Raw genomic sequence first — 288,358 nt, forward strand, 5'->3', positions numbered from 1 at the left:
GTCCCCAAGACAATGATCTGTGTGGTCACGTGGATACCAGTCACATGCCCCCGCCACCCCATCCTCCGCCGGCCCTCACAGCACAGCGAGGAAGTACACATACAGGCTTGGGGGTCAGGGTGGCCTGCTTTGGAATTGCTGTCATGACACTTACTGCCTACGTAGCCCTGGGCAAGTTCTTATTCTGTCCGGCCTCAGTTTTCTCTTCTGTAAAATGGGTTTAATAATACAAGGATCGCCAGGTACTGGATACTTTAAGTCACGTGTAAATTGGTTGTTACTGTCGGAGCCCAGGGAGGGCGGCGTCTCCCACAGAGACACCGTCTTCTGACCTTAGAAGCGGCACTGATGAAGCACAAAATGGGGGCAGAGGAGTTCAGAGGGGAAAGCAGAGCCAGCTCAACGCAGGGAAAGAATAAGGATTATGGAAGAAGTCTCACTTTCTCTGTGGCTTCTCAGGGAGGACTCACCAGGCCCTGCCTCCCAGCTGTGCTATAGCAGGTACAGGCTGAGTCAGACCCCGCGGACCACGCCAGTATGCGGGCTGCCTTTCCAGCACAGATCAAGTCAGAGACCTCTCACCTGGTGCTCACACTCGCCTCGGCTCGTTGTAACGTTCACTCAGCCCCCAAATTACAGTCTGTGTCTTTTGAGTCTAACCTTGGAATTGCTCTTTGGACTAATAAAAGGTTTGGCTTCTCCGGGTCAGACCTTTGGTGCTCCCAGTCTCACTCTCTATCTCTTTTTCCCTCTCTCTCTCTCTCTCTGTATGTCTCTGTGTGTTTGTCTGTCTCTCTCTGTGTCTGTCTGTCAGTCTGCATGTGTCTCTCTGTCTTTGAGAGGCTCACCTCTGCTCCCTAGCTCTCAGGAACCCCGCCTGGTTCCCTGGCTCTGGGAAACAGCGTGGTTTGCGGTACTCTGTACCAGGACACCCCCAGTTGTCCCGGAAACCACCCATCACCACCTCAGCTCCCTCCTCAGGGATTCCAGCTCCTGTTCCTTCCTCTAGGACCTTCTAAACCCAGGAGTTTTTAGGAATGCAATGAGACTGTCTACCTCTGTTGCCAGGGGTCACAGGATATGAAAATCCCCGCATTTGTGCTTCTGAGATGCTGATACCAAGAACATATCTGCCTAACGTGCTGATTATCTCACAGACTATGGTCACATTAATCCTGGCCTCCCGATCATGGGCTCACCACATATTCCAGCTAGGTGGGTAATATTTCCATAGGTCTGTAACTCTCCTTTTTTGGGCTCATTTTGGGTTTTGGGTTTTGGGTTTTTTTGTTTTTTGTTTTTTTTGGACATATTTAACATACTATTTACCAGACATCATGCTACTCTCAGTGAAAAAGCAACCAAACAAATATGGGTCCTATCTTGTGGAACTTTCATATCAGTGTGGGAAATAGATTTTGATCAAGTAATCACACAAGTCAGTGCCTCAGCGCTGGTTCAAAGGCTCGGGAGTGACCTCGGCGGAATCGGAAACCGGCCCTTCTACATGGAGTGTAGGAGAGACGGAAGAAAGAGGCAGCCCACTCCAGACGGGTAGGTGGCTGTTTAATAAAAGGGACTCACTCCCAAGGCTTGTCTTGGGTAGATGCAAGATGAGTGGATCTCTGCACCCGCCCTTCAGAGTCTTGAAAGTTTATAGAGAGACCTGAGTGGGGTTCAGTCCAGACGGTCTCAACAACACCTTAGTCTCTCAAGGCCGAACCCTTGGAACAGCTTCCACTATGGAAACAGGACATTCCAAAGACGGGGAGGGCTTGAGGAGCCTCTGATTGCCCCGGGGCCAGCTCCCAGGTCAACCAGCTGTTCTGTCCTCTCAATGACCTCCTCCAACAGTCAGTTTGAATCCAGTGAAAATACCAACATCAGGACATTTTCACTTATAAGCCCAGCACTTTCATATGGCTCCACCTAAAATTCAGAATGATAAAGCCCCATGTCTTACTTTTCCAGCATGAGTGATAAACCACTACTGAGAACCTTTCTATTCACTATCAACGGATTTTTCCCAAAGCTCAAACCAAAAATCTTACCTGTTTGTCTGGGTTTTTTCCCCTCCATTCGTGCACTTGTAATTTTTTTAAAAAGAAGCGCATGCACACACAAACCTGCGTTAACATCGATTTTCTCCCCTCTTGTTTCCTTATATCCTGCATGTTGCAACGAACATTGAGCTTGAAACTGAAAAAGGGAGTTTGGAAATTCAAACCAAAGCTAAGCAAAAGAAAATAAATAAATAAGTCAGTCCCTCCATGTGCCCTGGCTATTTCTGCTGATGTACCTCTTTCCTGACATTTACTGACAGCCAGCATTTGATGGGTTTCTCCCTCCCCTCCCTTCCCAGCCCACGGTCAGCCAATTTAATGATGATGTATTGAAACCATCGCTGCCATAAGCAAGTAGGACTCCATGGTGGCCACTCAGGTTCCAAAGAAAATTTTCAGCAAAGATGAGCAACTGTGAAGGTCTTTGAGGGCAGCTTCTCACCCGCAGCCTTCAGCGTGCCTGGTGAGCGGCCTGGAGACCCCCGCGTGTGTTCTCCGAGGAAGGAACAGGATTGTGCAACCACAGCCTGGGTTGGGATGAGAGAGGGCAGATGGGGAGGTTGGGGCAGAGTGATGATCCCAGCTCATCTGCTATGGAATCTTCCAGAAGATGGCCTGTCCTCTCCTCGTGAGCTGTCCCACAGCCTTCTCTGTGAACTCTTTCCCAGTATTTGCACAAATACCTTCGTGCGGGCCACCCCACACCACACACATTGTTGATCTGTCCTAGACATCGGGTTCTTACATAGCATGACTGAGTCTCAGGACAGACTTTGGAACACGACTGGGGGATGAGGAAACCAGCTCATGCCTCTGTCAGTGGTCTTTCTGGGCCTTCATAGAGTCGAGTTGGCTTTTATTTCTTCTATTGTAATGACTACGTCCTTTCTCCTCGGGCACGTGAAATGTGCAGCAGTGTGCCTCTGATGGGGCTGATGCCATCGAGCGAGAAAGGACGAGGAAACCGACTCTCGAGCTTGACTAAGCCCTGACTGTGTCCAGCGTCAGTCACCCCAGATCCCCACGAGAACTCTGCATGGAGGTTGTGGAAGCCAAGGCTACTTTAACTTTTTTTTTTTTAAATAAAAACATTACCGCATTATAATTTATTCATGTAGTTGAATATTCAGCAAAGAAAATGGTGGCATGAGAGCTGAACTTATCAATACAGAGGAATCTCGATGCAAACCTTTGAAGAAGGAAGTTACAGAAGAATATCCCGGGCATTACCACATCTGTGTGACGTTTTTGAAACTGTGACATTAAGTAATATGTTGTTGGGGATGTAAAAATAACTTACGTAAACTATGTATGAAGTAAAGCGAGGCGTCGATACACACACACACGCACACACCGACGCTCGATCTCCCGTGTCCTCAGGAACTAGCCCATCCCCCTGCGGGTCAGATCTTAGGTTGAGCAGCTCGCCCACCTCTACAGTAAACGCTAACTGAGGCCCTTCTCCCTGCTAAGAAAACAGGGAAGGGAGAGAAACGTGGTTCTTTCCCCAGAGAGGCTCCCGGGGAGTGGGAGAAAGAGAAGCGGGAGGAGCTCGCGTCCTCACATGGGCGCGACCAGCGCTGAGGCCGGGCCCAGGCCCTGGAGGGGTGAGAGGTCGTCCGGAGCAGGCAGCACCCAGGCCGACCCCGGGGAGCCAGGGGTCTGAGGAGCAAGGGTGCTGGGACTGGCCGCTTGGACTCAAACTCTGTGAGCCTCTCACCAGCTGGGGAACCGGGCCCTCGCTCTGTCTCTGTCTCCACCACCGCAATTGTACGCTGGACTAGAGCCCGAACCTGCCTCCGGGGGCCACTGGGAGGGAAAACGAGCCGGGACATTCGGGGAGTCCGTCCAGGCTCACTGTGGCTGGAGAACAGGTAGGACTGGCCACGCGAGCAGGGGCAGCCCCCGGGCCCAGGAGCAGGTGGCACACCTGGGTGGAGGGCGAAGCGGGAATGCGGAGCAGTGACACTTACGCGTCATATCCCTCTGCCACCGTGTTCTGGAGCCTGAGCCGCCTCCTCTCACCAAGGGACCACACCAAGGCCACCTCTGGGGCCGGTCAGCAGCCATCTGGGAGGACCCAGGATTCCTTCCCAGTCAGCTAGAGGCCAGCATCCTCTCCTTCGGCTCTGAGGACACCTCCCTAGGGCCAGATGCCATGTGATGAGCTCTGCAGCTAGCAGGAGGCCCCGGACCCCGGACACTACCTCCAGCTCACTGTCGCCCCCCGGGGTCAGCCTTCATCGTGATAGCCTGGTGGTCCTGCCTGCGGAGGCCCTGACCTGGAAGCTTCTGAAAGGAGCCGGACTCAGGGTTTCTGGATTGATCCCAAGCCCCCGGCTGTTCCTTCTCATCAGAAAAAAGCCTGCGTGACACCAAGCTCGCCTTTCTTAAGATGCAAGGTGTGTGGACGATGACGAATCGGGGCTTGGGCCCAGGCTTACCTGGTCTGTGCACCTTTGTAGCCTGGGATGGGGCCATGGCCCCGGTCCATGCATCCCACCCTGACCTCCTGGCTGGGCCCTGGGCAAGGGGCGCATGGGACAAGGCAGGTGTCCCCCATCTCCTGCAGTGCATGACAGGCCAGGGAGAGCAGGACCGTGGGTCATCGGGTCATCACCGTGGGCTGGGGACGGGGACTTGGGGGTGGGTCCACTTCCTCCCTTGCCAACTCTGGGCCCTCAGTGTCTCACAGGTCAAAGAAGATGATGGTTATAGGAACTCATAGAATCCTCGGGATTAACCGTGGTAACTCAAGGAAAGCTCCTGGCCCAGCGCTTGGCTCATAGCCAGGGCCGAACAAGTTCATCTAAGAAAGAAAAACCAGATTTGGTGCCCACATAGGTGAGAGGCCTGTGGTGCATACGGCCACCTCCCTGTCTCCCTGTTGCCTCTGCTCCGGAATCAGGCGATGCGCACACTTTTCAAGACTGGACGGACTCACGAAAGTTACCCCCTAGGGGTTCTCAGCACTGGTTGCGGTGATTCTCAGCCTGACACTGTGTCAGAGTCACCGAGGGAACGTTGGGGAAATACCCTGGTGTAGCCTTCAAGGCGGAGCCCAGGTGTGTGCATTTGAACCGTCTACACTGTCAGTCCTGCTGGGGTGCCCGGACTGAGGGTCCCAGGCTGGAGGCTCAGATGGGAATTCTGTGGATTAACCCTGGCCATGACCTGGGCCAGAAGGGCAGGCGTCCCTAATCCTGATCTAGGGTCCTATTGGCCCTAGACCTTCTAATCCTCCCCTTCCAAATATGGGTTTCCAGCTCCCCCACAGGTGTCAGGAGGCTCCAGACACTGTTGAAGGGCAAGCCAAGGATGGCTCCTGCCCTGACCCTCCCCTTGCCCAGGGCGGACAGCATGGAGTCCCGCAAGGAGAGGTGATTGAAGGCCCAGGATAGTTCCCTTGGAACATGATTGTCATCCTCACATTCTAGAAGCGTTGTCAGGCAGAGAAGAGGTTGATGGGTTTTTTATGCCTAAAAATCAATGAGTAGAAGCAATAAGAAAGCAAGTTTTAGGTCAATATAAAAAAGTACTACTTTCCCCCCTTCCCTACCTCTTTGCTCTCCTTAGATAATGGAAGGAGAGCCTTACTTCCGTCTACATATGTGGGATGACTGGGTATTGCATGCCAAGCATGGTGCTGATGACTGGACACACTGGTGAGATATACTCCCTACACTCCAGAAGGCCACTGTCCAGCCGAGGACAACAGCGCCCCTCCACCCCACTCCGGTCCCTCTAGCTCTTGTCCCAGCTTCTGTCTTGACACTTCCCACACTGTCTTGCCAACGCTGGTAGTGAGTTCCCCGTCAGTGGGGGTGTGCAAGCCAAACAGAACAGATTGTCAGTGCTGTTTTTGGAGGACGGGTGAGAGAGGGGTGGCACTCTTATAGTGGAGGGTGGGCAGGATGATCATTCCTAAACGTGGAGGGCTTTGGTCAAAGGGAGGCGACATTCCCTGTACCTTCACACATCCCCACTGTGGCCAGGGCTGCTGACTAGCAAGGAGTCCTGGCCTCCCAGGACTAGGAGCTCCTCCACTGCTCCTCGTCCTATGACCCTTTATCCCCTCTGCATGGATTCCTAAGGGTCCCCACACTTTCCCTTCAGCTGTGTGGCTCAGTCCCACTGGCAGGAGGAGTCACTCCTGTAGCGCTTGGAGACCATTACTCGCCGTCCCTTTCTCCTCTCCCCTCCCTGGCTCCTCTCCGGACTCTCCCCATCCCAGATGCTCCGGAGGCCCAAAGCTGTGCATTTGGGAATGGGCTACTGTGACAGCTCCCCAGTGACCAGCACCCAGGGACACAGAGGAACGGCTTTGCCAGGCCTCAGAAGACCCTTTCCACCCTTTCTGTGGGGCCACCCGTGCCCATCAGAGGGGCTATCCAGTGGGCTCTTCTCCAAACTACAGACCCGCTCAGACAAATGCCGCCACCTGCTCCAATGAACAGCCCTCCACCTGCCTCTGGTGACCAGCTACGGCCGTGTTCCCAAAGCCATTCGCAATTATTTTAACAAAGAAAAAAAAAATAAAAGCACAAGTGGGCGATGTCACGATCCCCCGTGCAGAACTGGCTGCAGGCATGAGTGGTGACGGGCAGGGCAGCGGCGGGGAGAGGACAGGACTATGTGTGCCATCTCCAGTAGGCTCTGGGAGCCAAGGAGCCGGGGCAGTAAATGCACGGCCCCTCCCTCTTCTTTTTCTTTTTTAGGTTGTACAGTGTGATGATTTTTTTTTAATTGAGACATAGTTTATATATATTAGTTTCAGGTGTACAACCTAAGTGATTAGACAATTCTATACGTGACAACATGTTCCCTGTGATAAGTGTGGCGGCCATCTGTCACCACGCGGAGTTATTACGATAGTATTGACTCTATTCCCTATGCTGTACTTTTCATCCCTGTGACAGATTTATTTTGTAACTGGAGGTTTGCACCTCTTCGTCCCCTGCACCTAGTTTACCCATCCCCCCATGGCGCCCCAGCCTATGGCAACGCCCAATTTGTTCTCTGTATTTATGAGTGTCTCTAGTGTCTCTATTTTATTGTTGTTGGTTCATTTGTTTTGTTCCTAGATTCCACATATGAGTGAAATCGTATGGTATTTGTCTTTCTCTGTCTGTCTCCTCTCCCTGAGCAGAAGAGCCTCAGGGTCTGTCCCTGTTGTTGGGAGCAGCGATGTCCCCTCCCTCCCTGCCCCCAGGCACCTGGGAGCTCATGGAATGGTTCAGAGACAGGAGCGACTTTTCAGCCCAAGTACCTGTTACATATATTTTTCTCTGCTGATTTTAAATTGTCTTTATTTTGTGTAGGGTGTGGGTTTTTTTTGGCTTCTTTTATATGTGTTTTAATATTGTAAGACTCCTCAAATCCTTTCCAACGGGTAGACAGAATATAAATGATAAATGAATAAACACATAAATAAGTAAAAAGGATACAAACGTCTTTTCCAAACCAGTTTTTCACTCCTTCGTGGGTGTTTGCCATTCAAGGTAAGTGCCCCCGCTCATGACTGTGCCTGACAGTTTACCCCATGGTGGCCTTTGCCCACCCAGCACGTATGAAGCACCTACTGTGTGCTGACACGTGCTGGGCCCTGGGGGGACACGGATGAGGAGAGAGGGTTCCTGCAGAGCACACTCTCTGGGCCCCGGGAAGGAAGCAGCTCCCACTCATCATCAGCTACCCCCCGAAGCATGTGCACGTGTGAGTGTGTGGGGCAAGTTGTTCCTAACTGAGCCTCTAGTGAAAAGATTAGGGATGTCTGGGAACCTGAGATACCCAAGCCTGTGTTCCTCCACTAACCTCCTCCACCAGCCCATCAAGATGCCCAAGGCCCAGGGAAACCAGACGAAGACAGATGCAACTAGGGCTCCCGCCTCTCACCCCAGGGCTGGACACTAAGCCTGCAAGCCGGACTCGATTAACTAGAGGCTGAAGAGCAGACCTAGAGGGGCCATATTAAGGCTTTGCCCTTCTTCCTAATTGGTTTTTGAGTGAATGGGGCAGGATGAGGAGACTGTGTCCCTCAAGCTGAAGGGGCTATACAGCAGGGCTGAGAACCCCAGTACCAACAGGGGCTGGCAGGGCATGGTGGAGGCTGTGGCCTAAAGCCCTTACCTTCCTGTGGGAAGGAGACATAACACCTCTGAGACCACCCAACCCCAATGCTGTGCTCACTGTGTCCTTGGCCTTGACCTAGCCTCTAGGTACCAGGAGGAGTCCTGAGCTCCCCCTGGAGTCTGACCCCTAAGAACACTCCGTGTGGCAATAGGGAATTCCCAGATGCAAAGTTGAGCCCGGAGAGATCCTCTAAGTGTAATCAGGGCACCTCATGATAGAACCTTCCAGAAAGCTAGGAGGCCTCTATCTGAAGTTGAGAAAAAAAAACTCTATGGTGACCAACACTTAGGGTCACTGGGCCTCACGGAGAAAGGCGCCTCCAAGGTTTTCCGATGCCCTGGTTTCCCAGCACTGTTCATGCAGCCTGGGATTGCCGAGGGTGAGCACAGGAGAGCAGCCCGATGGGCTCCAAGGGCATGGTCTTAGCCAGTGTGGTTCCTACTTCAGGGCTTGTTCACGTGGATAAGATTCTGCTTGGAGAAATGTAGGAATCCCTTCGCCAACCAGAGGAAGTGTTCAGCAGCTGTCTGAACCGCTGTGTAGTCCAGGCTGATGTGAGACCCCCCTCTTGCCCACCCAGAGTCAGAATCAATGAAGAACTTGTAGGTCAGGTGAGTGGAGATTAAAACGGCACCTTCCAGGGGCGCCTGGGTGGCTCAGTGGTTTAAGCTTCTGCCTTCGGTTCAGGTCATGGTCTCAGGGTCCTGGGATAGAGTCGCATCGGGCTCTCTGCTCAGCGGGGAGCCTGCTTCCCTCTCTCTCTGCCTGCCTCTCTGCCTACTTGTGATCTCTCTCTGCCAAATAAATAAATAAATAAATAAATCTATTTTTTAAAAAATGCACCTTCTATTACTTGTTGCAGAGGCTGGAGGTCGTCACACACTGTTCTTTCTCTCCTTCTCCCTTCGTAGCATTATTTCATGCAGGCTATTAAAAGCCTACATTGCCCACCCTCCCTTTCGGCCAGGATTGCTAAGTACAGGACAAGAAGATAGGAAACAAAATGCTGTGTCAGTTTTCCAAAACAGTCGTGTGAGAGGAGCTGCCCTCACTGGGACAGATACCCCTTTAGTCCTTCCTCCTTCTGTTGCCAGCGTGGAATGTAGAGGCAATGGCTAGAACTCTAGCAGCCATGTTGGCCTGTGAGGTGACTCTTAAGATGGAAAGTCTGTACCTGAGTACAGACTGAGTGAAGGAGAGGAAGGTCAGAAACCTGATGGCCCTGTAGTCATTGTACCAGCCCTATGTTACCTTGCTTATTTGAGGGCATCCTTTATGAGAAAGAAACAAACTTCTATTGTATTTAAATCAGTTATTTGGGGTTTTCTAGCATATACAATTAAATAATGGTTCCTCATGAGTGAGCTTGATGTGGCTAAATGGACTTGTCAACACTTTTGCCTCCCTGATGATCCAAGTCTAGGACTCGAGATGGTCCCCTTCTCTCCCAAGGGGAGTCTGGTTTTACATTGATGGCATATTCTCACATATCACGACTCCCGCTGGTCCTGCCCATGGAATGTAGAGAAGAGAGAATATCCCAGTGTGCACAGGAGTCTAAAAATGAGCCCCCAGCTGAGAAGGTACAGGGGAGCTCCTTCTCATAGAGTTATAAAGGGGGGAACACATGTTCCACTAGCAGACACCCCTCCCTTCTTCTTGGGAAACCGAATCATTCTGCTACTGGATAATCGACTGCTGGAAGGTTCCTTATCATACTGACCCGGGAAATCGTTCTGGAGGGGGTGATGCCCACTGGGGATAAGCTCTGCCCGCATCCACACAGACAAGCGTAATCTCTCTTGGAAGGTCTGGGGATGCTTCAGAACGAATGGAGAACCTAACTGTAGCATCGTCCGATGAACCAAAGGGCATCCAGTGAAATATGAGTTTCAGATAAAGAAGGAATTTTTTTTTTTTTTTGGTAAATTATGTCCCAAATATTGCCAAGGTCATGTTTATACTTGAAGACATTTTTGTTGCCTATCAGAAATTCAAATTGTACATGGCATCCTGTATTTTCATTTGCTAAATCAGACAGCCCTGGCCTAGAGGCACCCAATTTCCAGACACTCCGATGGGCACGCTCCAGTGCTGGAGAAAGGATGTCATGTGAAGAAGAATGAAAAGGCAGCTTACCTGTGACTCCCACCTGCCCTGCTCTCCTCTCCCCTGCCCATGGTCCTCCAGGCTGAGGCAAAGCCTGTCTTGCTCAGAAATATGAGCCTTCCCTGTCCACCATAGCCCACAGCAAACCCACCTTGGATGGTCACCCCCAGATACCCATCCGTTTATGGCAATCGTATCCCAATTTTGCCTTCCCTCACCTCCCACCCCCGAGATCAGCCAGACTCGGGCAGAGCCAATCAGATTCTTCAGTCTGGGGGTGGACAACATGTGACCCAAGTCTGTCCAGCAAGTGATGGCGGAGTTTTAGCTGGGTAAGGGTGGCCCGCATCTTGCCTAGAAGGACACCGAGCGCCCTGAGCTCTGAGGACCTGCCAGTCCAGAACCAGCCTCAAGAGACCATCTCGTTTTCTCCTCTGGACTTTTCTGCTTACTGGAATCAGTAATTCCCTTTTGACAGAAAGCCAGGTTGTTCTGGATTTTCCTGACTCGTGCCAGCAAAAGGCCCCTGATACAGATCTCGAAAATCTGCCCAGATTTCTGAACTGGCCACTGCTGGGCAAAGCATCCTTCCCTACTGCCGGGAACACCCTGGGCTCCATCCGCTGCCTGGGTCTCCAAGAAGCAGGCCGAGTCAGGAGGGCTGAAGAACGAGGATGGGGGCCCTTGGCTTCGGGGGTCCTTGCATCTCTCTCCTTTCTGCACGCCCCTTAGATGATTTGCCATGTAGCCTGGAGTGGGAGACGGGGCGGAGAGCAAGCTTTGGATTCAAACAGGTGTTCTCTCTCCCAGGATTCTTGCTGGAGCCCTGGGCGGCCTCCAGGCGGCCTGCCATCCCCTTCCACAAGGCAGTTAGCTGCTACTAAAATGTGCCTCTCAGGTGCCACTCCCCAAACTAAACCCCCAGGGACCCTTCACTGCTTCAGAGTCAAATTCTAGCTCCCTGGCAAGGCAGGGACTTCCTGGACTTCTCAACAGTGACCCCCATGCCCCTCCCGCCCCCCCGCCCGCCGCCTCCCAGCCTCATGGCGCCCTCCAGCAACTCAGACATGCTTGCATCAGCTGCACACACTCTCCGTTTCTGCCCACCGTGCTCTGCTCACGCTGCTCTTGGCCGTCTCCCCCAGCCACACTGTCCCAACCTGTAAGATAAAGTTCAAGCATTTCCTCTTCCAGGAAGGCTTCCTGGTCCCACCTTGTTGCCTTCTGCACCTGAACCTCTCCACCACCCCTGTCCCCCGGCTGATGGGAGGCTCCTGTGTGTTCTCCCTGAAGGTCGTATCTTGTGGTCCCTTGAGCCTTTGCAGTTAGCCTCATTCAATGTTTTTTGCTTTGGCTGCTGGGATGCTCAGGAGCCCATCTCGGGCTTTATGGGGTGCATGTTCCTCTCCAATCACACCTTCCTCTGGCTGTAGCTCATTATCTCAAGCCCACTGGCCTCCCCCCACCCTCCACCACCATTTCCTCAACTTTTCCCTTGCTGCTCTGCTACAGCACACATGCAGGAAACCATCCCCAACTCCTTCTATGTGGAAAGACACCGGCGCCCAAACAAGGCCACAGAAATTACAAAACTCCCCGACGTCTATGAATCCAATTACGTAACTAATAAGAGCAATACATTTCTCGGGAGAGGCGATGAGATAGCGTGTCTTCTCCTCACAGAATGTAAAGTGTTGGTGGTATTTAAAGGAAAAAGAAATCGCTCCCGCCCCTTCCCGCAGCCCACCTCCCACTCAGTCTTTTCTTAAGCAACCTTAGAAATCCGTCAGAAAATCAGAATTAAGAGGTCACCTGAGTCACCCCACACCTCCCAGCTTATTAGAGGATCAGGTTGCCCCCTCCCCAAACCTTGAGCACGTGCGAGCACAGTCCGGGGGCACGGGAAGGGCCTCCGAGCTGCGCATCTGTGTCCTGAGGCTGCGGGAACAAGTCACCAGGACGCGGGGACGCACACCGCACAGACTCACAGTCTGAAAGCTCCGGGTTAGGCTCTCGCCGGGTCTCCCTGCGCTAAAGTCGGGGTCTCGGTAGAGCCCCCGATCAAGTTCTCCAGCGGAGAAGCCGTTTCCTCGCCCGTTCTCGCTTCTGCGGAGACCAGCTGACCCCTCTTCCCGGCCTTTCTGGCCGCCCTTACTGCCATTCTGATAAAACTCGGCAAGCAATGACTTTTGTCCGGGGAATGCCCTCGAAACGGCCCCAGAGAAGGGGGCACAGCTCGGGTAGCGCTCGTGACCCCCACCTCTGACGTGCTCCCAGCTCCTCACTGCAGGGGTGTTCTTGGAGGCAGAGGGAGCGGGGCCCCAGGCCCCTGCAGGGGTTGCCCCCCACCCGCACCAGCTGTTCTGTCCAGCGTCAGTCTACAAAGCAGGTCAAAGAGAGCACGGCGGTCTAGAAACAGAAAGCCACGATGAGCAGAGAAGTGTCTGTGCTTGTCCTGGGAGAGCTGGGACAGCTTGTGTTCTCCTTTTGTGCCCCGCTTTCTGCTTCCCTGCCCTGCCCCCCTCCTTCTGGCTCCACCCACCCACGGGCTGGAGACCCGGGCCAGCTGTACCCAGGTTTCGCTTTGATTCTCACAACCAGCCCCGTGAGGCTGGGCCATCACTCCGGTTTGCCAGCTGAGGAAACCGCATCTCAGAGGGTGTGGGACTGTCCCCAAATCAGGAAGCCAGGAGGTGACAGAACTGAGAGGGGAGGTGGGTGGATCTCAGGGGGAGTGTCCTCACACCGCACACACCACCGGGGCACCATGTGTGGAGACAAGTGCCACATGCCCTGGCTTCTTGAGGAGATGCGAGACCGGGCGGGGTCCCTTTTCCAGGGAGCCAGTCCCAGGGCGGCGTGGCCCTAGGTTGCTCCCAAGCTGAGCTCAGAGCTCTGAGCAACCCCCTCCCCCAACGTCGGCTAACACAGCTGGTTTCACAGGCACCGACCCTCCTCCTCCTCCGGCGGCCGTGGCCTTGGCCCTTACAGGGAGGACAGCCATGCACATGTGTACCATGGGCCCAGCACGGGCCTTGTGGGATCTGAAGTACGCGGAGTCCTCCCTCCACAGCTCTCCCTCCTCCCGCCTCTTCCATTCCTTCTCAGGCCCTGAGGACCTACTCCTGGAAACCAACAAGGACGCTGGGCCGTGGCCGGTCTCCGACTCTACATTCCGGCTGCTGCCCTTTCAGGGGTCCAGGCTGCGTGGGGATCTGTGGTGTAACCTCACCGTGACGAGCCTCTCTGTTCTGGATTCCAGCCCCCCTCCCAGCCAAGTGTGCTATGAGCTCCTGCCAGGGGCCGGGGTCGAACCCTTCAGCAGTGATTCGGGAGGCCAGCTCTCTGGGATGGGGGATTGTCTCTGGTGCCTTCTGGGAACAAAGCCATATAGAAAGCTGTAGGCACTGGTCGGCAAAGGGGTCCCCGCCTAGGTCCAGGAGGTCCTGCCTCCACGGAAGCACCGGCCAGGACAGCTATAAAGCAAGTATAGGAATGAGGACGTGCCCACTTGACGGAAGGCCCCTGGGTGCCAGAGAGGCCGGACATCGGGGGGGCAGGGTGCTGGGCGGCGCTGGCGGGGGGTGGGGAGGGGAGGGGAGGTCAGCTTTGGCTCTTTGGCAGCGGTATCTCTCCTGCCGCTGATCCGGAGCCCCCGTGGCAGGGCCCCTCCTTTCTCTGCTGCAGGGGCCGCTGTTGCTAGGTGTCCCCGACAGGCTTCCAGGCTTGGAGGCCGTCAGGCGGTCATCGAGGGGAGGCCAGGCATTCCCTCGGGGAATGGGGATGGGCCCCACTCCCTTCCCACGTCCTGTGCTGCCAGGGACTCAGGACACGGGCGCAAGGAAGGCGTGTGTGTGGCTGAGTGGTTCAAGTCACCATCGGACTGTGGTACAGGCAGGGGACTGAGTTGCCACTCTTTCTGGCTACCTTGACTTCCTCCCGCCACAGGACAGTGAGTCCGGAAGATGTCTCGCCGCGGGGCCATGGATGCCAAATGCAAAGGAGGCCCAGTGGTTACCGGCCCCCGCTGCAGCAGGCCGGGTGGGAGCTCACAGGGAAGGGGGACTGGGCCACACCGCGGCTTGTGCGACCGGGGGTCTTGTGGAAAGCGGGCTGAGGCTCCGGATCATCCACTTTCTCATGAAAAGCCAGACGTTTAGGGATTTGTGGGGAGATGGCTGGTAACCGGTGACGCCCACTGGAGGACTGTGTGAGCCGAGGAAGCTTGCTGGTGGGGCAGGAGCGGAGACACGGGCATCTCATTTAATATTGTTTAATGAAAAGAAAGATTTCTCTAGAGCATCTACAGTTTGACCTCAATTATTCAGTATTATAGATTTGCAGGAAAAAAGGTCTGAGGGAAATAAATATTCTGTAATATGATTGCACCGCTTGGTTTAAGATGGAGACATTGAGTCGTGGAAGGAACATCACCCCAGTCAAGCCTGTGTAGTCTTTGGGGATGATTCATGCAACATGTGTTTTTTTCACTATGAAAATAGGTTCTGGTGGCCCAGTAGGAGTGTTGGAGCCCTCCCAATCTGGAGAGTTCAGGCCAAGAGGCCTACACCACCTCTCCCTCCTAGAACTTTCTGGATTTAAACCTCGTGTACGGATGTGGACACAAACAGCGCTGCGGCCACAGTGCCCAGACGTGTGGTCTTGGACTCCGCTGCCCCAGGTTTGCCGCCCTTGGACTTCCCCCTTGTGAGGAGTTTCGATCTTGCTTCTGTGATCATCTTCTGGCATTTTGGAAATCACGCATCTCCTGCCGGAAAAGGGAAGCAGATCCAGTTCCCTTTGTCTGCACTGTTGTGTTACTGGGACGCCTGCTCCTTGGGTGTTGACACGGATTTTCCCTCAGCAGCTGCAGGCTGCCGCCCTGGGGTGTGGCGTTGGGAGAATCAATGAGCACCTCGAAGCCTGCCGGTGGGGACAGCCTCCTGCCTTTTGTTCACCAGAAACACCGAGTGAGGCTAGAGATTTGAACTGTCCTCTGGATTCTGGTTTTTACAGAATGTGTGTGTGACCCTCCAGCCACCTTCTCACCTCTCCTCAGTCCGTGAGTTACCCGAGGGCAAGCATGTCCGCCCTTCCTAGAGCTGGGGCACCCGGCCCCGCAGCCAGACAGCAGGTGCTCAGCCCGCGCTGGAAGAGTGAATAAGCCACAGTGACACTTCCCCTCCGCCCTGCCTGGCGCCCAGCTATCTTCACCAGCACCAAGCTTCTGAGGGTCTCTCAGAAACATTCCAGGGCCATCCTCAAGAATGTCCATTTTACAGATGAAAGCACTGAGACTCGGGAACAGTTCTCCCCGTGTCACTCAGCTGATGGGGAAGGAGGGAAGGCGGAAAACACACGCCTGGCTCTGGAGGGCCAATCTGGTCAGGGGCTACGGGACCTGGCACCCTGCCTGAAACCCAGGTGGTCTGATCTGGAAGAAACAGACAGAAGAGCTACTCTCTCCGTCTCTTGCTTCCAGTGGGTCCAATGGTTGGAGGCAGGACCCAGCAAGGGGCTCCAAGATGGGGGTCCCCTGACAGAAGAGAGCCAAGAGGAGAGCTAGGGCTTGGGGGTGGGCGGTCGATGGCTCTGGAACCATTGCAGTGGGAGACGGAGGATGAGCAGGGAAATGGAGGCCCAAGTCCCCTGGCGGGCCGCAGGGGTTAAGGGGAAGGCTGTGAGCCCGGGCGGGCAGAGTGGCAAAGGCTGAACGCCGCACACCAAGTACAGAGCATGTGGTGGCTGGCAGCGTTGAGGTTCCACCGGCCGGTGGAGGGAAGGGGCTGCCAAGGCTCCCCGAGGTGGAGGACCCGGCCCTCACCTGGCAGGCCTTTCCCTGGGCGCCTGCTTGTGTGCAGAGCCTGGGTCATGTGGGGAGGATGGACCCTCAGGAGGTCACTGTCCTAGGAGGGGATGTGGCGTGATGGCTGAGGGTTTTCACACCCGCAGAATCAGGGGGGTGGCATTTATGTTGAAAGTGCATGTGTGTGAGGGCGTGTGTGAGTGTGCATGTGTGTGTTTGCACGCGCGGGAGGGGGTGTTTCCACAATAGCTAACAACTAATTTATATCACATACTTACAAGCTGCTGGGCCTCGCTCTGACAGCCCACTGGAGGCGCCACCCTCCCCATTTTGTAGGTAAAGACATAAGGCACAGAGACGGAAGGTGACCTACCAGGCGTGGTGGGGGGATGGTTTCCAGCACTGCCCCCCCCCCCAAGATCCCTGCCTCCTGGAGTTTGCCCCCAGCTGTGTGCAGTCACCTCACACTGGAGCGGGGCTGCCGTTTGCCCAGTAGCCTGCTGGGGAGGTGACGCTATGTTACATCTGGGATTCGGGTATGAAAGCCTGTGGCTCTATCTCGTGTGTTCTCTCTCGTGGACTCTGCCTCCTGGACCACTTGCTCTGGAGAAGCCGGCTGCCATGCTGTGGGGACACGGAGGCAGCCGGTGGAGAGGCCCGTGGGGACCCCTGGCCAACAGCCCGGGAGCGGCTCCGTGAGTGGTCCCTGCAGCCCCAGCGGACACTTTGCCATCCCGTGAGAAACTCCAAGCCAGAATGTGACCCAGACTCCTGACCCTCAGAAAACACAGGACATTGTAAATGTTTGTGCTTGTACCCTCTGAAAGTCTGGGATAGTTCATTCAGCAGGAGTTGATAACTGAGACACCAGGTGTCCACTCTGGTAAGTACTGGACTCCAAAGGCCGCGCTCTGACGCGCTGTGCTGTGCTCTTGCCAGAAGCCCCGACGAGGACCGCTTTGGAGGAAGGGCGTCTTGGGTCAAGGGCAGAGCAATGGAAACGCACCATGTGGGGCAGGCTGCGTGGGAAGCGCCCACGCGTACGTTCCGGTGCGCGGACAGGCCGCCGAGTGGGACCCGGGCCATCGGGACAGAGGTCAGAGCTGGACGTTCAGCGAAGGGTCTGCAGGAAATGAAACCCCGGAGGTCACTGCTGAGCGGGGCCACGGAGGAGGGGCTGTCCGCTTCCCACAGAAGCACCTTTTTCTCAGAGCTTCCGGTGGGTCAGTGCTACAGCCCCCCGCCCAGGTCGCCCTGCAGAAGACGCTCAGACCGCGTGGCAGCAAGCGGAACGTGGACGGCTCCGTGGCGGAACCGCTTTAAAAAGCTGGCTTCAGGATCGAATACAAATGTGTGGAAAAACCCATCAGCTGTTATTTGGGAGACCACGAGAAGTCACTGGGATCCTTTAGGGTCGAACGCCGGAGCGGTTCTTTTAGCCTGCCCTGCCTGGAAGGCTGCTGGGAAGAAGACGTGGAGAGAAGACGTGGAGGAGGGAGCTCAGCCGTCTGAGACGGACCGAAGGGAACTCAGCTGGAGGAACGTCACGTCGTCAAGGCGCGCCTCACATCTACAGGCTTTCTCCGCTCAGGGGCACCCCAGTGCTCAGTGACCCACTCTCAGGCTTCCCCCCAGCCCCGAGGTGTGATCTGTGGGGACGCCCAAGGAACCCTGGCCGGGTCGGGCCCTGGGCCGAGTGGGGAAAACAGTCCCCTGAGAGGAAGTCTGTCCTGTGGGCCGGAGTCCCCAAGCAAGGGGACCTGCAGCCTTAGAGCCCCTGCTGGCCCCCCACTTCCCGCCCTGCTCCCGGGGCGCCCCGTGCTGCTGGGGCCCAGCCTCCCCTGCGGATCACCCCCCTGCATCCCTCCCAGCGCCTCCCACCCCCCTCATCTCAACTGCACCCTCTCCGGCAACTTTTCTCGAATCTGCTCCCTGCTCTCACGCTGCTCAGACAACCAGGGTCACAAAGGCCTCTGTGTCCCCACCGCCAATCCGTAAAATGTCCCTGCTCCTCCTGCATTTTCCCACCACAGGGAGGGGATTTATTTCCTCAGTGGCCCTACACCAGATTCTCTGTGCCGTCCAGTGCCGCTGTCCTGCGCTCCACATCAGCTCACGGACGGGCTCGAGGGCTCTACTTCCCAGGCACGTCTGGAGCTCGGCAGGTCCTCAACGTTTGCACGGCTGCCCGCGGGGCCAGGCTAGCATTTCCTCTTCCCTTCACTGCTGTGGACTCTGGAGGGGGCGTCTCCAACTGGCCGCACGACAGCCTATTCTCAAGGAGGCTGCCAAAGTGACTTAGAACACACGTTGGGTTACACCACTCCTCTGCTCAAACCCCTCCTGCACACAGTTCCCTTTTAAATAAAGCTCTCAGGCGGCCCTACATGCTCCAGATCCCACCCCCCGCCCCCGCCCGTTTCACTGTCCTCTTCCTTGCCCCTTGCTTGTGCCACCGCTTCGACACCGACACCCTTCCGGCTCAAGCTTCCAAGCCTGTCCCCACCTCAGCCTCTTTGCACTTGCTCGGGTCTTGGTGTGCCTCACAGGCTTCCTTTTCTAGGTGCTGCTAACCTGCTGCCTTGTCAGTCTAACCCCCGCCTCCCGCGATGATGGGCTCCCGTTCCTCAAGGGCACCAGCACCACCCGGCCCTCTCCGGGCTTGTGGCCGATGGCCTGCCCCCTCCTGGAGGAAAGTGAGCTCCCTGAGGACGGGCTCTCCGATCCGTTCTCTGCCCGCTCTAAGTTGTAGGGCAGTGCCCGGCACGGAAGAGATTCTTGACAAGTATGGGTTTCGTGAGCGAAGTAACGTTGGAGTGGGAGTGAGGAGAAGGGGACAGATGGGAGAGGAGCTGGAGAGTTCGAGTCCCTGGGATTGTTGGTGGGTCTATGACTAGTGTCCCTGACTCTGTGGGTGGAAAGGCTGCAACGAGTGAGCTCAATTTTTTTTCCCCCATTTGTAACAATCTGGCTTGTTTTGAAGTTCCTGGTTGTTCAGTTAATTTCAAACAAAGGGTCCCTGGAGCTGTCGCTGTGCACCGCCCTCCCGACGGAGCACTGAGGGGCGCTCACAGGCTCAGGGGCGGGGCGCCCACCTGCTGCCCCTGTGGCCTGTGCTGCACCCTCTCCGACCCGGGGCTGTTCATCCTCGTGCTTCTGAGATGCACATCTGTGTATATGACAAATGCAAAGGCATGATTGCCGAGTGGAGACTGCTTTTTGGATGCATCATGAGAGGATAAGGAAAAGCGAGCTTCTTAGAAGTTACTTGGCGGTTAACACAATGCTCCCAATGTGGCACGCTGTCGAAGCGAATGCCTTAGAGGAAATGTGTCTTTGAGGTAGGAGAGTGACAATTTAACAATGCACAAGACTGCTCCTGAAATTCCAAGACTAGGAAACATGTTGTGTGAGCTTCCAGCAGAAGGAATAAAACATCCTCCTGGGGCATACGGAATTAAAGTCACAGTGCAACAGTAAATGAAGAAAGGAGAACCGACAGAATAATACTGTCCACAGGGCTTATGACCTTTGTGTTCCATAACAAACTACTGAGAGGCATGAAGATCAGCTTTCTCTTCTGGCCGTGCCACTCTGCTTCCTGCAAAAGCCTTTATATTAACCTTCTACGTGACAGGATACTTTTGGAAGAACATGTCCGTATTTATTGGTCCATAACTGAGACACACAAATCATTTTCAAATCTGGACTATGTATATAATCTGGACTTCTCTCAGTGAGTTTGTAGGCATAGATGGTTCTCGAGTGTGCAAAATTTAGAGCTTGTTGAAATAACAAGACTTTGTTTTTCTAGGTTTATAGTAAAGTGCAGGACATTGAAATGGGCAGCTTTTATTAAGTAACACACAAATCATTTGTTTGTTGTTGTTAGGAGACCACAAAACAAGATCGATTTTTTTTCCTTTTTTTAAACAGGCTTTCCAAATTAAAAAAGCATATCATTTTATAAAACATTTCATAGGACATAAAATTGTGAAAAAAATTCAGGTGATTTTTAAGCTCCCAAGTGAATTCATTTACTGACTAGGCACATTGGTGAGTCGACGAATTCTAAGCAGTCCGTAATTCAAAGGAAAGCCCCTGAAAGAGAGGAAAATGAAATACATTTGTATACATCAAGAAGCTAATAATTATTTATGCTCTGTTGGGGACAGAAGGATTTAGGCAGAGGAAGGAGGCAAGTAGAAACTTAACAGAAATAAGGATATTTATGGAAAATGAGGCAAAATAAGAATTATAGAAATTTAAGAACATAAAATATTTGTGTTCAGTAAGGCAGATGCATGGTAAATTAGTATGAGGAGGATCAAAATACTTTCCATTACAAGGTTTTTGGGTCTAATTCCAGAATGGCCCTTGTTTGACATGGAACCTCTAATACCAAAATGTGAAACGGGTCCCTAGGGGTACACACTGGACAGTCCTTGACATCCTGTCCTCTGAGATGAGACCCAACGTTCAGATGTATTTACAAGTTTTTATTAACTAACACCAAGGAATATATTTTAATGTGCTACACAGAACATAACTGTTGTTTCAAAAACCCAATGGGCGTCAAGAAGGAAGAAGAATGAAGCCAATCAACGTAGAGAAGTGGCCATCACAATGCTTATTCCTCATGGCTCTGGTCACACACGTCCGGCCCTGGGGGGACCTGTCAGCACCATATTGGTCGTGGTGCCCCATGACCCGGCCCCTCCCAGCTCCCTGGCACCGCCGCCCCATTCCTCTCCCGGCTCAGGCACCTGCTCAGGTCCCCCCACATGGCGCAGCTTCCTGCCCTGGTCAGCGCCCGCCTCGCTCACCTACACCAGCCTGTCAATGCCTGCCCTTCTCTGAGAAACCTTCTCCTGCCCCTCCGCCCAGGGTTTGCCCCCTTGCCCCATGGCTGCACCACCTCTGCCTTCACTTAGCCTCTGATCGCTGCACATGGCCCGAGACAGGGAGCCACGTCTCGGGAGCCATGTGGTGCCACCTGCGTGTGCTTCGGCGGGAGGGGGGTTGGGGGGGTTGGGACCCATTGATGCCACCTGAACTGAAAGGCTGACACTGTAAAAGGTAAACATTGAATGCAGTAAATCTATTAATTGGGGTTTTGTTTAGTTCATCGATGGGTCCTTCCAGAACAGCCTGATGACTGTTTCAGGGCACACAATGTGACGGGCGCATTCCTGACCCTGAGGGACTCTGGCTAGAAGCTCCAAATTAGGTGTTTGCCAATCGAGTGCAGCAGCCAGTACTCTCAGAGTGAATAGAAAAAAGGGTTCTTTGGTAAGAGAAGAGAGGGAAGATCTCAAAGCGTGGGTGGGATCTGGGGAACCAGAGCACAGGAAAAGCTGGGCAGGGACACTGTAAAGGAGCACTCCGGGCCCCCCAAAGCAAATCTGCTCAGGCTCTGGAGTGGGGGGAGCCTCACAGCAGGAAGGGCTCCAGGACCTGCATCTGCCAGCGAAACTTGTCCCCTAAGACACGCCCCAGGGGCGGCTCTGATGGGGTCCAGTGCCCCCGCATGCCTCACTCATCCGCACCCGGACCTGACCCACACCGTGTCAGCCACCATGCTGGGCACCCACTTGGAGTGGAAGAGCTTTCTGTGGGCACAGGTGCTAACAGCTGACAGCAAGGAATGCATGCAGCACATAGGGTTCAAGTTTCCTCAGGAAAGCAATGCAGTAATATTCATAAAAAATGGAAAGGTTCAATGACCCTACTTCAGAAATTTGTTCTTAAGTTGTATACAAACGTGTGCAATCACAGAGATGCAGGGCTAGGCTTTCCAGCACTCGCACTGATGAGTGTAATATGCTGGAGGTGAACTTCATGTCTGCCAATACTTGTTTAAATTATAAACCACACAACTATTATTCAGTCAATAAACAGAAAAAGGTAGCTTTACAGTATAGAATGCTAGAAAATGAACTTTAAGATGCCCTCTAAAGTGAAACAAGGGGGATAGAAAACAGTGTACTGTTTCGTATGCAAAACGGTAATAGTTAGAAAAGAAACATGTGCTTTGCTTATGCACAGACTATCTCTGAAAAATATACCAAAACCAATGCCAACAGCTTCTTGGGGGCTTGGGGGTTTCATCGCATACCCCTGGAATTTCTGGATTTTGTACCAAGCACACGTATTACCTATTAAACGAAGGACATATTTTGGCTTTCCAGCTTCCCATTTCCTCCCACTAAAAAAGTCGTCACAGAAGTAACTATCTTATTTCCACTAAGAAACCAAACTAATATTGCAGAGTGCTCAGGGTTGGCATTTTAAGAATTACAAGGTTGTTGGCTCATTCACTCCCTTCCTCTTGTGTTCCACACCGAACACCTCATCAGCCCCCACTGTGTGCCAGGCATGATGCTGGCATCTGGGTGGACCAGTCGAGAAAGACAGGATTCCACGTTCAAAGAGCCTCGTCTTGTAGTTGGTGAGAAAGACACGTCAATGAGCGGAGCAGAGATCTAGCCCGGGGACAATGCCTCCAGCTCCAGCCCGGCTCACTTCACACAGCGTCTGCCCATTTCTTCTCTCTCCCCATCTCTGGGCCTGTCAGGTATGGGGCCGCAGACACGGACACATGAGTAAGGCCTGGGTCTTGCCAGCAGTGGTGGTCAAATGAGACTTTTAGGTATCTCTGTCTACACCTGAATGACCACATTTAAGAACCTGCCAAATTCTCTCCAAGTTCAAGGATGACTCTAACTCCACCTGGTAAGGCCAAGGACGTCCTGATCCACTCTCCTCTACCGTGGAGACACTGAGCCACCTCATTCATTTCACTCACTCGCATATTCAACTGCTCGTACACTTATCCTTTCCCGGGCATAAGCATGGGGCATACACTAGAGGTTTCTGTGCTGGTGAGGGTGGGTGGAGAGGAGCATGAACGATCCGTTGAGGGACAGTTGTTGCAGAATTCAGGCAACTCCAAGGGTTCTCAGCAGGGATTCGACACCAGGCCTGATGTGGAGACAGTGTGCCAAGGAAGGCTTCCGGGACAAGGGGAAGCTTCCAGGCTCACTTTGAAGCTGGACAGACCTCAATGACTCACTGGGCCAAGAGCTGGCTGAGAGGGGTAAGGAAACGTGATTGCAGGCAGAGGACAACCCAGACAAGAAAGCACCAAGAGGGATGTCTAGTAGTAAGGCTGGTGCAGCCGCGAGGCTGGAACGCAATCACACTGGGCTTTGGGTTCAAAGCCAAGAGCCTGAGCTCTACCCTGCACGCCCAAGTGTGTGTAGGGTGGGGGGGGCGGGGCGGGAAGTGAGGGGCTCATCACACTAAGGTCTGAAACAATTTTGGTGGTAGGTGCCAATCACTGAAATTGAATCCCACTGAGAATCAACCTCAGTTGGATGGGATTTTCCATTAGATAAGAGGAGGATGCAATTCAGATCTGAAAATATTCTACAGCTTTTCTGAAAGATGGACATAGAATCAAGACAAAGTAGATTTCATGATTTTCAATATAATCATAGGTTTTTTTTCCCCCTTTCTATCTGTACAAGACACTGAATATCATTGTAAATAGATCTTATTTGCATAGAAAATAACAAACTTTATTATTTATATTCATTACCTAAACCCTATAAAGTGGCTTCTATTTTGGCTAATTAGACTTTTGATTACATTTTTATTTTTTTCTCCAAATTATTGGTTTTAGACTCTGGGATTCATTTCTCTGTACACAATGACCAGAAGCACCGTCTAATTTTGAGTTAAACCAGTGGAGCTAGACCTTCTGAATTATAATCCTGTGGACATGAGTAGGATTTTTGTTTTTGTTGGGGTGTTTTTTTTTTTTTTTTTTTGGTTTCTGCTAACTATTCCTAAGCACCCCTAACACTGTCTGCTAGGAATCCTATCGATCCACTGACAATGTCACTCTCTCATATTCATTGACTTGCTGAACACTTACTCTGCTGAGAGGAGACTAAGAGGATAAAAGGTTAGAGCCCTATTTTTTAAGACACTCTGTGTCTGGATATCAGATCAATAGCCAGTGCAAACAGAGGTTGGTACAAAGTTCTTGTCGAAGCAGAGACTGACAAGGCCCTCTCTCCACCTAAGGGGAGGGAGAGGGGCAAGCTGAGAGGTGAGGAGGATGTTACAATGGAAAATGGGGTCACTGTGTCTAAGCTTCTTAGAGGGACGTGTGGGACCCTTCATTATGTGCTCCCTGCCACCCAGACAGCACATCTGTTGCTTTCTCTGATTACCTAATATAGCTGCCGTCTCCCAGCTAATCGTACTTTCTTATCATTCCATGCACATACATTAAGCAACAAATGAGCAAATACCTACATCAGTGTCACATGTGGTTCTAATCCTTCCACAGTAATACCGAGGTAGCTGGCATTCCTGTGCCATTTTATGGGCGGGACACTGCCATCTCGACTGTAGTTCTGAGAGGTCAGGTAATTAAGCAAGGTCATCAAGCTGGTAAATGACAGAGCTGGGATACGGATGCTTCCCAGAATACCTTCCCCTCTGTGCTGAGGTTATCTCCTACTGGCACTCACGCCCCTGCTGGCACCTGCCTGGCAGACAGGTCTCTCTTCCACGCGCCCGCACCTGTCCCACGGATTCCTTCCTTGCCCATCTCCCCAGCAGGCTGTCGCGTCTTCAAGGACAGGACTATGTCATTGGCACTGAACTTCCAGGATCTGTAGCACAATGTATCTGTGTGGACACTGATACTGATTCAAGCCGGATGTCCTGATCAGAAGATGATCCAGAACCTAAATACTGTCAAAGAACTTCTCCCGAAGGAATCTGGTGCAGGCGTGGAAGAGACAGGGAAGGGCCTACTGGACAACAGCTGTGTGCTGATGACACTCAGGGCTCTGGGAGTTACAGGAAACATGTAGACTAGCCCCTGCTCTCAAAGAGATGAAGGGGGAGTCCGTGCTAGTCCAGAGCTCGGCCAACAACAAAGACTCTGGATTAAAGTTTAAAATTGGCTCTACCAGTTGCTGGGTGTGAGTTTTTTACCCAAATGATTTCACGTTTTGAAGCTTAAGTGTCTTCCTCTGTAAAATGGAGGCCACACTCACCTTCTTGTAGTTGGGAGGATTCAGGGAAATCATTTACTGAGAGTGACAAGCTTATGCTTGGTCGTAATGGCAACGTGTGACCAACCTACGTCACTACAATGAATATAAACTCAGCATGCTGCTTCAGAGAGGGCACCGGGCCAAGTCCTGAGAAGCGGGCACGATTTCTGTGGGTGAAGGAACAGGGGCGAGCATACTTCCTTTCGCAGTCTGAGGAAGGCCTACGTCTTAAAGATCTTTACGTTCCCGGTGCCTCTTCTGTGTCTAGTACAGAACTCAAGCTCAGTACATACTGTAAAATGAGAAGAGAAACTAATCCCAGGAGGGTAGACGAAGGTTAGGGGAAAGATCTGGGAACTGCGCACCGTGCTCTGAGGGGTGGGGAAGACTGCACGTCTACAGCAGAGTCTTCATGTGGAAACCGGACGCAATAAGGCTCGGCAGACCATGTGCTAAAAACGGGAAGCCCTGGGAAGCCAAGCAGGAGGATTCTTGTCCAAAAGTATTTCTGCTGGTTCCTGACCTTCCTGGCTCACGATCCCTTTTTATAGCCCAATGGGGTTATGGGTTCTCTATAAAATGAAAATAAACATAACACTGAACAATAATTCCTACAAATTAGCTCTGAAGGCCATCTGGGGGTTTACCTCTAGGGACCTATCTATAATCTCTCACTTAAGAAACCTACATTATTATTCAATATGCTAATCCCCCCTCCAAAATTACTTACTAAGGAGGAAAGAGTGAAAAATTCCAATATTAAAACCACACATTGAAAAAACGCATGATGTGTCACATTCTCTTTCTATGCAAGAAAAATCCCCCTGCCCCACCCCCCTAAAACCCCTCAAAACCAAAAATCTTATTGTGGTCCATGAGAATAAAGACACCTATTCTCTTCCCAACAGTTAAGGTAATTATTTCAGGTGAATTTTGGCTATTGGAGGGGAAAAAGGCTCAGCTATTTCCCATACACATTAAATATGGGCATTCAACTTGACAATTAAACTTCACATTTACTGTAATACTTTTTAGGTTACAAAACACTCACAATATTAGCTCAAAACACTCACAGTATTAGCTCACTCAATTCTTAGTAACAACTACATGCATTAAGCATCATTCTCCTTGTGCTGATGTCCAAAGGCACATAGTCAGGGGCAGAGCTCAAATACAACTACTTTTAAAAATGAAGACACTCTGTGATGTCAGGGCCTAAGTAGTGTTTCTGACGGTTTAGAAAAACAAAACAAAACAAGACAAAAAACAAGAATACCCTGAAACCAAACCAAAGATACATTTTCCTTACAGATCCCTAACTTTAAAAAAAAAAAATACGAAATAATTTTATAAAACAACTGTTATGTTACTTGTCTTATACAAATAATAACTTGTTTTGCAAAATTCAAAAAGGACAGAAAAGTACACACACAAAATCATACTTTCACAAGCCTAAGATAATTATTGTCAAAAATCTGGAGCATACCAGTGTAATTTTTTACCTAGAAATATATAGAAAGTACACACAGTTTTTTAAAAAAATAAAATTGGGGTCATATTATACGTTAGGCTTGATAAACTGCTTTTTTGCCTTAATAGTTTGGACATTTTTTCATGTTACTGCCTGGGCTTCGATTTCTTATTGAAGAAAGCAACCCAAGTATTAACTGCTGTGATGACTTACGCCTCTGCCCTCCGTGGCACCAGCAAGGCTGGCTGGGTCTGACTTGTTTATATTCAGGGAGCTTCTGTTCTGACTGGAGGAGTTAATTTGCCGTAATCACTAGTGCTGGTAATAGGAACCAGCGTGGGATATTTTCCATGGGACTTTAGATAAGCATGAAATTGTCTTCATCTTCTGTAACACATCACAATAATTGGAACAAAAGGCACTCACCTTTGTTTGTTCCTTGGGCACAACCAGTTCCTCTGACTTCCCAAGATGGCTGACATTTCCTAACAAAAGAAAAGACCTTTTTACTCAAAGAGAAGGAAATCTCTTAAGAAACAAAAATTAAACATTTTACATCATCTACAATTAAAAAAAAAAACAAAAAACAAAAAAAACAAAACTTAAGCCAAATGATTAAAGAATAACTTTATTAAATATTTGTCAGTTTTAAGAAGTGCCCTCAATTACTAACCAAAGAATGTATTACAAACAACTAGTTATGAGGTTTTACATTTGTTTAATAGGGAATAATTGGCCCCAATTAAACTGACTGAACTAAGGCTTTTTAGATTACTAAAACAAATTAAACTTTTTAAAATGAGAATTTAGGTGATCTTAAAACCTCTCTAAAATGGATAATGAAACTTGCTAAGTTGTAATCTCCCTGGTTTTATTAGTTATATTAAGATAAATTAAGTGAGATTAAAATCTTATTTGATTTATTTACCTTTGACAATGAAGACCGTTTAAGGGTTACACATCCTCAGCCTTGGCGAGTGCGACCTCAATTAGTCAAGTCAGATTGTCTTTAAAAGCTTTGTGCTTATTGCTTCCAGCATGGAGCGAGGTGTTCATTAAGGTACCAAAATTCTCATAAAAAATCCAAAGTTGCACTAGTGAAAAAACGCTCAACAAGATGAAAACTGATCACATCTTTTTCAGAAAATCAGTAGTTATTTTAAAACCAGTTTTTAAACAAGATTTGGTTTTGCGTCGTTTTAACGTGCTACTCACGCAGCTTAACACCATGTGGACTCTTTAAACAGCATTTAAATCTACGTTGAGTATAGAATGGTACATTTAATTTTATACCATTTTTTAAGTCAGTTGTACAATGTTTAGTGTGACCCTTTTATGACAAGCGTTGTTAAATGAACTCTTTCCCTGTTTACAACTATTTATGAAGGCCTTTTTAAATAAGAGAAACATGAAATTGTTAGCTCACACACACGGAATTTCTTTCAAAAGTTTATTTAGTATCAAGCAAGAGGAGACTTTGCTCAACACTACAGAACATTTCAAGACTTGAGTTACAAAAGAATACCACATTATTTGCACTTGTAATTGGCTTCCCTTTTTACGCATGTTGGCAAGAGAAAAAAACTAGCATATGGCTGAAAGATAAAATAACTAATTGCTATGGAAACCTTTAAAATGAAAGGTGAGGCTTATGTTAAAAGGATGGATTAACATATTTAGTAAACCTAGTTTTTTGTTTAACACTAGTTAATCAAAGTTATTTTTTTCCTTTTGATGACCTATTTTTTCATATACAGACTGGAAATAACAAAATTTTACATGTCTTTTTTTTTTTTTTTTCTGCCCAGGTTGATGTTTCCACAGAGTAGTTTTAAACTTCCATCCATTCAGATTTTAAGCATTTTGATTTATTTAAAAAGGGATTGTTCATAGAAAAACATTACTTTGAACAGTACACAGGACTGGTGGAGACTGGCTATTTCACAACACCAGACAGTACAATCAGTATCTGCCGTAGGGCTGGTCTCTGTAGACGCCCTTTGCGGTCCTCGCTGCAGGTGCCTTGTGTCTCGAGTTAGTCCAGTCCTCTTGCCCTAAAATCAGTAAGATATTGAATCACAATTAGATCATTGCCATGGATCCCGCTGGCTTCATTTTTCAGAATCTACCTTAACCCTGAACCAGTGGTAGACGTCATATTGAAGACAGATAGCCCTGAGGTACTAGGGGAAAAAAACAAAAACAAAAACAAGGGTAATTACTTAGAGAAAAATTACAAACACAATAGAAAATGGTCGCCCCACTAACAATACCTATCAGCATGGGGGAAAAAATGATTTTTGTATCTTAAATGGCAACCGACTTTGCAAGAACTTTCCTTTTGGTGACTCATTTTTAACAAAAGCTCACACACTCAAACAGCAAACTGAACTGCCTTTTGCTAAACGTTAAGACATTTATGAATGGGAAAGAGAATGGGAAGAGGATCACTCAGATTTCTTTTGACAGCAAAAACAAAGACAACACTTAAGGATTTGTGCAGGCAAAAGCAGACAAACGTGATGAGCACCGTGGGGGTGGGCAGAGTGGGAGGGAGTCCCGGGTCGGGCTGCGGACAGAGTGAACAGAAGTCGTGTTCAGGGGAAATGTAGCCTCAACAATACTTTCCGAATATGAAATAAACTTGAAGACAGAATGTCAAATCTCACTCATCATAATACTAAGTCCATACCAGACAAATGTACAAATAACAAAAGGCATTTCATCATCTCGATCTCCTGAAATTAAACACCTGTTCCATCCCAGGGCTCTCAACGAGTCATCTACAGTCTCCGACAACAAACAGTTAACATCTCTGCGGCAACAGCAATTTAAAAGCCATGTGTCCACTGAGACCAATTTGAAAAGGCTGTGAAGGAAAAATACTTAAAATGACCTCTTCTTTTGATACAAACATGCAATCAACGTCATTCCCTCAAGCTAACTTGCATCCATTTAAGTAGACAGCATTCAGCAAACCAAGGTATTTCTCTTAAGTGTTTGTTACAAATAACAAAAAAAAAAAAAAAAAAAAAAAAAAAAAAAAAATCCAAGGTGAGGTCATCACGGCTTGGGGCAGGTGATATAACAAAATGCACTTCAAAAGGAGCACCAGAAAATGGTTTTTCAGTTATGTTCAGAGAAATGTCAGAACATCCATTAACCAGAATCCTGATTCACTTGCACTGGGTACTGGAGGCATTTATCAGAGCTTTGCAACTGATTGAAGCTTCCTGTTCTCTGATCTCTTTGCCCTCCAGCAAAGGAGCTTCTTACTATCATTATGTTGCTGCCGCCAATTCTTTTAATTAAACCTGTCCTCCTTCTGCATAGAGACTTTGGACCTGGATTCCCCAGCTTCTCTACCAGCTCTCACTGAATTAAGTGGGGTTTAGCTGTCTCCCCATAAGCCAGAGAGAGCCTTACGGCCCCCCACCCCCGGCTCAGTGCTTTTGTAACCTTTATGGAATGACTCCCACTGTAACGTTTTTCGAGGGTTTGGGATCAGAGATGAATTAAAATATGAAGACGGGGGTGGGACAATCCTTTGGGAGCCGCAGTCTCCAGGGCTTCATTTTCCTTCACTGTCAAGAAGCAAAGACACTTCAAAAAGTCCCGAGCTATCAAGTGTCTGCAGTCTGGCAAACAACTCTATAAATGAGAAAATCAGCACATGGCAATCAACCCAAACAGAAAATCTAAGTTGAGAATGTGAATGTAGGCAATTTTCTTTGAGTTTTTGGTTCTCTTTAAATATTAAATTTAAATCTTAAAGGAGCTGAAAATAGCTAGATATGCACAGATGAGCTGAAAGGGAAGCTGCTGTTTCAGTCAAAATGTCTTCACGGATTTCTCCTCAGTTCGGGTCTTGAAGGTGTTTCTGGGACCACTCTGCCCGCTCTATTTCTGGTTCGTGTCGGCCAGCTACTCACCGTAGGAATCGTAGGTCTCTTCACTGAGTCCATGTCCATAATCATAGTAATCAGCACCACTGTATTGAACAAAAGACGCAAAAAAAAAAAAAAAAAGGTGAAAACAGGATAAAATAACTTGACCGTGAGCTTAAATCATATTCAGTGAAGTATTCTAAAACTTGAAGATAACCAATCAAGGGCAGGGCTGCACACTGAAAGAAAGAATGCCCACTGAGATGGCAGAGATCCAGCAAGGAAATTTTAGACCTCAGGAATATCAAAGATTTCCAGCTGTAATACCTGGTAAATGTGCCTGGCACTTTAGCCACAAGCATCGGCCAATGAGCACCACATGAGTGTCTCCGTGCATGAGGGATACACAGCCTGTGTGTCCTGGAAGGGCGGGGTCCACACACGCAACAGGTGTGCCCCCGACAGCGCAGTGCTCCGGCCATGCCCCACCGCCCTGGAGAGGACGGAGAACCACAGGTCCAACAGAAAGAAGGCAAGGACGTCCCTTCCTCTTTAACTCCTGCCTACCGGAAAACCTGACACTGCGCCATCTGTGGGCTTCACAGCTCTTTATAACCGGGACTGAGGTCCAATGTTCTGTTTCGCCAGCGCTGTGGCATTATTGTCAGGAAGTCGGTGTGATGACTGTGTTACGAAAGACAGCAGGGTGACTCCGCGCCCTCCGGTCATGGCCCCCTTGCAACGTCCGCGAGGATGGAGGCGGAGCATCTTTGCACAGCACAGGCACATCTATGTTCTAATGTACAGCATCCTTGAGATATTGGGGGGGGGTGGAGGGAGCCTGTTATCAGGGCCATTCTGCAGATAATGTGAACAGGCTACAAATACACAATGTATTTGGACCAGGCATAATTTTTTATAGGAACAAACCTATGGAAAATCTAGATTACTAAGCCATGGCAGATATTAAGTAGTTTATGATGCTATTCTGGGCATCCAGGGAGGAGCTTCCACTCACCCTCTCAGGCTTTGCGCTTTCCCACTCTACTTAATTTTGTAGGGAAACAATCGTCCTGAATTTGTTATCTTGGACTGTCATGGAAATAAACACTCTCATTATTCCAACCTCATGCAATCAAGTAAGAAGCTCTAATCAAAACAGAAAATGATCCAGCTCAGCCGCTTAACACCTTAGGAAGTTGCAAGATGAATAAGAAAATCTGTGGAGTGAGTGTTGCTGAGTGCCAGCTGCCGAGGTCCCACGGAGTCCCCCCAGCAGCCCCCGAGGTGAGTGGGGCTGTCATACCCATTTTAGAGATAAGGATGCAGCTGCAGATCGGAAAGCCAGGATGCCAGCCAGAGTCTCAGAGAACAGTAAGTGACACACTCGTCGATCAAACCCACACCTGGCTCTCTTCCCACGCGTCCTGTCAGGTAAGCGGCACCAGAGACTCAGACACTCTGATGGCTGAAGCACAGCAGAGCGATCCTAGGATGAAGCAGGAAGCAAGGGAAACAGCTTCCTTTTGGCCTCAAGCATGTGCTGATGGCTCTTCACCTCTGTTCCTCCTTCTGCCAGAAACGTTCTTCTTTGCTCTCCTTCCAATCTACCTGCTGCTCAGTCTGTAGCCCAAATGCTACCTCCTTGGAAAACCTTCCCAGTTTCCCAGGGGCTGACTCCCCAAGACGGCACACTTTCCTTGTCCCCCCTGCCCGCCCTCCCCACCACGCCCGGCCCCAGGACCTCCCTCTAGATGGGACAGAGGAGGCGTGCCTCACCAGCGGCTGCATCACACGGCTTCCCAGAGAACTTAATGTTAGTGCAGTTCTGAGCCCCCCGCCGGGAGGGTGAAGCCGAGGAAGGGGTGCAGAGAAGGGACGGACAGTGGACGGCGGCAGGGGCCTTCCAGGCAGAGCGAACTGCACACGTAAGGCACGGATGCACGAAAAAGCCTGAACAATCCGAGTGTCTACAAGTACCTCCATCGCACGGAGTTAATAAGCACTGATAAAACGCCGGGGCTAGACTATTCCTCAGTATAAAATGCTTCCTCCACGTGCAAAATATAGGTCAGATCTTGTTATCCTGGTTTAATCACATCCTCACTAGTTAATTAAACACAGTGTAACATACTGGTTATGATGGGAGCTCTCCGGAATAGGACATAAGCTCTCTGGAATGTGCCATGTTAAGAAGCTCCACGGCTTTTTAAATGTTGCCCAGGAAGAGAACAGTCACTCCTACAGCTGACCTATTACACCACGTGGCAACATGCAGCTTTTCTGAGGAGGGGCACATGGCTACAGAGTTTTATAAAAAGGTCTTCAGATGGAGAGCTGACACTCCTAGAGGATGTGGGAGGAAGGCAGGGAGAGGGAGGGTGGGCACACTGCTCAGTGAGACCCCTTCACTGACCACGTCTCCATGTGCATGATTGCACTTAATCTTCCTAAAATCACTGTCCTTGAAGACGGAGCAGCCGAGGCTCAGTGAGGCTGGGCCACCTGCCCGGAGTCACACAGCTCAGAAGGGACAGCGCCCACACCACGTGCTGAAGACCTACACCAGTTGTGGACTGTGCTCACTGTGGGGTCACCTTATACTGGTGGGGGGTGGGGGGAGTTCCCTGTCCACTCTGAAATGCTCTGTCACTCTTCCAGAATGTCTGACTTGCCCCCTCTGGGGCATCCAAGATCCCTCCTCATGCTTGGAAGTAGAAGGATTTATACAGAACTCATTGCCCTGTGATCATGGTGAATTATCACTGCCCTCTCCGTCTGGTCTCAAATTCCCTCTCTCCCTTTCAGTAGCCCTCACTTTCTCTCCAGGCAACAAATTTATCTATGGTGAGAAGCAAACGGGAGGAATTAGCTAAAAAAGGATCAAAGAAACATTTATATTAAAAAACAAAAATCCAGCAACAACAAACAATAGAAGAAGTAATATTGCTTTCCCACCTCTTAAGGTTTTATAGCTTTAAATATGAGAATTGCCTTTAAAGTAGAGTATTTTCTTTTTTTTCTCCCATCTTGAGTTCAGAAATTCAGAAACTAACCCCTTGATGAAATGTCAGTGTCAAATACTGGTCAAGACACTGGAGTCTGAACTGGGGCCCCCACCTGTCGGGCTCCCTGGGAGATCCGTCCTACCTGCTGCCTCCGTGCTCCATCCGTCAAACCACAGGCCTGTTCTAGAAGTTACGCAGACCCCGGGCAGCTCTGACATTCTCGATGGCTCATGCACAGCATTTGGCCACAAAGCAGTCAAAATAACTTCTCATTTTGTTGCAAATAAAATTGCTAATGTTTCATAGAAACTCAGCACTAAATTAAATGAACCTCCATCCTCTTTCCAAAAGTCAGAAGTTATAGCATAATGGCTCCTTAGACAGATAAAACCCTGATGTTCTTGAGAATTGTATCTGTTGCACAAAGTGAGTTACATCTTCACAGGCCTAAGATAATATCCTTTACAGAGGTCCCCTCTGTGTACCTCGAAGTTGTAAATGGCAGGTACTGAAGCTCACCAACAGAGAGGTCAAACAGTTGCTTTTTGACCCAACCAAGTCTTGATTAAACGGACTGAACAGTAATTCACATCAGTTTAGACTGGACACTGGTCTGTGAAGTGCCCTAAAACTGTTCAGCATAGAAAAGTCCGGGGTGAAGAACGTTTCCAATGAACAGGAGGATCAGAGGGAGCACAATTTGCTGTTCCGGCAATGGTTTGGTGATAAGACCATCGCGGTTTTGACAAGTGAAAACTTTAAACTGACATTTGCTATCATTTCACCCAGTTTCTGATTATTTATTGCAAGACTGTCACTGAGCCAGGAAGCTGGGAGCAGCTGAGCCCCATTCTCAGACCTGTCAGTTCCACTGAATTGCTCTGCCAGCCCTTCAGCGCGTGCCCCTCAAATGTCTACTAACCAAAGATGTGTCCTATTTCCCAAGGATAAACTCAACACCCAACATATGACAAAAGGAAAAAGACATGAAGAATCTCTTCACGTATGCATACGACATTATAATATAACATTAATAATAGATTAGAAAACACATTAGGCCAAGTAGGCCTCAACTCCATCACAAGGGATCCATGAAGCTGGTCCCTGAATGGATCAAGAGCGGGCTGCTCATGCTGGTACTAAGGCCATGTCTGCCCAGGGCCTTTTACTCCCCCACATTCTACCCCATCCCAGTGGCCAAAGGAAGTACCAGGATGCGGCCTAACTCCTGGCTTTCCTGGAGGTTCTTGGCTCCGCCAACCAGAGTCAAGAAACAGACAACAGAGGGGTCAGGGAGCAAACTGCAGCCCTGGGACCAAGCCCACCACTATCTAGACCTTCTACTCTCCATTCATGGGGTCTAAGAGAAGGAGAGAAACTCGGAGACCCCATATCACCTTGTCCCTGTGGGATCAAGAAGGCAATCCCGACATTTATCTGTCTCCTGCCCTTTCAACCTCTTTAAGACTCTCCACCAATTTCTACTTTAAAGTCACTGAAACCAATCACATGAGACCCCTTCCTTGTATTTACGTCAGCTCAGCAAGCCCTAGACCACTAGGATGCTCTTATCCACAGGCCTCAAAGTCCTACCCACTTGCTGCTGTCCATCCTCAGCTCCTACCCAGCTCTGCAATCCTTTCTCTGTGCCCCCTGGAATTTATGGCCCACACTGGCAAAACTCCCTATATAGTCAGTTTCCAGTGTGCTCAGGACAAAAAAAAAAGTTGTGTAGTCATTCTTTTCACCAGCCATTCCCTTTGCCTAGAATGCTCTGGCCTCTAGATATCTGTGTGGCTAACTTCATCTTTCTCAAGACTTTGCTCAAATGAGGCCGTCTCAACAAGGTCCACTCATTACAACTGCAACCTCCCTGCTCTGGCAACCCTCACCCACAGGACTCTGCTCCATTTTCTTCTACAGCATGTGTCGCTTTCTATCGTGTTACATACTCATTTCTTATACGTACTATTTCCTCTCAGCAGAATGAGAATATATGCTCTTCAGGGAGGGACTTGGGGCTGTTTTATTCGATGACAGACCTCAAGCTCCTTTAGAATAATACCTAGTACAAGGTAGACACGCAGTAAAATTTATTAAAATCACCAAGGCAGTGCAAGAAAGACAAAGCGTTATTAGTGAATAAAGGTGAATGACACACTACTCCTCTCACCTCACTTCTAAAGGTACAAAATAAAAGGACTTAAAAGATTTAATATTATTGGGATGTTGAATAGACTTGGAAAATACGGTGTGATCATTACTCTCCAGAAGCTAACGAAGATGAACAAGTACATTTCCACAGAAGAGGGTACAGGTGTGTCTGAGCATAGAAGGGTGTCCAAAACACCTTGGGATCCGAGTCTCATTACATTGGGAGGTGAGGGGAAGGTAGGAAGGTGACATGGATTGGCTGAGGGACTGAAAGAGGAGGGAAGAGGCAATAGGTGAGTCAGGGTCAGGCTACAAAGAAACTTACAAACTCTCAAAAAAAGGGGAATTACTCCACTAGGTCAGCTGGTATACACAGGGGCACAGAAAGTGTGCACCCATGTGTATTTTTTCTCATTTAACCTCATGACAAATTGATGGAAGTAGATATTATTCTATCCCTTTATATATAATAAAATTTGAAGCTCTGAAAGTTACCTAAACTATGCAAGGCCAATCATGAACACGTAAGGCCCAAAGCTGTGAAGTCAGGTCTGTTTGGTGCCATAGCCGATGTTTATCCATGAGGAGCTGCCGTCTCCTGTTCTATAATGCTAGGAAGTTTGAAGTTAATCCTTTCAACAGGAAAGTTAGGGCAGTCTGCTTATCCCTGGCCCTAATTCTTTCCTCATCTCAGGTTACATTCACAGCTCTCTGCACACTTGGTATGCCCTTCGATGTAAATAGTAACTCGTGTCTTCAACTTCTCAATTTTTTCTTTTATGAAATTCTCTCTTTCCCTTACTCTTAGTTTTTTCAGTCCTGGTAATGCCAGTTAGGTTACTTATGAAGTTTTGGGTTCTATCTTCCATCCAGTTTTTCTATCCTACTTGGTGACTCTTTATCCTTTGGTGATACTCAACGGCCTTCTGTTGACTTTAAATCCCAGGCTTCCTAACTGGTTTGGCCTTTGTGACTTCCATGTCCTCTGACCCATATGAAGATTTAACTACTTACTTTAAAATTCCTTCTACTCTTTGAACTCTGTTCTGTCCAAGTATTAGTTTCTCAGTTTGCTGAGTGTTTTGTGTTTTTTTTTTTAATGCTCAGGACTCACTGGATGTTTTTGATTTGAGATTTTCAGTTTGTTTGTCTAGGGATGTTACCTCTTATTTATTTATTTTTAATACTGAACAGGGCTTCTTTTTATTAACATATAATGTATTATTAGCCCCAGAGGTACAGGTCTGTGAATCGCCAGGTTTACACACTTCACAGCACTCACCATAGCACATACCCTCCCCAATGTCCATAACCTCTCCCACGATCCCCCCCACGACCCCCCCACCCCGCAACCCTCAGTTTGTTTTGTGAGATTAAGAGTCTCTTATGGTTTGTCTCCCTCCCGATCCCATCTTGTTTCATTTATTCTTTTCCTACCCCCCTCAACCCCCCCACATTGCATCTCCACTTCCTCATATCAGGGAGATCATATGATAGTTGTCTTTCTCCGACTGACTTATTTCGCTAAGTGTAATACCCTCTAGTCCCATTCACGTTGTCACAAATGACAAGATTTCATTTCTTTTGATGGCTGCATATGTTACCTCTTATTTAAAATAGCTTTCTTCTGGTGGTTGTGGAAAGGGGACAGAGTATACTATGGGGTGGGATACATAAGTAATTTGTCTCCTGTACCTGGGGCTCCTGGTTGCCTACCGGGTGGCACAGTTAGCTTTGGCTTTGCATGGCCATAACAGTCATCTAGGAAGAAACAATACCATTCGGCACTGCTGAGCGCCTCTCAGTAGCCAGACTAGCCTGGCTACTCCAAATGCAGCTCTCCAGTCAATTCTCCTGGTGCCCCATGTTGACAGCCACGTGTGGGGCTGCATCTGCCCTAAACCCCCCACCACAGCACACTTCTCTGCCATGGCTGGGCTTTGTTTCATTTTGCTTTCTCATAGATTGCCTTCCATTTGCTTTCCCTCCCTCAGGAATCTTTCAAAACTTGTTTCTGTCACTTCCTGGGATTCTGAAAGGGGAGGACGGGTGGATCAGGTATGTGTTCTTAGCCCATCCTCCAGACTCAATCTTCCTGTCTCTTTTTAAATCCTTTTTTAGTTTTATAATGCGTTACAGATTATCCCTTAATCCTCAAAGCCCCTCTCTGAAGCAGACATTTTTAATTTTACAGGTGAGAAAAATGAGGTCAGAAGATGGGAACCTGTCTAATTCGTAACTGTCTTCTGTAGAGATCAGAGGAAGACTGGTATCAACACTAGGACTGAGCCCTGTCCATGTCTCAATCAAGAGTCTAAGATAAGGATATCTTGTTGCGATGGTTTTGGCAATTTTGGGGGGTGGGGAGGTGAATCTGGAATTCATCCCAGAATTGATCTTTAGTGGATCTCTTCCAAAGTTAAATGAGTAAATTCTGCGTTGTTGAAATTTAACATAAAAGGGTTGGTGTTTTTCTGGATTGTCTTGGCTCGTTCCTTTGAGAAAAAAATTTATCTATAATCCTTTGACAAAAATTAATATTTGAGCAGGCATTTAGTGAAAATTCATTATCTGACAGGAAAAACTACAGGATGGGGCACACGTGGCCCAGGGAACAGCTCCAGTCCGGTGGCCCCCAGGCCAGTGGTTCCATTCTGCTCGGAGCCTAGGATCCTCACGCAACCATTAAGAATTTTTATAGATACAGCAGAACAGATTAAAAGTCATATTTAAAATGAAATTCTGGGACTATTCTCATTTTCCCATTATGACAGATAACTGAGAGATCTGAAATTCCTTCAGGGTAAGTGACTAAAAAAAGTCCAATACGCTCTCAGTAAGAGCCCTACTTCTCGAATAGTCCTTTCATAATATTTAATAATATTTTCCAGGGAAGATGCTGAATAAATACGTTTCAAACTGGGTTGCACAGGTCAGATGGGAGAAGTCTAGTCATTTGCTCACTGCTCTGCTACATGTGGACCTTCCAAATGTGCTCAGTCACTCCAGCTCCTACTGGGGCTGCTCTCTGAACTGAACCACTGCCCTCTGAGATGGGAGAGGGCAAAGCATGACTTTATTCCCGTCTTCTGTGTTCTGCTAAGTACGTTGCAGATCTAAATGCAAGGCTGTTCATCTTCTGCCCCTCTTCCCCTGAGGACTGCAAATTTGGACAATGTAGCTTTGATGTGGGAGGGAGGCAAGGGCCAGCTGCTCTTCCTAGACACACTGGGGTTCACAGCAACCCATTGTGGGACAGGCACCCAGTGGCAATATGTCTGCCCTCAGGGAGCTTATGGTGTGAGGACAATGCACTGAATGGGAAGGCTGTACAAGGCTTACCCTGATTTAGAGAACTTGCTTCATCCCTCTCTTGCTGGTGGATCCATCTCTAACTGAGTGCTCTCCTAGAGCATTAATACAATCTGCATCTCCGAAATCGGAGGGGGAGATGAATCATGAGAGACTGTGGACTCTGAGAAACAAACTGAGGGTTTTGGAGGGGCGGGGAGTCGGGGGATGGGTGAGTCTGGTGGTGGGTATTAAGGAGGGCACGTATTGCATGGAGCACTGGGTGTGGTGCATAAACAATGAATCTTAGAACACTGAAAAAATAAAACAAATAAAATAAAGTATGGGCTGTGGACTCCTAGGAGCCCCTGCCATCCTATAGGAGGCCCACCAAGTCAAACTATTCTTGCGAAAACAAGCTAATGCTATTCATCTTTTTCACTGTGCTCACATTTCAAGCAATGTGGTGGGTAAAATTTTCAGTGCTTTGGCAAGAACCAAGGCAGTGGCATCAAACTATACTAACAGTTAAATTAAAAAAAGTACTATCAAAACAAAGAGGCAACCCACGGAATGGGAGAAGATATTTGCAAATGACAGTACAGACAAAAGGTTGATATCCAAGATCTATAAAGAACTCCTCAAACCCAACACACACAAAACAGATAATCATATCAAAAAATGGGCAGAAGATTGTGAACAGACACTTCTCCAATGAAGACATACAAATGGCTACCAGACACATGAAAAAATGTTCATCATCACTAGCTATTAGGGAGATTCAAATTAAAACCACATTGAGATACCACGTTACACCAGTTAGAATGGCCAAAATTAGCAAGATAGGAAACAACATGTGCTGGAGAGGATGTGGAGAACGGGGAACCCTCTTACACTGTTGGTGGGAATGCAAGTTGGTGCAGCCACTTTGAAGAACAGCGTGGAGATTCCTCAAGAAATTAAAAACAGAGCTTCCCTATGACCCTGCAATTGCACTACCGGGTATTTACCTCAAAGATACAGATGTAGTGAAAAGAAGGGCCATCTGTACCCCAATGTTTATAGCAGCAATGGCCACGGTCGCCAAACTGTGGAAAGAACCAAGATGCCCTTCAACGGACGAATGGATAAGGAAGATGTGGTCCATATACACTATGGGGTATTATGCCTCCATCAGAAAGGATGAATACCCAACTTTAGTAGCAACATGGACGGGACTGGAAGAGATTATGCTGAGTGAAATAAGTCAAGCAGAGAGAGTCAAGTATCATATGGTTTCACTTATTTGTGGAGCATAACAAATAACATGGAGGACAAGGGGAGATGGAAAGGAGAAGGGAGTTGAGGGAAATTGGAAGGGGAGGTGAACCATGAGAGACTATGGACTCTGAAAAACCACCTGAGGGTTTTGAAGGGGCAGGGGGTGGGAGGTTGGGGGAACCAGGTGGTGGGTATTAGGGAGGGCACGGATTGCATGGAGCACTGGGAGTGGTGCAAAAACAATGAATACTGTTACGTTGAAAAGAAATAAAAAATTAAAAAAAAAAAATAAAAGTACTATCATTTAAAAATATCTTGTAAAGCAGTAAGAACTGCTAATCTTAATAAACCTCAACGGTTAAGTCCATGCCTTTTCATGATTCTGCGTGATGACATGAAAGTGTGCTTACGGGAGCTCTGCTGCTGGGTGCAGAATAGGCTGAGTTCAGGCTCTGCTCACAGTACCCCTTTCTACTTGCAGGAATGAAGCACACCAGACCATGGCTATGCAGACTTACATATGTAGCTGGTGTGTTCTCAAAAATGAATGAAGTGAGCTTGTCGCTTCAAGAAAAAATGACAGTATTTGTTACCAATGATGAAATTCAAGCTTGCAGATATGAACTACAAATCTGAAAAATTATTTACCCCTGTAAACTGAGAGCAAGCCAGTATTTAAAGACTTCTCTATTGAGACTGGTGGTGGTAAAAACGAATATGATTTTTTTGATATTGCACAAGGAAATGTGCACAGCATTGTGAAAATATGCACAACTCAGTGAACCAGGACTTTTTAAATGACCATGTTTCCAAATCCACTGAGGGTAAATGGACCAAGGTATTTTAACGTAACTGAGTATGAAAAGTTTATGGACATGGTTTCAGAATCCATATTAAAACTAACCATTAAGAAACTAGCACCTGCCATGTTTTGGTGGACTATCAAAGACTAGCCACAGTTATGCGGAATGCTGTCAAAATGCTTTTCTCTTTTCCAGCCACGTATTTGTTGTCCCAACTACTTCAACCAAAACAACGTATAACATCAAACTGAATACAAAGGCAGATATAAGAATCTAGCTAGCTTCTGTTAAGCCAGACATTAAAGAGATGTGCAAAATATAAATCAATGCCACAATTCTTACTAATCTGTGTCTTAGAAAATAGTGATTTTCCATAAAAATAGATTATTTAATGTCAACATGCATTGGTTTGTCTCCTGTTATATATTTCATGATTAATAACTATGTTTATTTTTTATTTTTTTATTTTTATTTTTTTAAATATTTTATTTATTTATTTGACAGGCAGAGATCACAAGTAGGCAGAGAGGCAGGCAGAGAGAGAGGAGGAAGCAGGCTCCCCGCTGAGCAGAGAGCCTGATGCAGGGCTCAATCCCAGGACCCTGGGATCATGACCTGAGCCAAAGGCAGAGGCTTTAACCCACTGAGCCACCCAGGCACCCCTAATAACTATTTTTTGTTTGTTTGTTTATTTGACAGACAGAGATCACAAGCAGGCAGAGAACCAGGCAGAAAGAGGGGGAAGGGAAGCAGGCTCCCTGCAGAGCAGAGAGCCCGATGCGGGGCTCGATCCCAGGACTCGGGGATCACGACCTGAGCCGAAGGCAGAGGCCTTAACCCACTGAGCCACCCAGGCGGCCCCCTAATAACTATTTTTAAATGTTTCTGTTTTAATTTCAAATATGGTAGATGTTAACAGATACAAGCCATACATGCCAAACCACAGTGTGACTCTAATTTTTGAGAATATAAAGTATAAAGGAGTCTTGAGGTACAGGATGCTTGTTGGCAGCAAGTGTGAGGAAGGTAGAGTGACTATTACATACTTGCCTGAAGAATGATTCTTCTATCTGAAAAAAAGTATCAATGTCCATGTAATGATGGGGAGAAAGGGCTCACTCACAGAGCTAGTCCGGTGGACAGAGCTCAATGTCACAACTGCCTGGCCCGATCTCACACACACCAGGATTAAAAATCTAGATATTATGGGGCAGATAGGCAAAAAGAGTCAAAGGAAACTTAGACTTCTTATAAGCAAGGCAGATATGTAGCTCCTCCAGACTCATCAGGCACAGTTTTAACATGAGGGTAGTTTCAATCCCCTCACTGGTATGTGTCACTTTCTAGTGCCTAAAATGTAAGAAAACAAATATACACTGAGGTTTGAAGTAAATAACTCTCTTTAGGACTAAAAATTACAGACATATGCTAATAATTGGAATATTTAAATATTACACTTAAATGGCCAGGTATAATTTATAGTTTAATCAGGGAATCCCTCTTTCTCTGAGAGGAAGATTCACTAATTCTATTAGCACAAAAATATAAGGTCTGACTTTCGGAATTCTCAACCTTTTAGAGTTGACATCATTAACCTGTCAGACATTCCATTGCTCAGGAGAAGACCCACCACAAGACTGAGAGGGGAGGGAAAACAAAGGCAAATTTAAAAAATGATGTTGCCAGATGTCTGGGTGGCTCAATCGGTTAAGCCTTGGAATCTTGGTTTCAATTCAGGTCATGATCTCAGGGTCATGAAATTGAGCCCTGTCTTGGGCTCCATGCTCAGCACAGAGTCTGCTTCACTCCCTCTCCCTCTGCTCCTGCCCTGATTTGCAAGTGTGCGTGCTCTCTCTCTAATAAGTAAATAAATCTTTAAAAATAATTTTACTATGTTTTTTAAGTTCGGAAAAAAGATTTGGTAAAAAGAGTAAGTGGAAAATGGGGCTTAAAACAATGTGGGGAATTAGTTCAGCTCCCAAATCAATTAAGAGTTAACATAAATTTCAGTTTACGACGGAATCCTATTTTTAAAATGGGTTGATACCAAATACATACCCCATGAACATATTTTAAAAATTGTAACTGAAATTTTTTCTCCTTTTGTTTTCGGAGACAAAATAGGATTTTAAAGATTTATTTATTTGAGAGCAAGCCAGCAAGCCGGGGGAAGAGCAGGGGGGAGGGAAGGAGAGAGAGACTCTCAGACACCCCACTGAGCGTGCAGCCCAGCAGGAGACTCAAACCCCGGACCTCCCCCCATCCTCCAGATCATGACCTGAACCAAAACCAAGAGTCAGACGCTCAACCGACTGAGCCACCCAGGCGCCCCTCAGGGATGAAATAGGATTTTAAAAGGACGGGTGAGAAAACAGAGCTTTTTCTTCTTTACCAATAAATTAATAACTTATAAAAATCAACAAAACTGGTTATATTTAAATATGTGTTAGCCCTCTAATTTTGTGAAACTGAGACCATTACAATCTGAATTTTACTTGGACATTAATCGTAGTTTAGGATTCTGTAAGAATACATTCACCCGACTCAGCCAAGTCTCATCACTGCCGAGACCCGCCCTGCTGTCAACGGGACGCGCACAAGGAGGGAGGGAAGGCCAGAGGCGCACACAGCCCCGCGCTTGGCAAGCAACTTCCGGTTCTCGACTTCCGGCCCTCGGGTCCTGCCTCCTGCGGCCCTTTACTGAAGCCAATGCTACGAGCCACGCGCTAGAGGCATGCATTCCTCCATTCACTCATGGACTCGATTAAACAAAATCCCCACCTTCATAAAGCTTATGTTGTAATGCGAGGGACAGACAATAAGCAGCTTGTATGGACGCACAGTGAGAATAAGAACAGGCGGCCCGGCCCGGCCGGTTCCTTCACAGCCCACCCTGAGAACCGGCTTTCGCGGTGTTGTGGGAGCCGCAGCGTCTTGAAGGCAAGGACGGAGGAGCAGCCAGCGCCTGAGGGCGCAGGGTCCCCGCAGCGGGCTGTCGGGTGTAGGAGGTGGGCACGTTCTTGGGCCATGCGGGGCCAGAAGGGCAGTGTGGCCGGCACGGAGCGCCTGGGCGGGGAGGGGGTCCAACAGTCGGAAGAAGGCCGAGCTCCCAGTCCCACAAACCTCGGATGAGGTGGAAGTTACTGGAAAAGTCCCACTAACCAGCTCGGGCGGGTGCGATCAGGGGCGGGCCTGGGACCCGCCAGGTTGGAGAGGCCTCTCTGACTTCTGGGACCGGGAAGCCACAGTCGGGAGACAAGGCTGCAGGCACCTCAGACATAAATCTGGAGTCCTCGCCACATAAGGGCCCTTAAAACCCAGAGAGGAAGAGAGCACTGAGGGAGTGCACGCAAAGGCAGGGAGCGCAGATTTGGGATTGAGAAGGTTCCCTGGGTTTTGAGGCCTGTCCTTGCGTTTGGAAGTAGTGTCACCTTGGGCAGGCAGCTTGTTCAGTTTCAGGGGCCAGAAGTGTCTGAAAACAAAAGGTGCTCAACAAGAACACTGCAGGAAGGGATGAGGGAAGTGTCTGGCTCACAGCTGCTGCTCAGGAAGGGACAGAGCAGCTGGGGCTCTGGGGAGAGGGTGGTAATGGATGAGTAATAATTAAGTGAGCTCATGTCCACAAAACACTTGTCACGGGCTTGCCACGTCGTCGGTACAAAATAAATGGTGACTATTATTCTTAACCCTATTGTTGTAATCACATCTGCAAAGCCTCATTTCAGACGTAACAATTACTTTGTCAAATAAAAAGATTTTAAATGTTAACACAGGTTCGCCACATAATGAGAGACTGAGTTTGCCGTTTATAGCTGATGTTCCACTTCTCCACTGTGAAATACTCGGGAATTTGCCCTCACTACAAAGTGCAGAAACTTACAGGTACTTTGCTGAATCAAAGGGAAGAAATCGACCTTGAGAGACCACGTGGCCCATCCCCTGCCTTCAGGCTAAATTGTCTTAATCATCTGAGAGAAATGATTCTCTCTCCACTTTCCAAGACTTCCAGAAATGAAGCCTGAGTAACCTGCCACAGTAACACACTTGAGCGGCCCTGCCAGAAAGTACTTGTTTTATGTGTAACCTTAATCTCTCGTGAGACACTCAGAATCCTTTTTCTTTCCTTCTGTTCTCCACAGAGGTGGAAAGTACCACCTTCTGTGTAAGACGGCTCAGGAAGACAGATTTGCACAGACGAAGCGGCCAGGAAGCCTGTGCCCTCCGAGTGCCTGGCAAGCCTGCTTTACAGAGGACCTACTTCAACAACCAGGACCAGCGGACGCTCACCTTTGGGGGCCGGACCTGCGAAGATTTAACGTAACAGTAAGAGCAGATGGCACTTACCAAATGCCTACTGTGAGCCATGATCGTGCTAGGTACTCCCCACAAAGGATCTTTCATCTTTAGAACAAATTTACAATTGGGTCTTATCTCTGTTTTAAAAGTTTAGGTTAAAAATAGTAACAATTTTCCACTCTTCAAGAAGAGACTTACTTGTTACACTATCTCTTGAGAAAGATGGTCTTAGTAGAAGTTAATGAGATTCAGGTATCTTCACTGAACATTGTTCAGCAGATATTTATGGAACAGCAGCTATGTCCCAGACACTGGAGATGCATCAGTGAAAAAGATTTGGTCTTTGGGTATTTTTTGTTTGTTTTTTAAGATCTTATTTATTTATTTATGTTTGTTTATTTTTATTTGAGAGAGAGAGAGTGCGAGTGAATGAGAGAGAGAAGGAGCAGGGAGAAGGGCAGAAGGAGAAGGAGAAGCAGCTCCCCACTGAGCAGGGAGCCCAATGCAGGGCTCAGTCCCATGACCCCGGGATCGTGACCTGAGGCAGAGGCTTAACCGACTGAGCCACCTCAAGATTTGTTTTTTGTGATAAAACTCGCTTGGTCTGGTGTGCAAATCAGACAGCGTTAAGTGGGCAAAGGGAATAATGTGACAAATGAGACACCCAGAGCTCTAAAGGAACTCAGGCAGGGTGTCTGAATCAGTCTTGGGGGATACGAGCGAGCTTCCTGGAGGAGGAAAGGTCTAAGCTGACTCCAGAGGGAGGAGACAGACAAGGAGAAGAAAGGCGTTCCAAGCAGAACCACAACATTCTATCTGGCTTGAGAGAAAGTAGCCAGTCACAGACAGGAAGTGACTTCTCTAAAGTCAGGTGTCTACGGCGCCATGGAGTCAGGGGTAAGTCTAGTTACCGTCACCTCCCAGAGAGATTCTTTCCACACCACTAACCTTGCACCACTATCTAAGAACTGTCTCACTGTATACTCGGAAAAATAGGAAATACGTTTGGGTATTTTTTTTCTTTTTAAAGCCATGTAATTCTGGGAGACCAAGAAACAATGGGGATTAGCTATCCCAGAGCCAAAAGCAAAAGCCAGAGAGCTCTGGGGTGCTGGACATATCCTCCTGGTTGCAGGGGTGCACACACAGGTAAGCAGTCACAGAACCACACACTTCGGGCAGGCGTGAATTTATGTGCTTTGCTGTATATACATTATGTCTTGTTAAAAAGAAGAAGGTCTTAGAGAACAAAAAAACCCTAATTTATGTGCTAAAAGGTAAGGGTCAATAGACATTTGTTGTCTGTTTAGCACACTTTTCCTTTCTTTCTTGAGTGATAAGGCATCAGTCCCCAAAACTTCCTTTCTTAGATACTTCTGCAGGCGACACAGAAGCAAACTCATGGAGTGAAACTTCTGGGAAGTTTCCTAGCAGAAGGCTGACCCAGCCGGGAGGTATGGCATGCTCCTCTTCCTCCTCCTCCTTTCTGCCCAAGCCCCATTGTGATGGTTGACAGAGACTGGGAGAAGCCTCAGGACACAGGGTGGAGAAAAAGGAAAGAAGGGGCCTGGCACTTAGTAACTATAACGATGTGTCCCAGAAATCTGCAGTTACTTACATTCTTACATGAGAGAAAAGAAAACTCTCATTTGTTTCAGTTTATGGGTAATTCAGAGCTCATCTTAGTCCTAAAAGATAGAGCACTACATTCTGAAATAAGGGATGTTGAGTATCTCTTTTTCTGATGCAGAAACATCCAACTATGCTTTCTTTTATTTATTTATTTATTTATTTATTTATTTATTTTTTCCAACTATGCTTTGTTATTTGAACATCAAACCCCTCTGTTGTGCTACTTCTTCCTATCAAAGCCCTGCTTAAAAGGTTGCAGATGGTTCTCCATAACTTAAAAAAAAACAAACAAGAATTTTGATTAGATTCCAGGAAAAAGGGAAGAGTAAAAAGGAAAGAATTTGTTTACAAGAATATCTTTAGTTCACATTGTGCCTTTTTTCTTCCTCCAACAGCCCTGAGCCATGCCTGTAAGCAAGTCTCAGTGATGCCCTGTGCCTGTTTCCCAGCCCCACACACTGATGCTGGTGGTACGATGTCCATGCACGGCTAACATGACTCTCTTTAGAGACTTGTACTTTCATTTTTTTTTTTTTTTACAAGATCTTATTTATTTATTTGACAGGGATCGCAAGTAGGCAGAAAGGCAGGCAGAGAGAGAAGAGGAAGCAGGCTCCCCACAGAGCAGAGAGCCCGACGCGGGGCTCAATCCCAGGACCCTGGGATCATGATGAGCCAAAGGCAGAGGCTTTATGCCACTGAGCCACCCAGGTGCCCCGTCATACTTTCATTTTTTTTTTTTTTTTTCTTACTGTCATCGTTTTGGAAGACAGCCTAGAATTAACAGTTATGAACCAGGCTTTGGAGTTGAACAAAGGTATTATTAGAAGCCAGGCTCCAGCATTTACTGTGTATATAAACTGAGGCAAAGTTAATCCAATTTTCTCACCTGGAGACAAGTTTTAAAACTAAATCTTTCAGGGGCATCTGGGTGGCTCAGTCGGTTAAGGGTCTGCCTTTGGCTCAAGTCATGATCTCAGAGTCCCGGGATCAAGCCCCACGTCTGACTCCCTGCTCAGCAGTGAGTCTGCTTCTTCCTCTTCCTCCCCCTGTTTGTGCTCTCTCTCTCAAATAAATAAAATCTTAAAAAACAAAACAAAACAAAAAGCTAAATCTTTCATAAGATTTCTGCGAAGTTCATATAAAATAATGTGGTGCATATATACCTCAAGGACAGTCATTATTAGTATTATTAAAGCAGAGGTTCTTCCTAAACAAGTACTATTTTTCTCAGAGTTCTTATTTCGATGTTACATCATTTATTTCTGTTTAGAAAGAGACGACCTCACCTTCAGTGATACAAATCTAACGACAACAAAAATAACCCAGCAGCTAATGGTTTCCTTCTGTCTGCACAGTACTCCACAATTTCATAACCTTATTTAAGTTTCCAGAGGTAAGTACTGTTTTGTCCACTCACTTTATCAATTAAATATAAGGTTTCATGAGGCTCATTACCAGCCGGCTCCATTTGCACAACAGAAGGTAGAGCGGGGTTCAGTCAGACCTGCCTTTGACTCACACTTCAGTATTTGTACCACAGCTGTCAACTGCAACAATGAATTCATTTCACAGAAACACTAACATTTAGAATGAAGATTTCTTATGAAAAAACACAAGGAAACAGATCTGTTTTTTATAACATTTTTCTGGCAAAAGAGGATATAAAAATTGTTATCAATTATGTACATCAGCACGAGACATCCCAAGAAATTCTAATGAGAATTCTAATGAGAATTCTTATGAAGCATCAAGACTGTGGGTTAGAATGTGATGGAATATAACTGTCAAGACAGATGGGAGTTTTGAGGGGGAGCTCGTGAAGGCAAAGGGTCAGAGATGGGTCCCCAAGTGACAACGAGGTTGGGAAGGTTGCTGAGAAGTTATTTCAGAAGAATGAAATATGTACCTACACGTTTAAAAAATATAAGAAGATATTTTGGACAGAGAACAAAATGAGGGTTGGGTTGATGAGCCTATTTACTTGTATCTGTGAAGACCCATGTCCAACTACATTGTGTGCCAAGGCACATAATCTCCCCATACTGGTTCCTTTGGCTCTTTCTATCGCATTCAAAATGGTCTATCAACATTTTATGAGCAATTTTCAGTATTTCATGGAATCGTTTGTTAATGGGAGTGTTCATGGGATCTTGAATTTGTTTTTGTAGCCAGTGCTTCCATCTGCTCGATGGAGGTATCTTCTGGAAGAGATTTCTGACACATGTGATAGTGTAAAGCCATTATGTGTTACTTTTAAAGAAATCTGATTGTGATCAGCAGTATCTATGCATGTGAAATATTATGTGAGTATGGAAGGAACCTCATTTGACTTTTTGTGGGATTGTCAGCATCCTTGTGAGACAATGTAGGACTAGCAAATGGTTTTCAGTGTTTCTGGAGAAGCTGGTAGGCACTAACTTGCATCAATGTGCATATCAAATCATTCAGTCTCACTCTTCAAATATGTAGAATTAAGATAATTTCAGTTCTACCACCCATAACAATTATTTTTAAATTCCAATCCAACATTAAGAAGTTCAAATCATATTCCTACTCTGTTTTAAAATTACTGATGTGAAGTTAAATTCTCTACCTTCCCATTTTAGTCAATAAACATTTATTGAGCATTTTCTGTTTTAGGTGCTGTGCTAGGCACTGGGGGGATGGTATGACAGTGAAAAAACTTCAAGCAGACAGACACTGATCAGAAATTAGTTCAATATAAAATTGCAGTTATGAAGGAAAATTGCTTAATATCATGAGAAAATATAATCACAGCACACTTGAAAAAAAATCATTTAGCTGCAGTACAGAAAAATGACAGGAAGGTGGTGAAAGTGGCCACAAGTGGAGGTGGGGCAAACAGCACAGAGGCTACTGGTATTCTAGAAGCAAGCAAGATAATGCGGGCTTGGACCAGCACGGTGGTGGTGGGCGTGAAGCACACCTTGGTCTAAAAGAATCAAAAAACCATGTCAAATTCTTGAGCCTGGTATTTGGGTCCACCACAAACTAGCCTCTACCCATCTTTCTCTGGACACTTTCTGTGCTCTCCTGAGGCACTCAAGGCCTAAGCCTCGCTGAGGACAACTTATCATCAGCACACACCAAGTCAGTGCCCTTCACCGAGCTGTTCCACTGGCTTGCTCCCTTCTCCCCCTTCTGGATTGCCAGATGCCCGGTAAAATGACCATCTACGATCAGCGGCAGTTAAGTAGATGACAACTAAACACGAACTCAGACTGGGAGCTTTGTAGCAAGTACTTTTTAAAAGTTTCTTAGTTTCATCCATGTTACTGCAACCGCCATGATTCTGTTCCTTTTCACTGCTGAGCAGCGTTTCACGGTGTGAAGGCATTACGGTTTATCCCTTTGTGGAAGGGCATCTGGGGTGTTTCCAGGTTCTGGCTCTCAGAAATAAAGTCACTTTGAACACTGTTAAATAAAGCTTTTTCTCAATACATATTCTTATTTCTCTGGGATAAAATTATTAGTAGAATTACTGCTATATAGGGTACATATATGTTCAACATTTTTAAAGAATCGTCATGCTGCTCTATTCATTTTTTAGTTGCCCAATCACCTTGTCAACATTTGATGTTGTTAATTTTTATTTTAGCCATTTGAGTGCAAGTATAGTGATATCTCACCGAGGTTTTAATCTGTATTTGCACTTCCTCCATGACCTATGACTCTGAGCACTTTTGCATATTCTTCATGGCTATTTGAATATCTACTTCTGTAAAATTTCTGCTTTAGGTTTTCTTATAAAAACTGGGTTATGTTTTTCTTGATGAGTTGTATAGTTTCTTTATATCGTATAGACAAAAGTCCTTTGTCAGCTGTATGTGTTGCAAAGATATTTTCCCTGACTGTGGCTTATTTATTTATTTTCTAATGATGTCCTCTGATTAGAAGATGTTTGAAATTTTGATAAAGTTAAATTTCTAAATCTTTTCTTGATTTCTATTGTTTCAATATTTTCTTCTACAAGCTTTATAAATTTAACCTGAAATCTCGAACCATCTCAAATTAACATTTGTAAATGTATGAGGGGTGTGTGTGTGTGTGTGTGTGTGTGTGTGTGTGTGTGAAATCAAAGCTATCCCCACCTACACAAATATCTAACTGTCACAGCATTACTTACAGAAAACATAATTCTTTCTCCACTGAATTGCTTTGGTGTCCTCGAAAGCAATTATGTGCGGGTCCACTCCTGGATAGTCACTGGCCTGTCCCCCCTTCCACAGCACCACCCTGGCTTCACTACTGGGGTTTCATACACTGGAAAAGTGAGTATTCCAGATTTGTTCTTCATTATTGACTACTTTGGCTATTCTAGGTCCTCTGAATTTCATGTATTTTAGAACCATCTTATCATTTTGTACCAAAAAGAAACAAACAAAATCCCAAAACAAACAAAAACCAAACCAAACCAAACAAAAACAAAAAAACCTGTAGGGGTTTAGATTGGAATTGTACTGAATTTACAGAAAATTTCAGGGAGAATCAGTGTCTTTATCAATATTGAGTCTTCCAATGCAAAAACATGTGGTATGTATCGCCATTTAGTTTGGCCTTTGTTACTTTCGATAAGCAACGTTTTAGTAACAGTTGTCAGTATAGAGATCTTGCACATTTTTGTTATAATTATCCTTAAGAATCCTCACACATCACTGGTAGAAATTTAAAATGATAGAATCACTTTGAGGAACCAGTCGGGCAGTTTCTTAAAAGGTCAAACATAAAATTCCCACTTGAGTCAGCAATTCCACTCCTCAATATCTACTCAAGGGAAATGAAAACACAAGCTCACAGACTTGCACGTAAATGTTCATAGTAGTGTCACTCATAAGAGATAAGAAGCAAAAACAACGGTATCAGTCACCTAGTAAAAGTATAAACAAAATGCAGTGTTGTATTACCAAAATGTGTTGTATTACCAACATGCATTTGGTAATAAAACAGGAATAAAATACCAATAAATGCTGTGATGGGGACGGACCTCAGAAACATAATGCTAAGTGAAAAATACCAATATAAAAGACCATATATTTTGATTACATCTAAATGAAATGCTCAGAGAAGGCAAATCTATAAAAACAAAAATGAGATTAATGGTGGGCTGGGGCTAGGAAAGGGATTAATTGCAACAGAGATGAGGGAATTTATTGCAGTGATAAAAAAAAAAAAAAAAAAGTTCCCAAATGGGATTATGGTGACAATCACACAACTTTGTAAATTTACTAAAAGTAGTAAGTTTTTAACTTAAATGGTGAATTTTACAGCATGTAAAAATATGTCAATAGGGCTGTTTAAAAATGATCCCTAAGTATTTTATGTCTTTGATGCTCTTGCACATGGCGTCTCTCGGGGGTTGTCTTCACTTGCTGACTGCTGTGGAAGTCGAGTCTGTGGAAATACAGGACTTGTATACTGGCTGCACTATAACTGACAAACAGACTGAATAGACTGAGTAGTTTTTTAGTGGGTCCCTTAGGATTTTCAACTACCTGGTCATGTTATCAGTGAATAAGAACAGTTTACTTCCTTTTCAATCTGTATGCCTACTGTTCCTTTTCCCTCGCCTTCCTGCCCACATCAGGCCTCTCAGCACAACACTGAGTTCGAGTTGAGTGTGGTCAAACCTGCTTCGTCCCCATCTTAGTAGGAAAGCATGGAATATTTCAGTAAAGAATGATGTTAGCTTGATATATGTGTATGTGTGTGTGTGTGTGTGTGTGTGTGTGTGTTCTCTTGCAGATGTCTTCTATCAAGTTGGGGAAAACATTCCCATTATTTTCAGTTTGCTCAGACCTCTATTTGTTATTAATCATCAGTATATGTTAAATTTTGTCAAACATTTTTCCTGCATTTATGGAAACAATCACATGATTCTTCCCCATTAGTTAATGTGGAGAATTATGATTTACTTTCATGTATTACATAAATACTGCATTGCTGAGAGAAACTCTATTTGATCATGATAAAGTAACCGATTTTTGATCTGCTAACATATTTTGGTGAATGAATTTGTGGTTATGATCACGAGGGATAATCTCCCCATCTTAAGATCCTCAATCACATCAGCAAAGTCCCCTCTGCCTTCCAAGGGAACATAACTCTAGGTCCTGCAGTGAGGTTGTGGGTGTTTTGCGAGCCATTATCCACAAGCCAAGGCCGTCACGGGCCAAGACAACAGTCTCCTTATCTTCATAGTTTTAAGTCTGCAAGCTCCGTCAATCATGCTGAGACTCATAGACAGGAAGAATTATTACAACATATTCTTGGACACTTAAAACATCTTGTTCCAAATTATTCAAAAATATCTTATTCCAGAGGGAAATTTGAAGCTTCCTATTAGAAACTTAGAATTACAGACTCAAAGGGAAGACGACAGACTTTAAGGATGCCAGAAGACATGAGACAGACCCCATCAGGGGTCTGTGCAGAAGACAGATGGCCCCTTGGGCAAACACTGTTACCTCATTCAAGTCTTCCATCACCTCCTCCATGGAGCTGAGCACGACTGCCATATTTAAACATGAGTAGCACTAGAATTTAAACTCTACAAGGGCATGATCCTTACCTTTTTTGTTCATGGATACTTATTAAGCACCTGGGAGAGTTCTACGAAACAGCAGGTACTCATGTTGTTTGCTGAATGAATGAATGGAAGCCATTACAGAAATTCCAACACTGTTTTACTTTGGGAAACAAACATTTACTTAACAACTATTTGGTAGACACTGAGAAAAGTGCTATATATATATATATATATATATATATATATATGTGTGTGTGTGTGTGTGTGTGTGTGTGTGTGTGTGTGTGTATCACCTCATTATGTAATGCTTACTAGTCAAAAAGGACATTTCTCAATGTTGGCTGCCCACTGAAATTATCTGTACAGTTTAAGAACTTTCAGATAGCTATGCTACGTCAAAATCCAGATTAAAAACAAGCAGCAGCAAATTGGTTTGGGCACCTGCTTGTTTTTTTTAAATTCTGTATCAGTGACCCTTGTACACAGCCGGAGTGTGGACAACGTGCATTTTCACCAGAGACTTTCAATGCATCAGACTTTTTACCATGTTTCCAGAAAAGGAACTTTTAAAACAGATACAGACTTCTTAAGTGTTATCCATTTAACTGAAAAACCACAAAGAGATCACTTCTCTGACCAGTAGTGTCCGAGGTATGGGGAAAAAAAAGACAAATAAAAGGGTCCTTGCTACTGAGAGCCTCTCTGTATAAAAAGGAGACAGAGTCTCAGTAGTCTAGTAGGTACTACTAGAAAATGGAGGCGAGGAGAGTGTTTTGAAAACAGAGAAGATCGGCTCAGTGCTTAACAGCACCCGGAAGGAAGGGGACACGCCGTGAAGAGCAGGTTGGGGCAAGCTCGCTGGATGGCAAAACCCCTGATTCAAGGAACTGCTGCTCCACTGCAAGCAGCTTGGCAAGGAAGAAAAGGCAAAGAAAAACAAATCATCCTGTTTGTGCTTTCTTAGAAAAGTCTAAAAAAAATGCATATAATGTTTATAGAAAAACATAACCACAATGTCTTTAAAAGGTTATGTGTGAAGAAATAATTGAAGGGGCCACAAAGGAATTAAATTTACTGTCCTACTTCATGCTTTGACATCTACTTCATGAGTAATCGAGCAAATTGCCCACAATTCAATGTAAGGTTAGAGCTGACACGACATAAGGCTATAGACAAAAATCGGGGCCAAATCAAGAGAGGCCTGGCTTCCATAACGGCTCCTCCTGGACAGGATGGTCCCCTCCCTATCCTTTAGTCCATCCTCTCTAAAAATTAATTGCTAGTGTTGACAAAATTACTATATTGGTAAGATTACAAACTGCCAAGACTGAACACCACGCCCCCTTCAGAAATCTCCTTGTTTTTCTATTTGCCATACATGCTTTTCCTCTCTCTGTAGTCACATTTTCCTTGATCATAAACTTCAAAGAATCCAAGAGGTAATCGCTCTCCTGAAGAAGCACAAGCAGACTCTACTGGAGATGTACAACATACGGTATGTAACCGTACTGTCTCCCCGAATTCAGAAATTCTAAATCTCAGACTCTTAGCCCCAAGGATTTTAGATAATTACAGTAATGATGGCTAATGATAGCATGTACAGTGTGCCAGAGCTATTCAAAGAGCTTTCTGTCTATTAACTCATTTAACTCTGTAACAATCTTACGAGGAGCTTACTGTTACCATCACCCATGGTTTTCAGATGCGTAACCTGAAGGGCATGTTCTATACTGGGACCTCAGCCACAGTGCCCGCCAGCGCTGAGCAGGGGTTCAAATCCAGGAGACTGGCCCTCTGCCCTCAATGACCAAGCTCTGACTCAGCCTTAAGGCACTGTTTGACCTGTTATTTGGCCAAAGTGACATGGACAGGTTTCCTTCCCGTATCTAAAATGTCATATCTCTTTCCCTTAACTTTGCCAAAATTGTTGATTCTTTTTAAAGAGCTTTTAAAAATACTTACTTACACTGTCGGCTACTCACTGTACAGTAAACTCAGGCATGTACTGTGCAAATGCTGAGTCAAGGGTTACAAACACTTCTGAGGTTCCTGATGAACACTTGTAAATTACTTCCCAAAATGAACATATCCCTTCATGATGACAAACAGAGGGGGGAAATACAATTTATACCACGTCTGAATTATTTCAGCCTCTAAAGTCGTGAATCCAATAAATGAGGTTTGACGAGATTTTGAGAAATTCAAGCACCCTGACGTTCGCTATTATAAATCATTCTTCACAAGTAACTTCAAGCTTTGACCTCAAGTCTGTGCTTCCAAACATGTTATGATTCTAAACAATCTAAATTAAATGAAGCCTTCAATACCTCTCTACTTCACAAATGAGGAATCAAAATGGCATGTATAATTTTATTCAGATTATTTATTTGTTGGGATTTTACTGACAGGGGTCTTCCTCAGAAAAAGACTGTACAAGTTTCTAGATGCAGAGACTATACTCCTAACAGGTGCATGGAGAGGAGTAGAGCAGAGTGCTCAGACCGTCTGGGCTCACGCAGGAGCTCCAGCACTTACCTTCCACATCCTATAAGGTCTGTGCCTCAATCTCCTCATCTATAAAGTGGGATACTGGCAGCAGCCTACTGCATAAGGCTGTACGGTGCTCAGTCTGCGATGTGAGCGAGCTGAGCTGCTCTTTACGTCACATCGGCCGTTCCATATAATCCGTCTTCTAAGTCAGATATCGTCCTCATTTCGCAGATGAGGAAGGCTGGAGCAAGTTACGTCATGTGGCCCGAACCATGCAGCTAAGGAAGTGAGGGAGCTGGGGTCCAAACCCAGGTGTGTCTGGTTTTATAGCCCACAGTCTTCTAAACTAAATCACGTCACCATGTAACTAAATCATATAGGATTTGTCAGGAAAATTCTTCTAAACATCAATAAAAACACATTTTAAGGATGTGTGAGACATGAGGAAAGGAGACGTGGGGAGAGTCAGAGCAGATCGCTTTCTCTAACAGACCTTAATACTTTGTAGTGAAGGTTTAAGATCGGGGTTTGAAAAGCAACACCCCGACTTTTGGGCACCCTGTCGCACAGTCTATGTTTCGGCAGTGCCCGTCCTCCCCTACGCGCTTCCGTGGCATCTGTCGCTGCTCTGAACGGCTGATCATAAGCACCGCTTTAGTCTTCTCAACGCCATTAAGCAGATGGCAGCGCTAAATCCGAATGATGTAGTACATCTCCCCGGTGGACTGTGTTTTCACATGCTGCCATTATTCTGCAATTCCTCAGTGATAAATCTCATGAGTTCTCAAGAACATGAAAGACTGAACTGACAGTGGCAACTGATTTACTACCACCAGCCTGTGTCTGCCCCGTCCCGTGTTCCGGTGGACTTGTCTGCTTCACGCATGAAGATTCCGCACGGCTGGCACGGGAGGTGGGTACTCTCCACGTGGAGAGGGACAGGTTTGTCCACTTGTTGCCTCCAAGTGGAGCAGAAGAACAGGGGCTCGGGCTCTCAGAGAGCTGGGTATGAGGCCTGACTTGTCAGCTGTGTGACTTCGGTCAGGCTCATGTTCTCTGAGCATCCGCTTCCTTCCTGATGAACTTACAGATTTGTTCTATCCCCAAAATATCCCTATTTTGGGGATAGGACCAAAATGGCAGGCATCAGAGCCTCTGACAGGGTAATGAACGCTTCCCAAGTACTCAAGTGATACTTGACTTCTTCAAAGTGTGCTCGCTTAATAAATCTGGAAACTTTTCCTTTATTTTTTACTAATTTAATTGTAAGGAATTTCCTGCTGAAGCTATAAAACTTCTTGGCTTGCTCTTAATATAGTCAAGGTATTGAGTTTAGTAACTCCAAGGGAGGCCCGATCATGGCCCTGGTTCACTGACCGCCCCTCGCACCTCAGCAGTGGCACACCCCGGGTGGCCAGTCCCCAGAAAACAAACCCAGTGCAGTGTTGGTCACACTGCAGTCCCTCCTGGATGGCTGTCAGGACTTCTGTCACCCACGCGCACCACTCATCCTACCAGTGACTGAACAGCACTCTCCGTGTTGACTCTGATTTCACCTCAATGTATCAGAACTGAATTATAGCGATATTCATAAAATCGTGTGCTTGACATGCTAGGTATATTTTCCCAATGATTTTAAAATCTATCATGAGAACTGTAAAAAGAGGTCTGCCTGTGTGCCATCTGAAATCGTGTTGTAAAACATCAGTGGTATGTGAACTACTGTTGGAAAAACACTCCTATAATAGAAAGAAAATGGGCTGAAATCAAGAGTCACCAAGTGAGTAACTTATTAAATCTTCCTCTGGGTCTGTGTTCCAAGAATAAGCTGGGGGTGATCATTTGCACCTGTTAAACAGGTTAAACTTCACACCAGAGGAGACAGACATTGCATGCACGTATCTCTCGGGAGTATAACCCGTACTCGGCAGGGCTGGTCAGCGTGCAGTGATGGTCCTCAGAGCAATTCTCAATCCTGCCAACACTTCAGCCTGGTCTGTCCTTCCCTCCTCCCTTCTAGGTGCTGGCTTCCCCTTCTCACAATAGCCCCCCTCCTTTCTTACTACAGAGTCCTTGGCTGAGAATTAAGGAATTTATGGGTTTACAGGATAATCTGAGCTGGTATCTCTGCTTTTCGCCAACGTCTACACAACACAGGAGGGACATACTTGTTCGGCGACAGCTCTCACTGCCTAGTCTGCGCTCAGGGGCATCGTCGGTAGCCGTGCAGCAAGCAGAACACGACCCAGGGGAGCCAGCCGGGTGAGAGCACACTTGACAGAAATCTGACCAGGCAGAGTGAACAAACTCTGATCAAACCATTCATTACTGCCCTTAAAAAAAGTCCTCGACAGGCAAACACGACACCACACACACGGCGGTTATCTTCTGAAAAACAGTTTCACTGACGTTGAAGTGATTACAACCTAAGCTAAACAACAGGTCCTTGTTTCCAAAGTGAAAATCCCAAATCCTTCTCTGACCTCCACGGTTGGCTCTTGAGAAGGCGTCGCTGGACATGCAGCCCCTCCGGCCGCCAAGAGCAGCGACAGCAACTGGGCGCCGGGCATATGGAGACATTAATTTTTGTCTCACTGCTTTCCTTGGAATTGGTATTTGAAAACAAACCCAGAGTGCGCACAGCTTCTGGCAGCTTCCGTCACCCTGCCTGTCCGGATAGACGGCGTAGCTGCTGTTTTACAAAGACAAGTCAATACGATTCTACATTTTGAAAAAAATTTTTTAGCTGGATAATGGTTCTTGGCATTAGACAAAAATCCAGGCTCCTCCAGCACTTCTTAGCTGTGTATTCTTGGGAAAGTTGCTAAACACTGCTCTCCTCAACTTCTGCGTGCGGGACACTCACCACGTGAGGCCACTGTGAAAATCGGAGATACTGCATGTGAAGAACATAAATGCTGACTGAGTGCTAGACTCAAGAGAGCCTCCAAAATGGGCAGCTATTATTCCTAATTCCTTCTTTCAGAAATTTTAAGTGCTTTCACAGAGATTTTGGAGGATGGAATGAAATATGTACTTGAAAGTATGGTCAAACCACAAAGCTCTTGGGAGACTGGAATGTCCTATTAAACTCATCCAGAAACTCACTATTCTTACCACACAGTCATCCACTAACACTTTCTGAAACATTTTTGTTCTACTTTCTTTATGATGACAATAGGAATCAAGTATTCTTTTGAGAATTTACAATTACTAGGTAACAAAGATGCTGTGATATTTTTAATAAACATGATGACTTGATTTACAAATTTATAGCAAGATGATTATTACAGTAAAGCTCTTAACATAGTCTCTCCTCACACTGTTGTTACCTTCTTGTGTGTAAGAAGCCTGCAATCTACTCTCCCAGCAAACTTCCTGAATCTGATAGTGTTATTAACTGTGGTCGTGTTTTACACCACAATTGTTTTAGGATAAGTAAAACATCCAATAAAGAATGAATTCTGTTCAGTTTAGAATGAGATGGATATATTTACAAGTGATTTCTCAGAGTCAAAATTAGGACTTTTGTGAAGTCTCGAGTCATGTCAGGGGAAGGGCGGTGTCTGAGGGCCGAGGCCATCCATCACTAGCTCTTTCTATGTACCACTGCTGCCCAGGAGGGGTGTCTAAAGAAGTCCATCATAACTATTTTTGAGCCAATGTATATTAGAACAATGCCAGTATTATAAAGAATAGTTCATATTTCTCTTCACAGTAATTGTGTGGACAGCTTGTCACTCCTTAAATATGTGACGTTAGAGAAACAATGCCGTGTTTTACCTACAGTATGAGCGCTATCAAGGTCATTACAAAAGTCAGTAGGGAAATGTAGCTGAACTATACTGAATTTTCTATCACTCTGCAGGGGTTCTTGTTTGTACTCCAATTTTAATACAAGGTATTTGAAAATTGGGAGAAAATAATTCCTAGTTTGTAAAACCTCCCGAGAGAAACTGTTGTTTCTACAGCAAAATGGTGTCATAAAATGATTACAGCTTATGAAGTTTAAACGTCATTAGTGAAAGGGACCCTTCTGCACAGCAGGTAAAAATACCCAGTGGCCACCCATATGAGCCTGCTGTCTTGCTCTATTTTCTTTTCAAGTGGGTTCTAGCTGCTCAGTTCTAGCTAATCCCAGTTTATGTTTAATACTGATACTGACCATCCCAGGGGGAGTGGCCCTCCAAAAGGTCCCCTCTCTCTTCTCATTTTCCCTGAAAATCATTGACTCACACAATCCTTCCAGATTTTCTAGTATCTTCCCTATGTGAAATGAGATGCAAAAGAATTCAGAACTGGGAAAGGAGGGCAGCAACCAGGATTTTCTCAGCACAATGTGCTAACTGTCTTACACCGTGCCCTAACTGCCGTACACAGATTACCTCATTAATTCTCTCACAGAAAAGACACTGTGGATGACATGATTTCTCTCTACCCCCAACAATTCCCACAGACTGTAGGCCTTCCTGTCTCATTCAGCTTGCAGGCTGACCATCTACAGAAGAAACAGAGCTATACCTTCTACAAGCTGATGCTTAGAGAGGTCAAATAACTTGCCCAAAGCCACAGAGCCAGCAAATACTGAAGTGGGGTCTAAACACAGGTCAGCCAGACTCTAACCGCTGTGGCCCAGATCTCCAGAAGTTTTTGGTAACACATCTGTATCAGAAAGAAAACCACTTTCCATCTTATAACTGTAACTGTTTTTGTGTAACATGTGCACTAGAGTATTAAACAGTTTTATTTACACATAACACAAAACATCAAAATAGAAATTTTGAAAGTATGAATACGAACTGATCCTCCCTAATTCTCTTTCTGCACTTGGTGAGCTGACTTGCTTCCCGGAAGGGTGTGGGCCCTAATCTGGAGATGCTACACTGTGTGCCAGAGAGAGAGAGTGAGCCAGTCTTTAACTCTGCATCATTCAAGAGAAATCTGTAATTTAAAGTTCCCTAGTAGACACATTAGAAAGAAGAGGAAGAGGAAGAGGAAGAAGAAGAAGTAGAAGGAGGAGGAGGAGGAGGAGGAGGAGGAAACAGGTAAAATAAATTTTAGTCAGACATTTATTTTATACTCTTTATTTCATGCTAAGTTTAGGATTCTGGTGTGAGTCCTACATTTCCAGCACACCCCCATCTGCACCAGCCACATTTCAAGGTACACCGGCCACACGAGCTAGTGGCCACCGTGGTGGACAGTGCAGGTGAACCTCTGTTCATGCTTTCTTCCACACCATGATGTGCCAAAGAACATTTCAGAACAGCTCTGTCATCTCAAAGCAGATTAGGTGAAGAATTCTGAGTCATACTGAACCTTACAACTACGGCACAGAAGGAGCTTTCAAATTCTGATTGAGAGAATTATTGAAGTACGAAATTAATTTTACAGACCCTGAAGAGTCAAATCCAAGGAACTGTAGACTACAGGTCATCGGGTGTTACCCGGTGTCTCCTATTAGTGAACATGAAGGCTGTGTGCTCCCTGAGAGCGGTGGCACTGAATGCTATTTGCTGAAAGGATCGAATGTAAAACTGGAAAAATAAGACCCTTCATTTCATGAGTCCTGGCGTACAACATTAATATACAGCATAAATGGAATTTTAGGTGTGACTAAGGTAGTCCAAGTCTGATAAGGAAACACCTCCAGTTCAGAGGAAGGCCTGATTCCTATGGGATTCTAAAGCCCCACTAAGTATTAGATTACTGAATACTGTATATGGGAAATACTAATAGGAATTCCCCCCGCTGAAACCAAAGCCATGACAAGGGGAGAATGGAGGCAAAGGGACACAGAACAAAGAGGATGCTGTGGGGCCAAGCTGGGTCTGGACCACAGCTTAAGCTTCTGAGTGTGGATGAGTCACTTCACCTCTCTGAAACTGTATGGGAGGGGATGACGTGAGTTGTATGAGCAATATTTTAGGGCGTGCTCAGAGAGGAGAGAGGACGGAGAGGATAGGTACAGAGGAAAGGCATAACAGCTGAAGACGGTGGTGGTGATTTCCTTCTTAATACTCACTATCTGATCCTGGGGAGGGTTTGAATGTTCGCTATTCTATATTCTGAGACACAGACTGTTGTGCTTAAAGCACTGTCACCATATGTGCCTGTTATGGGCCGGACCGTGTCCCCTGCCCGAAGCATATGCTGAAACCCCCAGCCCAGTACCTCCGAATGGCACTGGAGTCAGACACAAGGCCCTCGAAGAGGTGATTCAGTTAAAATGAGGCCCTTTGTGGGTCCTAATCCAACGTGACCAGTACCATCAGAAGAAAAGAAATGCGGACGCACACGGACACACCAGGGATGCACGTGCACAGGGAAGGACCATGCAAGGCCACAGCGAGGAGGTGGCCATCTGCGAGCTGAAGGAAGAAGCCTCAGGAAACACCAAATCCCCCAACACCCAGACCTTGGACTTTCGGCCTCTCTAACCGTGAGGAAATAAAATTCTGTTGCTTAAGCCGCCTGGAGTGTGGAAATTTGTTACAGTGACTCTAGCAAACTCCTACAAACTCCTACAGGGCATGAAACCATCTTTCCATCCCACCCCACAGTACAGCTGCTTCCCTTGGGTTTATAGGACGGAGCTGTCCTGTCGGGTCTGCGACGCTGCGGGGAGGACGCGTGTGGCCACGGACCCTGGTGCAAAGCCTGCTCCTCTGCTTGTAAGCTGTGTGATCCCAGGCAAGTCCCCTCGTTCCTGGAAATCACAGTCTCCTTCGGCTATAAAAGGGCTCATGTCTGTGTCACAGGTCATGAGGATTAAATGAATACTCAGATTACCTAACAAAGAGTGGCTTCTACATTTGTCAGTGTGGGCGATTCGCATACAAGTCTCTGTCCTCCTTCAGGTGTGATGAGTGGCAACACTGAAAAGATCACTTCAAAGAAGGCAGACCGGCTGTCAAACAAGATGTCTCTTTAAGTGAGTCTTCCATGACATTTAAAGGCCTTATAACGCACCAGCCTCTTAATTGGTCTCTGCCTCTAGGCTCACCACCTGTCAGTCCAGCCCCTCCACTGCCACGGAATGACACCGAATCCAAGTCGAAAAGCACCGTCCCAGCGTGTAACTCCACAGGCTCCTAACTGCTTGCCGCCTGCAGCACGGAGCCCCAGCACCCTGCAGGGAGTCGCGGCCTCCCCCTCATCGCCCTCCCCGCACAGCAAGTGCAGCCCCGGCACCACTTACCCCGCCAAGCACCGGGCCTGCTATTCCAGCTCTGTGAAAGGCCCTTCCCTGCCGGCACCCCAGTGACTCTCCCTCCCACTTCCCCTTTCGCAGTGAAATAAATGTCCTCAGTATTCTCAAGCAGACTTTAGCACTGCCTACTTCTGGAAATACTGAATTTTCCCCCAGACCTCTCATAATGACGGTCACATTACACTGCTCTGGAGTATTCTGTTGTTGTTGTTTCCTTCTAGACTGTGAGCTTTTCAAAGAAACGGTCTCTGTCTCAATAATCTTTGTATTCCAAGCATCGGGCACAGAGCCCAATGCACATGGACATTCGATAAATGTGGGGTGAATAAACGACTGAAGGAGTGAATGCTTGTGACCCACCATATTAATAATGTTACCATCCTCATTATGATCATTTTCACAGCTTAAAGTGGAAAGGCAATATGCTTTCTAAGTCTGGGCTCACATTCTGGATTGGTCAGTGACTCCTCTGAGCCCTCATTTCGTCATCTGTAAAACAGATACAGTAACTCCTGCTGTTACCATGCAGATTGAATGAGACATGTGAGTAAAGGCTTACACTCCACCTGGGACTTCTGGCACATTACTCAGTCCTTCCTCTCTACAGTGGGAACAGGGCCCCACGCTCGATACAGTTGCTGGGACACTAACAGGAGGTACCATATGTAAAGTCTTGGTTAGCACCCACCAGTGCCAGTCCCCCAGACTGTGCCAACCCTCTCAAGGACACGAGCACAGTGCACCAGGCTCCTACTCAAAAAGACCAGTTGAGACTGCAAGTCTGAAGGCTCTTAACTATTATAAGTTATATGAGAAAAAAAATCTGACATGAGGGGCACCTGGGTGGCTCAGTGGGTTAAAGCCTCTGCCTTCAGCTCAGGTCATGATCCCAGGGTTCTGGGATCGAGCCCCGCATCGGGCTCTCTGCTCAGCAAGAACGTGCTTCCCCCTCTCTCTCTGCCTGCCTCTCTGCCTCCTTGTGACCTCTCTCTCTCTCTCTGTCAAAAAAAAAAAAAAAAAAAAAAAAAAAAAAAATCTGACATGAGCCAAAAAGAAGAAAGAACTTTCTATCCGTGTCAGCCTCAGTGCCAGAGCTTAGGAGTAACAGGACCGACCTGTTCAAAGTTGCCCGACACTGTATGAGCTCATCGAAACAACCACACAGTCCTTATTTTTTCATGCTTCATAAAGCCAGTATTTTGTATACATGTCTATCTTCGTACTCCACTTAGAATTTTAAACAAAAACCAAAAGGTTTCTAGGCATTTAAGAAAACATTCTGAATAGGAATAAACTGATTTCATATATCAATGAACATCAAGGTATATTATATCACAAGAGGTAACTATAAAGCTCTGTTTTGCCTCAGATAACACTTACTTATTTCTGGGTAAATACCTCTTTAGAAAATGAATTGGAGCTACCTCATTATTCACAAATAGGAATCTGAAGTTGTTAGAAAATAGGATCACTTCTGCTAAGAAAAAGAAACGTTATGTGAATGCCAAACAAAACTTCTGGGTCTATCCACCGCAGACACGGACAATGTAGGGTATTTACACATTGCTGATGTGGTTTTAAGCCTTAGGGCTTGCACAGACACAGACTTCGTAGACACTCTTCCTCCTCAGAATATACCGAACACCTAAGTTAAATTTTTAGAGTACAAAAAATTTCCATTTTTATTTTTCAAGCCTATTGCTTCGGCACTATGATAAATTTGGGAGTAAACATGCTAGTTGGTAGGATAGAGAGTGCTTTTCCAATTAAAACAAACAAAAAACAAAGCAAGCCAAATCACGGTACCCTTGTTGTCCGATCATCCCCGTTTCCCGGACTGTACATATGTGGACAGAGAAAAGTGTCTGTTAATGGGGGTCTAATAAGAGATCGACTCTTACCTTTGGGCAGGGGTGCTATAGCTGTTATCATAGGAATCATAACTCTGTTCGTCATAAGCAGTGCCATATCCATCATCATAGTCCTAAAATAAAACAGGAGAAGTACAAAAAAAGGTCAGAAAAGTTTCTGGGGAAAAAAAAAAAAAACACTCTGCTTTTAGTAACTCTTTATTAATTCAGCTAACATTTAAATATATATCTAGGTATGGTGTAAAGAAAAATATAAGAGTGACATCAGTGAAAATGATGAGTAAAAACCTCCAAAAATTTTCTCTGCAAAAGCCAAAAGAAAATGGAAAAATTCTCAGAATCAACATTTTCAAAAGTCTGAAAATTAACAAAAGGTTTGCACAGATCTAAGGAGCATTTATTTCTAAAAACGTGGCTGAATCTTGGTACAAGCAGTGAGCTCTGTGATGTTTTAATGAGTTCCTTTCCAACCCACCATTCCCAGCTCTGCAGGAGCCTTGAAAACCAACAGCTGTAACCACAGTGGACACCAGCAGTCTGGGGACCACTGGAGGAAGCAGAAAAGGGTGAGGTTCCTCAAAACCTCATTCCCAGAGCATTGTATTTGACCTGACTTGGAGCTCATCCAGTGCAAAATGCCTTTTCCCTGGAGGTATTCAAAGAAAATAATTAGAGGCAATTATATAAGATTTTAGCTGCTTGAGGTAGTGGAACAAACAGCAGTCTAATCAAAAGCTAGCAAGAGAAGTGGGAGGACAAGATATCCACTTGCCCTTTGAATAGCTCTGATACACTCCTGGCAATCTAGAAGAATACATGTCTGCAGAGTACCATGTAGAAGCCCAGGAAAGACCTGGAAAGGTCCTGAGCTCTCCTCTCCAGATGATCTGCAGGTTCAGCACAAGAAAGAAAGGCAAAGCCAAGGAAGGAGTTAGTTGTAAATCAACTGGCTGAGTCTTAATGACTTGTTCCAACATGTTAGGGACATAGTTTCCAGGCATTCATTAAAATCTCTGTCCAATCATTAGTTGACCACTAAGGTAACAGGAGACACTTCAGTAATAACACATAATAAATCTCACAATATTAGTTTGGAAAAGTCATTAAATAAAAAAGGAAAACAAAAAAATACTGGAAGAAGGAGAATTTAATTTCCACAGTTGGCACATTAAGTTACATCTCTAGTGTTATTTTTTATTTTAGATCTTATATATTTATTTGAGAGAGAGAGAGAAGCAAGCAGACTCCCCGCTGAGCAGGGAGCCTGATGTGGAACTCAATCCCAGCACCCTGGAATCATGACCTGAGCCGAAGGCAGACACTTAACCCACTGAGCCACCCAAGAACCCCTAAGTCTCTAGTTTTAAAAAGAAATTAGGTGATATGCAAAGAAACATGAAGGTATGGTTCACACAGAAGAAAAAAAAGAAGAAGAAGCTTCCCTGAGGAAGCTGACACACTGGACTTACCAAAGACAAATAAGTTATTTGAAATATATTCAAGAAACCAAAGAATACTCTGTGTCTAAAGAACTGAAGTATGAGAACAATGCCTCACCAAATACAGAGTATTAATACAGATATAGAAAATAATCAGGAATCCTTGGGGCGCCTGGGTGGCTCAGTGGGTTAAAGCCTCTGCCTTCGGCTCAGGTCATGATCCCAGGGTCCTGGGATCGAGCCCCGCATCGGGCTCTCTGCTCAGCAGGGAGCCTGCTTCCTCCCCTCTCTCTCTCTGCCTGCCTCTCTGCCTACTTGTGATCTATGTCTGTCAAATAAAGAAATAAAATCTTAAAAAAAAAAAAAAAAGAAAAAGAAAATAATCAGGAATCCAAAGAAATTTTTGAGTTGTAAAGTATAAAAAGTGAAATGAAAAAATCCCCAGAGAGGTTCAACAGCAGATATAACTAGGCAGAAGAGAGAGTAAGTGAACCTGAAGGTATATCAATTGAGATTATCCAGTATGAGGAATACAATACAAAAAGATAAGGAAACAGGGTCTCAGAGACATGTGGGATACCATCAAACATGAATGTATGCATAATGTGGTACCCAGAAGGAGAGGAAAGTAAGGAGAAAAAGATTATATAGAAAAATAATGGCTAAAAACTTCCCAAATTTGATGAAAAACTTTAATCTACCAATCTACCAAGAAGCTCAAAAAATTCCAAGTAGGGTAAGCTCAAAGAGACCCATGCCTACGTACGTCATCACCAAAATGTTAAAAGACAAAGAGAGGATCTTAAAACAGCAAGGGAGAAGCTACTCATCATGTGAAAGAGATTCACAATAAGATCAAAAGCTGATTTCTCAAGAAAGACCGAGGAGGCCAGAAGATGATGGGATTCCACATTCCAAGTACTAAAAGAAAAAGACTGTCAACTAAGAATTCTATAAGCAGCAAAACTATCCTTCAAAAATAGAAAAATTAATGTATTCTCAGGAAATAAAAACAGAGAATTCATCAATAGCAGATATGTTCTACACAAAACAGTAAAGGGAGTCCTTAAGATAAAGTGAAAGGTCATTAAAAAGTAACTTGAATCCACATGAAAAAAATACAAGTAACACTAACACAGTAATTTCTTTTTTCTCTTGTTTGATTAAAAAAATAACTGGATGAAGAACTAACTACAATTCTGTGTTGATGGGCACACAATGTACGAAGCTGCAACCTGTATGACAGTAACAACACAAAAGTGGGCAGGTAAGGACATAGCTAAAGAGGAGCAAAGCTTTTGTGTACTGTTAAAATTAAGTTGGTGTAATTTTGTAAAAGAGTGACATAAGTTAAAAAGTAAATTGTACTCTCCAGGGCAGACTAATAAAATAAGAAACAAGAAAAGAGAGGGACCTGGGTGGCTCAGTTGACTGACTCTTGGTTCCATTTTGTGTCATGATCTCGGGGTTGTGAGACTGAGCCTGCATGAGGCTCTGCTTGAGATTCTCTCTCCCTCTCCCTCTCCCTCTCCCTCCCCCTCCCTCTTTGTCCCTTCTCAGCCTGCACATGAATGTGCACTCTCTCTAAAAATAAATCAATAAAATCTTAAAAACAAAAACAAAAACAAAAAAAAACCGAGAAGGGGTGCCTGGGTGGCTCAGTGGGTAAAAGCCCCTGCCTTCAGCTTAGTTCCTGATTCCAGGGTCCTGGGATGGAGCCCCACGTCTGGTTCTCTGCTCAGAGGGGAGCCTGTTTCCTCCTCTCTCTCTGGAAGAGAGAGCAGCCTCTCTGCCTGCTTGTGATCTCTGTCTGTCAAATAAATAAATAAATAAAAATCTTAAAAAAAAAATGACAATGCAGTTAAAGTGATCCAATTAAAAAATCTAACAACAGAAAGAGATAGTAAGGTACAAAAAAGAATAAGACACAGGGAAAAAATAGCAAAATGGCAGATATAAAACCAACTTTATCAGTAATTACACTAAATGTAAATGGATTAAATGAATAAAAAACAGAAACTGGCATCAATGTTTATGAGTTCCAACCACTTGCTGTCTACAAGAGATATACTTTAGATTCAAAGATAAAAAATACATTGAAAAAAAAAGGATGGAAGAAGATACACCATGGAAATATAAATCAAAAAAGGACTACCATAGCTGACTAATATCAGACAAAATAGACTTTAAGATAAGAATTGTTACCAGAATAAAAGCACATTTACTTACAATGATAGAAGAGTCAGTCTATCAAGATGGTAATTATAAAAATGTATGCATATATATATATATGTGTGTATATATATATGCATATGTGTATATAACAACAGAACTCAAAATATATGAGGCAAAAACTGACAAAATTTTAGGAAGAAAAAGATAATCCAACAATAATAGCTGGGAACTTCAACATCGTACTTCAATAATAAAAAGAACATAAAAAAAAAAGATCAAAAAAGAAATAGAAGATTTGAACAATACAATCGAATTATACCTAACAGACAGCTATAGAACCATCAGCCCAGTGAGGGTGAAATAGACATTCTTCTCAATACACATGGGGCATTCCCCAGGATAGATCATACATTCTCCCAATTCAAAATTCACTACAAAGCTAAGTAATCGAACAGTGAGGTACTGGTAGAGATGCAGATCAACAGAACAGAACTGAGCGTATAGAAATAAACGCTTACAGCTATGGTCAACTTGCTATCAATAGAGCGCCAAGACAACTCAACGGTGAACAGAACAGTCTTCTCAGTATATGGTCTGGGAACAACTGGATACCCACATGCCAAAGAATAAAGCTGTCCTGTTACCTCACACCGTATGCAAAAACTAATACAAAATGCATCATACATCTAAGTATAAGAGCTAAAACTATACAACTCTTAGAAGACATCATAGGTGTAAATCATCGTAATTTTGGAACAGTTATGAGTTTCTTAGATATGCCAGCAAAAGCACAAACAGCCAATGAAAATATAGACAAAAATAGACTTAGTCAAAATTAAAAATGTATGCATCAAAGGACATTAGAAAGACAGTGAAAAGTCCACAGGATGGGAGAAAATATTTCCAAATCAAATATCTGATAATGGTCTCATATTCAGAACATAAGAAGAGATCTTACAAATCAACAATAAAACAACAATAACAACAACAAGAGCAAAAGTCATCCTCCTAGTGCTACTGGAAACAGGCTTCAAACTGAGGACATTCTGTAGATTTAAAATCAAGCACAGTGTGGTTATTTGAAAAGCACTGAGGAAGTAAAAAATGTCCAGAGACATGACCATTTTATAAAAGCAAATTAGATATATTACAATGACATTTATGTCCATGAACGTATGAATCCTACCCTGAAACTGATCACCAAGTTTCTGATGTTAGCCAATTATATAGTGACCTTGGATTAATTGCTATATACTTAATATTTAAATGAGCCTGAAAAAAACACCTATTTTGGAACATTGGTCTTACCAGTGTTAATCAGTTTAGTGATTACCACCAGATCTCTTGAAGTAGAGAAATGTGGTCAAGGGGTGAGAGAAAGGATCTGGAGTTAGATGAGCTTCCATAAGTTACCATCAATGATTTTAGGCAGGCTCATTCCCATATCGAAATCTGTTTCTTTACCTGTAAATTGTGAATCCCTTAAATATTCTGAAGGGATGAGAAATTATATATACACACATATGTACAGATTACAGCAAAAGTGCATGCCATGTATTAAGAACTTTATGAAGGACAGCTTATATAATTATTATATTAAAGCATTACCCATAAAGACCTCTCTCCTGGATTTCTCAAACAATACAGCTATCAGATACAGATACAGAACATCAGAAGCCACTATGTGCAAGGGTATGAGCCAAATAACTTAGTTTATTCTCTCTTAAAAAGCATCTATTAGGGGCGCCTGGGTGGCTCAGTGGGTTAAAGCCTCAGCCTTCAGCTCAGGTCATGATCCCAGGGTCCTGGGATCGAGCCCCGCACTGGGCTCTCTGCTCAGCAGGGAGCCTGCTTCTCCCTCTCTCTCTGCCTGCCTATCTGCCTACTTGTGATCTCTGTCTGTCAAATAAATAAATAAAATCTTAAAAAAAAAAGCATCTATTAAATATTAGACCTCAATTTACTTGGCTTAGGTAATCACAAATATCTAAAAAGCTATAATGATTTCCATTTTGTAAAACAAACATCAACACTAAGAGGTAGTACTCTCTCTGTAGGAATGAGGCTCAAACATTTTGCACAAGATCACCTATTTTTCTTTTAGATGTTTTTTCACAAAGGAGGAACTTAGTTTTTGTTGAAGAGCTGCATGTCTAGTACTTTGGGCACAAGACAGAATAAAATATAAAATGAAAACTCAATAAATAGGGGCAGAGGAAAAATAAAAGTGAAGAATACACTTAGCACACAATTTATAAACCAGTGTTCCTCACAGTCGCAAAAGGCAGATTACTCATTTGGTGATCTTCCAACGACCAATGCAAGAAGGAGAGAGCTATCAGACAAGATATAAGCAAAGAATACAACGACAACAAAACTGATGGGGTTTTAATAACGCAGTAAGTCATATAAATGCAGGTATTACCAATAATCCTGGTGAGTTCATAAATTAAAAGAAGCTGGTGGTCCTAACGGGAAGAGTAATATTAAGTTAAATTAAAAAACAGCAACAACAAACCAAAGCCCTTCCACTTGCCTCCTACCCTGTTCCTGGCACTCAGTTAGACGTGACGAATGGAACAGGAGCATCATCGTCTACTCCGGTGTGGTGCGAGGGAGATGACGGACCACTAAAGAGATAATGATAACACCGCGGGTCAGGTGCTGTGGCAAAGGTGAGCACTGAGGTGGCACAAAGTTGCCCAAAGGGGAAAGGGAATGGAGAAGACGACCCCGAAGCACCAATGCTAGCACTTCGTTTCAAAAAGCTGAGAAAAGCAAAAGCAGCTGTTGAAATCATTAAAAATAAAAATCAGGCAGAATGAGCAGCAGGTGCCAAACAGTAGAGATGCAGAAATCTGAGAACCCTCACATCCAGGAAAAGCAGCAGCTTGTTGGGAGCACCCTGTAAAGAGCAGAGAGCAATGAAGCTGAGAAACCCATAAACCACAGCACGGATCTGAGTTCTGAGTGACATGATCCACCTTGTGGCTTAGGGACACAGGGAACAGTGTGTGGACACAGAAGATCAGGGTGAATCTGGAGGGCTGCACTTGTCATTAGGTCATGGCACTGCACAGTGTGGCAGCGTGGAGCTCAGGGTTCTCCAGGAATTTGTTAGGAGCCTGAAGAGGATGGCTTCACCAAGTGAAGAATTTCACTGCTCTGTTTATTTAAAGGACCAAGACTGTAAATGAGTGGAACTTTCTTAAATAACTAAAATGTTTAGTGCTATACTATTTTGACCCTACAGTTATGTCATTCATTCCTTGTTCAATTAATCTGTCAGATATTACAAGGCTAGAAATGTACTTGCATTTTCAAATTGTTTAGGTCACTGAATTATTGACTTCCATGTTTTTACACTGAAGATCTTAAAGGATTAAAATAGCAATTCTCACATAATTTCTTTCATGATGATTTCACAGATGGATTTGGCCATGGGGGGCAGAGCTCCTTCCATGACAAAAATTGTCCGTTCGGTGGACGACACTTGAAAAATACAGGGAAGTGTAAAGAACAACGTGACTGGAGAGAAGGAAGAAAACCTGAGTGTAGGTGCAAATACGTTTTTAAGTTTCTAGGAAGGAGTAGAGGGGTTCTTGTTGATCGTCTGCCATCTTACTGCAAGGCAGGAGAGGAGGTCACTGGCAGACAATCGGGGATTTAATCAGAAAGGATTCAAGGTCATTACCATGAGGAAGGGCGGCAGGCAGAGTGAGTGAGAGCCCCTCAGCATTAGGTCTCTTTGTCTGAGAACCAATCTGGGCATCAGCAGTGCACTCTCTCTTTCTGTTTCTCTCTTTTTTGTTCTCTCTTTTTTTGAATGCTCTTAGTGTTTCTTTCCAACTACTGCTTGCTGGTTTTCTTATTTATTTAATTTAATATTAAGAAATTCCTCTTTGGATTTTTCTGAGGCCAGAGCAGGGATTTTAACAAATAGTGAATACATTATTTGTTACAGGTTAACATGTAATTGGGTAGAAATCATACATCTAGTAGAGACGGGGCATCACAGATTTGGTTCAATCACACCGCTAAGCTGAGAATCTACTCTAAAAAGCCTTCCAGAACCTGGGGTGGGGGACATCTATGTCCCTGTTGGCAGTGCTCAGACGTGCTGAACGATTTTCTTTACACTTGAAATCTTCAGGTAATTTCTCACATTTCTGTATTTTCTCTGAGAGAACATTCTCCTTTGCGACATGGCCTAGTCAACATGTCAGCCTCATTTTTTGCCGTATGTCCTGAGCTGCTCCCAACAAGCCTCTGCATCCCCACCCTCTGCCAGGGGAATTTTTCACTGTGAGGCTTGAAGGACTCTCCTCCCCTGCTGTATCTGCTCAGTCCCAAGACACCGTGTGATGCAGCAACTGAGCAGATACACATGTCTCCATTCCTGGGTGGGAAGGAGTGGGCCTTGTGGGGAGTGGGGAGCCACTGTTACCAATGTGGATCGTATCTTGTTTACTCTTTTACACAGAGCAGGAAGAGTGCCTGGAGCCTAGGAAGGGCTGCTCGATACATCAATGCTCATTCGATTGCTGGACGGAGTGCCTGCAGAGGAAAAAGCATGCCGATGCACCCCTGCCTGGTCCTGTCTCCTGCCCTGAGCACGGGCCTTATGAACTTGCTTATTCCAAGAACCTACTGAATTCCCTCAGAAGGAAGCTTAAGAGAGCTCCCTGACTTTATTCAAATGCAGTGCAGAGATGTTTTATCTCCTTTGCCGCACTTATAAAACAGGGTCCTGTACCCGTGAGTGGGATGGCACAGGAGATACACATGCCTGATAAAATGCTGAGAATCCACTGGTCTCCACAAAGCTCTCTGAAGGCACCTTCATCTGGGCAGGGTCAGTGCCTGGGGCTTTCCCCTCCCCCCAGCATCCCCCCTGGCAGGAAGTCTTCAGCTACCTCCATGCCATCTCTGCATCCCCATGATGACTGCGGGACAATCGCCCAGAAGTTCTCAGCTGGACTCGTACGATATTCTAACTCATCTCCCTGGAAGTGCTCCCTTCTCTAAACCTTCCTCCAGAAGTAGCCACTAAAATGTGGGTCTGAGCTTGCTGCCTCCCTGCTTACAAATCTCCACTCCCCCCCCGTCCTGTTCCTACAAAATAAAGCACACCTTGCCAAGCCTCACGCGGGCTCGCCTCAGCATCCTGCCCAGAGACAGCGCAGGGCATGCCACAGCACCTCTAGAAGCTTCACCGTTTCATGATGTAATGCTCTGCACCCGCTGCTCCCTCTGCTACCCCCTTTTAGGTTTTCCACCAGAAGACCTCAGGCTTAAATTTCACATCCTCCTTCGTGCTTCCACTATAACCGATAACTCGCTAATACAAGGGACCTGGGATTATCCCTCCGCCTCCCTTCTTCCCCGAGTCTGCAAGGTCCTCATGGGTAAGACCCAAGCCTTGCTTGTTCTCATATGCTCAACGTCTGCCACGTTGGAGGCTCACAGTGACCTTGTTGAGTAAATGAATGACAACGAAAACTAAGTACAGACCAAGTGGCAGGGAGGAGACCAAAAACTTCTTTAAGATGAATGCAAATTAAGGAGATACTGTAGAATCAAATGCAATATATATTATAAAATACGATAAATGTTGGTAATGAGACCTCACCTGAATTCATCTGTCAAACATTACCTACTGATCTTACATTGCCTGTCCTCAGGAAAAATTCCCTTTTAAAACTCTGTATGCTATTTCTGAAAGTCAGAACATTATTAAAAACCACAAACAGGGCGCCTGGGTGGCTCAGTGGGTTAAGCCTCTGCCTTCAGCTCGGGTCATGATCTCAGGGTTCTGGGATCGAGTCCCGCATCGGGCTCTCTGCTCAGCGGGGAGCCTGCTTCCCCTCTCTCTCTGCCTGTCTCTCTGCCTACTTGTGATCTCTCTCTCTCTGTCAATAAATAAATAAAATCTTAAAAAAAAAACCACAAACAAACATGGACAAGAAATAAATATATATTGATATAAAGTCTTGCCTTATTAACAAAGAGTTACTGATTCAACAGGTTATACCTCTGAGTTTTCATCTTTGACAGTGAAGATGTCTATGTGGAATTTAACTGAGAGGGTGACCTGGACACTTGCTAGACGCCAGGGCTATATGAGGAGAAACATGTTCTCACATAGGTAGAGATTCTCCATTTGCCATTCCCGACCTAGAAAACTCCAACCGACACATGGCCAAATACCAAAGAAATCTTGCTTTGAAAAGAGATTTTTCCAAGATAAAGGAAACAGCATGACCTATTTTTAATTCTATTTCTGTCACAAGTAAAATCAAGCATAATATTTAAGCTGGGAAAAGCCATTTTAAACAGAAGAATTTATAAAAGACTTGGATTTTAAAAATAATGTTTCAGTTTTATGTCCTTTTAAAAGGAAACAATTACCTTATATAACACCTCACTTTAATTAGGGTGATATCTGGTCATTTTGAAATGCAAGAAGTTTTAATTTATAATACAGCACTAAAACATATTAAAATCTATAGCCTTGGGGTGACTGGGTGGCTCAGTCGGTTAAGTGTCTGCCTTTGGCTCAGGTCACGATCCTGGGGATCGAGCCCCACGTCAGGCTCCCTGCTCAGCGGAGACTCACTTCTCCCTCTCCGTCTCCCCCAACTCGTGCTCATGAGTTTTCTCCCAAATAAATAAAATCTTATAAAACATCTATAATCTTATAATGATTATTTTGACTTTATAAGACAAACATTAAGCTAAAAACAGTCTTTTCAAAAACACATTTTCCCGGGGTTCTGAGTAAAAATATCCTTGTCAAGTATTGCCAATGACCATGAACATATCACATAACCAAGGTGATTTATAATTAAGGACAAAAATCATAATATTAATAATAATTCTAAATAAGAATCTTTTCTGTAATCATTTAAATATCATTAATTCAACAATCAAATCACATCCCTAGGTATTGTTTACGGCTAGGAGGAATATACTATACATAGTTTCTAGACTACACAAATTCTTCCTATCAGCCTTTGGAGTCTGATGCTGTGTTCAAATTCCAGCTCTAACTGTGCAGTTTTGGGAATATCACCTAACCTCCTCAAACCTCAATTTTATAATTTGCTAAATGGGAATCATGATCCATGTTATGGTTATTTCCAACGGTTGTAGATGGATTAATCAGAAAGTATATATAAAACCTGCTTGACACAGTACTTGCCCAATAAAGGTAGATTTATTTAAGGATCTACTCCTTTTAACATTCTCAAACTCTTAAGCCAGAGAAACAGCAGAGCTATCCATGGATTTGTCTTTTATAGAATGTGATAAATTCTTAGAACTTTGTCTAAAACTGCAATGTCTGCGTGTCCATTCAGCAAATGCTGGTGCTGCCATGGTTCTGGATGAAGCAGCAGCTGCCCACGACCAGCTGTGATCCTCTCCACAAGTGAACCCAGCTTGGGAAAACAGTCATTCACAGAACGATTTCTCTCCTCTCAGTTCATACCTAACAGGCACAATTAGATCTGTTTGGATTTGACAAGGTGTTCAAAAACACAATAAAGGAAAATTAGATAACAAAGAGGTTAACCCAGCAATTCCACAAACAAGGGAAGGGAAAACTGTACATAGAATGTTAAAGAAAACCAAATTAAACCAGAAATCCCATGAGGATGGAAGAAAGGGGAATTACTAAACTGCATTAAAGCCACATTATGCACATCATGCCGAAGATTTTTACATCTATTTTTCTGCTTTCCAAAGGAGGTGGGCATTTGTTGAATGCCTACTACTTGCCAGGCATCTCTCCAAGCATGGGGGACAAAGTACCAAACAAACAAAACCAAAATGCGTCCTTGTCCCTGGGAGGCTGACACTCTGGTGGGGCGGCAGACAGAGAAAACCAAGCATCCCAAAGATGGCACAGGGGAGGTGGGGGAGGCAGCCAGAGGAGTCTTGAGCAAGGACTCCAGTACCAGTGTGAAGGGAGTGAGGAGCTGCCTATGCAGATTTGTTTAAGGGGGTGGGGGCGTAGATTTCAGAAAGGATGAACAACAAGCACAAAGGTCCTGAGGTAGAGTCAGCCAGGTTGAGCGAGCCAGAGCAAGGACGGGAGCCAGGTCATCTGGGGCCTACAGGACTTGATGTGAGGGAGGTGGCCACCAGAAGCTTCTGGGCCTCATGAGAGTTTCTGTGTTGTCTGGGACTTGTCTTTCCGCTTCATTTGACTTGACTGCCTCAACATTGTTTCTTCCTTCATCTGCATCTAATCTGCTAAAAACCATTTACTTAGTTCTTTTTGTTGTATTTTACAGTTCTAGAATATCTGCTTTCTGTATTTCTATATTTTCCAGTTCTCTGCTTAAACCATCAATCTCATCTTTTAATTCCTAGATGATACAGAACATAGAGTTATTTTAAAGTTTATATCTGATATCTGAATCTACTATCTCTATTTTTTCTCCATTTTTTATTATGGTGACTTCAACTTGTATTTATATATGAAAAATTACAGAAAAAATTTAAAGTCTATGCTACATATTTCTCCGGAGAGAATTTATATTTGCTTTGGGTGGGAGGATAGGAGAATTAGCAATTCCAGCTTAGCCTTAGCCCAGAGGGCCTGGGACCTCCAAACAGCCTTCCCACGTTAAGTGCTTCTCTGAGCTCCAATGCAAAGCCTATGGGGTTATCAACCCTCTGCACCCAAACCTGGGGGGCCTTAAATTCCATTTTTTTTTTAAACTTTTCAAAACTCCAGGTTTTTTAAAGCTCAATTACCTTCTCAGCTACCTCTTCAGGAACTGGCAGAAGGCCCCCCAGGGGTTCTCAAGCAGGGTTCTACCAGAGAATAAAGCCCGATACCCCACACCCACTGTGTACAAAGTGAATTCACTTTTTTCCCATGCATCTAGAAAGGCAGTACTTTCTTAGCACCATTTGCTACATCCCATGATTGAGATGAGGAAGCCCAGTTGAGAAAGGATGCCAAGGGAAAACCCGCTCAGAGATGCTGAGCTCACCACTTTGGCGTTCGTCAAGAGTCTGGCCGGTATTTGTTTTGTTTGTATTTTGCTAGCTCTTATACCTCCAAAGATGTTTTCTTTGTTGCTTCTGTTTCACCCCTCCCAGCCACTCTCGGCAAGGTCTGGAGCAGACTCTCACGAATGGTGTCTCCCTGTCTTTCGGGCCACCATGTTCTCTGAGTCCCGACAGGAGGAAGCATTCAGTAAATCCTTTCTGAATCAGTGGGTCAATTATGAATGACCAACGGCTGTGGATTCATTCACTCACTCTTCCCAGTGAGAAGACAGCTCCTGTGAGAATGACAGCTGGCCAGGAGGGAGGCACCAAGTGACTCCAGTGTCACCAGGAAGAAGAGCCTCCTGGAACACAGACACGCACACCTACTGCACAGCACAGAGCTTCCTCCACCAGGAAACTGAAGCCCCAGACTGTCAGAGTTTACACTGTTAGCACTAAGGCTGCTCCGTGCTTAGCTTCCAGGCAGAGAAACCTTCGGGTTACCACCTGGTCTAAGGGCAGATACGCCTGCAGGAAGCTGTACTGTTGTGTGATGGACAAGAGTACTGGGTCTGTCTGGTATAGCATTCTTCAGACACAAATTGGCCATATTTTAAAACCATTTATCCAAGTATACAAGAAGGCGTAAAAAGGTACAAACCCCAAGTGCCCTGCTTAGTGAGTGTGCAGGGAGTATGCACAGCAGGTAACCAGCACTCGGATCAAGAACCAGAACCCCCCAGGCCTCGCTGTGAGGCCGTCCCCGTACCCGTCCTCAGTTACTACCCACTCCCCCCCACCCCCCCGGCAGTAACCACCATCAAGTGAGCTTGAGCTTTCTATCAGTGGAATCCGGGTAACTACCGCTCTGGCCAGCACAGAGCCGGGAGATCTGTCCTTGTCGTCAGAGGGAGCTTCAGCGGCTGGTTCCTTTCTCGCTGCCTGAAAATACAGATCTGTACTGTCACACTGCGGCTGGTTTATCCACTCTTGTTCTGATAGGCATTTGGCTTCTTTCTAGTTTTTGCCTACGTGGCTCTTGCACAAGCATTGTGTGCATCCTCGTACGTTCCCAGGAGCAGCATCGCGGGGTCTCAGGGAAGCACGTGTGCAGCTTTAGCGGGGGCGTCAAATAGGTTTCCGAACTAGTGCTATCAGCCTACGTTTCCACAGCAGCAGAGGCGAACTCCTATTGTACCCCGTTCCATTTAAAACTGGAAATTATCTTTTTAACTATTTTCGTAGGTGTGAACAGCACTGGGTATTATGCTCATCATAAACAGTAATCCCCACTTATACAAGATTTCGTTTTCTGAGGTTGTGGTTTCCTACAGTCCACCACAGGCCAGAAGCAGATGGTCCTCCTTGCGACCCCGTCAGAAGGTCAACAGTAGCCTCCCGCTACATCACAGGCCTGCATCACTCCCCTCGCTCCATCTGGCCACGTGGACCTTTTATCGCCTCACATCCTCCCAAGAAGAAGGGTTCACAGCACAGTACGATATTTTGAGAGAAAGAGAGACCACATTCACATAGCCTTCATTACAGTATATTGCAGCAACTACTCTATTATCGTTGTTGTTAATCTCCTACTGGGCCTCATTCATACATTAAGCTTTATCATGGGTGTGCGAACAGGAAAAAACAGTGACTGTATCATTGAATAGTACCTGTGGCTTTAGGCATGCCCTGGCGGTCCTGGGACAAACCCTCCGCAGTTAAAGAGGGACTGCCTGCCGTATCAATGTCTCGGGCACAGTTAGCAAGTGTCTGGCATGAAAGACAGAGCTACTTGGTAAACTGAAGAACTGAGATTTCTGAGCCAAAACCAAAATGACTTATATACTCCTTTTTACGTGCCAGGCACTATTTTAAATACATTTTCTCAAAGATTTATCTATTTGAGATGGAGAAAGAGCACGAGCAGGGGAGAAGGGCAGAGGGAGAAAGACTCCTCTAGCAGCTCCCTGCTGAGCATGGCAGCCCCACTGGGAGAGTAGGGGGGGTCTACCCAGGCTCCATCCCACAACTAGGAGGTCATGACCTGAGAGGAAACTAAGAGCCAGCTGTTTAACCCACTGAGCCATGGGTTCCCCTAGATACTTTCCCTATGTTAATCTGTCTAATCTTCACAACACTATGTGTTAAATAAGTACTAATACTTCCACTTAAGAATCAGGGACTGAGGGATAGAGCAGAGAAAATTCACCCAAATTACACAGCAATTAAAGACACAGCAAAGATGTGGATCTAGTCAGTCTGACTCCAGCCTTTGCTTGTAACTATGGCGATAAATACAGGGCTCATCCCCATAAAACAGAGGATCAGATCCTATACTATAATCAGCTCCCTGGGACAGGGCCGCACTCCGAGGACACATCTGGATGGCCAGCCGGCCTTCCACGCGTGTTACCCAACCTGACAGCGTACTTTAGCCCTGAAATATATCTTTCAAGGTTCCATGTCCCATTATGACCTCACACTCTGCCAATGAACTGGATGAAAGCAAAATGATAAAGATGATAATAAACCTCATCAGTAAGATGGCACCGCCAAGTTTCTTCTGGCCGCGCCTCTGCTGGCCGCCCCAACATCCACTGGCGCCTCCCGTGGGTCTCTGCCTGCCTGAATGCTGCTAGCGCCCTTCTCTGTTTGGTCTGCTGTCTCCATTAGTCTTTCCACGGTCCATCAAGCAGCAGTCTTCCCTGATTGGTCCTCCTGAAATACTTTGTATGTGTGTGTGTTTTCTTTGCCGTATTAAGAAATCAAATATTGATTACGACGTGCTGGGCACTATGGATAAAAAGCCATGGCATCTATCATCAATAACTTGAAATGTAAGGAAAATAATGATATAAGTGAAGGGGATGATCACATTGTTCTAAGAAAGTATCTTAAGTAGGGTGTTTACACATGGACATGACAAAGAACCACCACCTGAAACAGACAGGGCCATGGGCAGGTTCAACGCGGACAGCAACAGTGTGTCTTCCTAGACCCTGATCTGCTTGACCACAGGGATGGAGTTCGATGAACGCTGATTAATGCGCGAAGAAAATGACAAAACTAAGATGGCAGGCTCTTGTAGGGGATCCATTATAACAGAGGGCCATTCCCATGGTTCTCAAGCCCCTCCCTGTCGCAGGCCTAATTCACTTGAGGGACAAGACACTTCCACCCTGGTAGCTCAGATACAACCATCATCGCTCACTCACTTCAATGGGCCCTCATTGCACAGGCAAAAAGTGTTCTCCATACCCTAGAGACACTCATTCCAGAGTTCTCCATGCTCTTAAAATGCTTTTCTGGTTGGTTTGTTTAAAATATGGAGAAGAAAAAAACAACCTCTAAATACATAAATTTAAAATCTGAAATCACTTCTCAAAGTTCTGCGTTTCCAAAATAGGTCAACCTTTCCAACAATTTAGGAAAGAGATCAACTTATGAAGGTCGTGATAGACATTTCAAGTAAATTGCATGTGGCTCTTGCTTCCGGTAAAATGAATGTAAAAAATTATAGAACCTTCATCTTTTTATCTAAAATAAAAAGGTGTCCCTAGGCTTTTCAATTCACATTTAAAATGCATTTTCATAAATAACCTTTTCACAATCTGTACTCTGTTTTAATTAAATTTCTCACTATGGAAAACAAGATAATTGAAACAATTTAGAGATTAGTTAACTGTCAAAAAATTATGCCAGTAGTCACTGCACTGGGAAAATCTGCCAACGGTACAACGTTCTTCTGTAACTAAAGTCCCCAAACTAGTCATGTAATCAAAACTTCAGGTGGGCTCACAAACGAAAGAGGACAATGGCTTCACTGAGTCTTCAGAACAAAATCTACATCACAGATTTACACGTACATTCAAACACTGCATTTGGTTTTGCACGGATGTTTCCAGTCACCGAAAATTTGGAAGAGTTTATCCCTCTGGCAAGAGTCCGTGGCAGTCCCTGCGTAGCCAGGTGTTGGAGGGGACACCGACTATGGCAGGAGCAGGCTGCCTGCTTCAAACCAGCTTCATCTGCCACAGTGTCACTGCGCCATGATGCGGGAGAACAGGAGGAAGAGGAGTGTCTGCTTGTGCAACCCACGGTTCAGATTTCTGCTCCCATTCAAAACTGTCTCTGACTTTTTAAACCTGGATTAAGTGAACAAATGTCCGGTGAGGAAACGCCCCCTAAGAGCTGCACAAGACAGTCCTGAGAAGCCCCATCCCCACGGGGCAGAGCACAGGCTCCGGGAGGGCCCTCCGTGTGCCCGGCCGTCCCTCGCCTCTTACAAGTAGGCACGACTGCACCTCAGGGAGGAGGCATCCCAGAGGGATAATCAGAGTATATCAAGTACCCTCAGAGCTCCCATATTCTGAAGAAGTTGTAGGACTTCTAGAATGCCCTACCATGTTTATGTTTAAAGGGGATCAACCCATCAGCTCAGCCTCCAAAGCCTACAGCGATTACCCATGAAGATATCAGGGACATCACTGACTGGCACGTACTTCCTATGAAGAAATAGGTGGGGGACATGGGCATAATTAAATGAGTTAGAAAAGAAAATGATTAAAGTTTCTAAGATGATTCGAGTTTGTACATCTTGAATAGTGAGTATGCATTTGAAAAGAAGTCTCATTTTTAAAACATTTTTCAAAACTTCTGTTATAGAATTCAAGAGACTCAGAGACACTCACTCACTTTCTTCCACTTTCCGCTTGTTACTCCCATTCAAATTTAGTTTGCTGTGTTTGTTCTGTGACTTTCTTTTCAGTACCAAAATTTCTAGCTGATGAAAATGTAGTTCCTTATTAGAGAAAGCATCTCTGGGTGATAGAACGAAGAAAGCTTCAGAAAACAACCAATTACAGAATATTAAAGTTGGAAAAGAAGTTAGGACAGTGTCTGGCCTAACCTGCTGGTTCCTTGGGTGAAGTACCATGACCTGCACTTTGTAGTCACAGAAACCAAAGCCCAAAAGGGTTAAACAATTTGCATACGAAACAATGGGGACACTGATAAGAAGAGAGATAAGAAACCAAGTATTTCCCTCTCAGAGTAACATTCTCTTTATTAAATTGTATTGTCTTCCACATTTTTTAGTTCACTAAATCAGCCATGTTATGTTGCTAAAATCGGTGCCAGATACTTAATTTTATTCACTAAGTGTATTTAACAATGCACATGACACATGGAATGACACCATTCATTGGCAGTAACAAAGACCACCCTCCACATGTTAATGTATGAACTGTCAGGCCTGTGGCAGGCTTTGGGCAAACTCAGAGAGGAGAGAGAAGAAAGGAGAGGGGAGGGTGGGGAGGGAAGAGGAGAGGAGGGAAGAGGATAGGGGAGAGGAAGCAGAGGGAGAGGAGAGGAAAGGAGAGGACTGACAGAGAGCTGGTGGCAGGTGAGACATGGGGACAAGCATTAGGGACAGGTGCAGACTGGGAGAAGTGCAGGTGCTCCTGGAGGACATGGTCACAGCATGTGAGCAGGATGCTTCGAGGGAGGGGTGTCTCCCGAGGAGGGCAAGTGCCTTAACTAAAGCTGGGGTGACATGAGGAGCTGGAGACCAAACAGCGATGCAGATGTGAAAAGACTCGGTTTGCTGTCTGCTTACACGGAACGAGAAGAGGCACGGGTGAGCCCCTGCCGCCGGGGGATATGGCGGTGCCGTCCACCCTCACCAGCCTCTGTGAGCCCACGGGGCTGGCCCAGGCCACAGCTTTGACAGTGCTGTGCGGCACTCTGGGACAGAAGGACACAGGAGGTGGACACTGGAGGGCACGCAAGGGAGAGGCAAGAGTTGGAGATTTAGATCTAGTAGTTACAAACAAGCAGTGTTTTTTGTTGTTGTTGTTGTTTTCTAAAAGATTTATTTATTTATTTGACAGAAAGCGAGAGCACAAGTAGGCAGAGAGGCAGGCAGAGAAGGGAAAGCAGGCTCCCCGCCGAGCAATCCCAGCAGAGGCTTAACCCACTGAGCCCCCCAGGCACGCCGCAAGCATGCAGTGTTAGGTGAAATCATGGAAACGGACATTTTTCAGCGACAATAAAAGATAGTGAGTGTTTAAAGAACATGGATCTATTTTGATTGTGTGTTTTCTCTGCATGTGGAGCCTACAGTGATTTATCAAAACTGGTTTCATTTTAGAAATTCATATGTAAATTGGGCTCTGCCAGGAAGCATCAAACATGTCTTTCTATGTAATTACACCAACATTTTGAATTGTTAAAGTGCTCTCATTGAATGTATTCTGGGTTATGTTAATTACTTTGTCAGTTATTTAATTATTTGGACACAAGTAATGAATCAATGTCATTTTGGGGAAGAGGTACTTCTTGTTCTCAAAAAAGAGATGAGAAGTTAGAGTAATTATGTCTAATTTTACTAAGTTAAAAGTGGAGCAGAAGGTCCCAAATTTATTCGCAAATGGTTGAAAACATATCCATTATCTGTTTTCTTCTCTCCTGGAAAAAAAAGCTAATCATGTTGAATTGTCTTGTCTCCTTAGAGTTATTCTTAAAAGACAAGCGTTCACTGACGGGAGGATCTGGTCTCCCCGATGGTGAGTCTGTTCCTCATGCACGGCCACTGCCTGTCACCTGCCCTCTCCTCACACTCATCTCCTCCCAGAGCAGCAGACTGATTTGCTAACAGATGTTCTTCTCAAGGACACATGCTCAGGGAGCATTTTGTGACAGTGAGTGTGATGAAGAGCCGTTGGCTCAGGTGACATTATAAATGATCAAATATCTTCGCACACACACCTTGAGAAAAATCAGTCCAATTTCAATAGGCACATTTTGACAAGGAAATACCTTCAAATTATCAAGCTTTCTCACTGGGGCTAATCAAGCATATTCTTAAAACGGGCCACTGCAACACTCACCACTCGCTGAAGGGTTGAGCCTAGTGCTACGCGGGGGTCCCTTCAGGCTGGCGCAGGTACTCTGAAGAACATGGAGTATTTTAAGGACCGAAATGTGTGTTTTCTCAAAAAAGTAGCAGCTGTGGCAGGATCTGAAGGAATAGGATGTTGCCCCCTTTTTGGTTTAAATAAGCAACTGATATGATTTTTTTTTATTCTGGAAATAATGTCCTCAAATAATAAATGTTAAGTGGAAGTTAAAATGAAAAGCAAATTGAATTGGTTGGATAGAACCAAACAAGTTCATAGAAATAAAACATTTATCATTATGTATGTACTTCAAGGAGGATCTTTAAAAATCACATTTCTGAGTTCCAAAGGAATGACACGTCTTTTTGAGAGTTACAGATGCTCTGAAACTCTTAAAGAAAAAGCTATTTTTTTTTGCTAGTAAATACAATACTATTATCATTTATTATTTTTAAAATTGCTAAACGCATCCTGTTTTTCGTAATTATTCTCAATTTCCATTTATCTAGTTAAGGTAGCTTAACACAAGTGGCTGATTACACGGCCAGGCCACAGGGGTCATCTGACACAATCTCTTGTCGCCTGGCCCACAGTCCTGGGGAAGCAAGATGAGGTAGCCGCTGCGTTTTCTCCAAAGAGGAGAAGAGCCTATAGTCTCATCTACTAGAGCACGGTTCTTCATAAAGCACTGACTGTTCGAGACAGACAGCCCCTGAGTCCTGAATTCTGCATCTGCTCCTTCTTTATCTGCCCCGCAACTTTAGGCGAGACACTTAACTTCTCACTTGCACAACAGATCATAACAGCTCACTGAGTGGCTATGAGAAGAACATGACAGAACATACATGAAAATGCCTTGTGGAGAGTAGCTTCTCATTAAATATTACATCGTCTGGAAAGTTCATTCTTATACTGAGATAAGAATTATTTTACTCTGCGACTTTCAGGAGCTACACAGAATTAGTCTTATCTCTTTGTAACCTGTAACTGCCCTTTGAACACCAGAAACAGGGATAACTAAGGCAAGATGTTTTTTCAAATGCCAACTCTCACACTGCTTCCCATCGGATGGTTACAGTAATGACTTGGAAAAGATCAATGGTAACCTTCATTAGGAAAAGTTATCGGATCTCTAATCCAGTAAAGATTTACTAAGTGCATATAATGTGCCGGAAACTATGCTACAGGCGAGAGAGTGCTTTTCCCCTAAAAGTTTATAATCTGCTGAGAAACAGATGTATACTAATGACTGCACTATACAGCTATATGCCAACAGTGAAGAGAGAGAGAGCGAGCGCGCACAAGCATGGGGAGCAGAACAGCGAGAGGGAGAAGCAGGCTCCCTGCTGAGCAGGGAGCCCAACCTGGGACTTGATGCTAAGGCCTCTGGGATCCTGACCTGAGCCAATAGACTCAACAGACTGAGCCACCCAGGTATCCCTTAAAACTCAGTCTTGAGAACACTCACTCATTCAGCAAACACTTAGTAAAGACCTTCTATGTGCCAGACGGCATGCTACGTGATGGGAGTACAAACAAAGGTAAATGGCAAGCGAGGGATCCATAACCTCAAGGAGTTTAGAAACTACTTTATATTCATTCCAGTTCAATGGTATGATTATTTTAAAGATCAACTCCAACTTTCCCACTTGCCACATGAATGAAGAACTATTTGGGGGGTTATAGGATCTCAAGCTTTCTAAGTTGGATAATGTTTAGGATACCCACCTCTTCTAAAGTCCTACAAAAAACAAACACATTTTTAAATTTTCTTTTTTTAGGTCTGGGCGTTTTCTCCTTCCTATGCTCCAAAGCTAAGAATGTTGTGTGAATAATCTTCAGGATTTCAAATAGTTAGGACCAATGGCCAATGTCTGGGAATATACCAGACTCCACAAAGCTGTATTTAGAAGGGCTAGACGTAAAAAATTAAATTCGAGTTGGGTCAGGAAACGAGATGGGGTCAAAAAAGCACACCTGAGAGGCAGAGCTACTAGGGCGAGCCGCGGAGGTGAAGTACTGTGTCTGCTCCTCACACCAGCTCCCAACATCCTTGGCTGTGTACAGTGTTCAGCTAGTGAAGTTTTCAGTATATAACAGTGTAGAAGGCTTGCAAAATGCGAGGCAAAATGGGGAAAATCCTTGTTCTTGGCTATTAACTTCCATAAGTATTTCCAGGAGTAACAGATACAAATCAAGAGGGAAAGGTATAGCACATAATCCAAACTCTTCATGATAGTAATCCAACCTGGGGAAGAGGCCATACTCATGACAGTACAGCTTACCCTTGAACAATGCAGGGTTAGGAGCCCTGACTCCCATGCAGGTGAAAATCTATGTATAACATTTGACTGCCAAAAACCTAAGTACTAATAGATAGCCTACTGCTGACCAGAAGCCTTCCCAATAACATAAATAATTGGTTAACACATGTCCTGTACGTTGTATGTATGAAATACTGTATTCTAATAATATTATAAAACTAACTCAGAGAAAATATTAAGAAAATCATAAGGAAAACAAAATACGTCTCTGGTACTGTACCATACTGTACCGTTATTTTCAGAAAAATCCACATACGAGTGGACCCAGGCAGTTGGAACCCATGTTGTTCAAGAGTCAGCCATCTTTTGTGTATGTGTCCTATTCCAGCACCTAGAGTACATTCGGAAAGCAGTCGCGTATGCAAGAGCTGCTGTGTGAACATGACAGAAGTGCTGATGCCGCACTCCAGGTAAGTTCAGATGAAGGCAGAAACACAGCCGTCGGTTAACGGAAGAAGAGGCCGCCACCCTGGAACTGTGGCCACAGCCACAGTTAGTGCCTGGAGGAGCACCAGGTGAGTGTGGGACCCGAACAGTGAAAGCTCCCTTTCTCCCCGAAGCTCTTGAACCCCGTCTGCTCCTGGAAGGACACACGGATTCTTCCGCATGGCCACTGTCGCATCGTCCATGGTAGTCAGTGGGATATGGCCACTGTCGCATCGTCCATGGTAGTCAGTGGGAAGGGCAGTAAATTAACCCAACCGAATACTTTTCAAATCAATTGTTTTAACGCCCTTTCTCCCCTGGACCTGAATCTTTCCAGAAATGTTTATTTGTGTTCATCTAATTTCATTCTGGATTCACTAGAATGTACACGAATGTCCTGTTCACACGGTGGGAATTCAATCCATCTGAGTGGAAAGGTGAATTAATGTATGGGGACAAGGGAACAACTCTTTCTGAAATGTGACTGTAAAGCCCGACAAGCAGCTTGCCTGACTCAGCCCATACTGACCATACTGACGGCTCCGGGGGGCTGAGGATCCAGGCTTTCCACACCCTCAGTCTGACGGTCTGGCGGTCTGGCGACACCATCTAGCCACACCTACATTAATCCAGACCTAAGAGAAAGCCCAGGTGGAAAACAACGAACACCGAACAGCACTTTCTCCCCTTTGCAGTCTCTGCTATTCTCGGGAGACGCCGCATCTGTGGAAGAGCTTGAGGCATGATTATTATTGTCAGTTTGGTCAGAATATTATGACACAGGAATGTGTCAAACTGTGAGAAAAATAAGGAGAAGAGATAGAGGTCACATCCTTTCCCAACTGAATAGCAAAATGGTGAAAGTGTTATGGGGTTTATTTGTTAAATTCACTGAGTTCCCAGGATCCATTCTCTGCCGCTCATAGATACAAGCCAAACATCCTTGCCTCTCCAGAAGTCCCAGTGTAGGTGGGAGAGAGACGTGTGACTCCAGCAGTAATGCTCAATACGGCAGCTCCTACCTCCCCTGACTTTCCCTAAGGAGAGCTGACCTGGGTTTACAAGGACAAACAGGAAGCATGAGATTCCAAGCAGAGAGAGCAGCACCAACCAAGGTCTGGAAGCCCAAGAGGACACAGCACACTGAGGGAAAGACACAAAGTTCAGTACATCCAGGACAAAGACTTTGATCTTTCCAGTGGCTGCTAAAGCAGCCGAAGATGTCCCAGAGAATGAACGCAGCCTTCCAGACACCACGCAGGGAGCCACCGAGCACCCAGCAAGAGCTCTCCCTGACATGAAACATGAAAACCCATCAGTTCTTGTACTTCAGCCCCATCACCCGTCACTGCTTCTCTTTGACAACAGTTCATGTACTGCTTCTTTAAGACTTTCCATCACTAACATGAAGCATCCATCCACCACTTATTTTCTTTATTTATGTTAAACTCAGAAGTCACAGGAAGAATCCCAGGGGGCTTGTATTCTCGTTGAAGAACGCCTCTGTCCTTCCCCTCTACTCAGTTTCCATGGATATATTTTCTTTCTCTTATGTTCAGTAAGTCTATGAACCGTATCAAAGAATTATCGAATGGTAATGGAAACACATACTGATTTGCATTAATATTAAAAATTGGGAACTTTTGTTTTCTTCACTGAAAAAAAAATTCAACTAAGAATCCATATTCAACAGCAGCACTTAAGAGGAAACACTTCAGGGTAAAAACAACTTGGTATATGTAGGTGATTCTTTCTTAAATGACTGAATTACTCAGAGGCAACCTGTAGTGGAACATGAACGAATATTACATTAAAACCCGTAAGAGCTTGAAGACGCCTCTCCTTGATCCTGGGCTCGAACCTCCCTACCACCCAAATCCATCTTCCCTATCACAGACATAAGCTACATGACAAAGGAGGCTATTTCTTTCCCATTTCTTATACTGCTAGTATCACATCTCATTTGGCACTCAGTAAACGTCTGCTGAACTAAGGCAGCGTTTTCGAGGACTACAGCAAGTGAGGACGGGCACTTGGTTACAGCAGCCAATGCTGCGTGGGGCCAGCTCGATCAGATCTGCACAGCTGCTGCATGACCCCTTCACTTACATAATCTCCATACGTCTCTTGTGTTGGGGGCGGTGGCGGAGGTCGGTACCCAGTTGGGGGAACTCCTCTTGCTCTGGGAGTGAGAAGTCCTCTTCCCCGACTCACTGGCCCTCGGGTGGAAAGGACTCCCCTGGAAGCTGGCGTCCCTCGTGGTACACCAACTCCAACTGGCCGGGCTGTGACTCCTCCCCTTCCCCTGCAAGCAAGAGGGGCAAGTTAGCAATAGTCATCATTTCTCTACCAGTCCATGGTTCACATGCATTTATACCTCAGGAAAATCAACATTCCATATTACTGTAAAAAGAAACAAGGAAATCAAATGCAAAGTGAAAACTAGAGCAAACAAGAAACAACTACATACCGAAAGGAAGTTAAGTCATTTAAGGCTTATCTAGCGGTCATGAATATTGTAACATCAAAGAAACCCCAAGACTCAGTTTCTGGCTAAGACACAGAGTAGGAAGCGAGGACATGTGGGAAGGCTGCATCATCTACTGAGGACTTCCCTGTGATGCCAGGCCAGGGTCACATCCCACCTGCATGCCTACATCATGAAGTGGGCTATATTCTACTTGTCTACAGACAAGGAAACTGAGGCTAGAAAGATCGTCAAACTATACATCAGAATTCGATGAAAGAGAAAGTTAAATGTAACTTCGCAAATAATGTATTGGACATACAGTAATTTAAAATGCCATTCTTAAGTTAAATAAACACAGATATTTTCTGAAGTAGAATTCAACATATTTATGTATGTCTAACATAAAATACGAGATTCCAAGTCCGAGAGGACAGAAGAAACAAGCTATATCAAGAATAGCTCAACATAAGCAAAACTTGAGAAAACATTCAAACTCTGATGAAATAAATCAAAGAAGAAATATCCCATGCTTAATGATTATTACAGTCAATACTATTCAGTTGCCAATCCATCCCATCTTGACCTATATTATATACTTAATATAATCCCAGTAAATTCCCGAGAACTACTTTGTAGACTGACAAACACATTCTGGAGAATATATAGAAAGAGAAAAAACCCAGAACAGACATCACAATACCAAAGAAGAAAATTTTGGACAATCACAGTATCTGATTTCAAGACTTATTATAAAGTTGTAATAATCAAGGTAGTAAGTATTGATGGAAAAATAGATACAAAGAACAGCGGGACTAAAGAGACAGACCTGAAATTGATGCACAGAAATATAGTCAAGTGACTACTGACAAAGTTGCAGACAATTCAATGAAAAAGTCTTTTAAACAAATAGTACTCAAGCAAATGGACATCCATATGCTACCAAAAAGAAAAAAAAAGCGAGAGAAAGAAAGAGTGAGAGAGAGAGAAAGAAAAGAACATAGAGACATCTTTCATAAAAATTAACTCAAAAGTTTTTGAGTTAAGTGTTTGACTTTAAGTCAAAATGGACTTTAGACCTCACATAAAATATAAAACTTATAGAAGAAAATTCAGAAGAAATCAAGAAATCAGTGTGATTTCTTGGGTTTGATGATGAGTTTTTAGAAACAGTATGAAAAACAATCTATGAAATAAAAATTAGTAAGCTGAACTTTCTTAAAATTAAAGACTTCTCCTCTGAGAAGGACACTGTTAAGAGATGAAGAGACAAGTCACAGAAAAGGAGAGAATGTCTACAAAACATGTATCTGATAAAAAACATGGTGTCCAAAATATACAAAGAAATTTTGAAACTCAACAATAAGAAAATCCAATTAAAAAATGGGCAAAAGAAGACAGCTCACTGAAGAAGTTATACAGATGGCAAATAACCAAAGGAAAAAAAAATGTTCTATATCATTTGTCATTAGGAAATTGCAAATTAAAACAAACCTATTACATCTAAAATCAAAAGAAACTGAATATACCAACTGATGTTGAGGATGTGAAGGACTAGTGCTCTCATTCATTGCCAGTGGGCATGCAAGAGTACAGTCACTCAGGAGGACAGTTTGGCATGTCCTTATGAAGTTAACACGGTATTATCATACAACCCAGCACCTGTATCCTTAGGTATTTACCCACCTGATTTGAAAACTTGCTTCCACACAAAAACCTGCACATTAATGTTTACTGAAGCTTTACGCATAGTGGCTAAAACAACCAAGATGCCCTTTAAGGGGGGGATGGATAAGCAAACTGGGGTGCACACATACAAAGGAATATTATTTGGTCATGAAGAAAAATGAGCTCACAAACCAGGAAAAGCTACAGATGAACCTAAAATGTATGTTTCTAACTAAATGAAGCCAAGGCTACGTATTGTATGACTCCAATGATAGGAAACACTGGAAAAGAAAAAACTAGTGATGAGTTAAAAAAAATAAACAAACAAGAACCAGTGGTTGCCACAGGTTAAGGGGAGGAGGGAAGGTTGAACAGGTGAAGCCGTAGGGACACTTTAGGGGGCTGAAACTATTCTGCAGGATGCTGAAATGCTGAATACACAAAACATCTGTCAACACCCACAGAACTTTATAGCATGAAGAGTGAACTTTAACATATGCAAACTATATATATATATAAATATGCATATACATATGCATATACATATACATATATATGTATATATATAAATTAAGGGCTTCTAAGATGGAATGCTAAATGTGACAAAATATTTTAACTACATTAAAAACATACAAAACACCTTTATGAAGTTGAGAAGTAAAATAAATTTAGAAATGAGTGAAGCTTGTAAGACTAAAGGCAAAAGAAAATGCATGTAAGCACTGCTCTAGGTGACAGGCTTATTTCCCATGAGGAGGGATGCAGGTACACATAATGATTCTGATATACTCTGTACATACACTAGACTCAAGCAATTAAATGGACGGTGGATAATGGAAGCTATACTTCTCGTGCGGGAGTGAAGGTTACAGGTCAGCAAGTGGAAGAGGCTAGAATGAACACTATGGTAATGGACTGGAATCGGAGACATCAGTATCAACTCTTGATTCATTTACTGTGGGTACAAGTAGTCACACACAGAAACATACACAGATGTGTATACATACATGGGGTAGTAGAATACATATGTTTCCTCGCTCTGTCAGCTGATGGGGCCGGGAAGCAAGGACCTACCAGCAGCAAGAAACAGAACCAGCACCCAGATCTTGGTTTCTCACACCATTCTCCAATAAAAGGAACCGGGGCTCCTTGGAGAAATGGCCGATTCCAGGACTAGAGCAGGAAGTATGCAAGATGATGCTGGAGCAACTTGTAAGACAGAAGGCAAGGACATACTCAAAAAATAAATAAATGTATGTTAAGTGCGTACATATTATAACCAATAAAAAAATTATGAGGGTATAGGAGAAGATTAGAGAAGCCAACTGAAAGAACACCCACAGGCCAAAGCTAAGACAATGTGAGTAAAACGAATAAAGCAGTATTGGATTTCAACCCAATGTATAAAACATAAATATCCGTAAGTCCACACTAATATAAACAAATGATTGAAATAACAAACTGGAGAGAAGAAGAAAATCTTGCAATAATTTATGTAGGTATTCTACCCTTCATCGGGGAGAAAAGTAACTTTAAGTGGGGAAACCCAACAACTATGACCTTAGCCCAGCTACCAAGGCAACATCAGCAGCACAAAGTCATGTGGACAGTAGACACCACTGATAGGATGTGATGAAAATGATACTTCATCTCCGTGGTTTTTGTTCCCTAAACCCGTAACCCCAGGCTTATCTTGAGAAAAACATTAGACCCATCCAAGATGAGGGACATCTTCAAAGAACCTGACCAGTACTTCTCAAAACTTCAAAGCCATTGAAAAGGTGCAAAATCTTAAGACTTTCACCCTTAGGTTACTTGTATTATTCCTTTTGTAAGTATTATATAAACTAGGTCTGGTTTTGTTCATCCTAGGCCATACAAATTGGCACAGTAAAAGTGGTGGTCAAGAGAAAGGACACGGGAGTCAGACCTGAATTCAATTATAGATTATGTTTACTGTCTTAAGTTCTGCCTTCCAGTTAATATTCAAACAAATCAAATCTGAATTTTCCAAGCCAGTTACTCCACTGTGAACTGGGTTACGCAACCCATTTCTTAGTGATAGTGTGCAGAAAAACGACACAGGACACAGAAAGTACCTACCACATCTCCTACTCAATCAAGATCAACAATTTATGTACATTTCAATCACTCTGAATTACAATGACGGACACTATAAATTCTTGTCCTACTCGCATTTTTATCTCCAGGATATATCTAGAAACAACTTCAATATGATTAGAGAACAGAGTAGTTTCTAATTACAGTAGATCTAATTCCTATGTGATATTTCAGTTAATCTGTGTTTATCCAAACTAAGGCTCCTGCTTCCTTATCTAATACCCCATCCCTGCCATCCAAGGTACCATATGGACCACAAAATATTCAACATGGTTTCTCAGTCTATAAATGTAAGTGTTCCATTAAATTGACAGACATATATTTATATATTCAAAAGGCTCACAATTCTTCCCCAGCATCATCAACACTGTTTGGTTACGTGCCCTCTGGTTATATGGAATCACACTAAACCACCTGTTACAGAATTTCAGACAAGTCATTTGATATATGTAGCTCTGGATACTTATCTAGGAAAGACCCTTTGAAGATTCATTTTTATGTGTTTGCAATTCCATGAGAACTGCGTGAAGCAGCCCAGTTGCTTCAAAGGATACTCTGGTGAGACGAAGACGTGCAGGAAGTAGCGGCTAACATCAAGATCCTACGCAGAGTGTCCCCCGCATGGAACAAATGAAGTTCAGGGTAAAGTTTAACAAGTGGACTGATAACATGGGGATAAGAAGAGGAAAAAAGTGTCTGTGAAATGAGATAATAACCAGTGGGAATGTATTATTTTTTTTACTTGAAAAATTGATTGAAATTGATAAAATTAGGTTGCCACACTGTTCAGAACGAGGCTAATGAGAAAGAAGGAAGATCACACCTCTGAACAGAAAGCTTTGTAAGCCGAGGAATCGGTGTGATGGTTGCGGTTCTTTTCTGGTTGCGTTCTTCAGCAGTGAGACCCTGGTTCCTGGTTTGAAACTCAGATGTGGAAATAATCTAGAAAAGTCTGTGAACAGGTACTTTCATTGGAACAATGCTTTGAATGACTAATCAGGAACTAATTATTTATAGACTGGCAGGTGTTTTAGCATGTGATGAAAGAGTACATGCTTTCAGTTCCAGCATTCCCATCCTCAAATGTGCTCTGTTCCTTAGTTGCTGAGCCTTGGTTTTCTACCTGTAAAATGGCCTCAATAATACCTAGCTCTTGCAGACAGTCACGAGAGCTATACACAGGCGGTATAAAGTGCCTAACCTGACACAGTCACTTAGTAAGTGGTAATTATTACGCAGTCTTCCACTCGGAATCTGTCCTGACACCTTCCTTGGGCTACTTACCGGAGGACAAGGGGAGAACAAAAGAAGGTGTCAATCACATCAGTTAGCAACAGCACCTTTATGTACACTCTACCCTTTTTACAGCAGTAATGCAGTCTGGGAGAGAAAGAGTATAAACATATACTATTACACTGTTTGAACTTTGTCTATAAATTTTATGAGGAGGAAAAAGTACTGGGTAAAACAATGACTTTGGTGGCAGAAGCCCTGAGTGCTCAAGTCAGCCCCAGCATTATTGACTGGGCAGGACCCACAGCTGATCACAGTTTGGGCGCCTGAGGGAGCCGAGGGCAGGGTCTTAGCTTGGCACCACCAGTATCACAGCGGGAAGCTAACCTTCCCAGGGCGCTGCCTGAGGCCCATGCCCTGGTGCACTAACTACCCAAGGGGCAATTTATTTCTCCCACAGACCCTCTAACAAACTCATGGACTTGTCTTCATCTCTGCAGTTTTCTGAGAGGGAAACTTAATTATTCTGAGACTTTCCCTTCTTGCCAGAGGTTGGCAAGTGAATGAGAGGCTAGATAAGAGCAAACAGGGAACACAGCCTAAGGTTATAATCCCCCAGAACATGCAAAAGAAATTGTCAAAGCCAGTGATGACCGAAGCTTCCAGACCCTCTGGCAGCCCTTCCTCTTAGCACCTTTAAAGATGATCTGAAATGTGGCTCTACGGCAGCACGTCCACACTTCTTGTGTGTCCTCATCACCCACTGAGGACCTGTGTCGGGAGCCAGGAGGGCTGGAGTTTATTTCCAACAAACTCTTGCTGCTCCTGGTTTGGACCCAGAACACACAGACCTGTTCTTCATTCTGGGATCCATCCCATTTCCAACACAATTAAAAAAAAAAAATTCATGAGCAACTGTTTCATTATCCTACATTGTACAGAGTACAAGATAAATCTAAGGCAATTTGTTTCTTCCTCAAGAAGTTGCCAACTAGTTATTAGTAAAATTACTGACAATATAAGACACTATGAGAAACACAACCTCTTATAAAGTGCAGGAAATACATTTATCTTCTCTTTCCCACCAGTGATGTATCCCCCTGAACACAGAGAGCTCATCACTTACTTTGAAGCCTGTCACTGTCTTCCAATTCTGTAAGCATGCTTGTACCTTTCTTCTTTATTTAAAAATAAAAATTGCAGAAGTCTTTATCATTTCTAACTAACAGCCCTATTTCTGCCTTTGCAACTTTGAGGACAAGTCTTCTTCCTCTCTGGTAACAGTGAATTAATAGTAAAGGAGATTAAGAGAGATGCGTACTTTGCCCAAGGTCCTCCATAAGAATTCAAATTGCGATGTGGGATCACTTTGTGTAATCGGAAAAGGAATCATGGAACAGTTGGGTTTGAATAAATTAAGCCCAGGGACATGATAAAAATTAAGCAGCGTTTGGGGATTAGCATGTGCTCAGTGTTCTAGCTCCATTTTACAGCTGAGGAAACCAGGGCTTAGCTTGGGGAGAAACCCGAGGAGGCCCTACAGCTCCAAAGAGCCAGGGGACTGATTTTCCCAGAGTCACACCCACATTCCAAGCACAGTCCCCATCTTTTCTGCTTTCCAGTCTCTGCTCCTCTGCTTGGGATGACTTCCCTCTGGCACTCTCCTGCCTTATACCCATGTCCCCCACTCAAAGTTATTTGTACCCAATGGGGCACCTGGGTGGCTCAGTCAATTAAGCATCTGCCTTTGGCTCAAGTCATGATCGGGGGATCTTGGGATTGAGCCCCACACTCCCTCTCCCTCCCCACTCCTGTGCTCTCTTTCAAATGAATACAATATTTTAAATAATTATTTGCCCCCTCATTTCTATTTCCATTCCACTTGTTTTTATATCTCCCGTCCCCTTTTTACACTATTCTGCCATAATTACTTGTTTCTCTGACTTCTACTTCTGAAACTCCCTGAAGTCAAAATGACAACTTAGCCATCTCTGTAACTTCAATACTGTCACAGAAAGAGCTCGAAGAAACACTGTGACATTAAATGACCTAACAGCAGGAATAGACTGACTGATTTTCAAAGAGGAAGACATATGTTAAAGCTTCTGAACAACCAGGGTGTGGTGGGAGGAGAGTCCCACTGCACACGAACACTCTGCGGTTCCATCTGCCTCCAACTGTCTCAGCTTATCAGTAGATCTTGTTTAACACTGTTGTAGGGGAAAGTCAGGCAGCAAATTGGGTGTCAAAAACCTTCCTCCGGTTGGCACTGACGCCTACAGGGGGGCTGAGAACATTTACCTGACTGTATGCTGCACCTGACACACGTGTGGTCAACCTCACTGTGACCAGGAGAACCGCGCTTTGCTGCCACTCTTACCTGCCTGCCCCTGGCTGGCTTCAGAATTACAAGCTCTTGCACCAAGTTCTCACAGTCCTTATAACACTATTTGCCATGGATTTTGCCTTCCCAAAGCCTATTAAAATGATTTTAAAAGAAACCACAATTGTCATATGATCTCTCTGTTATGAGGAACTTGAGAGGTAGGGTGGGGGGTTGTGGGGGATAGGGAGGGAAAAAATGAAACAAGATGGGACTGGGGAGGGAGACAAACCATAAGAGACTCTTAATCTCAGGAAACAAACTGAGGGTTGCTTGGGGGTGGGGGGGAGGGATAGGGTGGCTGGGTTATGGACATTGGGGAGGGTATGTGCTATGGTGACTGTTGTGAATTGTGAAAGACTGATGATTCACAGACCTGTACCCATGAAGCAAATAATATATTATATGTTAATAAAATAAATAAATAAACAAACAAAAGAAAAAAAAAATAAAAGAAACCACAAGTTTTTCATTTTCTCCTTTTATTTCCCCTTAATCCACTCCAGTATGGCCACTCAGTAATACGCCCCCAGGGACTGTTGGAACGGAAAGCAAGTGGATACTGAGGAAGGAGGAAGCAGCTCAGTAGGAGAAATCCATGAACACTATGGCAAGAAAAGAAGAGAAACTCATTTCCCAGGGAAATCCTCTACTACTCTCTACCTGGGAAGTGCGGCATACGTGTCATATGTGTACCAATACCAAGGTTTTTATGAAATCAGAAGGACGGACAAGAGGGTGAGTTCTGACAGTTTGGTGGTAGAATGTCCTGAGAAGGTAAGTCCAACAGAAAATCAAATAATTTAAGCTATATCCCAAGGAAGTGTTGTTATTTTTTAATAGAAAACGTCTATCAATAACGTGGACTAGTAGAAAAAGAAGTATATTGTCATTTTCCAATATCTACCCTTTCCTTATTTAAAAAAAAAGACCTTTTAATATAGATTGGTAGATTAACACAAATCTTATCATATACTAGTGAAATATTTATGACTTTTATATTAACTATTCAGTGTTCCTGATAACATTTCTCATAACTTCATACACTATGGGAGAAAGTATATCATTTTCAATCACTAAAACAATCATTAGCATCTATGATATCATTCACGATGGATTTAAAAAACAGTGAAATCGCATGGAAATCAATGTGAAAGAGGACATGTGAGTTGCCAGTGTCTCACCCGACCCCGTATTTGAAAGGTTATGTAGTGTTCTACAGAATTGTGGCTATTTGTTTGCTCAACACAGCAACTGCCAAAACACTGGTTTTACAGAGATAAGACATCAGTGGAGCACAATCTAATGTTGAAACTATAAATAACTCCCTTACACTGAGAGCTCGAGTGGTGCCCACGAGATGCTGAGGACTGCGGGGTCCTGGGGAATGCCGTAGCACCCTAGCACCTTGGCAGAGACTATGGGAAATGCCACCCAAAGATTTACTGTGGAACTTCAGTCCATGAAAGAAAAGAGGAAGGGGCAGGTAAAAAAAAAATATAGAAACCAGAGTTGAAAATTTCCCCAACTTAATGAAAGCTTATAAAAAGCCCTGAGTGATTGTGTCAGCTTCATGTCCTGGGTCCAAACCACCACACTCAGCCCCCAGTGCTGATGAACATGATTCACTACTCAGAAAGGCAGGCTTCATCTGCTTGGTCCACTGTTCTTCCTACTGTTTCTGGTCTCAAATGCAGGGAGCTAAGACTGCCTGCTAGCTGGGAGGAAGGGCCAGCGGGCCAGAGTAAAGGTCAGCGGGAAAGCAGCACAGAACAAGCCAGCTGTTTCGAAGAAGGGGTGGAAGGAGCATCCCCACGGCGGGCGCCCGGGTGGCTCGGGGGGTTAAGCCTCTGCCTTCAGCTCAGGTCATGATCCCAGGGTCCTGGGATCGAGCCCCATGTCGGGCTCTCTGCTCTGCGGGGAGCCTGCTTCCCACCCCCGCTCTCTGCCTGCTTGTGATCTCTGTCTGTCAAATAAATAAATAAAATCTTTAAAAAAAAAAAAAAGAAAAAAAGGAGCATCCCCATGGGTCCAGGACAGCCTGGCCCAGACCGCTGGGCAGCAGGTCAGGGTGGAGGAGAGGACCTGCCTAAAGTGTGCTGCCTGCAGTGACCCCTTCTCCAGCTTCCCTCTGCTCTTCCGCAGACCCCGAAGGGCCAGGCAGGCCACACATCACGGCAGCGTCCCTGGAGGCACGCACAGGACAGACCGGAAGTGAGGAAACTTCCTCACCTCCTGAGTTACAACAGGTTTAAGTTTAGTTGTCGCATTTGAAACTGAAATGAAAGGTTTATTTAGAGTTTATTAAAACTTCCCACTGCAGGATTTAATTTTAGGTCATTTACATCTTTCAGCAGAAAAGTATCCTGAAGTGATAAGAATGGGGAACATTCACGAAGCCTCCAGTAATAACTTGTTCCACTCTGAAATTCCAAAATGGTGATAGCCACATAATCATTCCCACAAAGCTAATCCCCTAGTACATTCAGTCATGGGACAGCGAACTATATCAGCACAAAATACTGTAAATGACTGACACTTGATCAGCAAGAGCCTAAAGGATTTGCTATTGTACCGCATTTACTTAATAATTATTTACTAAGTGATTCCTTTATGCCAGGTCCTAGGGACACAAGAGCCTCTATGGGTTTACATTATAATGAGGAGAAGCTAATGAAAATGTGAACAAAAAAGGTAGAATTCAGTGTGATAAATGCTACTAAGGGACCCCAGCTTTGGGACTGGGGGATGATGACTCTCAAGAAGGTGCTCGGTAAGGCTTCCTAGGCATGGACCTGTGTCTGCCTACCATGTGATGCCCAGACAAAGCATCCCGAGGTGGGGTCAGTGGGGGCAGTGAGTGCAAAGGGCCCGGGAAGGAAATAAGCTTGGCCAGTTTGCCAGAAAGTTAGGAGACCAGCCTGACCACAGTGCAAAAAACCACAAGGTCAGAAAGGGCAAGGAGATCGCCAGGTGATGAGTGTGCCCTCGAGCACAGCAGGAAGTTTGGACGTGCTCCTAGAGGCAAAGGGAGCCACCCAAGAAACTGAGGCAGGGAGAAGACAAAAATCTACTTTAACAGGTCATTAAAGACTGCAAATGAAAAGTGGAAGAGAGTGTGGCTAGACTGAGGTGGGGAGGAAGAGGTGATTAATGAAAACCAGACTTAAGGTTTACTTTAGAGGTAAAATCAAAATGGCGTACTAAGGGATTGGATACAGCAAAGGCCTACTAAGACTGTGCACTGGAGATAATTCTCACAGGTCTCAGGACCTGAAGGCCCTGGGCTTCGAGGAGTATGTCTGTCTTCTGTTTCATTACTCTTTTAGACCCTGAAACAGTGTGATTCCATGACCACGTCTTCCTTAGCTTTGACTACAAGGAAGCTCAAAGCATAATTCGAAGACCAGCTCTGCGACTGTACTCCTGTTTGCTAACCTCACCCTTGGGGTTTGGTAACCTTCTGTCCTAATTCCCACATCCATTTATTTTTTCTTCTCTGAGATGCGCATACTAGTTTGGCAAGTTACTATACATGATTTAATGAGAAAGTAGTAAAAAACGTAAAAGTATTTCCACCATGGCTGTATTAAAGGTGCCATCATGGGCTGCGATAAAAATGCAGTGAAAGGGACAGTATCAAAGCTCTATGGAGGAAATGCAGCGGCAGAATGGGTGGAGGAAAGCCCGGCTCTAGGTGAAACGCAAGGGAGGACCAAAGAGAGGAGAGAGGCACAGACGGTGGAACCAGGGTCTACAAATCTTGGGCGAGTCATCACCTCCCTCCCTTGAGAAGTGGTGAGTGAACACACCAGTGCCCCCTCACAGGGCTGTTATGAGGCATAACCTAGTTAATATCTGTAAATGCTTAGAAAAGTAGTCAGTCAGTAGTAGATGAAGTAGAAGTGTTAAAATAAGCTTTGGTGTGAGACACGAAGAAAAGCAGGATGTAAAGAGGTGAGGGGCTGGGAAGGGATGCAGAACTGTGGGCAGAGGAACAATGTTCACGAAGGTATGGGAAGGACATGAGCACCAACTTCATGAAATAAGCAGTTTCCAGCGGGGGGTGGAACACAGGAAATATGGCAAAGTAATCAGTAAAGACTAAACAGAGTGAGGCCTTAAGAAAGAATATAGGAGGGCTCTGAGTACCTCTTCGGGGAATAGAAAAGCAGAGTATTTGAAAGATCTGGTACCGAGGAAGCCCACAGTCAAATGGAGGAAAGAAGGTAGGGGGTGTGTGAGGCGCTCTGTGCAGTGCCGAGTGCGAACCAGCCACACCCTCCACGGGGACGGTACTCACTGCCAACACAATGGAAAGGCTGTCGGTGGCAAGCCATGGACATGCATCATCAAGAGGAATAATTTTTCATCCGGGTAGATGGAGGGGTTTCTGCAGATACTATACTCAAAACACCAAAAAGTTTCTGCCTTCCTCATCTGTTTAAACTTAATTGAAAACCTGACAGTGAGGGATGCCTATGGCTCAGTTGGTGAAGCGTCTGCCTCAGTTCGGGTCCAGGGATCGAGTCCTATATCAGGCTCCCTGCTCGGAGGGGACCCTGCTTCTCCCTCTGCCTGCCACTCCCCCTGCTTGTGCTCCCTCTCTGTCTCTCTCTCTGACAAAGAAATAAAAAAAATCTTAAAAAACAAAACAAAACAAAAAAACCTGACAGTGAAATCAGAAGTTATCTTCAGTCAAAATGATAGATCTGGTTTAAGGAACACAGCATCCCCTAAAAAGTGCCCTCAACAGTGACACTGAATGTGCTCTCTTCCCTTCACCCTCCGTCCGGGAGGTTCATTCTGTGAATGTTGCCCTCTTTAGAAAAACGCTGTCTGCAGACGTGATTATCAGGTGAGCATCTCGGGAAGGAAGGAGTACTGTGAATCGCCGGGGGGGGGGGGTGGGGGGGTGGGGGGGGCTAAATGCTATCACGTGGAAGAGGGAAGAGGGAAGCAAATGGAGATGACAGACAGCAGACAGACCGGACAGAAATCAACATGCAGAGACCCGAGTGATAAGGCCACAAGGGAAGGCATGTTGGCAGGCACCCGAAGCTGCAACCGGCAAGGAAAGGATTCCTTGCTAGAGCGGAACCACCACCAACACCTTGACTGTGGTCTGCCCAACACTGATTTTGGACATCTAGTCCCCAGAACTGATAAATCTCTATTGTTTAAAGCCACCAAATCTGTGGTCATTCATCACAGCAGCCACAGGAAACTGACGCAGCGAGTACAGCTGACCCCGGAACAACACGGTTTGAACTGCACGGGTCCGTCTTCACATGGATCTTTTTACAATAAATACAGTACAGTAGTGTAAATGCATTTTCTCCTCATGAATTCCTTGTTGACATTTTCTTTTATCTAGCTTATCTTATTGCAATAATACAGTATTTAACACATACATAAAATATGTGTTCATCGACTGCGTTATGGGTAAGGCTTCTAGTCAACAGTAGCTTATTAGTAGTAAGTTTTGGGGGACTGAAAAGTTATACACAGATTTTTGACTATGCAAGAGGTGAGTACCACTATTCTCCCACAATGATCAAGGGTCAACTGGAATTTCTTATGATTTAAAGTAAATTTAATGGTAGAAGAAATGAAAATGAGAGGGATTTACCATTTACTGAACATCTACATAAATTATTTCATTAAACCATCAACAGCAATCCATTATTAGCCTTTTTTTATAGAGCGAACCCACTTGGTACGATGAGCAGATCTGTTTATTTTACATTGCAAGAACACCTGTTTGTAATTGCTCTCTTTGACCATACACTGATCAGCAACACTCAATAAGAAAACTGACTTTTTATTCTCCTAAATAAGATGGAGATATAAAAGAATGCTATTTGAAATTATTTCATGCAAAATCGATCTGAAAAAATATATATATAGTCACCAGTGAAAAATCTGTTACTTCTTTCTACTGAGTTCTTTTGGATGCAAAGATTAAAAAATTGAAAATATTTTTAAATAAATCTGAGATACATCTCAATATATGGTTTTGCTTAAACTGTCTTACGAATTCATTAAAACATTTTATTTTTTATTTTTCATTATGTTCAGTTAGCTAACATAAAGCACATCATAAGCTTTTGTTGTAGTGTTCAACGATTCATTAGTTGCATATAACACCCAGTGCTCATCCCAACATGTGTTTTCCTTAATACCCACCAACCAGTCATCCCACCCCCGCACGCCCCTCCCCATAACCCTCAGTTTGTTTCCTGGAGTCCAGTCTCTCTCACGGTTTGTCTCTCTTTCTGATTTCATTTTTCATATTAAAAGTAGTCATCAGTCCAAAGACAGAAAAAAAATGCTGTGTACCTGGACCAGCTGAGGAGTTTTCAGATACCACAGAGCATTCACAGTGAATAAAATGACAACAGGCTTCTGGATACTCACTTGGTGCCTGACACGGTGCTCAACACCAGAGATGTGGCAAAGAACTGGCCTAATCCTGTACTCAATGGGGAAGGCACATGCTTCCAAGACTTCAATTTGCATATCAATATTATTATTATTATTTCAAAACAAGCCTCATTTTAAAACATTTTAAAAATTAATATTAGGGGCACTGAGTGGCTCAGTAGTTAGCCATCTGCTTACGCAACAGGTCATGATCCCCAGGTCCTAGGACAGAACCCCACATTGGGCTCCCTGCTCAGCAGGAAGCCTGCTTCTCCCTCTCCCACTCCCCCTGCTTGTGTTCCCACTCTGCTGTGTCTCTCTCAAATAAATAAATAAAATCTTTAAAAAATTAATATTAGAGTGATAAATAAACTTGCCTATAGTCATCAGCGGTACAGGTAAGTGGTACATAAGTGGTACAGGTTCTATTTAAACCCAGGAACATCTCACTCCAAGCAAAGTGAATCCCCTTAATTACAACATCATGATGTCTGAATATATTCTTGCAGGCTTTGTAAGGATGTACTGATAGAGCTGTTTGACTATTAATAAAGGAGACATTAAAACGGTTGCCATGGTACCTTATTCTAATGACAAAAAAAGTAAGTCAATTAATTACACCTACCTGGTTATTGCTGGGGTGGGTACACCTCTTGTACGCAAGGTGGGTTTCCCTCGAACAACTGGTACATCTGCATTTTCTGAACCACCGTTCAAATATGTTAATTCTTGGAGCTGTGCTTGCCTGATTTCATCATTATAGTCCTACACAGAAGACAGAAGACAGCATAACTCAGCTCATGTGAAAAATACAAAAGTATTTAGGACAAGAATAAAACAATTTTTAATAGAAGAAAGGGCAAGGAAATAGCTGAATTCATAAAATAAGATTTGAGATTGTTGAAATGAAAATGCATCAATAAATTGTTATAAAAAAGGGAAAAAAAAGCATATTTTTCCCAAACTAAAATTTTCTACAATCAGCCATTATTCCTTCTGCTGGGCCTACTTTCCAAGTAAGATACTTATAAGCAAATTAAAATACCATATACAGACACATGCACTGTTATTTACAACTCAATTCAACTAGTAGTTACTGTGATTTGTGAAGGACCACCAACAGAGCTAGAGGAGGAAGCCTGGCTCCCTACAGCCAAGGAGCTCACAATCTAACAAAGGAGGAGGACATACATACAACAGGATAGCTTTACTGAAATTAAGAACCACGTGTACACATTCTTCTTGTACATTTCCATTTGGATATTATACTAGAAAAACGCACCATTTTCAAAGCTGAATACATCTTATTCTTGGAGACTTGCTCTTCTTTATCTTACGACTGTTTAAATATTCAACTGAGAAACCCTGGGAGTCATCATTGATTACTCCTTTCCTGAATATCTCCAACCCCATTCAAGAAGCATCAAGAAGTGTGATCTGTTTTACAATAAAACAAAAGTTCAGGTCTGAACTGTCAAAAAGGAAAGTCCTGTAACTCAGCTATGGGCAATAAGAGCAGGTTCCCAAAAGAAGTTATCATCTAAGGATGAGTGTGAACTAACTACCAGAAGAGGGGCAGTACAGTACTGTAGTTGGAGGTAAAAGCACATTTTAAGACCTAAAGAAATAGTGTCCAGGGAACATGAAGAAGTGCCATACAGCTGAATTACAAGATCAACTTAGAGTGTGTTTTTTTGGGGAGGGGGGTGGTCTCAAAGTGGAAAGGAAAGTAGAAACCAAATTAAATAAAGTCTTCAGTCATTTTAAATATAACTTTAAAGGTTTAAAATTAAGGGTACTAAAAAGCACTTTAGAGTTTTAAGGAAGAAAGTTGCATATCTAGGTTTGTGTTTTAGAAATATTATGAACAATTGGATGCCATCAAATTAGGTAACTAAGATGACAGAAAGATATGGATGAATTTCTACAAAGACACAAATTACCAAAACTGACTCAAGAAGAAATGGAAAATCTGACAGATAAGCCAAGAGACTAAATTAGTACTCATTAAGTGCCTTGCAAAGAAAAGCCTAGGCCCACAAGACTTTAATGGTGAATTCTACAAATAATTAATAAAGAATTAATGCTAGTCCTTCACAAACTTCCAGAAAAATGAAAGAAGTGGGAGTACTTCCTCACTGTTTCTATAAAGCCAGTACTGTTGGGGTACCACAACAGACAAAGACATTGCAAGAAAAGAAACCTATAAATGAATATCCTTATGAATATAGAAACAAAGGCTCTCAAAAAAATTAGGAAGCCAAATCCAACAGCATAAACAAAATAAAAGGGGGGAATATACACAAGAATCAAGTAAAACTTATTCCAGAATTGCTAGTTGCTTTAATATAAAAAAATCAATTAATGTAACACCATAATAATAGAATAAAAAACAAAAAATGATCATTTTAATACAAAGAAACCAAACCACTTGTGAGAAGAATCCCATACTTTAATGATAAAAACACTCAACAACTAGGAAATCCCAGAGTTAACACTGTATTTAATAGTAAAAATGTAGAAGAATCATCCTAAGATGAGGAACAAGATAAGGATGTCTACTCTCACCCCTTCTATCCAACATCATACTTGAGGTTCTAGTCAGGACAATAATTTAAGAAACAAATAAATAGTGTTCAGATCGGAAGGGAAGAACTAAACAACCTTTATTCATAGATGGCATAACCCTGTATACAGAAATCAAAAGAATCCACAAAAACATTATTAAATAATCACATTACAAAAGGTTTCAGGATATAATGAGATCAATATACCAAAATCAATTTTATTTCTTTATGAAAAATACAAAAATAAAATTAAGACAATAATTCCACTTAAAGTATCATCATAAAGAACAGCATAGGAATAAATTAACAAAATAAGAGCAAGATTTGTATACTGTACAACAAAATACTATTGGGACAAATTTTTTAAAATCTAAGTAAATGGAAACATACCCAATGTTCATGGATAGAGGACCTAATATTGTTATGATGACAATATCTCTGCCTTACTCTCCCACCTCCCAGACTGATCTACAGAGATGAGGAAATCCCTATATCCAGAACAATTTTAAGAAAAAAGAACAAAATTGGAGGACTAGTATAATCCCATTTCAAAACTTACCACAAAGCCATAGTAACAAAGACTGTGTAGTACTGGCTTAAAGGGTAGACATAAAGATCAGTGAAATAGAATTGGGAGCCCAGAAATAAGTTACTATAGATTGATGTTCAAACACTCTCTTTAACAAATGGTACTATAATAACAAGGAGAACACTGAAGATAATGGAAGACTTACACCTTGCTGGCGGCAATGAAAACTGATCCAGCCACTTGGAAAAACCAGTTAGCACTACCTCAAAAATGCTTTTTTTTTCTTAAAGATTTTATTTATTTATTTGACACAGAGAGAGAGATCACAAGTAGGCAGAGAGGCAGGCAGAGAGAGAGGGGGAAGCAGGATCCCCGCTGAGCAGGGAGCCCAATACGGGGCTCCATCCCAGGACCCTGAGATCATGACCTGAGCTGAAGACAGAGGCTTAACCCACTGAATGACTCAGGCACCCCTCAAAAATGGTAAACACAGAGCTACCAGGAGACCTAATAATTCCACTTCTGGGTCATACCCAAGAGAGTGAGACCATACATCCCTCTAAAAATCTGTACACGAATGTTCACAGCAGCATTCTTGATAATAGCCAGAAAGTACAAATAACCCCAATCGAAGTCCTTGACTAATAAAGATTGGACATATAAAACATGGCATATCCGTACAATGGAATATCATCCAGCAATGAAAAGCAGCTTCAATGAACCTTGAAAAGAGTATGTTAAATGAAAGAACGCAGGACAAAAGACTACACATACTGTTCCGTTTTACACAAAATGTCAAAAACAGGCAAGTCCATAGAGACAGATCACTGGGGGTATGAGACAGAGAGGTGAGGGACAGCAGGGGACTGGAATGGGGACTGGTTGCTCAAAGGTATGGGGTTGCTCTGAGGAATGATAAAAATCTAAAACAGATTGTGGTGATGGCTCCATAACTGTGAACACACAATAATCCAGTGAACTCTGTACCTTTAATGGGTGAATTGTAGGGTATGTGAATTATATCTCCATAAAGGCTGCGTAAAATGCAAAAAAGTGAGTGAGTGGTTGACTAGGGAGGAAGAAGAATGGGAAGTCACTGTTCATCACGAGGTTTACTTGGGGGTAATAAAAATGGTGTTGGGTTACGGTGACAGCACAGAACTCTATGAATACACGAAAAGCCACTGAATTGTATACGTTATAGGAGTGAATTTTATGTGATGTGATTTAGATCTCCATAAAGATATTAAATGGAAAAAAGCACACTAGAGGCAGAAATTCCAGATGGAAGCTCATAATTCCAGTATGTGGTAAGGACAACCTGGAGTACAGAAGTGGCAGGCAGGATGAGGAAAGGTAGTTTTGGTGTTATTTATAATGTTAAATTTTTCTTAGAAATGGTAATATCCTAGATGGCAGAGGTATATCAGCAAAGTCAAGAATGTCAGTGGACATCTGGAAAATAAGAGGGATCAGTAACAATGGTATCGTGTTGTAATCAGTTTGGTACAGGCTGACTCTGTACTGGCTTATGACACATTAATTCTGAGAAGTCCCATAACAATCAGACATAAAAACTAGAAATGTAGAAGTTAAAGATATGGATACAGAAGTGGACAAGGAAGGGTTATTCAGGTGCTACGCAGCACCGAGCAGGGCCTGTTGTTAAGGCGGGCTTGTGGCTGGCTCCCGGAAGATAACCTCTAAGCCCATGGGACTGCCTGCTAAGAGAGTTTCTGTATACGTGGGTTTGAGGCCAAGCTGTACGGTGCGGCCAAACGAGACTGCCCTAGCAATGGGATTAGCGGGGAACCTTTGTTTTGGCTCAGGAAGTGGCGTGGTAGTGCTAGACTGGTAGTGCTACGTACATGACGGATCCCCAATAAAAACCGTGCACGCCCGGGCCGCCTGGGTGGCTGAGTGGGTTAAGCCTCTGCCTTTGGCTCAGGTCATAATCTCAGAGTCCCGGGATATTGAGCCCCGCATCTGGCTCTCTGCTCGGTATGGAGCCTGCTTCCCCCTCTCTCTGCCTGCCTCTCAGCCTACTTGTGATCTCTGTCTCTGTCAAATAAATAAATAAGATCTTTAAAAAAATAAAAAATAAAATAAAAACCATGCACGCCATGGTGCAGGTGAGCCTCACTAGTTAGCAGCCCCTCACGAGCGTTGTCACACATCACTGTTGGAAGAATTAAATGTGTCCCTGTGGAATGCCCCGCGAAGGGACACCTGGAAGCCTAGGCCAGACTTTTCCTGGTCTTTTCCCTGTGCTCCTGTCCTTGCTGATTTTGATCTGTATCCTTTTGTGGAAATAATCCATAATCACAGTGTATAACCGATTTTCTGAGTCCTATGGGTCCTTCTAGAGAATTAATGAGCTTGTTGCAGGGACCTCTAGCAAGAAATCATCTGTATACAAATGTCAGCAATAGGCAGGATTGCTTGGGGCATGTTACTGGAGCAGGAGAAGGGCTCTGGACAGCTATGCACAGTAACAGAAGAAAAGCCACACGGGGGAGGTGGATAAGGGGAGGCAAGCACCTGAGAGGGACACGGAGGTCAGCCTAGCATGAAAGCCACAAGAAGTCAGTGCTGCATCCCATGGGACCCCACGGGATCCAAGAGTAAAGCCAACACTGACTTTAGCAAGGGTAGTTTGGGAACGGCAGAGCTGGAATCCATCTCAGGGGAAGGGAGAGGGAGAGGGAAAAAGTCACAGACACAGAGCAGGCGGGCAGGTTTTCCAGCTGTGCGGCTCCATGAAGAGGAAGAGGAGGGACCGCCCCTGGAGCGAGGAATGGAGGCTCTTATGATAGAAGAAACAGGCTTTCCTCGTGTGAATAAAAGATTCAGGGGCAACGGTTTCCTGAATTATTTAGAGTTTAAAATACGAAACAGACTTCATACACTTATTAAAAAAAAAAAAATCTGCTCTCTTCCTTACTTTTCAAAAGCAGAGTATAAAAAATGACTTGAATCCTGTAGTGGAAGGCACTGTGGAATAGGAAAGTAGTGTGAACACCAGTCGAAAGGGAAGTCCAGAGAAAGCTGAAACCATAATAAGCAAACACTTGCAGAGGAGGGGGAAGGGAAGGGAAACGAAGGCAAATTCAACCTGCCATGATTAGTGGGACGGGCACACGACCAGGCGTCTAGGTTTCCTTGCAGACAGAGGTTCTTTCTCTAACTTATTTAGGGCACTATGATCTCAAAAGACTCATTTCAATCTATCATTATTTCACCCTCTCTAAAATAAGCCTTTTAATATGCTCCTTACCATTTTACTAAAAATGTGTGAAGATTCATAAATTATTTGTAAAGCACATGCTAAATAAAATGTGAAAATGTGCTACATAAATGCTAAATATTTGCCCTGTTGGAAAGTGCGAGGAGGTGTGACACAAAATTGTATGTGGTTCCAAAATAGGTTCATGGGAAAAGAACACAGCATCCAAAAATACCATTAAAAATTTTAAACGGAAAAAGAAATTGCTCTAAGTAGAGTGATTACAATGGTGTCACAAAAATGAGAATGAAAGCCCATTTTAGACATAATCTTTGTAAAAATACATTCTCAAGAAGACAAACTGTGTAGTCAGAAACAAATTATGGAATCTGAGTCAACACATCTGGGTTAAGCCTGAATTTAATGAACTGGACTCACCAGACTTGTGACGTTAGACAACTTCTTAAAATTTTAGGGAACTGTTTCTGTCAGATAGAACTATTGATAAAAATCATTGTAGTTATAGTTTTCTTGGTCTGTAATGTGATGATTTGAAATCAGGCGGGAAACCAAGTGATGTATGTTAGCACACAGACTAAATGACAATTCTACATTTTAAACTAGTCATTAGTAAATTATCATTTTAACTTCCTATCAGAAAAGTGAAAATATTATCACACTAATTCAAACATGTCATCAATTGTGAAGAGTGGAAAAGTGATCAGAATTCTAATTACACAGGTACACATGGGATTTTACTGTCCAGTAAATTTAGAACGTATTTAGATGTGTTAGCCTAGAGAATGGGAAAAAACTTTTTAAATGAAATCATTAAAAATAATTCATTGAAATTTAGTGGATACTCAGCCACGAATGTTCTCTTCAGATATATTTGCCCAAATACACCAATGATTATGTCAAAGATTAATCCCGGGATCAATGTCTGTATTATAATCTATAGAAATAACATAAATGTTCATTATTTGAAGACTGAATACATACTTCTAGAACATGTATATGATGAAATATGCAGACACCAAAAAGAATGAAGGGAAATTTTACACATCCTCATATGGTCAGAGGTCCAAATACTCTTAAGATTTAAAAAAATAAATGTAATGAGAGAATATAGGACTTATAATTTAGCTAAACAAGAAGCTTAGTAAAACCTTAGTAAAACCTTAACCTTAACCTTAGTAAAACCTTAAAAAAGCAATAATAAGCAAGCAAGCAAGCAGGCAGGCAGGCGAGCAGTAGGAAGAAGCTGTCTTGGAGAGGGTCCAGATGTTGGGGGAAAAGAGAAAGAGAGAGAGAAAGATTTAAAGAAAAAGAAAGAAAAGAGAGAAAGTACAGCAACTACAATGAAATTTAACCAAAGGAGTTTAACAACAGATTTGAGATGGCAAAAGAATGAGTCTGCAAACTTGAAGATAAGCCAATTAAAATTACCTGGTCAAGAACACAGAGAAGGAAGGATGAAGAGAAAGGAGCCTCAGAGATGTGTCAAACACCGTCAAGCGCACCAGCACACAAGTCAGAGGACTCCAGGACTGATGGGAGCAGAGGAAAAAGAAAAAGGCAAAAAACCCTAAAGAAACAATGGCTGAAAACGTTCCACATTTCAAGAAAAATGTACACTTATGGATCCACAAAGCTTAATGAGTAAGAAGGATAAGCATTCACAATTACAGTCGAATTAATGAAAATGAAAGACAAAATGTTGGCAGCAGCAAGAGAAAAGCAACAGATCATGTACCAAACGACAAAATCATTAAGGACTCTTCTCATTAAAAATAACGAAGGCCAGAAAGTGCAGACTGGTCTTCTACCACCTGAAAGAAAAAACCGTTAGCCAGGAATTATATAAACTATCTTTTAGAGTACAGGCGAAATAAAGACATTCTGAGAAAAACAAAACAATTTTGGGAGGTAGCAGATCAAGGTTACAAGAAAGACTAAAGGAAGTCCTTTGGGCTGAAAAGGGGTAGTACCATATGGCAACTCTATCCACAGAAAGTAAAGAAGGGTACCAGAAATGGTAAATGTGAGGGTTAATACAAAGGTTATGGAAATATTGCACTACTAGCCAATATCCCTCATGATTATAGATGTAAAGATCCTCAATAAACTACTAGTAAATCAATCCTAGCAACATGTAATATGACCAAGTGGGATTTCACCTGGGAATGCAAGGTTGGCTTAACAACTGAAAACCAACTAATGCAATACACTATTATTAAAAAAAAAAGAGCGAGAGAGAGAAGTCACATGATCATTTCAATGGGCAGAAAAAACAACTGGCAAAATCCAACACTCATCCACGATAAAATTCTCAACACCCAGGAACAGAAGAGAACCTCCTCCACAAGGTAAAGGGCAGCAAGGGAAACCTTACAGCTGACATCATACTTAACGGTGAAAGACTAAGAGCAACGAGCGAAGACGTTCCACCTTCACCACTCCTGCTCAACAGTGCACTCAAAGTTCTAGTCAGTGTGATAAGGGAAAAATAAAATAAAAAATTAAAGACATTAAGATTCAAATGAAGAAGTAAAACGTACTTTTTCCACAGATAACATGATTCTGTATGTAGAAAATCCTAATGATTGCATAAAAGCCAAAACAAGTGACCAACATGGTCACAAGACACATAATCAGTGTATAAAATCAACTTCATTTCCATATCCTGGTAACCATCTGAAAATGAACTTTTTTTAAAGATTTATTTACTTATCGGAGAGAAAGGGTTAAAGGAACATGTGCAGGAGGGGCAGAGGGAGAGGGAGAGACAGTCTCCAGCAGACTCCCTCACAAGCCTGAAGCACGACATGGGGCTCGATCCCAAGACCCTGATATCCTGACCCGAGATGAAACCAAGAGTCAGATGCTCAAACACTGCACCACCCCGGTGCCCCTGAACATGGCATTTTTTTTTTTTTAAGATTTTATTTATTTATTTGACAGAGAGAGAGAGAGAGAGATCATAAGTAGACAGAGAGGCAGGCAGAGAGAGAGGAGGAAGCCGGCTCCCTGCTGAGCAGAGAGCCCCACACGGAACTTAATCCCAGGACCCTGAGATCATGACCTGAGCTGAAGGCAGAGACCCAACCCACTGAGCCACCCAGGCGCCCCTGAACATGAAATTTTGAAAGCCCCATTCACAATAGCATCAACAAGTATAGAATACTTAGAAATAAATTTAACGAAAGAAGTCTAAGACTGGCACCTCGAAGACTATAAAACACTGTGGAAGGAAACAAAAAATATCTGTTAAGTAGACACTTCATAGTCAAGTCATGGTCTAGAAAACTAAGTATTGTTAAGACGGAAATTATCCCCAAACTGAACTACAGACTCAATCCTCTATCAAAACCTTTGGAGGTTTTTGTTTGTTTGTTTTGCAGAAATTGACAAGCTAATCCGAAATATATGTAGAAATGCATAGGAACTGGAATAGCCAAAACAATTTTGAGATAGAACTTTTTCTTTAAAAAAGAATCAACAACCTGGATTTCAAACCAAATTGCTAGAAGGCTAAAGTAATTAAGAGCATGACACTGGCATAAGGACAGGCATATAAATCAATGGAACAAACTGAGAATGCAGAAACAAATCCAGACATTTATGTTCAGTGGATTTTCAACAATGGTGTTGCAGTTCAACAGGAAAAGGACTGTCTTTTCAACATGCGGTGCTGGGATAACCAGCCGGATATCAACACAGAAAAAGACAGACCCAGATCCTAACTTCATACCACACATAAAAATTAACCTGAAATTGATCATAGGCTTAAATGGAAGAACTAATACTAAAAATATTAAGAAAACACAGCAGAAAATTTTTGTGACTCTGGGTTAAGCAGAGTTCTCTTGGTCAGCCCAGATTCAAGGAGAGAGAAGTCAGATCCATGTCCTGGTGGAGAAGTGTAAAGGGGATGGGGTGGGACGTACTATGGCAGCCTACATGGCTAGGACAGCACTCCCTAGCCCACACTGAATGACCACTAAGACATTAAACTTCTTAGTCTTGTCAGAGTAGCAGTCTTATAATTGTTTATATGAATATCTGATTCTTCGCTGTCCTCCCATTATATAGACTCTATAGGGGCAGAAAAAGAGAATGTCTTTTATTACTTCCCATGTATCTCGCACATAGAAAGTACTAAAAACTTTGTTTCTAAACTGAATGAATAGGGGAACCTGGGTGGCAGAGTCGGTTAGGCTTCTGACTCTTGATTATGGCGCAGGTCATGATCTCAGGGTTGTGAGACTAAACCCTGTGAGACTGGAGCCTGCTGAAGATTCTCTCTCTTGGGGCGCCTGGGCAGCTCGGTCAGTCAGTGTCTGCCTTCAGCTCAGGTCCTGATCCCAGGGTCCTGGGACTGAGCCCCATGTCAGACTCCCTGCTCCATGGGGAGCCTGCTCCTCCCTCTCCCACTCCCTCTGCTAGTGTTCCCCCTCTCATTGTCTCTCTCTGGCAAATAAATAAATAAAATCTTTAAAAAAAATTCTCTCTCCCTCACCCTCTCTCTCCCTCCTCTCTAAAAACATAAAACAAAATAAAAAACGAATAAATGGATCTTCATACCAGCTTGAGGGCATTAAGGAAGTTGAACCATTTTCAGCTCCCAAGTAAAATAACTTACAGAATCCATGTCTCGCCTTTTCAAGGCAATCATGACTTAAAATATCCTCTCCCTATAAATTCAACAGTTTTCCTCACAGATAATATAGTCCTGATACATGTGCTATGTATGTAAGTCAACCCACTAGACCAGCCTGGGATTGCTGAAGTCAGTCCTACCTCAGGCAGCTGCTGGCGATGGGACAGCTTCTCTAAATAAATTGTCTAAGGAACCAAAGTGTTCAATGTTCTCGTTTTTGGTTTTTTTTTAATCTAGTACATGTAAATTATATAAAAAACCTAAATTAACTTTCCTAATAGAGGTATGGGTATGTTCTCTTTAAGTTATCACATTCTTAGCAATGCCAAAATGTCTGGGAAGGGTTAAAACAGAAGAGCAATTGTTAAATTAACAAAGCATAAGGGGCGCCTGGGTGGCTCAGTCAGTTAGGCCTCTGCCTTCGGCTCAGGTCGTGATCTCAGGGTCCTGGGATTGAGCCCTGCATCAGTTCTCTGCTCAGCAGGGAGCCTGCTTCTCCCTACCCCTCTGCGATCTCTCACTCTCTCGAATAAATAAAAATCCTAAAAACAAAAACAAAAAATAAACAAGAAAACAAAGCATAAAACACTTGGCAGAAGCTAGCTAACTGCCAGCACAGTGCCTTTCTTCTCTGTGCTCCTTATGCGTATGTCTGTGGTTATGCTGACCATGCTATATTGAGATCACGGGCTTAGGCTTCTCTCTTCTCCTATACTGCATCGCCCTGGAGGGGATGCCTCGGTCTTTTATTTATGTCTGCTGGTCCAACACCACACACAGGGCTTGCTGCATGGAAGGCACTGGTATGTTTATTTTGGAGAACAATGGATTTGTAGGTGATTTTAGTGTCACAAAAAAGGCTTAGGAGGTGTGAATTCCAAAACTTGAACTAGTGCTTATGCTCTTCAACTTTCTTGGCCATGTAGCCTTACCAGTATTATCTAATCTCTTTAAAAATACCTTGCCTCATTTATAAAGAAGGAAAAATGCCAATTCCCAGGGACACTTTTAACAAACAAAGTGCTGTGCAAATAATACTTACTGATAAGAATTACCAAGGATTAAAAATAAAGGAAGGGCTTTTAAAGTATAAATTAACTATCAAGGAAAACTGTACTAACAGGAATGAGGAACTTTTTGATTTCTTCCAGTGCGTGTCCCATCCGGGCATATGCTTCTGCTGGTGGAGCGAAGACTTCAATGAGAACATGGAGGTCATCATTGAGGTGAAAGTACTTTGCCTCTCCACTTTTCCTCAACTCTTCTTCCTGAAGAAAGAAAAACCATGCTTAAAAGGGTGTCTGTGTAAGAAAAGACACAGGAACGCCACACAGAGCTGATCCAGCATGCAGCTGTCACAGAAGGTTCACTCAAGGGCAAGCAGCACCCGAAGGAAGAAGGATTAAAACACAAATCTGATCCTGCCATGCCCACCTTCCATGAAAACACCGAAGGCTTCGAGATTCTATTGGAATAAATCTCAGCTCTTGCCTCTGTCCTAGAGGGAGACCCTCTGCCATATGCTCCGGCTGCTTTGTCTCCTCCTGTCTCCCCCAGCCTGACACCCCTCCAGGGGCTGCTCAGGGGGTCCAGCCAGCTCATCTCCTAAGCTCCCTCTACACTGGTTACGGTGAGTATCTGTGATGCTGCCACAAACCATTTCCACCATCAAATTACTGAAAATACCTATTGTTTACTTGATTATTATCTAATTTTCCTCACTGGAGGTGATCGCAACAGAACAAAAACCATGATTGTCTTCTTTGGCGCTCATTTTCCTTGTCTAGAAAAGTGCTTGGTATACAGCTGACACTCCACAACTATTTCTGAATGAACAGGTAAACATTATTCATCGTTTCTATTCATTTGCTCATTCATATATTCACTCAAAAAAAAATTTCTATATCCCAGGCCCTGTATCTGAGGATAAAACAGTGAAAAAAATAAATGAAAGATTTTATCACAGGATTTTACAAAATTATGATACACATTAAAAAAAGGTTTTTTTGTTTGTTTGTTTACATAATGAAATTCAGGGGGAAAAAAGAGGAGGAAAAAAACCTAGACCAGTCAGCAAGAGACAAATGATTTTGGTCCATTATTTTCTCCTAACTAGTATTCATTACAGTGGCAAATGACAAAATCTGGGTCTTTTAAAAGTCTTTGTTTCCAACATTCGAATCATACAGACAGATTAAAATGAGTAGGTACCTACACCTAGAGTGATTTCCAAAACAGGGAAACCTTCCTAGACTCTCTAAAATACCAAACCCATGAGAAGGAGAACCCTAGAACTCCTGGCAACAACACCTTTTAATTCCACCACAGGCCAAGAGGTCAAAGAGGCACAAGCACCCCTGACTTCACCATTTAAGCCTTCAACTGGTATTACTTCACTAATCTGATTGCTTTTAAAGAAAGAGAGATCTCCATCTAGAGCATGACTAGGACATGGGGTTTTGAGTCAGATATGCCCAAAGCGTAGCCATGCCAGACACCAGGTGCATTTGTTTAGACTGATGAAATGTAATCCAACCCTTAATTTGAAAAATCAGGTTGGTGTTAACATAAGTGTATTAATATAGGACCACTGAGAAGAGTGAAAGGACCAACTTTCCATAAATGCCTGGTGAAGGAGATCATGTATGTACACCCAGCACACTGCTTTACACACGCCAGGACTGAGTATATGCCAGCTTCCTTCGCATTTACAGAAAGTAGGTCAGAAACTGAAGGAAAAGAAGGAAAAATATTTGAAGCGAGGAGAGCAAATATAAGCTACCATAATATCCTCCGCATTTCCTTCACACTTGGTCACGCCTAAGAAGAATGATTCTTTTAGGCCAACTATAGACTATTTATTCTAATCAGAGCACTTTCCATCCCTTGATCTGATACTCTGCCTTTCAGAGCTGAAGTTTTAAACTTCACAGAACTGAATTTTATGTTCAACAGTTCACTTCTGAAAAGCAGAAGCTACTGACGTAAACACTGTTTACCTATTGGAATACGGCATCGCACTGGGGACATTCACGAGAGTTTGTGACGGATGGAGGGCAGCGCTCTGCCACTGCTGCCGCAGACGGAAACAGGAAGGCAGGCCTTCTTAGCCCAGCCTGTTGTCCTCATCTCCACACAGCGAGGGGCATTACCAGCTCCTTTCCTGGGTTAGCAGGCACAGGCACTATGGAGTTTGGGGAAGAACACAGACTTTGGAGTTCTGCTTTCAAATCGCAGATTCAACATGTGCTGTGTAATTTTGGACAGGTTACTTTATCATCTTGAAGAGATGATTTTCAGTGAAGAGTAACAGTATAGTATCTACTGCTCAGAGGGTTTTTGTAGTAATAAAGTTATCAGAATAGTAATTAGGAGTTATTACTAATATACAGGCATTGTAGTAAAAAAGGAGCTTCATGTTTAAAGACATGAAAGTCTTTAGAACTATGCTTAGTACATAATAAACACTCAATAAATGATGACGGCAGTATTAACTATTCTATTAGTCTAGAACATAGACAATAAGAGCAGAACAGCTAGCACGCTCGGCACGAACTGAAGGCTCAAAAGATCACAGCATTACAGTGGTTATTATGCTACATAACCAACTGACACAAGTCAATAATGACTCCCAAAATTTCATCAATGTAGAAAATACAAGAATAAAATGAATTATGGTCTTACTAGAATTTAGATAGTGAACACTTTGAAAAGCTAAAAGATGAGATTTTTATAGTAATGGAAATATCTTTGGCAATAAACATTATTAACTGAGAATTTCTGCAGACTAAAAGGAACAACAGAAATCAGCATTCGAGAGTTCCAGCAGTGAGGACCTGGCTGCAGTACAGGACACGGGATCCCCGTGGTCTCCACTTCTGCAGCAAGCCTGTGACTTGAGTCATGACCTATGGTGACATCACTGAAATGCTTTGGAAAGTGTGACCGTTGGCCATGTGGGGCAGAGGGCGGCCACAGTATGACACGCGAAAGGAAAACAAGGCGAGGGGAGTGGGTAAAACTGTACTCAAGAGTTCCAAAAAGAAAACGACAGACTCAAGATTTGACACGATGAGCTCAAGTCTGAAAGAGCCAGAAGTCGTCAAGAAAGTTTACTGCTTATGGCCACAGGCTGATGGGAGCCGACAAGCAGAAGCAGAGTTGAAACCTGCGGGCTTCTGAAGGACAAGACAGACTGCCCGGCCCCCTCTTCTGTGAGGTTTAGGAAAACATATGGAGAACCCTGAAGATCCGAGAACTGGACTGGCAGCATGTGGGAGGATTCGAACAATGCTTAGTGTTCAAACGAAAAGCCCAACTGAGCCTTCCACAGGGGCAGAAGCCTGCCTCGTGAAATTTTTCCTACCTTGTTCTGAATAGCCAAGGTAGTTCCTTGAAAGGAGATGACAATTCTCAGGCTATTATTTTTTTTTTTAAGATTTTACTTATTTATTTGAAAGAGACAGCAAGAGGAGAGAGCATGTGCACAAATAGGGGGGAGGAGCAGAGGGAGACAGAGAAGCAGGCTCCCCATAGAACAGGGGGCCAGACACTGGGCTCAAGTTCAGGACTCTAGGACTATGACCTGAGCAGAAGGCAGACACTTAACCAACTGAGCCACGCAGGTGCCCCACTTTATTACTGTTTCTTGGTATGACCTCCTGGTCTAGGATCAGATCCTTGCTTGCCCCAGGGGATGCAGAGAATAAGAAAGCTAATAATAACTGTGAACACTTCCTGTGTACATGTGACACTTCTTCCTTGTCTTCCCAACACGGATCAGGGGTCTTTTCCTAGAGTGACTATGCACTGAAAAGAAGAAATATCCAGAAAGCCTGAGGATTAACAAGCTTGACTCTGAGCACTCACTGCTCCACTGAGGGCCAATGGTAATGCGTGGGGCGGTGGGGAGGGGGGGGTGTCTATGTGGTCGAGATGTAAAGGACTTCTCATCCTGTCCCTTGACAGCAGCTCTGTTGGACTCTAAGCCCCACATGTATGCTACTTCCCCAGTTCCTGAGTATCCTGATGGAATGGAAATGATCAGCCACTTACATTACAGAATCTTACATTACACAATCTCTATAAAGATTCTCAGACCAATGTGGTCAAGGACACAGAAATGAGAGGATTAGTAAAGTGCTGGTAAGTGGTCTAGGAAAGCAGCCTAGACCTTCTGAGTATGTAAGAGAACAGGGTGCCCCACGCAATGAAGAGCGGGCACTCAGTGACCAGGGAGACAAAGGGACTCATTTTAGTAGATGGCAAAGCACCTCATGCCCCAGCCACCTCAGTGCTACTCAAAGGACTCGAACAAAGTGTCTTTGGTGACATAGAGAGAGGTTATATATCACTTCACAACACAGACTCCCCTTCAGAAAGGACTCTTGGCTATTGCACTCCTGTATGCCCAAAACACCGACAGCATAGACAGCCCTTAAAACGACAACATAATATAGAACAACCACCAAGACCTGAGAGCAAGGGGATGATATTGAGAATCCTTTTTATTAAATGGCTAGCCAGGCACTTGCTATTACTTGGACATACAATCTAGCTAGAGACTTGCCTTCCCGGCTTCCTTTGTACAGTAAAATTATCCATGGATCCCTGACCACTGCCACCGTCTGCCACAAAATGTTGCTTCTGACCAAAAAAACTCCCTTAACAGCAAACAAAATAAGCAGTATGTTCACAAATTTCATTGGTCATATCATGTACCTGATGACCAGATGGCCTTACTGAAGACTTAATTAAGGTATCAGCAAGGATGAGCTAGTTTTCTACAACTTATACAAAACTTCTGACCAACTGACCAATATGGTTCCTTTCCCTGCAGCTTCCAGAACAGATGAGTCAGGGAATCAAAGTAACGTCATCTGAGACAGCAAGGCTTAGTGGGTAGTTAGCCTAACCTGGCCATGCATTAGAATCATCTCAAACACCCATGGAAAATTCCTTTTGAGGTTCTACCCTTAAAAGTCTGTATGGGAATCTATATTTTAAAACCACACTCCATGTGAGTATGATAAGTAGACTTATTTTAATCAAATAATTTAACTTCTCTGATTAACCCAGATAATATACTCAGGTTCTCTAAATCTAAGTTTTTTCACATGTAAAATAAGGAAAATGTTACACATCTTCCATCATTTTTCTAGGGATAACACAGAGTAACACACTCACAGTAGCTGTCCGACAAACAAATGGCAGCCATTTTTTTATTATAAAAACCTTTGTCTAAATGGACTTTTTTGTGCATGCCAGGAGGTCGGATTTTGTCTAAATAACTTTCTTGCCTGACACAATCATTGTTCAACATTTCATGGAAAGTGACCACTCAATGTGGGTTTGATTTTCAGTAACATCAATCTTTCACAGTGACAGAGCAACAAAATTATAACAGAGAACAATGGAAGTGATAGCACATTATGAAATGTGAAAATTTCTTTCAGAAGCGGTATATTTAAGAAAGTGATCAATAAAAATAACTCAGTAATTTTAGGTTACTACAAAAAAAAAAAAGCAGTTAGCAGGAATAGAACCAACTAGAGCTACTGTGTGTGAGAATACAAAGCCACTATAAAACATTTAAAATCAATTTTAACTTGATAAAATAGGGTATCAAATGGAGGGCAAAAAGAGCAAATCCAAGCATATTCTTTATAAACACAACTATGTGAAATACAGGCATAGAAAAAAGCCAGCAGGAACTCATCCAAGATGCAAACAGTGGCACCAAGACTGCAGTTAACTTTGATTTCTCTTTGTAGCAATTTCCATATCGCTGTACTTTCTACGAGGTATTGCTTGTATGGTCAAAACCGCAGGCACTGCTACTGCATTTTACAAACGAAGGTAAGAGTTACAGACATACATGTAGGACATCATATATTCTGAAACTGGCCCAAGTGACTCAGTTTTCTACACAGTATCAGAAACTCATCACTGTATACAACATTTTCATATAATTCCATTTGCAATCTTCGCTAGCTCTAATATAATTTGTATTAATACAATGGATAACCTAATAGTGCATTATGTAACTTGTCTCCAAAGTAGCCATTTGTCTATGATGAATGTTACCTTTGCCTTGTCTCGCATGGAACCTTTCCCAAGGATGGACATTTTTGTCAAGGTTTCTTCTTGTAAACGCTTCAGAGAATTGCCACGGGGACCCAAAAGTTTCCCCACAAAGTTGAACTAGGGAAAAAACAAACAAACCAAATTTGTAACATTCATATCTGAAAGTAATTTATTAATCTTGAATGTCAGTAAACACTACAATATGCTATACATCACTAATCCGTACCAAATAAATAAGTTCCTGCGATATGCCTCGCACTGTACGGTTTTCCATAAAGCACATATAACGGGGCTAAAAGTTGTAAAGTAAACCCAATCATTTCAATGATGGCTAGATTTAACAAATTATAAATTAAGCTAATTCCCAGAAATCCTAGGCTGCTAACCCGACAATTTTAATATACATTTGACTTCAGCCGTGGGTGGGGAAGATGTAAGATGCTCCAGGCTGGTCACGGTGGAGGGTCTGGGTCCTTCCACCTAGTCAGCACGTGAGCTTGGTTAGTCAACCAGGGAGCGTGCTGGCCCAGGCAAGTTCTCAAGCATTCAGTGGCTCACAAAGCTTCAGGACAGAATCCATCTATCTCTTCTAAAATAACTAGCTACAAAAATGATGACAAATTATTTAGTCTTGATTCTTAGGGTTCTGACAAATTATTTAGTCTTGATTCTTAGGGTTCTTTATTTAATAAGAAGAGCAGAAGTGAATTCATTAACAGTATTGGCTCTGAGGCTACGCTGCCGCAGTTTTAAAACCTGGCCTTTCCATTTACCAGCTGAGTAACCCAGCTACTTAACTGGGTTACTTGACCTCTCTGTACGTTGGGTTCCTCATCTATAAAATGAGAACAGTGAAAGACGACAGAACATAGCCCCATAAGGCTGTTAGGAATATTAAAGGCGTCCATATAAATGAATCAGAACAATGTTTAACACAGAACCGATAATAAATATATCTTGAATGAAAGGATTATAATCAAGAATTTCATACAACTTTTATGCCTTACCATGATTAAGGTAAGTCAAGAATACTTCTTGTTCCCAGAAAGAAAGTTAGCCCTATTGACCAGGAGGGAAACTGTTCTCTTTGGCAAGATTCCTGATTACAAACTCATGCAGCTGCTGCTTTGGTATCAGCTCTCCTCCATGATCTGTGCCATTGCTGTGCTGTTGCTGTTTTTAAGAGAAAATTGTTCCTCAATTTTCCTATAGTGATTGAAGTAATTTTCTTAAAATATGTACTTTTAAAAAGTCAAAATGGTATTTTTTTTCTTGGCCTACTTTTAATTTTACTGGTCTTCAAAGAAAACTCAAATACCTACAGTATTTTTAAACTTCACACATAAGTATTTTTTGCTTTTTAAATTTAAGTCGATCACTTCTTAAAAATATAGAAATGTTACATATTAAGTTAAAAATATCAAATAATACAACATAGGGAAAAAAAAATCAGTGTCTCCACCTATTCATCTCTACCTTATTCTTGGTTCCCCATTTACTCTGCTTCATCTTTCTGGAAATTCTATTATTTGGCTATTAGGATCTCCTGAGCTGGAACTCTAAATTTCTCTTATTTTTCTTCTTTTCCTCTCACCTTCTCTCTGTTTTACTTTCTAGGGGATTTAAGTACATTTCCTACATATCTATTGATTTTTCCATTTCTGCTATCAAATGTTTAACTACTAATACTATTTTCTTTTATTTGTTCTTTTTTTTACAACATTTCAAAAACATTTTATGGAAGTGATATAAAGTCTCATATTTCTGAAGATATTAATGGCAGTGCTCCCCACCCCCACCCCTACTTGGAGCTTATAGTATCTGCTTCTTCCAACAGATTCACATTTTATGAATTGGTCTCTTTCTACATTATGGGCTTTCCTCAAGTGACTAGTAATTCTCCGCTGCCTGTTCTTAAAATTTAAGGTTGAGGCTCCAAAAGAGTAGCTGAAGTCCTGCTTTCATCCACAGGATTTGACAACTGGACTTGACAATTCACTTTAAGATAGGAGGCCAGTATTTTCATCAAGAGTTACACAAATATCGGGACGCCTGGGTGGCTCAGTTGGTTAAGCAGCTGCCTTCAGCTCAGGTCATGATCCAGCGTCCTGGGATCGAGTCCCACATCGGGCTCCTTGCTCAGCAGGGAGCCTGCTTCTCCCTCTGCCTCTGCCTGCCATTCTGTCTGCCTGTGCGCGCCCTCGCGCTCTCTCTCTCTCTCTCTCTGACAAATAAATAAATAAATAAATCTTAAAAAAAAAAAAAAGAGTTACACAAATATCAGTATCTGTGTTTCTCTTCTCTTGGCCTAGGTAATAAGCATTACCTTGAATAGGAATTCCCCAATCTCCCAGAAGGAGGTATCAGCTTGGCTGCTGGAATGCTGGGATTCCCACTAGTAGGTATACACACCTTTATTTAAGGAAAATAATTTCCTCATTTTCAGTGTGGCATCTCTGGCCCTCAGTCATATCTATCTGGGTCTTAGAGCCCAAGTCTTCTTTATTCAACCCCTTCAGGTAGTCTCTAGCCTGCTGCAGTTAAGACGGCAGATACCTGGTTTTATCAGCGAGGAAGAGCATCCAGTGGTCTAAACACTTCTCACCCAAACTTAGAACCTAGTCATGTCTTCTTCAGTCCTGCCCATCAGTCCACCTTCTCAATAACTGGTGTCCAGGATTCCTGAGTCTTCTCAAGCTATTTCTGTACTAACACACCTGTTTCTGGGACACTTCCCCTTGGCCTGTAAGCCCAAATTCTGCTTTATCTTGTTGCCTAAGTCATTACCATTTGTCCATTTATTTTGCAGCCACCACAACTTCACTCCCATCATCAGCCTGTTATTGCCTCAGCCTTCCATTCTTATCTTTGAGGATTTGTGCCTTTTTTCTTCATTTATATTCATTTTGGCAGGTTTCAAAGATGGCATGAGACAAAATTTGTGGTTGAGAAGCCAAACTTACATCACACCTTTAATAGCTAAATATTTCCCCACTAAAAAAACCAAGACACCTTAGAAATCATCCAGTGCAAACATCTAATTTTATACTGATGAGGAAACTGATGTCCACAGAATGATATGACTTATTCAAGGTCAGTTGCAGAACTCTATATAAGAAGGAAAAACATTTTTATAATTTTATATGCCTTTAGGAGTTTTCTTTCTGCATTGAATTTCTATTAACTTTCATTCAAAAAAGGATATAAATGAGCGTTTTAACAGTCAGGAACATTTTCACTCTCTTCTCTGTCCAGGCACATATTGTGCAGGAGTTACATGTCCCAGGTCAAGTCACAATCATGAGTCCCAGACTTCATCTACAACATAAGGACTGCTGATTGATGAATCAGTAAATATGAATTAAACAGAGAAAGGTATAAAAAATCACCTAACAGAGCAACCAACAGACTGTGCATACTCCATGCCAAATCAGTAATAAATTGATGAATTCAACTATTATGGACATACATAAATTTATATGAGCAATACCCACTGATTACCGGAAACTGACTCCCTTCCATCTGCAAAGCTACCAAGGAAGCCAGCACACTGAAACAGCAGGACTGTGCCCAGGCCACCCAGGCGAGTCATGGAGTTGGCCTCTGACTGGAAGTCAGGAGAGTCTGAGGTTTAGAACCGAGAGTGCGGACACTCATGTCCTTACTGCTGAGTCACAACAATGGCAATGTGCCCGGCTGCTCGGTGGTCGGGTTCTCAACCCCTGAGTGCATCACCTCCCCAGGGAATCTGGAAATACTTAGCACTTCTGTTTTGTTGTCACGATGATGTAGGCCAATACTTGCATTCAGTAGGCAAAGGCCAAGGATATCACACACCGGAGATGGATGGAACTGCCCTTCACAAGGAAGATGTGTCCTGTGTACAATGTCAGTTTTGTCCCTACTGAGAAACACCGCTAGGGAGAGCAGTCACTGACTCTGGCTCCTCTCTCTTTCTTCGGCTTTAAGTCCCTGTTGCTGTCCTTCTTGCAGATTACGAGTTCCATTTCTCCACAGATTCTACTAGGTACCCTACATACTTGGAAAAACAAACCAAAACTTAAGCTAGCCCAGGTTCATACTTGCAGCAAGAAAAGGTCTGAGTGACACTGGCTGAATATATGTTTTGGATTCTTCAGATGACATGAACAATATACAAATCAGGCGGCATGGTTGTCTCACTTGCTCCGAGTATTAGGAACGTCCCCCTGGAGCTCCCGGACCAGAGCCTTCTGAAGCAGCAGGGTGCCCTCTTACCAGCAGTGTGACCCAGGAAGTTCCTCAGCCTTCCTGATCCTCAGGAAGTCAAGTCATGGCTTATGAGAGACCTCACACTGAAGGGTTATCAGGAAAATTAAAGTGCATGAGGTAAGTGCTGAGCGCCGGGAGGATGCTGAATTTAACCCAACCTGTGCTCCTGAATAAGAGTGACGATGAGGACAAGCTCAGGCCCTTTTCCATTTCTAGGAATGGCTCATTGCAATGAACTACTCCTCCCCAGGTGATTTAGGTAGGACTTGTGGATGACCCACTATCCACCTATAACAAAGCCAGACAGAGACCCTTTAAATCCACATTCTCTGCCCCACCAAAGATTAGCTGACCTATTTGTCCCCACTAATCAATCAGAAAATGTCCACTAACCTGACCTGATCAAACTTCAGGGAAGTTCTCCCTTTCCTCAGGCCCCTGAATATGACCCACCAGCAACCTAGGCTAGCATACACCCCCTGAAAGACAACCCCCACTTTAGGCGCCAGCCTCAAGGGGAACATTCTCCGATCTACTGTCCCTTCATGCTGCCTCCACCCACTCCTCCCACTTCCCCTACCTTGCTGGCCTCATGCCCTCTCCTCATAAAAGCAAAGCCTTTGCTGTCTGACTGATCTCATGAGGCACAGATCTTCTCTTTATTACAAGGCCCCCACCCTGCTCTTGTAATAATACTTTCAAATAAAGTCTTTCCTCAACTGAAGTAAGGATCTGATTTTTGACAACCATATTCTAAAATGAGAATGTAATATATTTTAACTTCTAATTTTATTAACAATTTCATTTGTGATACAGATGTAGTGAAAAGAAGGGTCATGTGCATCCCAATGTTCATAGCAGCAATACCCACAATCGCCAAACTGTGGAAAGAGCCAAGATGCCCTTCAACAGATGAATGGATAAGAAGATGTGGTCCATATATCCAATGGACTATTACACAGCCATCAGAAAGGATGAATACCCAACTTCTGCATCAACATGAACAGAACTGGAGGAGATTACCCCAAGTTAAATAAGTCAAATGGAGAAAGTCAATTATCATATGGTCTCACTTATTTGTGGAGCATAAGGAATAGCATGGAGGACACTAGAAGAAGGGAAAAATGAAGGGGGGGAACTGGAGTGGGAGACGTACCATGAGAGACTGTGGCCTCCAGGAAAAAATCTGAGGGTTTTAGAGGGGAGGAAGAAGGGGTGATGGGTGAGCCTGGTGACGGGTATTAAGAAGGGCACGGACTGCATGTACTGGGTGTTATCCACAAACAATGAATCATGGAACATGACATCAAAAAACTAATGATGATGTACTGTATGGTGACTAACATAACATAATAAAAAATAAAAATATAAATAAATAAATAATTTTATTTGTGCCTAGATTTGAATAAAAGGTGAAAGTGACATTTCCAAAGCAAATTATATTTTTCCAGATGTTAATTATTACATTATAAATATATTACCATATTACAAGTGTTACAATTGTAAATAGGAAACTTTTCAAAGATGGTGAACCAACATAGAGTTTTCACTGCATAATGTATAAGATCCCACAATTATGTTCTTTGTTGGTAAAGACTAAATGCTTTTCTGAACTGGCTTTAATTGGTTTAAACAACATTTGTGATGTGACACTGTTCCTCGGGGAGCAATTACACTTAAGCTGTCATTTCATAAACAACTAAGTCCCAAGAACATGTCACCATCTCCATTAAAAGGTCCCCTTAATTGGGTGCTCACCAAAAAGTTGGTTAGTCCAAAAAAGAGCCGCTTTATTGACCTCCAACTCAACCCTACTGCTGAACTTGGAACCTGGGCCCACGCAGCACCAAACGTTATCTTCCAGAGCTCCTGGGCCCAGGCAGCTGCCCTGCCATAGGACCCTGACTCTAGCCAGGAACCTGACATTCACTCCATGACGGCAGTGACGGGGCCTTTTGTGCCCACAGCTCCAATACCTGTGCAGAGAGAGCATTTCATAAATGCTCACTGGACCCATGAGAGTTCACCGATTTCACCTCCTCGATGTCTCTCACAGTCTACTTTACTGCAGTCACACCACAAGCTCCCAGCCCTGGCCACCATCCTCGCTCACCTCGCCTGCCACAGAATCCTTTCACCGAATCCACCTCTGTCTCCCCAGTCACACAGAGCTCTTCACAAGAAGCTCCCTTGGATACATCTCTGATTCAAATACAACCCCCAACCATCTTCAGGGTCATATCCCAGTGTTCTGACTCTGCTTAGCATGGCTCCTGCCCTCCTCTCTGGCTCCACTACTCTCCTGCTTTTGACTTTAGCCATTTCTGGTTCTCAAAACTACCAAGAACTACCCACTTCAGCTCAGATGCAGAGCTGAAAAGAAGGTCTCTCTTGCCCTGTGAGTCAGGAAGAGAGCTGGGCAGAATGCAGGTTAACTCCCAAGCCCCAGGGCAAACACCAAGTGGATGGGGGGAGCACCAAGGCAGAGTTCAGGTGCTGGCAGGGAGAAAACAGCCTCTAGCATTTGCTTCTTTGCTTACCTGGGGTGGGCTCACCTGAGAGCCCAGAAGCCCTAAGAGCCACAGAATTAGAGGAGTGGACACTTCCTTAAAGGTCTTTTGCATAAGAATTCAACACTCCTGCCCCAGCCTCCAGGTGTTCACAGGAAGATCAGGGAGCAGGAAGACTCCCGAGGCCACTCCCCTACGTGCCATGTGGGTGAAGGAAGCAGCCACTGCTGAGATCTGCTCAGACCTGCGCCCTCATAACCACCCCCCACCCAGAACAAAAGCTTTATCTGCAGGCCTAAGGACAAGACCACTGTGCTTTGTTTTTTAAAAATATTGCCAAAGTCAACAAAGCATGTAGTTAGATCAGGTTCCAGCCCTCAGTAGGTGTTACGACTACTACAACGCTGGTGAAGAGGCAAGCACATTCCGGGGGCCGAGTGGAAAAGAGAAGGAGCTGATGGCCCTGCTCACACGGAGTTGCACGTCCAGCAGTAAGAGCCCCGTGACAAGTACAAAGTACGCAAAGACGACCGCGCTGACAAACTGGCAGGGAGCACCCAGGGCAGTGGATGAAAGCACCTGAGAGCATCCAGGTGCTCACGGAGGGCTGGTCCATGACAGCTGCTTGGGAGCTGCATGCTGAGCAAGGGTGTGGGTCACTGTTCCCTGCAATGTGATCAGCTAGTGCAAAAGCCCTGAGACCCAAGAAGCTGGCAGCCTGAGGGGAGCAGAGTGAGTTGGGGCTGGAAGGAAGAGGGTCAGAGACAGCCAGCAGACCTTACAGGCCACTGTTAAGAATCCAGACTTAATTCTGAGTTTAAAACACAGATGGCAATCTGGACGATTTCATTTTCTCTTTGTATTTTAGTCACTGCTTAACTGTTCCCTGTTGATAGGAACTCACTCCTTTAAGGATGGCAAACTCCACACTTAAGGGAAAGTGAGCTCCAGGGGACGAAGTACATGCCGGGCCAGTCCCTGCTCAAGGCCAGTCCCTGCTCACAACCCGTTCCTGCTCACAGCCCATCCCTGCTCACGGGCTCCCGCTGTGGAGGCCTCCCAGCATCCTCCTTCTCCTCCTGCTTTCCCGTGTGACTTATCAAGCCAAATTTTAGGATACTTCTTTTTGTGTAGATTCCTGAGAGGAGGGAATGTATTTTACTCAACTCTGAAACCAACATCTTAATTCCCATCTCCACTCTCAACACAATGCTACACAGGACGGAGTCGTGCTTAAAAAAAAAAAAAAAAAAAAAGGACAGGATCAACAAAAAGAAAAGAATAAGCTCATGAGCCCTGGGCCCAGTAGTCTAGCAGTCTCCCGGTAACACTGCTTTATTATGAGAAATCCACAGCTGTACCAGCTGTATCACAAAATAGAAAGCACTCTTTGGCACAAGAGGAAGAGTTTCCAAGGGTCAGGTTCTGTCTCTGGTGGAGTCCCTCCTGGTCACAGTGACAGACACGCTCACAAGTGGTACGGGGCTTTCCCTGACTGTAACTGAACTTTCTAATGCTCCTTGCACCTCCGCTGTTTTTCTTAAATGCATTTTACTATTTCATCACCAAAATGAAACCCTGGGCTAACCCTGACACTTGCTAAAAGCAACCCCTTCGGTCCATGATGGCCCTTCTCCCCCTCACAGCCCTGCCACTCCACCCCTAGAGCCCTGGCATGCAGCTGACACATGCACATGCAGGTCATCTCATACACCCGGCCTGACCTGGAAGCCAGAAAACACGCTTTAATGCTATTTTGGTTATCTACAGCTACACAACAAACTAGCCCAAAATTTAACGGCTTTCAACAATAACCATTGATTTACTTGCTCACAATTCAGCAACCTGAGCCCCGGGGGGAGTTCTACGTGGCAAGGGCCAGATCAGGCGGGGCAGGGAAGACCCACTCTCAAGATGGCTTTTTCCCATGTCCGTTACCACTGATGGTGGCTGTCAGCTGGGGTCCTCAGTTCTCCCCTTTTTCACTGATTCTACCCCACCTAGGTATCCTGGGCTCCCACTTCTCCTCAAGTGGCCTCAAGGTGGCAGAGCTTCCTCCTGGCCTATGGCTCCCAAGATCAGAAAAGGAGAAGCTGCCCATTCCCCTTAAAGCACATGCACAGAAGTCAGCATCACATTACTCGGCTGCACGTTCTCACAGGAAGGTTGCTGCAAGGTCAGGGCAGACTTGAAGGAAAGGCAGGGAGTGATCGCTGGGAGCAGAGCACAGCACAGAGAACAAGGACAAAGCAGTCATTTATCAAAAAGTTAAGTTTTCACAGCCTCAAACATCAGTCTTTTCTAGGCCTGGCAATGCACCCGCCTACTGATTTTCCCTAATGGGGGCAGAGGTTGGGACCCTCTGAGGGCAAACAGCCTGTCTCATTCATCTGTGCAACAACTCAACAACTATACAACAACACCTAGCTTCTAACAGGCAAGCAGTGTCTCATGCATTCAAAGAGAATGATGAATGTCAATCAAAATTAATGCCCAGAGTATAACAGTCACTACCCAGGGGTTTAACAGTTTAGTTAACTTAAAGAAAACCTAGAGTATGCCATACAAGCACAGATGGAAGGCAGATTTCTGGTATATGGGTCCTAACTGGCCAACAGCATCTTGTAACTGAGAGTCTTATAAAATCTAAAGTTCATTAAAATGCTTAAAAAGACATCTGAGAAAGACTACAAAATAACAGGGCACCGCATCAGATAGACAGTCTAGTCTAGTAATACAGAGATGGGTCTGAAGTAAGACTGTCAAACAAACGAGAGGACATGAAGAATTTTTTTTAGATGCTTGGATACAGGAAGAAGTATATATCTCATTAATTTAAGAGCTAAGAAGATGTAACAGAGGAAGGAGGACAAAGGGAGCAGATCACCAGTAATGGCAAATGCAAATGCACCCTTGGGCCTCTGCCTCAAGTATGGCAAGATCTCACAGGAGACAGCAAAGAATTATCCCCACAACTGGCTCCCACACCTCTCAAGGAGATATATAAATAAATGTACACACACACACAAAATGTATGTATGTGTGTACATATGTGTATGTGTGTAGGCACTCATTTATTTTAAAATTCTGTATCTCTTCTATCATTGGTTAATGTTGCTAATACTTAGGGCAAAAGATTCATCATTAACCATACTGGACATAGAGAAATAGTCCCAGTTTGAGAAGATTCTTCTTGTCATATCCAACCGGATCACAGTTCTTCTTACTTTGTTGTAAGGCAGCTTGGACTAGGCACAGGGGAATGATCAGTGTTGCCATTTTTCTTGCTCATTTCAAATGTATTTGTAGACCTTTAATTCACAGTTTCTTTTGTAGTAATCTGTGCCCATTTAAAGGTAAATTTAACTAAAACTAGCTAATGTAGTCCAAGAATCCATACCGAGGCACATATTACAGCCTTATGCCCTGGTATACTGAAAGAAAACTAAGACCTGGAGAGACCTTCTACACTGTGGAACCCCCCACCTTACCGGAAGATATGGCCTCCGCGTGCACAGAACTGCAGGCACTAGCATGAACCCTGTAATGGAATCAGCATTCACCTAGGTACTAAATACTAATATTAAGTTTAATTTTTTGAATAAAAGCATGGGCTCTGGAGCCAGATTTTTGGGATTCAAATGCCTGTTACTTAGTAACTGTGTAACCCTTAGCAAATTACTTCTCTATTCTTTTTTTTTTTTTTTCCAATATGTGAACAGGAGATGATCATTCCCTCCTTAAGTTGTTAAGATTATTTACATATAGTTAATACATGTAAGATGCTGGAAAAATGTCTGACACATAGAAAACTGTAAGCTATATACATATACATTAAAATAGAAGTTCTAGCAAGTGTTTCTAGCACCAAATATATTGTTGTGCATACATCCCACTTTGGAAAACATCACCCAAGCATTTGCTTTTACCTTACCTGGGAAAGAGAATTAGACCCTCAAGAAACACATTTTGTTCATAATCTCCACACTCTTCCGATTCCCACCCAAGGGCAACAACGGAAAGTAAAGAGTATATGAGATCTATCTCACCTGCCTTCGCTTGAAAGGAAAGACCAGATCATCACTTTTAATAGCTCTATGGGCCATTTTAGATTCCAATAATGTAACCACTAACCCAACGGTTAGTTAAATAAATCCACATTTTAGTTGATATTCAGAATACTCATCTTATTTGAATTAAACCAATGTCATAAATGTCAAACTCCAAACAACTTTAAACCTATTAACAGACTCGGGTCCACGGCATCCACATGAAATGGAGTGGGTGTTTCAGAAACAACATGCTTGATTCTTAGCAGAGCTAGTAACTAAGTCAAGTTTTGGATTACTGACAATAACTTCCATGACATCTCTACACAGATGAATTTCCTAAGAATAAAAGTCATGCCAAACATTCCAAACTTGCGTTGTAAATCTATTATTCCTAAATTTTAAGAGGACTTTAAAGAGTAAGTTCTTTTAGAATACAGAACACCTTCCCCTATACATTCTAGTTGTCTGTCTCAGTGTCATCAGTCTTCCAGGGCTCCCTCCTGGCTACATAAAATTCTGATGCCCAAGTACAGCACTGAAGGCTTTCTGGACTAGTTGTCATCATTCCAGTGACTGCTACAACCTACTATTTCCCATAATTAAATCATTCTGGCTCAATAGTTACTCTGCCCTCCCCGCTGATCTCTACTTATTTAACATCCTGAACTTACACTTAGGGACTAAATTTAATTCCATTTGTGATTCTTTCTCCAAAAATAGCTCTCTCTTACATGCTTAAATTCTTGTAGTGTCTGTCTGCCTCTTACGTTAATTTAGTATATACCCTATATTATTTAGTGAAATGTACTCTGTTTTTCCTACTAGAGTATCAATCCTTTGGGAGTAACTGGGACCCATAGTTGAGTCACCATTTTTCTTACATAACAGTTTCTCAAGAAATACTTGTGGAATTAAAATTTATTTTATCCCGGGACAAATGGCACTAGTCAACACAGTTTTTATTGATTTTCCTTGCTGTAGAAATTATTGTGATCTATTAAAGCTACAGATAAAAATAATTATTTAAGTTTATTAATTTGCCAACCGCAAATCACTAAGTATTACTGGTAGTGAAGATTATTTGGTGCTGTTATATTGATTATAACTTTAACATAGTATTGACTTCTAAGTGGCAAAGAGCTCAACTTATTTAGACATCAGCAACTCTAAAAATCAATGAAATGTACAAAGAACTCCAGGAGATGATATGGGCAAAATCCATACATACAGGCATACACAAATAATGTACAATATGAAATAATCTACATACTTTCTATCTCTATTTGCTCAAGGCTGGATTCTACTCCTTGGGAGGGCAGATGACAAAACAAATTAGAAAAAGCAAACTATCCAAAAATGAGTTTGAAATTTTAACCAGAAACTCCCAGACTTCAACATTCTGGCTGTGAGGTTATGAATCTAAAGGCAAGAAATTGATCTGGACAAGAGCCTGTTACATAAGGTGGGTGAGGGACGACAGCATAAATTAAGGAGTAGTAATAGAATACAAACATAGAGATGAATTGTAATTAATTGAGGAGGTAAAAATAATAAATGTGTAAAAGTCATGGCATTTCAAGAATGGAGGGGAGGAGGTAAATCAAGTAGAAGCTAGTAGACTAAAATCACACACTGATTTCAGGCTTGGGAACTTAGGTCGTATGTGTGTTGTCATTCGTGAAATAAGAACACAGGAGAAAGTGTAGGTCTGCCAAGAAGAGGAGGAATTAAAGTAATAAAATTTGGTTATGTCTATGTTTCAGGAACATAAATAATATTCTCCAGGAACACAAATTCTTTCAGGAGCCCTGTAATTTATGCCTGGCTGGTTTTGGAGTCCACTTAACAAGTCTAAATCTAGGTTTAAGTGCTACTTTCCTGGTCAATAATCAAGAACTATAAAGAAAAATGAATCTATAAAGAATTAGAAAATTATTTAAAGAGAACAAAGGAAAAGTCACAGCATAAGATTTGAAATTTCTTCACAATATTTTTGAGTTGCTATCATATTTACAAATACCAATTTAAATAACTTTCTAATTATCATGACACCAGAATGTGTCACAAGATCACGATAGTGGGGAAAACAGCCTCTGCAGATGCACCCCTCCATCTCTACCTGCACATGCACGGCTCTCGGCTCCCTGGGAGGTGTGGGCTGTTGAGATGGAGGGAGGTTGACCTGGATGGTTCATGGTCAAACAACAGCCTCACAGGTCAGTACATTCCCTGAGGTACTGGGGTCCAGAGTGGCCTTCCTACTTCGTCATGGGGTCCCAAAAGTTAATGCATAGCAGGAGGGAGATTAATAGCAACTTATCACAAATATATGTGCCTTGAAGTGATTATTTTTAGTATCGGCCTTCCTTGATGCCAACAAGTTTCAAAATCCCCACTGGACACCAACATCAACTTTTGTAATGGTACCTAACATGCATACATACAAGTACCATACATACAAGTATGCTATCACTTTATTTCTACAGATAAACTACCAAATGGACACAAAAAATAACATTATTTTCACATAAAGCCTCTGGAAAAACAGTATATGTCTCTGAAAATCAATTCGGAGTCACATAAAAGGCAAGTGTTAACATACCAACATAACTGTCAAAATACTACTGTGGGAAATTTTTAAACCTATCAAGATTTCTATGAAATAGGTTTCTACCCTGTAGTAAATTCATGGACTTTTACTTGTCTGCAAGTGAAACATGTGAAACAAGTGAAACAAGTGAAACATGCAAACCAACTTTTAAAAAGAAAGTCTCTGAGCTTTAATTCAAACTCCAGGACGGAACATGTTTCTATAAGTACTTCTCTGTTCTCTCTCTCAAGACCCTTAGCCTAAGAGCTTCTGTGAAACAGGAAATAAATCAAATTCAAAATAAGCTCATAATAGGAAGACATTCAATGTAATAAACCATGTTGATTAATATAATGTTACTTGAAAATAGTATGCATATATTAGAATAATATGCATATATAGAATTAGTATGCATATATTAGAATAGATTAAACAACTAGCAAATTAAGACCATTAATAAATCTAACTTAAACTTACAACTAAAACTGACAAAATTTAACTCAGTACCCTAAATCTTAACAATCACCATACAAAGGTCTCTCCCAAATTAACAATCGCAGTTCTGTTTTTTCCCCAAAATGGAAATCTTTTTTTATCCCAGTTACAAAAGTTGCACCCATTTGTCGAACATTAAAGTACAAATACGTCAAGCAGACAGCGGCACTCGGTCCTACCCTCTATGCAGCATCTGCTCTAGAGTCAAGTGTCTTTTTTTTTCCCCTAAATAATTGTCCACCTGGGACTGTTACCTGCTTTAATGTGGCCTCGCCGTAGCAGACATCTCAGCGCGGCAGCACCGCACCGGTGTGTGCGCGGGGCGGCGCGGGGATGGAACCTACTTCCTCGGACAGCCTGCTCTCCCGCACCGCGCCCAGGAGTCCGCCGCCCCAGCCCGGCTCCGACTCCGACGGTTCCCGGCACCAGGCGCCCGGACAAGCCCCGCATCCGCCCGCGCGACTCACGCGTCACTTCCTGCGGGACCCCCGCAGCCCTCGCTGGCCGGCCCTACCCCGCGCTCCGCTCTCTGATCACTTTATCTATTCCTACTCTATAAAAAGTCCGCACTTCTTACTGAAATTGCCCTGTTTAGCCAAATAAAATGGCTTATACTGTCACAAGTGCTCTCTGCCCTGGGCCTCCCGGTCACGGCCGCCCCGCGACCTCGGCCGACTCACCTCCGACCCAGGCCCAGCTTCCTCAGAGACGGCCGCTTCCGGGACGGCCTCTCCCACAATCACTACAGCTTTAAGTCTTAAAAAACACCCCATAAAACAGCGTTTCCTTTGAGTTTCCCACTTTACAAGCTCTGACATACAACTCAAGAGCATGAATGTGTCTGAGCTGCGCATCCTAAAACACTCACGTCCAGGGCTGTCCACCGAGAGTTGGAAGTGGTTCATTGAGAGAAAATACTCAATTAATGGAAATCCTTTCACTGGATGGAGTTTCACAAACAGCACTGCCCTCTTGCCCAGCAGCTGAAGGTACTAGTCTCAGGTAACTGGGTGCCCACCACCACTCCGCCCACCATCGCCAGCTTCCTTCAGCTCGCCTGCACACAGACACCAGCAGGAAAGCTTTTTCTTGGAACTGCTGCAAGTGCCAGATTAGCCTTCACAAAAGTCTGGCTTGAAACTCCCAGGCTCAATTTGGCGAAGCAGAAATATCTTTTCTCAGCGTTCTGGAAGCAGTGGATTTGTAAGCAGCCTGCTTCAGATATTGTATGTACTTGAAATAGACTCTGCTCTCTGTTAGACACAGTAATTATAATTTGTCTGCTCCCACTCTCATCAAAGCTGACAGTGAAAAACAATATTTGAGATTTTATTTCAGGTACTTTTACACCCATATTTTATTTCATATACTTGCTCATAATCACAAAGTATTAATTCCAGATTAATCACCTACCAGACTATGAACTATTTAAGGACAAGAAGAGTGTCTGTTCATCTTTCTATCTACTGCATATTGTGCATATAGTGTATCAAGCATAGTGGTCAATTTATAAGGTTTCCGTAAGCCAAGCTGTATTTAGTAATGAATCTGTCTACGAAATGTTCACAACGTAGTTCTCTCTTTTCTAAGAATATGTATCTTCAGTTCTGCAAGTATGGCTGTGTAGGCTCCTAACAGGATGACCATTTATAGATAACAACTATAAATTCTTAAACTCCAGACAAAATACAAAAACCAATTGTCTGAAGCCTTTGGAGAATGATCAAAAACAAGGGAATTCTGGAAGGGAGTCAAGACTTGGAAGACTGGGACTGGACAAACTTACTGGTTTAGAGTTTTTAGCCTGGGTGGCAGAGTCTGAGGCAACCACAGTGCTGAAATGGGAGGGAGGGATACTAGGAAAGACAGAGTCGGAGACGGGGGGCCTCCAAATTTGTGTAAAAATCTGCCCAAATCTTCAACCCCAGGGCCCTGTTGCCAAAAACAAATGCAGAAGTCAAACTAAGAAAAGAACTGAACTGAGATGTGCACTCTACTCAACAAGTCTGCTGTCTGAATCCAAAGTCACCAACATTCCTCAAACAGCAGAACAGAATCCAGAGTCTTGACAACACAACACTCACCACCCAGGGTACAATCCAAAATTACTCGACACACAAAAAAACTGGAACACTATGCCTGACTATCAAGATAAGTTTATCAATTCAGGCCAAATCCAAGATGACTAGGATTTTAGAATTAGCGACTTTAAAGCACCTATTTTATCTGGACTCAATAACACAAAATAATGTAACACCTATAATGAATAAAAAGCAGAAAATCCCAGCAGAGAAAGAAAATTTTTTACATACACATTCTTGTATAGGAATCAAATAGTAAATTCTGAAACAGATCATTACAACACCTGATGTAAAAATTTATCTGATGGGCTTAACAGGAAAATGAGGATAATGTAAGAGATAATCCACGAATTAAAGATACAGAAGTATAAGTCGATCTGACAAATGGGGCAGGGAGAGGGGACTAGAGAAAAGAGATAGAGGAACCATTCTGAGAATATCAAAATGGTGACCATACGTGTAACTGGTTTCCAAAGGTGGAGAAAGAAAGGGGCATAAAAATATTGAAAAAGTAATAGCTAAAATATTATGATGAAATAGAGAAATCTCTTGTCAGGGGGTGGGGGGGGAGACCACAAAAGATGAAATGGAAATCTGATTAGCACCATGTCCATTAAAGACTTTGAATTTACCATCAAACTGAAGGCTCAAGGGGTTTCACTGGTGAATTCTATCAAATACTGAGGATGAAACAGCATCAGACTGACATAAATTCTTTGGGGTTAAGAAAAAAAAAAAAGGAAAGGAACACTCCTCACTATATGAAACCAGCATAACACTAATATCAAAATCTGACAAATATGTTATATATGAAAAAAAAAATTATAGGCCAGTATTGCCCATGAACATATAGGCATTTGAACCCAACAATATATAAGAGATAATAAGTAGGGTTTAACCCATGAATCCAAAGTTGGTTTAATTTAGACAAATCAATCAACAAAATTCACTATATTAACAGTGTAAAGAAGTAACCTTCTATGTTCATTTCAATAGATACAGAAAAGGCCATTCAATGGAATTCACCACCCAGTCAGGATCAAATCTCTCAGCAAAACTGAGACAGAAGGGGACTTCCTCCACCTAACAAAGGGCATCTACAAAACCCCCTGGCTGTTACCACTCTTAATGCTTTCCGTTCTGGGAACAAGGAAAGAAGGCCTAATCTCACTGCTTGTACTCAAGCATTACACAGAGATCCTAGCCAATACGATAATCTAAGGTAAATAAATAAAAAGCATAAAAATTGGAGGGAAAGAAGTAAACTGTTTTGTAGGTGATAAGACTGTATACACAGCATATCCTAAGTAATCTATAAAACAACTCATGAAAACAACTGAATTTGGCAAGGTAGCAGAATGTAAGGTCAATACACAAAATTTTCTATTAGAAGGAAAAAAATAGAAAATAAAAATTTAAACTATCCACTGTACAATAATATGAAAAAAAACATAAATATATTTAAGAATGAATTTAACAAAATGCAAGTAAGAGTTTTACCCTGAAAAGTATAAAATGCTAATAGCAATTTAAAAATCTATTAATGGAAAAAAAATAAAAAATTAAAAAAAAATAAAAATCTATTAATGGAAAGATACACCATGTCAAGGAAGAAAAGACTCAATGTTATTAAGATGTAGTATTTCCATAAATTAATCAATACAGTGCAACTCTAATCATTATCCCAGCAGAATGTTTTGTGAAAGATAATAAAATAATTCTTAAATTTACATGGAATTGAAAAGGACCTCTATATAAGTAGTCTTAAAAAAGAAAGGACAAAGGGGCGCCTGGGTGGGTCAGTAGTTAAGCCTCCACCTTTGGCTCAGGTCATGATTACAGGGTCCTGGGATTGAGCCCCACATCAGGCTCCCTGCTCAACAGAGAGCCTGCTTCTCTCTTTCCCTCTGCCTGCCGCTCTGCTTACTTCTACTCTCTCTATCTCTCTGTCAAATAAATAAAAAATCTTAAAAAAAAAAAAAAAAAAGAAAGGACAAAGTTGAAGGGACTGCATCAGTCAACTTCACGCCTTATTATAAAAAGTTACAGTAATGAAGATAGTATGGTAAAAGCATACGGATCCATAAATAGATGAATGAAACAAAAAAGAATGTGCAAAAATAGACCCCCGCTTACACAGTTATGTAATTTTCATCAAAGGTGCTAACACCATCAATGGGAGGAAAACATTTTTCAACAAAAGGTACTGAAAAAACTGGATATCCACATGGAGAGAAAATAAATTTTGAACCCTCTACACCACAACATAAACAAAAAGCAATTTGCAGTGTATCACAGACCTAAAAGTTTTTAAAAACTATAATGGTAAAGCTTTTAGAGAAACACAGGAGACTAGCTTTGTAACTTATAAACAACTCTAGCATCTCTTTGAAGCTGGCAAAGATTTGTTAGTTGACAGAAGGTAATAATCATAAGAGGAAAGAAAACTTGATACAGTAGACAGACATCAGGAAATTAAAAACTTCAACAGATCACAAGACACTATGAAGAAAATAAGAGGAAAGCCAGAGACTGAGCCAAATATTTACAAAATACATCTAACAAAAGACTTATTTTGGGGCATTTAGAAAAGCTCCTACAACTCAATGACGAGAAGACATACAGACCGTTTACAAATAGGCAAAGGACCTAAAAAGACAGTTCGAAAACAGAAGATACAGGAGGGGCCAGCAAGTACATGAAATGAACACATCATTACTAATCAGGGAAATGCTAATAAACACCACAGGAAAATACCAACATACGATCCGAATGGTCAAAAATTCAACAGAGTGAGAACATCAGACACTGATGAGGATACAGAGCCACTACAACCGGCTCGCACTGTTCCTGGAAAAGCAACAAGGTATGATCACTTTGGGAAAAAGTATGGCAATTTCTTGGAAAATTAAATACATAGCAAGTTAAATCTTACGTGTATATTTACTCAAAAGAAATAAAAACATATCACAAAATGTATGAAAATTTGTGTGAAAATGTTCACAGTAATTTAATCTATAATAACCTGAAACTGAAAACTGCCCTGGTGAATGAATGAATAAATTTATTGTTGCATATCAGATAATGGACTATTACTGAGCAGTCAAAAGTAATGGACTACCAATGTACACAACAGTATGCATAAATCATGCCCACAAACACTCAGCAGAAAGAAAAACAAGACAGAAAGAGTATCAATGTGTCAAGTCATGCCAAATCTAAAATGACCAAGATTTAGAATCAGATAGAAACTTTAAAGCACCTATTGTAATCATGTTCAATGACATAAAGCTTGCAATAAATGAGAAATAACATTTTTCTGGAACAGAGAAGTAGAGTAGATATTATTTTGAACATTCATGTGCTTACACTCAATGCTAAGCATTTAATATGGATAATCTTATTTAATTCTTAACAATCCAACCTCATCTTACAAATTAAGAAATTAAAGTAGAAGTTACGTAGGTTATCCAAAGTCACATCGCTAGGATGATTCAGAAGCATAATTCTTTAAGGTTCCCTAACTCACACTAAAGTCAAACAGAAAAAGATCAGATCACTAAGTAAGTTTTTAATTTTTAATTAACTTTAAAAGTGTGCCTGTGTTGGTGTGAGGTAGGGGAGGGCTAGGCTAAAGGAAAACACCTCAAGAAAATATCAAACAGAACATAAATTCAACATCTGCTCCCTTGTGATTAGGTTTGCCACAACCTGCAAACCTTGCTGTCTTACCTTAGGGAACTGCTTTACAGGGATTAACACTTTCTGTCCCAGCTTCATGTTCTTATTAATCACCACATCGATGTACTTTTCTTCATCCTTGCCTTCTCCTTTTTGAAACTTTTCTATTTCTGTGGAGGAAAAAAGATAACCATGAAGTGTCTGATTTAGAACCCCAGAGGTTGGAAGTTCTTGTTAGCATTATTGTGGCATGAAATCAAGTACAGAAATACGGACTATCCAATCAATAGGAGTTTTTCAAGTAACGGCATATTTCCCATTTTATCAAACCTCCTTCACCAGCAGAAAAAAGGCACATACCATGGCTCTGCGAAGTCAAATCTTAACAGCCCATGCTAATGGAGGGAACAATGAACTAACTAAAAAACAGACAAAGAAGTAAGTTTCTTGGGGCCTTCTGGACTCCTAGTGAGAGGCTGCTCAAACCACGGAGAAGAGTCAGAAAACGTTCTCCATTCAGTGTTACCAAGTACTGACATCCCTATCCATTAGCTTCTGCTTCTCCCAGGCTTACACCACAGGAACTGATTCTTTATGATGGCATGAAAAGTCCCACACAACTTTGTCCGTTGACCTCCCCAACCAAATCTACCCTTCTCACAAGTGACACAGATCAACTACACGTTCATGTCTTCATTAACGTTCTTTTCACTGCCTGTAATGTTATTATTTCAACGTCATGCACCTCCTTCAAGATTCAGCCACACTGAATACTATTTTTTAATGTGTGGCAATCCCTTTCACCAATGAGGCAGGAAGGAAGGAATCAATCACTTCCACCCTGATGCTCAGAAAACACTTTATGTACAACTCTACTATGACTCACCTTGAAAAGAAAATGTGGTGCCTCCATAGTTTATCTCTGTTACAGACAGTGTTTGGAACCTCCCATTCACAGGTTGAAATCCTAATCCCCAACGTGATGGTCTTAGGAGGTGGGGGGTTCTCGGGAGGTGATTAAGTCATGAGGGTGGAGCCCTCAGGAGAAGGACTAGTGACTTACGAAAGAAACCCTACACATGGAGCTCTTTCACCCCCTCTGCCACATGAGGACACAGCGAGACCTGCTGTCCATGAACCAGGAAATGGGCCCTCACGTGACACCAAATCTGTAGGCATGTGAGTCTTAGACTCCCAGCCTCCAGAACTGTGAGAAATAAATTTCTGTTGTTCATCAGCTCTCCAGTCTCTGGTGTTCTACGAGAGCAGGCTGAGTGGACCAAGATACTCTCCCGCCAGAACATAAATCTCTCTTAGGTAAAAATCTGTCTCTTCATCCAATAAACATCTGCCACTAAGCACACACCACGTGCACCTCCCAGCCCTTGGAACATTTCAGATGCTGTTTCCTCACGCTGCTGCCTACAGCATCTGGCTAAGAGGTACACAAACAGGTGTCTGAATGAGAGCTGAATGAATGTGTACACGCACTGCTCCTTCCAGAAGGACCACAAGATACGCAGGTTCAAGGAAGGGGACCACAGCATGGAGAAGGCCCAAAGATGGCATCTGGTGTATAAAGGGGCAAACATATTCACTTGTTCTGCTTGTTGGGCTAGGAATACTTAAGAATTTAGTATGTGCCACATTTATGATGTAATTCAATCCTCACAAGAGATGGCAAACAGGAAGTTCTGAAAGGTTACTTTGCTGAGAGCAAAGGCAGGATTTACCTCCAGTGTTGCCTGACGATAAAGACAGTGCGCCACTGCAGTCTCTCCACCATTTTTTTACGTCATGTAAGACAGAAAATAAGATTTTCATGGCACTGTAGGATACATGGAGGCTCTGCTGACAGCTGGAGACTTCAGTCACCACTAAGGAGCCCAATGGCATTGATGCCTCCCCTCCTCCGCCCCGTACCCCTTCGTGTGCTCCTCAGAGCTAAACCCCCAATTGTCTTGCTTGTATTCAGAGCTGAACCTGATCTCTCTTCTCCACAGTGACTGTCTTGACACCTATCATGATAGCCCCGAATAAAGTCTTCCTTACTATTTTAACAAGTGTCAGAATAATTTTTTCTTTAACAATGCACAGTAAAAAGTCAGTATATATGTGGGACATAATGAAAAATATATATTCGGTCTTTGTCCCAGGTTCCTGGCACAGCTTTCCCAGAAGCCTACGAGTTTCCTGAGAGACAGGAGTGCACTTTATCATTCCTAACAAGCCCCTTTCAACCATACAGGCCTTCATGCTAATGAGATGACTCTTGAAGGAAGAGGGAGCTGGCTGCCAGAAAAACCAACCATGTGAAAAACCAAGCAAGTGTCAAGCTGGCACGTTCCGCACTCCCACCCGTGGAGAGAGGAGAGGAGCTAGAAGGAGTTCAATCATCAATGACTTAGTCAAATGTGCCCACATAATGAAAATCCCATAAAACCCCCTCACCACCAGGGTCTGGGCTGGTGAACACAGCCAGGGACGGGAGGGTGGAGTGCCTAGACAGGGCAGGGAAGCCCCGCGTCCTTTCCCCACCACCTTGCCTCCACAGCCCCTCTTCTGTTGGGCTGTTTCTGACTTGTATTCTTTAGAACAAAGCATGATGGGAAGTAGGGTGCTTTCCTGAGTCCGCGAGTCGCTCTAGTGCATTCCTGAACCTGAGGCTGAGTCGTGGAAGCCCCACGCTTGCAGCTCATCAGGCGGGTAGCCCGGCCACCCCATCCGCAGCTAAGTCTGAAGTGAGGGCACTCTTGCGGGACACAGCCCTCCTCCTTGGGGGGGGGGGGGCAGGGGGAGGATCCTCCCCTAACTCCAGGAGCCACTGTCAGAACTGAACTGGATGGAGCTGCTGGACAGCCAGTTGGTGCTGGAGACCCGGCTGGTGTCAGGAGACACTACACAAAAGGGATTACGAGGGCGGGGGAGGAAGATGGAGGCAAGCAGGAAAAGCCCAGAAGAGAATACTAAACTTCCAAATCAACTGATTCTTTTGTCTGCTTTCTTGTATTATCCCAGGTTTTCATCCAGAAAACGGCTTCTAAACAGAATCTGTATGGGGACAATGTACACGCAGATAGATGAATGTGAAATGCAAAGATTTACTTAGATGATTCTTGTTACTGTTGTTGAAAACACCTTTAAGAGTACTTTGAATTTTGACTTTTTCCTATAAAAATGAAATATATACATGGTAAAAATTTAAAACAGTATAACAGGTTACAAAACCAAAACAAGAGGGTCCTCCCACACCCATACTCCAGAGGTAAGGACTGTAACAGTATCACACTCTTCCAGAAGTTTTTCAGGAATACATAAGCACACACTCACACGTGCACACACACACACACAGGGTTTAAACCTGTTGAACTAATGGTGTATATGAGCTAAACTAGTTTCATTTTCCTCAGTAAAGAACAATAAGTCACATGCCATCTGCTCCATCAAGTGTAATAATTCATGACTTCAGCTTTAATTAGAAGAAAATTAATTCCACATTTTTATTTATGCATTTATGCTATAATTGGAAATGCCTTTAGCATATAAGATTCAAAAAATTAGATATACTTTGTAGAAAGAAAAAAAGAACTTTTAACATACATAAATGTTTGTTAAAATAGGTGTGATTACCTATTTTCAGATAACACTGCATTTTTATGATTTTGAGCACTTATAACATACGGACAACATGTAACTTCAGAGTCAGCATTCAAATGTTATTCCTAGCATCAGTGACAGTAAACATTTTAAGCAACACATAAAATCATAAAGATTAAATTATTAGAAAAGTAAGTATTTTATAATATATTACATTAAAGTTTGAGATCCACCTATGATTTCTGAAGGGAAAATAAAAATTTTAAAAAATACATAAAATATCTCATTTCCTCTCTAGACCATCCACTTTGAAAATGTTCTGTTGCTAAAATATCTTGTTACTTTAAGTAAGCTTTGAATTATGTTAAAATAAAGTATTTCACTGTGTAAGATTTATTTGAAAATTGTGAAGGCCTGAGGCCATTCCGCAAGCATGCTGGCCTGCAAGGACTGGACCCAGCAGACCGCACAGCGGCGGCAGCAGCAGCGGGATCCCAGTCCCCGGGGGGTCCAAGGCACCTGGCTTAAATCACAGCCACCGTACTTTTCCCAGACCTTCAAGCTACCAAATTCAAAACTGGTCAAAACTTCTGTGGTCTTTTTAGGGACTATTCATTCAATCAACAATTTTGTAATTTCCACCTGAGGACTGTAAGTAGTCTCATGTTTTCATTAAGTCCCATAAAATACAATGCAAAAAAAATCAGGGGGAGGGGGATTGTACAAAATGATGTATGAAATCATGGAACAGCTTTCTGGTATTAATGCCTCTCCCTTCCTGGGAGTTTCATTTTCCAAAGCCCATGTGACCACCTCTCTCATCTTCCGTAGGGAAGGAAAGGTACTTGACCCCCCCCCACCAAGGTGGATATGACCTCTTAGTTAACTGAAGCTAGTAAAGGCCAACCATAGAGAAAATCCAATCCGGTTTCTGAGGTCGAATGCATGAGGGATTTGACTTTTACTAATCCCCAGATTACATTTGTTACCACACAGTGCAGTGTACCAATGACATCTCCCAGCTCAGAAATAATAAGCAAATGTGTGATTAGGTTTTAGATAATGTAGGGGATTATAATGTTATGCTTGCAAACCATGGACATCTTTCTTTCTTTTTTTTTTTTTAAGATTTTATTTATTTATTTGACAGAGAGAGACACAGTGAGAGAGGGAACACAACCAGGCGGAGTGGGAGAGGGAGAAGCAGGCTTTCCGGTGAGCAAAGAGGCTGGTGCAGGGCTTGATTCCAGGATGCTGGGATCAGGATCTGAGCCAAAGGCAGATGCTTAAACACTCAAGCACCCCTGCAAACCATGGACATCACATTTCTGTCATCCCAGAAGTCTAGGGTCAGTTACAATGTCTTTTTTTTTTACAATGTCTTTTTTATTTGTTCATTTCTTTTTTTGTTTTTGCCTTGGGTGACTACAGAGCTTCCTAAGCAATGGCCATTTGCCTTTTTATTTTAGCCCATCAAATACAGTAAAGTCCACTAATCCTCTACAAAACAGCCAAATTACCTTTGGATTTATATGTGTTAAATTTTAAGTTATTCATTTAAAATATTAAATAATTTGCGCACTATAAATTTTCATTAAAAATGCTTACATTCAGGGCACCTAGGTGACTGTCAGTTAAGCATCTGACTCCTGATTTCAGCTCAGGTCATGATCTCAGGTCCTGGAATTAAGCCCTACAGCAGCCTCCATGCTCGCTGGGGAGTCTGCTTGAGAGTTTCTCTCCTTCTCCCCTCCTCTTGCTCTCTCTGCCCATCAAATAAATCTTCAAAAAAAAATGTTTAAATTCTCTCACAGAATCAAGCACATTTAAATTAATATCTTCCTTTTTCTGAGCAACTGCATTTCTAAGAATTCACCCACAGACATTCTTAAACGTAAAATATTATGTACAAAGCTTCCAGCATTGTCTTTAATAGCAAAACACTGAAAATTATCTAAATGTCTATTAACAGGAACCTGGTTACAGAAGCTAGGACACACATGCACTATGAAATAGCAGACAGCTACTTTACAAGATCAAGAACTCTCTGTTCTGATAGCAAAAGGCCCCCACCAGATGCACAGCTGAGTACACACAGACAGACACACACACAGTGTAAAATGATACAACAACATATGTTTGTATTCGCCTGGATATGCACAGAAAACACCTCTCTACTTACAGATAAGAAACTAGCAACACTGATAACTAGCAGACATGAGGGAATCAGGTGACAATAAACAGGACTGTATCTTTTATGTTGTTTCATATTTTTTTTGAAGATTTTATTTATTTATTTGACAGACAGAGATCAAAAGTAGGCAGAGAGGCAAGGCAGAGAGAGAGGAGGAAGCAGGCTCTCCACAGAGCAGAGAGCCTGATGTGGGGCTTGATCCCAGGACCCTGGGATCATGACCCGAGCTGAAGGCAGAGGCTTTAACCCACTGAGCCACCCAGGCGCCCCTGTTTCACATTTTTTTTTAAAAGGTTTATTTATTTGACAGAGAGGAGGCAGCGCGAGGGAATGCAAGCCGGGTGAGTGGAAGAGGGAGAAGCAGGGTTCCCTCGAAGCAGAAAGATGCAGGGCTCCATCTGAGGACCCTGAGCCAAAGGCAGATGCTTAACAATGGAGTCAACCAGGTGTCCCTGTTTTAAATTTTTGAAACATGAATATTTCACCCATTTAAATTACATAAAAGTAAAATTCTAAAAATTTTATAAAATTTTTGAAAATAAACAGAATAGAATAAAAATTTATACAGAAAGGGCCATGCTTATATTTTGCATCTTGGCTAGTAACCCAGAGCCTTACTCTCTCTTGATCATTCATTTTAAGTCATTCACTCCTGCCTTATTTTACTGAAACTGTAGGGGAATTTACCTGGTCTGCTTATTTCACTTGAAGCAACAGGCAGATGTCCGAAAATTACATGTAAAACATTTTATTTGAGAATCCAGTTATTTTAAATGCAATAAGGTTTACTTAGGTGAGCAGTTCCCTTAGGTGAGTCACCTACCCAAAAGCAAGGACTGACTGGGTTCTGATATGTTGAGGACAGGGACTAGGAGCTGGGAACAGAATAGAGAGAATGTGTGGCACAGAAACAGAGTAATACAATGCACATAGTGCTGCAGGAAAGGGACTGGCAGCTTTGGAATTTGGGCAATTATTTGAAAAGCTAGCTACAAGGTAAGGAATGAAGTTTGTCAGGCAAGGAAATGAATTCTTCACTGAAGGTAAGTAGCCCCGTGTAACACAAGTTCACATTTGCTCATTCGATGAGTCAGACTGTACAGTTGATAGACGGGAGTTTTACTAAGATAGCAAAACCTATTTTTCCCTTTTCTCTTCAAACAGTACAAAATGGAATAGATCAGACAAGTAAGGACAACAAGATCCTGCCATCACAGAGCCCGTCAGGGAATAAGCGTAGGCATGAAGTCCATTTCCTGACTCCAAGTCCTGGCTGCCTGCAGAAGGATGGAACAGGTACGGGGTGAGACGAGGGGTCAGCACAGAGAAGAAGTGAGGACAAGGGCGTAAAAGGACAGGCCAGGTTCCTGAGGTCAAAACTGAGATCCTGGGGCGCCTGGGTGGCTCAGTGGGTTAAAGCCTCTGCCTTCAGCTCGGGTCATGATCCCAGGGTCCTGGGATCGAGCCCCACGTCGGGCTCTCTGCTCTGCGGGGAGCCTGCTTCCTCCTCTCTCTCTGCCTGCCTCTCTGCCTACTTGTGATCTCTGTCTGTCAAATAAATAAATAAATAAATAATCGTTTTAAAAAAAAAAAAAAAACAACTGAGATCCTAACAGATCAGTAATAGAGAGCTACTACAGGTTGTCAGGTGGGGAGTGTTGTGATGGAAGACATCCTTAAGGACATCCTGGCCACTCAGGAGCAAGTGACATGGATGGGATAGAGAGAGAGAGAGAGAGAGAGAGAGAGAAAGAGGCAGGTTAAAACACAACTAGATAATAAAACAGTCTGTTGGGATGAACAACCACTGTGGGATGGCACCAGACAGTTTATTTATAGTTGACGTGGACAGATGACAAATGTGAATGCTGTCAGAGGCAAAGTCTCCATATTCAGAGAAACCATCAAGTTTACTGAATATGCAATCAGAGAAAACACACAGGGACACACCTGTGCTCCTGTCCCCATGCTGTATCCCCTATCCCACAACACCCACTGTTGTCCACAGCTTCTAAAGCACCTCATCTACCATGTCATATGTAGGCTTTTGAACTTGGTCTCTAAGACTGGAACATTCTGTAGGCTTTTTGCCTTGAGGTACCTTCTCCTTGGTATCTCCAACTAAATTCTACTTCCTAGAAGAGCTGTCCTTGAATTCCCCGACCAGTTAGCCAAAAAAACACAGCACTCTAGCATGATGCTTACCAGAGGTCTAACCTGCTACTTCCTGTCTGGCTTCTCCAACAGACTATCAGCCACCCCCTTTCAACCCCTTTCATGATGCCTGGAATGTGGCGAGGGCTCCCACATACACGCTGTGAGACTGGATGGTGAAAAGAACTCATCATTAAAATATACGTGCTTATAGCCTTACCTTTTATTCAGTCGTTTTGCTGCTCTGTCTCCCATCACCCTGACAATATTCCAGGACTGGTGAGCATTATTCACATTTTACACATGACAGAAGTTTGAAAATGCATTTCTAAAAGACACACGAACGCGAGCAACATTATCGAGACTCAAACTGAGGACTCTGAATGAGGACACTTTCCCAACATATTCCATCCACGGGTCATTAAAACATTTTATCTAGCTAACAACCCACTGGGCTCGTAGCACACAGTGTTTCTATAAAGGAAAAAATGCATTCTTTATACAAGGCCAGTGAAAGAATGCATTAACAAACCCACACATCCCTGTGCTGAGCCCATACGGAATTGATCTTTTAGGTCAGAAACCATTACTAGAAACCCTGAGACTCTGCAACTCTGCCTATTCCTAGAGCTTCTGTTCTTTCCCTGGGTGAATGGTTCAAAAAAGAGGATTCCAGAAAGAAACACATGGCATTCAAACGGGGTCTGAAGCGGCTTTAATTAAGGACCTATATATTACAGGTGCAGAGAATCTACAATAAGAGCAACAAAGAATGGTCCGGCACTCTGGGGTTACCTAGCAAAGGAGGGGTGACTGCCCCAAGACATGAAGCGTGAGGGGGCAAGGGAAGGCAGAGAAGGAGGCTGTATGGCAAGGACAGCCCGACAGGGGTCACAGACTCCCACAGAGGGACACAGACAACTCACGGTAACCTGACAGGGAAGAAGCCAAAGAGAACAAGCACCCTGACCTCACCTCTCCCTCCCGACAGTCATCTGTGGGGCCCTCCACTGGGCAGGTACTGACCCAGCTACAAGCCAGAGGGCAGGAGTGTCTGCTAAGACCGCCCTCATGCCATCCACATCGGCCTCCTGGGCACAGAGCAGAGTGGAGAGGCTGGAAAGAGGACGTGGCAAGGCAAAGGGCAGCTCTCCGGGCCTACATGTTTGGTAAAAACCAAAGGAGTCATTAAAAGAATTTCTGATGTCTCCTTTCCACATGAGCTTGCCACACGGAATATCACACAGCCAAAGGCTGACAAGTAATGACAGCTGTCTCAGGGGCCACTTCCACAAGTACTAACGAGGTAATTATTGTTATCACTCGATTGACAATCATTCACCAGGTACAGGGCTCTGTCTGACTTACAGCCTCTATTCTACCAAATCTATGATCTATCATGTCCATTTTACAGAATAAGAACAGAGGGTTCAAATGGTTAACAAGTTTGACAGAAGTTAGGTAATAAGGATTTGAGTCAGGATTGACATCAAGGTCTATCTAGTGTCAAAGCCCATCTTACTAGTTGTTTAAAAGCTTCTTAGGGGGTACAAGGGTGTCTCAGTCAGTTAGGTATCTGACTCTTGATTTTGGCTCTGGGTCATGACCTCGGTGGTGGACCTGAGCCCCACCTTGGGCTAGGCACTGAGTGGAGCCTGCATGAGATTCTCGCTCTCCTTCTGTCTCTGCCTCTCCCCCGCTGATGCATGTGCACTCTCTCTCTTTCCCCCTCTCTAAAAATAAATAAATAAATAAAGTCACTTAGTAAAAACATCATTTAAAAGGGTCATAAAAGTGTTGGTAAATAGCACCAATCGGCCTGCACAATAAAGTCTGAGTGGGGACAGAAATGCAGCCAGGGGAGCCCCTTTCCAAGCACCGCACCCTCTATGAACCAATCAGGGAAGACAGAACTTGGCCCACACAAGGAGGAGAATAACTACATGCTCAACATGCAGAAACCCAGTGCAAAATAACACAAGAGCCCAGCTGGAGGAGTTAAGCTGATCTTAAAAGATGTTATAAATAGTGTTCAAGGCCACTGCAAATTCTTTTTGACAGATTACTAAAACGTTACTGTGGCTGCTAGTCTGAAAAGAAATTTTTTAACTTCCAACATGACAAATGTTTTCACTAAAGAATTATTTAAGTAATCCAAACCTAACTGAATACCTATTAGACTCAAACCAGAGTTGAATATACTAAAACCTGCCCAGACTAGATTGATTCATATAGCTCATGATCTTGCAAATCATCTTCCATAAACAGAAATAAATGGCACCACAGCGTTGAGATGCGTTATCACTGTCTAACAAGGATGGGCAGACTCGTCATAAACACACACACACACCATCCAGGAAGCAAGACAACAGCCAATACTCTACATATTACGAGTGTTTGGAAGTAAACTATTTTTATAAAGACAGAACAGATGTTTAGGCACAAATATCCTTAAATATATATACAACACATAAGCTTAAAACATATATAGAAAGAAAGGAAAGTCAAACTCCTCCAAAAAAGGAAAAAAGGTTGATAAAGAGGAAGGGAGGAATTACTTCTATCCAGCACAGATAATTAACAAAAGTATAGCAGTAATATAGGCGCCGGAATTTATCTGCTCTCTTCCAGGTAGTTAATCCATGTAACACTGCAGCAACACAGCTGTGACCTCCCCGGTACAGAAAGGGAAGAGCTTCTTAGAGACCTCCAGGGGCAGAGCTGAGGTCCCAAACACAGTCCCAACTCAGGACCCCAACCACCGTTCCTCTCTTCCTAAAGTTATGTTCGCTCCAGTTTCTGGTACTACTGTAGCACAGGGATCTTGACTTTGAATGAGAAAAAAAATGCTTTGGATTATTTCATTTTTGCAGAAAGTCACCAAGCTATTGAAAGTATCAAAAAGAAGTAACGTTTATCACAGTGCTTTAAAAACTATTACATATAGAATAAATATAGTCTAGCATCTCTCACTTAACACAGTGTTTAATTTGCAATGATTGGTTTACAAGTATCTCATTATAGAATGGATTTCGAGAAGAATCTGTGAAAGCTATATGATTCTAAACAAGAGCTATAAGATTCCAAAGAATCAAATCCAGGTAACTTCTGAGCACTACTCAGAATTATTACGAACATTTTGTCAAATTCTTTTTAAGGAAAGAAAAATGCACTGGCATCTCCAATGTACTGGCATCTCAATTTCTCCTGAAACATATGCAGTCACTCACCAAACAAAGAAAAAACCGTCATACGAAGATACAGCATGATCAATTCAGTGCCTCAAGGGGAAAGACTCAAAGACCTTCAGAAATAAGTAGGCTACTGGATTTTGGTTCTAAATTCTAACACTTTTCAAAATAAACTTCTAATTACAAAAGGATTTTCCCCCCTCACAATTTTAAAACAATAAAGACCAAAGCATGTAAATCAGAGCTGAGACGTCCCTAAAACTGGTAGAAGGTGTCTAACAAGTTAAAAAAGAGTTCCTACACACGAGACAGCACACTGGAGGCTCCACCTACATTTACTGCCCCTGACTCCTCAGAGTGATGGGGCAGCGATCATTACCCCCTTTTCTCTTATACCAATCAGCAGCAGAGCTGACAACGGACTACAGGATTATGGACTCTCAAAGGTTTTGCTTCTTCTGCAAATTACCATAAAACATCGGCTTCAAAACCAAACAAAACCTTCCAAGCCAACAGGTAAGCACAAGAGATTAAATTCCACCACCAATAAATCAACAGAATGTTATAGGAACAGTCCGTCAGCTGCACTTACAGAATGCCCACTGTTTACTGAGAAACATGACAGAAGCAACAGAGGGAGTTAAAAACATAATAAATGCACAATAGGGCAAACTCATTTCCAGCTGCTGCTATGCAGAATAGTAAAGACAAATGACTGGGACTCAGGCTCACCCAGGGTTTTACCAGTTCTAAAGGTGAATGTTGGCCAATTTCTACTGACCCATTCTCATCTGGTAGCAAAGAAAGTTCAGAAGTATTTATTGGCATTGGCTACAAAGACTGGTTCAGCTTCCACTTAAATCACCCAAACAAGGGAGGCAGGGAGAGGCTAGGAGTTCTTGCCTCCCCAAACAGACCAGTACCACGGCTGCTCCATATGCTTCAGGGCGATTCTTGATAGAACCTAAGACATTTGTCCAATGAAGATTTGGTAAACCCACAGATTAAATGCAGAAAACACTACATGAGGTTAATTCAAGTTAATAATGATTTAAGTCGGTAACTACTGAAAGGAGGGATGGGAATAAGTACTAAAGACTGAAATAAGGAAACTCTATACTTTTTAGTTATACCTGCCTGAGGGTTACACCACATTTCTCACTTTTAATTGCAAACATCATTAAGTATACTGCAAAAGACCAGCTATCTTAAACAATTATCAGGCTCCAGAGGTCACCAATTAGAACCCTGCAAGGATTTGAATTAAAAAAGGTTTTATGATTAGGTGAAGTAATGATCCAAGAAAGAGATTAGTTCTGTTCCGACTGTACTCATTATAAAACCCATTTCCTTTGTGTGAAGATTCAGTGTCTTTCTCATTTATCCTGCTGGCATTACCACACTTGGAGATAGAAATATGACTGTATTAATGATATCCTATAACAACCATATAATGCAAGCATTTTGCTATTACTTTCATATCTAATAAGATGACCAATGAATATTTTCTATTGGTTAGAAATACCAAATACAGACTCTGTGGCTATGATGGACTATTCAAAATAAATTCAAAGCAGGATATAATTATGTAATGTCTAGATAGACATTTTTAAGCCAGTTTTATAATCATAATCAGTCTCTATTTATACAGCAAAATGTCAGAGTAATTGAGAGAAAACGATCCTTAAGATATTAAATCATATTTTTCATAACCTGATAAGGGTCACTTTTATAAAAAGAATACAAAAAAATTAATAGCACATCAAGGATTGCAACAAGATCCCAAAGACCACATCTACTGTGACACTATTTAAAAGTGTATCAACAGGGCGCCTGGGTGGCTCAGTGGGTTAAAGCCTCTGCCTTTGCCTCAGATCATGATCCCAGGGTCCTGGGATCAAGCCCTGCATCGGGCTCTCTGCTCAGCAGGGACCTGCTTCCTCCTCTCTCTCTGCCTGCTTCTCTGCCTACTTGTGATATCCGTCTGTCAAATAAATAAATAAAATCTTAAAAAAAAAAAGATTAAAAGTGTATCAACAAAACCAGGGGATGTGCTAGAATAATGAACACAGCTAAAAACAACAACAACAAAAAAACACAGCTTAATATTAATACAAAACATAAAAGATACCTAAAAATACTGTATTTCCCTCATAATTCAATGTTCTCCTAAGATACCTGAAAAGTGCCAAACAGACATAAAATACTTTAAAAACAAAATACAGTAACAGCAGAGACAAACATTATGTCACTCAAACTTCATCATCATAGAAGCTAAGACACTGATTTAAAAAATGAATCTGGAAGCACTTTAATGGTCCCAGCTTTTGAGGACAGGAACATGCCAACACAGATACATACAGTTCACTGGAAATGAGGACAAGCTTCCCAGGCCAGCAGAAAGCTGGGAAGAGTTACCCACACAAGGTCATTCTCCAGCTACATTTTGTCCATGGCTTCTCCGTAGGAGCCAGATGCCATCTCTTCACAGTGGACGTTCCCACTGGGAATTTTCTTAAAGGTATTTGACACATGAAAAAATGTTCATCATCACTAGCCATCAGGGAGATTCAAATTAAAACCACATTGAGATACCACCTTACACCTGTTAGAATGACCAAAATTAGCAAGACAGGAAACAACATGTGTTGGAGAGGATGTGGAGAAAGGGGAACCCTCTTACACTGTTGGTGGGAATGCAAGTTGGTGCAGCCACTTTGCAGAACAGTGTGGAGATTCCTCAAGAAATTAAAAATAGAGCTTCCCTATGACCCTGCAATTGCACTACTGGGTATTTACCCCAAAGATACAGATGTAGTGAAAAGAAGGGCCATCTGTACCCCAATGTTTATAGCAGCAATGGCCACGGTCGCCAAACTGTGGAAAGAACCAAGATGCCCTTCGACGGATGAATGGATAAGGAAGATGTGGTCCATATACACTATGGAGTATTATGCCTCCATCAGAAAGGACGAATACCCAACTTTTGTAGCAACATGGACGGGACTGGAAGAGATGATGCTGAGTGAAATAAGTCAAGCAGAGAGAGTCAATTATCATATGGTTTCACTTATTTGTGGAGCATAACAAATAAAATGGAGGACAAGGGTAGATGGAGAGGAGAAGGGAGTTGAGGGAAATTGGAAGGGGAGGTGAACCATGAGAGACTATGGACTCTGAAAAACAACCTGAGGGTTTTGAAGGGGTGGGGGTTAGGAGGTTGGGGAGACCAGGTGGTGGGTATTAGGGAGGGCACGGATTGCATGGAGCACTGGGTGTGGTGAAAAAACAATGAATACTGTTACACTGAAAAGAAATTAAAAAAAAAAAAAAAAAAAGTAGAAGTTAGGTCCAAAGAACATCTTCACATTTTTTCACTGACTTTTTGGCACTTCACAGAAAATATGAGACATGTTTTTTTCCTCTTAGAGCTTCTACAAATATACTGTGACAAACTGTAACTACTGTATCATATTTATATTTAGATCCCTCCCATTGTTCAACTATATACTCTTGTTTTTGTTGTTGAGTTACAATACCAGATATTGAACCAGGAAATAAATTTGATACAAAAGTAAAAAAAAAAAAAAAAAGGTATTTGTCAAGCAGGGTACAGATCTTCACTTTCTAAAGCAAAATGTGCATTCAAATCCTCTAGGGATCTTACAAAAAATCAGCCAGGGTAAAGCCAGTCAATTGCATTTGTTTGTTTTCATTTTGTCTTTCAACCATAAAGAATTTAGTTAAGCAATTATGCAGGCTAGTGGGTTCCACTTGTCAAATCTCCTGACAACTGACTGATTCATTTTAAGGCGGAACATACAGATTACTTGTTACTTTCCAGAACTGGCCTACATGGCCTGTCTGGGCAAATGAGACAGGATCAAAGGACAGATACAGGGCTTTACTTTGACTAAAACCAGCAATTACTACCTTGGGTTGATGTCTGACAGTCTTCTAGTCTCTTGTCTTCGGCACTGGAGGTGGGATAATTTGTTGTTCTAGTCTACAAACAAGTTAACAAACCGAGATGAGAACACTAAGGGGAGCAGCACGGCCAGGAATCCAGAGCAGCGCTCCTCTAGACCAGCTTCAAGAACCCCCCAATTTGTGTAGCAGCTGCCGGTCGCAGCAGATACACAGATACACAGTGGACCCTAAATATCACTGACTCATGAGAGAGGGAGAAGGAATGACTGGGGAAAAGTCTAAAAAGACTCTGTAAGGCAGGAAATAATGGGGAAAAGCTGAAAAGTGCTGCCTGGGAAAACCAGCTGAAATAACTGAAAATTCTTATCCTAAAGGATAACGTCATGAGAACTCATGAGAAAATAGAACGTATATACAACTATTTCTGTATGTCACACAATAGGGGCTAGATCTGGTCGGGAAGAAGCCCGGTGGTACAGCTAGGACTGAAAGGCAGAAATCAGAGAGACGAAGAGTCTCATGACAGCATGCTTCCAACATGAAACTAGCGATCTTCACGAGAGTGTAAATTCACCTACAGAGCTCTGCCCGACACAGACGGGCCCGACCAGACAGGAACGTCACAAAGAGGGTTCAACCATCGGACGGACGGCAAGTTGAACTTGGAGGTTCTTTTCAACCCTGAGATTTACACACGTTCTTATCATCTGTCTCCCTGATCAGCTCTTACACACACAAAACTGTGTTCTTCATCACCACATCCCAGTACCTAGTTCTCCGCACAAAAATACAATATGCACTGAAAACATATTTATTGAGTGATGACAGAGAACGCTGGTATTCTCCACAGAGACGGAGAGCACAGCAAGACCTGATGAACTTTTAAGAATCCCCACAGGTTTACTTAACCCAAACGAAAGGCACCTGTCTGTCTCTCTCCTCTATGAACAAACTGTCTCTGCCACTCCCTAAGCTGCGGTCTCTCCACCGTATGCGGACTTGCCGGGGGAGAGACTGGGGGGCGCTGACTCTTCCCCTTTGGCTTCCAGGTCTCAGCAGCACGCCCACATGCGGTTTCCAACCCGAGCCGTGACAGCAGTTCCCCCACCGTCCCACACTCCCTGTATTTCCTCAGCAAGCCAGGACCCTCCACTCAGGGGCCCAAGTCCCGGCCTTTGAGCTCCCTTGTCAAGCCCCCTGAGTAACACACAGACGGGGCCTTGGTCCCAGCTCCATGGAGCACTTCCTCCAAGTTTCCTCAGCTCCCCATGCCCTAAGGATGAGGGTCTGACGACTGTGACTAGTCAGTGTCACTTCTGTGTCCTCACTTGCTTTTCCAGCCACCCGGCACGTGTCTAACCAACTCGGGGTTTCAGTACCGTGTGCCAGGCCCCCTGCTGGGCCTTCACGGGGGCCCTCAAGGGTCCCAACTGAGAACAAAACAGGCAGGGAAGTGGCAGGGAGCACAGGGGCTGGAAGGGTAGCCTGAGCTTGACCACCAGAGCATCTCTGGCAAGTCCCTTACCCTCTCTGAGCCCTCATTTCCTCACATATAAAAATGGGGAGAAACCCAGGCTTCTGGGATCTGCCCCTGACACCTGGGGTTGGGAGTTGCTAATCGAATGGCACTGAACCGCCTCTAATTTGATCCTTCTAGTTCCGTATTGCTTGGAAACTCAATTAAATTCTAGACTGGTTATTTGTTAATGGTAATGAGGCCCCGAAGAAAAGGCCAGGCAGCTTTCCCGGGCACACAGCATACGTGTGCGGCGTCTCTGTCACCCGCTGAGAGTGCAGTCTTACTGCCTTGGCCTCAGAGAGGTCTGAGAGGGCGAAGGGCAGAGGCTAGGAAGCAGGACGGAGGTGGCGAGCTCCTTCCCCACTCCACGCCGACTGTACCGTAAAGATCACAGCAGAGCTGGGAAAACCGGCATCTCTGTAATGACATTAGCATAGATGTTCTCTATACAATGGAGCCATAATGAGTATCCTGGAGGCTGAATTACCTGAGCTAAATTTCTGATTTCCCCTGTGAAAAGCACAAAACACAATATAATCTGGGAATGCGCGATGCAGGTGACGTCTACCTTCAGAAGCACACCTACCCGCATTCTAATTTGAGGAACGCAGAGTAAATTCCTATGAATATATAACCATTCAACGTATTATTCAGAGGGAAAGTGTTTATCATCTTCAAAACATTTGCTATTCCAGGAACTAATTAAGTTTACAAACTGTGTTGTGAATACCAGAAGGCAGTAGATGTACAAATCATATTGTTAATTATGCCTCTGACAAAGAAACTCTATCACAGGTATTACATGCAAATGCTACAACCAGCCAAGTCTTTTAAATTCCATGATCTCAGGTTTGAGAACAAATGAAGCCAAAGCATGAGCATAAAACGAACGTAAAATTAAGTTGCTTAGAGGAATATTCAAAAATAGCCCCAAGTGAATGCTCACTCAGGTTATTTGTCACCTGTTTTTGCTTATGGCGCTCCCAGAACAGCATATTAACCTACAACCTCCAGACAAACACAACTGTCTAGCTTTCTGACACCTGTAATAAGAGTATAAATTAATGATGATATGGAAAGAAGAGCTTAATTTAGTGGGACCTGAAGTGATAAAAACGAATAAAAACATGGGTTCAAACCACAGATCAGCACTTGCTTACACTATGACATTGGAAAAAAAGGAAAAAAAAAAAAAGTCAGAGGGTTCTCAGTCCCCTTGACTATCAATCAGGGACGCTGACACCTACTTCTGCAGCTACGTCACATGCCAGGCCTCGACACTGCGCACAGCAAATTCCAAGCTCCCACACATCCCGTATTTCTGCATATTCATGTGAGCAGAGGTAGATATGAAGAGAAGGCTAATAAAACTTCAACAAAAAGTTTAAGTATTAATTTAATTAGCAGGCAAAGACTTGAAGAGAAACTAGAGTCACACTAACTCCCGATTCTCCTGCGGTCAGCCCCCGGAGCAGGGGAAATGGTGCCCCCACTGGGAAGGACCTGGGCAGGGTCACACCAGGGTAGCCCAAACATGAAGCTGAAGATGGTTGAACACATCTGTCCTGACTCACTTGGGGCAAATGGTCTACTCGGGTGAGTGCCTTACCCTCCCTGAGACTCCATTTCCCTACCGGTAGAACAGGGCTCACCTATCGTCTCACTTGGTCAAGGCAGAAATTAAATGAGAGACCATGTACAAGACCTGTCCACAACAACCTGCGAGAGCGACTCAAGCGTCGGGGACCCGCGGCAAAGGCCCAGGCGAGCCCCGGCTGGGCAGCTACTACATCCAAGCAGCACAAGGAAGCCGCAGACCACCGGTCACGACGAGTTGCCTTTCCAGCTGCAGTTACGGGAGACCTGCCAGGTGACTACATTTCCCGTTTACAGTTCGGCCGGCTCTCTAAGCTCAGACCTGAGGAAAAACACATCTGCTTCCCTCCAGAAGGCAGTGAAGAGCATGTGCTGGGGGAAGGAACAGTTCCCGAGAACAGGGAAGAGAGTGGGGCACAGGCAGTGTCTATAGCGAACTGCGCCTCTGGGATGATCAAACAAGGCAATAATATCAAATTGGAAAGTATTCTGTAAGAGTATATGCAGGTGTATTTCCACACGACAGTCTGTGTACTACGTCATTCCCGTCCTGGAAATATGTCACACGCTCATACCACAGGTACGCAGGGATCCTCTAGAAGGCAATCAAAACCACACACACCAGCTCAAGAGAACTTTCTCTGAGGATGGAAACGTAGATCCAGGTGGTCCAACAGGTGGTCACAGGCCACGTGTGGCTACTGAGCACCTGAAATCTGGCTCGTATGACTGAATTTTTTGTTTTATTTGACGTTAATCAATTAATTGAATAGCTTTGGGATGGCTGGATGGGTCAGTCGGTTAAGAGTCTGCCTTCAGCTCAGGTCATGACCTCAGGATCCCGGGATCGAGTCTGAGGTTGGGCTCCCTGCTCAGTGGGGAGCTCCCTGCTCAGTGGGGAGCCTGCTTCCCCCTCTCCCTCTTCCTGCTGCTCCCCCCCGCTTGTGTGCGCCCTGTCTCTCTCACTCTCTCTCTGTCGAAAAAATAAATAAATCTTAAAAAAAATTAAAAAGCAAAAAAGAAAGTTTGAATAGCTTCAAGTGGCTAGACGCTACCACAGCACAGATCTAGAATACAGCTGAAAACTAAAAAGGAAGTGAAAAGGTATATGATCGGCAGAAAGAGATGTCATGAAGTTTAACAACAACTCACCGAGCCCTTACAACATGCCACCCATGCTCCCTAGCAAACACCTGGATGGGATGGACAAGTCCAATGTGGACTCTGGTAGCAGGCAGCCCTGGGCTCGATAAATGGAGGTTGTTACTGAATCGTGTCATGAGACTGACCCCATTCTCAAGAAGTACATACGTGTGGCTACTCACAACACAACCTATACATTTAATCACTTTAAGAAAAGCAAAAATGAAATACTGCAAAATTTAAAGGAGGCAGTAAGCATTCCCAGGTCCGAGATCAAAGGGAACTTGGGCATAAGCATTAAGTTAGCAGAGCCTAAATGAGTGGGCCTGGATATATGCGGGGGCGTCCCATGCATGGGGAGCAGCACGAGCAGGGCTTTGTAGATGGAGCTGTGGCAATGTCTGCAAAGACTATGAAGCAACAGAGTGACACAAGCATAAGGTAAAAATGGGGAGGTGGGGGAGCGTCTGGTGACAGAGCTGAAGAGGCAGGCAGACCTCAGGCAGGTCAGGAAGGGCTTGCAGTGCTGTGCGAAGCAGCAGCTCCTTCAGGACGGGCTGGGAAGCCTGGAGCACTTAGACGGGGCAGGAGCAGCAAGGGGTCTGGCCTTCTGAGGAGAGAACCGCGTCCCGCAGCAGTGCCCGACGCTGTGCTATTCTAACTGATGATTCTGTGTCCACAGCTGTTTAAAGCTAAACTACTTCAGGAAACAAAGATGCCACCAAAAGGCTGTACAGGAGTGAAAACATATGATAAAGAAAAGTGGGTTCTGAGACCTCTACAGGCCTCACACATCAGAAGTAGGAAGCAAATTAAAAGCTTCAACAACTCATGCAAAATGTACAAGATGTAATGGTATGAACTTTAGTGGAAAACTCACGTAGTATATGTTAAACCTAGGGCCAGAGGAGAGGCTGAAGACTGCAGAAAGTGAGAATCCCCAGACAGCAGCACCCCAAAATGTCTTCTAGTGACTACAAGGCCATTTTATTTTGAGACTAAAATGTGAAAGAGAGTTCTCTTATATAATACCTAGGAAAGAAGAAATAAAAAAGAAATCCTTACATGACCACTTTTCTACAAGACAGGATGAAAAAGATAAGCTACATTCTGGGGCATCTGGTAAACAGATATAAATCTTGATGGAGGATGGGTAGAAACGCAGGATTTCAAACTTCTTTTCCTCTAATCTATGTGTAGCTCAGATCTCTTGAATTCATTCCTCCCAACCTCAAATGCATTCAGATCTCTTAAACATTCTGATACTGTTTCAGTTTCTTGCTCAACAGGTATATGTGATTCTTCTCAAAATGACCTTTACAGGGCCGCCTGGGTGGCTCAGTGGGTTAAAGCCTCTGCCTTCCGCTCAGGTCATGATCCCAGGGTCCTGGGATCGAGCCCCGCATCGGGCTCCCTGCTCAGCAGGGAGCCTGCTTCCCCCCCTCTCTCTGCCTGCCTCTGCCTACTTGTGATCTCTGTCTATCAAATAAATAAATAAAATCTTTAAAAAAATGACCTTTACAATTCATAGAAATAATATGCTAACAGGGGACTTTTTTTTGCCTGAAACAAGAACCATGTCGTAACTGTGATTTTATGTGGACTCTTAAAAGTCTTAATGCCAGGACATCACAGCATTATGTATGTCACCAACCAGATATATTCGAAGACCCTAATTCTAAGAAAGAAAATATTACAAAATAAAGGGAACAGGGCTCCAAAAATCAGCCAATGCTGTTTATGTCTATTTTCTAAATTAAATGTTTGTTCAGCCATGCACTATATTGCATATGGTGTAACCAGAGACAGAGATGGAGGTCAGCATTGCTGAGAAGCTCCTGACTACCAGAGAAGTATATTTCAGGCACTTTTAAATATCTTGTCTTAATTAATCTTTGAGGGAGGTAACAAACAAAGGGAGCTCTTGCCTCCCAAAGCAACAAATGGAAGTAACAGGTACTGAATCCATATCTGATTTAAGGCCCATGTTTTGGGCTATAGCAATAGCATTACACTCTTCAGTGAGAATATTTAAGTTCAGTATACTTAATATAAGCTTCCACTAATTCCTGGTTAATCATTTTACTCATCTTCCCAAAGCACTCATCCCAGGCTGCTTTGTAGCATTTACCATGACTGTGTAGCTCCGTAATCATGGCTAATTTCCACCACTCAGGACAGTGCTATGGATGTATCGAGCACTGTATGAATGAATGAACACACGGTCTTCAATGATCATAAGACATGAATTCCCTGTTGGTTTTTACCATGAAGTACTTAAGTGACCGTTAGCAAACTACAAGTTTTCTGAGTTTTATTTTCCATTTCTTCCAGGAAGTATTTTCTGAGCTCTCTCTCTCTTCCTACCCCAGTGCAGCCGCTAGGGACAACTGGAACTAACAGCCTCCGAGACGATGGCAAGGTGACATCTCTGCTTCCTTTCCAGACAATTCCTCCCCTTGCTCCTGTCCATTTCAAAACCTACTACTATCATCCTCCACTGGCCCCATGAACTCTGATGTTCAAGCTCTGTTGGTGAGTCAGGGTCAGTTTCCATTCCTTGGAAACAGAGGACTGTGAGTGATACCATGTGAAGTAAGACACCATGCGACTCCTCCACACAGAATAGTCTCCAATAGCATCACTTCATCTAATCACTTTATTTAAAAAAAAAAAAAAAAAAGTTAAGACCAAACTTCGACAGGATCCTGGCTTATCATACTTCACAATGAACTGCATTTCTCTCACTGGCCACTGGACTACTTTCAACTGAACTTTTGTTTCTTCTTGAAATCCTTTTGTCCATGTTTTTAGCACTATGTCTGACCTACCTTAGCAGTTGCAGTGATTTTCTGAGACGAGTGAAAAACTCTCTTCAATTAAGAGATGCAACATCATTAAGTATGACAACCTGATTTTCTGTGGAAAAATCCTGAAGGTAACTGCAGCCAATACATAACAGCTTTAACTCCACTGCAGAACTAACAAAGGGAAACTGTACTGTAAATGTAACAAATATTTTCTATTTCATTTTAACTTTGTAGAACTGTAATTGGGGCAGGAGCTCTAGCAAGGAAGGAGGTTGGATAAAAGGAAACAGCTTAAATTTTTTTTTATTGTTACCTAATACAAAAAGTATCTTTGATCAAATAAAAATCCGAGTAAATCTCCTCCTCCTGGGGAAGCTAAAAACTCAGGAAGCAAAAGTTAAGGTAAATGAGCTTAAGACACTCTGATGTGTTTCTAGAGTAAAAATTAATAGTTTTGAGAAGTGCAGTGAAAGTAAAAACTAAGATGTGTAGATACTGTGCCGGAACAAAACATGAGCTGCTGGCTAGATTCTGTACCTCGGATTTTAGAGCCTGAAAAACGAAATTTATAACGAAAGAGTTGCGATTTTCATTTTGTGTAACGGGACACACACACATATAACTGTGTTAGGAGTTTTAAAGGCATCAAGGCAGATTTACAGGAAGACGGGAGTTAAAAATGGGCAGAAGTAGATTTAAATGACATCCCTGAGCCCGCAAATCTCCGCGACTTTGGTTGAACCACTTAATCTTTGACACTCTTTCTTTTTTTATTGGCCAAATGTAGACACTAATGTCCGCTATGCAATCCTGTCAGAAGTAACTAAAACAGAAAACAAATACAAATAATGCCTAGCAGGCAATAGATACTTTTATTACCTATTAATATTGTTATATTTATGTACTTTTAAGTGATATCCCCCTACACCAAAAACAAACAAAAATACCTACTTTTCCCAACTGAATTGTGTAACACTCTTTGCTTTTCTGTACATCATTCACCTAAAAGAGGCCCCAAAACTGACTGTGGCCGTGGGAGGGTGAGAGAAGGATGACCATCAAGTCAGTTCTAGGGGTAAACGCAATGACCAGAACCCGTGTGGCCTGGATCTAACCCACATTTACAATAATGAGGATTCTTTCAAAGGCCAATACCCAGTAATGAACAGGACAGAGGGAGACAGACAGGTAAGAGTGTGCGGTACAGACCGCGCCCACCACAGGAACCAATGCACATCCCCTCCCCACTCCAGAGGGTAAGCCCCTCATGGGGGAGCGCGGACAATGCCTTTCTTTCTTCTGCAGCCTTTATATTTCAAAGTAAATGCTCAACATACTTTAGATCACTAAATTAATAAGTGATTAATATATGTGTACTTAGTTATTCAAAAAGAACAAGAAAACGAATCTTCACTCACTGGTTCAAAATCATTTCACTCATCTATTTATTGAATGAATGCCTTTCCCATGCCGGGGGTCATGCTGGCTGCAGCGCTCTTTCAGAAACAAGACAGACAGAGTTTCAGTGATCAAAAAACTTAAAGAGCAAGGCAGGCAGACATTAGGGAGATAATTATAGCAAAGGGTGCTGGGTGTCCTAACAGGTGAGTGAACAGGCTACAAAAGACATTAGCAGAAGAGCTCAACGCAGTCTACCTCAGGTCACAGAAGGCAAGTGGAGGCTAAGACTTATTGAAAGATTTTCAACACAAGAATTATGTGCTCTGCTCTGTTACGCGATCAATCTGGCTCTCACCTGCCGGGTACGGAACGGCCCAGCAAGGCAGGAGATCCGCTGAGGACACTGCTGTAGAGATATTTCTTAATTACAACCAAAAGCCCTGGTACTCATCAACCCCAAAATCCCCAAAGACAGTGTATTTTATGTACTATGGTTTCAATCCCTCCAAGCAGTGCAATATGGATAGACCACAATCAATTTTTTTTTTTTTCCATCTTTGGGTCTGCGCACATCTTGAAGACCACTCATTCTGTTCACAGAGAGCCATGCAATCTCCTTAAATGAACACATTAGCCTAAGAATTGGTTCACAAACCACAGGGCAGCACAAAGAAAAGGGTGTTCTGTGCCACGGTGATTTAGTGCCAAAGGACGGGGCTGCTTGCTGTTCTACCACCACAGAGAAATCATCTGATAGTGACCCAATTAGTGACAGAATAATCATATATTTTTGAGAAGTTAGATGGAAGAGAACCCCCACAATGTCTAATTTTTAGCCTTATGGCCTCAGATAAGTTACTTATCCACTTGGTTACACGTTATTCACTTGTAAAAATGAGGAAAATGCTACTTACTTTTCATGGGTTACTAAAAAACATTAAGCTTAGTGCATAAAGGAAACCTACCCACCACAGTACTTGATGATCATAAATGCTGCTTTTAGGTACATTTACATTGAAGCATACTGACAATTTCTTCATTTGTGCAGAGGCAGCCTGATCCCCTTACAAAGCACCCACCTTCCACTCCCCGTCCCAGCCTAAGAAGGAGTTTTCAGGTACGCTGCTTGCGTTCGTAACAGACCACAAGAGATGCCGATGTTAAAGCTAATAAGGTTGAATTCATGCAGAAAGGAAACATTTACAAACTCGGAAAGCCTTCAAAACAGCCATTCAAATGAAGCATAAAGAAGAAAGGGCGCGTGGGAGAGGCTGCCCAGGTCGTGGGAGCACACCTTCTTCTCAGAAATACCCTTATAAACCTACCATTAGGTCACACGAAGCATTTCTGGCGCGTCCACTCGTGAGCGCGGTGGGTTTCCTGCGGCCTCGAAATGGCACCCAGAGCCCAGCCAGGGAGCGGAGGAGGGATAACCGCGCTGCCCTGCTCCGAAGACCAGCAGGAAACCGTGCTTCTGCTCATCACGCGTCAAAGCGTACAGATGCTGGCAATTTCTGCGCCACTCCCCCACGGAGACGGGGGAGTCGAATTTCCCCTTACATCTGGGCTCATTTTCGGGACTTAAGCAAAAGCAGGCAGCAGAGGTGGCACACTGGGACTTCCAGGGCGTGGTCGTAAGAGGCATTCCGGGTGGTGCCTGAGCCTCAGGAAATGCACTCTTGGGACACTCCCCCTGGGAACCCTGCCCCCACCCTCCCACCCCACCCCACCCCACCCCACGCCACCCCACCCCACCCCCTCGGGTGCTAAGGGCACTAAGAAGCCCATGAGGAGGCAATGGGCAGGTGGGGTGGTCACCCACTGAGACCGGCCTCCCAGCCACCAGGAGCAGGCAGCACCTGCCAGCTGCTGAAGGGGGCAGCCTGGACACTGGCCCTGCCAGGCCTTCAGATGCTGTAACCCTGGCCACCGTCTCACTTCCACCACAGGGAGCTCCCACATGGGAGCCACTCGGCTGAATCCAGAACCGTGTGCGCTCACACCAGACTGGCCTGCGCTACTTTAAGTCTGGGTTTATGACACAGCAGTAAAGAGAATGAATACATCGGGCCATGCGGATTTCAAGTTAAGGAATATTACCAAGGCAGCCACTTGCCTGAGCTTTAACTAGCCTCCCTCATGTTCAATTGGCAGATTAAAAACAAAACAAAACAAACAACAACAACAACAACAACAAAAACCTTGTATTTGTTGGGGGAAAAAAAAAACTGCTTCTCAAGAGTTTTCTTCAATTCACTCACCTATCTTCTGGACAAGCTTTCTCTCTGTTTGCATGACCTCCCTGTCCCCTGCAGTTTTCCTCCCATTTCAGCATCCATGCTCCTACCGTGTCCGTGTCTAGAGCCCTACAGCTCCATCCCCGGCCTGGCCCTTAGCTCATCTGCAGGGTCCACCCTGAGTTCCCTGGAAAGGAACACTTTCTCTGTAGCTCATATTTACATTTCAAAAGGAATATTTACTTGCTTAAACTATGCTTCCTGAAATATTTAAAATGCCACACATTTATGCTTAAAATGCAACGTCTATATAGTTCAGTGATTCCATTCCAAAGTTCTCTAATCATCTCCCTGAGGCAGAAACAAGACTGTTCGCACATCACTCTTGTCCCAGCACTCACTGCTCTGGTTCTGCATCTGTTCACCCCACACAGGCGCCAGGGACTCTGCCTCCACCAGGGACACCACACCAAGGAACCAGCCTCCAACCTGAAGGCACTCAGCCTTGGTCAGAACAAACAGACCCATAAACACAAAACCCTGATACAACCCAATAAGGGAAATACGATACCACAACAGACCCACAAGCACTCGGGTAGCGTAACCGCTTTCAGTAAGGAGCCCAGACCACCTTCCTGACCGATGCAGCGCCCTGATCCGAACCAAACTCAGACTTCCTTCCTCCAGCTGCGGCTCAGCTATTTCCTGGACTTCTCAGGGTAATTCACTGCTTACACTTCAGAGCCTCACAGGCTGAGGCACAGCTTACACCCACGATGCAGGCAGCAGCAGGACAGCATGGCTTGCTACTTAGCACGGACAGAAGCTGGAAGATCCACAGAATAATTTGTGAGTCCGTCAGAAAGCTGAGATACGAACCTGGTGAACTGAATCCTTAAGCCTGGCAAGCTCCTCCAGGGAGAGATGGGACCCAAGAAATCCTTTACCCTTGGCAAGGCACGAAAGTGCAGCCATAAATGAAAGTATGAAGAAAATAACTGAAATTTAAACAAATTCTTAGAGGGTGCCTGGAAGCCAGCAGGATAGTTTAAAATGCCTGGGAAAATACACCCACTCACCACGTACCCCACAGGCCTCCACCAGGTGCTTAAGACTGGGGAGGAACAGGAGACTTCAAGCACAGTTTCTGGGTGGGACAAGCAGTGACAAGAAGCCACTGGGAGGCAGAAAAAATAAAAAGCCCTTCTGCACCCCAGATCCTTCTCTCACAAAGAGCAGACACATCTGCCACTGAGGCAGGTACATAACCCGCACAGTGCCCTCCTCCAAGGGCAGTCCAAGGGCTGGAAGCAAAGTCACAGCTCACTGGAGAGGCTGGAGGTGAGCAGGACCCACTGGGGAAGATTTTAAAAATCTGTTTAAAAGCAAACAAAACAAAGCAAGCGAACAAACAAAAATCGGCCCCAACACACATACTGTATTGACAGCAGGCAAAAATGCATCTGCTACCAGAGGAAGGGCAGGAAACCAGACTGCTCAGCATCCTGCGCTGAAACAAGGCTATTAGTGCTTACATTTCAAAGAAAAGAGTCTCAATCTAACGACGTAAGCTTCCATTTGAAGAAACCAGAAAACGAAGAGCAAACAAAGCCCAAGCAACAAAGGAAGGAAATAGCAAAGAGCAGGTATCAATGAAATTACTAAACTGAATCAATGAAACCAAAAGCTAATTCTTTAAAAAGCTCAGTAGTGATATAATAAATCATAACTTATTTATCATAAAAAAAAATAATAAGCCTCTAACCAGACTGATCAAGGGGAAAAAAAGTGAAGACATAATTACCAGTATCAGGAATGAGAGTGACATCACCAAAGATGTCACTTTCATTGAAAGGATAAGAAAATATTATCAATAGTTTTCTATCAATAAATTTGATAATTTCAGTGAAATGGATAATTTCCTTAAGACACAAACTACCAGGGCGCCTGGGTGGCTCAGTGGGTTAAAGCCTCTGCCTTCAGCTCAGGTCATGATCCCAGGGTCCTGGGATTGAGCCCTCCATCAGGCTCTCTGCTCAGCCTGGGAGCCTGCTTCCTCCTCTCTCTCTGCCTACCTCTCTGCCTGCTTGTGATCCGTCATATAAATACATAAAATCTTTAAAAAAAAAAAAAAAGCCACTCTTTGCATTAAAAAAAAAAGACACAAACTACCAAAAATCACTCAAGAATCAAAAGATAATATGAATAAGCCTCCATGTATTAAAGAAACTGAATTCATTGTTTAAAAACTTCTCTTAGAGAAAACCCTAGGCCCAAAGGGTTTCACTGGTAAATTCTACTAAACACATAAGGCAAAAATAATACCAACTGTACACAAACTCTCCCAAAATAGAGAGGAAGAGTGAACATTTCCAAACTCATTTCACTAGCCTAATACAAAAATCAAAGATTTTAGAAGAAAGCTACATATCAATATCCCTCATGAATGAGAATGAAAAAGTCCTTAACAGAATATTAACAAATTGAATTAAGAATATCTAAATAGGAGAATACATGACCACCAAATTTGGATCATCCCAAGAAGATAAAGGCTTACCACTGGAAAATTCAATGTTTTTCACTATATCAACAAACTGAAAAAAGAAAAGCCATATGGATATCCGAATAGATTTAAAAGTATTTTTTTTATTTTTTTATTTTATTTATTTATTTATTTTTTAAATAGGCTTCATATCCAAAGCGCGGAGCCCAACCTGGGGCTTGAACTCACAACCCTGAGATCAAGACCTGAGCTGAGATTCACAGTCAGAGCTTAACCAACTGAGCCACATTGTTTCCAAGTGTCCCTAGGGAAAGTATTTTATTTTTATTTTTTTAAAGATTTATTTATTTGACATAGAGAGAGATCACAAGTAGGCAGAGAGGCAGGCGTGGGGTGGGGAGGGGAAGGAGACACCCCGCCAAGCAGAGAGCATGATGCGGGTTGATCCCAGGACCCTGAGACCATTACCTGAGCCGAAGGCAGAGGTTTATAAATTTAATGCAATTCCCTATCAAAAGCCCAGTAAATTGATAGAATTGATAAGCTAACTTAAAATGTATATGTATAATTTTTGACAAAGATCCAAAGGCAATGCAGTAGAGAAAGATAGTCATTTCAACAAATTGTGCTACAACAATTAGATATACATAAGCAAACCAATTAATCTCAAGCTTGCCATATACAAAAACAAACAAACAAACAAACTGGAAATAGAACACAAACCGATATATTCCACATCTGCTTCCCACTTCTTTGATTCATCTTAACCCCTTCTCCATCCACAGAGTTTCTCCAAGTTGATTAGTTCAATAGATAAACAAGTACTTTTAACTAGTGTGAGACAGTAAATGAAAAATGCATTTTTAATTTAATATGCACAAAGTTCAGTTAAAAAAAAATAAGGCAAAGTACTGCAACTCACAGATCTTATGCTAATAATCCTGTGTATCTGTCCAGCAGAACCCACCACTCAAAATGTTTCTGTATCCACTATGTCATATTAACACATCATAGCATCTGTGGTTTTCAACAAATAGCTATTAGCATTCCATTTGGTACTTCCAGTCTTGAGATTTATCAGGTTACCAATCTATATGTTTGTCAAATAATCATAGAAAGGTGATTGTAGGTACAGAACATATACAGTAGATATTAAAACCTATCCTTATTAAAATAGTGGCTTTTCCTGTTACCAAAATATCCTTAAATGTACAAAAGTTAGTTATAGAATAGCCTACTTTATTACATTATGATAGTAGTTTATATAGAGTAAGCAATTACCAAATAGACAACCAGAACAACATCTAGCAATGGGTGAGCAGCTATTGGCCAAGAAATTTAATTTATTCATCAAACAAAACTTTCTAGAGTCCCTGCAAATGTACTAGGCATTATCCTACATGAGGAACATGGTCTCACAGATCTAAGAGTGTCCCACCTTTTTGATCATAGGACCCCTTTAGACTTAGACTCATACAAATATTTAAGAACCTCAGAGAGCTTTTTGTTTGCATGTCAAAGTATTAATACTTAACATATTCTGAATTAAACCTGAGAAACTTTAACTTAAAAACATTAACTTAAAAATAACATTTTTTAAGACATTAACTTAAAACATTAACTTAAAAATAACTAAAATAGGGGCGCCTGGGTGGCTCAGTGGGTTAAAGCCTCTGCCTTCGGCTCAGGTCATGATCCCGAGGTTCTGGGATCGAGTCCCACATTGGGCTCTTTGCGAAGCAGGGAGCCTGCTTCCCTTCCTCTCTCCTGCCTGCCTCTCTGCCTACTTGTGTCTCTGTCTGTCAAATAAATAAATAAAATCTTAAAAATAAATAAATAAATAAATGATTACATTGTAACATAAAAACGTATTTTCATGGAAATAACTGCTGCAGTTTCCAGAAAAAGAAGAAAAAGAAAAAATTAGCAAGAGGAAGTGGCACTATTTTACTTCTGCATACTTCTTTAATGTCTTAAAAAAAAAAAAGCGGTATTCTCTTGTGTTTCAACTACTGCAACATCTTATGAGAACATACAAACAAAACAAAACAAAACAAAACAAAAAACCCACACCAGCATTCATTTGGAGAAAGGAGGCAACTCTTCAGACAACTGTGGATATTCTTTGTACACCACTACTTAATAGGCACTAATTTCTTGAAGGTCAGATGCAATAAGGAATCTGAAACTGTATCAATGAACTTTTCATACTCTGTTAAACTATAATCTATTTAGGGGCGCCTGGGTGGCTCAGTGGGTTAAGCCGCTGCCTTCTGCTCAGGTCATGATCTCAGGGTCCTGGGATCAAGTCCCACATGGGGCTCTCTGCTCAGCAGGGAGCCTGCTTCCTCCTCTCTCTCTGCCTGCCTCTCTGTCTACTGTGATCTCTCTCTGTCAAATAAATAAAATCGTTAAAAAAAAAAACCAAAAAAAAACTATAATCTATTTGGTCTATCTTGCGCTAGAAGGAATCTTTACTCATGTGTAATTTTGTAACATCACACATGTTATGTAGGTCTTCCAAATGCAAACACATTTCATTTACAATATTTAAAAAGCACAAGTGTTTATATCACCACTCTCCTCAGAATATTTAAGTATTAGGAAGCAGTTAAGCATGTGCTTAGAATTTCCAAAAATCTAATTTTCATTTGAAAGCTCAAATTTATCACTGGCAACAAATACTATGAGCTCCTTAACCTGAAGGAAAGGCTCATTTCATTCATTTCTTGAGAAAAAAGTCTATAAAATACTCAAATCTGAATAACCCTTACTTATCTCTCTCAATGTCAATCTTTCTTTTGAGTAAAATTGGATTTTTATGAAAAAGTGGCTAGTTCAGCTAACAACTCAAACAACCACACGTGTTTTTCTTTGAGACAACTATCTACTACTAGGGTATCCATAATAAGTACCATACACGGACTTCCCTTTTTGTCACAAGGAATATTAAAAAGAAATGTATCCAAAGGGTGACATTCAATAGCATTAACAATTTCTGCTCCTCCAACAAGAACATTCTTAACTGAAACTGGTTTTGTTTTGTTTTGTTTTCCTGCCAGCACCTGGTAGTGGTGAACAATAAAATTACTATCAAGTACAGTCTGCTGCCACTGTCTTGATATTTGTGCTAAGGGGCCAGGGATTTTCTCTGCATTACATCTGCATTACCGGTAAAAATGTGCATTACCGGTAAAAATGTTAACACAGTGAAAAAGGCAAAAACATCCCTTCTTGGAAAAAATTGTTTTGACCTCACAGACCCCCTTCAGGGATTCACGGACCACACTTTTGAGAAATACTGCATTAAACTACTGACGAAACTATGTCAACTCTCCCCTGGGTCTCCAACCAACAGGACCACTGACTCTTATCTCTTGGGGCCCTCTGGTCCTCAGCCTTATAACCAAACCAATTTTCTTATATCGTAAGTTAAAAATGAAACATACCTACGCAACATGTACCTTTGCCCAGACTAAATACTTACCTGCATGAAAATAAAGCTTAGCTAACTGAATGCATGAATTACAGTTCGTTTTCTTCATCTTGTGCTTTTTTCTTTTTTAAAAAGGGAAACATTCTCATTTTTACTAAAACCCAAAGAATTTTTCTAGGTAAGTAACAGTGGTCAGAGGCAACATAATGAGCCTATCCCTGCCAGGGGGAAGGTGGGGAGGCTCTCAAACTTACCAAGAGCTGTGTTGAGAAAGCCCTTCTCACTCCTACGGCAACGGGGAAAGGAAGGGGCTCTATTCCAAAGAGGGAGGGGATGCAAGGTAAGTCGATGTGGTGACATTAGTTCACTCACACTCTTGGGTTGACTAGAAATCCATGGGTCAGCTTGGAAACCAAGGGAAAGTAAGAAAGAAAACCAACATCTATGAATACACCACCATGTACTGGACACTTACTAGGATTCGTTCACTGTGGTTTCATGAGGGTGTTTAAAGCTCACAACCCCTTGTATTTCACACAGCTAGTGAGTCACAGGTTGGTCAAACGCAACCGCATATGCTAAGTCCAAAGCCCACAGTGACTCACACCTTTAATGATGTGATTTTTGCATTGAAAGATGTGTCAAATTCCTAGTAACAACTTGAATTAGAACAGGGTTAGAAAACTTTCTGTGAAAGGTCAGGTGGTAGATATTTTGGCTTTGGAAGTCATAAATAAGTCTGTCAGAGCTCTTCGATTCTGCCCTAGCACAAAACCTACAGTGAAATTACAGGTACCAGGTAAACACGTGAATGTGTCTGTATTCCACTAAGACTTTATTTATGGACACTGAAGACTTTATTTATGGACAGTGAATTTACAGGTATCAGGTAAACACGTGAATGTGTCTGTATTCCACTAAGACTTTATTTATGGATACTGAAATTTGAATTTCAAGTAACTTCCACATGTTAAGATTTTTTTTTTTTAACCATTCTTAGCTTGCAAGTCAAAAAAAGCCAGATTTGGCTGACAGGCCGAAGATTGTGAATCCTGATTTAGAATATACAGGCTGGAGACTGCTGTTAAGTATTTTACATTCTTCATATCTTCAAAACACTTTTTTAACTTTACTCATATTTTTAGCTAATGACAGATATAAAAGAATCAGAAGCCAGAATAAAGGGACTTTATTTCTAGTTGTGATAATGACTTACTCAACAAGAAGATACTTTTGCATTAACTCTACTCACTATTGTGATCAGCTTCTGCTCAGGAGAAAACTTACATTAAATGTTTATATTTAAAAAAAAGCTGAGCAAATTTCCTGAGATATTTGGAAAACACACAATCTATTCTTTAGTCTTGAGACGCCAAATTTTTAACCACTTGATTAGAGAATCTCCTGATCAAAAACTCTAACAACCAAGGGGAGTATTTACTTCACTGAGTTATCAGAAGAATCCCATGAGCAAATGGACTAAGCATGTGCTACCACACAGCATATATTTAATGAATATTATCCAATACTGTGCTTATAAAATAGCAAAAATGAAGTCAATATTCTAAAGGAATAACTTGAACTAGGTTCATTTTTTTTTTAATGCACAAAGAAGTTCACTGCACTGTTATTTATAAAAACAGGGGACACTGAAAATCATTTCTGCAAAATTAAAATCATTCAGTAAACTATTATATCTATAAAATGAAGTATAGCACTTTTTTAAATTCAGAAAAAATCAAAATTTTGCATTTTAATTTTTTTAAAGATTTTATTTATTTATTTGAGAGAGAGAGAGAATGAGGGAGAGGGACCATGAGAGGGAAGAGGTCAGAGGGAGAAGCAGACTCCCCACTGAGCAGGGAGCCCAATGTGGGACTCAATTCCAGGACCCCAGGATCATGACCTGAGCCGAAGGCAGTTGCTTCACCAACTGAGCCACTCAGGCACCCAAAATTTTACATTTTAAAGAAGGTTCTGATTCTAGCTTCAGTGAAAGTGGAATTAAGTACATTCTACCAGTTATCTCCCAGGAATGTGACCCAAACCTGGACAGAGTGTAGACAGCAGTTATCTAAAGGGCTTTAAAAGCAAATGGCAGCAGGAGACCTGGGGAAGGAAACCAGAAACCGAAGTAAGATCCACCCAGTGATGATGCCTCCTTTGTTTTCCTCTTATTTCTCCCATCCTAGACTTAAAGGCAGCCCCAAATCTAGAACTCAGTATGGTGATCGACAGAAAGAACTCCGAGAACAGCCCTCTCTTTCTGGTCTGAGGAGCTGGAAAGAGAGCGCTAAAGATGAGAGGAAGCTGGGAAAGTCCTACAGGTAAGCCTAGTCTTTTAGGTTGTTTACCACTTCTCCTGCCCCTGCTACCAGGCAGTCCCCCAGCAGTGAAGGCGAGAGCAGCTGATGCCTTCCCCACCTCCAGCCCCACCCTGCGGACTCCTAGCTTATTCTCAACCCGGAAGACTGAACCCAGGCATCACCCTCTCCTGGAAAGCCATTTCCTACACTCTGGTCTGGGTTACGTGTCTGTCTCTGTGCTCCTAGGAAGGCTTCTTTTTTTTTTTTTTTTTTTTTTTTAAGATTTTATTTACTTATTTCACAGACAGAGATCACAAGTAGGCAGAGAGGCAGGCAGAGAGGGAGGGAGAAGCAGGCTCCCTGCCGAGCAGAGAGCCCGATGCGAGGATCCCTGGGATCATGACCTGAGCCGAAGGCAGAGGCTTTAACCCACTGAGCCACCCAGGCGCCCCTCCTAGGAAGCCTTCTGCTCTAGTCCCATCTATAGGGGGACAGTCCCTTCTACCCCACTCACTAAAATGCCCTAGTCTGGACCTCAGAGAACTGACTGTTCACTGGATATTCACTTTGCGTTTCCTTTCCTGTGCCCGTCCTTCCACTATAACTCAAGTTCTGCCAGAGGAGGATCCTGGCCACACTGCTCATGACTGTGTACCTTGTGCCAAGAATGAGTCCAATATACAGAAAACAAGAAATGCAGGTTATGTGAATAAATAGGCATTCTCAAGTTGTCTTCCTTTTTGATTACAAAGTATTGTCATATAATGACACTGTAAAACACTGAACACTTCACAAGCACACACAAGGTTCTAAAACATGGTATTTAAGGGCCTTTCCAAACTGGTCAGCATGTAACCTTCTGTACAAGCCTTCAGTACCTGCCAGGCTGCTAGGAAAAATTCTTATTTAAACAATTCTTTTTTAATTTGAATGAAGCTTGAGAAAATAACAAGACATGGTAGCCCATGCAAATTATCATCATATTATGTTTAGTTTTCTCAGTAATTACTTCAATCACATTTATACTGTTTTATTACAAGTTTATATGTGGCCATTCTGATTTTGGGGTCAGACATTTGCTTTCTCACATGGGCCTCTATGGTTGGCTTTTGGATTCCATCTCCTCTCCTACCTTCATCTGCCAAGTTCAGTGCTGATGAGGTCAGGCCTCTTTCATGGGCACCCGACAAAAGCGTAGTCTCACCAGCCAACATGGACTGAGTACGTCCTATGCCTAGCGCACCTGACAATAATTCTTTAATCTTTGCAACAACCCAAAGAGAGAAGTTTTCACATTCCCACCAGAAGATGGGCCCACAGCTGAGCTGACTGGAGCTTTGATCCCATCTATGCCTGCTCCCCTGACCAGCCACCAGACACCCCCACTTAATTCACCTCTGCCATCCCGCCTACATTTCTCAACTTTGAAAGTGGCACTACTGGGGCGCCTGGGTGGCTTAGTGGGTTAAGCCTCTGCCTTCGACTCGGGTCGTGGTCTCGGGGTCCTGGGATCGAGTCCCACGTTGGGCTCTCTGCTCGGCAGGGAGCCTGCTTCCCTCTCTCTGCCTGCCTCTCTGCCTACTTGTGATCTCTGTCAAATAAATAAATAAAATCTTAAAAAAAAAAAAGAAAAGAAAGTGGCACCACTGTACACTCTGGGTTCTCTTTTGGAACTGATGAAGATAAAATGTTAAAAATTACTTATTTTGTTCTAAAATATCATTCACAATAAGTATACCTACCAAGTGGCACAGGCATATATTACATAAATGTTAGATACGCAAATAAAATCAAATGCTAAGTGCCATTTGTTTCCAAGACCATTACTGTCATCGCCTATTTTTACGATTTGTGTTTAAATCTAAAGGTATTATCCAAAGAAGGAGTTTAAAAAATTCCAACACAAAACAAACCAAAAAACACAGAACATTTATTCATTATTCACTATTAATGTTGGCAGACACTGAAGTTCAGAATTTCTACCCCCAGTGACACTTGCCTTTCTCAATAATATGCCCTCAGTCTGCTCCTTGGCTTTCCTCTTAACACATGATTACATAATACCGTGTATTAGTCACTCACTTTTGTATTATTCAAATGTTCGAAGCTAATTATAAAATATGTTGAATCCCACACCTGTGTATCAACAGCCCTGAAGATACCAGTGGTGTTACTGAAGCACTTTGGCTTTTAACACTTTACAAACTGAGCGTCGTTCTCACTCTTCCATTTTATCAACCATTATCTCCATGTTAGAGGTGAGGAAGAAGAAGGGACGAGCAGAAAAGTAAATCATCTGAGAGACGGGAGTCAGAGATGGGCTCTAGACTACCAGACATGTGCAGGTGTAGGGGGAGGGAGGGCAGGCACTTTCTTGCATGTGACAGTTCTGGAACCAGACCTCCGCACTTAATAAAGACCTGGCAATTTCCTTCAGCTAAAAGCTATAAACCAAAATTATAGTCAACATGTCAAAAGTCAGGGACACTGGGTAGATGTGTTCTTTTTCAGAGCTGGAGAAGTCATCAAAACCAACAGTCACTGGACTTGGACTGTAAGGCACTTCTCCAGGTAGAGAAACAAGCCGTTAGCTTCTCTCTCCCAAGTTAAGAACCCCAATCTTCCCCAGATACAAATACAAGTCCTGATGCATGGGGAGGGGTTGGAACCATGCTAAGTGCTCCACCACTGTGAAATGTTAAACTACTTCTGCATCTCCATCACATCACAGCTGAGGGCGCACATACAGGCGGCCTGGAATGAGAGAGGACAGGCACACACACCAGTCCTGCACCCCAAAGCAACAGGGCACTGGGACAGACACGCAGCGTGTCCATCGGTCACCAAGTGGACCAGAGTCCTGCTCTCTGCTCAGCGTGAGAGACAGAGAGGAATGAAACAGAAACAGGCCCTGATCTCATGGGGGACCACGGCCTCGTAAGGGAGGCAGACTGTATAAAGGAGAAGGAAGAAAGGGGCTGGACAGAATTGCCAAAGAAAAGAAGCCCGATGAACATATTACCAGCAATCACGTGCCGATAAGTTAAAATAGCTGCTTCTGTATTCTAGCTGGCCATCCACCACCTGCACGTACTTTACTGGGCCTTGACACACGGTATCTCTCATTTTCAGAATAGAGAACACTCAAAAAAGGTAACTTATCTAATGCACAGATAATAACCAGCATTGCTGGGACCTGAACTCAGGATTAGCTGAGCACACTCAACAACCTCCACTCGGGAACATTCACTAAGCATCAAGTATGAGCAGGAACTAACCCTGCACTGAGTCCGCAGTGATGACCAAGACCTGTCCTCTTTCCGTGCAAGTTACACGGCTGTACAATTTACTTCAGGATGCTGTTCAGGAGCTTCTCACTGAACACGGGCTCCAAGCACAGCCAGACTCCCGATCAGGTATGAAATTCACGCCGTGGACACCAGCAGCCCTGCAGCCTCATCTTCCTCTAGTTCTCAACCTTCTCTATCTTTTTTAGGATTTTTATTCATTTATTTGAGAGAGAACGTGAGAGAGAAAAGCAGACTCCCCAACACGGGGCTCGATCCCAGGCCCCCAGGATCATGACCTGAGCTGAAGGCAGATGCTTAACCAACTGAGCCACCCAGGTGCCCCTCAACCCTCTCTATTGCTGAGGATGGCACAGTTTTTTGAAAAGACGGTGAGCACTAGGCTGACACTTGCTATCCTTAACTTTCTCTAATCTCTGGATGCTGAATCCTAGTAGCAGTAAAAACAAGCAGGGAAGGGCATAATTTAATCTTTGTTTACAGTGTTTTTCTTAATAAGCTGAACTTAGAGGAGGTCTCTGGACTTCTTATCCCTGCCAGGCTATAGGACCAAGTCACAATAAGAGGGATATTTTCACACCTTAATAATTGAAAGAAACATGATCTCTCCTGAAACCCATCATGTATAACTAATAAAGCTGATTATTCAATAGTTTGGCAATAACAAAAGATCTATAAATGCACTTCCCTCTTACTTCTTTTCTGAGATCAATATGGTAATAATCTCCCCTTCACAAAGCATGACCAGTATGCGCAAGTGTACAAGTTAAAATTAAATACATAAAATACAAAACTTTATGTAGAACTATATACATTATTTTCTATAAATTTATATACTGTACATATTTTTTCAAGATTAGTATCCGACATACACACATGTACGTAAATACCCATATACACATGCACAGCTACTCATGTGCACACATAGCAACCATTTCTGAAAATAAGGCACATTCAAACTGATTTTTTAGCACTGATCTTTAAAAAGATACCATTTTTGAAGCACTTCTATGGGTCAAAGTATAACAGAGTTTAAGCAATCCTTAAAGCCTAAGAATTATAAAGACTCCCCCAGTTACTCAGGCCAATATCCACGTTCTCCCTGTTGGCCCAGATACTGAAATGGAATTCAGGCAAGCTGGTCCTTCCCTCCCTTCCTTAGCGAACCATCCACCCAGAATTCCTCACCAACCAGAACCCACCGTGCTCTCTCCAGGTTCCATGAGTTCATGCTGTTATCCATTCCCCCCTTCTCTTTCAATCCTGTGTAAGCTTTAAGTTCAGTCTGTGAAGTCTCCTTCCAAACATACCCCCTGAGTTACACCCCCAAGCGCTCCTCCAGCAGCAGGGCCACACTTCCTTCGGGACACCCCCCCCCAACTCCATCCAGCTCCTGCAGTGCCTAATGCAACAGGTATTTAATAAATTCACTGATTCCACAAACATCTGCAGCCTACTATGTGCTAGGAAATTCACACTGAGCAGAGACACCACACTTGTCCTACCAGACCTTAAATGGTAAGTATATTAACAACCATTGACAAAAGATGTCAAATGAGAACTATCCTTAGACATTAGGTTTAAAATATTTAAATGATTTAAAATGTTGAAAAAAAAAAAGACAAACATAGAGGAAAGACTGCAGGAAGAAAATTTGTTTCATATAGATCTATAGGTTCGAGATCAAAACAGCAGATAGAAAAGAAAAATCTTTTTATAAAAATTAGCTCAACCATCCTCTTCTAGAAAAAGAGACAGAATAAAAAAGAAGATGCTTCCAAAAATAAGTATTTGTGTGCAGATTGATTCATGTTTGATCAGATCTGATAACAGTATTTCTGTGAATCTATTTCTGTCACAATTAATTATGTCAATTTATAATAAATATACACCATATAAGAATGGGTTTTGCTACACAGGTAAACCTCACTGTTATTATTCAAACTGTGTGCATATACCGAAAACACCTGGGAGACGAAACACGAGACATCCCTCCCTAAACATGCACAAAGTACATATAAACAATGACTAATGTGCCTTTCTGAGGGAGCTTGTGTGCAGATCATTAACTCTTCTCACTTAGGAAACAGAACATGCCCCCTGCCTAGGAGCAAACCTCTTTCTGGGAGGGGTCCAGTCCTCTGACCTCCGCATCGCCACACACAGGAGCTCAGAGAAGAACCTAGGGCAAGTAGGCTTCTTATAGACAATACTGCTCCTGTAATAGTCCTTCATCCAAAATGTTCACTGAGCATCTTCTACATGCCAAGCCCTGTTTTGACTATGTGGCACCAGCAGCAAATAATATAAAGACGTGCCCTCATGGAGTTTATGACCTGCAAAGGGCTGATGCCTTTAGAAAAAAAATAAAGCATTATAGATGGTATGGGAAAGGGACTTGAGTCTCACTGACCTCTTTATTTGCTTCTCAAACCATGAGGTTTGCATGCTGACCCTGAGCCAGGACAGCCTGCGAACAGTCAGAAAGCAATGTGGGAACCAAAATGGAATGCGTGAACCGCATTGCTCAGGCATGTTGCTCTTTACTCTCTGGTCCCAGAGTCTAGGGTGGTCTTACTGCCTGGCACAGGTCAGTAACAAAGACACCAGGTAGAACCCAGGAGCTCAGGTCTCTGGTAGTGATACAACAATCCTGACCTATCTTTGTAAGCCATGCATTTTGAGTGCCTAGGCTAGAAAACAGGGATGCCCATCAATTCTGTACATCTTATGGTGTTATTAAGAGTCTCGAGTGAAATACCAGGTGAAAATCTTTGGTAAAAGCCCTATAAAATGCTTTCAAATGCCATCCCTGCTGTCATCATCGTCATCTTTACCATCATCATTTGGTCATCGTCATCATCATCATCTTTACTGTCATTATTTGGTCATCTTTACCATCTTTACCATCATCATTTGGTCCTACTGGTGTTTGATTAAAACATGGAGGAATGGCTGATATTCTAGAAACCCACTTCCACCAAAAAGATCAAGCTACCGTATGGAACCTTACAGGAAAACCCTTCCTGCAAGGAGCAGAGCTAGAGTTTGCGTGGAAATGATACTGACAACTAAGCAAGTGACCAAACAGAGAACAAAACCCTATAATCTGCAGGCAAACTGGCCATTGGGAGATGCGACACCGAGGGTGACCCACTCCCCTCCTTCACACCACCCCTGCATACCTCCAAACCTCTGCTCTTCTGGCTGCCATGCTCTCCTCCAACCCTGACACAGTTGGCAAGCTCTTGTTCATGCTTCAAGGTCCAACATAAAAAGTACCACTGCTGTGTCTTTTCTCGTCCCATCCAGACTAGTTCTGGGTTTTCTCGTCAGCACTGGTTCATTCATTGTTTCTGACTGAATGCCTCCTGTGCGCCGTCAGTCCCATGCAGTTTCTATTCCAGCAGGGAAGGGCGGACGACAAATGGGCCATGTCAGACGGTAAAGGGGTGCTCTGAAGATGGAATGGAGCCAGGAGGGTAACTGAGGCAGGGAGCGGACACTGTCAGGGCAGCACAAAGTGCCACAGTCCAACTGGCGTGCCCATAGACCATGGAGGCCTGCACCAGCTCGGCTCTCTGCGAATGCCAACCATGGAACGGCAGCTACCATGGACAGCTCCCACCGCCCCCGGCCGGGAGGGCCTCCCACGTCAGCGGGTTTCATCTCCACCCCCACCAGACCTGCAGAGCTATCTGCCACATCGGACCCCACCTGAGGACATCCAGGCAGGAAGGGCTTACATTACTTGCCCAGGACACACAGTCAGCAAGCAGGAGCGAAAAGGCAGATTTGAATCTAAGCCAGCCAACCCCAGAGGCCTCATTTTCAGTCACAATCCAGTACTGTCTTCCCAAATACTGGACATTCAAAGTCATCTTACATCAAAACAAACTGGAATTGTGCATTTTGCTCTACTACACATCTAGAAATGGCTTGGACTGGCCCCAAAACAGAGCCTAAGAGCCCCAGGCAGGGAGCGAGAATGAGAAGGTCGTGACTGGATCCACACGTGCCAAGGTCTCGAGCTGCGAAGAGCAAGCTCGGCTCTGCGAGAGGAAGCGGGAATCCCCACACGTGGTAGAATCAGGCACCTGAACGGGATACCTTTAGAGCACAGCACACTTATTGGAATTCAGAGTATGAATCTGATTCGTATACTGTATCCTATTTAATTCCAAAAACTAATTAGCTTCAAAGATCCTCAAGTACGGACAAGGCCCTCCGCCCGCTCCCCCAGCCGCCATGCCACAGCTTCAGCAGCCTGAGGTCCACAGCAGTCACAGGCGGGTGTGGGCAGCGGTAAGTCACAGCAAATGTGTCCCGGGCAGCTGAGTGTGATTATCTGCCACAATCCATCATACTTCGGGTTTGGTGCCGGACAACGATGCAACTATAATAACGACCGGTTTGAGAAGATGTTTTCCAACAGGTCTGACCATTGTGCTACGTGTTTAAAAGAAAGAAAAGGGTCCATAAAATACGATCAGCGACTTTCAAACGTAAGCCAGGTTCAAAGAGGACTGAATTAGTAAATATAACATTTCAGTAGAGAAAACCATCAGTCTGACCTTTCTTTTCAATGGGAAAGGGGTAGAGAGAGAGGAAGAGAGACGCAGGGAGGAGGGAGATGATGTCTAGAAATGCTAGGAGAACAGAAAAAAGGATCTGTCCCAGGAACAAGCACAAGAATGATAACAAAACCCCATGATTTAATGGACTTTCTTTTCTAAATGATCTGACAGAAAGAGCTTTATGAAAAAGAAAATATAAACACCGCTGGGCACTTGCTACATGCCAGGCACTAGTCAGACTCTTGACAAATGTTTCACTTCCCGCCCCAACCTTCTCACCTCCCAACAGCACCGCTAGTGAGACAGTGCTCTTCACTCTACAGAGGTAGTTTACTCTGCTTGAGTCCTCACAGCTGCAAACGACCAGAGCACCACTGATATCTTCTCTCCCAGACTAACACTTGCCCAAACAAGGAAATCAGAATCTCAAACAGCAAGCTTTCCCCCGCTTCTAATGCTACTCCTCACCTATCCCAAAACACAGAACACACACACACACACACACACACACACAGAGAAAGAAAGAGAGATGGGGAGAAAGGAGGGCACACCGTGGAGGTATAAGGACAACTGAGCATATAGAGGATAGAGAACTATCTCGGAGGAACACAAGGTTTCTCCCAGAAACCGGTCCTGGGAAGGAAGACCTCAATCCTGCCTTCCGTTTTCATTAGTATTAAGCCTTATAAATAGAACCGTTTCCTATTTCCCAGGGAAGCACTATAAATTGCTCTATAATTCCACTGCAGGTTTTATTGGATGCAAATCCAAACACTAGATACAACATTGCTAATTATTTTTCTCTCTGTTCATTGGACAACTTCAGCTACTATATGTTCATCTGCCCAACAAGTAATTCTGACCTTAGATATTTTTTTAAAGATTTATTTATTTATTTGACAGAGAGAGATCACAAATAGGCAGAGAGGCAGGCGGGGGGGGGGGGGGAAGCAGGCTCCCCACTGAGCAGACAGCCCGATGAGGGGCTCGATCCCAGGACCCTGAGATCATGACCCGAGCCAAAGGCAGAGGCTTTAACCCACTGAGCCACCCAGGTGCCCCTGACCTTAGATATTAATGTAATACCCAATAACATGTAATACCATGTAAATACTCAGTTTTTTAGCTTAGTAAAGTATGCTCCCATGACCAAGTAAACATAAAAGGTGACAGGCTGACAGCCTCCACATATGCTCTCTACTTAGCATCTCCCTAAATAACCATGGCCTAGGCAGACAATATAAATTATCCTGGTAGCTGAATCACTATATTGTACACCTGAAACTAATACAGTACTATATGTGAATTATACTAGAATTGAAATTTTCATTATTTTGTAAAAAAAGAAATATATTAAGAATGAATTTTTTAAAAAAATATGATTCAGAAGACCTCATTTAAATATATGTACATACACTACTGACTGGCAGAAAGTTTAACTGGTACAACTCATCTATAAATTAATTTGGCAAATGTGGGTCAAGAACCTTTACAATGCTGATCAACTCTGACCTACTTAAGCCAACTTCTGGGAAACTGTCCTCCAGAAATTACCTGAATGCCCGCTGCAGACTTATGTGCAAAGAGGTGCACTGAGGCACTCACTGAAGACCTACTATGTTCTAGGCATGGTGGATACACAGTCCTTGCCTTCGAGGAGCTCACCCAGTCAAGAGAAGACACATATTGGATGGAAATACCAATCCAGTGTGAAAGACTATGACAGAGGGAGGCAGAAAAGGGAATCAAAGAAAACCAAGCCAGAGGTGAGAGTGGGTGGCAAGTAAGTTTCTCTAGGTGGGGATACCCCAGCTGAATCCCTAAAAATATAAATGAGTTAATAAGCACATAAGAGGGGAAAAGGCATTTCTGTTAAAAAAAAAAAAAAAAACACACAGCACACAAACGGTCTTCAAAAGAGCATGTGGCTTTCACGAATCAGACAAGAAATCCAGTGTGCTAATAACCTCAGGACCCAATGACAGAAATGAGGCTGGAGACCAAAGAAAGGATGATACTTTCCCGAGAAATTAAGATTTTACTGTTAAGATAAGAAGAAACAGTAAAAACTTTTAAGCACAGGAATGACTGCTTAAAAAGATTTCCTTTTATTTTGATGTTATTATTTTTATTATGTTGTTAACCAACATATATATAGTACATCATTAGTTCTTGATGTAGCATTCAACCACTCAATGGTTGCATATAACACCCAGCGCTCATCACATCACACACCCTCCTCAATACCCATCAGCGGGCTACCCCAACCCCTCACTCCCTCCCTCTGAAACCCTCAGCTTGTTTCCCAGAGTCCAGAGTCTCTCATGGTTTGTCTCTGTCTTTGTCTCTGATTTCTTCCCATTCAGTTTTCCCTCCCTTCCCCTCTGGTTCTCCACGCTATTCCTTATGTTCCACATATGAGCGAAACCATATGATAACTGTCTTTTTCTGCTTGACTTATTTCACTTAGCATAATCCCCAATGGAATATCACTCAGTCATCAGAAAGGACGAATAACCACCATTTGCACTGCTTCCTTTTAAAATGCAAACCTTAAGAGAGAGGAGAGCAGCACCGGCGGTAAGGAAGCAGGTTCAGGCTGTCACAGCACTCTAAGCTAGGGCAGAAATGGACACGCTGCAAAGCAATGGGACAGACAATTCCAAATTATAATTCCAAAAACTGGAAATGCTCATTTGTGAAGAATCAGCTGAGTATATGATGTCGTACATAACACAGAGTATTACATAGCCATGAAAAACAGTGTTTTCAACTTTGCAATGACCTTAAAAAAGGGTTATGCTAGAACATTAAACTAAACACTAAAATCTAAAATTCTATATGGATAAGGAAACTAAAATACTGACAATGTCTATCCACAAATGATTGCTTTCTAGGGAATGCAACTTTTAAAAAAAAATTTGTACTTTCTATTTTTTTTCCCAAAATAAGCAATCATTTATCAAATGCATAAAGGGGGCTTTCAATGCACCAGGCACATGTGCCAGAACTAGTTATGCGGTGGTCTACAAAACAGACATGAACCCTGGCTTCATTTGCTCCATAAATAAGACTGTATTTATCAGAAAAATACTCAATATTAAATTTAAATCCAAAAGCAAAGGAATGAAGGAAATGTCTTGAACTCATTAATTAGTTTTAATAGACTTTTAGTAGATTCCTTATGGTTCTCTATAAAAGATCATGTCATCTATAAAATATAGTTAAATATACTTCTTCCACGCCAATGCCTTTTATTTCGTTTTCTTGCCTCACTACCCTGGCTTGAACCTCCAGAACAATGCTAAACAGTATGGGTGAAGGCTAACATCTTTGCTTCTCCCTCATCTTAGGGGGAAAGTCTTTCACAATAATGATGTGGGTTTTTCATAGATATTCTTTATTACCAGGTGTGAAAGTTCCCTTCTATTCCTAGTTTGTTGAATGTTTTATCATGAAATGTTTAGAACTGACCAAATGCTTTTCCTGTGTTTATTGAGATGACTAAGTGGTTGTTTTTTTTTGTTTTGTTTTGTTTTTTTTTTTTGTCCTGTATTCCATTGATGGTATATTAACTAATTTTTCAATGCTAAACCAACCTTGCATTCCTAGGAAAAATCCTATCTGATTATGGTGTGGAATCCTTTTTATATGTTGCTGGATTTGGTTTGCTAGTATTTTAAGGATTTTTGTTTCTATATTCATAACAGAGATTGGTCAGAGTTTTTTTGTGTATGTGATGTCTTTGTCTGATTTTGGAATAAGGGTAACACTGGTCTCATAGACCTGGTCTCATAACACTCGTCTCATAGAACAAAGTTGAATTTTGGTGGTCTTTAAAAAAAACAACAACAACAACTTCTGGTTTGTTGATTTTCTCTATTGTTTTTCTATTCTCTTTTTGGTAATTTCCATTCTAATATGTATTATTAGCAGACATCTACAGAAGACGTTCCCTTAACAGCAGCAGAAACTAATTTTTCTTAAGCCACATGGAACATTCTCAAGAACAGATCAACCTGTATTATTTCCTTCATTCTGCTTATTTTACATATAATTTGTTTCTTTTCATAGATTGTTAAGAAGGAAGATTAGATAACTGATTTGAGATTGATCTTCATTTTTAATATAGGTATTTATAGCTATAAGTTTGCCTCTAAGTGCTACTTTAGCTGCATTCCATAAATTCTGCTATGCTGTATTTTCATTTTCATTCATCTCAAAGTATTTCCTTTTTTTAAAAGATTTTATTTATTTATTTGACAGAGAGAGAGAGAGAGAAATTACAAGTAGGCAGAGAGGCAGGCAGAGAGGGAGGGAAACTGAGCAGAGAACCTGATTCGGGGCTCAATCCCAGGATCCTGAGACCATGACCTGAGCCAAAGGCAGAGGCTTAACCCTCTGAGGCACGCAGGTGCCTGAGCCACGCAGGTGCCCCATCTCAAAGTATTTTCTAATTCTCCTTGCAACTTCTTGTTTGGCTCATCAGTTATTAAAGTGTCTACTAATTTCCACATATTTGTGGATTCCCCAAGTTTCTTTCTGCTATTGATTTCTAATCTCATTTCACTGTGGCCAGAGAACATCCTTTGCATAATCCTTTAGAATTTACTGAGGCTTGTTTTATGGACTAGCATATGATCTGTCCTGGAGAATGTTCCATGTGACTTAAGAAAACTGTTGTTTCTGCTACTGTCAAGGGAACATGTTCTACAGATGTCTACTAAGTCTAGTCAAGTTATAATGCTATTTAAGTCTTCTATTTCCTTACTGATCTTCTACCTAGTTGTATCCATTATTGTAAAAGTGCATTGAAGTCTCAAACTATGATTGTTAAGGAAGCCATAATTATTTTAGAACATTGTATTAGTTTCCTATTGCCACCATAACAAATTACCACAAATTTAGACGCTTGAAACAACAACATGAACACAATACCTCATAGTCCTGGAACTTAAAAGTCTAGGATAGGTATATAAAGAAGCAGATCTTAGAGAGGTTCCAAGGGAGACTTCTGTCCCATGTCCTTCCCATCTTCTAGAGGTTGCCAGCACTCCATGGCTTGTGGCCACACCACTATAATCACTGCTTCCACTGTCATATGCCTTCCTTCTGACTCTGACTGCTCCTCCACATCCCCCTTATAAGAACCAGTGAGATTAGACCAGGCCCACCCAGAAGACCCGCGATAATATCTCTACCTCAAGAACCTGAATAATATTTGCAAAGTCTTTTTTGCCACATAAGGTAGTATTCACAAATTCTAGGGCTTAGGATATAGACATATTCGGGGAACACTGTTCAGCGCACCATAAACATTAACTGAAACAAATTACTGAATCAAATCTGACACAAATTGTTGAATCACGCCCTCCTAGTTTGTTCCAGGTCACTGAGCTCACCAGGATCAGTAAAAACCAAGCACCTTTTAGCTCTACTTTTGAATATATAAACTTGTGCTCTTCGGGCATTCTTTATCGGTTTAATTACTACATCAGCCATGTTTAGTTTCTTTTCTCTATATTTTCCTCATGTTTTATGGAATTATTTCACGTGATCGTGCTGAGTACGCAGGACTGAAGCAAGAATCTGTGAACAGTTACACCTTCTATAGCGCAGCAGAAAAGAGCACCGGTTTTCAGTCAACAGAGTTTGGCTTTAATCTTGCCCTTCACCTTTGTCAGGCCTGATTTTGTTATAAAACGGGGGCGTTAACATCTATCTGTATATGCTGCTGTAGAGAGTAAATAAAGCGATGTATCAAACAATATGGAAAATCGTGGGAAGCAGGGACTAAGGAGGAGCTCAGGAAGCACTTGCTCAGACCGGGAGGGTCTACAGACAGGTAAGAAACAGAAGGGCAGGGGAGGGAAAACGGAGCTGTCAGGTCAGTCAATTAACTACCTGGTCATTCTGACACATGAACCAAACAATCTTTGACAAACGCTTTGAAAGGTACTCTGAATATTATCCAGATAACAACTTCCCTATGATGATGAGGTCCATAAGGCCCCCATCTTAATCCACTGGAGTAGGGAAGCAGATTGAAAAAATCCAAAACACTCAGTTACAGGCTGGCCAAGTGACATGAGGCCAGGCACAACTTCCACAAAAGCCTGTTTTCTCCCCTGTCAAATGGAATCTGTGTCTTTTATTTCAGAGACCTGCACAAAGAATTGAGAAAAATATTGTCTGTACATCTTCTGGCACTTAGAGAGACTCAATAACAGCTCATTATTATTAACAATTATGTGACACTGACAAGTTAGTTAATATCTCCGGAACCCCTGATGTATAATTCGAGATAATATCGTAACACATGAAAATCCCTAAAACCAGGTTGAAGATGTCCTTGGTAGCTGGCAAACATCAGCATTCTGCAGCCTGCCCTAATCCCTCTGTGGTAGGAAAAAACCCACGTCTCCCTCAAAGACAGCCACACATCCTCATCTGCAGAACCTGTAAATGTTACGTTTCATGGCGAAGGAAAAGTGCAAGCTGCAGACAGAACTAAAGTTCTTAATCAGTTAATCTTAAAATGGGGAGATTATCCTGGATTATCCAGGTGAACCCAAGGTAATTACACAGAATCTTACAAACAGATGAGAAAAGCAGGAGAGAGAGGCCTCCAAGGACAGCCGTGTGGAAAGAACCCAGCCTGACATTGCTGGCTTTGAAGATGGGGCAAGGGGCCAGGTGCCCAGGGCTGTGGGCAGCCTCCAGCAGCAGGAAGAGTTAGGGAACGATTCTTGCCCTTGAGTCCCAGAAAGGGATGCAGCTCTGCTAACAGTCTGACCTTAGTTCAGTGAGAACCATTCCAGACTCCTGCCCTCCAGAACTGGAAGAAAAAGCCACAAAATCCCTGGCAATTTGTTATAGAAGCAGTAGGATACTGATACACTCTCCTGTCCTGTTTTCCAGTTTTATTGTAAATAAGTCACAAATAACATCTGAACCTGGAAACTGAAAAACCAAATTGTTTGTGTTTTCTCTACACAGATGACCCTCACCTTTAATGAAATCTCTTAAGAAAATCACTTCTTACTGAATATACTGATGAGGGATCTGAGCAGTGCTTTGATTCTTGGCCCTTGTCATAAAAAATAGAAGATATTAAACAATATAAATGGACTCATTATCATTTCGGAACAATGGTGCTAATAATATAATTAAGGTATAACCCACTGCATAGATTACCTGCTGTTAAAAGAAGCAGCCAACTCAAGGGAACACTTTTTTATTCAAAACTAAGCAAGACATGGAACCTACTTCCCTTGGGCATCCTAGCATCAAGTATACTGTATGTTAGGTTTTGAGGCAAAGTTTATGGTTTGAAACCTATTCTGCATGTTGGGGGTTTTGTTTAATAGAGGAGATACTGCTTCTTTGACATAGATGTATTAACAGCAGAGGCCAATATTCACTCCAAACAAGGACCCCAAATCAAGGTACTCAGAGAAGCTTATTATTAGTATTTTTCAAACCAATGGCAAAACTATTCTGGAAAAGGGTTTTGAAATGTCACTCAAGGAGAAAGTAACAACTTGAGACTGTAAATTAGGACCTAGTGTTTCATTAATTCCTAGTATGGTCTGCGGCCAAAGGAGCTAAAATACAGAGAGTCACGGACACACTCCCATCTCTGAAGGATACCAAGGATCCTTGCTGTCCTCCCCAAACTGTGACATCACCACCCGTGAGAAATAACTGTGGTTCCATGGACGCGTCTGGGCCACCACAGTGGGTCCAAGCACTAGAAAGTGACAATTCCAGGGCAAGCAGACAAGAAAATAAAAAATATTGTCCGATGAGGGAACCTTTCCAGACTTTTCTCCTGGAACTCGCCATTTAGGGCCCATTTTTGCACCCGGCTGTTCCAGGAAGAAAGCTGCACAGCTCTACCCATTTGCGATGAGGTTTCTACCGCCCATGCCAGAGACCAAACAGGAACACTAGGGGAGGCAGCACGAGGCGGACAACGAGCGTCTCCTTCCTGAAGCCCTCAAGGAAAGGAGGTGGACAGATCAAGCCGTCTCAGCTCCTGTGTCCAAGTCCTGCGGCCCCCGTTCTCTGACAGCAATGGCATTATGCTGCCCCACAGTGGTGTCCCAGGGAGCCTCTGAGGCCCCGCTCTCGGCTCTGGGTTAGGCAGCAGGTTTCAGCTTTGGGATGGACGGCAGACCCACCCTTACTGCTGACCGTAGCAACACGAACCCAAGCATTCACGAAGAAAGCAGTGATTTCAACAGGCATCTGCTGGTGAGAATTAAAAGCCACAAAGCATTTCGCTCAAATTCAAGCTCTACCGGGAAAGCGTGAACCAGCTCAACAGTCAGTCCAGAAGACGTGTGCTCACGAACACGAGTGGTGACGTGGAGCCAGGAAGCTCTGTGGACAGACAAGCCCGTGACAACCTGACTGCCCCACCAGCCACTTGAGGCTGGAACCAGCTCAGGGCTGGAGAAGCTTGCAGAGATCCCAGTTGCTTAGGCATCACTGGCAGCGACAAACTTTAAGATTCCTACATGAGAAGAAATGCATCACACGTGCACACACAAAAAAGCTTTTAAAATACACAGTTTCAAGTGTAATTTACACGGATGGACTCACACACCCTTCATGAAGTAAGAGAAGGAAACAACAGAGGGTTTCTTCACCTTTGCCCACAACTCCAGTGTTGATGCGGCCACAAGGGTCTCCTTGTCCTTTCCCCTTTGCAGGTTCCCCAGGGAACCTCCTCCACCAGGGCCTCAGATACACACGATGCATTCTCAGCGCAATTAGACGTCTGGGAATACCACACGGAACTCTGAGCTCATACAATGTTCCACCTGTATTGTTCAACGTCCCAAATGATCTTCTAAAACATGCAGCCGGCGGAATGCATTCACGCTCCTTAGCCGTCTGTTTACAGGCCCTGCACAAGCTAGTCCCTGCCTGTCCCGCTACCCCACTTCTTAGCACATTCCTGTTTTTACTTTGTACTCCAGACAAAGAAATAGAAGGTGCTTTCACGTGTATTATCCATTCAACAGACACCGAGTGCCTACTGTGTTAGGCACCATTCAAGCACTAGAGACCCAAGCAGCCTGGAGTCTCTCTTCTATACAGTGTTGAGGTGCATCACTAAATCCTCGCAAGAAGTCGGGGGCGGTGGGGGGGGGAAGACAGGGTGGGTAGGCAGTACCGTGCCTACTTGAACAAACCAAGGAACTGAGTTTGGAGAGGAGAAGGTACGTGCTCACCTCAAATGAGATGAAAACGCTCTCCATATTTCTTCAACAAAGCACCCTGAGATAATGAATTCCTTGCCCTAATGCACAGAACAAGAATGTGAGACCAACTGGCTCTTCATCCTACAAACATTACTGAGACCCCCTATATCCCAGGCACTGTGCTGGGCACCGGCCAGGAATCAAAGAGAGTAAGTCACGTTCCTGTCTGAATGACCTTGGACTCTCATGGGAGAAATAACTCCCAACAAGTCATTATCATCCAGAGTGTGATAAATCCAAGGATGGCAGCAAAGAGGAGGAAGGGTCCCACTGCAGGGGACACACGGGGAGGAGAGTAGGAGCCCCCCTGAGCACACTACCTGTCTGACCGGGCATCCTGCGGTCAATGCTGAGGCGTTAACTGACTGGTGTCACAGGTATGTCACGCTCTGCAGCTGTCCAGGAGTCACACGTGGGTCGGGATAACGTACCACTCCCAGGCAACACCAGAGGACCCTGCGCTGGTCTTTCCTGTGGCGCTTACCACCCCGCACTGTGTGTATCTTTTAAGTTGGCTGCTTCCCTACTGAGCTGAAAATTCCTTCAGCCCGAACAAAGTACGACCCAGCTCTGTGTCCCCGCACTTAGCCCCACTGAGGAGCACGATCCTTTCTGAAGAACACCCTCCAGTCCAGGGCGAAAGGCAGGAGAAACACACAGCCTGTCAGGACGCTCCCAAAGCGTCGCTGAAAGGTGGACCGTCATTTCCGGAAAGAGTAAAAGTCTGAAGTCTCCCTGGCAGATCTGGCTGTTCCTGTGCCGACAGCATCTTGCTGACTGTCCAAGCCCCAACGCTATTTCCTGCTGTGACTCCTTTACTGGAAGGGACACGGCGCTCTCACAGACACCGGGGAGCCAAGAACTCATGTGCAGCCTTCTAAAGGAATGCTTCGAGAAGTACACAAAGGCTGTCAAGTCTGTCCCTGTGCCTGTGCAGGGCTCCTTGAAGAGGGGACAGGTGTGCTGCTGGAGAAGGGGTACCCACAAGATGCCAGGCACTTTCCAGATTCTGTCATCATCATTTTCTAGATGGAGAAACTGAGGCTCACAGAGCTTATTATTACCAAAAGTAACACCCCAATTTACCACTTATGAGCATAACCCCGACAGAGTCAAAAAAGGAACTCAAAGAAAGTACAGAATACAGTCAGCTGACTGTTAGGACACATGACTTGTGTGTGAGTGTGTGTGCGCGTCTCCAAGTGCTTGTAGGCACGACAAATACAGGGCGGGGAGTTTGTTCTGAACCGATGGTACCCTACATGATGGGCCACGTGTCCAAAGGGCAGACAGTGCTTTCTTCATGGGTGTCCCTGAGTAGATGCAAGACACACAGACGCTAAGGCAGAACTTCCTCCCGATTCCCCACACTTAAAACAACGAAACAGTAAAAAGCAGTAAAACTCATTAACCAAATCAAAATCTTATAAGGCATCTCAGGACATGGGGGACAAGAGCCAGGTGGGGGCAAGAGACGTGCACAGCTTCCCTCTCCCTCCAGACCAGACTCTCCACAGAGCCATGAGCTGCAGACTTGACACACAGACTTGAGAAAGGACCAAGAGCGACCTCATGCTCTTCTGATCAACAGATAGCCTGCCAACAAACGGAACTGCTCACCGACACGCTGACAACTGACTTTTGAATTTGGGGAGTTAAAAAAAAATGTAAGCAATAACTAAAAGTCTGATTTATTTCGGAGTCATCGGAGACACTTTAGACTGATTTAATCCGCATCTTCGCACTCCCGCTATTGCTATCTGCAGTACTCTGGGGCGCGGGTGTTTCCAGTGTCCCCTGTTGTCTCAGTCCTTGTCACTGTATGTCAACAACAGCTAGTCCTGCCCAACGACATACCTGTCTGAGAATGGGTTCACTCCCTGATAAAACCCATTTGTTACTGCTATAATGAAGGTCTTTTTTTGAATAAATTACATAGTGAAAATTGTGAAGAAATAAACCTATTCTGAGACAATAAAAGGAGCATGATTTTGAGATTTCTCACCCAGTCAGTTGGTGCTGGAGCTGTGCCTTTCAGCTGAGGACTACCTGGACCAGGAGCTATGCTAGACCAGAGGAGAAGCATGTGTAATGCCCACACCCCCTGGCTCTGTCTTGAGAGATGCCTTCAGGAAGAAAAAGGTAATCATTTTATCATGGTGAGATAAAACACTCCCGGGAGTTTTATGAAATTATTTTTATTACTTTGCATATTGTGCATACTATTTTTTAAATATTTTATTTATTTATTTGACAGAGATCACAAGTAGGCAGAGAGGCAGGCGGGGGGAGCAGGCCCCCCACTGAGCAGACAGAGAGCCTGATGAGGGGCTCGATCCCAGGACCCTGGGATCATAACCGGAGCTGAAGACAGAGGCTCTAACCTACTGAGTTAGCCAGGCGACCACATACTATGGTTTTAAAAGACTCACATCTTGCAAATTAAATCCCCAACAAATCAACATGTCATAAGAAACAGACATCCAAAATATCCATCTAAGAGGAATGAGTGGTCTGCAACAGAAACAGTGAATGAATGATTAATCCCCTCATCCCAAGGGCACAACTCTGTGTGTGGATGGCATTGGAAAAGAGAGGCGAGGTCTGGTCCCTGCTCTCTAGTAGCTGAGAGCAGGGAAGGGCAGGCAGACTATGGCACAAGGCCCGTTTCTCTAAAGTGTCATCAGGACACAATCATACACATTCTTTTCCATACCATCTCCAGCTGTTTTTCTGCTACAGCAGTGAGTTGAGCAGAATGCACAGCCTACAGACTATCCCCTCCTGGCCTCCGACAGGAAGTCTGCTGACCTCCATGTAGCTTCCCGTGAAGATGGTGGCCAACCCCCACAAACACACACCCACCTCCCGCCATCCAGTCAAAGGGCCCAGAAGCAATGACACCCCAGCAGCCCTGATCCTCACGGTGAACAACCATCCCACATGAGAAACTGGGTATCTTGGGAGAAATGGCTGATTTTAGAGCCAAGCAATGACAAGATGTGCCTGGAACAAAATGCTATTAGAAAGTTAAAAAAAAAAAAAATACTCAGAAGACGCACAGGGTGCTCCTGTCAGTAGGACCAAGAGCCTGAACATGGGGCTCCCCAACGGACAAATCTGGGGCAACTTAACAGTCAGTTTACACTGTGATGGTAAAGGATTATAACCAGTTGAGTCAAGAACATATACGGGTAGATGACACCTGGAGGGAGTGCGGAGGGAGGAGGAAGGAGAGAAACCTTAAACATGTCCCCTCCAGCAGAACGTCGAGCAGTCATTACAGACGCAGTGAGTGAACAAGAAGACCACCCCCTCGCAGCCGCACAGTAAGAATTCGGCTGAGAAACACTAGCGGATGCTGAAGTCTGTGACGAAGAGTTTATCACGAGGAACAGGGTACCGACATAGTCTCAAAGCAGCTCTCCGCCGAAGCACAAATGCCCCACGCAAGGAAAACGTCATCTCTGCAGTGGAGACACCAGCGGCACCTGAACCACGTAGCAAACGGAACCTCATGGGGAACAGGGCGGTGACAGTGACGCTGTGCGCCTCCCCAGCTGAGCACTGAGGACACACCACACCTCCACGGCGTGCCTGCTCAAAGTGCACACACGTGAACCGAGGATTAAGGAAACAGACAACCCGAACCCAGGACCACTCTACCAAAAAACCCGCTGTGTGTAGCCATCAAAAGTGCACACCATGAACGGTAAAGGAAGACAGGAACTCTTCCAGATGAAGACACTGAAGACCCCTGACAGCCAAAGGCTCGGCGGGATCCCCAGCCGCACCCCGTGAAGACAAATGGGAGCGAAGGGCAAGACGGGCACGTGCACAGGAGACGAGACAGTCGCAGGAAGCCGCAATTAACTTCCTAAATCTGACCCTGCGCTCCAGGCTGCAGTTACATAAGAGAAGGTCCTTATTCTTAGAAAACACACACCAAGGCCCAGGGAGGTGACACAGGCACCTTACCTCCCGAGTGTCAGGAACATACACAACTACACGGAGAGGCCGGCAGGCCAATGTGGGAAAATGTAAACGACCGGTGAACTCAAATAAATGGGCATACGGAGTCTCAGCACTTAAAGTTGTTTCCAAACGAAAGCTTTTAATGTCAGCAATAAGCACTAAAGGTCTTAACAACGGGATGGGGAAGGGACGAGGACAGAGCAGCACAGACCTGCAGTGCACAGGGATGTGGCGGAACAGGGAGGAGGGCGTGACGTGACACAGCAATTATCTGGGGGAGTCGGGAAAGGTCCGTGTCCCTGCCCAAGACCTCCTCTCGCCTGTGGGGAGAGCTGCGTCCAGCCAAGTCCTCCCTGAAGAGCACTCCTCCTGGCCCTGGGTCAGCTGCTCATGCTCTGAGCCCCAGAATGCCCCCCACCTCCTGCCGCCGCAGCGCTCACTCACTCTCAGAACCATTCCCTCTGCATGTTCAGCTCCCTCTCTGGATCACAGATTCTGGATAAAAACTGTGAAATGAAGATGCTGATGATCACGATGACGATGATGACGAAGGCAGCAGCCGCCCCCGACCCCGCACCACTACACATCCCACACGACTGCACAGCTCCCCACGCGGCGTGTGTAAACTGCTCAAAGACTCCAACTGGCTTCACTTTTTTCTTCTTTAAATGACCATTTTACAGTCACGGAAAACTGAGCTGAGCAGGGTTCATGTACCCAAGGTCACCGCACGAAGTGGCAGAGCTGAGATGGGAACGCCACACTGGGTGACGGAAAATCACCCCTCACCTCTCCGTCCTACCAAACCATCCACACCTCATCCTGTATTTGCAGTTCGCAGTGGTCTGCACTTGTGGGGCAAACAAAAGGTAAGAGGGATTTCTCTAAGTACTTGGCTCTGTTCATGTTTGCTGAGCACACCCAAACTCAAAGCAAGGAGCAGAGGAGGCACAAGGTGGGAGGAGAAAGCCAGCACTAAAAAAACTGTCAGTTTGGGGCGCCTGCATGGCTCAGCTGGTTAAGCCACTGCCTTCAGCTCAGGTCATGATCCCAGGGTCCTAAGATCGAGTCCCACATCGGGCTCCTTGCTCAGTGGAGAGCCTGCTTCTCTCTCTGCCTCTGCCTGCCACTTTGCCTGCTTGTGCTCACTCTCTCTGACAAATAAATAAATAAAATCTAAAAAACAAAACAAAAACAAACAAACAAACAAACAAAAAACACCAGCAGATAATCTACTCACTGGTAGATAACCAGGAGCTGAGATAGGAAATTCAGATATAAAAGATACATGAGGAAGGTGTGTAGTGAACTCGTATTAGGTGTAACAAATATGTGCCGTACGTTAAAATCTTAAAGTAAAACAAAGCAAGTATCACATCATCATCATTCCGCCCTAGTGATGCACGAGGCAGGCACCACTGCCTGCGCAGATGAGGAAACGCAGGCTCAGAGAAATGACTGGCCCAGAACACACAACTACGCTGAGCACCATGGGTACTTCACAAACACTAGTTGAATAAAATGAAAGAAACGTCAGCAAACATTTTGGCAGGCTTATGGACTCTATCCAGTATTCAGCTCTGCTAAAATTACTAAAAATGTAATCGTGGTTTTGTCCAAAATTTCTCCCAGGTTTTGGACCTGGTATTGATCAAGCCCCTGACCCCAGGAGGAAGCAGGAATTCCTACGGCAGCTGACAAAGCTTTCGTGACAGTTGTTTGCTTCCTCACACAAATCAAAGACTTTGACTCCTATGCTCCAATGCAAACAACAGGACTGTAATTTTCCGCACAAAATGAACGAATTTGTGGCCAGCAGCCATGCACCCGACTACCCCAGGTGCCCCCCTTACCCTGGATACAGTTTCAGCTCAAACACCTTGGGGACGTTTTTCGTCTCGGGATGGCAACCCCCCCCCCTCCCCGTGACCTCGCACAGGCTGGCTACCCCGTAACCTCGGAGGACTCATCTGCAGGGTGAGAACGGACCAACCTCGGGGGCGGCCCGGGATGAACGAACCCAGGGATGAACGAACCCAGCGATGTGCGAGCAGCGCCTGGGACACCTGACGCCCTCGGGAGGGTGCCCTCTCTGCCAATACTGAGGGGAGCTACTGAGTCTGCTCTTAAAGTCAGAAACGTGCAAGACTGATACAGGAAAATCAAAAGCAACACAGGCCCGTGGACAAGCCAGCGCGGGCTCAGAGCAGCGCCAGGGCGCGGCGAGGGCAACCGGCTGTGCGCAGCGCCATCTAGTGGAGCGGGAGCGGAGCACCAGCGTCGACCGAGGGGGAAGAGGAGCCGGCAAACCAGCCCTGCTCCCCTCCGCTCCCAGCCCGGCGGAGCAGTGCCGCCCCCGTAAGACGTCTGTCAAACAGGGCGCTCTCACATCCTCCTGCTCTTCACCATACCGACCAAGAACATCAGCGATACGCCAGGAGCACCTTTTCAAGTCCTTAAAATAGCAGCAGGGGCCGATTGGCGAAAAATTATGGAAATGCAGAAAATGATGGAAATGGACAGCTTACCAAGTCAGAGCAAGAGATCTCGTGCTTGTGGAGAGGAGCTGCTGAGTGTCCAGCTATGTTTTAAGAGGGACGGTCACAAAGCTGTTTATGGATGCTCCAGGGGCAACCTGAAACTCCAGGGGCTACTGTACCTTGAGCTGCACGGGGACAATCAACCAGCGCGGCTAACTGTCTGGGCACCACTAAGGAAGCTTCCCAAGAATGAGTCTGTCCTTCAGTATTTCCTGTGCTGGAAAACTAAACTCATTCTAACAACAAAAAACCACCCTGAAAACTGAAACTAGAGGATTAAGTTATTACAGGTTTTGCGTCTGGAAAGTGATGCCAGGATACACATCGGTCCCAGGCCATCGTGTAAAAAGAGCAGGTAACGTTTACCAAGCACCTGTCATGTGTTAGACACATACTCGTGTCATGCCTGAAGCAACAGCCCGACAAAGGAGTGTAAGTGCTCCCATTTTAAAGATGGGAAACCAAGGCTCCCTGAAGTAAGTAACGTGCATAGGCTCCAACTACAAAGTCTTCCCCTCCCGTAATCCCACGGCCACCTCGGGAGCAGCTCTTCCCTAATTAAGTAACCCTAGTTCCCATGTAAATGCCACCCACCACACCTTCCACGCTGCCACTGTCACAAAGCTCCTGCCCCTTTTTGTCAGTCTGCCATGTGCCCCTCTGCACAGCATGCAGTCCACCCTCCCCACACCCCACCGGGCTGATACTGAACAATGACTCTGATGAGCTGCTCAGCAGAGAACTTCCCTCGGAAGTCCAAGGTGAAACTCCAGCCGCAGGGGAAGCTTCCGGCTCTGCCGGTGCTCACAGGTGAGCGGTCTGTTGTCTGGGAGGTGGCAGGTAAGGACTTGAATCCTGGTTTACCACTTAACTGTCTGACCTTAGGCAAATAATTGGTCCTTCATGCCCTCACTTTCTCACGTGTAAAATAAGGTAAAACGATTTACTCTTTTAACATTGTGAGAAAAATTAAGCACAATAACGCACATAAAGCATCTAACCCAGGAAAAGTTCTTTATAAATGGTGACTATTACTATTAGCAATTACAAGGCAAGGATAGTCAACCATCCTCCCACCGCCCACCGGCATCAGAGCCGAAACCAGTGTCTGTGAGAATGTGTCCTTTATGCTCTTGGCACTCTCTTCCCTCCACTTTTTGAGCCTATTTTTAGAAAATGGAGAATTTCTAAACATGCAATAAACTGACTAAAAATCCCTGATACCATCCTTTCAACCCAATGTTTCTGTGATAAATATTAAAAAATAAAGAGCTTTGTGCCTCTGAGAGGTTCCTTCAAGACAAAGAGCCATTGTCTTAGTAGCTTTCCACAGTGACCGTTTTCCTATTTTCTCCCTGACCGCTGAAATACTCATAATTAAGAATCCTTCCCTTGAGTGCCTACTGAAGACTGAGAAGTGCTGCTGGAGAACGTTGGGAAAAAGTGAACTTGTCTTTTTGTAAAACACATTTTAGGGGGACCTCGTTTAAAAACTCATCATCGGCAGTGGAAATTCCTAACTGGCTTCCACTATGATAAAACTTGTATTTAAAAACAACATCAACTTCCATCCTCTCATCTGTTTTTCTTCAAGCGTCCTGTCAAAACACTGCAGACTCAAAATTTCAGCCTGATTTTTGAAAGTTGTGCACCTTGACTGGGCAAACTGCTTTACATTTTCGAGACTCAGATGAGTCATTTGGAAAAAAACAAAAGAGGCAGGCAGGGGATGAAACCACCTACCTTGCAAGATCTTTGTGAGGATTAGAGATAATGCATAGGAAGCACCTGGCACAAAGAGGCCCTCAATTTGGCAGCTTTTATCATAATCATTATCCCCAATGCTAAAGAACACTTCTATTTTTTGGTAAAAAATATAAACCAGTCTATCTTCACTCGGTGGGAATGATGACAACAAGCAAAAGGGTCTTGTGCTATCAGATCCGCTGTGGGCATTCAGTCTGCAATCCCGGCTGCTCCCCTGGTTCGGGGTGTCTGTCTGACCTCTGAGTTTGAGGATTAACTCCTTCGGGCAAGAAGGCTTCACTGCCATATAACGAGGGCTGCAAATTTCCGGGTTTAGTCTGTCATTGGGAATTTAGGGAAGGAGAGCTAATTGCATTAGAGCATATTGGCTTAATAAATTCCTTAAGAAGAAAAGTAAATAAAGGTCTGATGGCAAACAGACCTGCTAACATCTCCTCAGGGTCTCCTGGAGAAGAGCCCCGAAGTCCTACCACATGCAAAGAGCACGGGGGCCTCCTGCTGCTGGTCCCGCACTGTATCCCACTCAGAGCCTCTTTCACTGGGTCTGTGCCCAGGTCAGCTGCCCTACCGTGACAACACTCTGAGTCTCCCGCCTCTGTAAAAACTGCAACACAACACTGAAAGAAGGCAGGAGTGGAGAGATGTAAGAGCTCCATGAGGTGCTCAAGACCAAGCCTTGGAAGTCCAGGCCAGCCACCCAGAAGATGACACTCTCCCCCGGAAGACAGGTCCTAATAACATGGCGCAAGGACGACCACACCATAGAGGTAAGCACCAGCTGCTCCGGGAAGAAATGGGCCACCTAGATCCATTCACGGGGGAAGGATCTGATCACAGGAGATCCCTTAGAGCACAAATTCCAAGGGCAAGCTATAAAAAGGGATGCCATGTAACCTGGCTTTCAATCCCAGCCCAGCCATGAAGGGACCCTCTCCCTCTGTGGGCCAGTGTGGTTCAGGAAAGAACAAAGCTTGTCCCTTCACTGGGACATTTTGCAATGTCCTGGGTAACTCACTTTAGTTGTTGGAGTCTCCATTTCCACAACTGAAAAACTGGGCTAGTAACCTCTACATTTCTGGACTGTTACAGTATTCACATTACAGACATGACCCGGCACAGAGAAAAGCCTCAAATATGTCCCTAGGCTGACTGAGTTAAACCATCTAGTCACTGGGCACTTCAAAAGGACAGCTGAAGGGTAGTTGAAGACTTTCCTTAAGAAAGAAGAAGGCATCTCCACACTTGACACTCACTCTAAGATCAACACATGTGAGCACACTCCTTTCTCAGGAGCAGAGTCTCCCTTGTGCTTCCCTCACCACCTCCACAACTCGGCCCAGGACCTGGCATGGCAGCTTCTCCAGCAACATGTCACTAATGACCGGATACCCAAACACTATCACGCACAACCACTGGATCACTTCAAATCATACTCCACACTCCATAAAACTCAGAAACAGCATCCCCTCCATTTTCTTACCAAAAAAAAAAAAAAAAAAAAGATTAAAAATTCTGAAAATCCTAAGAAAAACAATTGAAAACTAAAAAAACCACAGCCTCTTTTGGATGAAACAGAGACTCACACACTACATCTAAATATAATTCTGCAATTTCCATTCTCCTTCGTCTTACTCCACACATCTGACAATAGTCAAGCAAATCACAAACATTTTCCAAAAGGGGTCACCAAATAGGAAACGTTAAGCCATCAGGTTTTGTTGAACAAAGAGACACGGCATATCGGGCTAAGTAACGATCCTCCCCTTATACATTTTTGCCCCTCACACATATCCTGAATAATGCTAAGAGTACTGATTTTAGAGAAATTGATGTAAGATGAAAAATTATTATTTTGAAATACCAACAGACAACTTTATCAATTTGGACACAAACAGACCAGCTTAGTCTTGAATCCTCTGCTGCACTTCCCCTGTAACCAACCACTGAATATAACTTGGCATTGAATCAGCCACCAATCCATATATTATATCAGATAATTAAAAATACAGGGTTATGTAATCTTATTTAATGGTTACTTGGCTTGGATTGAAAACCATCCAAAGCAGTACCAGAGAGCTGGATTAAATTATAATGCATAAGACATTTCTAAAGATTTTTTTTGTAAGAGTCAGCACATTCCCTCCTAGCAAATACAATACAAAACATGGGATGCTACTTTCATCTCCAATTAACCTCCTTGGCAAGAACCAGCAATGTCAATTCTCTATAGGCATGGACGTGGGGGAAGGGGGTGATACAAAAGCCTTTATTCTTTGATTCAGTTTTAACATCAAGTAAACATTAACCATTACATTTGGTAGAAAAATAAAAGTACTCAGTATTTAGGGGGAAGGGAGCCAGGTAGCCTGAGAAAATAAAAAGAAAGTCAGCAACTAATGCCCATCATGAAACACAAGCCTGGAAAAAGTGTAAGAGCTAGACTATATTAGCTTGGGAGCACACATCCTGATGTTATCCCAGCTCAAGTTCTTACTTAAAGATTATTAGAAAAAAAAAATAATTCAGCTAGGAGGTTGATCAACGTTTACAACTACTGAATTTAAAAAAAAAAAGGCAACACCTCATTTATAAACTGTTTCATTATTATCATGTGTTGATTACAAGAGTAATAAACTGGTCACAGGAGGGCTTTAATGCAAACGTGCCTCTTGGCCGGATCATTAAAATCCTGTAGGATAAATCTGCTACCAACGTTTGTTTCTTTAAAAAGACCACTAGATAAGTACAGAACGAAACTTTTTTTAGAAAATCAAGATAAGCCAACCAGAAACAAGCATATTAATGATATTGATTTCTGCAGGGTTTTAAATAAGTATGTGTGAAGTAGTTTATTCTGTCTTTGCAGGAAGACATAAGTAGCAAGAACAATGGCTTTAGGAGACAGAAGACCTGAGTTCAAATTATATCTCCGCTGCCCACAAGCTTGCATAACTGGGTTCCTCAGCTGCCTCCCCAGGAAAATGGAGACACCAGTGTCGCCCTCACCACGGTGCAAGCGTGAGACAGGAACTAGACATCATGTACCCTGAAGAGACTTGGAAACTTGAACACACTCCATGCAAACATGAGGTATCGCCTTCACTGCTGACCATGGTCACTGCACAAGTTACTGCCGGAACACTAACACTGGAATAGAGATTCAGAATAAACTCTGAAAAAAATAGTTTCTTTTCGAGGCAAAGAGTCAAAAATATTGTTAAATGAGAATAAAAATACTTTTCTGTAGCCAATAACAAGACGCTTATCAGATTCAAAATCAAAGTTTTCTAATCATTCAGATTCAGATTTAAGATACTATTTAGAAATGCACTTGGGAGTTACATAATTAAGCATGATTAATATTTTAAATGATAGGGCTTTGCTTTCTGGATATCAGCTTATGATTTAAGGGGAAAACATGCTTGTCTGAAGTAATCTAAATTAACAGTAATAAGAGCATCTCAGTATCACCTTTTTCTTCTTTCACATAACTGTTCCATGTGAAAAAATGTACTTCTTACCCAAATTACATTTTTTACGGAAAAAGTAAGGTAATCAGATTCAGCATCTAAAAAAATACTAAATGGCAACATTGTCCAGTACCTGTTTCAAGTAACTAGAGACCATTAACACTAGTAGAAACAGAAACTGAAATAATTTTGAATGCATTAGCAACACAGTACTATAACAACATGGCACAGAGAAAAAAAAAATTCTAACTTTCAAAATAACTCATTACACTTTTCTTAAGCTGTTTCCTTAACTGCGTGTAACATAACTTTGTCAACTTCTTCATTTAAAAAAAAAAAAAAAAGCACTGGCTCCCACAGTCTGGACTATTTCTAATGCCATTGATCTCACACAACATACAAAGAAATTTCTTTCACAGAAATGACAGCACAGCAGGCAACAAAAGACATATGTAAATCATACAGAGCAAGGAGTAGAAACCCAAGTGCAGAACCGTTCAGAAGAGCATGGGAATAAAGCTGAAAATTCCTTCTCTCTAATTTAAGAATGTAAGCCCACTACTTTTTCACAAGCCCATCTTATTAAAGAAATAAAAATAAGTCTGCAAATAAAATAAAATGGGAAAGCTCTGAAAACCAATTTCTATTCAACAATGCAAACGGCACGCGTGCTTAAATTCTTGGAGACACTGAGTCTCTCCACTACCACCATCAGTCGACAACACACCCTACTCCGAAAAACTGCTTGAAATAGGCAAATGCTGGAGGTTGCTGTTTTAAAATATAGACATCTATATACAAATAGAATATGTCTGCCTCATCCTTCACTTCCAACAATAAAAGAACCAGGGCCAGCATTAAGATCAGCAGACCCGATTTAACTCGGGGACCACAAACTGCCACTTCACGGAGTGATTCATGCAAAGGGTAACAGATCTGACCAGATACTATTTCTGCCATCACCCAGAGAAAAAAGAAGACCAGTGGCCCCCAAACCCATCTTTATCTGAAACATGGATTAACAGATACAGAAGGAATTGAGGACTGTGCCTGGGAAGGCAGGCTTGATTTACCTTCCATCCCAGATTACTCAAGAAGCTGGAGGAAGAACAAGCCAGGAAATACTGTCCTAGGTAGGCACGTTTCCATATGTCCCTGTATCCCGGTGCCCTGTACTTCCCAGGGCTGTTCACACCCTGAACTGGCTGAGCAGTGCTGAAAGGCATAGGCAGCAAAAGACTCCTTGCCCGGTCTTCCCAACCCCTAGCCAGCCCCCAGTGAGGGTGACCCACCCAGAGCTTCCCAAAGAGAAGACAGGCAAGCCAAGAAGGGCGCAATTGCGTGGGCCTCTTCTCCCCTACCAACCCCTCCAAGGCCAGCTTGCAATCCTTGGCTGGAGCTGCCCCCACCCCCTCCCAGGGAGGCGGACCACGCTGCCAGGGTGGCTATAGCCTCGGCATGGGAGAAAAAGACGGAAAGGAGAGGGACCTGGGCTCTACCACTAGGACCGCCAGGTCCCTCTCCTCTGAAACGCACAGGGTCTGACCCCAAACCTCCCCCAAGGTCCTCAAACTTCACTAACAATCCAAGCACCTGTTCCCTTCACCTCCTGTGCATTTCATCCCCTCAAATCCTTCCATTTTGCTCCAGCTCTTTCTTCAGTTCCCGGGACAAACCAAACACACGAGGATCCCCGAGTCCCTCACAAACTACCCTCCAATGAGATCATTCAACCCCCACCCCGCCACAGTCCCCAGATGTTCAACGTCCCCTACCCATAAGTTTCCCTCGGGTATCTTCGAGTCCCCAAAGATCTTCAAGTCTCATCCGAACGCCCCAACCTTCTGCCCCCGCCAAGCCTCCGAAAGGCACATCTCCCTTTCCCCCCAGGTATCCCACGTTCTCCCAGGTCCCCACCCAAATGCCCCCAGATTACTACCTGGATCCCCGCCCGCCTCCCCAGGTCTATTTCTAGCCAACCCCACGGGTTCGCCTACCCAGAGCCCGGCATTTCTACCCGCTCCCGACCCTCCCCAGTCTCCGAGCCCCCGGCCACCACTCCCCCGGCCCCAACGGCCGAGGGCGACAGTTAACGGCCGGCCGGCGTGCGCCCTCACCTTGGTTCACCAGCCGCAGAGCGTGCGTGAAGGAGGGGTCCAGGGAGTCCTTCTCCGCCATCAGCTCCGGCAGGTACTTCTCCTCCATGCTCGCTGGCCGCCGGGCCCGGGACGCCGACGCGCGGCAGGCGAGCAGCGGCGGCCCCGCAACCCCCGACCCCGCCCGCGCCCCAGCGGCGCGCAACCCGGGCCAGGCGCCGCGGCCGGGGCGCGGCGGAGCCAAGCCCGGCGGTCGGCCCGGCGGAGGCGGCACGGGGAGAGTGTCGGCCGCGCGGCTCCGGTCCCCGGGGGTGGCCGCCGACTGCCCCGGGCTGGCGGCCGCTGTTCCGGGACGCGGCTCCCGCAGCCCCGCAGCGGGTCGAGCAGGAGCGGGCGCGGACCGGCACGCTCAGGCGGACCCTCGGGCCGGGCCGGCGGCGAGCTCGGCGAGCCTGAGGCAGTCCCGGGCGAGCCCCGCCAGCCGGCGCCGGCGCCCAGCTCAGCCGCGACCCGCACGCCGCGCGCCGCCCCGGGCGCTCTCCGAGCCGCCGCGCGGAGCGCCCTGCCCGCCGCCCCGCCCGCCGCGCCTGCGCCTGCGCGCCGCTCCCGCGTCCCCCCTCGCCGCTCCCGCGCGCCCCCGCCCCGCCCCCGCCACCCGCCCCGCCCCACCCCGCCCCGCCCGCCGCCTCGGGGGGCCGCCCCCAGCCGCGCCGCCGTCCTCGGGGAAGGGCGTCGCGGTGCTTCTGGCCCGCGGGGCGCTCGGCTCCAGCTCCCGGGGCGCGAGGGAGTCCCGCTGTAGGGTCACGGCGCTGGCGGACGCAGAGGCCGGGAAACTGAGGCCCGGAGAGGTCGGGCGGCTCGCCCAAGGTCACCGGGCGAGCGTTCCCGGAGGGGAGACAGAGGCCTGGCCGGGAGAGCGGTCAGGGCGGGGAGTCCCGGCTCGCCCCGGCGGGCTCTGGGGAGAGGCAACCGGGCGAGCCGCCCTGCTCTTTATAAGGCTCTCAGGACTTCCCTAACTTATTTCTCTTTGCTGTCCCCTCTTTGCAAGGAAATAACACGGGCGCGCCGTCCTTCGTTGGCGCCTGGGCTCTGGATGCCTAACGAGGGACCCCAGGTTCCGAGGTCGGTTACATAAAAGCGCGTGCCCTTCAGGGCGTCTTTGTCATCCCGACTTGCCACCGGCGTGTCTTTCTCTTCTCCCATAAAGAGCTGTGACTGGAGGAGGAAGAGGGAGCCTTGCAGGAGCCTGTCCCCTCATGGGGAGAGTCTCCTGGACACACGTGGATGCTAATGTCCTAGGTCCCCTTTCGCCCCCTTCCCCAACAAGCCCTCCCTTAGGACGTTTTCAGGTTTCCTCAGCATGTGGAGTAAAACGTCCCTGAGCAAGCCAAAGACTCCTGAGTCTGTCCTGCCTTTCCCCTGCCAAACCCCATCCCCAAGTCCTGGCCTCAATGTCACCTTCCCTGGACAGCTTTCCAAGACTTCCTCTGCAAAGCAGTCAAGGCACCATCCCCCCCCTCCCCTCCCTCAACCTGCGCTGGTCAGCCCTGGCTCACAGCTGTAATTCTGTTTCCAGGAGACCCTGAGCATCTCAGGGGCAGAGCTAGAATTTTGTTTTGCAGGGGGTGGGGAGGGTCCCCAGCATCTGGTGCCTTTGGGACAGGTGTCCCAAAGAAATGTTTGTTGAAGGAACAGACCCGTGGAATGCCAATCCTGTGGCCAGCTGCCTGGGGCAGATCTTCCTCCCAGGCTCATGAAGGCCTCCACAGCCAGAGATGCTGAGAGTGGAAATCAAGGATCACTAAGCTGCTCTGAGTCTCAGCCCCAAGCACCCACTGCCCTCATGCACAAACACCCTGTCCCCTTTTCCACCTCTAGACTGCAATGGCTCCCAGCAAAAGTGTCCTTTTAGAGTTCCCAGAAGGAATGTTCATGTGTCTCTTCGGTCTGAACTCTCAAGAAGCAGTCAAAGGGTAGGTTAATTGTGTAGCCTCTGGGACCCCCACAGCCTGGATTTGCCATTATGACTCTCCTACTCATGTGACCTACCTGTGCCTCAGTCTCCTCGTCTGTAAAGGAGAGATGAGAATCCAGATACAGATACAAATGTGGACCACATCTCCAAAACCAAGGTTAAGCCAGCAGCCCTAGTGGGCACTGAGAAGGATTCGTGGGGCTATGTTTTCTCTTAGAGCACTGGAAAGGAATGCACATACCTCTGGCTTGTGTTCCTGCATCATAGGACCTACATGCTAGGGTGTGTGTCCCTGGTGGCCACACTTAAAGGGTGGAAGGGAGAAGGGGTGTTCTGGGATGTCGGTGAGCCCCAGAAGAGGAGAATGGGGACCAGATGCTGGATGCTCAGCAGCCCCCTCATCACTTGGTCTTACAGCCTCCTTTCCATTCAGGCTCTCTGCCCAGGTAACTGCCCACACTTTGAGTAATTGCTGTTTTCATTAAGCACTTACTAAGGGCCAGGCTGTTTCATTCACTATTTTCAGTTTTCTCAATGACCTGTAGGGAAGATATTATTTATCACCACTTACAAATGAGGAAACTGAGGTTCAAAGCAGTTCCATACTTTTGCTTAAGTCCCATGGCTGTCAGTCAGGGATCCTAGACTCATGGACCCTAAGGCCTCCTCCCTCCCTTCCCTGTTCTCCCCTCCCAGGTGTCAGTTCCCGACAGCTGTGACCCGCTCCAGCCCTCCTCCACTGGCAAGGCTGGCAGACACGTTCCCCTGGCAGCTGGGGAGGAGGGCTGTACACCAGGAAGCTGACAGCAAAGGCACTGAATCTTCCGCTCTGGACCCTCCTTCTCTCTGAACCTTCCAAGAGGGCAGGTGCCTAGCACCGTGAGTACCCACATGGGGTCCTCCAGGGAGGAAGGAGACGAATGTCTCTGTGAGATGCTCAGGAAATTGTCCCCACCCACCAAGCTGGCTGACTGCTGGCTGTGGGGCCCCCACGCACCTCTCCACAGACTCTGTCAGTCTTCATGAGATGGCCACTCCTCAGGGCACTCGCCGTCAGATCCCTGAGATGATGAGAAAATCTGGTGTTAGGAACAGTTCCAATTACTTTGCAAGCCATTGCCGGTGGTACTCAAACTCAGGTCTTCTGACCTTCAGGCCAGAGATCTCTGCAGGCACCCATCGGTATTTCCTGAGCACATGCCAAGGGCAGGGTCTGCTTTGGGTACAAAGGACCAGCCGTGAACCAAACGGACTTCCACAGAGCCTGTTCAGGCGGGGCCACAGGGGCCACGTGTCCCATCTGCATACTTTGCATCTGGCCTGGAGAGGAGGCCCTGGGCTCCAGTAAGAAGGTTTTCTCCCACTGCTGATATGTCAGGGGTTCACCTCCCAGCCCCAGAGACAGAGGGGCTCTTCTAAAGCCAGCCTTATCAAGTGTCGCCGTCCCCACGCCATCTCGGGGGCAGCCCCGCAACTTGAGCCAACCAGCACCACGGCTGTCTGTCAGAATCCCCCTGAGCCCCCACCTACCGCCCCCACGTGTTGGTGTGGACAAGTACTGGCCAGCCTCTCAGACATCGCCACGGCAACCGCGTGCCTCAGACAATACACAAAAGCGGGCGGCATGTTTCGGAGAGAGTTGTCATGTTTGTTACCAGATTGCTGTTCACACCATAAGCGTCCTATTCCTTCAGTTTAGGAAGGGTGAGCACTATCCCAGATCTCCCAAGACCCTGCAGTGCCGTGGGTGGGTGAAGTTGAGAACTGGACCAGGAGCTCGAGGCCTCGGTTTGACCCCCGGCTCTCCTGCTCACTAACTGTGTGATCTTGAGTCAGATACTCGATGTCTCTGAGCACTGGGAGAGGAATCCGTATCTTCCAGGATGGTGGCAAAGCAGATTCCTTAGGCTCATCATGGGCACTAAGTGACTGTGCTGAAGGCTTTTGACTTTCCCTCCTCCCCACTCCCCACAAGCATTGTCCCCGCTCCTGTGCACACGGGACACATCGCACTGGCGTCCGGTTATCTGCGGACCCCTCTGCCTCCACAGCCCGAGCACCTGGCTGGGCGGTCAGTTTGCAGCAAGCCCTTGACACCCGTTCAAGTCCATTCTTCTGAAACACGGCCTCTGACAGCACCACTTCCCAGCTACCTGAGACAAATGAGTTTGTCATGTAAGACAAGCACCAAAAGATGGCACAGCCTTACCTAGAAATCACTCATTTATGTGTCAGGAAGAAAGGCACCAGACATGTTCACTCTGATCCCGGGCTCCAGACAGCGACAGGAAATGCATGTTCAAACCTTGAGTAAATTAAAAAGGCTTAACACGTGATGGGGAGGACACGGAGGAACTCCTCAAAGTCCGGAGCCTTCCGAAGTTCAAAGCCCAGCCATCAGCCCGGAATGGCCTCGCTGAGGACTAGTTGATCTGTTAGGGGCTCGCTCCTATTTGCTCAATCGACCTCACCAGCCTCCCGCGCTCAGTGTGCAGAGACACGGCGGGAAGGAGCCGCAGCGGGCAGCTCGCTCAGGAGTCACTTGCTTTTAGAGGTGAAGAAACTGTGGCCCAGAACATCTAAGTGATCTGAAGGCAGGAAGTGGAGAACTGGACACGCACACGCACACACACGTGCACACGCACACACACACGCGCGCACACACACACAAGCACACACACACACACACACACACACACACACACACTCCACGCGCGTCTAACGACAGGTGGAATGGGACCTTTCAGCTCAGGCACTCACATACTGAAGACACCTGTTTGTCTCTATATTCATGTCCCCCGAAAGTCCAGTCCCTCCCCTCGCTGTTCGGTGGACTGAAACCCCCCACCCTCTAGCAGACTCAGCTGTCAACAGGAAGGGAGCCCTCGCGGTTCCCAGAGCCGCGGATGAAAACCACAGAATTGCGCACACGCCCCCCCGTGGCCAAACGTGGAAGTACACACCCTCTAAAGTCCCTGCTGAGTCAGGTTGATCCCCGCTTGGGTTGGACTTGGAAGCCGCCAAAAGGGAATCCCAAGTAGGATTTAACTCCTTCCCAGGAAAGAGGAGAGTGAAGCATCTTCTTCGGTGAAAGACTGAAACACGGGAGGTAAAGAAAAAGAGGAAAAGGAAGGGGAAATAGGAGGGAGGGAGAAGAACTCGGGAGCAGAAGGAAGAGAAGGGAAGAACACAGAGGAGGAGGTGAGCACGGGGCAAAGGAAGGTTATGGGAGGGATGTTTCTCTATGCTGAGCCTCTGTCTGTTTCAAGGATAAGCGCGCTGGGTAACGGAAAATAACAAGAATTGTGGTGTCCGGGGTCGGGGTGTCACGACCAGCCAGGTGGGTACGGATGAGCAGGTCACCCCTTGACTGACCCCGTCACTGTCTGGCTCAGCGATCTTCCCAAAACCCAACTCTTTCTCTGTCTCTATCTCTGAGATTGTGAAGGAGTAGCTACTAGTTGTTGTTCTCATCCTCTTTTATTGAGATCTGATGAGAACAATAAAGATTTGCAGAGAAAACCCCGAAAAGTGCTCTGAGTTCCCAGGTATAACCATCGTAGAAGTGTGTTTTATTATTTCCCTCTGTGCAGCAGCAGCCTTCTGTCCCCCGCTTCCTGGACTAAAAGGGGATATGTGATGCTGGACTGCCAGCACACTTGCTATATTTCAACAACACATCAAATTATCACAGCCTCTGGGGCTTTGTAAGGTGCTGTGATTTGAAAGTTGCTGTTGAAATGTAACATATTATTGCCACAGTAGTAAAAAGATCCATGTCCACCTCCTAACCCACTCTTTCTTGTCGACGTGCATAGAGCTGTCCACAAAACAATTCCAGCCACATTAGCCAGACACTTTACAACAAACCTGCATGTGTCTGAGTTCGGCATAATGCTCATACAAAGCGTTTTGGGAAGTGTCAAGTTCGTGTCCAATCAGCCCTCAAGGGGGTGATGACATTTGGAGAGTCTACTGCAAAGCAAACACATCCAGATCACATAAAAAAAAAAAAATGCCAGTGTTTGCTTGTGCTTTTCTGTTGTTAAAAAATGAGGAGCTAATCTTAACAAAAATGGCTGTGAAGGAAGAAGGGACATGAAGTCGAGGTTCTGTACTCACACCCACTGAATTGCATGAGAAAACATCTCAGAACAGGAGTGGACTGTTGTCAGTAACCGTGGGCTTCCCAGGTGTCCCTATGGACTTCATTCTTTGCGTTTTGTATCACCTGGCACTAGCTTCCCCATGCACAGCCTTCATCACTACCCTGTATGGATTCATAATGGCAGGATACACACCTCGAAATCCTTTGCTTGCTGTTAATGGGCGGGGGCGGGGGGGTAGGATACCAGATACACTCACGCAATCTTGATTCACTTGATCCAGCCTGGAATGGCAGCTGGTACGTGGGAGTATGTGTGGGAAGTTCCAGCTTCCTCTGGTGAATGGTAGCCGGAGAATCAATTCTCTCGAGGTTTCCGAGCCACACTCACCGGTAGCAACCTTGTAAAGCTACGGCAGCTTGACTGTACCAACCACGGTAATCTGGGCACAGTTCTACACAGTAGGTTACCCTTGAGCACAGAATGGCTGCAGCCACCAGCTGAGGATCCAAACCCAGCCATCGGTCTACCCATAACCAAAAGAGTGCTTTGTGTGAAGCAGCCTCTTCCGGCCTCAGTCTGCCCACTTGTGGAATGAAGACAGGATCATTCCTACAAGCAGTTCCTTTAAGATCTCCATGAGGTAAACGGATGTAAAGTGCTCCGTACAGAGTCTGACACCCAGCAAGACCCTAATGGAGAGCATATATGTAAAATACCCAGAAATATAATGGGAGCCACAAGTGCAATTTTAAGATTTCTAGCAGCCACATTAACAAGGTGAAAAAAGGATGCCTCAGTGATTCAGTCGGTTAAGGGTCTGCCTTCTGCTCAGGTCATGATCCCCGGGGTCTGGGGATCAAGCCTTGAATCAACCTTCCTGCTCAGTGGGGAGTCTGCTTCTCCCTCTCCCTCATACTCTCTCTTGTTATCTTTCTCTCGATCCCAAATAAATAAATAAAATCTTAAAAAAACAAGCAAACAAGGTGAAAAGGGACAGGTAAAGCTCATTTTAATAAGATAGTTTCTTTAACCCCCTATATCCAGAATAATTTTTCAGCATGTAATCAATACTTTTATAATATTGAGATATTTTATTATCTTTTTTCACGTTAAATTTTTGAAATCTGGTGTGTGCTTTGCACCTAGAGCCCTTCTCAATCCAGGTGCAAATGGTTACAATAAAGTGTCGTCCTATCAATACTATAAAGATAAATTTTCTTTAAGATTTATTTGACAGAGATAGAAGCCTGACGTAGGACTCAATCCCACGACCCTGGGATCATGACCTGAGCTGAAGGCAGAAGCTTAACCCATTGAGCCCCTATAAAGATGCATTTAATGGAAGAATATCTTGACTGCTCCCATTTTAAAATTCAAATTCACTTAAAATTTAATACCATTAGCCCCAGTTCTTCACAAATACTAGCCCCAAATCAAGCGCTCATTAGCCACATGTGGCTAGTGGCTGTGGTATTAGGCAGTACAGATCAGAAGAAGAGGTTCGAGGGCATGAAATAGAAACCCCAGCTGTCAGCGCTCAACCAAATAAGACGTGTCCCGGTCTCACCCCACGTGGAGTCCAAAATCGGCTACAAAATGTGTGGCGAAATGTCAGCAGTGTGCCAGGCTCCTTCAGCCTTTCTGCATCACCCAGGTTAGGGTGTCAGGGTGGGATGTCTCCACCCCTCCCTGACCACCTCCACCCCCTCCCCGATCTCATTTCAGGGAGGAAAATGTGGGGAGGGGGAGGGCTGACAGGAAAATGATCTTTACCGGTTGGGTCTGCTCTGCTGTTAAGTTTTATGAGAAGCCCCATGTAACGGTTCTTGCTTAAGTATCCGTAGCCAGAACCATAACACACACAGCCAACCTTACCTGCCCAGGACAGAGCTGGTCAATACAGAGTTTTACATGGACATGTTGATACCCCCACAGAAGTGGAGTTCCTCCGGAAGAAATAGGAACCAACGGGGACGCCTGGGTGGCTCAGTTGGTTAAGCAGCTGCCTTCGGCTCAGGTCATGATCCCAGCGTCCTGGGATCGAGTCCCACATCGGGCTCCTTGCTCGGCGGGGAGCCTGCTTCTCCCTCTGCCTCTGCCTGCCACTCTGTCTGCCTGTGCTCACTCTCTCGCTCTCTCTAACAAATAAATAAATTTAAAAAAAATTAAAAAAAAAAAGAAATAGGAACCAACAGACATTTGGTAGACCCTGTCAAAGGTGACACCGCAGTTATCATTACTAATACTGCCAACCTTCACCAAGAATCCTTAAAGGAATAAAATAATAAGAGAGGGGAGGAATGTCTCTTCCTTTATCCTGTTTGAGTAGATGCTGTAGAAGCAAATGTTCTGAGCATCTGATCATGAATGAAGGATGTGACAGAGCTCATGAGGGGTGGCTCCCTATCCTCAGGAAAAGGAACAGTAGCACAGAGCCTCTGTCCCATGCTTCTGCCAAAAAATACCTAGTTCAAGCAGAGGGCTGTTTGTAGAGCAGTGAAGATCATCGTCTACAGAGCCAGCTTCTCTCTAGCTGTGTGACCTTGAGCTCCTTGACGTCTCTGTGTTTTCTCGCTCACTCTGAGGAAGGGGATTACAGGGGCGTCGACCTCATCAGATTATTATGAGAATGAAGTTAGCTAACATTTGAATGTGCTTAAAACAGGGCCAGGCGCCATAATACGTGCTTTATAAACGTTGCTTAAATAGAAAAATCTCAGCTCTGTAAACAAATTTTGGCTCAATTGATTTCTTCAGTGTTCGGTACTGGTCTGAGACACTGTTCTCCCTCCAGGGCTGAATGCAAAGCAAAACTATGTCTGTCTGTCCAGGAATAAAAGATAGAAAATGATGAAGTCAGCAAAGTCGAGAGATCTGTTCACTGACACAAGTCACCGAGATGCACTGTTTGGCATTCTATAGCCTGAAAAGGCTTTGGATTCTCTATGGACAAAACAAAACTCTCCCAAAACTTCGCGACCACGAACAAAGGATTTAGCCGACGGGAAGTGAAGTCCTACCTCTTCCCTGCCCAGCTTGAATGTGTGACTTGGCCAAGATACGCAGCCTTTCTCTGAGCCTTCATTGTCTCATCTGGGAAATGGGGCTCCTAATTCCAGTGTCAAACATTCCTCCAGGCAACCCAACACTTTCACAGTGAATGCAAGTTGTTTCCTCCCATCTTTTGTCTTTGAAAATCGGTAAGGCAGGAGGAAGTTTGGAAGAGAAGTCTTTTGAGAGACTGAATTTCACAGACAGGCTCAGTGACTTAAACGTTAACAAATTTGGAGCCACGTGTACATCAGGGTTTGTTTGTTTAACTAAGTCTCGTTCAAGGGATGCATCTTGCTTGTGCAGATCAGAAGGCTCCGTGCTTTTGCTCTGAATGTTTTGCTTTGGGCTCATACCTCAGACGCATAGTGGGAAGAGCCCAGACTTTGGAGCTCAACCTGTCAACTCCTTTAACAAGTGACTTCTTTTCTTTCCTTTTTAACATTAAAGGGTCTTTTCACTTCTGAAAAATCAAGACCACTTAACTTCTCTAAGCCTCAGTTTCCTTAACTCTAAGTATCTACCTCCCAAAATATTGAGATTGATTAACTAATATTGTGTTCACAAATTGCCCAGCACAAAAATTGGGGGCTTTGTAAGCGATAATTGTTACAGAAAGTGAATGATAGAAACTTGGGCTTCTTGTCAAATCACACAGACTCCGTAAAGTGGGTAGAGAAAACAGTCTATAGAAATTACCTCTTTCGCTGATTATTTATTTTCTAGATTTCCTGGAATACAGAGTGGAAGAGAACATTACACTCCAAAGCTTTACTGAAGGAGCCGTCAGGTTTTAATGGCATGAGGACAGTTTACTTCAAGTGAGGTCCAAGGAGATGTGCGATGCTGGAGAATTGCTTCCAAGCAGATCTTTAAAACTGGCTGAGGATCTGTGGCTGTGTGCAGAGCAGTTAAGTCACTGCATAGTTGCAGCAAGACGTCAAGTTGGCTCTTAAAACAGGCCCCTCAAATTAGTCTAAGAGCCCTTATAACAAACGAGCCTCTGATTAAGAGATTAATTTGGTTTCGTTTTGCATTTGCTTCTTTGCCTTTCATAAAATAGTTATCTGCCCTTTAAAAATAGCTTTTTTTTTTTACTCTTCTTCCCAGTCCCCCAAATCCTACTCTCTTTCAATGTTCTCTTTCATTGAGTGTCCTCTCCGTCATTCCAGAAACCTGGAGGCCACTGCCTCGCCTTCAACCCCACAGTGATTCTGTTAGCAGTACCTGTTGACTTCCTCTCCCAAATATCCCCAGATTCCCCCATTTCTCTGTCCCTGCTCTGCCTTTTCCTCAGAAGCCTCCTGCCCTCTGGCCTTGAACCTGGCCCTCATCTGTGTTGCACCCAAACTGATCTTTGCCAATGCAAGCCTGCTCATTTCCTTCTGGCTGAAAACCTTCTCCACTGCTGGTAGTTCTGATGAAGACCCGACCCCTTTATTCAGCCAAGAAAGGCCTGTGGATTTGTCCCTGCCTACTTTCCAAGTCTCTTCTCGCTCCCCCAACAATGATCTATGAGCTTGGGAGAATGTACCAAGAATTCATTGAATGGAAGCTTCATAATCTACAATGGCTTCCTTTTGCTCCAAACATCCCCCTGACTCTGACTCTGTTAATCCATGTCCCATCCTCCCCTCTGACAATGACTGTTGACCCACATCCCTTCATTTCCTCCCCACCTCTTTGCACACAAAACCCAAAAGAGCTCTTCTATGACTGGCCTCTCCCAGTGGGGGCTGCAAAGGAAGTATGGTTCACTGGTCCACCAGAACATACTGGTGGAGAGCTAGGACAGATTCAGCCAATCTCCCATAGCCTCAACCCATCAGAGCATCACACACACACATAGACAGGCACCCACAATGCTCCCCAGACTATCACAGTCAAGCCAGTGCCCGGACACTAGACAAGCACTAGGTAGATGAGTGTGGCCAGAGTTAGAGCAGCTGTTTCTGAGAACAAAGGGCACATCTCCTCACCAGTTCATAATCCTTTTGTGTTTTTCTCCTTAGTGTTCATCTGTCTATTGGTCATTGTTTACTGAGTATATATAATCATGTGTCACTTACTGCTCCGGGCTTTGGAACAGGGACACTGTCCTCAGAAAGTATAGAGTCTAGTGCAGGAGATAGACACGCTACTTCCTGGCTCTATGACCTTAAGGAAGTCACTTAACCTCCCTGTGTCCCAGTTCCAGTTTACCTATAAACTGAAAATATGGATGTCACCCTCACAGCACTGTTACGGAATGAAATAAAGTAGCATATGTCAATTTCTGACTTCATAAGGTTGATATGAGCTATAATGAGATAGTACAAGAAAAGGGCTTAGAATAGTATCAGGATAACATCTTCAGTAAGCAACAGTTTTGTGTATTATCATGTGAACGGAGACATGTAGGGCTGCAGGTTGTACCAATTCTCTGAAGGAAAGGAATTGAGGCCCCCGGGCGGCAGGGGTGGGGGGTGATGGGAGGAACTTCTGTAGGTGGAATGACCAGAGAAGCCTCCTCTACAGAGGTAACCATTAGGACGTGAAGGAGTCCGTTGTGAGACTCAGCGGAGCCAGAGGGCTCGGGTCTGGGATGTAGCAGAACCAAAACGGATGTCCTAGGCACACAGATCTGGTTCAAACATTTTCTCTTTAGCTCCTCAAGGTGTATCCTCAGGTGAGACTCAGCTTTAATGACAATGTCATAAAGGTAATAGTAATGAAGAAAATAATGTCGGTGTGGTAGATTTTAAATAACAGAACTCATGTAAGTCACCAAGCAGAGAACCTTACACATGGTAAGCATTTGATAAATGCTGGGTTGCATCTGCTTCCCATGCCAAGCATCCTCTGAAATTAATGCTTGCCTTCTTGGGACCATTTGCATAACCAGTAAGTCAGACTTGGAAGCCACGCCAATCTAACTCCAGATGCTGGGTCTTTCCCCCTTCACCAATCTGTCAGAGCCCAGACCGTTGCAATAGCTGACACATGTCTGGAACACTGATTCTAACTCGCCTTTTCCATGAATTCTCTCTTTACTCCTCACGGTGTCTCAGTGAAGAGGATTCTGTGCTTCCCCCTGTCTTACAGGGGAGAGGGGCCCCGAGAATGCGGCATCTTGCCCAGCTTCACCCAGCAGTGGGCTGCCCAGAGCATCCTCAGCCTGTCTGGCAGGCTCCTGCCCATGCACAGACTTCCTTCCAGGGGCCGGCATGGAGGAGGGTTTGTTCTTGTGTTCTCAGACCCCCTCCATTCGTGAGGCTGGACCCTACTCTTGACTACTGCTCCCCTCTTTCAGGAAGGTTCTATTTTGCTTGGGGCCACGGTGATCTGAGCTAAGCTGGAAGCATCAGCCATATTTAGTTGTAAATGTCTTGCTTGTGTGTGATGCATCTACCTACCCCTCCAATGGGCTGAAACTATGCCTGCCTCCCTCTCTTCCTTGTCTGCATCTCCTATTGGCCACTGCAGAGGTCTGGGGAGCTGCTAGATGGTGAAGTCCTGACAACAGTGGATGAGGAGGGAGGGAAAGCAAGGAAGATTGATCCCTGTGATTGTAGAGGGCTGAATGGCACTATTTCTTCATAGCTAGAAGTAGTGCTGAGTAAGCTCTCAATTATAACAGCACCTTTCCTGAGGAAGCCACATTTTCTGAAATAAGAGTTAGGACACATTTCTGAGAAGAGAGGTGTGAAGAGTCCGCAAGGTTCAGCTTTTAGGATCGGGTTGGGGGAGTTGTTGGAATTAGTGTCTCGGCAGTATCCACCGGAGGCTACTGTCGTTGCCGTTTCACAGATAAAGAAGCCCAAGCTCATTCAGCTTCAGAACCACTGGTGGCACTGAACGAAATGGTGAAACACTTTCTCCTTGAGAACCATCATGGTGTGTGTCCATGACTGGCCTTGCCAGGTTTCGCGTAAGCCTTCTGTGGTCCATATCACGGATCACTGGAGCTTCAGTCCGCGTAAGACCATGACTTCTCACCACATTTCAGGACCCACTCTGACCTCCCCCGTCAAAGCGCCCATCTGATGACGAAATTGTCAAGTTGTCCGAAGCACCCTGGAGAGTGGGCAGCAGGACACTTGTCTGTTCCACGTTTGGGCTGCAGCACCTGGGACAGCTGTATTCTCCTGCTCTTGTTCTACATCCCAGAGGATCACTTTTCTTACTCCCTGACTGCACCACAAGCTCCTCCTGCCTCCCTGGATCCTCCCATTCTAACGGGAGAACTCGCCTTCACAGCATGCCTTTCCTAGATGAGGTGCCCATCCTCTGGGCTCCCAGAGCCCGGGCTTCCTCATGGTATCATGGCCTTCTCCAAACACTCATCCATTGTCCCCACCGGGCTGTGTTTTCCCAGAGCCCAGGGACCACAGGTGTTCAATAAATGTTAGCCTGGTAGATGAACAAATGACTCATCGTTGTTGTCGCCATCAGTTTGTGGCATCTTTCCATGTAATCAGTTAAGCAAAACTGGGTTTAACATGCATCATGTAAGCCATCTGCATACATTATATCCAACATGTTATACTGGATGGATGGCTCTGAACAGTGGTAGTTTCAGGGAAACTGCATACGGATAGCTAGTTTTAGCATTTAAGTAAAAAAAAAATGCTATAGCTATTATCTAGATAATTTTAAGGAAGTGGAGATGGGGAGAGCTTCAAATACAGGGCATTCATTTCCTGTACTCATGAGAAGCATCAAATTTCTGGGTTTTATCAGCTAAAAGTTTGAATGTGTGTTAAATTACCTAACAGTTTGTTATATGTCAGGTGTAGAAAGCCAATAATTGAAAAAAAATGAACTCTACATCCATTTTAATAAAACTGAAACCCGTATGCCCAAATCTTATTTCTGTTTTTGTTTTTTCTCCTGTAACTGATATCCAGGAAATTCAGACGATAGTGCCTACCTCCACGATGATCAGACTATGTTTCAGTCCTTCATTCACTCATCCATTCAGCAAATCACTGGGTCTCTCTGCCGGGCTCCACGGAGCTCCAGGGGGATGGCCTTGGCTCAGGGAGCTCCAGTCTCTGCTCATCATCTGGGAACACACATCTTACACCAATAAGCTTACATACCAGTATGGAAATTACACGTGTGATGAGTGCTCTGAATGCAGAACAGAGGTGACCCGATGAAGTCAGGTGGTCAGGGCAGTGCCAGCTAGAGGGGGAGCAATTTGTCCTGGGTCCTCATTCTACAGATGGGGAGAAGGAGGCCTGAGCATTTTGACTCTTAGAGAAGGCCAGGGACGCAGATGAGATAGACAAAAATCTTCTCTTCCCAAAGCCCAAGATTTCCCCACTCGTCACAGCCTTGCTTAATTGGTTCATCTGCACAAGCACAGAATAAGGCTAGGTTATTTCTGAGATCTTTCTACCTCCAGCAGTCAGTGATCTTACTTGATTAAATCCACTCAAATCCATGCCTTTGAATATTTCTCTTTTTTCTGATCTCAATATGAATCATTGATGAAAACCAATCATGGTGATTCCATTGGGAGAATTATTTTCATACCCATGTTCCTTTTTTTTTTTTTAACATTTTCTCATAATATCTAAAAACTGGGTTTTTTTCCTCACACAGCATAATTTTTCTCTGAAATGAAATTTTGTGCTAATAGATACAGACACAAACCAATTGATTGAAGATCCATAAAGGTGAAATTGAGGGGAAGGAAAGATATAGTCAGATCATCCATGTTTATTTTAATATCTCTATGCAAGGGATTTTCTGAAATAGCCTAAAATAATCTATATTTCATCAGATGGGAGTGTCAATAGAACAAAGTCTTGTCACAGAATAAATTCTCTTCAATCTGCAATTAATTAAGCAAAGGGACAAATCATACTTAAAGATCTGTTGAAAGGATATCAACACCATTATTTTTCTAATACAAAGTGCTTTTCCCATAATGCACCTGACCCCACTTTTTTCCCCTCTATAATGCTTGATTGCAAAGAAATTCTTAAAATAGGCAGAGCAGAGTCCTCATTAGAGAAGTTTAGTTATCTCTGGAATATGACTCAAATCCCCAAATACTGTCTTCTCCACTTCCCCACTGTTCTCTGAGATTTCACCATACTGGTTCCATTCTCTCTAAGACTTTGTTTTAAATTGAGCAGAAATTCCCTGGTAGAGGCAACTCACATTTTCCTCCCTTCCTTTGATCCTCTCATCTTTCCACCCCGTCTCCATGTCTCCCAAATATGAAAACACCTCAACATTCTGGTGATGTGGAGCTTGGCACTGGCACCCTTGCATGGAGCGGACAAAGCCCCACGGACTGAGGACGACTCTAGGGCTCCCACTCGTCTGCGCAACAGCACAGCCAAGGCAGGGCGGGGAGGTCTCCCTCACCTCGGCAGGGTGCATAGAGCAGCACCCAAGCCTCCTGGCTCCTCAAACAGTGACTCTAATTGAGCTGAGTTAAATCTAGATGCGCTGGATGAGAGTCATGGAATTTGAACCTGGTTCTACTGTGCTCAAGTAGCTGATGGAGAAATATTTATTCAAGTGGGAACAAGGCTTTTCTTTTCATGGTCTGATGAAAAATCATAGGTACATATGGGTTCAAACCCGAACTTTTCTTCATAGCAGTGGTGGGACCTTGGACAAATCCTCTCACTCCCAATGGCCTTGGGGTCTTCATCTTAAAATAGGGATAATACACTCCATTGGGTTGCTGGGCAGATCAGAGGTAAGCTCATCTGATCTCCTGCAGGGTCTGACTCACAGTAGGTGTCTGCTTCACATTCCCAGTCAGCGACAGCATCATCACCTCCACCACATGGAGGGTGGCTTTGTGAGCCATGACTTGAAGCTTGGCACTGTTCTCTAACACGTGTTTGCTGAATAATCAAAATTCCACCAGCTTATGTGTTAAGCACCTGCTCTACCTACACAGGTTTTCTGCTGTATGAGATACAAGAAAAAACTAAGATGGGGTTCTAGCCATCAAGGAAGTAACTATTATGTTTGAATAGATCATTTAATCCTTCTCATTACTCAGTAACAAATTGGGACAGCTGCAAACTCCCCTGGATACAAATGGAAAGAGGAGTTTAAATAGTTTATTCCAACTACCTGCCTTGTCTGTCTGGAGCACTGGAGAAGAAATAAGAACAATTATTGCCTTGTCTTCATGGCCTGTTGCCAAATGAGACAGGGCAAGAAACTTAACCAACCAGCTTCCCATTTTCTTTATAAGCTTAAAATCTACCATGAAGAGATGCACCTTTCGGTGGAATATTGGAAATATTGGAAATCAAAGCTTCCTACAAATCCCCTATGTTTTTGAATGCATACTAAAAAAAATGAATGAATGAACATGTGGTATACATAATTCTGGACTTTGCTCCTAACCATGTCCACCAGTATCATGCATTCAAGCCCACGTTCAGCTAACATCGATCGAGCACCTGCTGTGCATCAGGTACCATGCAAAGTACTTAACCCCATTATGGCAGATCCATATACCAAACCTGTAAGGTGGTTACTGTGATACCCATTATACAGATGAGGAAACTGAGGGTCAAGGGGCAAAGTGATTTAACTGCGCTTCTTCTGTTAGGAGGGAGCAGAACCCAGTTCCAATTCCAAACAATACCCATGTAAATAACAATTACCATATTTATTAAGAGACTCGAGGGAATTGCCTTCCAAAACTGCACCTCCTGCAGTTTTCTGCATTTCATTTCATTTCAGCCTGTTGCAAGACTGAAAGCCTTTTTCTCTCCTATGCTACACTCAAGCCAACAAAAACTCAGGTTCCTTTTACCTTCAAAATAAATCCAGAATGGACCACTTCTTGTGACCCATCTCTACACTATAGGTGGGTTGCTGTGGATCTCCAGAGGGCTCTGGGTGCTCTCACCCAGCCGGCAGCAGGCTGCCATGATCTCTGGAGTTGGCGCTCTCCTGTCCCATGGCATTTGCATGGGAAGAAGTCATTCACATCTGCAAGCAGTTTTTGCCATATGATATACAGTTTACGTTTTGGTTTTGCCCTTGAGTGCCTTTCTCCTCCCTCCAGAATGAGGTCAGCAATCTTCTCGGTTCTCTGATGTATTATTTCCAGAGCCAGCCACATAGTAGGTGCTCAATAAACATGTGATAAATAAAGGAATAAAGGTTGGATTTGGGTGTTATTCAATGGCATCAAGATGACATAATGGCCAAGGAAGGCAGGGACATCTGAATCTAGGTCAGCTGTAGACTTCTTTCCCAGGGAGGACCATAGGAAGAGACACACAGAAGAAACAGTGTAAGGTAGAAATTAGTGTAATATTTTATTGCCAGCTGACATGGACACCAAACCCCAAAGGAGCATTCTGGAAAGCTGGGCTAGACCAGTGGCCTCAAGTGGAGGGCCTAAGAGGTCTTCTATCACCTCATCCCCACCAGATTTTCAGTCTTCTCCCCCTTTGACCATCACCTGGAAGTCAAAGAAAGAGAGCCTCTTAGTACTTCTGCTGTCAGTGCAAGAGAGGAGAAGGCAACAGAATCCCAATCAGTAAGGAAGGGAGTGGGAGAGAGGGTCACACCCATGTCCTGATCTTTAGGTGCAATAAATCAGCAACCTGGAAGCTGACCCGTCCAAGGAGTGTGGCCTCCTCGTCAAAAGAAGGCGGGGTATGTCAGAGAACCCTGCCCTTCACCATGTCTTGAATCTTTGTTGCTTTTGTTCACTCAATGGACCTACACATTTTCCTGAGTTACTACACTACTGCAGTGTGCAGCCTGGTCCCCCAGATGCCCCAGATGCCCCCTAGCCCTATGCAAGGTCTGCATGCAAAACCATTGTGCTAACACAAAACCTAGTTCCCTTCTAACCCCTCCACCTGGGATTATGTGAGTAGCTTCAGATAACAGGTGAACCGTAGTCCAGCTTCCTCAGACAAGGTGGCTGGCTGCAATGCCATTCCACTATATAGAAAAAGACCCCAAACTTATCATTTTATTTCATGACTCTACAGATGGTCCAGGCTCTGTTGTACAGGTCCAGCTGGGGGGCCACTTAGGGTGGCAATTTCCCAAAGGCTGGATGTCCAGGATGTCTCCCTCATGTGGCTGTCAGTTGATGGCGGCTGTTGGCCAGCATCTCCTCTAGGGCTGACGAGTCGAGCTTCGACACGTGCCTTCTCCACTTGGCTTCAGCTTCTGCATCAGAGCAGCTCATTCCAAAAGCGAGCGCGCCAAGAATGAGCCTCCTACAGAGGTCCAAGTGGAGCTTAAAGGCTCCTTAGAATCCAGCCACAGAAGTTCCAGAATATCACTTGTGCTGCATCCAATTTCTCAGACAATTCCCTCAGGCCAAGCAGATTCAGGAAGATGGGCAGTAAACTGCACCTCTTGATGTGGGAAGCTGTGTGCATATATGGGGAGGGGAGGGATGGACAGGGGCCATCTTCAAAACCATCTACCCCAGACACTCTTCCTGGAAGCATCAAAGAAAGCAGGCAGAGTGTCCTTGCATAAGAACCAAGGAGACAGAATGGATGCTAAGACACAGGAGGAGAAGTAACATTGGAGATTCAAGGTTTTTTAAAGATTTTATATATCTATTTGAGAGAGAGAGAGAGAGTGCATGAACAGGGGGAGGAGTAGAGGGAGAATCAGACTCCCCGTTGAGCAGGGACCACCCCACCCCCATGTAGGGCTTGATCGCAGGACCCTGAGATCATGACTTGAGCCAAAGACAGACACTTAACAGACTGAGCCACCCAGGCACCCCGGGAGAGTCAAGCTTTTAAGTGAAAACTTCTCAGCCTTCAGGTGAAGGCTGCAGATCAAAATAGGGCACATGGGAGGTGGCCTGGGGTTGAAGGTACTGGGCGCATCAGGAGACAGGAGCGGACTCAATCCAGTCCAGCTGCCATAAGCTTCGTTCCCATCAGTTGGTAAAGTGATGAGGGGTAGAGCCCTACAAACGCAAGGAGCTCCAACAAAAGCCTGATTCTGAAATGTTTATCCACCCAGATCATTCGGATAGCTCCTAGAGGGCTGAAGAATGAAGGAGTTTCTGCCAGTGGAATCCAGTGAGCATACACCCCTCCAAGTGAAGGAAGTGTGCTAATTTGATCAGTGCAGATAATCCAAGAGAAAAAAAAAAAAGTGTTTTTTTAGAAGGGAAATCTGATCAAGCAGTCCATGTCCTCAGTGGGCCTCCGTCACTCAGACCGGCGCTCCCCGCTGGGGTACTCAACCCCAGCTGAGTGCTGAGCAGGACACAGCAAAACACAGATGTCCTGCCTGGGTCAGAGTGTTTCATAGTAAGAAATCGAACATTGTTATTAACTTCAAACAAACAAACAAACAAACAAACACCGAGATACCTTGGTCCGGTGTGCCAGCTTCGAATTGTTCAGATAAAAGTTGACATTTCAAGACATTCCCCACTTTGGCGGGTGGCCTGGTCCTGAGCCAGAAGACCGCCCTTAAGAGGGGTTTCAGGCAGCACGTTTGGGGGAGCACTTCCCTTAGTGAGTGGGGCCCTGGTTCCCTCTTCTTCCTTAGTCAACTAACCCAGTTCCACAAACATTTCACAACTCATCAGTGGCAGCACCGGGAAGTGGTTACAAACTGAGCTGCTACCCCTCGCTGGCTGGGTGACCTGGGGTGACCCTACTACTAGCTGGCCTGACATCTCTGAACCTCAGCTCTGGTTTCATCTTTCCTTAGTCTGGGGTTCGCAGCAGCACCTGCCCGACAGGCTGTAGTGAAGACTGACTAGTAATTAGCTCAATAAGTATAAATAATGGTTTTTATTATATTCTAGGAAAATAGCATTCTGCTCTCATGCCCCTGAGCCTTTGCGTGTGTTAGTCTGCATGACCCAGAGCTCAGTGTCCATGTCGTGTCCCCAGGAAAGCATTCTCTGGCCTCCTCCTGCCTTGCCTGCCTCCCCCACAGGCAGTCAGGTTAGGGAGTATTTCCTCTGGGCAACCCCAGTCCTTGGGCTTTTGTCTCTCTTAGCGTATAGCACCCATAGAACTCTGAAGAGGAATTACTTAACACACACACACACACACACACACACACAAACGATTATCTTGAGCACTGAGCCTCGGAGGCAGGGGACTCTGTCTTTGGCAGTCAGTGCAGCACAATGGCTAAGACTCTTAGGAACGATTCTGCCTGAGTTCCAATCCTGCCTCTGCCCTTTTTTAGCCCTTTGACCTTGGGCAAGTTATTTAACCTGAGCCTTGATTTCCTCACCCATAAGGACAGAGTCAAGACAACGAGAGCAGCAGTACTGCCCGAGACCAGGGCAGTCTGGGCCACATCCCACTGGGATCCTCTGCACCGGCTTCAAGACTGGGTTTGGGGTGCATGGGACCCTGGAATCACCCTCCCAAGCAGCCACTAACCCCCCCACCTGCTGGGCCTCTGGAGCTTCCTTCCCTGGTCTGTTCTCCTGAGGGCACACAGCACTATGGGCACTCTGAGGCCTCGGGCGTGGCTACTGTTTGGGAATGTTTCTAAACTGAGCTTGAACTTGAGCCTGAGGATAGGAGAGAAGGGGACAGGGAGCTCCCTCTGTTTGTTGACCTCAGTCTGCAGGAAGCCATGTGATGTGTGATTCTATCCCTTCCCGCAGCTGCCAAATCTTCATTAAAGTTTATCAAACTCATAAACGCCTATTATGAGTGGAGCGTGCATGTGTGTGGGTGGGTGTGCTTCACAGAAATGGGGAATGAGCCTGCAGTCATGTTGGGCTCAGCATGCTGTAGGACAGAAAGAGCACAGACAGCAAGAGACCTGAGAGGCTGAAGCAGCCCTGCAGAAGGGAGGCTCTCGGACTTAGCAGAAATCACACAGGCAAGTGCGGGATCTCCAGGGGCTGGGGCAGGATCGGAATGTGGCTGACACTATTGTATCAGTGTCTGTCAGGGGCAGGAGATGGTGGTCGACACACGAGTCACACAAGAGAGAAGCCAGGGCTAATGCACAGTCATTCTGGACCCTTGCAGTGGGGAAGAGAACACAACACTGTCTCAGGACAGTGCAGACTGATGGGAGAATGGCAGAGGCCGGGAGAGAGCTGCAGGTGACTCAGAGGTGGGAACCCCGGGAGGAGGGAGGGTCTAGGTAGAGGGGGAGCCTCATCGTAACTGATTTCCTCGATCGGTCACTCCTCGCTGGGGTCTCTGCTTCTCACAACAGGTGCTGGGTCACATTCATCTCTGTGTTTCTAGGGTCTGTTATAGTGTCTGCCAGCATCAAGGCACTAGTAAATGTTTGTTGAATGAACAAATTAATGGAGATGTTTCTGCATATAAAACACAATATGTTGCTTAAAAATTCAATTTGTGCTCAGCTTTGCAGATGCACATCTGTTTGGATAGTTGGTTATTTTAATTACATTCAGCTTTTTCTATGCAGCATTTATGAAGTGGACTGTGGCAGTAATATAATTAAACTAATCAGCATAGAAAGCGAAATAAGATTATCCAAGGTAGATTTTGACCCTCAATTATATGATATAGCTACCACTGCTCCAGACAGAGTAAGGGGCAGTGTGGTCCAGTGGGATGATCACAGCCCTTGGACAAACCACTTATGTTTCAATCCTCGCTGTCTCTCACTATCTGTGTGACGTTGGGCAGGAATCAAAGTCTTCCTCTTATATATGAAGGAAGTAATACCCACTTCCTGAGATGTGAGGCTTATGAGGGATGGCATGGGTATATATAGGAGGAATATTCAGTAGGATTACTCTGATTTCAAGCAACGCTATTCTTGAATTCAAATCTGTCATCACTGTGGACTCAGGTGAGGGCAGTTGCATTAGGAATCAGCTCCCACTTAGAATCCAAGTACCATGAATGATGGGAAGCTTGACTCTGCCTGGCTTTTACCCAAATCCTGTGACCCAGTGTTCATCTGGATTCAATATGAAGTCTGATCCTAAGTACTGAAACAATATTTAATATCAGCCCACTGTGCCCCTGAGTTCTGCCATAATCTGTTTTCAGATTTGCTGAAGTTTTCTTTTCGATTTTATCAGCAATTATTTCAAATGAAATTGGCACCCGACAATTGGATTACTGAATCGTTGACTCTCATATCCTGGTAGACAGTAAAAAGCAAATGCAATTTTCACCAGTTACCTGTCAACTACTCCATGTTGTTATAGGGAAAAGAAGCTTTGGCCCCGAGAGACAGAGTGGAAAGGGATCTGAATGGATGAGAAAGCTGGATGCGAGCTCCTGCTACAAACACGGCTTCGTGTTTGTTAGATAGGACATGAAAGCTTTTGTAAATCAGATCCTTATTGTTTTCACAGTATGTATTCATATTAACCAAACTTCTCACTATTAATAATAATTTATGCTCGTACACTAAATGTCAATCCTTTAAGATGACATTTTAGTATGCCCTATTCTCCAAATAATTATTCAAGGGAAATAGGTCAGATGAGGGACAGGGCAATAGGGCCAGAGAGAACCAGATTTAATTCTTACTTCAGCACAAAGGTGCTCTTGGGGGAGATCACTAAGAGGACACTGTCAGTCCTCTTAGTTGACCCGTAAGTTGGACCCCAACAATGGGAGGCTCCTCACCTCTTCCCTTGTCCTTGGAATGTGCATTCCACTTGCCCCCCACCCCCACTCCCGCACTCCCAGAAGCTGCCCCAAGGACACAGCCATGAGAGAGTGAAGTGGTGTTGAGACATTCTAGATGGTCTAGGCGACAACTCAAAACTCTATATAAACTTTTCAGATTTGGCTAACAGGTGCAGAGATCTACTCGTCTCGCGGTGCCCAAGACAAGCCTTATAAGTAAGTTCTCTTGCTTATCCTGCCTGCCGCCTCCCCAGCTAGAATGGCTGCCTCTTTCTTCTGTCTCTTCCTGTCCTCTACAAATGGGGGCCCGTTTCAGATCACACTCACAAAGGTTCGCAAGGAGGTTCCCAACCAGTAGACGCTTCATCGGAATATAAACATTGTAAGACCTTCTGGCAAACTTGTTATAAAGATTAAAAGAGGTGATAATATACAGGAACATCCTAGTCATTCTCAGTTCTTGCCCTTTTTTTACTGATGTAGCCCATCTCTTCATCTATTTGGTAATATTTTTGATAGATCCCAGGTACGGTAGAATGTACTTTTATTCTCTATTATTTGCTTTTTCCCTGTAAGAGAAATACATCCTTGCCATTGCCTGGGTCTTTGAATGTGCACAAACATGGAACAGACCTGAATTCAATCTGTGGCATTGACTAAGACTTTGTAACTCACTGAGGTTTGGTGGTGGGGAGGTGTTTGTTGACAGTAAATGCTGACTAATTCACTGTTTTGGAGGGCGGAGGATGGAAGAAGACAGACACTGTTTCCTGCCTCAAAGAAGTTACAATGTAAGAAAGAGAGCAGCTATGCAACAAGTCGTTCAAATAAACTCTTCAGGGCTCCATGATGGGCAAGGGAGGAGATACGGAGCTGAAAGCAGGGAACTCCATCTCAGTGACAGGGTGGGTGGCCACAGAGGAGGCCACAGGCCTGGGTGTTTTCTTGTCTTGTCTAAGAACCATAGTATCGATCTCATGATGAGTAAAATAATGGCTTCTTAAGGCACCTGGGTGGCTCAGTTGTTAAGCATCCAACTCTTGAGTATTGGCTCATGTCATGGTCTCTCTCTCTCTCTCTCTCTCCGTCTCTCAAATAAATAAATAAATAATGGCCTCTCAAAAATGTCGATGTCCAAATGCCCCATGTGTAACGTGCATGAACACGTTACACAGCAAGGGGAATTAACACTGCAGGTAGTTAGGGTAACTATCCAGCATATCTTCAAAGAAGGAAAGTATCCTGGATTATCTGGGTGGGCCTCATGCAATCCCAAGGGTCCTTGAGGGTGGGAGAGGGAGGCCCAGGAGTGATGGTCAGAGTCAGAGGGAGACTAGATGAGACTACGCTGCTGGCTTTGAATGTGAAGAAGCAGCTGTGAGCCAAGGAAAGCAAGAAAGGTAGCAGCGGCAGGAGAGGCAAGGACCCTGAGCCTCAAGAAGGAAGGTGGCCTGCCAATGCCTTGATCTCAGTCCAGCGAGACCTGTGTCAGACTTCTGACTCTCCAGGGCTGGAAGATGATAAGTGTAGATTTAAGTCCCTAAGTGTGTGGTAAATTGTTCTAGCCACAAGGAGAAACTCATACAGATCCAGCTCTCTCTCTGTCTGGAGCCTTTGTTTTCTGAGGAACGACTTCCCATCTCTATAATTTGCCTTCATTTTCTCTGAGCCCTTCTAGAAGAATCAGATTAATTTGCCTTCAACACCAACCCTATTGGCGTCCGAGGAGCTACATGGGTGGGAGCCATCAGCCCGATACCCACTTTCTGATGGTGGCACCCATTCCTGTCCCCTCAAGGGTCCTTCTACCTAAGAACCAAACTGACACAAGACAGACATTAACAGGAGAAAATAATATTTAATAGTGTAGGTACTGGCAATCCACAGAGACACAGAAATTAGGCAACATGAGGTAGGTGTGTCATCCTGAACGAAGGAAAGGGGGGCAGTGGTCTAGGACTTCAGAGGAAAGGAATGCACTTCATGGGTGACAGGAAGAAGAGCAGATGTTTGGTGAGGAGACGAGAAGAGTCACACAGATAACATTTATCTCTCCTAATAGCCCTTATTCTGGGGAAGTTCCCCCCACCCCTGTTTAGATTCTTCTACATAGTTAAGGGAGGACAAAAGTTTCTCTTGCGTCCACAGGCTCATGATTGCCTTCAGCTCAGAATAATTTGCATGCCGAATGGGCACATGGGGTGGGGGGTGCTGTCCCGAACCCCTTTGAGGATCACCCAGTTCATCCCTCATTTGATAGATAAGTGGCTAAGTTTTGAAGAGGCAGAGCAATGTGTCCAAAGTGCGGAGCCCTAGAGGAAGTGGACTAGCCCAATCTCCTGATCCCCCATGAGGGCATCTGCACATAAAGGCAGTGCAAACAAGGTCAGCCAACCTTGGTGCTACAGGGTAGTAATTATCTAAAGAGAATGTGGGGAGGGGGAATGAGGAGGTTGCAGGCACTGACCTGTCTGAAGGGTGGCAGGAGGAGAATAAAATTCCTTCCGAGCCTTGGAAATGTGGAGCAGGGTACCTGTCAGGGGGGCAACGTTGTCTTTCATAAAATCGATCAATCAATCCACCAGTCCATCTCCAGCAAAGACAGGCAAGATGGGATTCCAGCATCCCCAGCCCTGAGAAGACCTGCACTCATCCTGCAGACTCCTTGCCCCGCCTGCCTCCCAGGTGGCTTCTAACCCTGAGCTCCTGGCCTTGGTGAACAGTGGTGTAGGAAGGTCAAGCTCCCTGACAACATCTTTAAAGCTCAGGGTCTTCTCTTCCCCTGGACCTCCCCACCCTCTCTTTTGCCAAATCAGCAGGAACAGCTTTCAAGTTTGTGCTTTGTCACTCTAGTCTTTGTACCATGAGCTCCTCTATTCCAAGCCGCTGGGAGATATATTTGTCTTACTTCAAAACAGCCCAAGCAGTCAGTGGCTGTTGGGTGAAAGACACCATGCTAAGGATGAGCTCATTTGTGAGCAGCCCTCTCTGAGGTTCGGATCTGGCTCGCCCAGAACCAGCCAGAGCCTCCTGCGGCTTCCCGTCAGCCTGCTGGGCCCTCCTTGTCCTGCTGTCTGCTGACCCCACCTCTTGCTTCTGTAGAAGAAAGACTCCGAGTGGCTCCATTACCTTGGGACTGGGACAAAAGTCAGTGATCATCGTACCCAGGCTCCGAAGGGTTCTGTCCAAGCCTCTGAAAGGCTCAAAGAAGCCTCTGTAGACCTCTGTGAAGTTTCTGCCAGGGAGCAGGCTGTGTTTAGGATCTGGAGAACTGAATTGAAAACATGCAATTAGCATACACCTCCACTCTTTGGGGCCCCAGCCAAATTTCCCTTTCCCCCTCAGTACCAGTAATAGATTTAAGATGTTTTCCTTAGCTCTGGAAAAATAACCATGATGGCCTTATTATCTCGTTTTGGGGTAAGAAAAACTCTTGTGGGGTGGAAAGGAGGGTCTGGTGGTGAGGGCAGATGATGGCAGTGGCAGGTTACTCCCCGGAGGCCAAATTGCAATAAAGCAGTGCCCTCCCCGTTCACTTGCCATTGAGGACTCAACTTGGAAAGGTCACTGACCCTGGTTGTGATTTCAGTGTGTCTGTTTGCTGTTTTGCATCTGTGGTTTTTCCCAGTGTGTAACTTTCCTCCCTCTCTTTCTGGGTTGGCGGTGTGGGAGACAAGAGGACAGACAGAAGGACCCAGCAGGGCCCCCATTCCTTCTCATATGTAAACAAGTTCTTTGGTGCTGGGGGAATCTTTTCAGATTTGTCAATAGCAACTGAAAAAAAAAAAAGTTCTGACGGTTAGTAAGGAGGGATGTGGATACCATTCAGGAGTCAAAGAGAAGAAAAGGATTTTTTTTTCCCCTGGATGTTTCGAATTAAAAAAAAAATGAACAAACAAACTCGGGCTTCCTGAATGTTTATGTAAGGGAGGTGGTGGGGGCTGGGGAAGTCATCTGAGTCCCGGAGTTTTTAAAGATCATTTAGAAATTACACATTATTTTAGAACATTGTTCTTTTCAAGGTATTATTATTATTCTATAATACCTTGACTATAATACTCCGAATGTAGGGGTGTCTGGGTGGCTCAGTGGGTTAAGCCTCTGCCTTCGGCTCAGGTCATGATCTCAGGGACCTGGGATCCAGCCAACATTGGGATCCCTGTTCAGTGGGGAGCCTGCTTCCCCCACCCCCTCTGACTGTCTCTCTGTCTACTTGTGATCCCTCTCTCTATCAAATAAATAAATAAAATCTTAAAAAAAAAAACCACTCACAACATAAATAGCCATCTTCTCTACTTCATTAAGATCATATTGAGATGGGGGTTCCATCCTCATACTAGGCCTCATTTATAAGATTTCTTTAGCCTTAAAGGAAAGGTGGAGGGAGAGAGGCTCTGCTGAATGCCCTTGTGCTGGCAAAATTGTTTCACACGGGCCCAGGGCCCGTTGGTTCACATGGTCCCAGGCCTCTGCTCAGAGCGGTTGAGTACGTCCCATGCATGCACAGCGAAAGAAGGGCGAGATGGACCGGATCCAAGCATGTTCTGTTGGGGGTGTTAGGTCAGTGCCTCCAATGGCAGGTGTCCTGACATAGTCCACTGACTGTCTGGCTGACTTCTTCAACCACCTTGTTGATGTTTCTTAGGAAACTCTTGATTCTCCCTCCCCCACCATCCTTGGAGTCCAACAATAGATTCTCCTCCCCAGTGCTACAGTTATCTATTGCTGTGTCCCAAACTATGTACAAACTTAATAATGAAAACAGCTGTCCTTTGACCAGACCTTATAATTCTGTGGGTCAGGAATTCCTGTGGGGCTCAGCTGCGTGATTCTTCTCTTCCATGTGACTTCGACGGTGGTCACTAGGTGACAGTCTAGGTGAGAGTTTTCAGTTGGCAGATGGGCTCTTCTGGGGGATCCACTCACATGCTCTGTGCTGTGTGGGGATAGCTGGAAGGCTGGGTTCCACTGGGCTGTTGTCGATGGAGTGTCCCTACGTGGTGTCTCTACCACTGTGGTCTTAAGGGAAGCAAACTTCGCCTACCCCCATAGCTATGTATCTCCTGCACATACTGTACAAAAGGTCAAGTCTAATTCCCTCCCCTTGAATATGGGCTACTAGCCTTAGTGCTTTGCTTTCAGTGAATGGTAGTGATGCGTTGTGACATACAGGGCTAAGTTAGAAAAGGGTGGTGCCATGTCCACCTGGCTCACTCTCTCAGCCTTGGAGCACTGGGCTAAAACATGCAAGCCTGGTGCCCCCGAAGCTGCCAAACTGGAGAGACTCAGCAGAGAAACCACAGTTAGAGATGCCCGAAGGCCTCCAGCCTCTCCAGTCCCCAGCTCTTTAAGTCTTCCCAGCCCAGGCGCCAGTCCTGTGAGAGGAACTTCGGATCAGTCCAGCCTCCAGCCTTTGCATATCCAGTATGACCAAGTCGAGATGAGAATTCTAAGCATTCTTGACTATGTTCTGTATGAATTTCTGGTCTTCCAAATCCATGAGTGTAATAAGTGTTTCCTAGACATCAGGAAAACTCTGTATAACTTGTTTTGGAGTGAGAGTAACCAGAACAGTGACAGCCCAGGGACCCAAGAAGACATGCTGCAGTTAAGAAGAGGGAGACTTCCTAGTCTTTTATGCTGGCCTGGGACCACAGTCACTTCTTCTGTACTTTATTGCCCATGCAGTCACAAAATTCAAGGGAAACAATACCCACCTCTTGGGGACAAGAAGGTAAGAATTTGCAGGCATATTTTTAATATCTCTAAAACCAGTGTTCTTCATCTTAGTGACAAAAGCAGCTATGCAGCTGCTCAAGCCAAAAACCTGGGACTCGCTCTTCATCCCTTTCTTTTCTTCCCCTCCAAATCCAATCCACCAGCAATCAGCAAATCTGGGTAAATCTCCCTCTAAAGTATTTGCAAATCCATCCAAGTCTCTCCTTCTCTGTCCTGCCCTAGTCGGAGTCCCCAACATCTCAAGCATGGGGTATGCCCAGAGTTCCCTGCAGACCCTCTGCTCCACTCTTATTCCTCCACAGTATTATCCATACATCGCTAGAGTGACCTTTTCAAACAGTATGAATTGGATCCTGTCATTGCCCTACTAAAAGAGATGCCTCAATGACTTTCCACCATAGTTATGGGGACTGAAATGATCTACTCCTTTTTCCCCCCTCTAATCCCATTCACGTCTTTCTCCTCCATCTCCCACTGCTCATGCCAAGCACCTGCCCACCGCAGGGCCATTTTACATGCTGTTCTCTTTGCTGGGAACCTTTTTTTCTAGGTTCTTTGTGTGTCTGACTCCTTCTTGCCCTTTAGGTCATTGCTTAAATGGCACCATATTGGTAAGACCCCCTCTAACCATGCCAGCTAAGAATGTCCACTATCCACCTCCCTTTTCTATAATTCTCTCTCTATACCTTGTTCCTGCTGTTGTTTATGTAGCAGAACTGGAATTTACACACTACAACTCAGAGGCACAAAAATCATAACTTAATTTCTTCTCTGTAGGTGATCTCATTTTGCCCCGGAGCCTTCCTCATTCCGGCTGCTGGAGACAGTAATGGGTAGTGGGTGGTGGGGAGAATATAAACTCAGTTTTTTCCCATCTAAAACAGCCCCTTCAGGTACAGGTCTCTTGGGAAAATACTCCATCCATTCTAGGTCTACTCTCTCTCAGAACTCTTCCTCCCCTCTTTTACTGTTCCCTTTCCATTCATCTTCCTGGATACTGTCCAGGCACTCAGGGACACCCTGCTTCCCCAGTACAGGGTCCCCCGCCATCTGAAAGCAGAGCATTCCTACGAAAATATCTGTAAGCCAAAATGAGGTAAAGCAAAAAAGCAATTACCATTCATTCATATGGAAAATGTTTTGAGCATTCCCAGACCAAAAAATAACCTCCCTGCTCTTTTCTTATACCTAAGGACACATCTTGCCAAGATGCACAAAATAAGTGGAGATAAAGCACAGATGCTCACACAGTTCAAAGCCCGGGGGTGGATGCTGAGAAGCTGTGTGTAGTTCCCGGAGAAGGAGCTGGGTGGCGCCATTCTCCCCGCTCCGCAGCAGCTTCTGTAGGGCACCTCACTGAGCCCCAAGGTCTTTCTTTGAGTGATACCCGGGAATCCTCTAATAGGTGAAGGGAGATAGCCTCGCCTTCTCTCATCCTTTACGATATTCTTAAACTGATGGAAGGCTTTAAAATGACTCATATAGGGGTGCCTGGGTGGCTCAGTTGGTTAAGCGGCTGACTCTTGATTTGGCTCAAGTCTTGATCTCAGGGTCTTGGGATCAAGACCTCCACTGGGCTCTTGCTCAATGAAGAGTCAGTTTGTCGCTCTCCCTCCCCTTAGCCCCACAAGCTCGCTTTCTCTCAAACAAACAAACAAAATCTTTAAAAATTTAAAAAAATTAAATTACTTATGCAAACTATGAGTACTATGAAAACACAGGAAAGGGTTCCTATCGGTACCTTCTTTGTTTTTCCAAAGGGGAAAAAAAAGAGGTGGATCCTCAGGAACAGAGGATGGTTCCAAATTGTTAAAGCACTTCCTTGTAGTCCCTTCAAAGAAAGAATCCTGGGGCACCTGGGTGGCTCAGTGGGTTAAAGCCTCTGCCTTCGGCTCAGGTCGTGATCCCAGGGTCCTGGGATCCAGCCCCACATCGGGCGCTCTGCTCAGTGGGGAGCCTGCTTCTCCCTCTCTCTCTGCCTGCCTCTCTGCCTACTTGTGATCTCTGTCTGTCAAATAAATAAATAAAATCTTTAAAAAAAAAAAAAGAAGAAGAAAAAGAATCCCAGCTTTAGGTTTGAGAAAAGCCAGAGACAAAACTGAGTGTTGGAAAGCAGGAGCCCAGTGAACAGGCGGCTCAGTGCTCTGCTGGGGGAGGGGAAACCGTGCATGAATGAAAGGTAGGAAGTCGCAGAATTTCAGAGTTCAAGAGGACCTGCAAGATGATCCAAGCCTGAAGTTTTCAAACCAGAGCCCGCAGAGCAAGGGATGCTGAGGAGCTGCCCAGAGAGGTGGCTGTGGAGGGTCTCTCAGCCCCTGCTCCTTTCTCAACCGAAACATTTCTAATGTTTCATGCTTCATGTTGCCTTTCTGCATAAGACTGTGCTTGGAATGTGGGTTCTGCTGTTGCTGCATGAAATGGGCAGAGCCTTGCTCTGTTCCCATCTGCCTCTGTGCAGGGGAGGCAAGGATGTCCTAGAAAGAACACAACCCTCCCAAGCACACAGGTGGTTGGAGGCAGAAAATAGAGCCAAAGCCGGCACCTGCTTTAGTGTCCAGAAAGGAACAAAGAGGGTAAGTCCATTCCAGTCCGAACCTGTTGGCGTTACTGTGGTAATGGAGGTATTTCCGGAGTCAGAGCAAGTGACCCCGTAGGACCCCACTGCTCCTCTGTCCACGGCCAGTGGCCAGGGCCAGGGCTGACCTGCCATCTCTTCTCCATCAGGTGCCATCTCTGATTAACAACGTTGGGACAGGACCAGGATGCTTCAGTTGTTTATTATCTCAGCCAAGGAAGATTTGACCAGGAGAGAAAAATACCTCTTCATTCATTTGCATCAAAATGCTCTCCAACCTTTTACTCCAGAGCTGCCTTTGTTTGCCCAAGAGCTCTGTTATCAACTTTCTATAAATCTGGCAGTCACACACCTCATTTGCATATGCCCACGTGGGCTTTATAACATTTTCTAGGTTGTCATGACATTCAGAGAGGTGAGACAGGAGCAACCTGCTTCTTGAGCCTTCCTCTCCTCCTAGGTGCAGATGACCCAGTTCAGGTAGAGGTGCAGGCTGGGTGCCGGAGGGGCTACCATCACTGCGCATGTGCGAGAGTCAGCACCGCCTGCCCCAGGTGCTCTGCAAACACATCTCCTGCGATCCTCGCCACAGCCCTGAGAGGCGAATATCTTTTAGTTAGAATAGGCTAGGCTTTGCTGCGGTAATGCATGTGCTTTGACAGCTCAACGGCTTCACACAGAGAAAGTGTATGTGTTGTGCAGATCCAGTCCCAGGGTTGCAAAATGGTTGCCCGGCGGCGGGGGCCGGGGTGGTGGGGTGTTCTTTCTCTGGGCTGTAGCTAGGTCTCTCTCACTCAGTCTAAAATCGAACCCATCTTGCTGCCTCTGGATTGATTCATTCCTCCTTATTTATGGGCTAGAATGCACAAAACATTCGTAGGTTTCCTTTTAGTGAAACTCGTGTCCTATTTCTTGGGAAATAATGCAGTGGCCTTGTGATGGTAGGGGGAAGCTACTTCTTCCTGCCTGGATTTAAATTATAATGCTTTGTACATTGTGAATGAAATTAAAGGGTATCACACTGCAATTCCTCCTTTTTCTTACCTGGGAGAGGAGATTAGAACTCTCATCTCACCCCACCACAAGCACAGCCCTTCCATGAAAAACGGCAGTACCGATTTCACATGCATGACATATCTGAGGGGGTGAGAAGCAAGCACTTGCAGCACAAATATGGGGTTTAGTAGGTTTGGTAAAACTTTTACTATTAGTTATAAACAATCAGGTTTAATGAAGCGGTACATCTGCTCATAAAAAGTATGATTATTAGGATTGTAGACAAAACATTCCCACTCACAGAAGGCCTAATGGAATGAAAACAGTAATTGCCATGCCAAAAATATTGTTAAGTGTTAGAATTGACACCAGGAAAATGAAACACTTTACTTAATTTTTGATAACATTACGTGTTGAGACATGACATGCCTGGCATTTCGATTGACACAAAACCTTGCTTTTAAGCTCAAACACATTTCCTGTGTTCACACTCTGCTTTACAATGTGATTTTCTGAAGCTTGGCCTGGCTCCAGCGGATGGCAGAGTACCGTGGGTCCAAGTTTTATTTCCTTTCTTCCTGTACATCACCTAAACTCAGGAGTTTTGCTCTGTTGTTGTTTGTCCTTTTAAATGCACACCTAATGCTGTGATCAAGATTCCCACTGCTAAAAAATGTCAGCTCTCTTCCCAAGAGAATCAACACACTATGGACAGAAAGTGTGACTCAGGACCCCCAGAGATCTGGTAAACCGTGTTCCACACGGTGCTCCTAGGATATCTGACACTGTATAAGCAAAATGTAAAATGGGCTGGTGTTTTTGGACAATCAAAACATTGCCTAGTCAAATGGCTTACCATTTCTATTTTAATACGCCCCCCTGTAATATATTCAGCTTTCTACAAACAAAAGGAACCCTACAAATTTCAGTAGGTCGACACTCTGAAAGGGCCCTCTCCTCAGAGCGCTGAAATCAGCACCATTTGAACAAAGCAACCTGTCCTTTTAAGAAAAATCCCTCTATAGAAATGCTATAATTTCCCTGTTACAAAGGAGCCTTTTTCTGAGCACGTAAAGTGCCAGTTTGTTCAGTGTGACCTCTGCTTTCATTCTATCAAGGTTGTATCTGATTACAATATAAGACAGATGAAGGGGATGCCGTTCTAGGAAAGAAGGAAAAAAAAAAGTTTTAGTCTTGGGTCACTTGCAGAAGTGGTTCATCACTTTTATTGGCAATGTTTTCAATAACATTCTAGGGTGGGGGGGTTTCTTCTGTGTCAGTCTAAAAGATCTGTCTGGGGTGTATTTTCAGGTGCTTTGGTGTGTGTATTGAAATCTGACCCACATGGGTAAATGCTGGGTTGGGCTACTGCTCTCCTTCTGGAACAATGTGGCGCAACACGGGGAGTCTTGGCAGACATTGTGTCCACACAGCTTCCTTGTGTCTCTGTGTCATTCTTTCGCCTAAGCCTGTGCTGGCCAACAGTCCAAACCCTACAGGAGGTGATGTGGCTCCTGGGGGTAGGGGGTGCTTCATAAACGGTAAAGGACAATACAAATCTTTTTTGTGTATCACTGGAGAGAGAAAACCATTTCGGTAAAGAGTCCTTCAGGGGCAGGTCTTGAAACCAGGTTCCACTACCTACTCATTCTTGCTAGCATTCTTTATTAATTGTATTAATGTGGGATAATTAGTTCCCTCAGCCTGTTCCATCATCTGCCTCCCAGGAGTGTTAGAGTTAAATGAGACATTGTACATCGTTCTCTAGGTACGGTGCCCAAGACATAGTAAGTGCTCAAGAAATGGGAGGTGTGATTATTATTTGCAGTTACAGTACTTTTAAGAAGGAGATAAAGCCATGGAAGTTCTTGCCTCTCTGAGAACAGTGGGGGGAAATATAGTTTGCTGTAATGACAGGGACGTTGAAGTGAGACTTATATCCTGTTCCCAGTTCTGAGACCTTTGTTAGAGCCCTCTATCTTTCTGTCATTGAGCTTCCCCAGTATTGAAATGGGGATGATACTTTCTACTTCTTAGTACCTGGCCTATAGGATGAGCCCTAAATGTCCTATGAATGCAGGGATGAGGTTACAAGTGTAAAACACTTGGAATGGAACAGATGCTTTACAAATGTCGTAATGTGTTTGGAGGCTGACTTATGCCCTTCTCAATGGGGAATTGTGATCCCCTCAGCTCTACCTCGAAAGCACTGCCCAGGCTCACTGCTGTCCCTCTGCCTAAACCCTCAGCCCCTGCTGGGAGCACCAAACACCTCCTTCCCAACCCTGGGGCCATTCAACCTTGCCAGTCGTTCCCAGCCCCATAGTCCAGAAGGATTTTTCTAAAAATATGCAGTGCAGCATGTTGCTCCCCTGCTTGAACTCTCCAGTAGCTTCTCACTGTCCTCAGAATGAAGCCATGGTCCCTGCCTGCACCAGCCTGGTTCTCGGCAGCCCATCCAACCTCAGACCTTCTGCTGGTCCCCATTTGGCTACATTGCTGTCCTTGCTGCTCTGCTACCACACAGAAGACTGAAATGTTCCCTCTCCCTGGACTTGTCTTCACCCAGATCTCTTCCTCTCCCTTCTTTTGGGTTTCCATTCTGGGGTCTTCCTCAATGAGGCTCCCTGAGCATGTCATTTCCCTTCTGCCTCTGGGCAACTTTGGACCACCAACGCCTTATTGTCTCCGTGGCAATAGGGACTCCCAACACTCTCCTCCTTGTGACCTTTGTTCTTGTCTATCTCCCATGAATTCAACCTCTCTGAGGTCAGGTGATTTGTGTGTATTGGTTACCCTTGGGTTGGAGAGCCTAGTACAGGTCCTGGTGTTAGTATGTGCTTAATCAATGTTGGCTTGATGAATGTTGATTACTCACTATGTACCACGCACTGGTTAAGCTGTCTGCGATTCAGAGATGAATGGCTGTTTTATTCTCAAAATAGATAAATATTGCAAGAGAGATAAATGTAGGATATTATGGAAGAACAAAGGAAAGACAAAGTCATCTAAGTAAAATAGGGTGATGGTGGTTGGAGTAGCAGTCTTCCCAGGGTGGCCAACACCTCAAAGACTATGTACCAAAAGATAACACCCCACTCCCCACCACAGACTGTTGTATGGGTGCAAACAGGTTACATACGAAAGGACTTTGTGTTCCTTTCTTTTCTCTTCAGGTAAAGAAAGCCCTTAACCTTCAGCCTTTGGCCTCAGGCCTTTGGATTCGTGAGGAAACCAAGGAGACCCTGGGTGGTGGGTTTAAAGGAACAGAGAGGCCAGCTGGAGTCTGAGAACTAGCTGCTGTCCCTGGGAGGGGATGATCTTACTGTCAGAGCCCTCCAGCCTCACAGCACTGTCAGGGGGACGCTGGCACAAGGTTCTCACAGCAAACTTGAGAAGAACTCCTGTGAAAAATATTATGACAAGTTATACGAAACACTGAGGAATAATCCCAAGTTTCTCAAGAGCAAGACAACTGTTCTCTCAATCGTAAAAGCACCTGGGCAAGCAAGAACAGTAAATGTAATAAAATGGGGGGAAGATTGTCACAGCTCATAAAGGACGAGGATGATTACCTAGTTATAGACCTTCATAAAACCCTTCAACAAGTAAAGGGAGGGAAACCGGGACAGCAGATGATACCTCCATCATGCTTGCTAACCTAGATTAGATCCATAGACTGAGAAACAACAGAACCATATCATCATTCTAGTGAATAAAGGTGGGCCTTCAGGGAGTGACATGTCATTTTAGGGTCAGCCCAAGACATATTCTACCAGTGGAAAACTTAACTGGACTGGGGTCAAGAGACCAGGGTACTGGGTGTATCTTTTTCTGAGTTACTATGTGGCTTGAGATTATCTCTCAATGTATTAGGATACTTAACTCTAAAAGTTATAACAAACAATTCCTTAATCTTGGCTTCCTAACCCATTAAATGTTTATTTCTCTGACATCACCATGCAACATGGGTCAGCAAAAGACTTTCTCTCGACCATCATTCAGGGACCCAGCCTAGTGGGCATACTATTTTTAGTACATCATTCTCAAGGTCATCTTAAGTGTTAATCTCCAAATGCTGTTGGTCAAGAAAGGACATGGAAGACCACACAGGATATTAGGGATCTGGGAACTTATGAACTAAAATTAAAAATTGTCTCTTTCCCCTGATGTACAATGGTGGAATAGGGAGAGAAATTCCACAGTAAAATCTCCCATTCACAAAAGGAGAGGAAAGAAGGCACGTACTAGTCACTGATCCATACCAAAGTGGAAATCTTATAGTGTAGAGATTATGAAGCTTCCTTGCCCTAGCAGAAAGAGGTTCCCAAGACTTTTGTTCTGGTCTTTGGGCAGAACCAACATGTCCATTTTCCTCAATGGCCCTAGGTTTAACCCTCTGGGGGAATCCTTCTTTCCTCATTTTCTTCTGTAAGCACATGTGAGGTAGATGCTGAGTAGAAGACCTCCTGGGGGGTTGTGCAGTTTTTGGAGACTGTTGTTTGCTTATAGAAGGCTGAAGGAGTGATAGTTGTTTCAAGTCTCAAATCGTCAGGGATCTTTTTAGTCTGAAATTATGGTTTCCTTGGTAATACAATCCTCCCAAAACCTTAGTAGACTTCTGGTCTTTTTGCTTCCCAACAGTTCCATGAGCCAATAACAATACCAAAAAATCTCTCCTGAACATATTTTTCAAATATACTTCTTCTTTTTTTTCTTTCTGCTTCTTCACTCCCACGCCTTTCTCTTTCGACTTCATGGTATATGAGGCTGTAGGGATTAAGTGGTAAAGTCATACATTCTTAATCTCATCTTTGTTGCAAGGTTTGTTTGTTTGCTTGCTTGCTTCTTTAGATAAAAGGCTTTCTAAATCTTATTTTCTACAATCTGGAATCTGGAGTCAGTCAGGTTTTTCTGATCCTGCAAGGTCCCACATTTCTGGACTCTCCCTATTCTCTTTTATTTTTGCTTACAAACCAGCTAATGGTCCCCTGAGTACATCTTGTTTTTGTAATGCCTTGTCAAACAGCCAACACTTGCCAAGCACTCCCAACATTCTATTTTCCACTGGAGATGAGGCCATCACCACCTTCAGATATAACCACGTTGGATATCCTGTTCCTTGGATCCACCCCTGTGACACGTACTGAAGCAGTTGGGGTGTGTTTCAGAAAAAGATAAAGCCTTTCAGGTGTTCTGAGCAGGAAGGGATTTAATATAGGCAGTTAGAATCTTGCTCAGTCATTGGTAGTGCTAGGGAGAAAAGGTCAGGGAATCCACTACACCCTCATCCAAACCCTTGGAGAGGAAGACAGACAGTAAATTGCAATTGAATTTATTTGCTACATAAGGAATATGTTCTGGAGTACGTGAGAGTGTACTGCTTGGTAACCTACCGTAATCTGGGAAATGAAGAATAGACTCCTCATTTCCTTTGTTCAGGATTCAGCGGCAGGAGAGGGACTAGCATTCCACATTTTCCTGACATGAGGGTACTGTGGAGATTGACTCTTCTAAGCCATACTGATTAGATAGATGCCAGGTAGCAAAAATTCTAGATAAAAACAAGCATTTAGATTAAAGTATAGTATCTGGACTCAACACCAATAAGTAGGGTGTTTTATCCTCCATTACTTCTAAGATAAAATCTGAACTCTTTCGCAGGACACGTGAAGGTATTCATGATCTGACTTCTTACCTCTTATCTTTTCTGTTGTTGGGTACTACTCCTATATTCTGTAATTGTCATACAAAATTAATCTTCATTCTACAAACTTGGCATGTTCTCTCACTCCTCCTTGCTGTGTCCTTGACCCAGAGTGCCTTCACCTTGAGTTCTTCTCTAATCTGAAGGGAAATTTAAAAATATTTTGAAGTAAATCAAATTGAGAATCAAACTTATAAAAAATTGTTTGATGTAATGAAAATAGTGCTGTGAGATAATTTATTTCGCTGGTCTCACTTGTGAATCCTACAAACATTTAAGGAACAAATAATAGCAGTTGTCCATAATCTCTTTCAGAAAATAAAATCAGAGAGAACATTCATAATTCATTCTATGAGGCCAAAATTATCCCAACACCAAAAGTAGTTTAAGAAATTACAACAAAAGGAAGTTATGGCTCAATATCTCCCATGAACATAGAAGTAAAAAATCTTCAACAACCTATTAGCAAATCAAATCTAATCATGTGTAAACAGAATTATACACCATGACCAAGTGGGATTTCTTTCAGGGATACAAGGCTGGTTTTACATTTCAAAAACAATCAGTGTAAACCACCATATCAACAGGTTACAGATGAAAGCCCATATGACCATGTTAATTTATGCAGAAAAAGCTTTTGACAAAACCCATTCATGATAAAAACTCTCAGCAATCTAGGAATAAAAGGGAACTTCCTCAACTTGATAGTGAGCAGCTATAAAATACCTTACAGCCAGCATCCTACTTCATAGCGTAAAACTAGGTGCTTTTTCTCCAGATCAGGAACAAGTCAAGATGGCCTCTCTTACCATTCCTATTCAGCATCACACTGGAAGTTCTGGCTAGTGCAATAAGAAAAAACAGACAGGAAGAAAATAAATAAAAGGTATACAGATTGAGACAGAAGAAATAAAACTGACTTTGTTCACAGATGACATGTTTGTTGATATAGAAAATCCCTTAAAAAATACTTTATTTGAGAAAGATGGAGAGCACAAGTAGGGGGAGTGGGGTGGCGCAGAGGGAGAGGGAGAAGCTGAGCAGGGAGCCAGGCACAGGAGTCAATCCCAGGACTCTGAGATCATGGCCTGAGTCGTAAGCAGATGCTTACCTGATTGAGCCACTTGGGCAATCCTGATGTTGAAAATCTTAAAAATAGGCAAAAAATTCCTTATTCTGGAAATAATAAGTGATTATAGCAAGGTTGCAGGATACAGATGAATATAAAGAGTGAATCGCTTTCCTATAAACTGACATTGAACAATGGGGGTTTATAATTTAAAAATTAGTGTTTATAGTAGCAACCAGAAAATGAATTACTTATGTACAAGATCTGTATGTGGAGAACTACAGAACAGTGATGAAAGAAAGATCTAAATAAACGGAGAGCTAGTCCATGTTTGCAGGTTGGAAGGCTCAATATTAACATGTTAACTCAATGTTAGATGTCAATTCTTTACAATTTACTCTGTAGATCAATGCAACTTAATACAAATGTCAGTAAGATATTTTGTAGATAACGAAATGATTCTATTTTACATGGAAAGGCAAAAGACCAAAACTAGCTAACACAATACTGAAGAAAAAGAACAGAGATGGAGGACTAATAATATCCAATTTCAAGACAAACTCCAAATCTGCAGTAATCAAACAGCATGGTATTGGTGAAAGGATAGACATGTTAGTCAACAGAACAGAATAGAGTCCAGAAATGGACCCACATAAATATAGTTAACTGATCTTTGACAAAGGAGCAAGAGAAATTCAATGCAATGGGGATAATTTTCTCAATGAATGGTGCTGGAAAAAAAATGGTACTGGAAAAATTGAATGTTTATATGCAAAATAATAATAATAATAACAACAACAAACAGAAATAGAGGCCTTATATTTTTCATAAAAATGAACTCAAATGGATTATAGAACTAAATGTAAATAAAAAAACTATAAAACTTCTAGAATAAAGTATGGGAGAGAATCTACACTTACTTCACCCTGTGAAAGATAAGGTTAAGAGTTTGAAAAGTCAGGCCACAGACTAGAAGAAAATAATTATAAAACAATATCTAAAAAGGACTTACAACCAAAACATACAAAAAATCCTAACTCAACAACACAAAGACAAATAACTTAATAAATGAGCAAATAACTCAAAATCTGAAGAACAAACAACCCAATTAAAAAAATGGACAAAGGACTCAGTAGACATTCCTCCAAAGAAGGTATACAAATGACCAACAAGCACATAAAGAGATGATCCATGTTATTAATCATTAGAGAAATGTAAATCAAACCATAATGATATGGCTTTTCACACCTGTTAGGAGGGCATCATTAACAAATGAAAAACACCAAGTATCAGAGGATATGGAGCCTTTGGAACCCCAGTGCACTGTGGTGGGCATATAAAGTGGTATAGCCACTATGAAAAACAGTATGGAAGCTCCTCAAAATATTAAACATAGAATTACCATACTATCCAGCAATTCCACTTCTGGGTGTATACCCCAAAATACTGAGAGAGACTTAGGAGATATCTATACACCCATGTTTATAGCAGCATTATCTGCAATAGCCAAAAGGTAGAAACAATCCAAATGTCCATTAATAAATGAGTGGATTTAAAAAAAAACCTAGTATGTACGCACAATGAAATATTATTCAGCCTTTAAAAGGAAGGAAATTCTGACGCAGGTTACAATATGTATTAACCTTTAAAACATTACACTAAGTGAAAAAAAGCTAGACATAAAACAACAAATATTTTATGGTTCCACTTACATGAGGTTTCTAAAATAGTCAAAGTCATAGAGATAGAAAATAGACTGATGGCTACCAGAGGTTGTGGGAAGGGAGGATTTGGGAAATTATTGTTAAATGGGTATAGAGTTTTAGTTTTGGAAGATGGAAAAGGTTTTGGAGATGGCTATTGATAACAGTTACACAAGAATGTGAATATACACTTAAAAATGGGTAAATGGTAAATTTTATGTTATGTATATTTTACCACAACTTTTTAAAAGGGCAAAAAACCTAAACACACTTCACTAAAGAAGATATGCAGAGGCACATAACCATATGGAACAATAGTTGACATAATTTGCCATTAGAGAATTATAAATTCAATCAATGATCAGATATTACTACACACCTATTAGAGTGGTTAAAATTTTAAAGAATGGACAATACCAACAAGCATACTTACCACCCCAATGTTGGTTGGTAATATCATTGTCCAATAAGAGGAACCAAGATTTCTTCTAGAAATAATTGATTCTAAGACTGGAGCATGAAACATACCAGACAAGCCTTATAATACCATAAAGTATTTCTTTTTTAATGTCACAATGATAGAGGGGAATCTATCAAAAGGACACAGGAGCCAACTGAAAGAATTCCCAATGGCCAAAGCTGGGACAATTCAAGCAAAAAATTAAAGTTCCCTTGGATTATAACCCAAATTGTAAAATAAATATTCATGGGTCATACTGATACAAATAAATGGTTGAATAAATAAATAAGTGGGGAAGAATAGACAGTCCTCTGGTGCAGAAGAATTCCAAATAATTTATGTAGATACTCTCCCCTCCAGGAAGTAGAGCACAGTGCCTGACTCCTTAAGTGACTTTCTTCTTAAAAGTAGAATATGGAATGGTGAGGAAAAGAGTAGTTTCACCGTGGAGAAACCTGACAAACACTCTCTCAACCAGGAGATCAAGGTTAACATTAAAAGTGATGTCATGTTGATAGTATGTACCCTTGATATAATATGATAAAAATGGCGGTTTTCCTCTGTAGTATTTCTTTAAAAAAACCCATACCCAAAATCTAATCATGGGGAAAATATCAAACAAGTTCTAGCTAAAGGACATCCTACAAAATACCTGATCAGTATTCATCAAAAATGCCATGGTCATTAAAAACAGGGAACATCCAAGAAGCTGTCACAGCTGAGAGGAGCCTAAGGAGATATGATGACTCACTGTAATGTGGTATCCTGGGTGGGATCCTGAAAGAGAAAAATTTCATTAGGTCAAAACCACAATTATATGGTCAATTAATCTTTGACAAAGCAAGAAGGAATATCCAATGGGATAAAGACAGTCCCTTCAACAAATAGTATGGGGAAAACTGGACAGCAATATGCAAAAGAATGAAACTGGACCACTTCCTTATACTATACACAAAAATAATTTCAAAATGGATGAAAGATGTAAATGTGAGACCTGAAGTCATAAAATCCTAAAGGAGAGTACTGGCAATAATTTCTTTGATACAGGCCATAGCAACGAACTTCTTTCTAGATATGTCTCCTGAGGCAAGGAACACAAAGGCAAAAATAAACCTTTGGGACATCATCAAAATGAAAAGCTTCTTCACAATGAAGGCAACAATCAGCAAAACTAAAAGGCAACCTATTGAATGGGGGAAATATTTGTAAATGACGTATTTGATAAAGGGTTAGTATCTGAACTATATAAAGAACTTATAAAATTCATAAAACTTATAAAACTCAACAGCTAATTTAAAAATGGGCAGAAGATATGAACAGACATTTCTCCCATGAAGACATACAGTTGGCCAACAGACACATGGAAACTTGCTCAACATCACTAGTCATCAGGGAAATGCAAATCAAATCCACAATGTGATATCACCTCACACCTGTCAGAATGGCTAAAATCAACAACACAAGAAACAACAGGGTTTGGCAAGGATGTAGAACAAAAGGAACTCTCATGCACTGCTAATAGGAATGCAAACTCATGTAGCCACTCTGGAAAACAGTGTGGAGGGTCCTAGAAATCAGCAATCATACTATTGAGTCCTTACCCAAAGAATACAGAAACACTAATTCAAAAGGATACATGCATCCCTATATTTATAGCAACATTATTTACAACAGCCAAATTATGGAAGCCGTTCAAGTGTCCATCGACAGATGAATGGATAAAGCAATGGCATATCTACACAATGGAATATTACTCAGCCATCAAAAAGAATGAAATCTTGCCATTTGTAATGACATGGATAGAGCTAGAGAATATTATGATAAGTGTAATAAGCCAGTCAGAGAAAGACAAGTACCATATGATTTCACTTATATGTGGAATTTAAGAAACAAACAAATAAAGGGAAAAAATGAGACAGAGAGACAATTCAAGAAACAGACTCTTAACTATAGACAACAGGCAATGGTTAGTGGGGGGATGGGTTAAATAGGCAATGGGGATTAAGGAATGCACTTGTCCATGATGAGCACTGAATGATGTATAAAGTTGTTGAATCATTATATCATAACCTGAAACTAATATAACACTGTATGTTAACTAGATGGAATTAAAGTAGAAACTTAAAAAAAACACATGCACATACAAATAAAATTATTATTGGTACAGTTGCCAAAAAAAAAAAAAACTAAGGAAATCTAAATAAACCACAGACTCCAGTTAATGATAATGTATGTAACAACATTGGTTTAATTACAACAAATGTACTACTACTAATGCAATGCACTGGTATTTGGGAAATTGAACATAGTGTATATGGGAACTTTCTGTATAATCTTCACAATTTTTCTGTAAATCTAAAACTATTCTAAATTTAAAATTGTTTTTAAAAAGTAAAAAAAAAAAACTTCTATTTGTCAAATTCCATAATGAATAAAGTTGAAGACAATTAAATTTCTGGAATAGATTATTGTAATATTTTCATGAACATCCAGAATATAGAAAATCTTTTCTTTAATCATTCAGAAAACCAAGAAGTACAACAGAAAAATAGGCAGAAGCATAAAAGAAACACATACAGCCAAGAAACACATGGAAAAATATTCAACTTGTTTAATTACTAAAGACACTCAAATGGAAATAAATTAACATTTTCTACCTCTCGGTTTGGCAAAGATTAAAGATTGATAATCCTGGGCTGGGAAGATGTATGGAGATACATACTTTCAGGCATCATTGATGGGGGATGAATTGGTTAATACTTTTTAGAAGGAAATTTGACAATAGCCATCAAACTCTAAAATGTACCCTTGGCTCAAGTTCTGCTGCTCTGAAAACATTCTAAATAGAGAATCATTCTTGGGCACAAGTGCATGAATTCAAGGATATTAACTAGAAATTTATTTTTGACATTGAAAAGTGGAAACAACCTAACTGCCCATTAAAAGGGAAGTGCTCTACAATCCATGCCCTATGTGGGGAGAAAACTCTGCCTCTGTGAGAACAGTCAGGCACTGCACTGCACGGAACGAGGGCTAAGACTTATTTTAAGAGAAAACAGCAATTTGCAGAACCACGATTATGTTGTTATCTCCTGTGTGTTTGAGGGCTAGGTGAAGGACAACGTGCACATGCAATGCTAGGCTAAATCTGTCCCATTGGGGAGCGGACAGGGTATGAGGGACTTTCTTGCCCTTTACTATGTATTTTAGTATTACTGGAAATTTTCCCAATGGAAATAAACTCATGGTTCTTGCGATACTAAGAAAAAAGGCAAACAGGAAGAAAGACAAAAGGCAGACAGGCCAGAGCATGGTGACTTCATTCTGTCTGAAGTTACCGGGGAGCCTCTCTTATTGAATGAGGCCTTCCTGCCCCAGGTTTGAGAAACCATCAAGGTCTACAGCACATCCCTACCTTTTCTACCATGGCGTCCAGCTCTCAAAAATGCATCTCAGAGACCAACACTGACCGCTCACATGAACAGCCAGCCTCTCTCAAGATCTGGAGATGTGTATATATGGGAGCTCACACACAAATTCATATGAACCCACAAGACGTGTGTCCTATTAACGCACTGCCTGTTGATCACACACCTCAGTGTGCTACCAATGGTAACACAAACCACAGTAGACCATAACACAAACCAATAGACCATAAAATTTTCAGAAATCCACCATTATCAGGAGGCTGTTTATGGGGCAAGTTTTGTTTCTGCCCACACAGGATTTTTTGATGGCTTTCTTCTGTTATAGCTGATTGTATCAGTGCAGGGCTTTTTCTAAGGTGCTGTGTGGATATCCATCCTAAGGATGCAAAATAATCCCACTCCACCCCACAACTCTGTGGCTTAAAACAACAGACATTATGTTTCTTATGAGCCTGTGGATCAGCTGGGCAGTTCTGCTCATCCAGCCAGATTTGGTTCATCTTGGCTGGGCTCACTCACCTGCCTGCAGCCAGCTGATACATCCTCAGAAAGCTGTTGAGTTAGGGTAGAGTGGCCAGCTTTAGCAAGTGAAACTACAGGCCACCCACTTATATTTGAGTTTCAGGTAAACAACAATCATCTTTTAGTATGCTATGTTCCAAGCAATTACTTGTCCCATGCAACCCCGATCTAGAAGGTCCTCAGATAAAATGATCCAACCCTCCTCATTTTTCTCACATCCCTCCAGAAAGCCAGCTGGCAGCAGGAGGAGCCTTTGCTTGCACGAAGTTTTCCAACACCCTAAGGGTTGGAAAGGGGCAGAGAAAGTCACATGGATGTGCCCATCTTGAGAATAGGAGGGAGCCACAAGTTACAGGGCAAAGGTCACATATACAGGGAGGTCATTACATAGGCCTTCAATGCTACGGTAACATAGGACTCCAGGGAAATTCTCCTAAGAATTCAAGAGATCATCCTGAGGAACAAGTCCATCTCTGACTACCTGAAAACTCTAAGTGAATGAGCTTCTACTACCCAGCACAGGGTCTGCTACAGAATAAGGAACAGATAAATGTTTGTGACTTGAACTTAAGGCTGAGTCTAAATAGGGTCTGTTTTGGGGGGTCAAAATGATTTTTTTTAACTTGAAAAGATGTGTAAAGAAGCATCCAGGAGTACATGTTTCCTCCCTCAGTGCCAAATGTCTATGGAGTTGAGATGGGTATAGGGAGCTGTCAGCTCCCAGTGCCCAAAGGTGGTCCCCATCTTTCCAGCCACTTGCCAAACAGGTTTTACCATTAACAGACCACATATTCTTTGCAAAGTCACAGGACCTCTCAGGGATATTGTGTTACTTTTGAATTTTTTTTTTTTAACTCTGTAAAATTAGGTGCATGGGAAAGACTAGAGTCTTCCCAACTTTTGTTCCATGCAAAGCACTTTCTTTGAGAAATGTTTGCACGAAATGCTACTACATAAAAGGGAATTAAAACATTGTTCTGTGTAACTTAAGTGGTCCTTGAGAACACTTGGTAGATGCTATTTGATTCTCAAATCACACCTTGAAGTATCTAGACCAAATAGTGTTTATATGTGCTTTTTAAACATTGAGAATTACACAAATGACATGCTAGAAGGGACTCTTACCTGCCATTTTGCCTCCTACAAAAATTTATGCTGGTTTCTAGGGAAATTAGAAATCAGGATAGTTCTTGTGAATTGTAATCCCAACCCTGAAGTTGTGCAGTATACAACCTATACAGTCATTCACAGCTTGTCCTGAATGGGTTGTGCATTTCTCTAAGGCCCTCCCCCTTGTGTGCTTCTCAGGGAATGCCCTTCATCTGATGTTAAATTCCTTCTACTTTGGGGGGCTTTTGAGGAATGCTGAAATATCCTCTCTCTCTAATACTATATGGAGGAGTTTTTTTAAAACTTTTTTTTATGTTCTCAATTTACAAAACACAAAATTGGCCACCTGATATCTGTCTTCAAAATATTGAGCAAAATTTCACTGGTACATCAAATTCCAAATTCTGGAAACCGACTAGTGCTCCATGCAATACGTGCCCTCCACAATGCCCACCACCAGGCTCACCCAACCTCCCACACCCCTCCCCTCCAAAACCCTCAGTTAGTTCCTCAGAGTCCACAATCTCTCGTGGTTCATCTCCCCCTCCGATTTCCCCCAACTCCCTTCTCCTCTCCATCTCCCCATGTCGAACTTCTTCCTCCCCTACAGCTCCCCTAGTGGAGGGCATTCGGGCTATAGAAGTCTGGACTGTGAAGTCTCCTCCTTAAGTGGAACAGGAACAAGTCTGTTTCTTATCTGTACTTCAAGAACAATCACGGGGCAGGGATATATTTATAGTAAAAAGATCTCTACCTGATGGTTGGGGTCTAGATTATGATTCTAGCCCTGCCTCTTAGTAGGTCATATAACTGGTCCTCAGCTCAAAAATCAAGATAGGAGAAATAAGCCCAGCTTCTACTCACTCACGAGGGTATGGTGAGCTTTAAAGAAACTAATGAATGTAATAAAGCATCCTAGAAATGTAAGTTAGGACCCTATTGTTAAAAATAGCAATGTTGATAATGTTGAGATCATTACTAATTGGGTCCTTCCTGCAGGCTCCGGGGTCACCTGCTGTGGGAGTCCCCTGGGGAGCCACTCTCCACTGAGCCATATCTGTCTCCAAGACCCACTTCATGCCCTTGTCTCTCCTTCCACAAAGTCAAATGTTAATACACCCAGCTCCTTTGTGCTCCTTGTTACTAGAAGTCCTTGTCTTTCAGCAGCGGCCTTGCTTGCTGTCATCAGAAAGGGACATGTGGGGCCGTTTTGCATTACTCCAAGTGACAGACTGAAAGTACGTCCCTCCCCTCACTAGCCTTGGATTTACTTTTGAGAGGGAAGAGCTGGAAACATGAGCTTCAGGACTTGCCCCCGCAACTCTGTCCTGCATCACATGACCCTGGGACATGACAAGTATGCCAAACAAATGAATGAGCCAAATGATGGTGGTGATGAGGATGACAAAAACTGCCTCATTCTAAGAGCTCTATATTAATTCACTTAATTCTTACCCCGACTCTGAGTCAAGAGCTTCATTATCCCCAGGTTATAGGTGAGGAAATGAGATGCCATGAGATCCAAAGCTAAGAAGCTTTGGAGCCAAGATTTAAGCACAAACATTCCTTGGGTCTAAAACGTGGGCACTTAGAGTGATGAAACTATATTGTGCTACCTCATTAAAGAAAAAAAAAATAGAGCAAGGATTTTGAAATGGATGGATTGCATCTTCCCTCTTTCCGTCCTGACTGTGCCTCATCAAATATCTCATAGTACCCTGAACATATTTACTTCCTCACATACCCTAGGTCCATGCATGTGCTTTCCCCTTTGTCTGGACAACATCTGTCCAATTTCATCTGCATGAATTCTGGCCCTTTTCATGACTGAGCTCAAAGGTCGTTTTCTCAAGGCAGCCTTCCAAGAGTATTTCTTCCTCTGGGTTCTCACATCTTCCGGAGAATTGGGTCCTACAGCTCAGCACAACGCCCAGTCTTTGCTTACATATCTGGGGGATATTTTATCCTTATTTGACTTTGGAGCCAGACTCCTTAAAATCAAATCCTGGCTCTGCCACTTGCTAGCAGTATGACCTTGGGGAGTTGAACTAAACCTCTTACCTCAGTATTTTTATCTGTGAAATGGGACTGATAATGTTGTGAGGGCTAAATATATCCATTTCAATAAAACACTTAGAACAGTGTCCAGCACATAGTGAAGGTTTTAAATCTATTCGCCACTGAACTCCAAACTCTTTAGAGCTGAAACAACAACTTTTTTTTTTTTTTTTTAGTTCCCCTGTGCTGGTATAGGCACTCAGCAAACATTTGTAAACTAGCTAAAGACATGTGTTAGCAGCGCCTGGCGGAAGGCACAGGAACTCACAAGCACACCAAACAGACCAAGAAAAATTCCTTCTCAAAGGTAGGAGAGGGTGTGGAATAGAAATGTCCCAGTTGAATCCCAGGCAAGTAGGGTGGGGAAGGAAAGAATAGTGGGCAGCATTATGGAAGAAAGTAATGATAATACACATTCTTATAAGTAACATGATGGTGGCAGGAAGAAATGGGTATGGCTGGTGAAGACCAATATGGTATGGGGAAAACCAATATGGTATGGCTAACCGCCCCCCCCCCCGGGCATGAGGGTAGGGAGGCTTGCTCTATTATCTATGGTATGGGTGGCTATAGGCAAGCTTATGACCCTCCAAAAGGCTGAGTCCTTCTGTCCACCAAGTGGGAGGCAGGAATTAGCAGTTGTTATAGGCTGATTATTTAAGTCTCTCCAAAATTCATGTAGTGAAACGTCAGCCCCCAGTGTGATGGCATTTGATGGTGGGGCCTTTGGGAGGTGATTATGTCCTGAGGGAGGGGCCTTGGTCTGATGGGATTTGAACCCCAGGAAAGGCCATGTGAGGACATAGTGACCATGTTGGTCCCTGATCTCAGACTTCCAACTCCAGAACTGTGAGAAAGCATTGTGTTGTTTTTGTCACCCGGTCTATGGTATTTTGTTATGGCAACCTGACCTGGCTAAAGCAGTGATCCAGTCTCCTTTGTCTTTTCTGTGACTTGCTTTTTTCTCTCAGCAGTGTGCTTTGAGACATACCTGCACCCTCCTTCTGTATCAGTAGATTTGGTTTGTCTTCTGTGTGGTGTCCCACTGCACCACGAGACCGTAAGTCATTAATACAGTCCCTCATGGAAGGACAATTAGGGAGTTTCCAATGTGTTTTCTTTTACAAAATCCGTGACAATGAACTTCTCTGAGCCTGTCTGCTATGCCCACATCAAAGGGTTCCTCTGAAGAGTATACCTGGGAGTGGATAGCTGGGGATTGCTTATGCAGATGCTTTATTAGCAATTGCCAAATGGTGCTGCAAAGTTGGTTGCACCAATTTATACTCCCAAGCTGGGAGGTTTAGAATGTCTTTGAACACTGATGTTCTGTGAATTTATCATCTCCTCCCTTCCCTGTAAATGTCTTGTGTTCTCCTGGAAAGAAGCAAAGCACCTTAGGACTTTGGGAGGATGCAGCTCTACAGTAAAAGTGAGGCTGTTTAGCAGACCCCAGAGAAGGACCTGACCTTAGAAAGAGAGCCATGTCTAATGAAAAGCCTTTGTTTCTAACTCTGCCAGTAATCTCCTGATACTTTGGGTGGGTTCTCACCTTTAAGTGCCTGGGCAAGTCAGGCAGTCTTGTTTAGATTAAGTACCGAGGACTGTATGAGATACAATGAGTTGGTGGCCAGTGCACTGGGTATTCTCTGAATCTCTCCCATGTGCTGGCAGCTCCACAGAGCAGTGGGGGTTACACAGGTGAAACTATCTCTGACCCTTCTCTCTAGGAGTTGTAGAGCAGTTCAACAAAGTCTGGAGGTAAGTGTTTGCTAATGTGGGCAGGGGCTTCGTTGTTCAAGGAGGCCACCAGAAACTCTAGGCTCTCCTACTTTTCCATTCTACCATTAGTCTCTTCATTTTCATGCTTGTCACTTGGTGGTTGCAAAGAGGCTGATGCAGCTCCAGGCATCTCACCATGTTTAAGGCAATAGAAAGGGAGTGGAAGCAATTCCAAATGATGATGTCCTTGTCATTAGGAAAGCGAAGCACTCTCAGAAGTGTGCAGCCGTCTTCCGTTTGCATCCTGTTGAACAGCACCACATCTCATTGTCACTCCTAGCTACGAGAGAAGCTGGGAAGGTATCTGGCTCTCCAGCCTCCACAATGGAAGGTGGTGAGGAAAAGTGGTAGTAGGGCCGGGGTGTAGGTAGAGATGGGAACAGCCATTGGGCTACCCAGATTACAATGTCTGTCATGTATGCTGTAATAGCATCTGAACTTTTTCTCTGCAGCATTTACTACAATAGAACTTAGAAATGACTTGTATTAAGTTTTAAAAAGGTGGATGCTCCTCTATGTTTTAATGTCCATGGCTCACATTGGTTAATGAATGTCTTCTGTGAGTTATGGAGCACTTTCTGCATTCTTTATACACTTTTTCAGATTCCACACCCAGTAAGTTCTCCTTAGCTCTCTCTTGAGGCTTCCTCTCAGATGTACCCATCACTCTCTCTTGCCTCTTCCACTGACCCTTGCTCCAGGCTCTCCTTAAAGAACAATCACCTGTGAACCTTTGATGGGGAGGAAGGGTCGACTAGGGCTGGTCCAAATGCTAACTGAGAAGCTAGATGTGGGTTTGGTTTCTCTAACTTTGGCCAAGTCAGGGGCAAGCTGGCAGCTTGAATGGTGTGGTGGGGAGGTAATGTCTGAAGTTTGGAGGAGCACAGACTCAACTGTCTTTGGGGGATAGGGAGAGGACATTGTCAGAGTTGAAGATCTAGGCTGTGATCTCAGAGTCATGAGTTTAAGTCCAGCAAGAGTTTAAGTTTAGAATACTCTGGTCAAAATTATGCTAGAGGTCTGGAAAATTGCGTAGAACGCTGTTTGTGGGCACCCTTGGTAGTGAGACCCTTCAGCACTGGCATTTTTCCTTGGACAGAGATAATAGGAAGCCAGGGTTTCTGGGAATCTGGGGACCAGCCACTCTGTAACAAGCAGAATTCGAGGTGAGGAACCTCACATTATCAGGGTGGAGCCCCACCCACTCAGGCTTCTCTGAGTAGTTTTGCTAGAGCAAGAGTTGGTCCTGGAACAAATTGAAGGTTCTGGTCAGGCCCTGTCACTCTGTCCCTCCAGGTCCTGACCTGAGCTGTCAACTCTATCCAGAGACTCTGAGAATGTGGCAAAGCCTCAGTAAAATAGCGCATGGTGGAAATTGACAAGCTGATCCTAAAATTCCCAAGGAAATGCAAAATTCCAAGAATAGCCAAGCCAATAGCCAAAATAAACAAAGATGAAGGATTTACACTTCCTGACTCCAAAACACAGTAGAAACCTATAGGTAATTAAGGCAGTGTAGTACTACTATAAGGATAGACATATAGATCAATGAAATAGAGCTGAAAGTCCAAAAAGAAGTCCATACATTTACGGTTAACTGATATGTAACAAGAATGTCAAGGAAATTCAGTTGGAGAAACAATAGCCTTTTCCAAAAAAAAAAAAAAAATGGTGCTTAGACAACTAAATACCCATATATAAAGGAATGAACTTGGACCCCTACCTCACACAATATACAAAAATCAACTCAGGATGAATCATAGACTGAAAATAAATCTTAGATCAAAACACAAAAATGAAACTATAAAGCCTTTAGAAGAAAATATAGATGTAAATCTTTGCAATGTTGGATTAAGCAACGGTTTCTTGGATATACCACCAAACACTTAGTGAAAAAAGAAAAAAAATAGAAATGAGATTTCATTAAAGTTAAAAATTTGTACAGAGAATTTGTGCAATATCAAGGAAACTAAAAGCTCACAGAGAGGGGAAAACATTGCAAATTATGTATCTGTTAAGGGCCTAGTATTTAGAATACACAAAGAAGCCTTACAACTCAGTAACATGATAAACACCTATTTTTCAAAATGGACAAAGGATTTAAATGGACATTTCTCCAAAGAAGATAAACAAATAGCCAATGAACATACGAAACGATGCTTCACATCATGAGCCACTAGGGAAATGCAAATCAAAATCACAATGGAATTTCACTTCATACCCTCGAGCTCGGTGTTATGGACTGAATGCTTGTGTCCCCCCTAGATTGATAGATTGAAACCCTATCCCTAGTGATGGTGTTATGAGGTGGGGCTTTCAGAGGTTATTAGGTTAATCATGAGAGTTGAGGGCAGAGGGATTAGTGTCCTAACCAAAAGAGACATGGGAGAGATGATCTCTCTCTTCTCCATGCAAGGGAACATCAAGAAAACAGCTACCTGCAAACTAGAAAGAGAACCGTCACCAGATCCTGAATTTGTTAGCACCTTGATCTTGGTCTTTGCAGCAACTAGATTTACGAGAAACAAATGTTTGTTGTTTAAGATCCCTGGTCTACCTGTTTTTGTTATAGCAGACTGAACTAAGGCAGATGGCTGTAACACACAGACAGTAACAAGTGTTCAGCCTGGAGAGAAACCGGAGCACTCACATGCTGCTCGTGGGGAAGTAAAAGGGTGCATCCGCTTTGTAAAACACTTGGCAATTCTTCCTGTAGTCAAACATAGACTTACCATATGACCCAGCCATTCTACTCTTGGGTATATACTCAAAAGAATTAAGACAAATGTTCAAACAAAAATTTGGATATGAATGTTCACAGGAGTGTTGTTCATAAATTGCCAAAGAGTGGAAACAACCCAACTGGCCGATAGACAAATGTGGTATATCCATACAGATGAATAATCTTTAGCCATAAGAAGGAATGAAGTAATGATGCAGTGTAGATGCACCTTGAAAACATTATGCTAACTGAAAGAAGCCAGACACAAAAGACCACGTGTTTTGGGATTCCATTTATACAAAATGGTTGGCATAGGTAAATTTGTAGAGCCACAAAGCAAATTAGTGATTATCAGGGGAGGAGGGTGGGGGAGATGGAACAGACTACTCACTGAGGTGTTGAGTTTCTTGTAGAGTGGTGACATATTCTAGAATCAGATAGCAGTGATGGGTGCACAATTCCATGAATGGGCTAAAACTCACTGAACTGTAAATTTTAAAGGGATGAATTTTATGGTATATAAATAATACCTTAATAACAACAGCAAAAATAATACAAAAATAGAATAGGGCAGAGTTTCCCTGAACCCTGGCTTTGTTAAACTTTCAATGTTTCAAAATAATGTGGAGTCTGGGGCGCGGGGGGGGGGGGTGCCTGGGTGGCTCAGTGGGTTAAGGCTCTGCCTTTGGCTCAGGTCATGATCCCAGCGTCCTGGGGTCGAGTCCCGCATCGGGCTCTCTGCTCAGCGGGGAGCCTGCTTCCTCCCCTCTCTCTCTGCCTGCCTCTCTGCCTACTGGTGATCTCTGTCTGTCAAATAAATAAATTAAACAAATAATAATGTGGAGTCTGACAAGGTTTGCCAATTGTTTAAACATTTTACTAAAAAACTCATTAAATGAAAACCACACAAACTCTACTATGTACTACCACTCTAATTTCTTTTAGAAAGAGTATTCTAATTTCCCACATCAGAAAGTGAGAAGAACATACTCTCAGAATAAAACTCAGTTCTTTAAATTGACTGAACTTAGCTTTGTGAAAAACACACTACATTCATGTATTCATTCCCAAATGCTGGTGGAGAATTTAGCCAGCATCAGGCACTATGCTTGGCTTTGGGCAGGGCTGATCGTCCACGGGAAACAGCTAGTGCAACAAACAGACCTTTCTCCACTCTGATTGGCAAGGACCCACTTCGCCATACCAGCTGTGCCATATTTTGAAAATCATCCTTCATGCTGGACATTCAGAGGTGAACCAAACAAACACGGTTCTTTTCTCATGGAAAATATCAGCTTGTAGGGAGCCATCCACATAAATCTATAATTAATGATTTGGACAAATGTTCTGAAGGGCAGGATTTGAAAGAACGGAGGATTCACTTACAATGTAACAAGAGAGGGCTCCCAGATGACTTTTCTCATTTCACCTTGGATGGGTGAAAACCTCATAAATCTGTGCGGATCTGTTCTGGGAAACAGGGAGTAGGGAAAAGGGCTCCCTGAGAAATGTGTGAAGAGACAAGTGTTACAGGAGGACACAGGATTACGGTGGAAGTTGTTTGCACTACACTGCTGAGGTGTCTGTCCTGTGCCGCCTGCTTGGGCAATCTTTCAAAGCGAGAAGCCAATCTGGTGGGAACAGTTGGTCAGGAAGGTGTGATCTATGAGCTTGTTACACTTCTTGTCACTTTCCCAGGGAAGTCAAGAGACCTTGCCTGATCATCATCCCTTTTATCCAACCACCACCTTACAGGCAGAGATGTGTTCCTCCAGAGACAGCGGGAGGAGGAGGAAGAGGAGGGGGAGGAGGTGGAGAAAGGGATGTTTACAGATTGCTTCCCGGGTCCCATGTCCTACCAGCTCCTCTCTTGACCACAGTTTCATGAGCTGCCTCAGATGGCCAAGAGAGTGGGCTGGTCTGGGCTATGGACCCATAAGGAGATGTGGCTTTCCTGTGCCAGAGCCTAGGGCTAGGGTTGCTTCCTGAGCCAAGAGCAAGGCCAAGAGCTGGAAGAGTGAACCAAGGAAAAACCTGCGAGGAGAGCCAAGGTTCCAGTTTTGATTAAGCACAGAGGGACCCAACTTTCTTCTAGGTGGGAGTGTCAGAGGTTGAATCAAGGGACCTGAAGTCAATGGCTCTCGTTCTCATTTTACAGAAGTTTAAATAACTCAATCCTCTACCCAGTAATTTGTAGACCCAAAATAATTTGGCAAAAACAAACAAACAAACAAACAAACAACAAACAACTGGTTGGGACTATAAAAAACATGAAGCACAAATAACCAAATTTGAATGACTTGAATGTTTGTCCAAATTAAAAAGAGAATTTTTTTAGGCCAGGGGGTCAGTGACTATGGCCCTTGGGCCAAATCCAACAAAAACTATGTTGCAAATAGTTTGATTGGAGCCAACCACACCCATTCATAGATGGTGTCTGCAGCAAAGCTCAGTGGTTGTGGCAAAAATCCTATGGCTCACAAAACCTAAAATGGTGATAGTCTAGCCTTCCCCAGTGTAAGTTTGTTGACCCTCACTCTAGGTCTTTGGTACACTTAACTTTATCTACCTAGACATATTGTATTCATTCTTTCATTCAAGCAACAAATGCTAATATGCAGTGTGCCAGGGCCTGGGAAAGGAGAGCCAGAAGATCCTGTCCCTGCCTTCAGAGAGCTCTGGGTTGTTGCTGGGTGGGTGGTGATTACCATGGAGATGGCAGGCAGAGCGGACAGCTCTAGAGGTGCCAGAAGGATGCCTAACCCAGGTGAGTTGGGGTGGGAGGTCAGGGTGGGCTTCTGGGGGACATAGCCTCTGTCTGCTGAGTTTGCCTAAGAATCAGTGCTGCCTCTCCACTCCAAGTGAGGACCCTGGCCCAGCAGCCTGAGAACGTGTGAGTGTGTGCTCACAGAACAGACTCTCCGCCACCTGCCCATTCCCTTCATAGGCGGGAATCTACATTTTAACAAGCTCCTCAGGTAATTTGTTTTGCACATTAAATGTAAAAAAGCTTTGATTTAGGTGAAGTATGTTCCAATTACATTCACTTGTGCCCCCATAAAAGTAGTTCTCAGCCTGTCCGTGTCCTTTAAGAAAGGCCCTGGTGGGGGGTTCCATGGTGTAATGATGAGCACTCTGGACTCTGAATCCAAGAAAGGCCCTAGGGGCGCCTGGGTGGCTCAGGTCGTGATCTCAGGGCTGTGAGATGGAGCCCCACGTCAGGCTCCTACTCGGTGGGGCATCGGCTTGAGATTCTTTCCCTCTCCCTCTGCCACTCCTCTGCTCATGTGCTCTCTCTCTCTCTCTCTCAAATAAATAAATAAATAAATAAATAAATAAATAAATAAAATCTGAAAGAAAGGAAGAGGAAGGAAGGAGGAAGGAAGGAAGGAGGAAGGAGGAAGACCGGCCCTGGGTTGGAGGCAAATGGTTTCTTTCCCAGTGAGGCCTCCATCTTTGAGGGCCTGGCAGGTCCATGGGCACCAGTGAGGTGAGCAGGACTCAGGAGGTGAGCTCCATGGGAAGGACAGAGACTCCAGTGTGGTGTCTGAGCCAGAGTCCTTATAGATGCTGCAGTTCAGACAGAGAAAACCCCAGTCAGTTGTCCAGGTGAGAGGTCAGGAATGTGGCCAGACATGGGGGATGAAATCAAGAATGGGGAGCCTGGGGAACCCAGACAGGGATGAAGAGAAAAACAAAGCAGAGAGGGACAGGGTGAACATCACCAACCAAACCCTGGGAGCCTCAGAGGGCCTTTCTGACACCCAGGGGTGGCACCCAGGGATGGGTGGGGATGCTTTAAGGAGAGGGTCAGGTCACCCAGAGGGAAAGAGTCCCCGGGGCTGAGCTCGACTGTGCCTGGAAGGACTTGGGAGCCCATCTTCAGACTGACTCGGCTCACACAGGGCCTGCACCTTAGAGAAGGGTCCCAGGAGCCCTCCTCGCTACTGGGCGGTGCCCCGGTCTCCCTGCAAGGTTACGGTGTTTGCAATGATGGCTTGGGGGTGCCTGAGGACTCTTCTCCGCTTCTTTTGGTCTCGCCTGCTGCTTAGATCCTGGGAGGAGAGGTGTGGGGCCTGACATCTAGGGGTCCCTGGCACCCTCCTCCTCTGCCAGGACCGGCACGCCTCCCGGCTCGGTTCCCCCTCTTCATGTCGATCGGCACTATCGTTTCTCACCAGGCATTTTTGTCACCTTCTGGGCCAATTCAACAAGGATTCATTACTCCCTCCCTGTTTTCCAAGCTTCCCTGCAGATAAGCATCACCTGGGACTCCTGTCATAATGAACAGACTAGTAAAAAGTAACAGACGTTGGGAGCCCAGCCGAGAAGCCCCCAGTGATCTGTAGGTTTCGGGAGTGACTTGGAGGATTTTTATCTTCAGGGAGCTTGGGGAACACTGGGCCCAGTAGTTAGGAATGCAGGTGCTTTAAAGCAGACCCCTGGGGTCAGATCCCGGCTTTACCACTTTCTTGCTCAGCAAGCCTGAGTGAATTATGGAACCAAAGGAAGCATTAGCTTCCTGCTACCCGACCTCCTGTAGAATGAGGATAAGTACAGTGTCTTTCCCAACAGCTTGTTTTGAAGATAAAGTGAGGCGTGTTTATCCAACACCTAGCTGAGTATGAGGCACAGAGTAGCCCTTTGGTAAATGTTAGCAGTTAGTCATTTGTTAATGAATTAGGGCCTAGCTATATATGTTGAGTGCCACAAGCCACCCACTGCGCTAAATGCTGGGTACTGAGAAGTCAATAAGATGGATTTCTTGTCCTCCACCATCCCTTCTCCCGGCCGTCCTGTGATGAACACAGCAATCTTTCTAAAATGTGCATCTGACTGATCAGCTCACAAACTTCCCATGGCTCTGGTCATGCTCCGTTCTACGGTCTCATCTCCTGCCTGGCCTGTCTTAAAACGTCTTTAACATTTTCCTGCTTGTCTGCTTTTTTTCTTGCTTCCAGACCTTTTCTCCAGCTGGCGCTTAACCTGGAATGCCCACACCTCCTTCGCTTTGCCTACTCACCAGGTGTCCAGTGCTAATGCTCCGCTTGGCTCTTCCCTCCCCAGGATGAGGCCTCCAGTCCAAGCCGGGCTTAGGGCCGCACATCCTGAGAGTCCCCTGGGCAGAACATGGGACAAAGGACCCGGCCCTGACCCCCAGAGCAGAGCAGGCTGTATGCAAAGGCAGGCAGGGGGGCAGTGGTATCCTTTGGTGGAAAGAAGATGTTTTGAGGGACAAAATGGAAGCATCCCAGTGTGGCATTCCCAGAGATGAAAGGTACCTACCTCCATGACACTAGGCTCCCTTGTGTCAAGGAGACACACACTGGACCCTTGCTGAAGGTGGCAAGACAGGCTTTGTTCAGACTCCTGCAGGAGGGGTGCAAGACCCCAGGATATACTGAGCTTAACTCCACCTAAGACAAGGAGATGAGGTTTCCAAAGGGAGAACGGAGAGGAGAGGAGAGGAGGCCATGAGGAGTGGGAAGGCAAACACGGAGGGACTGGCAGGGCTGTGGGGAAATGGAAAATCACAGAAGGCAGCTAAGGAAAGATTCACCGAGCCCGGTTTGGCGATGTGGGTTGGGGCAACATACATTTAGTGGCTTAGCAGCATTGACTCAGCTTGGAGACACCGTTAGGGAGATAATTCAGGGTAGGTAGAAGCCAGGCTAAAGCTTGGCCAGGTTCTTGACATGGTGTTCTGGCAAGTTCTTTGTGCCTCCAGGGAGTTACAGCTACACTGAGAGTTCTTGCATTCTCTATGGGTCCAGAGCTAAGAACAAAGCCGCTGGGGTAAGGTCAGTCTGGCTTCCACCTGGGATCAGAAACTAAGAGGAGGTTGGGTGAGTCTGCACTGGGAGGAGAAGAGGCACCCACAGCGTGAATGTGCCTGCAGGGACCACGGCAGCAGGAGCTTGGAGCCAGCCACGACTGGTGTGGTCAAGGGGTCCCTGAGCCCTGCCGTTTACTACAGCCTGTGATTTTTCCTATCCCCCAGGCTCCCTATAACCAGTAGGTATTGGGATGACACAGTAATTCTGTAGAGACACCCAACCCCCAGCTCTCAGTGGCTCATGGCACAAGGTTCTCATTCCTGCTGTCCACCTCTCCGGGGGCAGCTGTGCCCTTGTTCTGGCCGGGGCTCTCCTGCATTCGGACTTTGCTCTGGGACTGGGATGAAGGATGGGCACTGGGGGATTCTGAAAAGAGTGGTATAGGTTCCTTCCCACATTCCACGGGCTACAGCCATCCCGGCCCCAGCTGTCCACGTGGCAGGGGACTTCTCTTGTTCTGCCTTCACATGGCATGAAGCTGTTCCCAGCTGTCACAGCTCTAGGTCAGATGTCATAGTTCGGCTCTTGCAGGGATGGGAGGGGATTTGGGCTTGATGGCCGTATTGCCCATGGCTCTTTTGCTGCATGTCCGTGTCTACAAAAACAGACGGGACCCCTAGACTCTGGGTCAGCCACAATGTCAGACACGGGAAACTAAACTACATCATACATCACCAGAGAACCCAGACTTCTGATGCAGGATGGCCCGAGGAGTACGTCCAGTCCCTGGGATTTCCCGTATGTCTTCCTCTCCTTCTCCTCTTCTTCCTCCTGCCTCCAACTCCTAGCCTCGTGCCTTTTGATTTCCTTTTCTCTTCTTTCTCCTTCCCTTCGCCTCATCCTCCTTATATTCCTTAAAACCGGAGGGCAAAATAAGTTAAATGACTTGCCCAAGGTGAGCATCGGGAACGAGGGTTCCTACAGCAGGTCTAAAGTCTTCCATCCTGTTTTGTAGGGCTGCAGTTTGAAGAACGTTAAGCAAAATTATGAAGTAAAAACCCCCTTTACAAAAAAAAAATTAAAAATCTGTACAGCTAATATTAAGCTGCATTTCAATACACTCATTTGATTCCAAGTGACGCTCACTTGGGTAGGGTTATAACTAATGTTCAAAGATCTCAATCATGAGGCCAAGGCCGTGGCTGGCGATCCCACCTGGGCTGGGCTGTTATTCCACAGCCAGCTGTTCCCCTTGGTGAAGGCATTAGCCATGTTTGATGTTTGCTAAAGGCACTTTGTGTCACAGCAGTAGTTACTATAAAACAATCACAATTTCTGTGGGATTCAGGGAAAATAATTTGAGAAAGATTGCTTACAGGGAGTTCATCAATCCTGTATATGTTTTAGGGGCCAACAGTCAAAAACGACAACACTTTCTTGCTGCAAAATGCCCTTTCTTTCAATTAAATCACTCCTGTTGTCCTCACCGAAAGTCAGGAGAGGTTGTTTTAAAAAGGATCCTGAGTTGTGATGGATAAGAATTGATTGGTGCCCCTCAGAGGCCACATGGAGGGAGCAGAAAAGGCTCTAGAATCAGGCAGATGTGGTGCCAACATTGACTGGCGGTGTGACCTTGGGCACCTCTCTCAAACCCAGAGCCCTGGCTCCTAAGGATAAGACACCTACCTCGAGGGTAAGGGTGAGCACACATGTGGCCTCTCTCCACGTGGTCAGTACAAGGAGCCAGCCTCCAGGCTGCATCCTAATTGCCACCACCCGATGGCCCCATTATCCTTGCTTCCTGTGTGCCTGGAACTTTATAAGCATTATTTCTTATCTTTGTAACAGCCCTGCAAGGAAGGGAGGATTGAAGAAAAGTGTGCAGTGCATTAATTTCTACATGAGAGACTGTAATATCTCATTGACACACACAAGTAACAGTCTAGGGTCAAAAGCACCAATTAATTTGTGTTGTTGAATCTTGGGGTCGGCAGGGGTCTTCGGCATCTTATTGTATACCCACCCCCGGATGCACAGAACCCCTCCACAACTCCAGCACCAATGACGTGTCTGTTCTTGGTGTTCAAGAGACTTTTCAAGCAGCCTGTTTATATGTCGAATAGTTTTGACCATTAGAAAGCTCTCCTATATAATGAGCCAAAGCCTGTTGCTCCGCACCTTCCATTTTTGATTGTTGGGTTTATGCAGAGAAAGTAAAAATCATGTTTGGGTTGAGTTTATAGAGCTAGTGCTGGGTAATACATCTCTTTAACAAAATAGCAGGCTTTGTCCTTTTTCTTGTATGTTTTAATATTTTGGATGCATTTAAAGCCTGGCGTCACTTCATTTCCATGAATAGCCGAGGGCTGTATGTTGGTAAGAAGCGGTGTAGCACTGCGCTTTTTACAGGGTAGCCTCCAGGGAACCTGGCACACACATGACCTAGGTTCAAATCCCAGCTCTGCTGCTTACTGGCTGAGTAACCATGGGCCAAGACACTGATTTTCACACTTTCAGCTTCTTCACATACAAAGTGGAGACGATGATGATGATAGTACCTGTCTGGGCAGGTTCTTGTAAGAATTAAATGTGTCATATGTGTACAGTGCTTAGAATGTGTATGTATAGTAAGTGCTCAAAAAATGCCCATTACTCTCCTTGGACACCTACTATGTGGTAGGGAGAATATTGGGGCCTGCACATCCATGTACAACCATTTAGTCTGTCCCACATGAAGGTTTTGATTCAGGTTCCCCCCAGAGAAGGAAGCCACTAGAGGGTACATTTTTAAGCCAAGTGCCATAGTAGGTCCTGGAGCTTAGCTCCATGGTGAAACTCTGGGAAATGATGAAGAGCATATGCCTCAGCATTATCCCACCAGAGGTTCAAGTGAATGGGGACATTTATATGCCATTTCTGTCTGTATACCCCAATTCTGTACACCCACAGATATTTCTATGACCAGCACCACCCCTGCCAAGTCACTGCCAAGTCACTGGCCTGTCTGTTCCCCTTAGTTTCATGTGGGCAACCCTGGTCTACCAGTTTCTCAGTCCCCAGCACCTAGCATGGATCTTGGCAGTAATAGGTTGTCAGTTCATTGTTAAATGAGCAGAGGAATTCACCATCTGGCTTTGAAACTGGCTTTGAAGTTTAAAACTGGCTTTGAGGTGTTTTTCATGGACATTCCCAGATCAAATGAAAATTAAATCTTTAAACAACTTTTTTCTTAAGGAACAATGTATGTGCCTTACCCACCAATAGTAGGGACAGAGCTGCTCGCATAAACTTTCTGCCTAGCTATACCTGCCACATGGAAACAGGTCCAAATGCTAATTTGAGGGCTGACCTATGTGCCTCTACCTGTAGAAAATCAGTGCACCTTGCTCAGAAATACATCTGCGGCCCAACTGGAATCATTGTGCAGAAATTCACAGCATGCTTTTCTGCTTGATGACTTTTCTAAATTCTGTTTTCATCTTAGTATTCCAGCTTATTTGCCTTCGCCCCAGTTTTCTAATTTATTTTTATTTTTTATCTTGCTGTGCTATACGTAAGGACTTCCTCAGTTTCTTTTCAGAATGGGGTGAGGTTTAAACAAACACACGACAAACAAACATGTGTCCTTGTGAATTCGCAATGACAAGCACTGAGGTGTTTGTTGGCTTTCTTATCATTGGGTCCCTTCCACCCCCCTTGGAAACATTAGTTAATCGACTCCTGTCATGGCAGATAAATCTTTACACCAGAGATTCCCAGGGCAGCTTTTAAAATCTCCCTGCCTTAACACCAGGCGTGAGTTGGCCGGTGAAACACTAAAAAACGTCGCCAGGAGGCCCGTGTTCCTGTCTTCTAAAGCTTCTTGTCCCAGGACTCTTCAGCTCTGGAAAACAACTAAGGTACTAGGCGTCCTCTCTTCATCAAGAACTTCAAGATAATTGGAATTTTCCAAGGAACTGCAAAACATTATCATTTTTATTTTTAAAATTTCATTAGAATCAAAGTTATAATATCAAACATTTAAGATTTTTCCTTTCTCCTGCGACCACACTCTCCGACCCCCGTCATGGAAGAAAGGGGTTGCACATTCCACAATCCAATAGTGTCACTATCAGCTTGTCAGATGCGAAAAAGAATCCAGACGAGACTCCTTACTTCTCAGGAGAGCTTCTTTCCCCAGAATCTCTCTTTTCCCCTATTCAGACCTTTCATCCATTCAAGCTCCTTGTTACAGCCCCCCGCTCCCGACATGTCCCAGGGTATTCAGCTACCGTTGTGGACTGTCATTCACTTATTTAGCATCTGAGAGTGGAGTGGTGGTGTCCAAAGCCCCAGGTGTAGGTGGGGGTGCCCACCCCTTGGTCTGGTTCTGGACTGATGTGTTAAAAGGCCATTGGACCTTTACATCACCAAAATTAACCTTCTCCAGCATTGTCGTTTCTGACACTAAAAGATCTTCTGTCTCCTATTGTTCCAATAAACTTTGCACATGCCAAATAACAGGAAATGTGGAGAGGAAAAGAGAAGGAAAAAAAATCCGTATTTAATATTTAATTTCCTTATCTCCTGGATTTTGTATATTATTATGAGATTTTTAATTAAAAGCTCATCTCAGATTCAATTTCTCTATTAAAAGGGGTAAAAGCAGATGTGAAGGGCGAAAAATTTAAGTTTATGAAAACCTGGGTTTCATTAACTATTCCCTTTTCAACTAAAAGATGGTAACACCACACATCAGATAGCATTTTGTATTCCAGGAAACTTCCTAAGGAGAGATTAGCCTGGCAAGAAATTGAGTTGGACAATTGAATATTTTGAAAGAAAGGAAGAAAGTCCAAGCCAGTGGTGGTCCCGTGACCCTGGCTGGAGTGGTGGCAGGAATTCAGCCCAGTCCTGGGTCCTTCCCCATGGTATATGTGATGGTGCCCAGCGTGTGTTCCCTCTGAGGCTCTCCCCCATTCCCACTGGGGAGAGATGTCTCCTCACTCACCGGAGTTTTCACTTAGGGGTCTCTACCTGGCACCTCAGCTTTGGAAGCACCAGCCCCCTCTCGGGTTAAATGCCTTTCAGGGAGAAGGAAAGGACGTCTTCCTTTTTATCCCACAACCTCAGGATAGTTTGTTCTGTGATGTTTAACAGAAGCTGCCGGCAGACTTGAGTAATAAGGGAATTACAGTTCAGAGTACTTATACTGAGTGAAACCACTCTCATATTCTGCAGGAAGAGACTCTCCCCAGGTTGGTCCGGTAAGAAGTGCCTTGTAACCACTCCTGGTTCCCTCCTTAAGCAGAAGCCCGCCTTCCCTTCCACACCACATTGGTAAGCACTGAGTACCTCTCTGTCCTCCATTGGACAAAGTCCCCTCTCCTTCTTGGTGTAAGGCCTGCCTTCAGATGCTTCTCCTCTATTTCCAGATTTGCTCTTGCAGAGAAAGTCCACTCCCTCCTAGAAGCCCTACTTTCTTCTTAGAAGGGTTGGCCTCCTGCTGTGGCTTCCAGCAGGACAATCCCATCACAAGGTAGTCATCCGAATGCAGCACAACGCATCTAGCTGGTGACCTTCATTCTGGAATTGCCCACTTCGTTTTGCTCTGGGTGGGACATCAGCAATCTAATACGGGTCAATTGCACATTCTCCTTGAACTGGACATGGTAGTCAGGGCCACATATTATTTTTGCATCTTTAAAGTCTCCATTCCTGGTGTCCTGTGAGAAATGGATCACAAAGTCTTCCTTATATACACACATCTAGGAACAAATGAAACATTTTAATTCTAAAGCCTATAGAGAAGTAAGTTTCTTCTAGGAAACACAAGTTGCAGACTTTCAGTTCTGACCGTGATACAAGCACTTTTTCATAGGTAGTCAGCTGCTTAAAACTCAGCATCTTAAAGATCCCCATTTCAGAAGTGGGTCTTTGCTCTATGTGTGCGGGTTGTGGGCAGCAAGGAAAGAAAGGGTGAGTTTGAAGGACAGCAATCCTCTTTTCCCATCTGAAAGGTGGTATTCCTACAACAAAAGAATGGTCTGCTCCAAAGAAGAAACCAATTATCCATCTATTGTGGCACAGAGAATTTCTCAAAGCTTTGAAATGAGAAATTTCAAAGACCTTAGGATGATGTTTTAGTGAAGCTCAACGTATAGATGTCTCTTACCTTATACCATAATCTCTGTCAGATGAGACTTCCACCCATGTACTAGCCTCAGACTGGGAGTTCAGCTCTGAGAAGTGGGGTGGGGCAGGTAGAGGCTGGGCTTGCTCTTGTGTTAGTCAGTGTGGTCTGCTGTAACAGTATACCACAGACAGGGTGGCTAAAGCAACATTTATTTCTGGAGCCTGGAAGTCTGAGATCAGGGTGCCAGCATGGTCAGGTTCTTGGTGGATGTCCTCTTTCTGGTTTATAGATGATCACCTGCTTGCCATGTCTTTGCATGGTGGGGAGAAAGAGAGTGTGCTGGATGGTCTCTTCATCCCTTATAGAACCATCAATTCCATTGTGGGAGTTATACCCCATGACTTCATCTAAACCTACTCACCTCCCAAAGACCCCACTTCAAATACCATCAGACTGGGAATTAAGGCTTCAATATATGGATTTTGGGGGCACGCAAATGTTTAGTCAATCGTGCCCCCTCCTTGATATTATTCACAGGTTACTGCTTCTCTCTTTATATCTCCTTCCCTTCCATCCCATTCTGTGTGTGTGTGTGTGTGTGTGTGTGTGTGTGTATTTGTGAATGAGAGAGCAAAATGAACATAAATTTCATTAAGTATCCAGATGTTTTCAGAAATCTGTCATCACATAATTTTTGAAAGACATTTTCAACCAACACCTGGTTTTTGTTGCTATATCAACTCAGGGTAAGGTGAACCAAATATTTAGAACTGGAAGGGGATATTTTGAGTCAATTCAAGATTATTTACTGCATATAATGTATCCATCCTCTTCATGTTCCGGCTCCCATCCTCTCCACCCTCACCTCTGGTCATGGCCCTGGCAGGTTGGGTGGTACCTGCAGATTCAAGTGCCCTCTATGCTGGTGCCTCCTCCCTTAGGCTGAGGTCATGCATCTTTCTCACCCACTTGATGCCCCAGTGCTGGTGGGTTGTATTTAGCAAGCACCCATGCATGACCTGGAGGGGCAGGAGTGTTACTACCCCCAGGGGCAACTCTCAACAGTAGGATGTCCTACTTCTCCTGGTTGGTCTTTGGGAGGAAATCCCATGGGAGGCATTCTGGGCACTCTTCAGAAGTGCCCAGGAAGGATGGAGTCACGGATGCTCATAGCCGTGAGTCCAGTAGCATGCCCTTTGTTGTTTTTTCCTCACATGAGGGAATCAAGGCCTCTAAAATGTTAAATAAATATCTGTCCCCTATTAGTAAGAGTACCAGGATTCAAACTCAGGATCTTCCCTCTAGGGAAGCACTCTTCCCTCCATACCTTTAGCAGAAACCAAAGGGGATTGGTACTAAACATCCCTCAGCCCTGGACTGAACATTTTACAGGTTCTACATCTAACCTGCTCTGGACATCATTGCTCTCCTTCTGACATGAACCCTGTAAAGAGGGTTGATCAAACCCATTTTAAAGATCAAGTGTAAAGATGGGAAGAAATTTGCAAAACTAAAATGTAGAGAGTCTGAGACTCAAACCCAGGTCTGATTATCTGTAGAATCTTGAATTTTCTACTTTCATCCAGAAAGTCACTTTTTAAAAATTTTCCCAATTATAGTTTGATCATTACCAAGAACCATGGTATGACACTGCTGATCTTTCTCCTAGTATAAAGAGTTGTTTAATTATATATTCTACATTTCATTCTTATATGTTATAATAATGACGTGCTTACTACATGTTAAGTATTTTGCTTAGTGTTTACCCTGAATTATTCCTCTTGATTCCCATGGCAATTCTAGAAGATAAATGCATTATTGGCTAAATTTAGCAGATGAGAAAATTGAAGTTCAGAGTGCTTAAATCACTTGCTCAAGGACATCTCTGATTCCAAACTCTCTCTCTTTATCTACTCTGCTATATGACACACTTCAGAAGCCCTTCACGTTGGAAGGACCCCCAAAAGTGGAGTGTCTGGGACAAGAGCTAAAGGCTCTTGGTAAACTCGTTGAATGCCTGCGGTGTATGGCTATGATTGATCTCATTTCCATTTGATAAATTGTGCTTTCTGTGTCACTATTTTGTCATTCTTGGTTCCACTGGGAGCTCTGCTTTCATCTCCATCTTTCCATTTTCCTGAGTCCCATTGTTTGGGTTCAAATCAGATCTGAGCAGGGAGAGTTATAGAGGGCACCTAGCACATTTTTTTATGTAGACAGTTGTAGTTGGAGGTGACATCTATTAGAAGAGAAACATATTGTCTGGATGGAACACTTTTTTTGGTCGCTCAAAGAGAATTACAAAATTGTGAAAATAAGACATCTGGCCATTTCACCTTGTTGACACGTTTTCAGGCATGATTGATGACTCCAGCTCTGGCCCCAACATACACATGTGCCAATACTGTAAATCCTTTTATAGTCCATACATCTCGATTAAACCCCCGACACTGTTGATATACTTGGTGAACAAATATCAAGCACAAAGCCTCGGGAAGGGAAGCAAGCACAGGGAAGTAATTTGAGTTCACATAAGTGAATTAGGCAGATATCTCAAGAAGGGGACTCTGTCTGACAGACCTGAAGCCATTGGAAGATGAAATGTGGGGCTGTGACACCCCCCCCCAAGACCTCAGAAGACTTACAAGGCAGGTGGGACTCTCTGGTTGAAGGAATATGACGTAAATTACCCAGCTCTGATTTATCTCTTATTTACTCTGGCTCTCATTTCTTCATACACCAGACATCCATTGAGCACCTACCCTACCCTTGATTCTGTGCTCGGCCTGGGGGGATCATATTTGGAGAAGGCACAATCTCTGCCACTAAAGGGGGAAAACCGAAAATGAAAGCCAACCCAAATGCTATCATCCCCATGATATAACACAATCATGATGATGGAAGGGAAACTAAGTCGACTTCTGTCAGGTGATGAAGTTTGTGCCTTGAAGAATAACCAGGACTGGTCAAGGAGAGAGGAGAAGAAGGGTGTTCTAGGTAGAGAAACAGCACACAATGGCTTAGGAGGCCTGAGTGTCTTAGAAGGTCTCCTGCTTTGGGGCTTGTGGAGGAAATAGGACTGATGAGGCTGAGAGCTTGGAAAGTGGGAACCAGGTCAGTTGGGCTCTCAGACATTCTAAGGAATGTGGACTTTATCAGATAGGACTTCTTTTTTTCACTTTCCTCATAACCACAGCCATCAAAATGACACATTCTCCTTTAACATTATTGAAAATTACAAGATGAATTATGCATTGCTACTAAAATAAAATGGAAGCAATAGTGCAAAGTATGGTTTTGTTTTCCTAGACATTGTTTTGAAAACCACTGTGAAAGGCCACAGAGAAGCACTGAGGGTTTTGAACAGAGATGGATGTGTGTGCTGGGGCTCCCTCGGTGATGCTGGAGGAAGTGCCTGCCTTGCCCATCCAAGAAGTCTATGGTGGATATATACCATGGCCTGAAAGCATGTGTCCCTGAAAAATTCATATGTTGAAACCTAATGCTCAATGTGATATTTGAGGTGGGGCCTTTTGGAGGGGACTAAATTATGAGGGTAAACTCTCAGGAATGGAATGAGTGTCCTCACCCTTTCCACCATGTGAGGACACAGAGAGAAGACAGCCATCCACAAACCAGGAAGCTGGCTGCTACTCAACAGCAAATCTGCCGGCACTGTGATCTTGAACTTGCCACCCTCCAGAACTGTGAGAAACACGTGTTTCCTGTTTACAAGCCACCTGCCAGTTTATAGCATTTTTATGATAACGCTCTGAAGGAACTGAGGCGTTATGACAACAGAGGAGATGGATAAGGGAGAGCTGGTGGTGTGAGGGCTAATGGGGGAAAGGAGAGAGGCTGGTGTAGTGAGGCTTGCTGGGGAGAGGGGAGGCCACCAGATAGCAGAGTCCAAGCTCAAGTTAATGCCTGAAGTTTAGGAAAACACACTAGAAATTCTCTTGTAAAATGGACTTTACACAAAGCATACCCATTTTAGGGAGACTAATGGGCACTAAACAAATCATAATGATAGACGAGTAGCTAAGTTATAAGGAGAAAACTTTCCTCCTGTACGGGAAGCCAGATTACAAGTAGATTTGTAGGTCCCGGCCTTTGCTTTTTCTCTCTCCCCAGAAGGAAGATGACCACTGGAAAATGAACTATTCGTAAGAATTTCTTGGTGGACATTCATCCACTCAGCCAATTTGTTGCCCTAGGAACTCTGTAGTGTGTGTGTGTGTGTGTGTGTGTGTGTGTGTACATGTGTAGGGCACGCACCAGGAAGGTGAAGGCAGAGAACTTGCACTAAAGTTGCCCATGGGTCTAGTTGGGAAGATGAATGCATCAACAGCAACTGAGTACAAGAAAAAAGTGTCCTAATACAAGTAGGATCCGGGCAGGCCAGAGAAGAGCACAATCCCTCCTTCCATTTTCTAGAAACTGTATTTCTGTTGGGAAATGGTCATATCTGATTCCTGGTATAGCCCTTGGCAGGAAGTAGTAGTGTTTTCAGATGAAGTCATTAACAGAAATCCAATAGCAAGGGATTTCCAGTGAAGTAGATAATGCAGGAACTACTTATGTGTGATGACTAAGCATGTTCCACAGTGTTGGAGCCTATGTGAGCTTGCTGGGCCTGCCACAGAAAATACCACAAACTAGACAGTTTAAACTCAGAAATGCATTTTCTCACAGTTCTGGAGGCTAGAAATCTAAGATCAAGATGTTGGCAGGCTTGGTTTCTTCCGAGGCCTCTCCCCTTGGCTTGCAGATGGCTATCTTCCTCTTATGTCCTCACATGGTCTTTCCTTTGTGTGTGTCTGGGTCCTGGTCTCTTCTCATAAACACCAGCCATATTGAACCCATGACCTAATTTCAATGACCTCTTTGAAGATCCTATGTCCAAATACAGTCACATTCTGAGGTACTGGGGTTAGGAAGACAGATATGAATTTTTAAGGGACACAACACAGCCCACAAAGAGCCATATTGTGTGCATGCTGAAGTTGAGATGCTAGAAGTCGAATCACTGCTTTGACTGGACCAGAATCAGAACATTTGTGAAAAGACAAGCCAGTGTGGTGCTATAAACCTAAGTGGAAAGGGCCACCATTTGGGGTGTCTTGAATAGCACCCATTGCTAGGCTATGGGTTTGGTTAGTGCTATGGTTTCCTGCATCAGGGCCCCCACAGAAGCAGTTTTTACTCTTACTCAATTGTTGGAGTTGTGAGTTGCCTTGGATTTCAATGTGGTCAGTCATGTCATCCACCTCGACTGTGGAAAGAAGCTCTACTAAGGCAGCTTGAGATCACATGAATGCCTTCACCACCCGAGTTTGCCTTCCTTATTGATTGAATGTGAAGTGCACAATAATCCAAAGTTTTTTCCCACACATATTCTAAGTTTCATCTCCCCTAGGCTTTACAATCAAATTTTGGGACTCCTTTTCTGCTTCCATCTTTTCCTTTCTTCCAGAACCTACTAGAACCTAGAACTTACTAGACGCTTCCAAAAGCTAGTGCAGGCATTGAGCTAAGCAACCTTCTAGCATTCACAGCATTTCCGACAGCATACTATTCAGCTTCTACTCTCTATCCCTTGTTATAGGATATTGGAGATATTTGCTTTCCTATAACTCCCAGCCATTGACCTCAGTTCTGCCACTTGAAAAATCAGAGTCACAAATTCTTCCCATGATCCTTCCAGGATATGGAGTAGAATTTCATATTCTACTGACATCACCATGAAGATTCTTCTAAGGCCTTCAGTACCTGCCATCTTTTCTTCCATCTTTCTATCCATCCTTCCTCATACATTTATTAAGTAGGATTTGTCCCAAAACTCAGACTGCAATGTGAAATAACATTTCATGAAACCAGACATACCATAAGGGCAGAAGAGATGCCTAGCTTCATTGCCACTGTATCCCTCAGGCTTTACACTATGCCCAACCCATACAGAGCCTTTGTTAGTATTGATAGTTGGAAGCAGAAAAGAAGGCGGGCAGGTCATTTCTGCCCTCAAGGAGATTCCTATACAGTAAGGACACAGTAGTGACACAGATAATTCTATTCAGTGTGGTAAGTGTACAATGGAGGTGTGTACAGAAGACTGCAGTGCATGGTGGGAACCACATCTAGATCTACCTGAAAGGGCTTTGCAGAGGAAGTGATCCTTGGACCACTTTATGGACAACTCAAGGTTTTCCGGAAGGAAAAGTGGGATTTCAGCAAAGAAAGTAGCATATGGGAATGCCTGGAGACTCACGACATGAGATAATGAGGAAACCAAGAGCATGTCAGCATTTACTAACTCCTTGTATATGCCAAGAATGTTCCACGTGCTTTGGGTACCAGAGACGGCAGAGTGCCTGTCACCACTCGAGTGTTTTGATTCCAAAAGCAGGAAAGAATCATGAAAATCCAAGTTGTATTCCTACCTAGGCTTTGATCTGTTAATGACTTCTTATTCGTTATCCTTCCATTTAAAAGGCACAGTCAACCACACAGCTACTGAGTAATGCATCATAAGGTACCAAGTAAAAAATAATTACATGTTCCTGAAATTGCTTGGTGGTTATCCTTGAAATATCAAATCATTCTGATGAATTACTTGGTAATATAACTTTTCTTTTTTAATTTCATGATAATGTTCCAATTTACTAGTCAGAAAACTCCTGATATCATTGCTGTCCCAGCAGGGTAGATATTTTAAGCAGTTTTGACAATATAATTATGGTTATTACGTGGATATTTGTTTCGCATCAACTAAATAATAACACCTTGTCCTGAGAATCTAGGTTTCTTGGAAGAATCTCAAAGTACTTTACCAACACACATTATTTTTCACAAGGGGTTTGCTTGAAGGTCCCCCAGGTTGAAGGGCTCACATTCCTGGTTGAGCACAAAACCCCATGGGGCTTAAAGCACCGGCCCCCACTCCCCACCCCGGTCCAGGCAGAGCACACAGGTGAAGCAAGTAGTGAGATTACCTCGGCTTTGCCTCACCTAAGGGCCTGGGATCTGGGGGCCCCTGAATCAGGGGACATGAGATTCTGCCTCCTCAGGAATTCCCCACCCCCTCCTTTTTTGGGAGACCAGTTCTTAGAACCTGACTGCAAGGTAAGAGCTGGTTCAATCCCCCTAAGCCTGCTGCGTCCCAAGACCGGAGGTTGAGACGGAAGCTTATGCCAAATATATTACTTGGGCACTAAAACAAAAAAACAAAATAACTTTTACTTAAAATGCATAGCTTCATTAGTGATTGAGGTATCCTTAAGTAACAGCAGCTTCTAATTGACTCCTGAACACCTATTGAGTAAACAGCCGTGAACAAATGGTGTCGGATGGAAAGAAGCATGAGTTTCACGTTGTCTGATCATTCTGGAGGAAGCCAAGATGCAGTCAGGTCTATAACGATTTTCTTTTATTTATAAATGCCTTCAAATGAAATTGAATAGGTCAGGGTCTGAGTACCTATCCTGGCACTTAGTAGGCCACCAAGGAAACTGTGTCTTCTTTCCCTTTATAATGCCTTAGCTCAGTCTTCCTACAAAGACTGAGGGCAGCCTAGGTGCTCATGGTTACTCAGGGTTAAAATACCAGCATAGCAAGAGGCAGTTCCTTTAAAATGCAAGTTTTCTTGCTTTTCAGGCACGGTGAGGTGAACAGATCAGGAGAGGGCTGTCATAGTTTGTGACTCAGGGTCCCCAAGAGTAAGGGAGGTGCCATGCAAGCTAGGGCCACACAGAGAAGCCCCAGCGTTGATCGGGAAGAAGAGGGAGTTGGGGAAATGAGGCTAGAGTCCTTATTGTGGTTTCCGTGGGAAGGAGTAAGTGTGGTAGGATCAGCAGAACTAAGATCAGCTAGCTGGAGTAATTTCAGAGGGCTCTGGGACACCGGGGAGTAGAGGTTGTCTGGTACCTGGGCCTGGAGATCTCAGGGCAGGTAAACAGTGGCCAGAGTAGGAGAATCTCATAGAGACAGAGGGGTGTGGAAGGGAGGCTCTGGATTGGTTGGTGTGCACATAAAAGTTATACTCACTGGGAGTCATTTACTGTTTCTATGAATGGGCTACCCCGGGAGGGTCTGTCCCTCGAGGCTCAGCAAGGCCCCAGATGTCAGAGCATCAGAAACCTATGGTTAGGAGCACCAGGGCGACTCAGTGGGTTAAGCACCAGCCTTTGGCCCAGGTCATGATCTCAGGGTCCTGGGATTGATCCCCATATTGGACTCATTTGGGGAGTCTGCTTCTCCCTCTCTCTCTCTCCCTCTTCCACTCCCCCTGTTCTACTCTATCTCTCAAAGAAAATAAAATCTTAAAAAGAAAAAAAGGAACATGTGTTTAATACAGTAGGAAGGAGGCTCGAGAGACAAGGGAGTGGGCAGGAAGGTACAGAGTGGTCCCTTATTGAGACAGCTATCACATTTTCCCAGGAACATGCCACTAGATTCTTGGTTGTATGGGCCATCCCCAGATACTGTGGATTGGGATGATTTACTGGGGATGAGAAAGGAAGGATTTCTATGCCAGCATCTTCCCAGCTCCTGTCGAATCCTAAGCAAGGATTACCTACTCGGTATAAACTGCAGGTCACATCACAAGGTAACAATGGTCCAAGGACGAGAGGCTGACAGCCAGGAGATGATGACATCTGCTCCAGGTCTGAAAAACCTAAATGAGGAGTCCAAATGAAAAAGAAGTTGCTGTGGGCTGAGTTATGATTCTCCCCAAATTCATATGGTGAAGTCCTAACCTCCAGAATGTATCTCAGAATGTGACCATATTTGGAGACAGAGTCTGTAAAGTAATTATATTAACATGAGACGATCAGGCTGGGTCATAATCTAGGATGACTGAGGTCTTTGCACGAGGAGATTAGGATATAGATGGGTATGATGGGAAGACCACGTGAAGAAACAGGTAGAACACAACCGCCTGCAAGCCAAGGAAAGAGGGCCCAGAGGAAGCCAGGCCTCCCAACATCTTCGTCTTGGACTTCTAGCCTCCAGGACTGCAAGAAAAGAAATTACGGTTGTTTAAGCTGCTCAGTGTATGGTAGTTTGCTATGGCAGCCCTCGCAAATGAGAGCAGCCATTGCACAAAGCTGTCACAAGGTATGCGATAGAATGGATCTGGTACAGCAAAATAATGAGCTAATATACAGCCATTAAAATAAAGATTCTCTGGAGTAAACACACAATTGCACATACTGATTGATGGTGAGTAAAGAAGGCAGAAGGGAAAATAGAATGTACATGTTGATTACAACTAGGTAAAATAAATGTAAATTTATATGTTTGTACAGATCAGGGAAGAGTTTGGAGTGATGGGAAGTTAATGCTCTTTTCCGGCAAAATTGTTTTAAGTAGACTAACTGTACACTATAATTAAACTTATATTATGTTCATTTAAAATTTTTTTCTCTGATCCTTTTTTTCACATATATAGAAGGAAAATAGGTTTGATTAAGTCATACAACCTAGCTGGGTTTATTTGCTCCCCATGAAACATGAACACTTGGGTGGGCTGAGAAGAATTCTGAGGCTCCGTCTAGAGTTTCTGTGAGTGGCATGGGACAGGGGAAAGGCAGCAGACACCCGTCCCGGCTGATCTCCAAAGACCTATTCCGATTTCACGCTGCGATACAAGATCGCACCTGCGGGTCTCTGCGGGTTAGAGGAACATTGAGTCCCCTGCTGCTCACCGGCGGCATAAACAGACCCGCCATTTCTGTGCGTGTGTTGCAGAAATGCACACGTCCTTGTTCCACAGCGCGGCGCATCAGGACCTAACTCTTAGATAAGCCACATTGATCGCCTGAGCAAACAATCTGCAGCCTTTTCATTAACTGGACTTTGTTTCTCTTTTAGGTTTAGATCTGGCCTCTCCCAGGGCTGGGGGTCTCTCCTCACCCAGCTTCCATTGTTTCCTGGTTGGTCTTTAGGCAGCTTAGCCCATGTTTTCCAAAGTCAGTACTCTCAACACCAGCAAAGAGAGGGAACCCGGGACCTCACATCTACCTCTCGCCTAAATGTGTTTCTTGAGTTGTCTTTTGAAAAACACAAGTCAGTCTATCATTTCTGCAGCCTGTTGCCGTTTGCAGAGACTCTCCTTGTGCCTTTGATGCTCAGGCATCAGCCTCCAGGGAAGACAGGCAGGTCAAGTCCCCACTCCCAAACCACACAGGGTTTCGTGGCTCCAGGCATCACACAACATTCTTAACTGGTCTCCAGTCTGGCTGACGACAACCACTGACTCTTTGCCGTGCACATGGGTGGCATCCTAGGAAGTCCCTTCTAAGTGGAATGTCCCGGGCTGACCCCAGAAAGATTCTTACAGTAGTAGTCCCAGTTTCACCCTCCATCGGGGGACGCCTCATGTAACCCTCAGCTTCCTCACTGATTTAGAACTGCTCCAGGGCCTCTCCAAAGGGAGGCTTGCCCTCTGTGCCCTCAGCCTTGTGAGGTGTGGGGACGAGGGCTTTCCCAGAAAGTGAGACCTGCCAGTGCAGGGCAAAGAAGGACAATCTGGCCCCCCTCCCTAGGGATGACGTCCGCATCCTTCAGGTGGGGAGGAGGGGGTGGGTGGGGCGAGTCACTCCGCCAGCTTGCGGGGCTGCCAACCATGTAGTGGGATTGTCTGCAGTTCACTCAGAGACCCCTGATGCTTTAAAGGAAGAGCTTTCCCTCCCTCCGTGTCCCAGCTTGAAAGTGGCAGACACGGGATCCAACCCAGGGCTCCTGAACCTCATTGCTTATGTCCGTGGCAGCTTTGATACAGTGTCATCTGCTGTCACTTCCTCACTCAAGTCTTCAGTCCCTATGAGGTAGGCATTCTTCTCAAACTCATTCCCACTCAGTTTATAAGGAAACTGAGCTTGGAGAGATGACATCATGTGCTCAAGGTCACGGTGCTTGCTAATCAGCTGGCTTCATATTCTCCTAGAATATCCACAGGGGCTCAGTGTAACCTCAGGGCTCCTTAAACCGGGAAGAGAGGGACAGACAAGGAATCAAAGAAGATGTGATTGTAGTAAAGGGCATCCATAGAGTCACATCACATTGGGGGCCATGAAGATGGTGAAAGGGGACCATAAGCCAGGGAATGGGGTGGTTTCTAGAAGCTGAAAAGGCAAGGAGACAGATTCTCCCCTAGAGCTTATAGAGAGGAGCACAGATCTGCCAACATCTAGATTGGAGACTGGCACGACCCTCCTAACCTCCAAAATGGTAAGAATACATTTGTATTGTGTTAAGTCACAGAATTTGGCGCCGACAGCATCTGCCACACTGGGCAGCCAGCAATGTTTGCAAGAAAGGGAAAGCCAAAACTTCACATCCTTGAGCATCAGTCTTGGTCACAGTGACTCTTTATAGAATGAATGAACGAATGGGTCATGGATGAGTCCATTCAGATGTCTGGTGCTGCTCTACCTGTTCCTGTGATGGAAGAGAGCAAACACCCACGGGCAGAACAAGAGCTTCTCCATCTGCATCTCTGTCTCTACTTACATCACACCCATACTTGTGTACCTATGCCTTACCTGTATCCATACCTGTTTATATAAAGTATGGATAAACAAGGCGATAAATCACCAGATGTACGTGCATACACGTACACCTCTGGTAATAAACACATGTAGTTTAATTTCCACAACAACGTGCTGCAGAAATGAATTTTCCTGCATTTATTGATGTGAAAACTGAGACCCCAAAAAGCCAACTTGCTCAAGGTCATGCAGTTAGTCAGAAGAGCCCAGAATAACAGTTGAATGTAGCCTCGCTGGGCTGCTGGGTGGAGCTCCTCCCAGCCTCTCTCCCTGCTCCCTCTCAGCATCACCCAATGCATGACCCAGATCGTCAGGCCAATTTGAGTTTTGAAGAATTTTCTTTGAGAAGTTCTCACACCTGATTTTTTACAGAGACCTGGTGGAATGATTCTCACAATTGACTTGTCAGCCTTGATAGATAGAAAGCGTTCTCTACAATCCCAGTTGAAATGGGGGGGGGATTATTTTATGTGCTGACTAAATTTCTAAGCAGAGATCTAATTAAAACATGTCAACAGCAAAACTCTGATTAAAGAATGCAGTATGAAAGTCGTATCTACTTGAATGAATCGAGCATAAATAAAGGGAGTGAAGATTTATTCCAGAGAGACAGGGTAGATAGAAGTGTGGGTAGGGGGAGGGAGAGTGGAAAAAAGAGTGCCTGGTGCTGGAGTTATTTGAAGCCATGGGTATCTGCGGGCAGATTCTTATTAAAAGGTTTTGAGGATGGAGAAAAAAAAAAATAGCACTACTTTTCCCTAAAGGTTGAAAGAGCAATAAGAGGAAAGCAATTTCTGTTTGGTGAGATCCATTTCACACAAGACTCGGAGAAAGAAGAATTTGGTGTGTCGCAGAGTCATATTGGGTACGTGCTGGAAACTGAAGGCTGGTCTTGACTTTTAGAGCATCTACCCCTAGCTGAAGCAGGTGAGGGATGCGCCAGCCACTAGAGGAACACCAGGGCCAGAGGATGTACCCACGATGAATGTCCCCACAACCCAGGCCCACCTACCATTCTAGAAGACCCTAAAATCCAACTGGTGTTTACTGCTCAGTTCCTACCGGCCAGAGCTAATACTAGAAGCTTTCAAATGCAGTTTGGCGGACCGCCTCATTTAGGAAACCATATCAGCAACCGTGTTAGGTAAGCATCACTCTCCCCATTTTAAGGAAATAGGCTCAGAGAAGTGAGTGTTACGGGAGACTCTGAAGATACCCACACTGAATCCCTGGAACCTGTATGACCTCATACGGCAAAAAGGACTTTGAATGTGTGATTAAATTAAGGATTTTAAGTGGGGAGATTATCGTGGGTTCTCTGGGTAGGCCCAAAATGTGATCAGAGGGTCCTTGTAAGAGGGACTTGGAAGGACATCTGACTGCAGAAGAAATAACAAGACGACTGTCAGGACCCCCTGTTTGCCATGTCTGATCACCCTCAGGATCTGATCGCGTTCCTCATCCCCTCCCATCTGATTATCTGATCACCTTGGCCTGCCTTCCGCAAGAATCCTATCAGCTGATGAGCAAGAATTACGCTACTCTCTTAGTGATTTTCCATCCAATGATCCCTACCTTCCCCTACTTCTTGGCTATAAAATCCCTTCTTTTCCGTGTTGTATTCAGAGATGAGACCAATCTCTCTCCCTTACTGCCAAACCCCATTTCAGTGGTCCCTCTAACTATTGAGATAGTCCTAAATGTAGGAAAGCCTTAGGATATTTGTAAGTGTTGTGAATAGTTTTTCTGTAACACTGGCTGTGTTAGTTTCCTGTGGCTGCTATAACAAAGTACAAACTGGGTTACAGCAAAATTTAAAAAAAAAAAAATGTGTTGGCTCACAGTTCTGAAGGCCACAAGTCCCAAAGCAAGGTGCTAGTAGGACACACCCTGCTGAAATCTATAAGGGAGAAGCCTTGCCTCTTCTGGCTTCTAGTGTTTTCCAGCGATCCTTGGCATTCTGCATGTAGATGCATCACTCCAGATCTCTTCCTCTATTATCTTTAGTGTCTCTGTGTCTCTTCTCCATTTCCCGTAAGGACACCAGTCATGTTGGATTAAGGGCCCACCTGTAGTTCTGTATGACCTGATCTAATTGCATCTGTTTCCAAATAAGTTCATATAGAGGTGCTGGGGGTTAGAATTTCTATGCATCTCTTTGAGGACACCATTCAACCCTTGCCAAGGTCATCTAGCTGCTAAATGGCAGTGATGGGCTCAAATACAGCTCTGGCTCTTTTCCCTTCACCGGACTTGATGCAGTCTTTTTGTGAGTAAGTGTGCCAATGAGGCTCATGACTCTTCAGTGCCTCCCTAAGTGTTTCCGGCAGACTTCCTGGCGCTTTAAGTGTCCCAGGTACCCTCACTTGGGAAAACTATTTTGCTCTACTGAGCTCAAGTCAGAGGGAGCTCTCATTTGCAGCCCGCTTATCCCCATTCCAAAAGGCTTAGACACTTTATTTTCATTCCATTCAGCATGAAATTATTCTCCAAAGTGCAGAAGAAGGGGCCTTTTATTGAAATGGATCAGTTTCTGCCTGGAAATTGTGATGTCTATTGCCCTTTTGGACAAACTCTACTGTGAATTAACTATAGCTATCCTTGGCCCATTTTTTTTTTTAATTGTGTTTTTGGCATTTTTCTTATTCATTAGTACAAGCTCTTTCTATATTAATTTTTTTTCTGTCATGAGAGTTGCAAATATTTCCGCCATTCTATCATAGATCTTTGACTTTGTTTTATTCTCGTTTGTCATGCAGAAGTCCTAACTCCTCTGTAGTCTAAGGGTAGTCTCTCCTTCCTTACAGTTCTAGAGCTTTTTGCCTTGCTTGAAAAGTCCTCTCAGACCCCTCGTGACACATATGCCCTCCTTAATTTCTCACTAATTTTGATTGCTTTGAGTTTTTTCTACTCTCATGCTAAAACAGAATATGCAAATGATCAGGATATTGGTCATTCCACTCACCATGTCACTGCGCTGAAGTCTACGTACTGGATCTGTGTGCTCCTGCGTAATTTCTGGATTTCACAGAAGCTCTTACACTATTGAACCCGCAATATTGAACACTTATGTGTCTTTGATACCGTAGGCAAGTTGAAGTGAAATGCTCTGGGACAGAAGAGAAGGGCGATTTGTTGTGTTTCTCTTCTCTACTCCTCCTTCCCGTTGGTAAAGCTGGAGATGACTGTTTGATAAATCTACACAATGACAAATACATTCACGTGCTTGTGTACATGTGTGTGTCAGAGACTGCTGCGTGCTCGCCAAAACACATACTTCTCCCACACCAAAGGGTGGGAGATAAACTGAATGAAGATTTTGGTGGCTGCCACATTGGTGAATTGTGTAAAATTAGGTGTCTAGTCATCGGGGGCATGTCAAGACATGCTCCCCAAGGTATAGGGCAAGTTATTATACTAGAGCCCGCTGCACATAAAAGATAGGTACAGTGTTTGATGGGACTCTTTGGATTTGGAAGGCAGCGCATACTGCATTTGGGAATCCTGCTCCCACAGTTTACTGATGACCAGGAAGCATGTCAGTTTTGACTGAGGCCAAAAGACAGTACTCTGCAACAGGTTCAGGCTTCAGTAAAAACTGCTCTGACATGGAGCCATATGACCAGGCATATCTTATGGTGCCAGATATATCCAGGTAGATAAGGATGCTGTGTGGAACACCTGGCAATCTTAATAGAAGGCCACAAAGCAGACCTCTAGGTATGATAGACATACTTCTATCATAGAGAATTATATGATGTTCATGAAGCAAGTCCCACCATGTGACTGGATCTTAATGAAGACTCAGTGTCTGATTGCAGGACATCAAATGACTTTGCAATTGGAACTTCCCATGAAGAGCTGGGTGCTGTCCGAGCTACTAGGTTAGAAAGTTAGGCAAACACAGTAACAACTCATCATGAGATAAAAATGGCCCATGCTAGTTCAAGCCCAGGCAGATCTGGAAGGCATAGGTGAATTATATGAATACAGGACCCAGACCCCCGTCACATACTTCCGTTGTGCCAGAGCCTCTCCCATCACTCACACCAATGGCCTTACGAGGCTCCAAATGACCGTGATGGAGAAGGAAAATCCGAGTCCCAGTTCTTAAATGGTACAGTTCAATTTGTTAGTATGCTGACGATTCCCCAATCCCCCTCAGGGAGGTCCATGAAAGACAGAAGTCGGGAAGCATCTCAACATGGAGGGTTTTGAGCAGACTTGACTATGCCCTCTTTGAGAGGGCATAGAAGCAGTCTGAGGAAAGGATGCACACAGGAGTGAATGGCTTAACTTCCTGGTCAGGGACCTAAAAGGAATGTTGTTAGAAGATGAGAAACACGAGAATCTAAGGGAAAAGCACGTGGATAAACCTATAGGTGTAGATATGAAAAGCACTGGTCCTGTTGGACCTGTCACCATTACTTCTAGAAAATTTCTTTAGAAATTTTTTTTCTCTTCCCAAAACTCTCCAACTCCTACCTCTGCTGGACTAGTGGTCTTAGATTCCAAGAGAAGGATGTATCTGTCAAGCAACATAGGAAGGGTTCTACTAAGCCAAAGTTTATGGTTGATGCCTAGTTAGCTTCTCAAGCTGGTAGACCACAGGGTGAAAATAAAAAGCTACTACATTTGAAGGGACAAATGACATGAGGTGCTAGGACTGCTGCTTCTACTGGGAGCAGAGGAGCAGAAGTATGGAACTCACCAGATTCACTGAGGTGCTCCTTGGTGCTTCCATGCCCATTGGTAAATGCAAGTGGCAACTCATCAGCCACAACATGACAAAGCATTGTCACCAAGGACTCAGACACCTCAGCGATGAAGCTCTAACTTAACCCACTGGAAGAGCAACTTACACTAGCAGAAATATTACCCAAGGCAGAGGTCAATCTCAAATGAGTGTTAGAAGAAGGAGATGAAAAATATGCAAGGATAAGCTGCCACACAGAGTCAGTGACAGAGCAAAGTAGATTTCACGTGTGGTGAGAGTGGATCTGAGTGTGCACAAGGTGGACTATAGCAGGTACATAGGTGGATTATAACAGGTGCACTAGGTAGACTATAGCAGGTGCACAAGGTGGACTATAGCAGGCACATGAGGTAGACTATAGCAGATGCATGAGGTGGACTATAGCAAGTGCATGAGGTGAACAATAGCAGGTGCACGAGGTGGACTAAAGCAGGTGCACGAGGTGGACTATAGCAGGTACATAGCTCATGGCCTCTTTGAATAACTCAGAAGCATACAAAGCTCTGTGGACAAATCTCGTACCTGCAAAATATTCTTCCTTTAGCATCTGCATCTCTGCCTGAGAGCTTTTCAGGCTACAGAAGCTTGCTGAGCTCAATATGACCTAAATGTCAAGGAATTAATATCCCCCACAAGCAAGCATCAAGTAATAGTGGGCAGGAGTTAGTGAGATGTGTTCTACTTTGTCTCTGAGAGGGCTTTCAGCAAGCTGAGACCCAGAAGTCAGCAGTAGTCACCCACTCAATTTCACACTCTTTTGCCTTTTAAAGATTTTATTTATTTATTTATCCATTTGAGAGAGAGTGTGTGAGTTGGGAGGAGGAACAGAAAGAGAGGGAGAGAATCTCAAGCGGACTTCCTGCTGAACTTGGAGCCCATGGGGCTCAATCTCACAACCCAGAGATCATGACCTGAGCCAAAACCAAGAGTCAGACACTTAATCTACTGAGCCATACAGACACCCTTCATTTGCACTTTATTGTCTTTTCTCCATTCTGCCCCTCTTGCACATTCTATCACTGTGCTTCCCAGGATCTCTTTCCACATATACTCTCTGCACCAATTCCTAATCTTAACGAATCCCAGACAAGGCAGTCAACAGACAATAAATACTAGTTTTTCTCCCGTGCATG

At 44.3% G+C, this 288,358-nt stretch overlaps 1 protein-coding gene across 2 annotated transcripts; it reads right to left on the reverse strand.

Moving 5' to 3' along the window:
• Positions 1 to 19,928: 19,928 nt before the first annotated feature.
• On the reverse strand, positions 19,929 to 206,639 carry KHDRBS3 (KH RNA binding domain containing, signal transduction associated 3). Of its 2 annotated transcripts, XR_013966627.1 has the most exons (11): positions 206,464 to 206,639; positions 141,469 to 141,587; positions 121,758 to 121,874; positions 115,793 to 115,939; positions 104,312 to 104,451; positions 89,498 to 89,693; positions 65,147 to 65,229; positions 30,594 to 30,652; positions 28,566 to 28,715; positions 27,088 to 27,146; positions 19,929 to 20,211 (listed from the first exon to the last, which is right to left on the reverse strand). XR_013966627.1 is itself a non-coding variant. In XM_080799908.1 (9 exons), the coding sequence occupies exons 1-9, from the start codon at positions 206,549 to 206,551 to the stop codon at positions 28,624 to 28,626; spliced, it is 1,041 nt and encodes a 346-aa protein (XP_080656034.1). In that variant the 5' UTR covers positions 206,552 to 206,639; the 3' UTR covers positions 28,102 to 28,623. The 2 variants fall into 2 exon arrangements, 1 of the variants encoding a protein (XP_080656034.1); XM_080799908.1 differs by lacking the exons at positions 19,929 to 20,211; positions 27,088 to 27,146 and having other exon boundaries at positions 28,102 to 28,715.
• Between the last annotated feature and the right edge of the window lie 81,719 nt (positions 206,640 to 288,358).

The sequence above is a fragment of the Martes martes genome (genome assembly GCF_963455335.1).
Source record: "Martes martes genome assembly, chromosome: 4".
NCBI classification, from domain to species: Eukaryota; Metazoa; Chordata; class Mammalia; order Carnivora; family Mustelidae; genus Martes; species Martes martes.

Bases quoted from the DNA above. Each gene is read 5' to 3' on its own strand.
- KHDRBS3 (XM_080799908.1), bottom strand. From the start codon at position 206,551: ATGGAGGAGAAGTACCTGCCGGAGCTGATGGCGGAGAAGGACTCCCTG. The intron at 141,588-206,463 runs GTGAGGGCGCAC...TTTCCTCCACAG, and splicing joins TCTGCGGCTGGTGAACCAAG to AAATAGAAAAGTTTCAAAAA. The intron at 121,875-141,468 runs GTAAGACAGCAA...TTTTTTCCCTAG, and splicing joins CTGTAAAGCAGTTCCCTAAG to TTCAACTTTGTGGGGAAACT.